We start from the raw sequence: 288,358 nt of genomic DNA, 5'->3' as shown, positions 1-288,358 counted from the left end.
ATGAAAAGAATGCTAATAACATGCAAAACTGATAATACATTGACAGAAGACTATATCATGAATGTAGACTACAGGATTTATATTCACTCAGCAACTAAGCCTTAAAAATTAGCCCTAATTACAATTTCCCCCTGACAAGTTTTGCAGTTTGGTTAAAGTAATAGAGAATGTTTTCCTTGCCCCAGTCACACCACAGTATTCTTTAGCTCAATATTAAAAGAAAATTCCTTCAGTAATCAAGGTCGTAAGGAAGCGAAATGATCATGATCAGTGATCACAAAAACATTGGTCTAGAAACTTGATGGCGCTGTGCCCGCTTTTCAGGCACAAAACAGGTGCCTAAGAATCCAATATGGCAGGTGTGTGTCGGAGGTGCACCGTCTGCCATACTGGATTGGGCTGCTCCATAGGCATCAAGGCGCACGCCAGAACTATTTAAATTATATTAAAGTATTTAAATAAGGGTCCTATGCTTGTTGTAGGACCCTATAGTGATATTGCGCTGCTCCAGCACCTGAGTTACCACGTGATAACCTCGCTCAGCAACACATGGCGCTAACAAGCAGGAAGGACCTTTCAGTGGTCTCATCCACTACATACAGGTTAGTTGCTGGTTTGTCATCCGAGGCTGCTGGTTAACTTCTAGGCATTTTTTGGCCTTCCTTCTAGCTGTGAAAACGTAACTCTGACTTCTGAGAAGCAGTTTTTGCTGGGGCTTCACTGTTTTTGGCTGCCTTCCAAACAGCTTTACTGCAGTCATGGGTGGTCTGGAAGGGCTTCCTTTGGGGCTGGAGGGAAGCAAAGAAGGTGGGAGAGCACTTCTTGCTGATCAGGTGGAGGTAAGGGCTGGTCCCTCACTATCAGCAATTTGCTGCTGAACAGTTTAAACACATTGTGTAGGAATATGGCATGGAACATCAACCTACAACTCCGTATTGGCCACAGGTTAATGGCAAAGTGGAACGGCAAAACAGGACACTGCTGAATGTGTTACGAGTGGCATAGGCAGAAAGAAAAAACTGCAGGCAGGAAATGGTAACATTCTTTACGGCATAAATGACGCCCTGCAGGCAACAATGAGTGCAACTCCAGCTCAGTTAATGGACGCGAGCTGCGCACAACATAGGAACAGGAATAGGCCATTCAGCCCCTGGAACCTGTTCCGCCATTCAATTAGATAGTGGCCGATCTGTACCTCAACTCCATCTATCCGCCCTGGCTCCGTAACCCTTGATACCCTTGCCTAACAAAATCCATCGATCTCAGTTTTGAAATTTTCAATTGACCCAGCTTCAACAGCTTTTTGTGGGGGGAGGGAGGGGTGGGGAGTGTTCCAGAATTCTACTACTCATTATGTGAAGTGCTTCCATACATCACCAATGAGTAGCCTAGCTCTAATTTTAAGGTTATGCCCCCTTTGTTCTGGACTCCCCCACCAGAGGAAATAGTTTCTATCTACCCTACCAGTTCATTTAATCATAAACACCTCAATTAGATCACCTCTTAATCTTCTATACTCAAGGGAATACAAGCCTAGTCTATGCAACCTGTCCTCATAATTTAACCCTTTTAGCACCGGTATCATTCTGGTGAATCTGCACTGCATCCCCCCAAGGCCAATATATTCTTGCTGAGGTCCAGTGCCCAGAACCGAAGTTGCCAGTGTTACAGATGAGGGCCACCAAGATCATGGCCGGAAGCAGGAAGTTAAGGGCATACGCGGGTGGGCACGATCATGAAACCCTGAGTGACATTAAGATTGCTAAACAGATTTTGGTGAAGCCGCTGAAAACAGGTAAACTGACGGTGAATTTCAAACCCAAACCCTATACTGTGGTAAGGAGAGTAGGGGGAGATGTCACTGTAGTTACCAGTGGCATGAATTTTATGCGGAATGTGTCACCCGTAAAGCAGCTGGTGGGATAGGCAGACGATCAGGCAAGGATCCAAACCAGATGGAAACCATCATGGAAGGAGGAGGTGGAAGAACAAGGACCAAGGCAAAGTCACAAAAGGAGACCAGAAGCGAGTCGTCAGGAAGGATCTCATGGAAAGAAGACAATTATGGTGATGATCGAATGAAGCAAAAAGAGAGGGATGTGGAGTACCGTATGGTACTGTAGGAATGAGCATGCACTGGTTGCCTATGATGATGTGTACAAAGTTCAGTTCCATATGGTTTTTGCACACCTGCAGTAGCTGTATGTTGAAGTTAAACAAAAATAGTGTTTGTTCCTTAGCAATGTTTGATTACTCCAGCAGTACTTAAACACTCGAATATGGATTTTGAAAACGCCCCCCATACCTTTAAATTCTCTACAGCCTGCACTCAGGCTTACCCATGACCTTTTCAAAATTGTTTCTCCCACGAGCATCCTCCTCCAGTCCAGAGAACTCATCTTGGAGGTACGGTTGCAGCAGCAACTTTGGGTTGGTTCTTTGATTCCGCAGCCCTCCACAATCACTTCCTAGAACGCACAGCCTTACCGTCGCATAAAGTCACTTTTTGACTTTTTTTTAAAACCAGCGACGCTAACAGTAACCCCCCCTCCCCAACCACCCCACCCTTCAGCGTGTCCATTACCAGTCCGCTCGCTCGATATAGGAGATGCTGATGAGGCCGCTCAAGGTTCATCCCTTGCCGAAATGGAGCAGCGGAGTCAGCATGCGTTTTCAAGAGACCTTGGAGAATCATTGAATCATAGAATGGTTGCAGCACAGAAAGAGGCCATTCGGCCCATCGAGCCTGTGCTGGCTTTTTGTAAGAGCAATCCAGTTAGTCCCATTCCCCCGCTTTTTCCCCATAGCCCTGCAAACTTTTTCCCTTCAGATATTTATCCAATTATTTTTTGAAAGTCGCGATTGAATCTGCCTCCACCACCCTTCCAGGCAGTGCATTCCGGATCATAACTACTCGCTGCGTAAAAAAGGTTTTCCTCATGTCGCCTTTGGTTCTTTTGCCAATCACCTTAAATCTGTGTCCTCTGGTTCTCAACATTTCCACCAATGGGAACAGTTTCTCTTTATTTACTTTGGCCCAGAAGTTACTCACCTGAGGACGCCGTTCATCGATGGCGTCCTCTCCGACCGCTGACGAGTCGATGGAGTAAGTTCGCAATAGCGCACACGCGCAGTAAAACCCTGAAATCGTCAACTTTCTCCCATTGGTTCACCGGCGGTTTGACAGTTCCGAATTAAAGGGACTTGGTACACTAAGATCATCAAAATCATTAAACATTCGTGAACTTACTCATCTGCCCAGCTGGAACGAAGATACTTACGACACGAGAAGGTACGCTGGAAAGTACAGGCCCTATTCTACTTTTTAAAAGCCCGGTGACTGTTAATGACGGAGAAACAACAAAAAATTAAATTTTAAGTATGTGGAGTGACAAATTACTCTTATTTTAATGTTTTTTGATCATTAAAAAAAAATTAATTTTACTTCTGTAAGTTTCATTAAATTAAATAATTTGCTTGGCTTTTTATAAGATATGTTAAATTTTTATTTAAACTAATGTACAGAAGTTTAAATGAATGATTTGTACTTGCCTGCTTGTGGGCGTGACTTCTCTTCTTGACAGATTCTGTGGGCGTGGCTTCCATTCCCACAGAGTCTATCGATACTGATTTCACAGCACTGAACTGAAAAAAAAATTGAAAAGTGAACAAGTGAACGTTGGAGACCACGAGGTAAGTATTTTTATAGTCTCTGTCCACAGGATGTGTGGACAGCCTTGCTGCGCTGGTCGGAGCAAGTTCCGGCCCAACACTTAAACCCTTCACGCTTTTGAACACTTCTATCAAATCTCCTCTTAACCTTCTCTGCTCTAAGGAGAACAATCCCAGCTTCTCCAGTCCATCCACATAACTGAAGTCTCTCATCCCTGGTACCATTCTAGTAAATCTTTTCCACTCCCTTTCTAAGGCCTCCAAAGTGTGGTGCCCAGAATTGGACACAATACTCCAGTTGTGGCCGAACCAGTGTTTTATAAAAGTTCATCACAGATTCCATACTTTTGTACTCTATGCCTCTATTTATAAAGCCCAGGATCCCACATGCTTTTGTAACCACTTTCTCAACCTGTCATGTCACCTTCAATGAGAAGAGGGGCCTCCTGCGCCTGCAGGTAAAAGCTGTGGTTCTCCACGGACACTGTCTGCCATGTGCTCCGACTATCCATTGTACAGCAGGACACAAACCTGGCCCAGGGCTCGCTGCTCCTTTTATACAGCACCCCGCGTGCCACCTGTACACAGCTAGGGCTAGAAATTGGGCCGCGTAGCGCCCGTTTTTCAGGCGCTATACAGCCTCAAGAGGTCCCAAAACGGCGTCTGGAATTCGGGCACACGCTTCTAGTGTACATACGAACATACAAACATATGAATTAAGAGCAGGAGTAGGCCATTTGGCCCCTCAAGCCTGCCCTGTCATTTGATAAGATCATGGCTGATCTGATTGTGACCTCAACCCTACTTTCCTGTCTACCTACTATAACCTTTGACTCCCTTGTTAATCAGGAATCTATCTAATTCAGCCTTAAAAATATTCAATGACCTTGCCTCCACCGCTCTCTGGGGAAGGGAGTTCCACAGACTCACGACCCTCAGAGAAAAAATTTCTCCTCATCTCCGTCTTAAATGGGAGACCCCTTATTTTTAAACTGTGGCCCCTAGTTCTAGTCTCTCCCACAAGGGGAAACATCCTCTCAGCATCTATCCCTTCTAGTCCCCTCAGGATCTTATATGTTTCAATAAGATCACCTCTCATTCTTCTAAACTCCAGTGTGTACAGGCCCAACTTGTCCAACCTTTCCTCATAAGATAACCCCCTCATCCCAGGAATCAGTCGAGTGAACCTTCTCTGAACCGCCTCCAAAGCAATTATGTCCTTTCTTAAATAAGGAGACTAAAACTGCACACAGCATTCTAGATGTGGTCTCACCAATGCCCTGTACAACTGTAGCAAAACATCTCTACTTTATATTCCATTCCCCTTGCAATAAATGACAACATTCCATTTGCCTTCCTAATCACTTGCTGTACCTGCATACTAACCTTTTGTGATTCATGTACTAGGACACCCAGATCCTTCTGTACCTCCGAGTTCTGCAATCTCTCTCCATTTAAATAACATACTGCTTTTCTATTCCTCCTGCCAAAGTGGACAAGTTCACATTTTCCCACATTATACTCCATCTGCCAAATTTTTGCCCACTCACTTAACCTATCTATATCCCTTTGCAGACTCCTTACGTCCTCTTCACAACTTACTTTCCTACCTACCTTTGTGTCATCAGCAAATTTAGCAACTATACATTCGGTCCCTTCATCCAAGTCCTTGATATAGATTGTAAATAGTTGAGGCCTAAGCACTGATCCCTGTGGCACTCCACTCATTACATCTTGCCAAGCTGAAAATGACCCATTTATGCCTACTCTCTGTTTCCTGTTAGCTAACTAATGCTTTATCCATGCTAATATGTTACCCCCTACACCATGAGCTCTTATTTTGTGTAGTAGCCTTTGATCTGGCACCTTGTCAAAAGCCTTCTGGAAATCCAATGACATACGCTGGACGCCATCTTGGTAAAGGAATTTGGGCATTTGCGGATAACGAATGCCAGCATCATGTCAAGTAGGGAGAAAATGCATTAGATCAGTGTGCAACACTGATTTAAAGGAATAGACACCATTTTGGCACTCAACGGTCCAGCCAACTAACTTTCTTAACCACGAACAGCTGAACATGTCTTTGGCGGCTTGGAGGATCCCCCATCAGCGCTATTTAAAGGGATCATGAAGGTGTTGCAGGTTAGTGGCTGGATTATTGCTTCTGGCTGCTGGTGCAATTGTATGTGTATGTTGAATCTCCCTATACTTGGATAGAGTTGCTATAGTATATAAAGAGTGATTAGACAGGTCCTGCATTACTGCTGGTGTCATTTACAACAGTGTGCTGAACAAGATTCCTGGCAACCAGTGGGTGACCTGCCAGAGCTCCCGCTGGGCATAAAACACGACTGGGAGCATGCAGAGAGACCATGCAGAGCTGCAAGGAGAGGGAGGTGGAGGAGGAGGTGCAGGGAACTGAGCAGCAGGCCATATCCCATGAGGGTCTTCAGGGAACAATACTCTTACCTCAACATGAGCGAAGATCAGTGCATCCGATGGCTGAGGTTGTGACGGAGATACGTCAACTGCTGCAGCCACATCTGCAGCCTCAGAGTAGGGCAAGGACATCATTGCCCGTGACTGTCAAGATAACTGTGGCGCTGAACTTTTATGGCTCTGGGTACTTTCAGGCCTCTGCTGGCAATTTGTGCAACATCTTGCAGCTTGTAGTGCACTGCTGCATAAGGGAAGTCATGGAGGCACTGTACGAGCTGCGCAACAGATTCATCACGTTCCCTCTTGACAGAGAGAAGCAGAACGAGTGAGCAGGAGGGTTTGCTCGCATTGCAGGCTTCCTCATGGTGCAGGGTGACATTGACTGCACGCATACTGCCATGTGTGCTCCACATCGCAACTCGGCCATCTTTATGAACAGAAAGGGGTTCCATTCCCTCAGTGTGCAGCTGATGTGCAACCACACACAGTGTATCATGCAGGTCAATGCCCGTTACCCTGGCAGCAGCCATGACGCCTTTATTATGCGGCAGTCCAACGTCCCACCTATCTTTGCAACGGCTCAGCAAGTCAAAGGCTGGCTACTAGATGACAAGGGCTATCCCCTCATGAGGTGGCTCATGACTCCGGTCAGGCACGCACACGTGCAGAGCAGGCATACAACAAGATCCATGCGGCCACACGGAACATCATCGAGCACACCACAGGCCTCCTAAAGCAATGCTTCCGCTGCCTGGACCATTCTGGTGGAGCCCTGCAGTACTCCGCTGAGTGGATGTCAAGATTCGTCGTGGAATGCTGCATGCTGCACAACCTCGCCCTTATAAGGGAACAGCCCTTGCCACCGCCTATCCAGCAAGACCCTGAGCCAGAGGCAGAGGAAGAAGAAGAAAAGGAGGAAGAGGAGGAAGAGGATGAGGAGGAGGAGATGGTGAAAGAAGACGCAAGGAGGCAACAAGGTGCACAGGCCCTGTCTGCCAGGGCTCTGTGTGCTCACCTTATTCGTGAGCGATATCACTAACCTCAACGACATCTCCCAAGTCAACAACAGTCCCACCTGTCTTCTCCCACATGACCATCAAATCACTCTCCATATGATTACACATTGCTTCCTCCCACAGCTCATCGCATAAATAAAAAACACCAACTGTGACTTCAAATCCAAATTTATAACATAACACATGTACTCAAATATCAAACATTAGATTATTCACCCTTGTGCATTCCCTCAGTGCCTGTCGTTCATGTGCCCTTGCCTTTCCTAGTAGTCCTACAAGGTGCATACTCAGTGGCTGGAGCATGTGTGGGTTGGCCTTCAATTGAGGAGAGTACAGATGGCCTTGGAGGACGACCTCGAGCAGCGCTGGGCTGGAAGGGCCTGGCTTCAGACTGTGCCATCTCAGCCTGGGCTGCAGCAGTCTGGCCTGGCTGGCTGACAGGCAACAGCAAGGGCACTGGCGGAGTGGCAGGGGCAGGAGCAGGAATGCTGTCGTCTGGAGAGAGGACAATGGGTTCCACTGCCACTCACACAGGGCGGCGCCTCATGACTCCTGGTGATCAGCTGGAGAACGGATTTCTGGAGTGGTGTGACGTCCTGGAAGCCCCGTTCCACAGTGCTACCCAGAGCCACGATAGCAGCATTCTGCACTTCCAAAGCAGCAGTCTGAGCTTCAACTGAAGCATGCAGACCTTTCATGACATCAATCTGTGCTGCAATGGAAGCCGCGACATCGGCCATCAGACCCTTCACCATGGTGGGTTCCACAGGTGTGCTGATGAAGCTGACCACCCATTTCACCTGGGTAAGAATGGGCTCCAAGCTCTGCGCAAAGCCCTTTGCCAAGTTGGAGCTGGACTCCTCCATGCCCCTTGACATTGTTCTCAGGCTTTCCAGTGCCCCAAGCATTTGATGGTGTACACCCATCAGTCTTCTGTAGCCTGGCCCATCAAATTATCATCTGACCCCTCGGCAGCAGAACCATTGTGCGACCTTGCCTTCCAGCGAGCTGGCACCTGTGGTATCCGTTCCCTCCGCCCCGTCTCCTGCACACTTGAGCCCGGTGTCTCACCATGTGCAGATCCCTCCTCTAAACTAGACTCTAAAGGACGCACAGTGTCAGTATCTGAGCTGGTGGATGCGAGTGTCAGGTCAAGTGAGAGTGTGGCTTCGTTATCAGTGTCCTCCTCCTCCTCCACCTCGGACGGTGCCGGCTCCAGTTGTTGGACACCTGCAATGATAAAGGGAGACGGGTTGAGTTGAGGAGCGGGGATAGGAGTGAGGCACACGTGCTGCGCTGCCAATGGCCACGGCTGCAGCGACGTTCCACCCAATGATGCCAGTACAGTCTCCTCCAGGGGGGTGAGGACGTGTAGGCGTACTTGTCCTCCCTCAGGTCTTTCAGTCTGCCAGCTGTTATGTGCCACCTTCTCCTGCAAGACAGAGGGAAGTGTATCAGGAAGTGTCCTGCAATGTGTTTAGGTGATGTGCATCTCATGGGCGAATAGCTACCAGTGTGTGTGACCTGTGAGTGGTAGGTGCGTGGATTGCAAGTGAGATGCAGCATCCGAAGTGCAGCGTTGCGTACTGATGGGCAGCGTTTGTTGGTTGTTGGGTGAGGAGGGGGTGACGTGCATGGAACAGTGCTGCGGTTGGTAGGATGTGCCACTGGACATTTGCATTCACTCAACTTGACCACTCGTGTCAAATCATTGAACTTTTTGCAGCACTATATCCACATGCGTGGTGTTATTCTCCTGCCATTCACCTCCACGGCCACTTCCTCCCACTGCATCCGCAGCCGGTGACTGGGGGGGTCTCCTGCCACCTTGCGGGTACAGGCTCTCCGTTCATCCGCTCTCTCCACTAAGGCCACGGAGAACCTTGGAGCACGCTCTATTGCTGCTCCAGCCATTCTACCTGTTATCCTGCACTGCTTCCATTGACTGTGCACCTCCTCTTTAAGAGGTGCAGGCTGCCATAACTAATGCTCGCCACGCCCCATATCAGGCCTCGCTGGTGCGTGCAGCCACTCAACGGCGCAGATAGCGCTGGCTGCACGTGGGAATCATGATGAGAGGATGCAGCACAAATCTCGCATGCTGTCTGCATTGGTAACACTGGGTGTGGGTTAACCACACACCACGACCCCCGCGCCCGGTGTCGGGTCTTATCCAACTTAACCCCCCTAGTTTCTAACAACAGGGCGAGCTGCCAGGTTATGCCATGCTTCTGCCAGCTGCTGAAGCCCTTTCGAGTGAGTCCCTCTTCAGCCAGCTAACCATCCCTTCAAAAAACCACTCAATGCTTGTTTGGTGGATTGTATTTGGTTGGGTTGAAAGAGGTTGCTAGGCTTCCCAAAATCCACAGTGCCTTTAACGGCACTCATTTTGCCCTGCAGACTACAACAGTCAACTGCCAAATTTTTTCAACAGAAAAGCAAACCACTCCCTTAATGTACAAATTGTCTGTTATTAGGGACCAAAGATTTGTCATGTGAATGACATATGTGCAGACATCTATCACAAAACTTTTGTGCTGAGGAATTCCAGCCTCCTAATCTAATCAGGGAAGACTGTCATTGTTCAGGATGATTTTTGGGCTTACCCTTTGGTGTCATGGATCATGACCCCATTGAGAACATAAAGAGAACTTCAGTACAAAGAATGCCATTCATCCATACGAGTTGTAATCGAGAAAACAAGGAGGGTCCTGAAGGGGAGGTTTTGCTGACTGGACAATTAAGAAGGAGCACTTCAATATGCTCCTGAGCAGGCCTCCCACATTGTAATTGCTGCTTGTGCCCTTACCAACCTTTCCAGGCCTTTCAGAATCACAATGGAGATGCAGGAGGGGGTGGTCACATCTTCTTTGGAATCAGAAGAGCCTGGAATAGAGGCTCGTGAGGCGTGTGATTGTGAGTAATCATTATTACCGACAGAGAGATTCAGAAGCAGTTAATTAAAGATGCTTTCACATTTGATTAAATATCTGTGTTTGTCAACACTACTATTACTATGTTTCCCTAGCCCTCAGAACAATTTCAATCTCTCAAGGCTGAAAATAGTGCACAGCTTCACTACTTGCAAGAAATTATGACTATGAAAAACTGCGCGAAATCAGTGTGAAACTTGCAAAAATCTTAACACTATTAACTATACAGCCTACTACTTCTTTTCACCCATTTCCCTGGGTCCCTAGACATTTCTCCTAATCTTGTGTGTTTCCTGGGTGCCACCTGTGGGAGAGATGTTTGGCTGCTCTTCTGGTACAAAAGGCAAAAGATGAATCTGAAAAAGAAAAAATTAAAAGATGCAGGGAAAGGGCAGAGGGATGGGATCAGGTGGATAGTAGGGCTGTCAGGCAATTAAAACAAATTAACCGCGATTAATTTTGTGACAATATTTTAAAATTTCAGTTAATCTTGGTTTGAATCGCATATTTAATTGATACTGTTGTCACTGGAGTTGCTAAGTATTTACCTGCCAGCCTTACTTTTATTGGCCCAGAATTTGCTGGAGTGGGGTATCTCGCAGCGTGCCCCGTTAGTTAGACTTTTTACCTCATTCTTTAGCTCACAAATTTTTTGCCATGTAAGTTGCTGGACGTGCGAGCCGATAACGAGGATATCTGTGAGGACAATGGGATATTTGGGACCTTGGTGAACGACAGGACCAATAGTGCATCTCCTTGACCAATGAGAATAAAGGATTGAGAAAGAACCAGAGTAACGACAAAGAAGAAAATAGGGTGAATTAGAGTCAAATCAGGTACAGAAAGAGAAGGAGAGGGAAAGAAAGATTGGGCTAAGAGAGAGAAAAGAGACACAAAGGTAAAGTAAGAAAAAACATTTTAAATCTTAAAAATATCTTAACAACAATTCACTACCTGCAGGAATGAGACTGCAGAGTTTAAAGTGTTCCCTTTCTGGGCTGGAGAGGTTGATTTGCATTGCAGGCACTTAGATCTCCTAATTAAAAAGGCACTTGCGCTGTTAAGTACCAGCTGTAACTTTCTATGGTGAGTTTAAGGGGCAATTACTGCGCAAATGCAGCAACTTCATGAAACTCACAGGGAGGTTAAGGGCGAGCTGCCTTTTTCGCAAGGGAACAGCGGAGCAGGGCAAATCGCCCAGCAACTGGTGGCGATTCACAATTCATGGGGCATTTCTTCCTCAAAACAAGATTTACATATTAATAATGGTGAGTGCCATTAAACTCGCTAAGGCTTTCCCTCACCGTATCCCATTCCTGCTCTTGCTCTGCTCCCTCCTCTCATGCATTCCCTTCCCGTAATCCTGTTCTTGCCCTGCTGCCTCCTCTCTCAGGCATTCCCTCCCAGTATCCCGTTCCTGCCCACGCCATGCTCTTCCACTCCGCATTACTTCCGCAATTAATCCGTATTAAAAAAACTAATCGCCAAAAGAATTAATGCATTATTTGCAAAAGTTAACTGCGATTAATTGACAGCCCTAGTGGATAGCTCTTTTAGAAAGCCAATACAAGTGGGATAGAACAGATGGTCTTCTGTGCTGTAAAATTCTATAAGCAGCTCCATCAAAATCAGCTACCCATATTGATTTGATGGATAAATGATATGGCCAAGAACTTGGTATACTGAGTCACAAAACCTGTATTTCTTCTTTCTATGCTGATCTTGAATTAACAAAATTGTGTGGTCCATACTTCAAATCAGCAGTCCTCTATTTTTTCTTCACTCCAGCAAAAATGAAACTCAAAGCAGGATTTCCACAGAAAAATTTTGGTTTGTCCAGATTCAGTACTAAAGCACCTTTGCTAAAGTTTTAAATTCTGAACACCTAGGCATCCTCACCTCCTATAATAATTACTATATTTGCTGATAAGGTTGTTGCCCCTTTCACTGTGAGAATTTCAAATTTGACTTGGAACTGCAGTAACTTTACCATCTGCATTTGCAATTTGTTTTGGTATGCTGATGGGGATGTACGCTCTTGAATTTCTGTGACACCTGCTGGCCAGTGGGAGCAGCAAGTAAATGGGGTTACTATCATTCAGACTCACCGAAATAATCATAAACCAGAAACTTTTTTGACCTGTTATCCAGAATGTTGTCTCTTGCTGTGTCACTCCCTTCCATTTCCAGTGTGTTTCTTCTCCATCGAAATGCTAATTGGGTAGCAACTTCTGCCAATATTTTCCTCAATGTGTAAACATGTAAAGAAATGTTATGAACACAAAATAGGGCTCAATCCCGGAGATGAGGGGGTGGACATATGAGGAGAGGTTGAGTAGATTGGGACTCTACTCATTGGAGTTCAGAAGAATGAGAGGCGATCTTATTGAAACATATAAGATTGTGAAGGGGCTTGATCGGGTGGATGCGGTAAGGATGTTCCCAAGGATGGGTGAAACTAGAACGAGGGGGCATAATCTTAGAATAAGGGGCTGCTCTTTCAAAACTGAGATGAGGAGAAACTTCTTCACTCAGAGGGTAGTAGGTCTGTGGAATTTGCTGCCCCAGGAAGCTGTGGAAGCTACATCATTAAATAAATTTAAAACAGAAATAGACAGTTTCCTAGAAGTAAAGGGAATTAGGGGTTACGGGGAGCGGGCAGGAAATTGGACATGAATTTAGATTTGAGGTTAGGATCAGATCAGCCATGATCTTATTGAATGGCAGAGCAGGCTCGAGGGGCCGATTGGCCTACTCCTGCTCCTATTTCTTATGTTCTTATTTAGAAACATGTTAATTCCTCAAAGGAGTAAAGGGCTGAGATAGTAATATTGAAAAAAATGGGCTGACTAGTTAAAAAAAAAATCAATTTTGTTGAAGTCTTGTCAGGGAGTGTACTCTATTCCTACTCCTGCTCAGGTCTGATGTCCAACTGTGAAATGCTTTAGAAAAGGTTCACCATGCTAGAGGCACTATGTAAATGCAACTTGTTGAGGTCTGATAATGCAAAACTCACTAGAATTTGCTGTATACAAGAAAAAAGAAAATAGTGCTGTTAATAGCATTGCAGAGCAGACATTAATTTGTAACAGAATGGAAACCTGTGTTCAGCTCTGCGCAGAACTGATTCATTCAACAATTTAAAAGGCCATTTCTGAAAGGGAAAGTATGACTGCTGGTCGATAGCAACATAGAAATGTACAAGACTAGGCAATACTATTGCGGTTATCTGGTCAGTCCCAAAATTCAAAAAATACCATAGTCCACGGACTAGATTTGAGATGGTAGAGCAGTCGATGCAAGAGTCAGCAGAGGTGGAGCACAGAAGGTATTGGAGACACAGCATGGTGTCAACAAATTAGCTTTGCAGTAGAATCTAGCACCTGGATACAGCTACTATGATTTCAGAGAGGAGCGACGCCTCATGAGTCTTGGCTATCAAAGGACACAACGTTGGACTTGTACCTGTTCTATTTACAACTGCAGCTGGTTCACAATCAGTGCTGACCTACCAGTTGCTGTAAAGAGAACAATAGCATTAAAATATTGTGCCATTGACTCCTTTCAAGCACCAAGTGACAGTACATGGGTCGGTTAACAGGCCCTTTACGTCAACACAGAACAATGTATTGAGTTCAGCAGAGAACAGCTGGAATTTTACAGAATGGCATGGTTCCTTAATGTTCAGGGAGTGACTCCAGTTGCAATTCTAGTGTGCATGTTAATAAAAGGATTTGATTCATAAATGTGTGGTATAGAAGGTGCAAAAATTTACAAGTCAATGCTTGTTACTCTGGACTCATGATTTGTTTATCTTCAAACAATGTGGTCAAGTAAGCTGACTCTACTGTCTAACTTGAACAATCTGGTGAATTCCCGGCAGTAGTAACACCTCTGATTGGGAGCTTACCATCTATTGGGGGGGGTGAGTGGGGGAAATTAGTATGGTGCTGCAGGATTTAAGTACCCAATTTATTCTTACATAAAATATATACAAATAATGCACCGTAAAATACAAAATTGCTGTTTCTATGCATCCATTTATTTTACATTATGTCTACAATTGTCAAATATCCATAAAATGAAGCAATTGTTTTCAATTCCACTGGAAACACAAGACATTATACTTAAAAAAATGACTATTAATATATACAAACTTTATTCAGTATTCACGACTATTCTTCCCATTGCAAATATTTACAAGAATTTTTTTTGCGTTTGAAATAGTATATTTTCTCAATTTTTTTATGGATATGTTGGATCCATGCATCTCATCAACACCCAGTCCAAGTTAAGGTGCCTTAGTCTTGAAGTAATGAGTACATTATGCACTCATTCCAATAAAGATTTTAGTCGCTTGAAATTATATATCATTTTCTTGATAATTACAGTATTATTGAAATGAATGTGCAAAAGTTTACAACCTTTTTTCTTTCAATATTGATTCATGTGATTTATTCTAACTTGTTAACACATTACTGGCCTCAGATGATAGCCTGTTTGTGTCAATTTTTCCTTGTACCAGAGTGACGAGGCATTTCACCCAGCTTTCTGACTTATAAAACCCAGTTCAAGAGACACAATCTGATAGTGACAGGCAAGTTGAACCCAAGAATATTTGATAACCTGTCAAACGCTCAACTATTGGGCTATTAGGTTGCCACACTGGTGTTGTTCTTAACGTTCATGTTAGATGTTTTGCATGTGGCGTAAGTGCTGGCTATTTTCTAATTTCTCTCTCACACACAAAGCAGATAGATATGCAGGGAAACCAAACAACTTACCACAGAAATCCTCAAGTTGGATGAAGAATCTTAAGTTATGATGCTGTCAATTATTTTCTGTAAAATATCCCAAAGAATTGTATATGCTTAATTTACACATTAATTAACTGTATTTTCTGTCCTACTGACCAGCATATACTGAAGTTACAAAATCTTTCATTTTTTTAAACCGTGCTTGCATGGACTTTGAAGAATTTTGCCAGGTTTAGCACGTATTTCAATGAGTATGCTAAACAGGCCCTAGTGCATTATAAGTCTCAAAAGCCTTCTTCTATTCAGCTGTTGCTATCAAGGAACCAGATAACCGTGATTCACTTTGCAAAACAAGTACACTCGGTTCATTAATCTTTAACAGTAAATATCTATTGACTGTCTGAGGTATTTTTTACATCTAAAACTACAGTGAACAATTTAATAAGTTCTACTTTTCCTATTCATTCACATACTATAGCAGTTGTAGGTGGTTCATCAACATAGTGTTAGAATTTGAAAAGGCAATTCAGCCCATTAAGCATTTTCCTTCCAATAGACTGTGTACAACCTGCACTGTCATGGATTTTCCCCAAACAAGCTGTGTAGCTGTATGATGAGAATAAAGACTATGCCTCCACCCACCCCTGCAAGGTCATCGATGTATGGGGGCAAGGCAGGGGGTGAAGTTGAGAGTTCCCATTCTTCAGCCCTCAGTCAGGACCTGGCATAGTATTGGCACTAAAACCAAGAAAAGTGGGCCCACCTGGGCTGTGAATTCCCAAAGATTGGAGGGGGTCATTTTTTTAAAAATTGAAAGCAGCCCCCTCTCTGGGGCCATGATCCACTGCTTTTCGGTGCAGGGAACCCAGCTCTGCCCAGGCAATGCTTTGCACGCTGGTCATTAAAATGTAAATCTAGCCCAGTGTATTCTTATGTCAAACCAGAATGCAAACTGCACTGTTAGGGGTTCTCAGTTGGGGTGACAGTGTGGATACCACAATCAGCCTCAGTGCCCTGGGCTTTGGAAAAGAGAAAGAATCAGCCAAGTTCCAACACCTGACTGTTAAACAGTGACTCCTGCTGGAAGTGTGCATGCATGGATGACAGATAAAGATAGGATTGGGCTTAGCTGTGATGTCCTTTACATTGGATAGCATGCCGACACTGTTGAAAAAATTTCAAAGACATCCTACTGTCAAAATGGTCACGACATGTGGGAGACCCTTATTTCCAGTTTTCCCATCCAAAAATCCTCCACCCCCGCTCTCTTCCCGGTTTTGATTTAATATCCAGGCCCAAATTTTTCAAGCTTATAGCTCTGGTTATTTTCAATGGCTTTGTTTGTGGATAAGAAATATCAATTTGTCTGTGATTTGAATTCTGATGTTCAAATATTAGAAAATATGACATAATGATCATTCCCAAATCATGCTGGCTTTATTGCACCAAAACTTACACTATGTAGCAACTTTTGCAGGAAATTCAGCTGGGGTACAACAGTCTAGGAATTACTATTTACAATATTATGTTTGTTTGTATCTACTGGAGTTTTTTGAGGAGGTAACTAGTAGAATAGATAGGGGAGAACCAGTGGATGTGGTGTATTTGGATTTTCAGAAGGCTTTTGATAAGGTCCCACACAAAATTAAACACATGGGATTGGGGGGAATATACTGGCATGGATTGAGAATTGGTTGACAGACAGGAAACAGAGAGTAGGAATAAACGGGTCTTTTTCCGGGTGGCAGGCAGTGATTAGTGGGGTACCACAGGGATCAGTGCTTGGGCCCCAGCTATTGACAATATATATCAATGACTTGGATGAGGGAATTAAATGTAACATTTCCAAGTTTGCAGACGACAGAAAGCTGGGATGGAATGTGAGCTGTGAGGAGGATGCAAAGAGGCTCCAATGTGATTTAGACAAGTTGGGTGAGTGGGCAAGAATATGGCAGATGCAGTATAACGTGGATAAATGTGAAGTTATCCACTTTGGTTGTAAAAACAGAAAGGCAGATTATTGTCTGAATGGTGATAGATTGGGAAAATGGGAGGTGCAACGAGACCTGGGTGTCCTTGTACACCAGTCGCTGAAAGCGAGCATTCAGGTGCAGCAAGCAATTAGGAAGGCGAATGGTATGTTGGCCTACATTGCAAGAGGATTTGAGTACAGGAGCAGGGATGTCTCACTGCATTCATACAGGGCCTTGGTGCGACCACATCTGGAGTATTGTGTGCAGTTTTGGTCTCCTTATCTGAGGAAGGATGTCCTTGCCATGGAGGGAGTGCAACGAAGGTTTACTAGACTGATTCCTGGGATGGCAGGACTGACTTATGAGGAGAGATTGGGTCGACTAGGCCTATATTCAGTAGAGTTTAGAAGAATGAGAGGTGATCTCATCGAAACATATAAAATTTTAACAGGACTAGACAGACTAGCTGCAGGGAGGATGTTCCCGATGGCTGGGGAGTTCAGAACCAGGGGTCATAGTCTCAGGATACGGGGTACGCCATTTAGAACCAAGATGAGGAGAAATTTCTTCACTCAGAGGGTGGTGAACCTGTGGAATTCTCTACCACAGAAGGCAGTGGAGGCCAAGTCATTAGATGTATTCAAGAAGGAGATAGATATATTTCTTAATGCTAAAGGGATCAAGGGATATGGAGAAAAAGCGGGAACAGGGTACTGAGTTAGACAATCAGCCATGATCATTTTGAATGGCAGAGCAGGCCCGAAGGGCCGAATGGCCTACTCTTGCTCCTATTTTCTATGTTTCTATGTTTAATATTCCTCTGCTCACTATTTTAATCACTTAAAATAAAGGTTAAAACTTCTGAAAGAGGATTATCATATAAATGTACTAATATAACATCACTGTTATTACAAATAGTTTTTAGGCAAACGAAAGAAACCATAAAAACTGCATTTTGTAAAATGATCACAAATACAAATTGGGAAAATTTGCATTTGCTCTAATTTATCCAAATTGGCTGGGTGTGCAGAGAAGTGGTTTTATTCAATTCTGTTTGCCATTCAGCTCCAGTTCCATTTTATCTATGGACACTCAAGGATCTATACAATAAAAAGCAAATGAGCTAATAGCAGCAGGTGGAAGTTGCACTTCATATAGGATTAGTCTTGTGGTGATCGGGAATGCACTGCCGGGAGGATGGTGGAGGCAGATTCAAACGTGGCCTTCAAAAGGGAACTGGATAAGTACTTGAAAGGAAAAAATTTGCAGAGCCATGGGGATAGGGCGGGGGAGCGGGACTAGCTGGATTAGCACGGACTTGATGGGCCGAATGGCCTCCTTCTATGTTGTAACCTTTCGATGATTCTATAGGGTAACTTTCACTCACTGGGAGTGCATATTCCCGACTATTTCGGGTCCATTAATATTAATGGATGAAAAATCGTGCAAAGTACTCCTGCAATTTCCTGCAATGTCCTCCTTGTAGGTGAGACTTCATGCTGGGAGCTTGCCTTTGTAAAGTTTACTGTCATGTCTCACTGAAATTAATAGCAGTTAGAACCTTAAACATTGCAACACAATCACCTTTCATGGGAATTATAAGCTGCAGAGCTCATCTGAAGACAAGCTTATAACTTATAGTGAGAACTATGTCCAAACAAAATGGATACGGACAAAAAAAAAGACCATCTGTGCATCGACTATTGCACTTTGAATGTTCTTCTAATCCTGAGACTTACTGATGGGTTGAGTGCCCTGTTCATGGTCACTGGCATTGTTTGGTTCCAAGCCAGCCTTTTCTACAGTTTCAGAGGATTTGTGACATTGGCATATAAAACAAGCAAAGCAATCTAATAATCCTTCAGAAATACTGGAGGTGAAAAGCTTTTTACATGGGTGGCAGAACTGGTAAAACACAAGCATAAAAAATATTGCAATGCAATATCCGATTATCAACTGCATGACCAACAAAGGAGCACATATATAGTTATACACATCAGTTTTGTAGATGTACCATAACAGAATAAGAACAGCATTTTCAATGAATCTTACCATGTAGTACACAGCTAGTCTGTACCAATTCTGGGATTTATTAATTAAATCAGGATCGTTTAGCTTGAGTTGAACTGCTGACCAACAGAACATATTAATGCCAGCATAAAGAAATGTAAGGCAACACAATACTATTGTTGTACCTACTCTGGTAAATGTTTTTTCTATGTTCTCAGGGAAAGGTGATTTACTGTTCCAGAATAATATCCATGGATAGAAAAAGAAGGTAAATAAGTTCAGGAGGACCACAGGAAGGATCCATATCTGCATCACAGAGCTGAAAAGGACCAAAACAACAACTCTTGTGGCAATCTCAAAGCTCCTCCACAGAAATATGCAGATGTAGGCCGCAGGCTTCACGTGAACCTCATATTCATCATACTTGATTTTGATAGCGAGGATATTGCACCGCAAGGCTCCGTACACAATGGTAAGCAGGGAAATGACCATCAGTACTCCTGAAAATGAAACAGGACTCGTAGATTTTTTATATAAGAATGTAGTGTTAAAATGAAACACAAAGCTGCAAAGATCACAACAATCAATTTTCATATAAACACATTAAAATATAGCCCAGTCAGAGAATTTGGTGACCAAGCGAGCGGTGGCATTGAATGGTACAGTAGTGTAGATGGGTGGACAAACTGGAGTTGTAATGGTCAAGCCATGTCTGACAAATTTAACAGAGTTCTTTAGGAATTAACAGAGTGTATTGATAAATGAAATGCAATGGATACTGTGTATATTTATTTTCAAAAGGCAAGGTTTCGGGCCCAGACTCAACGCTGTGAATGCAGTGCATGCCCAAACCAAGAGGCCCGAGGATTGCCAAGAATTGGGTCTCACCTACATATTTGTTGTGAGCAGCTGACACTGGTCACTTGGGCCACATGAATTTAGAAATGAGCCTGACGCCTGCACAGATTGGGCGTAGGCTGCCCCACTGCTAAATTGGTATGTAATATGCCTGAAACACATAGCAATCTCTACCACCTTGAAACTGATAGGGTGTCTGTAGCTTTGAGATGGCCATAGTTTGGAAGTGTGAGTGTAAGCTGAAATAAATGGATCTCAAAATACATTGGATAAAAAAAACCTCTACAATAATGTTCTCGTCATAACACACAGAGCTCAGTTTGTGTATAAATATAAAACATTGCTCTAACTGTGTACTAAAGAATATGAAGGGAAGAGTTGATTTCTTGACCTCAGTGTTTAACCTCCCATTGCTTTCTAAAGTTTCCAAACACATCGTTGTCACCTAACCTCACGCTCACATTTCCAATAACTCTGTATGAATCATTTCAGTCTGGCTTCCACCTTGCCCACAGCAACGAGATTGCCCTGATATCCTTTGCAACTGCAACCATGTTGCTTCATCTCTTCCTCTTTGTCCTTGACATTATTGTGGCTTTTGACAGGGTTGATCCCTCCATCCTCCTCCACTGTTCCTCCTGCAAGGGCACAGCTGCATTGTGGTTAAATTCCGACCTATCTGAATGCAGCCAGCACAACTCCCTCAATGGATTCTCCTCCCAAGCTCACATGATGACCTCAGGCTTGCCCAAAGGTTCCATCCTTGGCATCCTTCTGTTCCTCACATAAATGCTGCCTCTCAGCAATATCATCCATAAGCAAAGAATCAGCTTCAACAACAATTTGCAATTATATTGTGCCTTTAACATAGAAACACACTTCACAGAAGCATAATCAGAAATAAATAGATGAAATTTGGTCAAAGAGGTAGGTTTTAAGAAGAGTCTTAAAAGAGGAGGGAGAGGTGGAGGGGTTTAGGCTGGCTATTCCAGAGCCTCAGCAATTGAAGGCCCGGCCGCCAATGGTGGGGCAAAGTGAAAGGGGGTTACACAAGAGGCCAGAGTCGGAGGAATGGAGAATTTGGACAGGGTTGCGTTGTAGGGCTGGAAGAGGTTACAGACTTAGGGAGGGGCAAGACCATAAAAAGATGTAAACACAAGGATGATCATTTTAAATTGGAGGTGTTGGGGTACTGGGAGCCAATGTAGGTCAGCAAGAACAAGGTGACAGGACCTGATGGGGATAGGATATGGGCAGCAGAATTTTGGATAAGCTGCAGTTTACAGAAAGTGGAGGGCGGGAGTCTGACTATGATAGCATTGAGATAGTCATGTCTGGATGTGAAAAAGGCATAGATTAGGATTTCAGCAGCAAATGGGTGGAGGCAGGAGAGAAGCGGGTGATGTTACAGAGGTGGAAGTAGGTGGTTTTTTTATGGACAGCATATGGGGTTGGAAGCTCAGCTTGGGGTCAAATGGGACACTGAGGTTGCAAACAGTTTGGTTCAGCTGGAAACAATAGCCAGGTAGGGGGTTGGAACAATTAGCCACGGTAGGGAGTTTGAAGATGATGGCTTTGGTCTTCCAAATGTTTAACTGGAGGAAATTGCAGCTCAGCCAAGACTGGATATCAAACATGCAGTTTGGTAACACAGAGGCAATGCAAGGGTCGAGAAAGGTGGTGGAGAGCTAGACCTGGTTTCATTAGTGTACCTACAGAAGTTGGCCCCATGTCTGCGGATGATGTTACCAGGAGGCTGCATGTGGATAAGGAAAAGGAGGGGACCAAGCATAAATCCTTGAGGGACTGCAGAGGGAATGGTGTGGGGAGGAAGAGAATCCATTTCTGGAGATGTTCTGGCTATAATTGGATAAGTAAGAGTGGATGAAATAGGGCAGGCCCACTGAGAAGGCCCACTGAACTGGAGGGGATATGTTGAAAGAGGATGATGCGGTCGATTGTGTCAAAAGCTACACAGACGTCGAGAAGGACGAGGAGGGATAGTGCACCACGGTCATGGTCATAGAGGATGTTATTTATGACTTTGGTTATGGCCGTTTTGGTGCTGTGGTAGGGATGGAAACCTGATTGGAGAGAAAAAGGTTTGAGATGGGGTGGCAGTTTGCAAGGAGGGAGAGGTTGAGGCTGGGTTTTTCGAGGAGAGGCGCGATGAAGGTGATAGGAAGAGAGAGCCCGTACCTGAAGAGAAATAACCATTTAGCATGGGAGCTCAGAAGGAGAGTTAGGTAGTCAGCAGTTTGTGGGAATGGGATAAATGGAGCAAGAGGCGGATGGAGACAGGATGGGAACCACCAGAAACAGACCAAAGCTAGCTCAACGTAGACTGAAAAGTCCCAGCGCAGCAGCAGAAAACTGAGCCCGCAGTAGTAGACCAAGTACTGGAATGAAAGCAGTCCAGCAGAGAATACAATCTCAATAGAAAGCGGCGTCGAAAGTGGAGATCATATTAAAGCCCAGAAGAGACGGGAATCGGCTCAGAGAATGCGGATTTCTGTCCTGGATCCAGTAGAGTAAAGCTGAGAAGCCAGCAGTGCACTTAAGTATGGTCCTGAAACTCAACAGGTAACAGCAGATGGGCGATGAGCACTGTAGACTGGAACAAGTTACCTTAAACTTGACGAGATTGAGTGGCAGACCTGAGTCATGACAGCCAAAGCATACGGTGTAGTCCAGCAGAGCAGTGCAGTCCTGATGGCAGAGAAGTCCGAGAAATCAAATGTGAGCAGAGTCCTAGCCATTGAAAAGAGAACAGGTAAAAAGACAAATCAAGCTGGGTCAGGGGATGGGCAATGCGCACTGCATGGGTAACTTTAATGTAACTTGAACTTGTAGATTGAACTAAGATGTACTCACTATTAGGGGCAAGGATCTTAAACAGTGGAGGAAAGGAGACTTGGGGTGGGGGTGGGGGGGCTGGTGGTGGTGGTGGTGCAGGTAAAGGATGGTCATGGATGGCCATAGAGTTGAAAAGGAGGAGCTCTGTATGGAGCTGCCAACCCAGGAGCTGTCATATGTACATTGATGATTCCTAGTTTTACTTCTCCACCACCATCCTCAAATTTACTGCCTGACATCAAGTCAAGGTTGAGATAGACATTTCTCCAATTTATCATCCTTTTTAGCACTCAACAGAAACTTCACATCTTAGCCTCTCTTCTTGTTACTTGCTCAGGCTGAGTCCAACAGTGTGCAACTTTGTTGTACTTTTGACCCTGAGCTGCACTTCATACCTCACATTTGGTCCATCACCAAAAGAGCTTATTTCCATCTCTTCAGCATTACTTGCCTTTGCCCCTACCCGACCCTACCCTAACCAACTCTACCAGTTCTGAAATTCTCATCCATGCATTTTTCATCTCCAGGCTGAATTCTCTAATGCTCTCCTTGCTGGTCTCCCTAGCTCAACCTTACACAATCTCCAACTCATCAATAATTCCACCATTTGTATCCTATCTGACAATAAGTTTTGCTTACCTATCACCCTTATCCTCATCAGCATCTACTGGGTTCCCATCCGCATTGATTTCTCATGCTTGTTTATTAATTCCTTCATGGCCTCTCCCCTCCTACCTCTGCAACCTCCAGCTCTAAGTCCCAGTTTGCGCCCTTTTTCTCTTCTGACTCTTGTTTTTTGTGCATATCCTCCCTCCCTCTGTTCCAGCATCAATAGCAGAACCTTCAGTCATCACACCCCACACTATGGAACTCCCTTCCTAAATTCCTACTCCTTGCCACATTTCTCCTCATTCTCAAAAGTATCCTCAAAATCTACCTCTTCAGCAGTGTTTTCAGCTACCTCCCCTAATCCTCCTCCCAAACTCCTGCTCAATGTTTAGTTTCTCTCCGTGAAGTGCTTTGGGATGCTTTGTTGTGTTAAAAGCACTATATAAGTGCAACGCATCATCTGGCAGAAGTTGCAATAGAAGCCCTCATCAGTACACAGTGCAATGCAATCTGGATAAATTGCTTGATTTGGAAAAGTGTGCAAAGAAGTACTGTAGATGAGGTTAGGTTGGGTCTCCTGTAATCTTTCTACCTAATTCTCAGTAAAACAAACTGTGTAAACAACTGGCAATTTACATTAAGAGAATTTACGTTTGCTCAAAATAATATTTTAAACAAATATCATTTGTTATTTCATGTTGTGCTGCACCAGCACTCAAGTGATTGCCAACAGAGGCTCCTGGTGCCAGAGCAATGCAGCTTTTATAGTACTACAAGCAAATCATATTATGCATGCACCAGGTTTTATTGTTACTAAGACCCTGATACAACCATCCTGGTACAACCCAGCCTCCTCATTGCACTGGGGCTCCTGTTTCAGATTTAATCTCTCAGTCTTTCCACAATAATAGTGCCAGCCTGAGAGAGTCCACACCTGAGCTCCAACCATTACTGATCATTTTCAGCAGTTTCTTGCTATTTAGAGGCTTACCTCCACACTTTCTATTTCTAGGAACATAGGAACAAAAGTAGGCCATTTAGTCCCTCGAGCCTGTTCTGCCATTCAATGCGATCATGGCTGATCCGTGACCTAACTCCATATACCCGCCTTAGCCCCATATCCCTTAATACTTTTGGTTAACAAAAATCGATCAGTCTCAAATTTAAAATTAACAATTGAGCTAGCATCAACTGCTGTTTGTGGAAGAGAGTTCCACACTTCCAACACCCTTTGTGTGTGGAAGTGTTTCCTAACTTCACTCCTGAAAGTCCTGGCTCTAATTTTTAGGCTATGTTCCCTAGACCTAGACTCCCCAACCAGTGGAAATAATTTCTCTCTATCTACCCTGTCAGTTCCCATTAATATCTTGAAAACTTCAATCAAATCATCCCTTAATCTTCTAAATTCCAGGGAATATTCCTGTCAGTCATTCTGTTCTCTACAGACTATTCTCTAAACCAGATGCCTATACAACTTCTTCAGCTCCAGTTTTGCCACAATCTCCTTTACCAGAAATGCCTCTGCTCTGCACCAGACATGTGCTAGGCTTGTTAAGGCCTAAAAAAATGTTAATGAGGTCCTTGCTCATATATGGACTCAGCTCCTGAATGATGTTGCTGGTGCTCAATACTCATATAAGGTGGGCCAAGTTTGTTCCTGTCCTTAAAGGGGAGTATGCTTGGTAGTTGCATCAAGTTGTTGCACATTGACCAGTGGTTTCATTGTTTATTTCATGATGCCTTTGGACTTCACTACTGCAGCTATTCACACTTTCTTAAAGCTGCACCCTGTTTGTTATTTTTGGTTATTAGCCAAGGAAGCTTTAATTCAGTACTGCCTAAATAGAATGTCTGGGTATGCAGATGGCCATCTTTCTCTAACTGCTGGTTCTGGAGGAGGAAGCGCAGGGTCAGAGATTGCCTGCAGCACAGCTGGCCAAGGTGTCCAAAATTATTGTTGCCTGCTGCATCTTACAGTCCTTGCCTTCCAAAGGGGTCTTGCCATGAAGACAGGCAATAACAATCAGTGGCAAATGATGACCCAAACTAGGGGTCACAAGAATTGTATGCGCAATGAACTGGTCACATTTAGTTAAGTGTCTCAAATATCCAAAGTACAACAGTTATCTGCATTTGTACATCGTGCCAAATAAAATAGTGCCTCCATTGACCCCAGCCATTCATCAAACATCATGAATACAATATACTTCTCCCCAACTATTTGAATCTGCCTCATATCAAAAGCAAGGACAAATTACAATATCACTCATGGAATTTGTACTAACTCTTTCAGCGTGTGGGATGGGTGTATTCAATTTGGTTTATCCCTGTGCTTCCCATTGGTTCCTAACCATGTGTACCTTCTAAGTGTTTCTTCAGTGGGAGGAGGAAGTGGTGTGGATGGCTGTTGGGTGTCACTATCTTCGTCTAGGGATGGAGGTGATCCACTGCCTCCTTGTGCTGGATCTGTAGGCGGCCCTGCAACTACAGATGTCAAGGATATTGTTACAACGGCCTTAATGCCTTGTAACACATCTGTGGTCATTTGAGCAGTACAGCGTTTTTATGGCAGGAGGCCATCCTACTCGCAAAAGAGCTGATGCACTACATGGGAATGGACGACAAAAAGGGCCAACTCAGTCACCAAAGTACCCAGGAACTGGGAGCAGATAAGGAAGATTATCCAACATTTGCCTATATAAAACATATGTGCAAGGTATGCATGCCACAAGAGTTTCCTCACAACCTGGTACAGCTTGACTAAGGCCACAGGAAAAAAAGTAAGACAAACTTCCAGCTCTTTCACATTCACATGCGTGCCTATTTTGCCGCAGAGCAGTCTCTATTGCTGATAATTCACTGTTAGATTTGTACTCTGTTATTTTCAGTGCTTTGGAGGTTCTTGCCTAAGAATTTTGGCTATCGCAGCTCACCCAAAACTCTGCTACCTGTTTACTATCCTGTACCAAGTTCTACTCATCCATCACCCTGTCCTTGGTGATCTACATTGGCTTCCAGTCCCACAATAGCACAGATTTAAAATTCTCATCCTTCTGTTAAAATCCCTCCATAGCATCGCGAACGATCTCTGTAACCTCCTCTCGCCCTACAACCCCTCCCCCCTGAACTTTATGTTCCTCTGACTCTGACTTCTTGTGCATCTACCTCCTCTATCCCAGCATATATGACCTTACCTTTAGCCGCCTAGGTCACACTTTGTCAAATTCCATCCCTAAACCCCTCTGTTTCTCCAACTCCCCCTCCTCCTTTAAGACTCTCCTTAAAATCCACCTCTTTCACTAAGTTTTCGGTCACCCACCCTAATCTCCTTCTTCAGCTCAGTGTCCATTTTCTTCACATGGCCATGAAGACCCTTGGAAAGGTTTTCCACGTTAACGGCACTGCATAAATGCAAGCAAGTTACTGTTATGACTCACAGCTATTGCCATGTCCAGCATGGCCTGTTCATATTCACGAAGAAGGTCTTCCCTGATTCAGGTGTCTCCTGTAAGCAGAGAAGTAGTGCTGAGATGCTGGTAGTTTGAAGAGCACATACTAGTGGGCACCCTGCATCCCAGCTTGTGCATGAGTAAATAAACATGTGTCATGAGACTAGTTGCATGGTGAGGTTATTTTGTGGGGGTCACCTTTCCAAATGGTTAGGCAACGTAGCAGTATGCTCTGCTCCAGTAAATGTGAACTTTGGAAATAAATATTTTGTGAGGGTTGAGCAAGCAGCCTCAGTCAGCCTGTAAAATGGTGAGAGGAAACTGTTAGTAGCCAGTGTACTTTTCCCATCCATTTGATATGTACAATGCAGGCTAGTCTTACCTTGGCAGACTTCCTGAGGTTACTAACCTTCTCCCTCATCTGCCTCCAGGTCCGCTGAATATTGGAGACTATACATATCCTGACAGTTCCCTTTTGCCAAGCAGCCTGTACATTTTGTCTGAGCGGGGGATGTCCTGGGATGGCAAAGAGGGCAACCCACCTTTCCTGCATTTCTTAGCGCACCTCTAAACATGCATTTGGAAATGGGGCTCCATTAATGCACCAGTTTCTCTCTCAAAACAGAAAATTTGCCCTGCAAAACATCCTTTATGCCCATTCCAGATGGACAAAAGGAATGTCCTGCACAATTCCTTCCTAAGCGGATGTAAAATGAATTATCATACTTAAATGAAGCTTTCAAACACTTTGGGTGACAGCACTTTAGGCCAGCTTGAAAGGTTGGTGGACTATCATGCTCAGCACAAAAGTGACGCAGATCCAACTATATTGATCGGCTCCTGATTTTCCAATTCCTGATCACCCATTCCACCCCTAAGTTACCAGGCATGGAAACAGGAAAATTCACTATAATATTCTAACTGGAGGTATATTTCTTCATTTACTAATTCTTCTCCCGCTCTTTTAACTTTGGTGGTATCCTGTACAATAGGCTTCTGCCCTGCTGCTAGATTTCTCAATGAGAGAATATGCACTTGCACACTTCTGTCACTGTGAGGTAGTCACCATATAAACTTACATTTTTCAGTCATTCCAAACACAACTTAAGTGTAAAATATTTCTATTTAGGTATATGCTTTACGAAAATTTTACTGTGTTCTCAGGAGATTATTCCAGTCATGTGAATAGTGGCAGAAGAATTGTTTTGATTCTTTTGAACACATTTATGATGTTGATATCCCTGATGACCAGAGAAATTCTTTGACAATGATAGATTATAGCTAAAAGATTTGTTTCAATAATAGTATAAAAGAAAAATGCAGCAGCAGATTCAACAGCAGGGATACTGATCCCTGAGTATAACAGGAACATCTGACCTAATAATAGATCTTCCAATCAATCTAGAGTGAATTCAAGCCCATATCCCACAGATGTAAGGGTGACATCTGCTCCACTTCCTTAAGTAACTTTAACTAAATGTGCAATTCCTGCATTACAAACAATACGTACCTCTACCAGGAGTTACAATCTGTTCCTTTACACTAACATACAGCTGGAGGGTAAGTTGGGGTGCAGAGCCTAGGAAAGCCTGAATCACTGAAGTCCGGTTAAAAGCAGCTCTGTGTGTGAACATTTTGCCTTCAGCTTGACCCACTTCCTTCTCAATCTCTTCGGAGTAGTCATTTTTTCGCATCTGTTTCTTTCGTGTGATACTGACATAAGGTTCTTCAACTTTACCAACATTTAGGTAGATGCAAAATGCTTCAAGACACCTGAAAATATTAAACAGAAAGGATCATGAATAGAGCATCTGGTTAGGAGATTGGTTAGGCTGTAGAAGACAGAGAATAGGGATAATGGGTATGTAGTCAAATTGGAAGGAAGTGACTAATGGTGTCCCATAAAGATCTGTGCTGAGGCCTCAACTATTCACTATATTAATTCATGACTTAGTTAACACACCAGAGAGCCATATATCCAAGTTTGCCGATGACACAAAGTTTGGTGGCATAGTACTGTAGACGGAAACATAAAATTACAAAGAGACATTGATAGATTAAGTGAGTGGGCAAAACTGTGGCAGATAGATTTCAACCCAGGTAAGTGTGACGTCATCCATTTTGGACCAAAAAAGGATAGATCCGAGTATTTTTAAAATGGTAAAAAACCAGGAACAGTGGAGGTCCAAAGAGATTTAGGGGTCCATGTACACAGATCGCTAAAATGTAGCAGTCAGGTCCAAAAATTTATCAAAACGGCTAATGGAATGTTAGCCTTTATAACTAGAGGGCTAGAATATAATGGGGAGGAAGTTTTGCTACAGCTATATGAAGCTCTGGTTAGACCATATCTGGAGTGCTGTGTACAGTTCTGGGCACCGCACCCTAGAAAGGATATATTGGTCTTGGTAAGAAGTGCAGTGCAGATTCACCAGAATGTTACCAGGTCTCCAAGGGTTAGATTATGAGGAGAGATTACAGAAACTAGGCTTGCATTCCCTGGAAGAGAGAAGGTAAAGGGGTGATTTGATTGAGGTTTTTAGGATTTTGAAAGAAATTGATAGGGTAGATAGAGAGAAACATTTTCTACTGGTGGGGGAGTTTAGGACAAGGGGACATAACCTTAAACTCAGAGTCAGGTCATTCAGGAGAGAAGTTAGGAAACATTTCTTCATGCAAAGGGTGGTAAAGTGTTTACTCTCTCCCACAAAAAGCAATAGATGCTAGCTTAATTAATCATTTTAAATCTGAGATTGATAGATTTTTGCTAGCCAAGGGTATTAAGGGATATGAAACCAAAGCGGTGGATGGAGTTAGGATACAGATCAGCCATGATCTCATTGAATGGCGGAACAGGCTCGAGGGGCTGAATGGTCCATGTTCCTATGTTCCTATCTTGAAGCTCTGTTAAATTGATGCATCAATTTATGATGCAAAATCTGTTCTAATTCATACTGTGAGGAAGCTGGCAGGAACTAATCATTCCAAGCCTCAGCTGCTAAATAATCACTGTGATACTGAGTTCTGAAGTATAACCCATTTCCCTGCTGACAAACTGACTCTGTAAAAGGGTGGTTTTTCCAGCAGACTGCCACAAACCTTTTCACTCCTCCCCCTCTGCTTGTGATCGCAGTAATTTTATCAGCACTTACCAGTGCCCTGCCTTATCTATTTTCCAAGATCCTTGTTTCTGCTGACTCTGAAGACTGCCCCCTATACTCCATAAACACTTCTGAACTGACAAGTAGGGAAGAACGTGACTGCTGCCTCAAGAACAGGACTGGTGCCTTCCTGCACATTGCTGCCATTTCATAGCTGGCTTGTACCATCTTATTCTACTTCTCTTGGTTGCTGCCTGTGTACCAGCTTAAAAAAAGTGTGAGTTTAAAGTTTTAAAAAAAGTTTTTAAATTAAATTACCATGTGCATGTGAGCACTGTAATGAAATAAGAGGTGATTCTATGATCTCCAGGGTCAAAAATAAACCTATACCATTATAGCCCCAATTCTCCGGCCAAGTGCAGTTCCCCAATGGAAACATGGGATTGTGGAATCACCCCTATAGTTATTTATAGATGTTCCTTCAGTTCATTCAATCTTGGATTTTAAAAAAATGTAAAACAATTTCAAAATAAGAACATTAGTAGCACTTTGCTTGTGCACACATTTGTTTTTTTAAATTATTAAATCTTTATGCCATTGCTCATGTGAAGCCCACTGCCTGTATTCAGTATTAAACATTATTTTAATTTAATATTAACAATAGCATTAACATAAATTCATCAACTGTTTTTAAAAGAAGAATGACTATTATTGACTGTCTGATTTTTGTGCCAGCTGACTTAGATCTAGTTCTCATGAACTAAGTTTAAAGTTTCCCAACAGTTTTCAGTTCATCTTTATCCATCATGAATTCTTTCAATAATTTCATCATATGGTCACAGTCTGTATAAAAACAGGCATATGTTCACTCGCAGTACTTTCACAAACCTACAGGGACATTTCCCCTGTTCTCCGTCACATACAAATCTGCCAGCACACACTCACGATTGACAGTGGTGAGGTCTTCTTCCCACCAGACTGAATTACTGCATCTTCTTCATCCTGCATTACCCTTACTCAGTGTCTTCTATCTTTTTTGTTATGATGTGGAGATGCCGGTGATGGACTGGGGTTGACAATTGTAAACAATTTTACAACACCAAGTTATAGTCCAGCAATTTTATTTTAAATTCACAAGCTTTCGGAGGCTTCCTCCTTCGTCAGGTGAACGATGTGAAAATGAAATCCTCGAAATGAAATCGCATTTATAATTCACAGAACAATGCTCGGTGATTACAGACAGTTTTTTCAACTGCCCGGCAGTTGAAAAAACTGTCTGTAATCACCAAGCATTGTTCTGTGAATTATAAATGCGATTTCATTTCGAGGATTTCATTTTCACATCGTTCACCTGACGAAGGAGGAAGCCTCCGAAAGCTTGTGAATTTAAAATAAAATTGCTGGACTATAACTTGGTGTTGTAAAATTGTTTACAATCTTTTTTGTTGACAAATAAACATTTCAAGAGAATTTTAAATGTAGGCCTCCCACTGCATTGCTCCTGGTGAACTGGAGATTCTGGCTCCTGGTGAAAGGGGGATTCTCATCAAAGTGTGATGGGGATAGTATTAGGAAATGCAAACTATATGCAATACTTAATCTATTGATAGATATTGCAATCCAATTATTTTGTCCGGTATTTTATTGTTTAACCATTATGCCCTGCTACTGAGTATTTGAACTGGCGAATGACCCTTGATGAAATAATTTATATATTTATTTATTTTAAAAGATAGAACGGAGATAAAAGGACTGTACATGTCGCACTACACTATACTTTCCCAATATGGATGAATGACATTCACACTATCTGCTCACCATCACCTAGCCATCATCAGCCTCGATCTACTGCTGCTGCATTGGACATAGTAAAAGTTTAATAAAGATCAATGGTAATTCAACTGTTCTGTCAGCATCCATTACGACACAAGCAGCTCAGTGAGAGAATGAAAGGAACTGCATGCTTAGACACGCCTGGATAAACACACAGCGATGGCTGCCTGCACAACATGCACGGGTTGTCGGTTAACAGAAGAGAAAAATACAATTTTGCAAATTCAGAAATATTTTAAAGATTACTACGTGAAATATGATTATTTTGCATTGCTGTTTCATTTCGACCCCCCCCCCCCCCCGACTAGCCGCATCTCCTGTGGCCTGTTATAGAAATGGCTATTGCTATTTAGTAATATTATTAATATTTTTCTAATAAATATATTCATATACGTGATAAGATGATCTTATAATAACGTTTGAACTGTATCACGTTTAGCAGCTAATTCCTCTATAAGGACAAAGGCGTTGCTGCTGAGCTCCATAATGGATGATTCCTGAAAAGCTGAGTGTAGCGGGAAAGCCGTCTATCCTCTGAATATGGAAAAAATATAACTAATTCTGAATTCTAAGGCTAACATTTAAGGCCAATGATTACAAGGAGAAAGTCGAATTTCTGTATCGAGTTTCAAGTTTTATTGTGGCGGTGGGTCAGTTTGGAACATGTCTCATTGTGCAGAATACACTTTGCATTTATGTATTAATGTTCAAGTTGCAGTTTCCGATTCACCAGGTCTAGTTACAGTGATGAAGGGTGAACAGTGGGAAATTATTTCACAAATAGGTACTTGGTGATTTTGCTGTTATAATAATTTTACCCGAAGACGATTTTCTTCCTAAAAGGTTTAATGCAAACTTTAATTCAGAGAAATTAGTACACAATCCACTCAAGAATCTAGTCGGTAACGTCATTTAACCTACATGAATTGTGTTTGAAAATCAAAATAATTTAATGCAGCAATTATCTATGGTCCTACAAGCTCAGGCCCACAGAAAGCTCCCCTGTGTGCATGTATACAGTATTCACCTCGTATGTTTCAATTTTGCTCACGCCTCCTATAAGAAGACGCTGGATGTTCTTAATTCACCAAATGTTTGTCATTCATATTGTTATCTACAGAAACGGAACCCGGGTGACTCCCTCTTTTTACATACGTTTCCCTCTATTATAAACGATCTCCGAGTCACATCACTGACACTCACAGAGGCGACTGATTCCTGGCCCCAAGCGGGAGCAAATATCGTTCATCTCCAAAAGATTGAGAAAGGTGCCTACCTGACGAATGGTCCCAGCTGTAGCAGATGAAGGAACAACACCAGGGGTCTATCCCTGCTCACATCCCGGTGGACGAAGGTTAGAGTGAACTGGACCAGAATTGATGGCACCAGGGCGAAGACAAGCGTGAGTCCCTGCCAGATCCTGTCCCCAGCAGATCTGTAAGTGCTGCTCAGATACAGGGCTGCGACCATCTCAGCAGCGAAGAGAAAAACCGACACGAAGATACCGCTCGGGGGTTTCATCCTCAACACATTCGCTGGGGGGGGGGGGGGGGGAAGTGGGTAGGGGGATGATTCAATAACCGCGAGAAAAACTGAAAGCATCCATTACCTCCAGTGCCGTTTGTTGCTGTACTGCTGCGGGCAGAGGAGGTGGTTGGACAGCCACATACATGGATTCAGTCATACTCCACTAGGGGAGCCTTAGAGACCTCCCATCCCTTTGCTGGACCTGCAATCTCAGACCTTACCATCCTCATCCCAATCTGATCCAGTCTTATTGTTGACAGGGACTGTCAAGCTAGGGTTTTATATTTTACTGTAGCCAATTATTAGATAAGAAGTGACAATAACAACGACCACGGAGTAATAATAAGACAACATGGCCAAAAAGTGAAAGTACTATTAAGAGGGGAATGCAGACTTGTTTATAAATGGCAGATTTCAATAGTAAGCCACGTGCTACTCATATGTGGAAAGATTCAGCTTATAACTTCGGTGGGAGTTGAGACGAGTGTTGTTGCTTCTTATCTAGTCATTTAGGATAATAATCCACAGTAGTGTCATGGTTTTGTGTCATCTGTGTTTGCAGGTATCTAAAGCAGCCAATGCATCTACTGCAAGTGCTTCTCACCACCACACAATCGCCTCCAGGGTTCCTCAAGGACTATTCTTGGCCCCTATCTTTATTTACATACTGCCCCTCAGCTACATCATCCACAGGCATGGGTTAAGTTCCTACATGTATGCTGATGATGCCCAGCTCTACCTCCCCACCACTTCCCTCAACCTAAGACCACCTCTACTGTTAGACTGCCTCATTAACATTATGTAAGGAATCTTACAACACCAGGTTATAGTCCAACAAATTTATTTTAAAATCACAAGCTTTCGGAGATTATCTCCTTCGTCAGATGATTGAATGAAAAGGTTCTCAAATCGCATATCTTATACGATGTTGGGACAGCATCACACCAATCAAAAGGTGTCGTTGTTATTCAAACAGGCCAGTCACGGAGAACAGCACGTCCACATCATTAACATTAAGTCATGATGAGCCACAATGTCCTCCAACTGAACCTTGGGAAGATTAAAGCCAACGTGGCGCCCACTGTACATTCTCGTTTCTTGCCACTGACTCCATCCCTCTTCCCAGCTACTAGCTCAGGCTAAATCAGACTGTGAGAAATCTCAGCATTATGTTCAATCCAGAGCTGAGCTTCAAACTCATATCCTATCCATAACCAAGAATGATTTCCATTTCCACAGCATTGCCTGCCTCCATTCTTACCTCATCCCAACTGCCGCTGAAACCCTTCTAACACTTTTATTAGCTTTAGACTTGATGGAAAAGAAATTCGTTCTGATTGCATCTGTTTTCTGGATGGAAAACAGGGGCAAAAATGATCAATTTTGCCATACTATGTCCTTCACCCCAAGGATATCTGAAAAACATCTAAAGCTACATTGACCTTGGACAATTTCAGGCATCTGGGGCAACCACCTTAAACAGGCATTTGGCCCCCTGTATATGCTAATGACGGGCCTAGCGCCCTGTTTTAGGTCCACTCCGAGCAATTGGGCTGTCCTTAAGGCATGGGCCTGCTCAGCTCATGTCATCTGAGCGTGGATGCGGCCTACAAGCGACTACCATCACAAAAGTTAGGTGCATTTTTTTTTATGGGTTGATGTGGAGCCAGGAAGAGCAGGTGCTCCTCCCAGCTCCACAGCACACTCAAGGGCCACTACCAGCCCTCAATCAGCTCCCTTCCGCCCAGAATTAGCTGAGGGCCGCTGCCAGCGAGGCAATCAGCCCAAAATTCTTCTGCCTGAAATAGGCAATCTGCTCCTGGAGGCGTGCCAGGTAGGCCTTGGGTTCTCCCGGTTGGAGCACGCGCTCCAAAATGGGCCATAACCAATTTTCACCCTTATTTCTCCTATGTCCTTCTACCCAACCCTCACCTTCCACCCTGCATAAACTTCAAGTCATGCAAAATTCTGCTGCTCACTTCCTGCACTCTGCTCACTTATTACACATGCCCTTGCTGACCTACACTGGCTCCCTGTCCATCAACACATTGAATTTATCCTCATCTTCCAACTCATCCTATCTGTGCAACTGTGTTTTTGGGCGGGTGTCCTTGGCACTTACAATTTAAAATTGCAGTCAGCAGGCAGAATGCCAGTGGGTAAGTCCCCCTGGAAGTCCACTGGCAAGCTGTGGGTTTCTGCCCCATGATGTGACTGAAGTAGTCAGAACTTAATTGGGATATTAAGCAACATGAGAAACTGTGCAAAATCATTAAAAAGACCTGAAGAGAAAGATCAAAAAGTAAAAATGGAGATAAAGATTCATCCTCAGCAAATGTGACAGATGGAAATGAGCAAAGTTAGTTCAGGAGAAAGAGAGTCAGGTGTGGAAATATTTTCTCAGTACTTTATATATCCAGGGATACATATAATTCTTAGACTATAGTTGGGGTTGTAGTATAAATAAAAAACAATGCTCCTTGCACTGTTGTCAAGTGTTGAATGTAGCTGATCCTTATTTTAATCAAACTATAATATTAGGCACCCTTTAGACATGAATATCTAGTGAGCAGACTCAACTGAATAACATGAGTTGCCAAATTGTAAATGCATTATAATGTGGGCCTACCAGTTGGATAAATATTTTGTAGAATCTTTGATCATGTTTGTTATAAATAACTTAGCTTAGAAAGTCAGAAAACGGTAATCAAAGCTAACTGGCAGATTCGAAATGCCACACGTTGCTTAAACTATCTACAGTGCATCAGGCACTGCATCGTAACAAAATGTATGGCTCGAAGTTGAAAATTGGGGGGCTCCTCAGCTGTTGCATTGATGTGCAAGTCCTACCTGATGCATTTCTCAGGAGGGCCTCTAAATGGGCAAGCAGCCCACCTGAAACAGGCGTATGGCTGTTTAAATATGTAAATCGGAGTCCCATGCTGATTGTAAGATCCCTGATTGCAATTTTCAGGTACAAAAAGGTGGTGCAAGTGCTGTGCAGTTTGCCTATCTGTACCAAACTGTGCAACCTAACCAGAGGTCCTTAAAGGGACCACTGGAAGCCCTTCAGAAAATGGCCCTGCAAATTTTTTATTTTTATTTTTGCTGGTCCAGAAGGAGCAGGGCTGTCCATTGGAGGCACCCCCGGGATTATATCCCTCCCTCCCCACCACCCCCGAAACCTGATCTACCATCTGGCTCAGCGTGGGAGCCAGCTAACTTTCCACCCGCCCCAACTGGTGAGCTACACTGAGGTACCTGTTTGGTGTTCACAGTTCACTAGCAGCATTTAATGAGGCCCGAACCCAAATATAGTTCGGAATTTGTGACACCGGTTTTGTGCTGTCTATGGGATCTTGCTATGTGCAAAATGTCTGCCACATTTGCCTATATAACAGGAACATAGGGTGAGTATCATAAATATTATCTAAGCAAGTGACTGTAGGAATGACCCTTAGCTCAGTGGTAGCATTCCCACCATTGAGTCACTATGGGTTCAAGCCCACTTCAGACAGTCCCGGCGAGCGAGGATGACAGCTCCGGCCGCTGAATACTGGGTTGACATCCAGAGGGATACTCTTGTCTGACGTGAGCAGAGTGCCCCAGTCCATCGTAGCCCTGGTGATCAGGAGATCATAGCTCCGGCCACTGAATACTGGGTTGACATCCAGCAGGGTACTTCTGTCTGATGGGAGTTGAGTGGTGACTTTCCATTGCATCTGGCCAGTTCTCCTATTAGAGCGTTGTGAGTCAGGCTATTGAGCTGTTAACGAAAAAAGGGAACTTCGATCTGCTGGATGTAGAGAAGTGGCAGAAATGGGTTGCCTCATGTACTGTTAAGCACTGAAGAGAAGAAGCAAGTGACTATCAGCTTGCAAATGGAAAGTGGGATAATGTCTGGGTCAGTTGTTTATCTTTTAGAGATTTCTGCCACTGTTTAGTTGTCAGTGGAAAATTGTTTGGTACCCTAGGAGTGTATCCTTCTACTACTACAATAATTAAAATATATTTACTACTCTCCTAATGGGACCTTGTTGTAGGCCAACCTTTAAACAACTTATAACATTGAACGTATGGTGGAATCTATTGTGCCCATGAACAAACTAAAATAGTAGTTATCAATCACACCATATCCAATACTATTGAAGTGTGGAAAATAATTCTTGCCAGATCAGCAGGCGATGTTATATACCTTTTTTGTAATTCTATTATAATGATGAAGGTTTTTAACTTCTGTCTAGCTGCTGAAAAGCTTGCTCCAATAGAATAATTCTACATGCATTATTAATGAGCTGACTTTTCTGTGAGAGAGTATGCAGTCGAAGGTCTGCCAGAAACCTTCAAATTTTGTATTTGTATTCAATTTAATACTTATAAATATTGCAATGAGAGGGGAAGAGGTGCAGAGGGAAGGAACTAGTGGCCTTTCACCTCAGAAACCTGCGTTAGAATCCAATCCAAATTGATGGTGCGAGAAGTGGAAATATTCACAAGGGTACAGTAAGTGGTGTGCTTCTGAATTTGTGCTGCAGCACATTGAGAGTGAAAGTACATAGAATTTTATTCTGCGTCTAGCTAGTTTACTGTTTGATTTTGGAATGTCTAAAGCTGACACTCCCCTGGAGTTTCAAAATGGAAAAGCAAATCATGCTTGAAGTGTTCAGTGCTCTGACAGGCCACACCTTGAATATTGTATCCATTTCCAGCCACTGAATACGAGAGAGATAGACAACCCTTGGAAGCAGCTCAGAGAAGAGCAATGGGACTAATCCTGAACATCAGAGAACTAAGGTACGAGGAAAGATTGGAGAAATTGTAGTTCTGCAGTGTGAAAGGAGGCAATTGAAAGGGGAACTCATAGAGAAATATAGGTACGTGGGCCCCCAATGAAATTTTAACCCTGTCCCACCAGGTGAAGCTGTGGGGAAGCTTTCCTTAGTGGGTCTCAAAGGTGCAGGAGTGCTCCTACGGGCCCCACAAGGAAATTCTGAACCTTTGCTTCCTCGGACTCCCCCCTCCTTTCTCTGCTGTGCGACCCTCAAAACACCCCTCTCTACCGCCGCCATTCTGGATTTACCTTGCTGCCAGCAGCCTTCTACTGATGCCGGTAGGCGGCCTTCAAATCGCCCAATTGTTGTCTTTCTCTGCTGGTCAGCTGCAACTTCCCACTGGAAGCAGCCGAGCTGCTGATCAGCAGCATTCAAATGCGGCTCAGTAGTTAAAATCTGCCGAGCATCTGACTCACATTCCCGTGCAGGCTAGCCATCCACTCCCCCCGACTTCCCGCTGTGAGTTAAAATCAGCCCCATTGTCTTTCATTTGTGGCCACATAATCTGATGGGAGAAGGAAAGGTATTTGTGTATACATTTATATATACTAAAATCAACAAAAAAATATGTTTAAATGTAATAAAAGAAAGAACTCATTTCTGTGTTCACAAATCTTAAGAATTTTGCTAAAGCAGCAAGTAGAAGGTAGATATATTTGGAAAGAAAGAGGTTTGGTAGAGCTGGCCATTAGAATCATAGACTCATACAGCACAGAAGAAGGCAATTCGGCCCATTGTTCCTGCGCCGGCTCTTTGAAAGAGCTATCCAATTAGTCCCAGTCCCCTGCCCTTTCCCTATAGCCCTGCAAATTTTTCCCCTTCAACTATTTATCCAATTTTCTTTCGAGAGTTATTGTTGAATGTGCTTCCACCACCCTTTCAGGCAGTGCATTCAAGATCACAACAACTCGCTGCATAAAAAAAGTTCTCCTCATCTCCCCTCTGGTTCTTTTGCCAATTACCTCAAACCTGTGTCCTCTGGTTACCGACTCTTCTGCACTGGAAACAGTTTCTCCTTTTTTACTCTATCAAAACCCTTCATGATTTTGAACACCTCTATTAAATCTCCCCTCAATCTTCTCTGCTCTAAGGAAAACAACCCCAGCTTCTCCAATCTCTCCACACAACTGAAGTCCCGCATCCCTGGTACTATTCTAGTAAATCTCCTTTGCAACCCCTCTAGGCCTTAACATCCTTCCTAAAGTGCGGTGCTCAGAATTGGATGCAATACTCCAAGCGGTGCCTAACCAGTGATTTATAAAGGCTTAGATAACTTCCTTGCTTTTGTATTCTATGCCTCTGTTTATAAAGCCAAGAGTCCCGTATGCTTTTTTAACAACCTTCTCAACTTGTCCTGCCACCTTCAAAGATTTGTGTACGTACATTGCCAGGTCTCTCTGTTCCTGCGCCCCCTTTAAAATTGTACCATTTAGTTTATATTGCCTCTCCTCATTCTTCCTACCGAAATGCATCACTTCACACTTCTGTGTGTTAAATTTCATCTGCCATTTGTCTGCCCATTTCACCAGTCTGTCTATGTCCTCCTGAAGTCTGGTACTATCCTCTTCACTGTTAACTACATTTCTGAGTTTTGTTTCATCTTCAAATTTTGAAATTATGCCCTATATACCCAAGTCCAGAGCATTAATTTATATCAAAAAGAGCAGTGGTCCTAATACCAACCCCTGAGAGACACCACTGTATACTTCCCTCCAGTCTGAAAAACAACCGTTCACCACTACATTCTACTTTCTGTCCCATAGCCACTTTCGTACCCATACTGCCCCTGCCCCTTCAATTCAATGGGCTTCAATTTTGCAAATAAGTCTATTATGTGGTACTTTATCAAATGCCTTTTGAAAGTCCACATACACAACACCAACCGCACTATCTTCATCAACTGGCTCCGTTAGAAAGGTCCTTAAACATTATTATGACTATCACACTGTCAGAATCCATCTCAGAAAACATATTCTAAAGAAAGTTCTGTGGAGGATTGTGCCTGATCATCTATTAAGTGGATCAATACAACATAAACTCCAATTAGAAGAATTCAAATCTTACTTCCAACCTGAACATTAGTATAAATGTCAATTTATCAAGTTGCATTATGTCCTAAAAATAGTCTTGGAATGGAGGATGTAAAAGGCTCAAACTTTACACAATGCATTTCCTCACTGCTATTAATACAATATATGAAGGCCGAGAAATTTACAAGTTCTCAGAGGCTGTGTCATGTCTCTGCAGAGTAAATAGTTTTAGTTGCTGTTTGAGTGATATTTGGCATATGTTCTAACATAGAAAACATGGAAAATAGGAGCAGGAGTAGGCCATTCGGCCCTTCGAGCCTGCTCCGCCATTCAATATGATCATGGCTGATCCTCTATCTCAATACCATATTCAATACTATAATACCATGTTCTGAATAAGATCTAATATATCCCCAATAAACCTTTGACTTAGAACATGACCACCTATATAAATATATTTCACTTGATCCTCCCATATCTCACCTAACTGACCCTCCGTTCCCACTGCTCCATCTTGTGCAGTAACCTCCATCTTGCTCTCTCTCTCATTTTACCAAGAATGCTCATCATAGAGTATTACAGATTTGCATCTCTCAAATATTTCTTTCCAGCTGGACATGTTGTAAAAATAAAATATATAAGGCAGAGATTTAGTTTATCTGTATTTTTAATTGATCAAGTAGGGTGACTGAGGAAAGAGCTAGCTGAGGTGAGGTGGAAAGAAAAATGGGCACAGGACTGCAGAATAGGATATTTTTAAAGGGATATTGCAAAGGTGCAGAATAAATATGTTCCATTAAAATGGAGACTACTTCAAGTTTCAGAATATCATGGATAAATAAAGATGCTAGAAACAAACTAATATTGAAGAAGAGGGGATATGGGATCTATACATATGATAAAAAATGAGAGAGAATATGAGAAAATAAGAGAGGGATAAAGAAAGCAAAGAAGGGAGTATGAGTGGAGAATCTCGAAAAAAATTAGGAAGAACAGTCACTTGTAGTAAAGCATTCTACAAACATACCAGTAAAAAGAGAATTGCTAAATGTGAGGAGGGACCCCTGAGAGGAGAGGATGTTAGTGGAGGATAAATGGAAATTTTCCATCAATATGTACAAAAGAGAAGGACATTGGGGAGGAAGTAAATCCTGAATTGGTTAAAAGTGAGATGAGAGATATTATAATAAATAAAAGGAAAGTATTAGAGAAGTTAGTTAAGCTAAAGGAAGACCTGGTGGGATAGAGCCAACGGCCCTGAGGGGGGAATGGGGGAAGAAATAGCAGAATCCTAGAAATTATATTTTATAGAATTACGTAGGATTTTTAAAGCACAGAGACAGGCCATTCGACCCAACAGGTCTATGCTGGTGTTTGTGCTCCACACGAGCCTCCTCCCACCTTACTTCATCTCAAGGGATCAAGGGATATGGGGAAAAAGCGGGAATAGGGTACTGAGTTAGACGATCAGCCATGATCATTTTGAATGGCGGAGCAGGCCCGAAGGGCCGAATGGCCTACTCTTACTCCTATTTTCTATGTTTCTATGTAACATATCCTTCTATAACTTTCTCCCTCATGTACATATCTATCTTTCCCTTAAATGCATCTATCTTATTCGCCTCAACCTCTCCATGTGGTAGCGAGTTCCACATTCTCACCACTCTCTGAGTAAAGAAGTTTCTCCTGAATCCATTTCATGGTTCTGTTGAAGGTGGGTGTGTGCCAGAGGACTGGAGTGTGGCCAATGTACTACCCATTTTCAAAATGAGAGACAGAGCTAACCTGGTTAATTACAGGCCAGTCAGCTTAACATCTGTGGTAGGGAAAATTTTGGATTCCTTCTTTAAAGATGAAATTGCTAAGTGCCTAAATGAAGAGAAGCAGACAACGAGGATTTCAGAAAGGAAGACTGTGCTTGACAAACCTAATAAAGTTCTTTGAGGAGGTGACAGATATGGTGGATGAGGGAAGTGCAGTGGATATGATGTACATGGACTTTCAGAAAGTCTTCAACAAAGTATCGTACAGGAAATTATTGGACAAATTTAAGGATTATCTGCATGTCAAAACAAGAGCTAACACGCATTTTTTTTATTGTGTGTGGCTTTCCTTATCAATGGTAACAAGATACTGTTAAAAAGAAAACATCAGAAATCTTAAGGGATCATCTTAATGAGTTTCCCAGATGCATTTGCAAACATGCTGGCCCTACTGGCCAGCATGTTTGCAAATGCATCTGGGAAAAAACACTTAGGTGCCAATCTGCAGAATGCAGTAGAGTTCAAGAAGTAAAGTTGAAAATGTTTCTGAGGCTTGATCCTTTAGTAATAATTTCTGTCTGGAAGGAATCTATTCACATCAAATTACATTGATTAAAATTGGATTATCAGGAAAATGCATAGCAAGATTCCACTGCATTTGTGGCACAACAGATCAGTCAGCTTTAGCGCCAATATCTCTGTTCCATTTTGAGTAGCACCATGTTATTGGAACTGACTACACTAATGCTGGCTATCCATTAAATGGTTCAGTCTTTATTCAAAAAGGCTCCAAGATGTTTTGTTCCAAAGTACAATAGCTTTATTAAGAAGTTATAATAAGTAGCAATGATATTAAAATACAAGAGTACAATAAACATACTAATAAGATGGTCGCATACAACCCGGCAAAGTTTATCACCATACATGGTTCCAAGACGCATGTCTCGAAGGTCTTTGATATTACTTGAGCATGTCCAGCCTCGCTCCAAGAACGTTCTAACAAATACAATTTAATTCTCACCTTATATACATTTATTAACACAAACAGTTCTACATGGCCATGTTCAAACATGGGACCTTCCATCAATCATCCTCTCTGAAACATGGAGCTGCCTCCCTTACATTCCAGATGGCCCTTATGATCATGTCTCTGATTTGTCAAGGACACTGTGTTTGCACAAAGCATCCTATCTTCTTACTAAACTATGGTCAACTTCCTTTACCCATCTTATGTACATGAGGTAAGAATGACACAGGATGCTCTCTACACAAGGTGACCAAAAGCCTGTTGATGCTTAATAACAGAGAACAGAAAGCCTTCTTCACAAGGTTGGCAATATTATATAGAAAGCTTATTTAATGTTTCTCTTACATTCCCTTCTTTTGACCCTTTGGAGGAAACCCTTTAGGTTCACATTCCCATCCCATCCTTAGTTCATGGCTCTGTAGCACAATACACCCATTTGCATATTCAGCTTTTTATACATTGAGGATATTATACAAAGCATTATTACAGCAATTACAATAAGAACAAAATGAGCAAGGATTAAAACTTATGAGAGAATTGTAGCCCAAGAGTGCTGTCCCATATTATATATTGCAGTGGATTCAGATGATACACCAAATGGTGATTAATGTCTCATTTATTAATAGTTAAATCAAATATGTAAAGGTACCCAATATGATAAGACAGTAAGAGAGTAAGGAGATCTTTGCTGCAATTATACAGGACTCTGGTGAGACCACACCTGGAGTACTGTGTACAGTTTTGGTCTCCTTACCTAAGGAAGGATGTACTTGCCTTAGAAGTGGTGCAACAAAGGTTCACTAGATTGATTCCTGGAATGAGAGGGTTGTCCTATGAGGAGAGATTGAGTAGAAGAGGCCTGTATTCTCTGGAATTTAGAAGAATGAGCGGTGATCTCATTGAAACGTATAAAATTCTTAGAGGGCTTGACAGTATAGATGCTGAGAGGCTGTTTCCTCTGGCTGGAGAATCTAGAACTAGGGGTCATAGTCTCAAGATTTAGGACCAAGGTGAGGAAAAATTTCTTCACTCAGAGGGTTGTGACTCTTTGGAATTCTCTACCCCAGAGGGCTGTGGATGCTCAGTTGTTGAGTATATTCAAGACTGAGATCAATAGATTTTTGGACACTAAGGGAATCAAGGGATATGGGGATAAGGCGGAAAAGTGGAGTTGAGGTAGAAGATCAGCCATGACCATATTGAATGGCAAAGCAGGCTCGGGGGGCTGTATGGCCTACACCTGCTCCTATTTTTAAATTCTTATATAGTAATAATAGAGATTAAAACAATATTACCCTGTTTGATCTCTGGGCAGAGTTAGTAATTAAGTTGGCAGGGTGGTCATTTTGGGTTTTCTGGTAGCAACACGGTCTTCTGACAGCTAGGTAGACTTCTGACAGCTGAGTTGACTTCTGACAGTGCAGTATACTTCTCTGGATCCTCTGCCCTGAGTTCAAAAGACGTTGGGTTTTTATGTGCCCCCTGGCACGAACCTCACACCGTATATAGAACAATACTCATAAGACCCTCATTAATTAACACAGTTGTTTTTCAAAGAATTCAAGATGGTCAGCTTGTTTTAACATTATTCATTTAACCACAAGGCCATTTGCAGGGTTGTTTATCCAGGTGACCAGTTTGTTTGACCGCACTCGCCTAGCTATCTCATCATGGTCCTGGTCTTATCACTATCTTTGGATTATTATTCCACTTTTTGAGTCATTGTTCCTCTCTTACCACATAGCTGCCTTGCCTCACAATGAGAGTAACAAAGGTGAGTCACTAGTCAAAGGTTAATAGTTTACAATTCAGCAAAATATGCAACACAGCCTGCAGAGCATGATGGTTAGTAGCATTAAGAAAAAGCTGTCAATTTTTCCCTATTTTCAATATTCTTACACCATGCATGATTCCCAAGGGTAGATGTTCCCTTTTCAATGTCAGCATTACGTTGTTTCATTCTAGTCTTTCAATCTTAATCTCCAACTGCCCCTGGTGACCCTGCTTGGCCTTATCTAATGTGTCCATCTTGTCAGCATCACATACGTATCTCGAGCCATTTGCTCTTCCAGCCTAAGTTTCATTTGGTAAATACTACACATCATGATACAGACAAAGAAAATCATAATACATTATACAGAAAACTACAGTGTACCATATTATTAAGAAATCATGAACTTAAAAGGTTCTCCAGCTTTTCTTTTACCAATATCCATCTTGTGGACATTTTTGCTAAGTATTATTTCTCCCTAGATCTCAGTTGTGCCAATTGCATTGTTAATTCAAAGGAACCCAACACTGAATTTTGGAAGTCTAAATTTTTATGTCCCTTTTTCATTGCAATCCTTCTGATAGGTACCAGTGTTTAATTCTATTCTGATTGTTTCACAAATTGGTTTGATTTCTCTATGGAACATGTGTCCGTGCCTTGCCTAAAAGGTTTTCTCACTCTCCTGAGCCACATTAACCATTTCATGTCATGCTGTTGTCAAGTATCTGAGCATGTCTGAGACCCGTTCTTCAGTGCATCTTCATCATGCATTTCTGCATGCTAATTTCCTCACATGCAACATATCACATTAGCACACACACCGGTATCCCAAGGTCATGCCACATATGACATCAGATAACAAGGAAATAGAATATGAGAGTAAACTAGCAAGAAATACAATAACAGATTGTGAGAGCTTTTACGAGTTTGTAAAAAAGAGAATAGCAGAAGTAAACATTGGTCCCTTGGAGGCTGAGACAGGAGAAATTATAATGGGGAATAAGGAAATGGCAGAGACGTTTCTGCCATCACGGAATCCATTGTGGCTCTGCTTGAGAGCCTAAGTGGTTAATTTGTCAATTCATGATTTCCTCCTGTCACCTTGGGGAAGTATTCTCTTAAATTAAGAAACTTTAAAAATTTTATACACTTTGCTAAAGCACTGCAACAATAGAAACAATGATCTATTTTAAAGAGTATTCCCTGTAACCAAAACAAATCCAGAAAAGTATGTCCAGAGAAACATGTGAGAGACAGCCTAGCTTCTCTTACTTATCTCCTAGTGTTTCTTTCTCTCTCTCTCTTTTGGGGCTGGCAGCCTGTCTGAAATTAACCCTGTTTATCCCTCACACAGATGTACGTGGGACAGCTGAATTTGGAATTTCCAACTCCAAGTCCTTCTCTTTGTGTTTTTAATTATTTTCACCTATTCCATTAGTTAAGGAGGGTTCAAAATATTCAAACTCCCCCTCATAGTCCCATGTTAAATTTAAAAGCTCATGGGACTCATATGGCTAAATTTTAATCCCCAAGAAGGGGTGGATTGGGGGCGGGTGAGGAGTAAAAACTCTCCGTTTTTGGAGCGGGACCGTATCCCGGCTCCAAGACAGCTACTTCCCAGCCCTCTTCCATGCACAAGACAGACTTACAGACTGGCCCCTTGGAGACAAGGGATACCTCCTGCAGACGTGGCTCATGACACCTGTGAGAAACCCTACCAATGAGGACGAGCAGCAGTTCAACGACAGTCACATCACCACCAGGTCTGTCATTGAACAAGCTATAGTAATGCTCAAGATGCAATTTAGGTGCCTGGATCGATCTGGGGGATCCCTTCAGTACTCACTGGCGAGGGTGCGTAGAATAATAGTCGTGTGTTGCGTCCTGCACAACATCGTTCAACAGAGAGGGTTACAGGTGGATGAGGTCCCATGCACTCATGAAGCACCCGCATCTGCTGGCAAAATTGAAGAAGACGAGGGGGAGGAGGTGGAGGAGGAGGACGAAGATGGGCAACCCATCGGCAGAGCAGCGGCGCACATGGCTCCTCGTGATGTCAGGGAGTCACTCATATCTGATAGATTCTCATAAGAAGATCTGCAAACTGAAGATAGTGAACCGCTCGACCGCCTGGAACAACTACCACCACCAATACCAACCCCTCGCTCCGCTCGTACAAAACAGTCCTTCATCCACACATACATCCATTGTAAACACGCCCAATGAAGTCTTGCTGTTCACGATGAAACACATGCAAGGGTGCTTTCATAAAAGGGATTTAAGAATGGACAAAACGTGGCAGTAGGGGTGGCAATTATAACATTTCATGTGAATGTAACAAAACACAAATATAAATGAAAAACAAGATGTTTAGTCAGACACCCTTGTGCGTACCGTTGGTGATTACAAAACCTTCACCTTCTACATGGTGAATTCCCTGTGGCTTGAGCAGAGGTAGTGGCAGATTGCTCAGGTCCCTGCCCTGACTGCTGAGATGCTCTCGGCCTATACCCGCTGGATTTTGGAGCCCATGAGGGCCCCACCAAAGACTGCTCCACCTGCACCTGTGCAGGGGCAGACTCGGCCATTCTCCCCATCGCAGACATTCCCACACTTACCTGTGCCACCAGTCCACTGATGCTGGAGGTGGACTCCTCCATCCTCTCTGCTATTGTGGGTAGCACATTTTCTACTCTCTCACAAAGGTGCAGCTGTACCTCTATCATTCTCCTTCTCAACAATGGCCCCCGGGGTTCAGCATCTGCATCCAGCTGAGCAGAGTTTGGAGAAGAGTGCGCCCTCTGACGCGGACTCTCCACAGTTGCCCCGCCACCAGTGTCTGCTCGTGCTCACTTATGAATGGTGAATCACCAGATGACAACCCAACTACCACCAGGACCCCCGAGGTGCGAGTATCTGCACTGGTGCATGACTCACTATGATGTGCTTTCAGAGGCTTGGAGCTCCTCTGATGAATCGCCCTCGTCCATGTCTTGTGCCACTTCAGCCACTTGAAGGTCCTGGAAGAGAACATAAAGCAATATTAAGAATCATCGCAGAACTTATTTTGCAATGAGCATGCTGAGGTGTGCAATAGGTCAATCACTGATAACATCAATTCATGATGTGTGTGAAGGATGTTAAACTTCTGTCACCAGCCGGTTGCGGGTTGCCGGTCTCAGCATCTTTGACAGCCAGGCATTCAACCATGCAGCTCAGCTCCAAGGCCTCCTCCTCCACCTCTGTCAGGGTCACTATTTTTGGTGGCCCCCTTCCAGTCCTACTCCTCTCCCATGCAGTTTGCGCTCTCTTCTCCTACAAGGGGAGAAAGAACAGACATTTGAGTGAGTGAGGGTGATGGACTCACCCGATGGATGCATTGCTTTGGGTAAGGCTGTCAATGAAAGAGATGCATCAGAGGGTGACTATCAGACAGATACATCACATTGCATCAGGATTGGGGGGAGTGGGAGTGGTGGGTTCACAAATGGGGAGGTGAGGAAGTGTACAGAATGTGAAGGTATGTTGATAAAGAGCCTTAAGTGGGTGTGAGGAGTGATGTGATGGAGTAGGCTTGGCAAGACAGAGTGAGAGGGGGAGTTATGTGCACTACAGGATGTAGGTGAACCAGTAACTGTACTCACTTTTCCTGACCTGGTTAGGTCATTAAAGCGTTTCCTGCACTGCACCCACATCCTTGAGACTTTTGCCCTGTTGCTCAGCTCCTCTGCCACCTCCAGCCAGGCCTTCTTGGTGGCAGAAGCAGGGTGCTTCCTCCGTTCAGCCGGTTACAATGGATCCCTCCGCTCCTCACTACGGCTAGTAGCAACTCAAGAGAAGAGTTACTGAATCGGGTTGCTGGCCTCATCCTTTGTTGCTTCATCTTGTTAAATTACTCCTTTCTCCCTCAAAATCTATGGTTGCAATGGCCCTTTAAATACTACAGTTCCCAGCATGTCATTCGGGTGCACAGAATGCCTGCTGCCCAGCTTGGAGATATGAAACCCGAAAGTCATATTAAAGGCCTTCAATTGAGTCGCAATCGCTCAAGACAATGCTGCAAAATTTTTCAGGGTTTACCACGCACGTATTGAACCCCTCCCCTCTGCTGAGTTCCCGTGGTATGATTAAATATACTCCATAGTCTAGGAATGCCCTTCTGGAATCAGTGGAGGCAGTCTCATCCTCCTCATCTTGCTCATCGTCATCGTCCATAAGCCATATAGTGGTTATGTTACTGGACTAGTAATGCAGAGGCCTGGACTAAAATCCGGAGTCATGAGTTCAAATCCCGCCATGGCAGCTGGCGAATTTAAATTCAATTAATTAATTAAATTCAATTAATTAAATAAAAATCTGGAATTAAAATACTAGTATCAGTAACGGTGGCCATGAAACTACCGGATTGTCGTAAAAACCCATCTGGTTCACTAATGTCCTTTAGGGAAGGAAACCTGCCGTCCTTACCCGGTCTGGACTATATGTGACTCCAGACCCACAGCAATGTGGCTGATTCTTAACTGCCCTCTGAAATGGCCTAGCAAGCCACTCAGTTGTAAAATCTCACTATGAAAAGTCATAATAAGAATAAAACCAGACGGACCACCCGGCATCGGACCACGAGGCACCGGACACGACAACGGCAAACCAAGCCCAAGTCGACCCTGCAAGGTCCTCCTTACTAACATCTGGGGACTTGTGCCAAAATTGGGAGAGCTGTCCCACAGACTAGTCAAGCAACAGCCTGACATAGCCATACTCACAGAATCATACCTTTCAGCCAACGCCCCAAACACTTCCATCACCATCCCTGGGTATGTCCTGTCCCACCGGCAGGACAGACCCACCAGAGGTGGCGGTACAGTGATGTACAGTCAGGAGGGAGTGGCCCTGGGAGTCCTCAACATTGACTCTGGACCCCATGAAACCTCATGGCATCAGGTCAAACATGGGCAAGGAAACCTCCTGCTACCGTCCTCCCTCAGCTGATGAATCAGTCCTCCTCCATGTTGAGCACCACTTGGAGGAAGCACTGAGGGTAGCAAGGGCACAAAACATACTCTGGGTGGGGGACTTCAATGTCCATCACCAAGAGTGTTTCGGTAGCACCACTACTGACCGAGCTGGCTGGGTCCTGAAGGACATAGCTGCCAGACTGGGCCTGTGGCAGGTGGTGAGCGAACCAACACGAGGGAAAAACTTACTTGACCTCGTCCTCACCAATCTACCTGTCGCAAATGCATGTGTCCATGACAGTATTGGTAGGAGTGACCACCGCTCAGTCCTCGTGGAGATGAAGTCCCGTCTTTGCACTGAGGACACCATCCAACGTGTTGTGTGGCACTACCACCGTGCTAAATGGGATAGATTCAGAACAGATCTAGCAGCTCAAAACTGGGCATCCATGAGGCACTGTGGGCCATCAGCAGCAACAGAATTTTATTCCAGCACAATCTGTAACCTCATGGCCCGTCATGTTCCTCACTCCACCATTACCAACAAGCCAGGGGATCAACCCTGGTTCAATGAGGAGTGTAGAAGAGCATGCCAGCAGCAGCACCAGGCGTACCGAAAAATGAGGTGCCAACCTGGTGAAGCTACAACCCAGGACTACATGCATGCTAAACAGCGGAAGCAACATGCTATAGACAGAGCTAAGCGATTCCACAACCAACGGATCAGATCAAAGCTCTGCAGCCCTGCCACATTCAGTCGTGAATGGTGGTGGACAATTAAACAACTAACGGGAGGAGGAGGCTCTGTAAACATCCCCATCCTCAATGATGGCGGAGTCCAGCACGTGCGAGCAAAAGACAAGGCTGAAGCGTTTGCAACCATCTTCAGCCAGAAGTGCCGAGTGGATGATCCATCTCGGCCTCCTCCCGATATCCCCACCATCACAGAAGCCAGTCTTCAGCCAATTCGATTCACTCCACGTGATATCAAGAAACAGCTGAGTGCACTGGATACAGCAAAGGCTATGGGCCCCGACAACATCCCAGCTGTGGTGCTGAAGGCTTGTGCTCCAGAACTAGCTGCGCCTCTAGCCAAGCTGATCCAGTACAGCTACAACACAGGCATCTACCCGACAATGTGGAAAATTGCCCAGGTATGTCCTGTCCACAAAAAGCAGGACAAATCCAATCCGGCCAATTACCGCCCCATCAGTCTACTCTCAATCATCAGCAAAGTGATGGAAGGTGTCATCGACAGTGCTATCAAGCGGCACTTACTCACCAATAACCTGCTCACCAATGCTCAGTTTGGGTTCCACCAGGACCACTCGGCTCCAGACCTCATTACAGCCTTGGTCCAAACATGGACAAAAGAGCTGAATTCCAGAGGTGAGGTGAGAGTGACTGCCCTTGACATCAAGGCAGCATTTGACCGAGTGTGGCACCAAGGAGCCCTAGTAAAATTGAAGTCAATGAGAATCAGGGGGAAAACTCTCCAGTGGCTGGAGTCATACCTGGCACAAAGGAAGATGGTAGTGGTTGTTGGAGGCCAATCATCTCAGCCCCAGGACATTGCTGCAGGAGTTCCTCAAGGCAGTGTCATAGGCCCAACCATCTTCAGCTGCTTCATCAATGACCTTCCCTCCATCATAAGGTCAGAAATGGGGATGTTCGCTGATGATTGCACAGTGTTCAGTTCCATTCGCAAGCCCTCAAATAATGAAGCAGTCCAAGCCCGCATGTAGCAAGACCTGGACAACATCCAGGCTTGGGCTGATAAGTGGCAAGTAACATTCGCACCAGATAAGTGCCAGGCAATGACCATCTCCAACAAGAGAGAGTCTAACCACCTCCCCTTGACATTCAAAGGCATTACCATCGCCGAATCCCCCACCATCAACATCCTGGGGGTCACCATTGACCAGAAACCTAACTGGACCAGCCATATAAATACTGTGGCTACGAGAGCAGGTCAGAGGCTGGGTATTCTGTGGCGAGTGACTCACATCCTGACTCCCCAAAGCCTTTCCACCATCTACAAGGCACAAGTCAGGAGTGTGATGGAATACTCTCCACTTGCTTGGATGAGTGCAGCTCCAACAACACTCAAAAAGCTTGACACCATCCAAGATAAAGCAGCCCGCTTGATTGGCACCCCATCCACCACCCTAAACATTCACTCCCTTCACCACCGGCGCACAGTAGCTGCAGTGTGTACCATCCACAGGATGCACTGCAGCAACTCGCCAAGGCTTCTTCGACAGCACCTCCCAAACCCGCGACCTCTACCACCTAGAAGGACAAGAGCAGCAGGCACATGGGAACAACACCACCTGTACGATCCCCTCCAAGTCACACACCATCTCGACTTGGAAATATATCGCCGTTCCTTCATCGTCGCTGGGTCAAAATCCTGGAACTCCCTTCCTAACAGCACTGTGGGAGAACCGTCACCACACGGACTGCAGCGGTTCAAGAAGGCGGCTCACCACCACCTTCTCAAGGGCAATTAGGGATGGGCAATAAATGCCGGCCTCGCCAGCGACGCCCACATCCCATGAACGAATAATAAAAAAAATAAAAGGATTATAGGAACGATAGAATGTACCCTTCTGGTATCCTATCCCTGCCACTTCTTTATCTGGTTAATATGTACCCAACTATCCCTTTTATCAACTTGAATGTTGTACACATTACTGCTCAATTTGTCTATTATCGAGAAGGGCCCTTCAAATCTCTTTGCCCACTTTCCTGTGACGTTGTTCAGCTTCACTATCACCTTATCCCCCACTTCAAAATCCTTAACATAGGGGCCAAACTTGTGCTGACACTTAATATTCTGGCCAATTGCCATCAAAAGGAGTGGCAATAAAACATCCCAAATCTTACCTGCCTTGATAACTTGCTGCTTAAGGGTACAATTCATACGCTCAACCATCCCAGCTGCCTGAGTGTTGTATGGAATGTGAAATTTTTGCCTGACTCCTCGAAGCCTTAGTGTCTCCTTCATGACCTAACCAGTGAAATGAGTCCCTTGATCAGACTCAATTGTATCCAAGTATCCTCACCATGCACCCCTGAAGAAAGGGCTGTTTAACTTTGCCCTTCATAAATCTGGCCCTGCAAGGCTACGGGCGATTCCCACACTTCTGGGCAACCTCGAACTTTCTGGCTAACTGATCTGCCTTACTATTCAATGATAATATCATGGACTGTCCGAATGAGTTCGCAGCGCAATGCTGTAGGAACTACAAAAATCATTGTTTTTATCAAGGGAAAATAAAACAGTTTGTACAGTGACTGCTCTTTCCACTTAGGAAGCTATAACTCATCAGATTGAAATTCTGGAAGTTCAAAATGTGTCAGACTAATACAGTACAAATAATTAACTTCAGGAACTTCAGAAGGGTTAATTACTTCTTGCTTGTCAAAACCTTAAGGGGGGGAGGTGTCAATAGCAGGTCTCAGACTAAAAAAAATAGTGCTTTGTAAACATTCAAATTGATTTGAAACAAGACCACGCGTCTTTAATTTAAACTATATAAAGCAACAGTAATATTTAGCTGTAATCCAATTAAGACAAAGTGCTTTGATGAAGTTCAAATTGATCTTTAATCCTCCAAAAAATCTGTGCTGTTAAAACAGTGATAACTTTCACAAAGATCCTAATACAATTAAATTCTGGATAATAAAATCTGTTAAAACAAGCAGAAATCATAAGTAACATCACTATTAATTTTAAACACATTCTTGTCAGGAAGACAGCATTTCAGTTCAGTCTCACTTTAAAGTGTTTAGCATTTATTTAAGAGGTGTCTAAAATATTATTGACTCTTGGATAGTTAGTCCAACTGCAAGACATCTCCCAGGTTGTTGTCATAAAGATAGGGGATCCTTTAATCATTCTTTTCTTTCTCTTTCGGTCACTTTTATTTTCTGACCATAGTCAATCACAAAATCAAAGGGTGCTGTCAGTTTGCTAAAAGGTATCACATTCCAGTACAACCAAGATGATTAAACAAATAGAATCACCTCAAGTGTCCCAAAATTTTAACACATCAATTCACTCTCCGAATCTCAACTCTACTCCAAACATATCAATTACATTTGACGTTAACTGCTTGTCCATTTCAAATCATTAAGTATTTAAGAAATTCAAAATGCCAATTTTATATGTGATAATCTCGTGCCCAGAATTAGACACTTTCACATAATTTACAATCACCAGAATTTTATCATGGCCGCAATAAAAGTCTGCTTTTCACAATTTAATAGGTTAGTTAACCTCAATAACTCCAATTTAATTCAACAATATCTTAAACTAAACAGAATACAGAACAGCTAAAATTATCAAAATAGCACATGCTTACAAAAACCTAGTAAATTACATCATCTTTCTTTTTGTTCTTTCTTACGAAATAAGAACATAAGAAATAGGAGCCCCTCGAGCCTGCTCTACCATTCAATAAGATCATGGCTGATCGTCCACCTCAAATCCACTTTCCTGTCCAATCCCCATATCCCTTGATTCCCTTAGTGTCCAAATATCCATTCATCTCAGTCTTGAATATACTCAACGACTCAGCATCCAGAGCCCCCTGGAGTAGAGAATTCCAAAGATTCACAACTCTCTGAGTGAAATTTTTTTTTCCACATTGCGGTCCTAAATGGCCCACCCCTTATCATGAGACTATGATTCCTAGTTCTAGACTCTCCAGCCAGGGGAAACAACCTCTCAGCATCTATCCTGTCAAGTCCTCCAAGAATTTTATACGTTTCAATGTGATCACCTCTCATTCTTCTAAACTCCAGAGAATATAGGCTTATTCTACCCAATTTCTCTTTGTTGCACTCCTTCTAATGCACATATATCCTTCCGCAGCTAAGGAGACCAAAACCGTACGCAGTACTCCAGGTGTGGTCTCACCAGAGCCCTATAGAATTGCAGCAAGACCTCCTTACTTTTACACTCCAACCCCCTTGCAATAAAGGCTAACACACCATTTGCTTTCCAAATTGCTTGCTGTAACAACATGTTAACTTTTTGTGTTTGTACACAAGGACACCCAAATCCCTCTGGCTACTAACATTTCTTAGTCTCTCACCTTTTAAAAAATATTCTGCTTTTCAATTCTTCCTACCAAAGTGGATAATTTCACATTTCCCCACATTATACTCATCTGCCACCATATCGCCTATGCACTTAACCTGCCTATATCCCATTGCAGCCGCTTTGCTTCTTCCTCACAGCTTACTTTCCCACCCAGCTTTGTATCATCAGCAAACTTGGATACATTACACTCAGTCCCCTCATCTAAGTCATTGATATAGATTGTAAACAGCTTTTTTTTTATTCGTTCATGGGATGTGGGCATCGCTGGCAAGGCCAGCATTTATTGTCCATCCCCAAATGCCCTTGAGATGGTGGTGGTGAGCCACCTTCTTGAACCGCTGCAGTCTGTGTGGTGAAGGTTCTCCCACAGTGCTGTTAGGAAGGGAGTTCCAAGATTTTGACCCAGCGACAATGAAGGAACGGCGATATATTTCCAAGTTGGGATGGTGTGTGACTTGGAGGGGAACGTGCAGGTGGTGTTGTTCCTATGTGCCTGCTGCCCTTGTCCTTCTAGGTTGTAGAGGTCGTGGGTTTGGGAGGTGCTGTCGAAGAAACCTTGGCGAGTTGCTGCAGTGCATCCTGTGGATGGTACACACTGCAGCCACAGTGCGCCGGTGGTGAAGGGAGTGAATGTTTAGGGTGGTGGATGGGGTGCCAATCAAGCGGGCTGCTTTATCTTGGATAGTGTTGAGTTTCTCGAGCGTTGTTAGAGCTGCGCTCATCCAGGCAAGTGGAGAGTATTCCATGACACTCCTGATTAGTGCTTTGTAGATGGTGGAAAGGCTTTGGGGAGTCAGAAGGTGAGTCACTCGCCGTAGAATACCCAGCCTCTGACCTGAGGCCCAAGCACTGATCCTTGCGGCACCCCAATAGTTACAGGCTGCCAACCCGAAAAGGACCTGTTCATTCCTACTCTCTGTTTCTGTCTGTTAACCAATCCTCAATCCATGCTAATGTATTACCCCAATCCCATGAACCTTAATCTTATGTAACAACCTCTTGCCTGGTACCTTATCGAATGCCTTTTGAAAATCCGAATATACTACATCCACTGGTACCCTCTCATCTACCCTGCTAGTTACACCCTCATAAAATGTTAAACTAGAGTGGCAGGGGGATGGGAACCTGAGAGGGGAGTCAGAAGGGAGTAAAGTCGAGAGCAGAAAGAGAGGGGAAGACCCAGGGGAAATTTACAATACAAATAGTACAAACAGTTGTTCAAGAACAAGTGAAAGGGAAAAGCATAGAGCAGCAGAAAGAAAGTGTACTTTAGACACTACAGATAAAGTGAAAACTAGAAGGTGTCAGGCGATTAACCCAGCATCAAAGCTGAAGGTCAGGCTAGGGTGTATGGCCCAACTAAGAGTTCTATATACAAATGCATGGAGTATAAGGAATAAATTAAATGAACTACAGGTTCAAATTCAAATTGGAGGGTATGACATGATAGCTATTACTGAGACATGGCTGCAGGATGGTCAGGATTGGGAACTAAATATACCGGGTTATAAGGTCCACAGGAGAGACAGGGAAAATGGAAGAGGGGGAGGAGTAGCCTTAATGATTAGAGATGAAATCACTTCAATGATAAAGGAGGATATAACGAGAGGTAAGCAGCCAACAGAGACCTTATGGGTTGAATTGAGAAATAGGAAAGGATCTAAGACTATAGTGGGAGTTGTGTATAGGACCCCTGGCAGCAGCTCTGAAGTGCTGGATTGTATAAATGCAGAGATTAGACAAGCGTGTAAGAAAGGCATAGTGGTCTTAATGGGGGACTTTAACCTTCACATAGATTGGGAAAAGCAGACTAGCAACTGTCAGAAAGGTAGTGAATTTCTTGAGTGTGTTTGGGATAGTTTTCTACAGCAGTATGTCCTGGAGGCAACAAGGGGGCAAGCCGTACCAGATTTAGTAATGAGTAATGAACCAGATTTAGTTAACGGCTTAACTGTACGCGAACATCTATTCAATAGCGATCATAACATGATCGAGTTCAATGTAGTGTTTGAAAGGGAAAAAAGTGAGTCAGCTGCTAAGATTCGAGACTTGGGTAAGGCCGACTTCAAAGGGATGAGACAGAGACTGTCCACAGACTGTCCACAGTAAACTGGGCAAATCTGTTAATGGGTGAAACGGCTGATGATCAGTGGGAAATGTTTAAAGAAACATTTAACGTGATACAGAATCGGTTTACACCCCTGAGGGGCAAGAACTCTACTTGCCAAAAAAACAGCCATGGACAACTAAAGAGGTAAGGGACAGTATAAGACATAAGGAAAGGGCATACAAAAAGGCAAAAAATGGCACAGATTCTGGCGAATGGGAAAGATACAAAGATCAACAAAGGGTCACAAAACAGATAGTAAGAGCTACAAAAAGAGAGTATGAAAAGAAACTTGCAAGGGATATCAAAACCAATACGAAGAACTTTTATAGTTATATTAGGAAAAAGAGGGTGGTCAGGAGCAGTGTTGGCCCCTTAAAAGCTGAAAGTGGGGATATTGTCATTGACAATGGGGAAATGGCGGACATGTTGAACAATTACTTTGCGTCAGTATTTACAGTAGAAAAAGAGGATAGCATGCCGGAAATCCCAAGAAAACTAATATTGAATCAGGGACAGGGACTTGATAAAATTAATATAAGTAAAGCAACAGTAATGAAGAAAATAATAGCACTAAAGAGTGACAAATCCCCAGGACCAGATGGTTTCCATCCCAGGGTTTTAAAGGAAGTAGGTGAGCACATTGCAGATGCCCTAACTATAATCTTTCAAAGTTCTCTAGATTCAGGAACTGTCCCTCTGGATTGGAAAATTGCACATGTCACTCCACTTTTTAAGAAAGGAGAGAGAGGGAAACCAGGGAATTATAGACCAGTTAGCCTAACATCTGTTGTGGGGAAAATGCTGGAGTCTATAATTAAGGATAGGGTGACTGAACACCTCGACAATTTTCAGTTAATCAGAGAGAGCCAGCATAGATTTGTGAAAGGTAGGTCGTGCCTGACAAACCTGATTGAATTTTTTGAAGAGGTGACTAAAGTAGTGGACAGGGGAATGTCAATGGATGTTATTTATATGGACTTCCAGAAGGCATTTGATAAGGTCCCACATAAGAGACTGTTAGCTAAGATAGAAGCCCATGGAATCGAGGGAAAAGTACGGACTTGGTTAGGAAGTTGGCTGAGCGAAAGGTGACAGAGAGTAGGGATAATGGGTAGGTACTCACATTGGCAGGATGTGACTAGTGGAGTCCCGCAGGGATCTGTCTTGGGGCCTCAATTATTCACAATATTTATTAACGACTTAGATGAAGGCATAGAAAGTCTCATATCTAAGTTTGCCGATGACACAAAGATTGGTGGCATTGTAAGCAGTGGAGATGAAAACATAAAATTACAAAGGGATATTGATAGATTAGGTGAATGGGCAAAACTGTGGCAAATGGGATTCAATGTAGACAAATGTGAGGTCATCCACTTTGGATCATACTTTCTAAATGGTTAAAAGTTAAAAACAGTGGATGTCCAAAGGGACCTAGGGGTTATGGGACATAGATCATTGAAGTGTCATGAACAGGTGCAGAAAATAATCAATAAGGCTATTGGAATGCTGGCCTTCATATCTAGAGGTTTAGAGTACAAGGGGGCAGAAGTTATGCTGCAGCTATACAAAACCCTGGTTAGACCGCACCTGGAGTATTGTGAGCAGTTCTGGGCACCGCACCTTCGGAAGGACATATTGGCCTTGAGGGAGTGCAGCGTAGGTTTACTAAAATGATACCCGGACTTCAAGGGTTAAGTTACAAGGAGAGATTACACAAATTGGGGTTGTATTCTCTGGAGTTTAGAAGGTTAAGGGGTGATCTGATCTGATCGAAGTTTATAAGATATTAAGGGGAACTGATAGGGTGGATAGAAAGAAACTACTTCCGCTGGTTGGGGATTCTAGGAGTAGTTTTCTGTGTCTTCCACTGTGAAGGCAGATACAAAATATTTGTTTAATGTCTCTGCCATTTCCTTATTCCCCATTATAATTTCTCCTGTCTCTGCCTCTAAGGGACCCACATTCACTTTTGCTAATCTCTTCCTTTTTACATATTTGTCGAAGCTCTCACAATCTGTTTTCATATTTCTTGCTAGTTTACTCTCATATTCAGTTTTCTCTCTCTTTATCAATTTCTTGGTCATCCTTTGCTGATTTCTAAAACCCTCTGAATCCTCAGGTTACTATTCCTATTGGCAACATTGTAAGCCTTTTCTTTCAATCTAATACTATCCTTAACTTCTCTAGTTAGTCACGGTTGGATCATTTTTCCTGTGGAGTTTTTATTCCCCAAGGAAATATATATTCATTGAGAATTATGAATTATTTCTTTAAATATTTGCCATTACTTATCTACCATCATATCTTTCAATTTAATTTCCCAATCTACATTAGCCACCTCGCCCCTCATACCTACGTAATTGGCTTTGTTTTAATTTAAGATCCTAGTTTTGGACTTGACTACATCACTCTCAAACTCAATATGAAATCTATCATGCTATGATCACTCTACCCCAGAGGATCCCTAACTATAAGAATACTAGTTAACCCTGTCTCAATACACAATCTTAGATCTAAAGTAGCTTGTTCCCTAGTTGGTTCCTCGATGTATTATTCTAGAAAACTGTCTGGAATGCATTGCGTGAACTCATCCTCCAAACTACTTTTACCAATTTGGTTTGCCCAGTCTATTGAAGATTAAAGTCCCCTATGATTATTGCATTACCCTTGTTACGTGCTCCTCTAATTTATATTCTGTCCAACACTATAGCTACTGTTAGGGGGCCTATAAACTACTCCCACCAGCGTTTTCTGCCCTTGTTATTTCTTAGCTGCACCCATACTGATTCTACATTCTGATTTTCTGAGCTAAGATCCTTTCTCACCACTGCTTTCATCTCATCCTTTATTATCAGGGCTACCCCCCCCCCCACCTCCTTTTCCATTTTGCCTATCTTTTCTAAAAGTCAAGTACCCTGGAATATTTAGTTCTTCAGGCTCCTTTCCACATGAATGTAAAAATACTTAATATAACTGAAGAAAAAGTTATCGTTCACAGCTAAACAAAATCTTTGTAACATTACACAAAAGGGAAAAATGCATAACAAGCAATGAAAGGGGCTTAGCCAGCAACAAGGAAAAGAAAACACTCATATGGGCTTTTCAACAGACTACGCTGAAAACAAAAGAACACATTCTGTAGCTTGTAACTCTCTCCCTTTCTCCTTCATTATTCCTTAACCCCATTCTGTAGATATTCAAAACTTCAAACTCACAGTCCCCTCCCCTCCGATCACTCCATCTTCCTTTTTGTTCCTCTTTTCTTCCTCATCTTTCAACCTATCCTTTAGAACTTCAACTTCCTCTTTCGAACTCCATGTTGAAACAACAAGACTCCTGCTTTTCAATCATTGTCTTTAATTTTCTTCTCCTTTACCAGGTTCTTCATCTTAGTCTCCACCTCACATAAAGTCTGACAATTTTTAACTAATAAAACACAAGTTCCTACGTTCTCCTGGATACACTTCTTTGTTTTACCAACCAGAGTTTCTCTTGGCTTTCCTCCCATCTTCCCGCAACTATCAACCTCATCTGTCATGGCACTCCCTATTTTTTTTCAAAATCATGTGTCCATGCGAGGATATAATCTCTCGCCACTTTAAACAATCCACCACTAAAATCGTGAGGATATAGGGCATGATTATAGCATGGAGCCGGGAAAACAGCAGGTGGGTAGATGTTCGTGTGGGGATCCTGGAAGTCAAGTGAGTACGTTGGAATCTGCGATCTCAACTCAATTGAAGGTAATTATTTGTGCTTCCGGGTTTCCCACTTGACAGCCAGCTAGATTGACAGGCTGGCTGCCTTTTGGGAGGGAAAGGAGCTGTGAATTGGAGAGGAGGGAGGGAGGGAGAGATCGTGGCCGTGGGGGTCTTGGAGAAGATCGGAGAGGGGGGCTTTGGAGAAGATTGGAGAGGCGGGCTTTGGAGAAAATCGGTGGGGGGGCTTGGAAAATATCAGGGGAGGCCTTGGGGAAGATTGGTGAGGAGGCCTTGGAGGACGTCGAGAACAGGAAGGTGATCGGATTGGCAGTCGGATGAAGATTCTGAGGTTGGCAGAGTCGGAGGTGGGGGGTGTCCACCATTCAGGGGGTCCACCATTGGGGGTGGGGTCCATGGAGGAATTAACCATTGCGGTGGGGGGGGCAGGGTGGTTGGCCGATCGTGAGCTTGCTGGGCCTGGATGAAGCACTCCTGCTCCTCCCGGCCCACAAGCAGTGTAATAAAGACACCCACCTCATGGACTGGCCCTTCTCACCTGCTGTCACCTGACGAGAATCAGAAGCGATGGGAAACCCATGCTGGTGAGGTTAAATTCATTTTACCTTTACAATACACAAAAAATTAAGTGCCTCAATTATCGCAATGAAGTACATTGCCCCTTTAACACTGACTAAATCTTGTATATTATACAAATATAGATGCAATACTAGCTCCATGGATTTGCAAGACAAATCCTGCTGTGACCTTTATATCTTTAATCAAAGTCATGTTGAGCAAATAAATTTCCATAAAAATGTTAATGTTTAAGACTGGAGGTCACGATACAATCAAAAGCAAAATGCAAATGCCATTCCACAACCTTCAACATTGCAGCAAGGGCAGTATAGTGCTGAGCGCTGTTACTTGTTATATAGTGCCTTTTCACATCTCTCAGAAATTTCTACACTTTTACACTATGAAGCATAGTAAGCTGAATGAGGAATGTTCACATGTATAAGAACATAAGAAATAGGAGCAGGAGTAGGCCATACGAACCCTCAAGCCTGCTCTGTTATTCAATAAGATCATGGCTGATCTTCAACCTCAACTCCACTTTCCCACCCAATCGCCATATCTCTTGATTCCCCTAGAGTCCAAAAATCTATCGATCTCAGTCTTGAATATACTCAATGAATGAACATCCACAGCCCTCTGGGATAGATAATTCCAAGGATTCACCACCCTCTGAGTGAAGAAATTCCTCCTCATCTCGGTCCTAAATGTCCGACCTCTTATCCTGAGATTATGCCCCCTAGGTCTAGACTCTCCATCCAGGGGAAACAGCCTCGCATCATCTACCCTGTCAAGCCCTCTCAGAATCTTATATGTTTCAATGAGATCATCTCTCGTTCTTCTAAACTCCAGAGAGTGTAGGCCCATTTTACTCAATCTCTCCTCATAAAACAACTCTCTCAACCCAGGAATCAATCTAGTGAACTTTCGTTGCACTGCCTCTAAGGCAAGTGTATCCTCCCTTAGGTAAGGAGACCAGAACTGTACACAATACTCCAGGCGTGGTCTCACCAAAGCCCTGTACAATTGCAGTGAGACTTCCTTACTCTTGTACTCCAACCCCCTTGCAATAAAGGCCAACATACCATTTGCCTTCCTAATTGCTTGTTGCACCTGCATGTTAACTTTCTGTGTTTCGTGTACAAGGACACCCAAATCCCTCTGAACTTTAATAGTTTCTCATCATTTAAAAAATATTCTGTTTTTCTATTCTTCTTATCAAAGTGAATAACCTCACATTTCCCTACATTATACTCCATCTGCCACCTTCTAGCCCACTCACTTAACCTGTCTTTCTCCCTGCAGCGACATTCCCCACTCCCAACGATCACGGACCCCCCCCCAACGATTGCGGACCCATCCACTGATTGTGGACCCCTGCGATGACCCCCCTCGGTGACTGACCCCCTCCGGTGACACCTGATTACCCCCCCATGACCCCCAGTGACTGACCTCCGCTGACTGATCTCCCCCGCCTTCCCCGATGACTGACTCCCCCCCCCACCGTGACCCCCATGTCCCCCGGTGCTCGTGTGCCCATCCATGACCCCATGCCCCCATGCCCAGCACCCCCATCCATACAATCTAAGACTTACCTGAAGACATACCTTTTCATGTCCTCTTCCTTGCTCTGCTCCTGTCTGACTGAGACCCGCCTGTCAATCAGGCCGGCCTGTCGGACGGCAAACCGACAAAAAAAATTAAAAGACATCCTTATGTAAGGACATCTGGGAAACCCATACTTCAGGGTTCCCCGTCCGTGATTCGACCCCCCCCCCCCACCCGCCCCATCCCCGGCTCCGAGTTAAAAATCCTGGCCTTTGTGTCTTCCTCACAGCTTACTTTCCTACCTAGCTTTGTATCATCAGCAAACTTGGATACATTACACTCGGCCCCTTCATCTAAGTCATTGATATATATTGTAAACAACTGAGGCCCAAGCACTGATCCTTGCAGCACCCCACTAGTTACAGCCTGCCAACCTGAAAATGACCCATTTATTCCTACTTTCTGTCCATTAACCAATCCTCTATCCATGCTATTATATTACCCCCAATCCCATGAGCCCTTATCTTATGTAACAACCTTTTGTGTAATGTAATGACTCATCAGATCCTTGAGATCCTGGTTACCCACTGATTGCTGGAATATATGGCCAGGATTTTCTGCTTTTGTGGAACCCCAGCACATTGTCGGCGAGGCAGGGGTCCACTTGCCACAAGAATCCGCCCCAGTCCCCGGTCTCCACTGGGAAGTCCACCTGGGGTACGCACGGAGAATGGTTGCAGGAGACCTCACGGATCTGACACAGCAAAGCCTGACCAGTAGACTTTGGGGCAGTCAAAAACTTCTCAAACATCGTGGGTCTGAGGAATTGAACCAATCACCCTGTGATCAATTCAACTCCTTTCAGAGGATTTAAAATTTTAAATTCCTGCCCTGCTGCCCCACAGCAAAGCTGAATACCAAGAATGTACCAGTGGATGTCTTAGAGTTCCAAGAGAGTGGATCCCAAATAATTTTCTGCACTTTCTACTCGAGTTACACTGGGGAGCCAGAAACATTCGAATGGAAAATCCTGTCACATGTATCTACATGAAGTATTGAAATCAAAATGTCTGATTCAAAACAAGATGCTATTAAGTCGGCCTTGGCCCAGTGGGTAGCACTCTCGCCTCTGAGTCAGAAGGTTGTGGGTTAAAGCCCCACTCCACAGACTTGAGTACATAATCCAAGCTGACACCCCACTGCAATACTGAGGAGATGCTGCACTGTTGGAGTTGCCGTCTTTTGTGAGATGTTAAACCAAGGCCCTGTCTGCTCTCTCTGGCGGCTGTAAAAGATGCCATGGCACTATTCAAAGAAGAGCAGGGAGGTTCTCCCTGGTGTCCTGGCCAATATTTATCCCTCAACCAACATCACTAAAACAGATTATCTGGTCATTATCTCATTACTGTTTTTGAGACTTTGCTGTGTGCAAATTGTCTGCCATGTTTCCTACATTACAACAGTGACTACATTTCAAAAAGTACTTCATTGGTTGTAAAGCATTTTGGGACATCCTGAGGTCATGAAAGGTGCTATATAAATGCAAGTCTTTCTTTATTTTAAATAAAAAGGTTACAATTCTCATTCTTTTCCCAAAACTTTGATTTCATAATTTGGTGATGAACTGCAATATTCCATTTTTACAAAAAATATCAAACATTTTCTTGTCATTCTGTTACATATTGTGGAAAATGGCTAGTTATTTAGACTAGAGATTCATCTTCCTATGTTTTTATGTTGACACAAACAGTAAAAGTAATAACACTGGTAGCAAAATATTAAAATCGCACTTTATACGGTTCTCATTTTATTGAGACAAAGAATATTCCACCACACAATTTATCTGTAAATTAAAATATATTATCAGTTTCACAGTAAGACCACATTTCACTTGCATTTTTCTTGATTACAGCCTACAAAACTAGAACAATATTTAATTTCACAGTGTTCTCAATTTCAAATGGTTAATACAGGATCCCATTTTGAGAGTTGTTCTGGTCCATTGTTTACATGATCAACAACCGTATATATTGTATACACATATACTTACATGTACATTACTATCATTGAAAAGTATTCTTGGGAAAGTGGTCAGTATAGAATTTACACCCTGGAGTAGTAGTAGACCAAAGACTTGGAGATGATGAGTCCTTTTAAGGGACATTTAGTATGCTGACTTTCTAGTGTGCAATGTGCTTCATTTTATGGAGTTTCTGTGTATCTGGAAGTAGCTTTATGTTTGACTATGGTTTGTAAATACAAAGGAATTCTGTTATTCTCAATAGATCAAAATGGCCAATAAAAGTATAGTTAAATGCATACCTCAATCTAATTGCAATAACTATATCAGTACTGAGCATCTCAATTATGAGCTTGCTCTTATCAGATTTGTAAGTGAGGCGATTTGATTTCTATCAAATTCCTACGAACATTAAATTTGATAGAATCAAAACTTTAACCGTACACAAATTTTCAAGTTCCAGTTTAATTACAGATTTAAGCTTCTGTTCACAAAGCTTTTTACAAATCCACAAAAATAAATCCTTCTTCTTTAACTGAAGGTGTCCACAAAATGGGCAATGTAGACATGCAGGTACATAAAATGGGCAATGTAGACATGCAGGTACATAAAATGGGCAATGCAGACATGCAGGTACATAAAATGGGCAATGTAGACATGCAGGTACATAAAATGGGCAATGCAGACATGCAGGTACATAAAATGGGCAATGTAGACATGCAGGTACATAAAATGGGCAATGTAGACATGTAGGTACATAAAATGGGCAATGTAGACATGCAGCTACATAAAATGGGAAATGTAGATATGCAGGTACATAAAATGGGCAATGTAGATATGCAGGTAGGGAAAAAAAGAGAGGACAGAAGCATCTCCTACCAGGAGATATTTTGCGAGATGCCACTCCCAGTAAAGAGCCTTGCTCGATACAATTGCTGATTGGAGAATCAGTTATGGCGCTCAGTAAACCCAATACATGCCACTTCCAATTTTCTGCTCATTCAAACAGAACTGGCAAAGGATCTCCAGATTAGATAAAACATTAACCTGTCTTTTCTCTTTCAGATACACATGTATCTGTTCTGTATTTCCAACCTGATGCTGTCCTCATCTAATTTCCACACATGTGCACTTGCAGCAGTGGTTGCTGAACAGCGATCAAAAACAGGAATCCTGGTTGATTTTCCCTTCCCTTACCTATGGGTTCTTAGGCTAATTGTAGCATCCCGCTAGGATTAGATTAACTCAAATTGGGGTCGAAACAGGAATCCTCGTGGTCTATATGACTCACTGCATTAACCAGTTGAGCTATCGAGGAACCAGATATTTTATTCTCTTTTCTATTTTTTGTTACAATTTCTTGCTGTAATTATTAACATAAAATAAAGAAAATGTTTAGCATATCTTTATTGTAAACTTTCTTGTATCTGCCGTGTGCCCTGAATCTGTCATCTCCGTCATGATCGTCAAGCCATTGGTCAATTTTCTTCTCGTTGGTTAAGTGTTTAAATCTCTATATTTTTCTCATTTTTAATGGCGGTTTTCTACTTTTGAGATTTTTTAAATTCATAGTGCAAAAAAACCTTTCTCCCTAATTTCAATGTCTCCCTAATCACATCCCACCGAAACAAAATTTCTCTAAGGTACAGTTAACCGAAAGTTTACCCAGCCATTTCAGTATATTGTCATAAAAATAAAATGTATAACATATAAAATAATTCAAAAATTCAGAAAAACCAATCATATACCAATAAACTTAATTATCTAATCTTTCAATTGATGCAATAAACCCTGCTGGACCTGAAATATACCTTCCTTCATGGCCCAGCCTCCCTAGTTAAAGCCCAATGTCATGAGCCAAACAACCATTCTAAAACTCCATGCGCAGTTCAGCCTCCATTATGACCAATAGGTTATAACCAAGCAATTAGACTACAACGCACATAAGCCATTGTGTGGCTCCACTCCCTTACTCCTTCTCTCTGTCCTGCATCAGCCCCAAGCTCCACATTTCACCATTCCCTTCCAGTCTCAAACTTGAACTAGCTCCTACTCCCAAAATTCCTCTTCTGATTTACATCACTGCTCATACCATTCTCTCCCTCCATGTACATCTTGTTCGCTTTACTCTCTCACTTCTCTGCTTTATTTAAAAAAACTCAAAGAAATGTAATCACAATTTATATTATTAGGAGGTAAGTACATGGGCAGGGAAATTCCTTGGCGAGTCTTCATCACTGGCACTTAAATGGGGTTTCTGCCGCACTTTCGACAAAGTACAGTAGCTCCGAGGAATTTCCCGGCCATAATTTAAAAGCATACACATAAGTTATTAAGTACGAAGACAAATGTAAACAAAAGCAAACATGTTTTAAAGCAGCACTTCAGTCATATAACTGTACTTGAATAGCAAAATAAAAGCACGTTACAGACTCAAAATTATTGTAGTGTGCACAGTAACAATCTAGTGTAACATTCAACATGTGCTCTGCTGGAGTTGCAGATGTGTGGCAGTTTTGAGCTGGGGAACAGCTGATAGATCAGCTGCTCTTGCTGATGGGAGCAGAGGAAAGGTGAATGAAGAACCAAAAATTCTGTTAGCTCCACCTTCCACTGGTCTCCCATTATGCATGAAAATTCCTGTGGATAATGAAGAAGGTAGATAATTGGAGCAGATAATTGAGCTTGTACTGTATTTAGCTTTTTGCTTGGGTCTCTTCCAATTGATGTGTGTCTCAGCATGATAGAACTGAATAAAACAGAATTTTTTAAACTTTTATTATTTAAAACATCTATGAAAATATAGTTTCAGTTTTGGAAGCTCATTATACTGAGTACCTTGAAATGAGAGAAACTAAAGCCCGATTTTAACACCCCCTGCCTGAGGGAAACCTGGCCCCGATCTGATCGCCTGCAATTTTAAATTACAGGCAGCAAGGACACCTGCCCCAAGTCAGTGGGGTCCTCTTTAAACATGCAGATTGGGCTCTGATTCTGCCGGGAGCTGAATCAAGGACCAGAAGAGGCCCAGCAAAGTAAATTTGAAATGTTTTTTTAGTTTCCTTGTGGGCAGGAGTGCTCCTCCAGGCCCCACGAGGAAACCTTGGACCTCCCTTGACCCGGACTTCCCCCCTTCCCCCAATCGCAGCCGGAGGCCCCCCCCCCGCCCCCTCAGCACACTTGACTAAGCAACACAATTTTCTTCTGTTGGGATCTAATCTGTTGGGACGATGCATCACTAATCTAGACTTCTGTAACTGGCTGACTCACTACAATATATGCAGTTAGAAGTGCTGTGTTTGGCATGTTTACTGACATGGACTAATTACAAATAAAGTATAGAGCCTTTATGAGAATACATTGAAGAATGGGAATTCAGCATGCTCTGGTCAAAGAAGGTTGACCGAGAAGCATACAGTCCCAGAAAGACCCTCACATAAGCTGTAGGGAGTGTTTGGTGTTGGTACTCCAGCTTGGAACTCTTCAGAGAACAGGAATTCTGTGAATCTGAGAAAATATATAAAAATATGTTAAATCATGTAGTTACTACAAATCTGTGCTAAAACTCCAGTGCCCTATAATGAAACATCAGGCTGTGTTTTTGAGTCTGGTCAATGGCAGTTCACAAAATAATTATAGATCAAGATGGCCATTCGGTCCATCTGAGTTCATCCATCCAGAATGACCCTACATTTCCCCCGTTGCAGCATCGGATTGGTTCTTAACTGATTCCAAGTTTTATGGCTCCACTTATTCTATCTGGTTTATTCCATGTGTTTTATTTCTTTTTGTGTGCAGAAGAACATCCTGGTAACAGTCCTAAATTTGCCTTTTCTAGTTTGAACCTCTGGCCGCTTGTTCTACTTTCACAATTTAACTTAATTTTCCAGATGATACCTGAGCTCCAAGGGTCAAATTACAAGGAGAGGTTACACAAACTAGGGTTGTGTTCCCTGGAATTTAGAAGATTAAGGGGTGATTTGATTGAAGTTTCAAGATATTAAGGGGAGCTGATAGGGTAGATGGAGAGAAATTATTTCCACTGGTTGGAGAGTCTAGAACTAGGGAACATAGCCTAAAAATTAGAGCCAGGACTTTTAGGAGTGAAGTTAGGAAACACTTCTACACGCAAAGGATGGTAGAAGTTTGCAACTCTCGTCCACAAACCGCAGTTGGTGGTAGTGCAATAGTTAATTTTAAATCTGAGATTGATAGATTTTTGTTAACCAAAGTTATTAAGGGATATGGGGCTAAGGCGGGCATATAGAGCTAGGTCACAGATCAGCCATGATCTCATTGAATGGTGGAACAGGCTCGAGGGGCTAAATGGCCTACTCCTGTTCCTATGTTCCAAATTTCTACAGTCTTTCCTCATAATTATGATTCAGGCTATTGGCTCTTCTCTGCACTGCCTCCAATGCTTGAATGTTTCCCTTGCGTCTCGGTGACCAGAATTGAACACAATACTTGAGGTGTGGTCTGACCAGAGCATTGTACAGTTTGATCATGGCTTCTTTTGGATATGTAGTTCAACATTTTATTGGCCTTCTTGATTGCTGCTCGACATTGGTTGTACATGTTAAATGTTGAATCTACTAAGAGTCCTAGGTCTTTATCCTTAGCTATTTCAACACCATTTAGGGAGTATGTATGTTGCCCATATTTCCTTCCTATGTGCAGTGCTTTACATTTTTCTGTATTTCATTTGCCATTGTTCTGTGAGCTCACATATTTTGTTCAGCATATTCTATGATTTCTGAGCTACCTCCTCTGATTCCACTGCCTTTTGTGTGGAACTTCGTCCAATGCCTTCTGGAAGTCTAGGTTCAATATGTTGTATGGCTTGGAATGTCACTTCCTCAAAGAAGTCAAGAAGGCTTGAGCCAGGCAGGCTCTTCCCCTTCTGAATTTATGTTGCCTGCTGTTTACAATGTTTTTATTGTACAGATAAGCTTCAAATTTACTTCTGATAATCAATTTAATTACTTTACAAGGGATTGAAGTAAGACTGATGGGTTTGTAGTTGCTTGTGTTTGATTTGTCACCCTTTTTGAATATGGGTACCAGACTGGCTTGCTTCCAATCTACTGGCACCATCTGCAATGCCTGACAAATCTCTCCCTCTTCTCATTTGGGACAAGTACCATCTATCTGTGAATTTATTGGTTTGAGTCCTTTTAGGCTGCCAGGGATTTCCATCTCATTTATATCAAAGTCATTAATTTTGCCTGGGTTAACTCTGTTCTGGGAGAGCATATTGCTCACGTCTTCACTTGTCAATACCTGGAGTAAGTAATCATTCAGAATCTTTACTATCTTGAGCTCATCCTCTGTTTTGGGCCATCTGTAGCTTTTATTATGGATTTTATCTCTTTTCTGACTACTCTCTACTCAATTACTTGAAGAACTTCTGACTGTTGAGTTTTGTCTATGCAGCTATGCTCTTTTCTCAGTTTCTCATTGCCCCTCTGGTCACCCTTTTGAGTTGTTTCTGTATGTTCCTATTTTCATCCCAATGAACACCATCCCCTTTCTCTCTGCAGGATCTGTAGAGGATAATTTTACCTCTGTATGTCACTTTTTATTTGTTTATTAGACTATTTCGAGTTATGCCTGTTTAATCTGAGTTTACTGGTTGAGGTAGGTATTTATCCTGTATGCTCAACATTAATCCTTTAAAGGCATTCCACTTGTCCTCTATTGTTGAACGTCTCCCAAATCAATCAGCTTAAGTTGTGAAATTAACTCTAAAAGTTATATACCCAGCTCCTGGTCTTTATGACCTGATCTGGTATTTATGATTCCTAGATCATATTGAACTTGTGGTCACTACGATACTCTGTACAATAGAGGGTACAATTTTTCAGTCCTTGCATGTTGCAAAGTTCCTTGAAATCTGAGTGTGCAATGGGAAATCACGAGCCCACTGACTGGCCCTCAGCTTCTCAGATAGATTTCTGGAGGTATTGCTGGCTGAAGTGAGGGCCAGAGGAGGCAGACTGCTGGTCACTGAGGGCAGGAGATCCCATACCTAAAACCAGTCTCCAAAAAATACAGCGTGGGGATTGGGGGGAGGAGAAGCAAGCTGAAAACCCTGAGCACATATGAAAAGGAGGCACTGCAAATCATGGGCAGGCAGACAGGAGAAATGGTGCGACATTGCAAGGTTGGATGCGTATTGGTAACAGAAGGTTGACAGGAGCTGGGAAATGCTGATCATTGGTGGTCTCAGCTTTTTATGCTTTCTCATATTGCAATGCCTTTACATTCAGAAACTATTCTTCGAAAGGAGAATATCACTGTGTGTTGAGCTAAATAAGTTAATCTGTGTTCACATCACGGGGGATGCCTTGCAAGATGAGGCTTGTCACATTGATGACCACCTAGGCACTTCCATTGGAGAATTAGTTGCCAAAACCACAGCCTCAATTGCTTGCACTTCCTCATCAATTGCATTATGGAAACTTAGCTGCACAAGCACCAGCACAGAGATACCCGCTCGAAGGGAAGTAGCTGATGACTCAGAAGGGTTTCCACCAATTGAGCACTGATGATCAATTTCAGGTGCAGGCAATGGAAATGGTTGAGGTGATAGACAAATGGGACTAGTCCACTACCTGCATCTAAAACACATTGCAGGAAGTTTCCCACGACCTGCAGAATGCCTCGAGACTGTGACAGTCTGGGAGATTTCTGTGGCACCCAGACCCCAGGAAGAGCTTCTAAGGACAATGGTGGCTTCCAGAGTGGCAACTAACAGTACTGATAGAGATGCTTTCAGCAGGTCAATGTCACAAGACTGGCAAGGGCTCATTGGGTTTATTTGATCTGTACTAACACTGACCAGTAGCTCATCTAAGCCTGTGCCCAGCTCCAGTGGGAAGCAAGGAGTGGGCACTGATGTCACTGTCTCTCTAGAGAGTGATATTGACTCTGTTGCCTTATGGTCCCCTCCAAAGTCTACACATGAGAGAGTTTCAGACACAAGCCTGTCTCCCCTTGTTACTGCAAGAGAAAGGCTGCAGGAAACTGGTCTCTCTGTGATAGCTGCTTCCCTGAGATGAGAATCGCCTCAGGCCTCTAAGGCTCTGAGGAGGTCATCCCGGCTACTCACTGTTCAACCACATCTCACTCAAGGAGCATCTCATAGAAGTAGTAGATTAGGAGCTAAAGCAATTAAGTTAGCTTGGCAGAAACAGTATTAAGAAGTAATTGTAGACAGTGTGATTTTTGGCACTTTTTAGAGAATATGTTGTTCTGTAAAATAAAGGCAGCTTGTGCATATAAAGTTCCAAGTTCATTTCTGCATGTGCTTTCTCTTTTTGGGGGTTTGGATGATGGCAGGGAAATATATACTTCTATTTTATGAAAGAATATGGTCTAAGTCTTTGACAGTGAGAGACTTTATATGGTGGGAGAACAGGCAGGTGTGAAGTGACTTTATTCGATGAGTTAAATTTTATTTATTGAAAGCAGTGGTTATCAGTTGTACCCTTCTTTCTATAGCTTCTGACTGTCCTGTCATACATTGATCCTTCCTCTGAAACCTCCTCATGCTCTTCCACCTCATTTTCATCATCATCACTTTCTTCTTCATTGTGATATTATGCAGAATGCAGCAAGCTACAATAGTTCCTGAGACTCTTGCTGGGCTGTACTGCAGGGCTACACCAGATTTATCCAGACACCCAAAATGGGACTTGAAAATTCCAATTGTCTTCTCTGTGACATTTCTTGTAGTGGTATGGGCCTCATTGTATCTGTTGGCACGTCTTTCTGCAGAAGCCTTACTGAAGCCTGCAACCAAGACTGCAGGGGTTAGCCCTGATCACCAATGAACCATCTGGATACAAGGTTCTGGGTCACAAAGGCTAGTACGGTGGATTACTGCAGGATGAAAGCGTCATGGCAGCCTGTGTACCTATCAATGACATGCAGGATAAGGTGATTGGCATCTCACACTAGCTGGCCATTAATAGAATGAAAGCTTTTCCTATTCATAAAATTTAGGGGTTGATCATTTGAGGTTTTGAGTGCCACCTGCTCCTTGCATTGGGAACCCTGCCATTCTGCAGAACCAGAGAACCCTCCCTCTTTGTTTGTCTGCCCCTTTAGGGAAATACATGAATTGCACAGCCCTCCCAAATAGAGCATCAGTGATCTTCTTGATGCAGTGATGAGCAGCTGCCTAACTAATGTGACAAATGTCACCTGATGCTGCCTGGAAGGATCCAGCTGTAAAGAGATGACCTTGATTGGTACAGACAATTCTGTTCTCTTGGCTGCAGCTCTTCAGCCAGCAGTTGACATATTTCCCCAATAACCTCCAGAGAGAAATGCAGCCTTCTGAGGCACTGATTGTCAGAAAAGTCTAAGTAAGACCTTCTAGGTCTGTATACCCTGGTGAGTGGGTATGTGTAGATAGAGAAGAAACACCTTCTATGATGCCTGACTCTAAAAGGCTCCAATTCATCCTCTTCCATATCCTCCTTCTCCTCTTCATAGCACAAGAATATGTGTTAATATTGGGAAATCCATGTCCCCAATGCAAATCAGTAGTTTGTCTGGAACTGAGTTAAATTAGCAACTAAAGTCCTGACTGAACCTCCAAAGTACTAGAGATCAATGTTCAGAAAAAGTAACATCAACCTTCAGCAACAGCACACAAAGTGGCCTCCACAAAGGGAGAGGGGATGCACGAGAGGCCAGAGTCAGAGCAATTAAGAGCTAATAGGTTATTGTATGGCTGGAAATAGGGAGGGATTTAAAGATAAGCAAAATAATTTTAAATTTGAGATGTTGCGTACTGGGAACCAATATAGGTTGCTGCAGGATAGGATATGAGCAGCAGAGATTTGGCTGAGTTGGAGTTTATGGAGGGTGCAGGATGGGAGATTGGCAAAGAGAATATTTGAGTAATTGGGCACGATTTTAAAAGCCAAGTGCGGGTGTGTTGGGGGCGGGTGGGGGGGGCAAACAAAATCGGGATTTTCTGGAGCGGGAAGGAATCCCAGCTCCAACCCGCCAAAAAACGTGCACGACCCACAGCCATCTGGGTGCGTGTGCCGTTCCCACAATGGCTGCATTCACCAGTACATCCGAGGAGGAGGAACATCACCATCCTCGCCAGGCACGGCGTGCAGTTCTGCCACTTGCAGCTCCACCACACAGAGGTGTGCCACAGGTACCAGCACAAGAGCAGAGAGGGCAACAACAGAGAGAGCTGGAGGCACTACCCTCGTGAGAGGTCTACAGACCGAGGCTGAGCTTCCTGGACCTCTCAGAGGAGCAGTGCCTAAGGAGGCTGAGAGTAAGTCGTCAGGTGGTCACAGACATCTGCAACCTCCTTCATGCCAAGCTGCTCCCGACTGGGCCTGGTGGCATTGCATTGCTGGTTGCAGTTAAAGTGACCACTGCCCTCAACTTCTTTGCCTCTGGATCATTCCAGGGCGCCACAGGTGATATCGCCGGAGTCTCTCAGTCATCTGCCCACAAGCGCATAAGACAGGGCGTCCCACTATGTCAACTTCCCCAGGGATGACCTCATCCAGACTAAGAGGACAGTGGGTTTCCACACTGTGGCTGGCTTCCCACGGGTACAGGGTGCACAATCGATTGCACCTATATAGCAATCTGCGCACCTCCACACAAGCCAGGACTATTCATCAACAGAAAGGGATATCACTCCATTAACGCGCTGCTTGTTTGAGACCACAGGAAAAGATTTCTTCACATGTGTGCCAGATTCCCTGGCAGCTACCATGATTCATTCATTCTGAGGGAATCCAACATCTCACCTCCCTACCACGCACCAAACAGCCTTAAGGGCTGGCTCCTCGGAGACAAGAGATACCCCCTGCACACATGGCTCATAACACCTGTGAGGAACTCCATCAGCAAGGAAAAGTGTCGATACAATGATGTCACATTGCCACCAGGTCTGTCATTGAACATACAATAGGACTGCTGAAGCTGCGATTTCGGTGCCTGGATCGGTCTAGGGGAGCGTTTCAATACGCACCAGTGAGAGTGGGTCGAATTATAGTCGTCTGTTGTGTCCTGCACAACATGGCACAACAGAGAGGGTTACCGGTTGATAAGGCCCCATGCCCTCATCCAGCATCCACATCTGCCATCAACATTGAGGAGGAGGAGGACAAGGAGGAGGTCGAGGGAGAGGACAAGGAGGAGGGGGAGGAACCCATCGGCAGAGCAGCTGCTCATCTGGCTGCTCGTGTGGCCAGGGAGTCACTAATATTTGAACGATTCTCATGAGCTCATATGGAAAGTGAGGATAGTCCAGTCCTCAGACCACCTGGAAAGAGCAGCACCAAAACCAGCTCCCCCCCACCGCACAAAACAGTCCTACAACTACACATACACCCACTGTGAACGCACCCAATGGGTGGCATCAAGTCTCGCTGTTCATGGTGAAGCACATGAAAGGGCGCTATCACAAAAGGCAATCAAGAATAGGCAAGTGGCAATACTGCTGAGAATGATGACATTTAATGTGAATTTAACAAAAAACAAATATAAATGATAAACACCCTTGTGCATACCCTTCATGATCACTAAAGCTTAGCCTTTCTCTTCCTACTACTTCTACGTGGTGCATCCCCTTTGGCTGCAGCAGAGGTAGTGGATGGTTGCTCAGATCCCTGCCCTGACTGCCTAGATGCTTTTGGCCTATGCCCTCTGGGTTTTGGAGCCTGTGAGGGCCCCTCCAAAGACTGCTCCACCTGTGCAGGGATAGACTCGGCCACCTAGAGAGGAGGCAGCATTGCGGGTACTGGTTGAGAGGGGGGCAACAGGTGAGACATGAAAGCGCTTTGAGTGGCGTCCCCACTTCCATGTCCCCTTTCATCATCATCCCTCTCCTGGGCCAGGCCGACATCACTCCTATTACCCTGCTAGAGAACAGTTTGGAGCACATGTGTGATGCCTTGGATGCCGTGTTGTAAAGTTTCTGTCTGCCTGTTTAAGGCGGCAGAATGTTGTTCACCGTGAGTCCGAACAGTCATTGTCAGGGCCTGAATGGACTCATTTGTGAGGCATGCTTGAAGCTCAATGGAGGCTAGCCTTCTCACCATTGCAGACATTCCCACACTTACCTGTGCCACTATTTCAGACATTCCCACACTTATCTGTGCCACCATTCCACTCACGCTGGAGGTGGACTCCTCCATCCTCTCCGCTATTGTGGAGAGTGTGTGTGGCACCTGTTCCAGTACCTCACAAGTGTACTGCTGCCCCTCGATCATTCTCCTTTTAAAGGGTGGCCCCCGGGGTTCAGCATCTACGTCCAGCTGAGCAGCGCCTGGAGAGAAGTGTGCCCACTGACACGGACTCTCCACAGCTGCCCCTGCCACCAGTGTCTGCTCGTGGTCACTTGTGTGTGGTGACTCACCAAGTGACAATCCAACTGACTACTAGGACCACCGAGGTGTGAATATCTGCGCTGGTGGATGGCTCGCTGTGATGTGACAGTGCGCCTTCAGAGGCTGGGAGCTCCTCTGAGGAATCGCCCTCACCCATCACTGCAGTCGTTGAAGGGCCTGGAAGAGAACAGAAGGCAATATTAAGCATCATCGCAGATGTGTAATGTTGCGATGAGCATACTGAGGCATTCAACATGCCAACCATTGTAAACTTCAATTCATATTGTGTGGATGAATGTTAAAGTTGTGTCACCAGACGTTTGTGGGGTGTCAGTCTTGGCATCCCTGACGGAAAGGCACTCAAGGGTGTGGCTGATCTCCAGGGCCTCCTTCTCCGTCTCTATTTATTATGGACCCCCTCCAGTCCTCGCCCTCTCGCGTGCATTTTGCACTCTCTTCTGCATTTTGTGCTCTCTTCTCCTACAAGGGAAGAAAGTATAGACGTGTGAGTGAGTGAGGGTGAAATGGTCAGCCGGTGAATGCATTGCTTTGGGTGAGGCTGACCGTGAAAGAGATGCATCAGAGGGTGAGTATCAGACAGGGACATCACATTGGATCAGGATTGGGGTGAGTGGTAGTGGTGGGTTTGCAAATGGGGAGGTGAGGAAGTGCTCAGGAAGCGCAGGTAAGTTGAGGATGAGCTTTAGGTGGGTGTGAGGAGTGATGTGATGGAGTAGTTTTGGCAGAGCAGAATGATGTGAGTGGGGTGGGGGGGGCGGATGTAGAACACGGAATGTAGGAGAATCAGTAAGTGTACTCACTTTTGCTGACCTAGTTAGGTCATTGAAACGCTTCCTGCACTGGGCCCAAGTGCGGGAGGTGTTGCTCCTACTGGTGACCTCCTTTGCCACCTCGAGCCAAGCCATCTTGGTGGCAGAGGCAGAGCTCTTCCTCCTGTTGGCCGGATAAAATTGTTCTCTCCTCCTCCTCACTCTGGCCAGCAGCATCTCAAGTGAGGCGTTGCTGAATCTTGGAGCTGGCTTGCTCCTCTGCTGCTCCATTCTGTGTCCTTGCTCCTTGCTCCAGCAAAAGCCCTTGGTGTAATGGCCCTTTAAATCCAGACGCTCCAGCTGACAGCAGGTCATGCGGGTGTGCAGTCCGCCCGCTGCACAGCGTTTGGACAGCAAACCCGGAAACAACATTAAGAGGCATCGATCGTGTGGGGAACGGTAAGATTTTATTATCCGGGTTACCCGCACGCCCATTAACCCCCCCCCCACTGCCATCCCACCGGCATTTTAAAATCGTGCCCGTTGAGTCTGGAGGCAATAAAGGGACAGAAAATGCTCCACTTATTATTCAGCTTCCGACAGGTGTTGCAGATTACATGACCAAAGGGCCTAATACTTATGAAGCATTCTGTGGCCATTTCTTCTTTGCATACTGCTTCCCAGACTCAATGATTGCTCAACAAATGTCATAGATCTGCTCACTGCTCAGTACCTATGCAAAAGATATTGAAAACATTTGTTTAAAATGAACACAATAAAAGCTTTAACAAAATGGTACACTGAAAAACTGTATTATTTCCATTCCAGGGTTATAATACAGAAGTACTTCCAATGGAGGTGCTTCTGTAATATAAATAAAGTGTGAGAGACAGACAGAGTCTAACAAAGTCATTCTGATTTCTGTAATGAATTTAACCCTATTTGTATGTTTTAGGAACTAAAATACTCAGCCTGTCTCTCTAAACTGTGCCTGTGTCTCATAATTAATTTACATTGCAGAACCAGATCCACTGGAATTGCTTTGACAGAATAACCTGGTTCCTCTGCTGCCAAATCTGCTCAATTTATGGTGCAGAGCAGATTCAGCAACAATGGATCACTGCGTATGTGAGATCAACATATGCACAATTGCTCCACAATCACAAACACAATTTAAACCAAACGTGCATTTGCTAATCTCATACACATATGGTTAGTGCAAAGTTGCATTTACAATTTTGCCAGTCCAGCTGGGATTTTCCCTGATGTTAGGTCAAGGCCTCCACAGACCTGCAATGGAAAAAACTGTATTGAGATTAGTCTTCCCATTGCTAGATCTGATAGAGTGGACCTAATTTAAGTTCCAGTGGTGGCAACTGTTTATTTTTGTTGTTGCTAACACCCAGCAGCCAGAGGCGCTCCAGAAACCGCTCAGTTAGTTTGCTTACTTTAAACGGTTGCCTCTGATAGTTTACTCAGGTTGGAAGCTATCCTGTAAAGTAAATGGGGTGTCAGTATAATATGGAGCCAGTCTGCTGGCTGAGTAAACAGCCTAATAGAGACTCTGACCTTTCAATTACAGTAACAACAATCGATATCTCAGCATTTTTAAATAACAGAGTTCAAAATTTTATGCTCCTATTCTACCAAAGTTTTAAAATTGGCCATTTTACACGTACAAAATTGTAGATGCAAGTAACTAATTCTAATTGCATGAAAATAATTATGAGTTTTCATCTCTAGACTAAAAAGTAGCAACTATTTACTAATAACATTATTCTAGGGCAAGGAGGAAGTGAATATAAGCAGCTGAGATAAATATATTTTAAACCAAAGCTGTTATGCAACTTTCTTGAAAATTGTTTTGAATTGTTAGTATTCAAATATATAAAGCTTGAATTTTACTGATTGTTCCACTGAACTATTATGTTTGACAAATTCATGAGTGAAACATTCTGCATTCAAAAGCAACTGGATGGAAGCTATTTATCTCTACTGTGTGGAATGAATACACTGCAGAAGACCTCCAAAACAGATAAACCCATTTATCGTGTGACTGACTTCAAACGTAATTCTTTAGGAATTTCAGGCAAAGTACACGTTCCAGTGGCTGCATCTGGCACTAAAACGCAAGCATCCATACAGTATTCCACTGGTCGAGGCTAGCAACTGAGGAGTGGAGGGAGGGGTTTTAGGGTTGAGCGTGCAAGCAATTGCTGTTAGGGGAGATGACGACATATACTGTACGATCCCTAAAAGAGAATACAGTATCAAGGACTATTAGTGCAACTGTTAATTTTAGATGGCGAAGAGTGTGCTGGTGTCTATGGTGCCCAAGGCAAAAATGGGGAAGTGGCCAATGTGTTACCGTACTGGGTCTGGCCAGGTCACTGAAATTCTTGTGGCACTTTACATGTGACTTAAGACAATGGCCCTGATATTTATAGGGAGGCGGGGAGGGAGCAGGGGTGACTTTTAGCGGCCGGAAAAATCTGGAAATATGGGGTATGAGGAGGTTCTGCCGAGTTTAACGGCAGGACCTCATTTGAATTTTGTTTCTTTGTTTCCTGCCTGGCAGCTGGCCAGATGGAGAGGCTGGCCGGCTGTCAGGCAGGAAGCCCTGCGGTAGAAGGCCGCAGAGGGGGACTGGAGAGGAGGGCGGAAGAGATCGCAGGGGGAAGGGAAGAGATCGCGGTGTTGGGAGGAGAGATTCCGGGGGTGGGGGTGGAGAAGAGATCATGGTGGTGGGGGAAGAAGAGATCGCAGGGGTAAGAGATTATGGGGTGATCAACATTGGATCGTGGGGAGATCGGATGATGGGTGAGGTGGGGGGGTCAGCCGGTCGTGGGGAGAGGGTCTGGAGATGGCGAGAACGGGGTCAGGAGATCGCAGGGAGGGAAGCAGGTCATGACAGGTTAGCTTGAGGGGCCGCTGGAAGCACCCCTGCTCCTCCTGGCCCTCAAGCAGTGTTGGAAAAGCACTTACCCGCTGGATCCGACAGTTCTTGCCCCTCTTTAGCTGCCAGGTTTCCCACCGTTAAATCCAAACGGCTACTAAAATCTGAGGCACGCAGCCTCATTAACATATTTAAATTATTGACACACCTCCCGAGAGCAGGTTACTCGCCCGCCCCCCAACCAGCCCCAGTTAAACCAGAAGTAGGGGTGTTCACAGCGGCTTGGGGTCGGGTTTCACATTTTTAAGAATTTAACACCCCCCCACCCCTCTCCCGCCCATCCTGGGGGTTTAAAATTCCCCCCATTGAGTCCAATTTTCGGGTTGCATACACATCAGGTGAGCAGTGGGTGGAGCAATCACGCCACCTTGCCCGATGGCATCAGCTTGCCAATCGGGTGGAGGCAGGAAACCCAGCGGCTCCTCCACACAGTCCAGCCAGAAGTGTACCCTTAAGGGACGGAGGAGACAATCTTGGGGGGGGGGGCACTGAACAACCAGCAGTGGGTGGGAAGATTTTGGCGGCTAGGAGGAGTGTTAAATAATATGAAAGCAACTTTGGAAAAGGAAGGTTCTAGTCTTACCATCAATATTGAATTGGTAACATAAACTGGCATTGTTGGTGCTGAATTTCCTCTGTTTATAGTACACGGAGAACTCAGCAACACTGAATAACTGCACATGTGCGAGGATAAGGTGCCTCAGGATTCTGTACACTTCAAATTGAAGCACTACAATATAAACAGGGTGTAAGATTACCATTATATAAATGAACTTTGACTATTAACAAATAATGTGATGGCCTAATTTTCTTAGGTCTAGATCAAAGAGGCAAAAATGCAACATTGCACACAAATTGGGGTTATTTACATTTTTCTCCGGGCGTAGTTTTGCATTTATGCCTCAAGGTGCCTTTCACCTCCTCCCTTTCCACTGTCCAGGGCCCCAAACACTCCTTCCAGGTGAAACAGCGATTTACTTGTACCTCTTTCAATTTAGTATATTGTATTCACTGCTCACAATGTGGTCTCCTCTATATTAGGGAGACCAAACCCAGATTGTGTGGTCACTTTGCTGAACACCTCCGCTCAGTCCGCAAGCATGACCCTGATATGCTGGTCGCTTGTCATTTTAAATCCTTGTCCCACTCCCACCCTGATCCCTCTGTCCTCGGCCTCTTACACTGTTCCAATGAAGCTCAACGGAAGCTTGAGGAACAGCACCTCATCTTTTGATTAGGCACTTTACAACCTTCCGGACTCAACAATGATGTCAATAACTTCAGATCATAACCACTGCTCTCACTTTTTTGGACAGCAGATACTGGTAATTGTTCTGGTGTTGCCATTTACAGCTCCTCTAGACCCATCTTTTGTTTCATTGCTTGTCCCATTACCACCCTCATTGCCTTGCACCATCATCTCCATTGTCACTTAATCACTCCTGCCCTCCACCCAACAGAGACCTTCCCTTTTGTTATTTCCACCCCTTCCCTTCCTCCACCACCTCCCCCCCCCCACCGCACCCCTTTCCCTGGCTCTGTGCTTGTTAAAAAAATGTTTAATCTTCAACTTCTTTCAGTTCTGACGAAAGGTCATCGATCTGAAACATTAATTCTGTTTCTTTCTCCACAAATGCTGCCTGATTTGCTGAGTATTTCAAGCATTTTCTGTTTTCATTTCAGATTTCCAGCGTCCACAGTATTTTGCTTTTGATTTACTTATCACCAAATCACTTGTTGCAGCCAAAAAAGAACGATTAGATCAGCTCCTTGGAAACTTCCAATTCTTCTCATTTGGAAGGACTGCCGGACTCCAACTACTGCCAATGGGCTGTGCTGGAAAATAGGAACTTGTCATGCAAAATTGTGTCAATGACCTAACGGCATCATTTGGCCACATTTAAAAGTATGCATGAATCCTTCTTTGTTTCAGATAGAAACTTCTATCACTAGCCCCAGAGCTTGATGGATAATAGAGCAGAGTGGAAAGCGACCAGAAATTGTAGCAGGCTCAAAAATTGGCCCCACTTTCTGACAGGCATTCTTGAGGTAGCTACATGGTACATGAACTATAGGACATCTCTGTCTTGGTAGCTTTCTTCAGGCTTGCCATTTTTTTGCGTATTTGGAGCCAGGTCATCTGGGTATTGTTGACTGTATTATTTAGTCAGTCATCTCCTACCAGACTTGTTTCTCAGAAGAGTACTCTTCAGTACTAAAGAGGTAGGCTTTCTTTGTTCCCTTCGTTCAGCATGACTTCAAGTGCAGTACCTGTAAATCTTGCTTGGGCAAGAACCCTCCATTTTACAGGCATCTGGCAGATCTAAAACCCTTCCCTCACAGGTGTTTAAATGGCTCCAGCTCTCTAGCTTCTGCTGTGTGAGTGTTCCCTCGGGTCGTTGTGTGGGTGGAAAATTTGACAATTTATGTAAGTTATGAATATGTGACAGGAACAACCATGTGAGTTTAGTCAGCAGGGTCACTTGTATTGCACCGTTCTTGCCCAAATTGTACACAGAAAAGAATTTCTATCTTGTAGTGTTTTGCTCACACGCACATCATAATACCATGGGGTTGAAAATATGTTTCTGGTGAGGTAAAGAAAGGAAGAAAGAACTTGCATTTATAAAGCAGCTTTCATGACCTCAGGACGTCCCAAAGTGCCTTACAGCCAATGAAATACTTTGAAGTGTAGTCACTGTTATAATGTAGGAAACGCGGCAGCCAATTTGCGCACAGCAAGGTCCCTGGGTGTGAGAGGCAAGCAGCCCACACATAAAGAGGGAGCGGAGAGCGGCAGGAGAGGACCTGGGTGTGTGAGGCGAGAGGACCTGGGTGTGTGAGGCGAGCGGCCCACACATAAAGAGGGAGCGGAGAGCGGCAGGAGAGGTCCTGGGTGTGAGAGGCGAGCGGCCCACACATAAAGAGGGAGCGGAGAGTGGCGGGAGAGGACCTGGGTGTGTGAGGTGAGCGGCCCACACATAAAGAGGGAGCGGAGAGTGGTGGGAGAGGACCTGGGAAATCAAAAAAGGTCAAAAAGTGCCGTCACGGGATAGGAGGTTGATGACTGGTTGGTGTGTAATACATTTTATTTGCTCTCTAAGCTAGGGGAGTGGTTTAAACTAGGAACCTATAACTTGCTAATACCTTATTAAACGAATAATGCAAACTAGATAAATGAATTAGCTTAAAAGTAACAAAAATTAACCAAGCGAATTAATTACATAAAAACTTCAATTAAGTTAACAAATAAAACAGGGTTAGATACGGATGGCAGTGCAGGTGGTGTGCCGTAACTGCAGCATGTGGGAGTTTGTGGACAGCAGCGTGATGCCAGGCATCCACAACTGTATTAAGTATCTGCAACTTGAGCAACTTTGGCTCAGAGTTGTTGAGCTGGAGTCTGAGGTGCAGACATTGCGATGCATCAGGGAGGGGGAGATTTACCTGGACACTTTGACCCAAGAGGCAATCAAACCCCTTATGTTAGGTGGTTTAGATTTGGTTAGTGGTCAGGGACAGAATGCTGTGACTGCGAGTCAGGCAGGTAAGGGGACCCCAGTTGCAGTGGTGGAGGAGCCTCAGCCTTTTTCCTTGTCCAACAGATACAAGGGGGGGTGATTTTAGGAGGCAATTGTGGTTGCGTTGGGGATGGGGGGGGAGGGCTCCAAAAATCGCGGAAATCCCGTTCGGGTTCGGAAGCTGGCTCCAACCCACCGACTTCCCAGTTTCCCAGGGACCCACCTGTGTGTGCACGGGCGACCTGAAAACGGAAGTCCCGCCGGCAATTAAAGCCAGCGGGATGACAGTTAAAGAGCCAAATGTACCTCATTGAGGTACTTAAGGCACTTTACCTATGACAAATTAAGTAGTTAGAAGGATTTTTAACTTACCTGGGCGGCTTGCCCACTGCTTCTGATTCACGCCTGAAATCAGGGAACAAGAAACTAAATAAATTAAATAAAAAACCATGGAAGGAAGTGAAAACACTAAATGAACCTACCTTTGTACCCTGCTCCGATGTCCGATGTCCATGTCTCCCGCTCCAATGTCCCCCTCGTCACCCCCCCGATGTCCCCCTCTTCACCCCCCCGATGTCCCCCTCTTCACCCTCGATCTTTCTGTGATATCCTCCTCTCCACCCCCCGATCTTCCCCCGATGTCCCCTCTTCATGCCCCCGATGCCCCCCTCTTGACCCCCCCAATGTCCCCCTCTTGATCACCCCCGATGTCCCCCTCTTGACCCCCCAATGTTCCCCCTCTTCACCCCCCATGACCTCCTGATCTTCCCCCGATGTCCCCCCGATCTTCCCCTCTCCCCCCCCCCGATCTTCCCCTCTCCCCCCTCCCAATCTTCCCTTCTCCACCTCCCCCCGATCTTCCAGTCCAGCACCGGATCGTCCATTCTCCCCCCCCACCCAGTCTTCCGTTCCAGCGCCGGATGACATCTCGCTCTCTCTTTTAGTCGCCCCCCCCCCTCGCGTTGCAGCTCGATAGCAGCCAGTCTGTCAATCAGGCTAGCTGCCGGGCGCAAAACCTAGAGAGCACGTTAATCATCAGCAATCAACATGCGATCGCGTTGGAAATGGTAAGTTTTGTTCATGTGGGTTTGCCACGCGCACCTTCACCCCCTTGCTGGGAACCCCCCACCATTGTAAAATCGAGCCCAAGGTACTTGCTACCTGTGTGCATGAGAACAAAGACTGCAGAGAGGATGGGCAAATTGACCACGGCAACTAGTACAGGAGGCCATTCAAGTAGGGGGAGCGAAAAGGAATGTGGTAGTGTTAGGGGATAGTATAGTCAGGGGGATAGATACTGTTCCCTGCAGCCGCTACCGGGAGTCCCGAAGGCTGTGTTGACTGCTTGGTTCCAGGGTTAAGGATATCTCCTCGTGGCTGGAGAAGAACTTGGAGGAGGAGGGTGAGGATCCAGTTGTCATGGTCCACGTAGGAACCAATGACATAGACAGAACTAGGAATAAGGTTTGCCTGAGGGAGTTTGAGGAGCTAGGGTCCAAATTAAAAAAGCAGAACCTCAAAGGTAATAATCTCTGGATTACTACCTGAGCCATACGCAAATTGGCAAAGGGACAAACAGATTAGATGGTTAAATGCATGGTTGAAAGAGTGGTGTGGGAAGCAGGGGTTTCAATTCATGGGGCACTGGCACCAGTACTGGGGAAAGAGGGAGCTGTCCATTGAGACGGGCTCCACTTAAACCGGGCTGGGACCGGTGTCCTGGCGAATCGAATAACTAGGATGGTGGATAGGGCTTTAAACTAATAAGAAGGGGGGAGCATTCAGGTAAGGGTAAATTTATAAGTCAAATGAGAAAAGTCAAGCCTATAGCAGAGTAGTGATTTGGGCTAAAAAAAAGCAGAGTGTGTCAGGAAGGGACAGAGAGTTTAACAAAGGTAATAGGACATTAGTGACTAAGGTCACATCAGGGAAAAATAGTAAAAAGTTAAAATTAAAGGTGCTATATCTGAATGCATGAAGCATTCGTAACAAGATAGATGAATTAATGGCACAAATAGAGATAAATGGGTTTGATCTAGTAGCCATTACTGAGACGTGGTGCAAGGTGACCAAGGTTGGGAACTAAATATTCCAGGGTACTTGGCCTCAATTTTGAAATGGTGGCGGGTTGACAGCGGGGGAGGGGGGGCGGGTGAAGGTGCACGTGGCAAACCCGAATAAAGAAAACGTACTGTTTCCAACGCGATCGCAATGTAATTGATGGTGATTAAACTTCTTTGCGGGTTTTGCGCCCGGCAGCCCCTGATTGACATGCTGGCTGCCGACAGGCGCTGCAACACCGGGGGCGGGGGTGGGGGGGAGGAGAGAGAGAAAGCGAGACGTCATCCAGCGCTGGAACGGAAGATCGTTGGGGGGGGGGTGGGGAAGAGTGGAAGATCGGAGTGGGAGAGGGGAAGATCGGAGGGACATTGGAGGGGGGGAAGAGGGGGAGATCGGAGAGGGCGACATTGGACTTCGGAGCAGGGTGGAATGGTAGGTTGATTTTGTATTTTAACTTTTGTGCAATGGTTTTTTATTTAATTTATTTGGTTTATTTTTGCCTGATCTGGCCCTTCACACCTGGTGAAACCAGGCATGAATCAGAAGCCGTGGGAAAGCCGCCCAAGTTAAAACTCATTCGAAATACCTAGTATGTTAGAAGTAAAGTGCCTTAAGTACTTCAATGAGGTACATTTGGTTCTTTAACTATCATCCCGCCGGCTTTAATTGCTGGCAGGACTTCCGGATTCGGGATGCCCGCGCGCACACAGGCGCGTCTGTGGGAAATTCGGAAGTTGGCGGGTTGGAGCCGGCTTCTGAACCCGCTCTGCATTTCTGCAATTTTTGCAGCCCCCCCCCCCCCGCCCCCTCGCCCCCAACGCACCTGCAATTTCAGTTTAAAATTGAGCCTTTTGACTTTTAGAAAAGATAGGCAAAATGGAAAAAGCTGGGGGGAGGGGGTTAGTCCTGATAATAAAGGGTGAGATAATGGCTGTAGTGAGAAAGGATCTTAGCTCAGAAAATCAGGATGTAGAATCAGTATGGGTGGGGTTAAGAAATAACAAGGGGCAGAAAACACTGGTGGGAGTAGTTTATAGGCCCCCTAACAGTAGTTATATTGTTGGACAGACTATAAATTAGGAAATGAGAGGAGCATGTAACAAGGGTAATTTTTTTTTTATTCGTTCATGGGATGTGGGTGTCGCTGGCGAGGCTGGCATTTATTGCCCATCCCTAATTGCCCTTGAGAAGGTGGTGGTGAGCCGCCTTCTTGAACCGCTGCAGTCCGTGTGGTGACGGTTCTCCCACAGTGCTGTTAGGAAGGGAGTTCCAAGATTTTGACCCAGCGACGATGAAGGAACGGCGATATATTTCCAAGTCGGGATGGTGTGTGACTTGGAGTGGAATGTGCAGCTGGTGTTGTTCCCATGTACCTGCTGCTCTTGTCCTTCTAGGTGGTAGAGGTTGAGGGTTTGGGAGGTGCTGTCGAAGAAGCCTTGGCGAGTTGCTGCAGTGCATCCTGTGGATGGTACACACTGCAGCCACTGTGCACCTGTGGTGGAGGGAGTGAATGTTTAGGGTGGTGGATGGGGGCCAATCAAGCGGGCTGCTTTGTCCTGGTGTCGAGCTTCTTGAGTGTTGTTGGAGCTGCACTCATCCAAGCAAGTGGAGAGTATTCCATCACACTCCTGACTTGTGCCTTGTAGATGGTGGAAAGGCTTTGGGGAGTCAGGAGGTGAGTCACTCGCCACAGAATACCCAGCCTCTGACCTGCTCTCGTAGCCACAGTATTTATATGGCTGGTCCAGTTAAGTTTCTAGTCAATGGTGACCCCCAGGATGTTGATGGTGGGGGATTCGGCGATGGTAATGCCGTTGAATGTCAAGGGGAGGTGGTTAGACTCTCTCATGGGGGACTTTAATCTTCATATAGACTGGGCAAACTAAATTGGCAAAAGTAGTTTGGAGGACGAGTTCATGGACTGTATTCGAGACAGTTTTCTAGAACAATAATTCGAGGAACCAACTAGGGAACAGACTATTTCAGATCTAGTATTGTATAAGGAGACAGGGTTAATTAGTAATCTTATAGTTAAGGATCCTCTAGGGTAGAGTGATCATAATATGATAGAATTTCACATTGATTTTGAGAGTGATGTAGTTACGTCCAAAACTGGGGTCTTAAATTTAAACAAAGCCAATTACGTTGGTATGAGGGGCGAGTTGGCTAAGGTAGATTGGGGAATTAGATTAAAAGATATGATGGTAAATAAGCAATGGTGAACATTTAAAGAAATAATTCATAATTCTCAACGAATATACATTCCCTTGAGGAATAAAAACTCCATGGGAAAAATGATCCAACCATGGCTAGCTAGAGAAGTTAAAGAGAGTATTAGATTAAAAAAGAGGCTTATAATGTTGCCAAAAGAGTAGTAAGCTTGAGGATTGGGAGAGTTTTAGAAATCAGCAAAGGATGATCAAGAAATTGATAAAGAGGGAGAAAATTGAATATGAGAGTAAACTAGCAAGAAATATAAAAAGAGATTGTAAGAGCTTCTACAAGTATATAAAAGAGATTAACAAAAGTAAATGTGAGTCCCTTAGAAGCAAGAAGAAAAATTATAATGGGGAATAAGGAAATGGCAGAGACATTAAACAAGTATTTTGTATCTGTCTTCACAGTAGAAGTCACAAAGAACATACCGGAAATAGTGGGGAACCAAGGGTCCAATAAGAATGAGGAACTTAAAGTAATTAATATTTGTAAAAACAAGTACTGGAGAAATTAATGGGACTAAAAGCCGACACATCCCCTGGACCCGATGGCCTACATCCCAGGGTTTTAAAAGTGTTAGCTGCAGAGATAGATGATGCATTGATTTTGATCTTTCAGAAATACCCAGGTTCTAGAACAGAACCCGTGGATTGGAAGGTAGCAAATGTATTCCTGCTATTCAAGAAAAGAGGGAGAGAGAAAACAGGGAACCATAAGCCAGTTAGCTTGACATCAGTGGTCGGGAAAATGTTAGAATCTATTATTAAGGATGTAGTAACAGGGCACTTAGAAAATCATAATATGATTAGGCAGAGCCAACATGGTTTTATGAAAGGGAAATCGTGTTTGACAAATTTATTAGAGTTTTTTGAGGATGTAACTAAAAGGGTAGTTAAAGGGGAACCAATGGATATAGTATATTTGGATTTTCAAAAGGCAAATGGTATGTTAGCCTTCATTGCAAGGGGGTTGGAACATAAGAGTAACGCCGTCGTGTTGCAATTATATAGGGCTCCGGTGAGTCCACACCTGGAATACAGTATACAGTTTTGGTCTCTTTACCTAAAGATAAACTTGCCTTAGAAGGGGTGCAACGAAGGTTCACTAGATTGATTCCTGGGATAAGAGGGTTGTCCCATGAGGAGAGATTGTGTAGAATGGGCCTATATTCTGTGGAGTTTAGAAGAATGGGAGATGATCTCATTGAAACATATAAAATTCTTAGAGGGCTTGATAGGGTAGATGTTGAGAGGCTGTTTCCCTTGGTTGAAGAGTCCAGGACTAGGGGTCATAGTCTCAAGATAAGGGGTCGGCTGTTTGGGACCGAGATGAGGAAATATTTCTTCACTCAGAGGGTTGTGAATCTTTGGAATTCTCTATCCTAGAGGGCTGTGGATGCTCAGTCGTTGATTATATTCAAGATTGAGATCGATACATTTTTGGACACTAAGGAAATTAAGGGATATGGGGACAGGGCGGGAAAGTGGAGGTGAGGTAATAGATCAGCCATGATCCTATTGAATGGCGGAGCAGGCTCAAGGGGTTGTATGGCCTACTACCGCTCGTATTTCTTATGTTCTTATATCCCACAAACAGCAATGTGATATTGATCAGATAATCTGTTGTTTTTGGTTGAGGGATAAATATTGGCTAGGACACCAGGGAGAACTCCACTGCTCTTCTTCGAAATAGTGCCATTGGATCATTTACATCCACCCGAGAGGGCAGACGAAGCCTCGGTTTAACGTCTCATCTGAAAGCTTGGATTATGGGCTCAAGTCCCTGGTGGTGCCAGGATTGTAGTGAAGGGCTGCTGGCTGCTCACACATTTGCCGCTATTTTTTTCCCTTATAGCAACTGGGGACATAAGTCTGCTTGGTGAATGTGGTCAGTGAAGGCTGAAGAAAAATGCGGGAAAAATGAAGGGCAGTCCTAAATTAGGTTCCAAACAGGCTCTTAAAAGCACCACAATAGGTGCTTCAGCTGCATTATGTGGAGGCCTCCTAATTTAAATGAATTGCAGGGCTTTAATATGCCACCCACATATTTTGTACAGAGGCTCCAGCATGTTACCTCTGGCTGGCTGCATTGGGAGGTGCAGTGAGCATTGGGTGCAAGGTAGGCTTGAGGCCTATGTATCTAATAATACAAAGAGTCCACACTCAATCTGCTTCAGTGCATAGGGTGCCGGCCTTCACATTATTGATCCCTGTGCATTCGTCAGACCCTGCAGAATTTCTCAGGTGTTTTTGCTCTGAAACCATTTAGTTTAGAGTAGGATGGACTTAACTACAGTATTTTTACTACTAAGGCATCAGGATCTCATTGGAAACAGTCAGTTTGGAGTATTTTCACATACCTATGCGCAGCCAAGATAAGATGAAGTGAACGTCAAGTGCATGTAAATATGGTGTAAGAAATAAGAACCACGCAAATTTTCAATTTGTAATATTGGCTTTTTAACTCTTTGCCGTGAGATTTATTTTACTGGTTTGGAAAATGTAAAGAAAACATTTGAAATGTTGCAATGTTTGACACTGCCATTGATCACTGGAAGGAACATTTGAAATTCAATCTGACACTGTTTGAGATGGGCGACTTCAATCAGCCAAACAACCCAGCAGCTCTGAACAGCAGCAACATTTTTGGTTATTGCACAAACTTTTTCTATTAGTCCCCTTTAATTTCTGGTCAAACTGGTGCTTCTCCCCAGATTGCAAACAGCTATTAATTTCAAAGCACCAGAAGGTAACAACCCCAATTTTACATATTAATACATTACAGCACGGATCCCACCACCTCCATGAGCAACTTGGAAATTCTACTGTCCTACTTCTCAATCCTTCTCTCTCCATTAATGCATCCCTGAACCCATTTTGCTGTCCATTTCAATGGTCTTGCCTATTAACAATCCATAACTCTATTACTCTTGAGATGGAACCTCTCTGTGCGACTTCACTTTTCACTGTTTTGTGAAACAAAATTGGGGGCTAGAATACTACACCTTTTACTCCTAGAGAAATTCAATAGTTTTTCCTTCCTGTACAACATCACAGCGCTGCATCATGTTCAAAGTTGTAAACAATTTTACAACACCAAGTTATAGTCCAGCAATTTTATTTTAAATTCACAAGCTTTCGGAGGCTACCTCCTTCCTCACCTGAGGAAGGAGGTAGCCTCCGAAAGCTTGTGAATTTAAAATAAAATTGCTGGACTATAACTTGGTGTTGTAAAATTGTTTACAATTGTCAACCCCAGTCCATCACCGGCATCTCCACATCATGTTCAAAGAATGCTGATTCATTGAATAAAAAAACAAAACATTCAGCAGTTGTTTAATTTCAGCAGTTATGGAGCACATGCAACAGCATCCCCTGGTGTTGAAAATATGGAACTCCTATTTGTTTACAGCTACTTTGCTTTTTTCTTTTTATATGTTTTCTCTTTTTGGATACTAACAGACCTGCTCTGTACAGACTACTTCTAAATTCAAAATACTGGATAATTGGAATTTGATCTGTGCTAAGAAAGCCCAGTACTATTGTATTCCAGTTGCTTATTTTGAATTACTGAATAATTTCAATTTTATTTTTAGAGAAAAACAACTGATCAGGAGTACACTGTATTTCCAGCATTTTCTGCTTTATTAGCCATTTTACTGTGGTGTTTGGTTGACTTGTATTAACAATACTTTCCTTTATATAGCATCCTGTCACATCAAAACTATTTCAAGCACTTTACATAATTAATTACTTTCGAAATTCAGAAATTTGTTAGGTAGACAAGCACTGTAGTCATTCTGTATCATGAATAGCCCATGAACAGCCACAAAATGAATAACTAGTTACTCTACCTTTTGGTGGTATTGATTGACAGAGGAATGTTGGCCAGGGCTTGAATCTCCAGGACAGGTAGGCAGGACCTTAGTTTAATATCCCACCTGAAGGACAGTATCTCTGCCATTGCAGCACTCCTTCAGTAATGCGCTGGAGTATCAACCTAGATTGTGAATTCAAACCCTGTTGTGAAGCTCAAACCCACAGCACCATAGGAATGCATTTAGCCACTGAGTCACTTTCTTAATGAAGCTGTTTTCAATGTTTCAGACGGAATTCTACGTAGATCCCACATATTTTTCTGAATTAAACTACCTACGGTTATTAATTCAAGCAATGATTCTTTTTATCAAATGGAAATCAGATGAGTTTTTGAAAGTCACTGAGTTAATATTTAACAGATTTCAAATGGACTGGTATTCATTGCTTTAGGTTTTAGCTAAACATTGTACTTACTCGTAACCTTGAGTATCTGTGTATTGTGTCTGAATTAGTGATGAGGTAAATAACTTTTTTTTGTCCATCATTGCATATTAAGGCAAGGGATGATACTAATGCAGACTGAAAGAATGTTAATAGCCTTCTGATGCTGTTAATTCAAGGTTTTTAGATGTTTAGATGTTTTTCTACAGGAGTAATCAGGCTAATCACAACAGCCCTGTGACTGACAGTCATTCACTGGGGAATCTAGACAAGTAAAATGTGAAATGATAATCAGGCAGTCTTATCACACAAATTCAGAAATGCAAGTGTATTGCTGCAGTTATATGGAGGTACCGTTTAAAAGCAGTAGCTGATTTTAGGTCAGTGTGAACAAGCAGTACTTATTTCTCCATGATATCATACAGGGCAGATGTATTGCACATTCTCAGTCGCTACAAGTGTTTTCAACTTAGAAGAATCAGAACACATGCAGTATAATCACAGCCGAACTGACGATGAGTTTGGCATTTTGTGTGAGTTTCAGCCATACCCCCAATCCAAAACATCTGCACAGAATGCCAATGCTGAAGCTTCGCATAACATTTTTGCAGCCTGTGGAACTCTATACCATGCAATGCCATCACTTGGAATCCTGTCTTATGAGTGCAGTGGTTCAAATACAAAAAGTTAACCACCACATGTTGAACCAGGTTGCTGGAGGATATATTATGCTACAGAAATATATGACTTGTCTGTCAATACAATTTCCCCAAGCATATGATCATAGCATGCACCAGGGTCAAATATGTGAGACATTAGTCCTTGGTACAATTACCTACAGCTGCACTCGGTTATGTGCGAATGTATAAAACCTCTTTTTCCCCCATTGCTCAAAATGTCATGTCGAACTACTGTGAGATACGTAACCTAGTGGCTTTGCAACTTCTACATCACTGTGCAATAAAAATGTTCTTCTGATTTCATGTTTTGTTGGTGGCTGGTTAATTTTGAATAACCTGCTTAATTTTATGTTATCCATCCTCACAGCATTTTAAATCCTGAATCATGTCTCCTCTGAATTTATTTTCTCTAGAATCACAGAATCATGGAAAATTTACGGCACAGAAGGAGGTCATTCGGCCCATCGTGTCCACACCGGCCGAAAATGAGCCACCCAGCCTAATCCCACTTTCCAGCATTCAGGTGCACATCCAGGTACTTTTTAAATGAGTTGAGGGTTTCTGCCTCTACCGCTTTATCAGGCAGCGAGTTCCAGACCCCCACCACCCTCTGGGTGAGAACATTTTTCTTCAGCTCCCCTCTAATCCTTCTACCAATTACTTTAAATCTATGCCCCCTGGTTATTGACCTCTCTGCTAAGGGAAATGGGTCCTTCCTATCCACTCTATCTAGGCCCCTCATAATTTTGTATTCCTCAATTAAATCACCCCTCAGCCTCCTCTGTTCCAAGGAAAACAACCCCAGCCTATCCAATCTTTCCTCATAGCTAAAATTCTCCAGTCCTGGCAACATCCCCGTAAATCTCCTCTGTACCCTCTCTAGTGCAATCACATCTTTCCTGTAATGTGGTGACCAGAACTGTAGGCAGTACTCAAGCTGAGGCCTAACTAGTATTTTATAGAGTTCTAGCATAACCTTCCTAGGGAAAACAATTCAATTCTGTGAGATTCTCTTCACAACTTAAGAATCCTAAGTCCCAGAATCATCCTTGCCATTCTTCAACAGTCTCCACAGCATCAATGTTCTTTTGAAGGTTCCTGGGTCATACGTACAAGAAAGGGGTCAGCTTTTTGTAGAAACTGGAGAAAGACGTGTAACTTTGTCCTGCTGGATTTTCAAAAGAATAATTATATTTCATTTTTATTTACAAAATATGAAGTAGATGGTTTCTTTATACAATGAATACACAAATTTTCCAATGTTCAATTTTATGGAAACATGATTATTTAATTGCAGCCTGGATCATTCTTGGACTTTCCAGGCCTGGAGTAAAATTCAGACAGACAACTGAAAAAGGCCCGAGATAGAAGACACTACCAAAGTAGAAGGTACTAGCAAAATTTTTATCAATGTTAAAAAGAAGCAGTAAAAATATGCAGTACCTGCCTATCACCAGTTCTTAATGATACTCTAATTCAATCATTTACCTAACCTATTTGATTTGACAATTACATCTCAATTTCACTCTATTGTTGTTCCTTCTTTTTGGTGGCAGAACTCCATCCATTACTGAAAGCTGAAGTCATGCAGTGAAGGTCTAACCTTGATCTAGAAGTGTGCGATGAGCTATTTTGTTCTTAATGATGAAGTACACCAAAAACTGAAAAGGTATATTATTAAAATGATCTGGATACTATACCAATTTTTCTTGTCAGGAAGGGAGCTCATTAGATTTTTCAATTTTTCAGGGAGGGCAATGTGCAACCTAAGAAAAATGCAAAATGATAAATGATTAAAAAAAAATAAGAGTAGAATCAATGAAAATCATTAAGACTAAAAGGTTTAAAGTACCAGATGTATTATAAAAATATATGAATTAAACAAATACAGTAAATAAACCAACAAAAGTAAGCATGGGTCCAACCCATTTCAGAAGTAGATTCACAGAGATACAGTATAAATATCTGGCTCACTCACATGATATAGTATTAGCAGGTCCTCATGTTTTATCAGAACACAAAGAAAGATATCTTGGAATTAGTAGTGAAGAGGGTGCAATTTATTCAAGCTGCAATTACAGACCTCAAATTCATGCCTTACAAAGCTGAAGATCCAATCTTCCCATGTGGTGCCATCCCATTATAAACAATAGGGAATGTTAAACCACAGCCTGTAAACAGGAATCTTGTGCAAGCATTCCTACATCAAACACATCAGCTCCTCCATCACCATCAGGGAAAACTGGTTCATCCTCTCCCAATACATCAGGAGTATTGAAGCCCCTTCAACTATTCTATTAGAAAAATGCACTGAACATTAATTCTAGTCTGGCAGATGTGCATTAGCCTGGCAGACTAGTCCAAACTCAAGTCTAGTGACAGACAATTACTTACTAGTAGATTTCTAGGATATATTTACTCTTTATTGGGCTACTGGGTTAAAAAGCAAAAGCTATGTAAATACCAATCTATGCTCACACCATAGTGGTGGGAATCTTTAAATTGGGGTATATGAACAATGATGGCTCATGTGAATAGAAGGATATTCTTGCCATTTGCAATTGTTAAATGTTTATTTTTTGATAAAAGACAAACCAAACCAAGCTTAAAATTACCTAAGTTGGGCAAAATTTCTCCTTTGGTCGTCAACCTGAAATCAACGATTTTGGGCCACTTTGGGTTATAAAATGGGTTTGACAGGCATCCCTTTTCAATACCACTTCAATTAAAGGAAACTTCATGCCTTAACTGAAACACATTTTTCCAAACCACAAAATAATGAAGTGAATGTACACAGATTAATGCCCCTGATTCCTCAGCTGGTGAGTTCCCGACCTCAGGTACACAATTAGAGAGTGGAGGAACAAGCATTTGTGAGGCATTCCCTGACACAAAGGGAAGAAAAATTAAGATTAAGCTGGCTATCCTTCCATATCTCACAGTAGGGGGTCTTAAGGTTGCCTTTGCCAGAAGGATGGAAGCCTTGGTTGGGAAATGATGAGGGCGTGGCCTTATGGTGAGAAAAGAAATACTGTATATATTTGAAATGAAAGATATAAATATTTTTAAAAAGCATGAGGCGGGCAATTACTTACACTGGAGATCACACCTATATAGAAATGCACTAAAAATTGTAAATTCTGCATGGAAGTCATATTATTCATTATCATATCAACATTAAATCATATAAAAGGACAACATTGTGTAAAAGTTCAAACTTGAACACTTAAGGCTGTGTTGGAACTCAATATAATTCCTGATGAACAGTTGGAGCTAAGTTAGCACCTGCACTAATTTGTTGTATAAAACTTGGGTCCCATTAATTTTGGATGAGAACAATTAAAGTTCTGCTCTCCTTTCCATGCACAGTGATATTTGAATATGCTGAAGTCATTTCTAAGCATTGAGCCATATTACAGAAAGGGGGAGTTCCTTACTCAGTAGAAATTAATTGTGAGCTGGATTTTGCTGAACAACTGTCAAAGCTGCTAACTTTTAATGCATTATTGTATGAATTAGAAAAAAAATGTCATGTATCTAAAATCTATAACAATAAATGTGCTCTTGAGCAGCTCACAAAGGACTAGGTTCTTTTAAGGTAAACACCACCACGGCTAACTTTTGTGCATAACTAATATAGAAAATTTTGAAAAACAATTCTCAAAGTAAATCCAATTCTAATCAAAATGTGTTGAACATGCTTTACAAAGGGATTGAATTGACAGCAAGGCCCCAGGCTACCAACGGAAACTGGATACATATTTTGACAATCCATGCAGTGTTCATTTCAGACATTCTATGTAAAAAAAAAATACCAGGCCAGAAATCGCTCCCGAAATAACAGAGGAGCTCAACAGTGCTCTCCGTTGTTAGTGGTGAATTGAAGGAGCAAGTTCCCGCGTTCGCACATGCCCAGTGAAACGCAGAAATCCGGAACTTGCTCCTAGTGGTTCGCCAGCGATGTGATAGCTTTGAATTGAAGGGCCATCGCATGCTGCAATCAGAGAAATCATTGAAAAAGCGCCAACTTGCTTATCTGCCCAGCTGGAAAGTAACTAATTACGCCACCAAACAGGTGCGCTTAAAAATACCAGGTCTAAACTAAGTTTCAACAGTGCAGTAATGACTGCCAAACAACTAAAAATTAACTTCTAAAAACATGGAGTCTCATATTACTCCTTATTTTAATCGTTTTTGGTCAGTTAAAAAAAAATTTCAATTAAAAAATTATTTTTTTTTACTTTTCCCTTCTGTCCCTTCAATATAATTCAATTATTTCTTTGGCTTTTTATTAAAAAAATTAAAATTTTTATTTACAATGACAAACAGAATACTAGCTTTAAATGAATGAAGTCTGCTTGCCTGCTTGAGCAATGCAGCCTGAATCTGTGGGCATGACTTCTCTTCCTGACAGATTTTGTGGGTGTGCTTTCTCATCACACACTTTTCCAGCCGTGTGGCAACTCACGCTGCTCAGAGGCTGGGTTGATAGCACACAATTTTTTAAAAGTTCAAATTCAAGCAATTCGACGCCACAGAGCCAGGAGTAAGTATTTTCATTAATTTAATTCGCAGGAGCGGCGGAGTGTTGCCTCGCTGCTCCGAGCGATTTCTGGCCCATCGTTCTCCTGGAGGATTGTCTTACATTTTGTAAAATAAGAATCAATATAGACATACAACTCTCCTCTAAAAGCTATCCTTTACTACGAAGAAATATAGGATTAAATTTACCTAAAGGAAGAAAATAAATATTTTCTCTAACTGATGTAGTGAAAGGCTCACAAATAATTAATTCTGACAACCTTACATCAACCCTCAGTGGACAAGAGTATTCACCTCTACAGGTGCTTGAGGAGGACAGAGGACATGATGAATATTTGGTGCCTCATGGCTGACATTTGATTGGTTGCAGATGAGGCCACAGTCAGAGCAATGCATTGTGGGGAGCTTAGCACTCCCACTAGGATTTGCCTTAGATTACTTGCTACATTGTAGGAAACCAACATGACAATGAATGTGAGGCATATTATTCTTCGTAATAATTAACTTTAATTGAATGAATTCTTCCAGAATTCCCTAGATTCTAGAATGGTCCCCGTGGATTGGAAGGTAGCAAATGTAACCCTGCTATTCAAGAAAGGAGGGAGAGGGAAAACAGGGAACTATAGGCCAGTTAGCCTGACATCAGTAGTAGGGAAAATGCTAGAATCTATTATTAAGGACGTAATAACAGGGAACTTAGAAAATCATAATATGATTAGGCAGAGTCAACATGGTTTTATGAAAGGGAAATCGTGTTTGACAAATCTATTAGAATTTTTTGAAGGTGTAACTAGCAGGGTAGATAAGAGGGAACCAGTGGATGTAGTATATTTGGATTTTCAAAAGGCATTTGATAAGGTGCCACACAAAAGGTTGTTACACAAGATTAGGGCTCATGGGATTGGGGGTAATATATTAGCATGGATTGAGGATTGGTTAAAGGACAGAAAACAGAGAGTAGGAGTAAACGGGTCATTTTCGGGTTGGCAGGTTGTAACTAGTGGGGTGCCGCAAGGATCAGTGCTTGGGCCTCAGTTGTTTACAATATATATCAATGACTCAGATGAGGGGACCGAATGTAATGTATCCAAGTTTGCTTATGATACAAAGCTAGGTGGGAAAGTAAGCTGTGAGGAGGATGCAAAGAGGTTACAAAGGAATATAGACAGATTAAGTGAGTGGGCAAGAAGGTGGCAGATGGAATATATGGGGAAATGTGAAATTATCCACTTTGGTGGGAAGAATAGAAAAACAGAATATTTTTTAAAAGGTGAGAGACTAAGAAATATTGGTAGTCAGAGGGATTTGGGTACCCTTGTACATGAATCACAGAAAGTTAACATGCAGGTACGGCAAGCAATTAGGAAGGCAAATGGTATGTTAGCCTTTATTGCAAGGGGTATGGATTATAAGAATAAGGTGGTCTTGCTGCAATTATATATCGCACTGGTAAGACCACACCTGGAGTACTGTGTACAGTTTTGGTCCCTTTACATAAAGAAGGATATACTTGCCTTAGAGGGGGTGCAATAAAGTTTCACTAGATTGATTCCTGGGATGAGAGAGTTGTCCTATGAGAAGAGATTGAGTAGAATGGGCCTATTCTCTGGAGTTTATAACAATGAGAGATGATCTCATTGAAATGTATAAAATTCTTAGAGGGCTTGGCAGGGTAGATACTGAGAGGCTGTTTCCCTTGGCTAGAGAGTCTAGGGACCATAGTCTCAAGATAAGTGGTCGACCATTTAGGACCGAGATGAGGAAAGATTTCTTCACTCAGAGGGTTGTGAATGTTTGGAATTCTCTACCCCGGAGGGCTGTGGATGCTCAGTCGTTGAGTATATTCAATTTTGAAATGGATAGATTTTTGGACACTAATGGAATCAAGGGACGTGGGAATCGGGCGGGAAAGTGGAGTTGAGGTAGAAGATCAGCCATGATCTTATTGAATGGCGGAGCAGTCTCGAGGGGCCTTATGGCCTACTCCTGTTCTTATTTCTTATGGTCTTATGATTATTAACAAATAATGAAAACATGACCAGGTAGTGTGGCGGGTTTAGTGCACTTGCTTCTCACTCTGGAGTCTGGGTTTGAATCCAGACAACCTGATAGAAAGTTCTTGCTGCTCTCCTTTAGGTTTAGCATCTTACATATAAGGTGATGCATGGATTAGATGTCCTCCATAATTTCCAGCTAAAAAATCGATGATCTGCTTTTAAAATGAAAGTGAACATTACAATAGTACCATAGGCCTCACCCCTCCCGCTCCCAGCATGCTGCTCCCCTCTATCAGGTTTCTCATCACTTGCTCTCCTCTCTTAGGCTCCCAGTCTGCTGCTTCCTTCTCTCTTAATTTGTTTAAAATGCTGACTAACTTTACATCACTACCCTTTATGTACATGTAGCTTTGTCTGAAGGACTCAGATTTCAATTCCAAAATCAACATAAATAATTTAATTCACAGTCCCCTGCTCCTTGATTATATCAATATGCATAGGCGGCAGTCCATACAACAGTCAGTGCACAACAAGATGAAACTTCCCATTCTCTGGGGACCTGTAGCCTAGTTTTTTCACTGGCCAACACAGTTTTGTGGCACTAATCAGGCAGGTGGCAGTGGGACGTGTGACAGAAATCCATAATGTTGGATTCTGCCCATTTTCAGTGGCTTATTTCCACTGATCTCATATTCACACTTGTTTTATGTGGACATCCAGGGTTGCTAGGCGCCATGGAAATGGAGAAAGAGAATTTAAAGGGCCTAGATTAAAAATTAATTCTTTTGAGGTTGAGAACAACAGCCCTCTCCAATCTTGTGGCTCAGGTCTCTATGGCAGCAGACTGAGCGTCAATGGAAGAAGCACAAAGTGCCTTAGAGCCTGTATCGTTGGGGTCCAACTGTGAATGTCCCTGAAATGCCGTGTGCTCCAGGGTGGAATGCAGTGTTGGAAAGCCATCCAGCACGGTACTACGTATATACGCAGTTTGACAAAAATGAAGCATTTTTGTTTAAGGTTTATGATGGTATTGTCTTATTTATTTCTGCCTTGAGAGGTAAAGGATTAAAAATAGCTTCACACACAAAAATCATGTCTCAGCCAACTTGATACAATTGTTTTAGAATCAGTTTATCTGAGATTGATCTTTGAGGGAGGAACAAACATTTGAGGGTTCAAATATATGCTCGATTGGTAGCTTTCTTTTGAATTTTACAGTTATTTAAATCTGCATCATCATGATCACTTATTTGAAGGTATTTCTCAACTCAGGCAGACTTAGTGATTTTGTTCAAACCTTGGAAGAGAGAAAGTGAGACCAGATAGTTTCCATAAATGATAAGAAAAAAAAGGAACCACTACATAAGATTATTACTTGTATCATAGTTTTTCAGTTGCAAACTATTTATTATTTTCTATTGCTCAAGAAGTTAGCCAGGCTTAGTAATGATTGTAAAAATACATGTTATAGTACTACTTTATGAGTCTTGCTGTCAATCAGAAATTTGTTAGGGAGCTGTGTGCATACTGGAAATTGTAGAGCCTCTTCAGCTAATGTTAATGGCTCCGGGAAGCCCTATTGAAGCCCTGGGCTTCTTGGGGCGGCACAGTCCTCCCACAGAACACATTTTAGACACATATTAAACATTGAAAATGCTACTATACAGATAAGTTTAAAATTTTTCTTGGCCATTTTTTAATGTCTGCATTATGTCACAAACCTTGTTTCTAGAAACAGGAATGTGGCTGGAGTGATTTCATTGGTTCACTTTCTGCTCCCTACTTTTGGTATTTGTTGACTGCTGATTTGTGATTGAAAGTTTTTTGATATTACTGATTGGTAGTTTTTATCCCCATTGCAACGTGTTAATTGTTAAGTTCCTGCATGCAATTTCTGATTTTCTGATGCATGAAGGACGACCAGGGTAAAAATGTCAAGAAAACTAGGCATGTCAAGGAAACAGACATTATTACAGCAGCAGTGCTTATTGGACAACATGATCTACTCCTGCTGTAATAAAAAGTTAATTTGATCCTCACCCATGGAGGTCTGGGCACCTTCTCCACAGGTAACCTTCACCCTGCAGCTCTGAGGTTTAATCACTTCTAGGAGGTGAGGATAATCTTTGGTAGCAGCAGAATTATTCAGAGAAAGCGCAGAATTGTTTCAAATGCATTCACCTTTAGAATTGCTCGGTATATCAATTATAGCTACCTATTAGTAATATTATGTGATACAAAACAAGTATAGATAGATATACATATCAATTTAAAAGCATTTGCCACTGAAGGTCCCTACTAAATGTGATATATAAAATTTATTATGCAGTATAATACAGATTGTGATTAAAATGAACCTCTGTTTTTGCATATTCATGTTTAGTTAAAACTAAAGCCTGCACCACTAACAAATGCATAAGTGTAACATCGAACAGTAATAAAGACAAACCCTGGCTGTATGTTGCTTGCTAGATGTGAACAAGAAAATGTTTTTGTTCAAACAAATTCAGATGCTTGAAAACTATATTCTAACTTCTGGGCAATTAATACAGCTTGGAAAACATCAATCCAAAGTGATAATTTGAACCTCTTTATCTCTGCATTTTAAAGCTAGGCGGTGCACACTGGTGCAGCTATTTGTCGTGCTGGGGTTTGTACTGATGACTGCAGAAACCAATCATTTTACTCTGTGATTCCAGCAAATAACCAATTAATCTAAAACAACTTTATACTTGCAATCTACAATGAAATGTTCTATAATTCTGTCATTTTAAACAAGATCTCACACTTGTAATTGGAGATGGCCTTTTGCAACAGCATAGAGAGAGATTCGGCACATGGAACCATAGGTCTCTTATCCTTACCTCAATCCGTGGTAAAGTTCCACAAAGGTAGCCTGCTCTATCCACAAAAAGTCCACCCGACCTACAATCTAAGAAACTTATGGGGCCACAGATCTCCCAGAGTTTCTTGAATTTGGGCAAAGGTTTCACATAGTCAGGGAGATCCAGGGCTTTGTAAATGATCGCTGCCACTGCGTAGATCCTGGCTCATCCACCCTCTTATGTACTTGTTGAGTTCTCCATCAGATTACCTCACGCAGATATCTATCATCCCTTTGGCTGTTTGGAGATAATGTTCTTTCAAATGGGAGGTGAGGAGACTCTGAGATATCAAAGAACATGTTAGCGATTCCCCAGTAGAGCCCTCCATCGCAGCTGCTCTTTGTGCAAGGTGTGTTCTGAAGGATGTTCTCGATAGTGGAGGTGACCTGGAGAACCACAGCTTCCCGACAGTAACCGCTCAGTGGTGCTCACTTGTAGCCATCAAAACTGTTTGGGAAGCAGCACTTGGGAGCAAGAGTGACAACAAGTCCCACAGACCGTTCAGCTCACAGGCACGCAGGTTTTCAGGCAGCCTGAAGATTTACTTACCCCGATAGTTTCCACACAGCAGATGCTCAATCAGGTTATTCTGTAATTTGTAATTCAAAACGGTTATGAAGCAGTCAGCCCGAGTGACCTGACCACAAATTATGTTGCAACATCTGTGAATAATGTAACTCCGTACAGTTTGTGAAATTCAAAACATTATGGGCCAGAAATCGCTCCCGAAATAACGGAGCAACTCAACAGTGCTCTCCGTTGTTAGTGATGAATTGAAGGAGCAAGTTCCGGTGTTCGCACATGCGCAGTGAAATGCGGAAATCCGGAACTTGCTCCTGGTGGCTCACAAGCGATGTGACAGTCTCGAATTAAAGGACCATCGCATCACTGAAAAATCACTGAAAAATCGCCAACTTGCTTATCTGCCCAGCTGAAAAGTAACTACGCCACCAAACAGGTATGCTTAAAATTACAACGTCTAAACTAAGTAAGTCTTAATGACTGCCAAACAACTTAAAATTAACTTTTAAAAATGTGGAGTCTCATATTACTCCTTATTTTAATAGTATTTGGCCATTACATTCTTTTTAAATTAAAATTTTTAATTTTTTTAATTTTTCCCTTCTGTCTCTTTAATTTAATTCAATTATTTCTTTGGCATTTTATTAAAAAAAATAAGATTTTTTATTTACAATGACACACAGAATACTAACTTTCAATTAATGAAGTCTGCTTGCCTGCTTAAGCAATGCAGCCTGAATCTGTGGATGTGACTTCTCTTCCTCTCTTCCTGACAGATTCTTTGGGTGTGTCTTCCCCTCACAAACTTTTCCAGCCGCGCGGCAACTCACGCTGCTCAAAGGCTGGGTTGATAGCACACATTTTTTTTTAAAGTTCAAATTCAAGCATTTCGACGCCACAGAACCCGGAGTGAGTATTTTCGTTACTTTAATTTGCAGGAGCTGCGGTGAGCATTGCCTCGCCGCTCTGTGTGATTTCTGGCCCAATTTTGACAGTTATAACCGTTCGCATATAGGTCTATTCCAAAATATATATGCATACGTGTGTGTGTGTATATATATATATATATATATACACACACATACATATATATATAAATTAAATACATGAGTGAATCTCCCTTAGCGTTGTGCGTGGTGAGTCAGTCCAAGTGTAGTCCTCAGATGAAGCGTACTGAATGGGAGAGGATAATTGTGCCAGGGCACACGGAAATCATTCACTATCCATTTTAAAGTCATACGTTCTGCCCTTTTTATATATATTACTATTATAAATTCATATCATCAACCAATGGGCAGGAAAGATTACAATTTACACACAAATAAACAGCACCCTATATGAACCTACAGTAAACTTACGTTCGACAAGAGATTTAACCAGCTGCTGCATGAATCCTCTGTAGCTAGTAATCCTGGTGACAGGCTGCCCTTCTATACAACTATTAATAAAATAATTATTTTCTCTTAGGCTGATAAATATTAGCTTTTTAATACATGCAGTCTGCTTTTTAGATACTAATTTGAAAAAATAGAAAGAGCAAGAGTTTTGAGTGACATCGCTGTTTTACAGTGTTCTATCAGGATATTAACGGCCAGCAAAAATGTTTGGATTTAAAGTAGAATTAGATTATGTGAAATCAGAATCCAGGATTATAACTGGCCAACAACTAGACCAACCCCCACATTAAATGGGTAGGCATAAGGAGCAATTCTCATTGGTTGAAACTGTTATAAAAATCAATGGCATTCTCATTATAGTTCACGGTCAACCTCGGAGCTGCCGTTGTGATGCCAGGAAATTCTAAAACAGCAAGCAGGAATTATATTTAATTGTTTAAAATGATCAATAAATAATCTAATCACAATAATGAGCTCAAGATATTTCACATTCTTGACTATTAGCATGTCAGTGTCTATTTTAGTGTTCTGCTTCACCTTCTAACATCTAAAATCCATGAGAACATACATCAATTCACTTATTATTGATAAGAAGGTGGCCTTCATCTCCTTTGCTGCAACTTCTGTAACAGAACCTTCAAGGCATCCTTAGTAAATTGGGGAAGTTTTCTCCGCATTTCTGCTTACAGGCATTTTTGCTCCACACAGCTCTGGCAACTTTTTCAATGGCCTGTTCTTCTCCTGGAAGCAGAATGTAAGCTTCAAGAAAAACTCTCCTCTTCTTTAACGCAGGGCTGCTGCCTCACAAAATGTTCCAGCCTCCCCCAAGGAATCGCACTGCTACCCAAACTCCTTGTGCCTTTTTTACATGCAGGTAGGCTTTTGTAATGAGGAGGAAGGACTAGCCTAGCAAAATCTACTCTTCTGTGCCACAGGTGGGTGAACCCTGATTTTGTCAACTTCTGCTGTCTCATGTGGACGTAAATGATCCCATGGCACTATTTCAAAGAAGAGCAGGGGAGTTCTCCCCGCTGTGCTGGCCAACATTTATCCCTCAACCAACATCACCAAAGCAGATGATCTGGTCATTATCACATTGCTGTTTATGGAACCTTGCTGTGTGCAATTTGGCTGCCACTTTTTCTACATTACAACAGTGACTACACTTCAAAAGTACTTCATTGGCTGTAAAGTGCTTTGGGATGTCCTGAGGTCGTGAAAGGCGCTATATAAATGCAAGTCCTTCTTTCTTACTTCTTTCATAAACTTGAGCTTCCATCTGTGAATCCAGTATCTAAGGAGTGTGTCACTGCAGGTCAGTCATGCAATATATTACTTCAGTACATTAGCTGTACTACAGCAATGGGAAAATGGCAGACAGGTTTGGGCTCCAGCGAACATCAGAAAATTGAAGTCCCGGATTATCCTGAGCAATATCATGAGAGATCTACATCTTACAGCTTAAAGACTTTAAATAACTTGAAATAGAAAAGATGCAGAGCAGATTAATATACACTCCATTTACACTATAATAAAACAGCCCATGATTACGAACTGCACTTTTGTCAAATCATTATCAGACTTTTCCAGCTAACATATAGAACCATACAGATACAGAAGGAGGCCATTCGGCCCATCGTGCCTATTTGAAAAAGCTTTGCAAATAGTCCCACCCCCCTGCTCTTTCCTCATTTCCCTGCAAACTTTTCCTTTTCAACTATATATCCAATTTCCTTTTGAAAATTACTGCTGAATCTGCTCCCACCACCCTTTCATGGAGTGCATTCCAGATCGTAACTACTCCCTGCATAAAAAAATTCTCCTCATCTCCCCTCGGGTTACATTTTCCCTGTAATTTTTGCTGTTTTTTTCCCTATAGACACACATAGCTGAGAGTGCATCAAACATTGAAACAATTAAACTCAACATATTTGGATCCAAGGTGTGTGTTAAAAACAGTGAAAAACAATTGATGGAACAAATGCATAATGTACAGAAAATATAATTCTGCACAGCGTTTATAACTTACTTTATTTTCTTCTGTGAATTTCTCACATTTTTTGCTGATGGTGCCTTTTGTCCTCTTTTTCATCCTTTTCTTATTTATACTTTTCTTTGATTCTCGCTATTTTGATTCTCTCTTACTCGTTGATCCAGTCTCAAGCCCGATTTGACAGTCCCTCTCTGACGCTTTTCTACTCTCTGTGATTATCCCTCTTTTGGACTGTATAAAGATGAAACATGTCAAGAAGGCGATTTGCGCGACCTAACCGTTTACGTAGACAGCGGCAGATGTGTCAAAAACGGCCCAGAATTCCGTATTTAATAAGCATTTAATCTGGAATGACCGATCTTCCCCTCCAGCCAAATCGCTTGGTGAAAATCTGTTTATTATTATTTCTTTCTCCATAGGATTGGGAAGATCTGCAGAATTAAATCAGTTTGCCCCAATTCTTAGTCGCCTGGTGGAATTTTTCCCTTTTATTTAATCACCGTCAGATCTCCAGTTAACATCCCTCTCCCTGGTCATTTACAGAAATAGATTTTCCCAACTGTGCAGGTTTCAAAGTCTTCCGAATTCGCGATTATTTGGAGCAATTGCCAAATTCGGGCTTTAGTCATGGGGATTAGTGAGGGTAAGTGCATCCATAGATGTATCTACCAATCGCTACCTTATTTTATTTGGCTTTTAAAAAAAATAATGCACCATTATTATTTGTATCACCCCCTCTATCTAATAACGTCGCAAGAAAATCTTCCTTTTTTTTAAACAAATATAAAATCAATATAAACGCATTCCAGCTGAAATTAAGCAGATGAGTAAATTTTAAAAAAACTTGAATGTGAAGCATTTGATTGGCAGTCAGTTAACATGTGGGTCAAAGATGATTATAATAAGTAACATTTAGGAGTTTTCCGTGTATTTATCTCGCCGCACTGGGAACGTTTTGCTATTAGTGTTTTCCAATGGGATGGGAGAGACTGAGTGAGATGTTCTGGTGATCCCTTTCTAGTCTGATCAGATTTTACAGTTATTGGACTGTTTTTTTTTGTCGTCGTGGCTGTGTGGTATAAAGAGGATTAAAACGAATTAACGTCACTCCTTTTTCCTAATTCTCGGAAATGCATCTTGCATTTATTTATTGTTTTCCCGTTCGGGAGCCGCGCGGGTTTGAACGTGACGCTAACTTCAAACAAAAAAGTAAAATTAAATTATTATAAAACCAGGCCTATTCCAGTCAGGCATCGAAGCGGTTTAATTCTGAAGGTTATTCGATTTATTTTGAGTTTTAAGAAGATTTTTGCTCAGACTAAAAGCGGATTCCGGAATCGAGAAATCGAAAATGAGAAGGTGACATGTGTCGCATGTTCAGAGAGACTGATACTTTTCTTATGGTTGTCTTAGGTGACCTGTTTAAAATGACATGACGCCTTGAGTTACCTTGGCTGTCTCTATGTTTAAGAAACCTGTGAAGTAAAAGCCATGCTGTTTATTTGGGAGCTACTGTTTCTCACCTTGTTACCGGTTGCAGTGGAGAAGGGGAGCGCCAGCCACGCCAAAAAACATCACCAGCAGCCCACAACTGAGGACATCAAGCAGATAAGGTAAGCTGTTTTGTGGCAGTCTGAACAATACCTCAGTCAAAATGAACATATACCAGGCTATTAGAGAAACAATGGTTTAAATATTTACATTTCCCATCTCAGCTTCTCTCTTACATCCTGGCATCAAGAAGGTTGGATGTTCTCAATGGTGACCATCAGTTTTGCTCTGCTCACTTTTGTAGTGCAGGATTGATTTTAGCTATTTTTGTTCCCATCTGCCTGCATGACCATCTCCGTAAAGATTCTACTATGATAAAGTGCTGTAGCTAGCAGCCTAGCTGAAAGCTGGTGTAACAATTCCACTGAAGTGAATTAACTTAGAATATTGGTTGAGGGTAGGTTTTGAATTTACTATCTGTGAAGCATTTATCATTAACAAAGCCATCTGATTGTTTTCTTATCTACATCTTATACAACTCTCTTCATCGTCTTGAACTGCCATCTTCTCTCTAATCTCCCCTTTCTCTCTCTCAGGTTCTTCAGTGTGTCATTGCTACCCAACTCTGCACCAAGCGGTCCCATCACTAACTCTTTGAATCCCTTCAGTCCAGTTTCCATCCTATCCATTGCAGCAAGATTACCCCAGTCAATGTCATCAATATTTTGTGCAGGTGTGACTGTGGTGCTTTACCTCTCCTCATCCTCTTTGACCTGTCTGCAGCTTTTGATACAACTGGCCACTGATCCTTCTGTACTGCCTCTTTCCTCATGGCTCAACTCTTCGTAAGTTATACCTTCAAGTTGTTCAAACCAGTATCCATCATAGAACATCACAGTGCATCAGACCCCTTTGGTTCTACATGCACATTGAAATAATCTGATTGACTAAGTGGTCACCTGTCCTAATATCTTGTTCTATGGCTAGGTGTCAAATTTCATTTGATAATGCTCCTGTGAAGCATCTTGGACATTTTAGACCGTTAGACCATAAGAGATAAGAGCAGGAGTAGACCATTTGGCCCTTCGAGCCTGCTCCACCATTTAATGAGATCATGGCTGATCTAATTTTTACCTCAACTCCACTTTCCCGCCTTTTCCCCATGTCCTTTGACTCCCTTGCTGATCAAAAATTGATCAAAAATGTATTCAATGACTCAGCCTCCACAGCTTTTTGGGGTAAAGAATTCCAAAGATTCACGACCCTCTGGGAGAAGAAATTCCTCCTCATTTCCATCTTAAACTGGCAACCCCTTGTTCTGAGACTATGTCCCCTAGTTTTAGATTCCCCCATGAGGGGTAACATCCTCTCAGCATCTACCCTATCGAGTGCCCTCAGAATCTTTCATGTTTCAATAAGATCTCCTCTCATTCTTCTAAACTCCAATGAGTACAGACTCAACCTGTTCAATCTTTCCTCATAAGACAACCCTTCTATACCCGGAATCAACCTAGTGAACCTTTTCTGAACTGCCTCCGATGCAAGTAGGTCCTTCCTTAAATAAGTGGACCAGAATTGTACACAGTACTCCAAGTGTGGTCTCACCAGCACCCTGTTCAGTTGTAGCATGACTTCCCTGCTTTTATACTCCATCCCCCTAGAAATAAAGGCCAATATTCCATTTGCCTTCCGGATTACCTGCTGCACCTGTATGTTGACTTTTTGTGTTTCATGTACGAGGACACCCAGACCCCTCTGTACTGCAGCATTTTATAGTATTTCTCCATTCAAATAATATTTTGCATTTTTATTTTTCCTCCCAAGGTGGATGACTTCACATTTTCCCACATTATATTCCATCTGCCAAATTTTTGCCCATTTGCTTAACCTGTCAATATCCCTTTGCAGACACTTTGTGTCCTCCTTGCAACTTGGTTTTCCACCTATCTTTGTATCATCAGCTAATTTGGCCATAATACACTCTGTTCCTTCATCCAAGTCATTGATATATATTGTAAATAGTTGAGGCTCCAGCACTGACCTCTGCGGCACACCACTAGTTACTGACTGCTATTTTGAAAATGACTCTTTTATCCCAACTCTTTGTTTTCTGTTAGTTAGCCAATCCTCTATCCATGCCAGTATATTACCCCCAACACCATGAGCTCTTATCTTGTGCAGTAACCTTTTATGTGACACCTCGAATGCCTTTTTGAAATCCAAATATACTGCATCCATTGGTTTCCCTTTATCCACCCTGCCTGTTACTTCCTCAAAGAACACTAATAAATTTGTCAGACGCGATTTCCCCTTCATAAAACCATGTTGACTCTCCTTGATTGTATTATGAGTCTTCAAATGTCCTGCTACTCCTTCCTTAATAATGGATTCTAGCATTTTCCTAGTGACAGATGTTAGGCTAACTGGTCTATAGTTACCTGCTTTTTGTCTCACTCCCTTCTTGAATAGGATTGTTACGTTTGCGCTTTTCCAATTCGCTGGGACCTTTCCAGAATCTAGTGAATTCTGAAAGATTACAACCAATGCACCCACTATCTCTGTAGCCACTTCCTTTAAGACCCTCGGATGCAAGCCATCAGGTCCAGGGGACTTGTCAGCCTATAGACCCATTAGTTTACCTAGTACTTTTTCTCTAGTGATAGTGATTGTTTTTAGTTCCTCCCTCCACTTTGCCCCTTGATTTTCTACTATTATTGGTATGTTATTAGTGTCTTCTACTGTGAAGACAGATACAAAATATCTGTTCAATTCCTCTGCCATTTCCTTGTTTTCCATTATTATTTCCCTAGCTTGTAGAAGCTTTTACTGTCAGTTTTTATATTTCTTGCTAGTTTACTCTCATAATTTATTTTCTCCCTCTTTATTATTCTTTTGGTCATCCTTTGCTGGTTTTTAAAGTTTTCCCAATCTTCGGGCTTACCAGTAATCTTTGCCACGTTGTATGCTTTTTCTTTTAAGCTGATACCAACGTTAAAGATGCTATATAAATTTGAGTTGTTGTTGTTGAAATATGTGCATTCCTTCCTGTATGACTATAACTTCCATGAATAACAGAGTACAAAATAAGTGCAGATTCCCTTTTAATACCAGGAATTCAAAAGTGAACACTAGCCATCCTACTCTTTCCTCAGACCGTGCTTCCCCAGTTATCTAAACATGCACTAGTAGTATAGAAATAGGAGGATAGAGTAGATGAATACATGGCTGGAGGGATGGTATAGGAGGGAGGGCTTTAGATTCCTGGGGCATTGGACCAGTTCTGGGGGAGGTGGGACCTGTACAAGCCAGACAGGTTGCATCTCAACAGATCCTGGACCAATGTCCTCGTGGGGAGGTTCACTAGTTCTGTGGGGGAGGGTTTAATCTAATTTGACTGGGGGATGGGCACCAGGATGCAGCATTAGAAAGGAGAAACAAAGCGCACAAAGGATTGAGAGGGACAGATAGCACTAGAGTAAGAAATAGTACAGTATTCAGTGGGGTCAGACCAACGGAGAATACGAGATGGTCTAAGATAGACTTACAGTGTATGTGTGTAAACACACGAAGCATGATAAATAAGGTTAGTGAGCTGCAGGCGCAAATAGCCAGATGGGAATATGATGTTGTGGAGGTAACGGAGAGCTGGCTCAAAAAGGGGGAAGGTTGGGTACTAAATATCCTTGGATACAAGGTGTTCGGGAAAGATAGGGAAGGAAAGATAGATAGGACTTGGGGGTGGTGGTGGTGGCAGTATTGATTAAGGAGAATATTACAGTGCTGGAGAGAGAGGATGCCCTTGAGGGTTCAAGGACAGAATCTACTTGGTTAGAGTTAAGAAACAATAGAGGTGCCATTAAACTACTAGATGTATTCTATAGGCTTTATTTAGGCTTTCCCAACTAGTGGGAAGGATATAGAGGGGCAAATTTTCAGGGAAATTACAGAGCGGTGCAAGAACAATAGAGTAGTGATAATGGGGGACTTCAACTATCCTAATATAGACTGGGATAGTAATAGTGTAAGCGGCAAAGAGGGGGAGGAATTTCTGAAGTGTGTTCAGGAGAACTTTCTTGATCAGTATGTTTCTGGCCCAACGAGGAAGGAGGCATTGGTGGATCTGGTTCTGGGGAGTGAGGTGGGTCAAGTGGAGTAAGTGTCAATGGGGGAACATTTAGGGAACGGTGATCATAGTATCATAAAGTTTAGATACAGAGCAATCTAGAGTAAAAATACTCAATTGGACAAGGGCCAATTACAGCGGGTTAAGAACGGATCTGACCTGGGTAAATTAGATTCAAAGATTGGCAGGCAAAACTGTAATTGAACAAATGGGCGGCCTTTAAAGTGGAGATGGTTTGGGTACAGTCTAAATGCATTCCCACCAAGGGGAAAGGTAGGGCGAACAGGGGGTGAGGCCGATTAGGGACCAAAAAGGGGATATACGCATGGAGGCAGTGGGCATGACAGAGCTGCTAAATGAGTACTTTGCATCTGTCTTTACCAAGGAAGAAGATATGGCCAAAGCAAAAGAGGAGGTAGTTGGGATACTGGATGGGTTAAAAATTAATAAAGAGGAGATACTAGAAAGGCTGGCCGTACTTAAAATAGATAAGTCATCAGGTCCGGATGGAATGCATCCTAGGTTGCTGAGGGAAGTTTTTTAAAATTCGTTCATGGGATGTGGGCATCGCTGGCAAGGCCAGCATTTATTGCCCATCCCTAATTGCCCTTGAGAAGGTGGTGGTGAGCCGCCTTCTTGAACCGCTGCAGTCCGTGTGGTGAAGGTTCTCCCACGGTGCTGTTAGGAAGGGAGTTCCAGGATTTTGACCCAGCGACGATGAAGGAACGGCGATATAATTCCAAGTCGGGATGGTGTATGACTTGAAGGAGAATGTACAGGCAGTGTTGTTCCCATGCACCTGCTGCCCTTGTCCTTCTAGGTGATAGAGGTTGAGGGTTTGAGAGGTGCTGTCGAAGAAGCCTTGTTGAGTTGCTGCAGTGCATCCTGTGGATGGTACACACTGCAGCCACTGTGCGCCGGTGGTGAAGGGAATGAATGTTTCGGGTGGTGGATGGGGTGCCAATCAAGCGGGCTGCTTTGTCCTGGATGGTGTTGAGCTTCTTGAGTGTTGTTGGAGCTGCACTCATCCAGGCAAGTGGAGAGTATTCCATCACACTCCTGACTTGTGCCTTTTAGATGGTGGAAAGGCTTTGGGGAGTCAGGAGGCGAGTCAATCGCCGCAGAATACCCAGCCTCTGACCTGTTCTTGGAGCCGCAGTATTTATGTGGCTGGCCCTGTTAAGTTTCTGGTCAATGGTGACCCCCAGGATGTTGATGGTGGGGGATTCGGCGATGGTATGCCGTTGAATGTCAAGGGGAGGTGTTTAGACTCTCTCCTGTTGGAGATGGTCATTGCCTGGCACTTGTCTGGCGCGAATGTTACTTGCCACTTATCAGCCCAAGTCTGGATGTTGTCCAGGTCTTGCTGCATGCGGGCACAGAATGTTTCATTATCTGAGGGGTTGCGAATGGAATTGAACACTGTGCAATCATCAGCGAACATCCCCATTTCTGACCTTACGATGGAGGGAAGGTCATTGATGAAGCAGCTGAAGATAGTTGGGCCTAGGCCACTGCCCTGAGGAACTCCTGCAGCAATGTCCTGGGGCTGAGATGATTGGCCCCCAACAACCACTACTATCTTCCTTTGTGCTAGGTGTGACTCCAGCCACTGGAGAGTTTTCCCCCCAATTCCCATTGACTTCAATTTTACTAGGGCTCCTTGGTGCCACACTCGGTCAAATGCTGCCTTGATTTCAAGGGCAGTTACTCTCACCTCACCTCTGGAATTCAGCTCTTTTGTCCATGTTTGGACCAAGGCTGTAATGAGGTCTGGAGCCGAGTGGTCCTGGCGGAACCCAAACTGAGCTTTGGTGAGCAGGTTATTTGTGAGTAAGTGCTGCTTGATAGCACTGTCGACGACACCTTTCATCACTTTGCTGATGATTGAGAGTAGACTGATAGGGCGGTAATTGGCCGGATTGGATTTGTCCTGGTTTTTTTGGACAGGACATACCTGGGCAATTTTCCACATTGTCAGGTAGATACCAGTGTTGTAGCTGTACTGGAACAGTTTGGCTAGAGGCCCGGCTAGTTCTGGAGCACAAGTCTTCAGCACTACAGCCGGGATGTTGTCAGGGCCCATAGCCTTTGCTGTATCCAGTGCACTCAGCCATTTCTTGATATCACGTGGAGTGAATCGAATTGAATGAAGACTGGCTTTTTTGATGGTGGGGATATCGGGAGGAGGCCGAGATGGATTATCCACTCGGCACTTCTGGCTGAAGATGGCTGCAAACGCTTCAGCCTTGTCTTTTGCACTCACGTGCTGGACTCTGCCATCATTGAGGATGGGGATGTTTACAGAGACTGCTCCGCCTGTTAGTCGTTTAATTGTCCACCACCATTCACGACTGGATGTGACAGGTCTGCAGAGCTTTGATCTGATCTGTTGGTTGTGGAATCGCTTAGTTCTGTCTATAGCATGTTGCTTCTGCTGTTTAGCATGCTTGTAGTCCTGTGTTGTAGCTTCACCAGGTTGGCACCTCATTTTTAGGTACGCCTGATGCTGCTCCTGGCATGCTCTTCTACACTCCTCATTGAACCAGGGTTGATCCCCTGGCTTGTTGGTAATGGTAGATTGAGGAATATGCCAGGCCATGAGGTTACATATTGTGCTGGAATACAAATCTGCTGCTGCTGATGGCCCACAGCGCCTTATGGATGCCCAGTTTAATTAAGGGTGGAAATTGTGGAAGTACTGGCCACAATCTTCCAATCCTCCTTAGACACAGGGGTGGTGCCAGAGGACTGGAGAATTGCAAATGTTACACCCTTGTTCAAAATCCAGCAACTACAGGCCAGTCAGTTTAACCCCGGTGGTGGGTAAGCTTTTAGAAGCAATAATCCGGGTCAAAATTAATAGTCACTTGGACAAGTGTGGATTAATAAGGGAAAGCCAGCATGGATTTATTAAAGACAAATCGTGTTTGACTAACTTGATTGAGTTTTTTGATGAGGTAACAGAGAGAGTTGATGAGGGCAATGCGGTTGATGTAGTGTATATGGACTTCCAAAAGGCATTTGATAAAGTGCCACATAATAGGCTTGTCAATAAATTGAAGCCCACGGAATAAAAGGGGCAGTGGCAACATGGATACAAATTTGGCTAAGTAATAGGAAACCGAGGTTAGTGGTGAACGGCTGTTTTTCAGACTGGAGGGAGGTGAAAGTGGTGTTCCCCATGGGTTGGTGCTGGGACCAGTGCTTTTCTTGATATATATTAATGACTTGGACTTGGGTGTACCGGGAACAATTTCAAAATTTGCAAATGACACAGAACTTGGAAGTGTAGAAAACAGTGAGCAGGGTAGTGATAAACTTTAAGAGGACATAGACAGGCTGATGGAATGGGCGGACATGTGGCAGATGAAATTTAAGGCTGAGAAGTGTGAGGTGATACATTTTGGTAGGAAGAACGAGGAGAGGCAGCATAAACTAAAGGGTGCAACTCTAAAGGGGGTGCAGGAACAGAGAGACCTGGGGGTGTATGTATACAGGTCATTGAAGGTGTTAGAACAAGTTGAGAATGTGGTTAAACAAGTGTACGGGATCCTGGGCTTTATAAATAGAGGCATAGAGTACAAAAGCAAGGAAGTTATGTTGAATCTTTATTTAACACTGTTTCGGCCACAACTGAAATATTGTGTCCAATTCTGGGCACCGCACTTTAGGAAGGATGTGAAGGCCTTAGAGAGGGTGCAGAAAAGATTTACTAGAATGGTTCCAGGGATGAGGGACCTCAGTTACGTGGATAGGCTGGAAAAGCTGTGATTGTTCTCCTTAGAGCAGAGAAGGTTGAGAGGAGATTTGATAGAGGTTCTCAAAATCATGAATGGTCTAGACAGAGTAATTAAAGAAAAACTGTTCCCAGTGGCGGAATGGTTGCGAACCAGAGGACACAGGTCTAAGGTGATTGGCAAAAGAACCAAGGACGACATGAGGAAAAACTACTTTATGCAGCGAGTGGTTAGGATCTGGAATGCACTGCCTGAAAGGGTGGTGGAAACAGGGTCAATTGTGGCTCTCAAAAAGGAATTAGGTAGGTACCTGAAGGAGAAAAATTTGCAGGGCTACGGGGAAAGAACGGGGGAGTGTCCGGAATGCTCTTCCAGAGATTACTAGCCGGATTGCTCTTGCAGAGAGCCGGCGGAGGCTCGATGGGCCGAATGACCTCCTTCTGTGCCGTAACCATTCTGTGATTCTATCTTTCTCCTATTCTAGGTGCAATCTGAGGGCCAGTATCATGTGAGGTAGCTGGCTGCTCCTATGGTACTAAGGCTCATGGGACTGAGGTGGCTCACTTCTCATGGCAGCTTGCTGCTCGAGAGAGACACTGGTGGCTGTGTCTCCTGGTGTTGCATATAGGAGGCAACACCAGGATGCCTGGGCATCCTGGTGTTGCCTCCTATATGCAAGTTGCATGATGCGCAGAAGGGAAAGTCTGCATGCTTGGTATGTGCTGCTGTCCTGACAAACAGCGTTTCCACACCATTCACCTGAGGAAGGAGGAAGCCTCCGAAAGCTTGTGGAATTTAAAATAAATTAGTTGGACTATAACTTGGTGTTGTAAAATTGTTTACAACTGACAAACAGCAGCATCATACAAATAGCTCCTGCTGTCTCCATTCCACAGGGTCCTGGATCAGAGTCACTACTGACCAGCAGGGTGCCTGGTCTTATGGCTGCTATCGCATCCTGAAATCTCTGAGTTAAAGAGGCCTGCATTCCAGCTCCCGGTATCAGAAAGCAGAGTCACCGACTGATCCCTGGTTGCTTCTGAGACGAAGAGTTTTCACAGATTTCAGTGAAGCTGCCAAACACTCTATTGATGTCTGCAATGAGGAAAAAACTTCCCTGCTGTTACTGTAAATGAGGGCTGTAGGATCCAGAGTCACAGCTGCCAGTTGCTGCAAATCATTGGGGACTGACCTCACAATCTGTATTTAGGTTTGATGGGGGTGAAATTGGTCTTTGGCAATAGTGCAAAACAGGCAATAGCAAATCGGCAGCCCCATTTACACTGCGCCCGACTTTCTTTCCCATTGACTTCATTGGAAAAGCAAATCGGGCGCAGTGTAAAAGGGGCTGCCAATTCGCAATCACTTAAGTCCAATTTCAACCTGGATGTACCATGATGATCCTTCATTTCAGGCAAGTATTGATTCGATCTGGGTCCCATGACTCTCAAGCCATGGGCAGCCTTCTCCTCTCCCTCAACTTGGAAGGTGGAACATTCTTACCCTTTTGCTCTGTGATTTACCCAGTTCCACATCCTCACTTACACTATCTAAAGCTCCCTGGGTGAAAGTACATGAGTTGGTGCACGGTATTCAGCGGGAATGGGGCGGTATGGCTGAATCCTTCATTTTGAAGCCCCCCCACCCCCTGCCCTGGTGGGGTCAGCAGCGGAGATCACTGACACACCCCTGCAATTTTGTCCCCTGTTCACTACTTTGTATAGTGTATTAGCAAATCTGGTTTCTTGTAATAATGTGAAGACACATTTCATTCAACCCATCTCTTGTAATTACTAATGCCTAATGCTTTTAAAAGCTTAGAGTTGCTTTTATGTTTTCCTGTTAAGATTGTCAAAAACTTGTTTTGTTTTGCTTTAGTCAACCAGAAAGTAAAAGATCAGATTCAACAAAAACACATTTAACAAAATCAGAACAACTCCTTAGAATAGATGACCATGATTTTGCAATGAGACCTGGATTTGGAGGTAAGATTTCTGACAATTTCACTATGCTACTCAATAGTTTATCACTGTGTGATCACAGTTCCTTCCTATTATGTATTTTACCCAAGTTTTGAAAAGTGCAACTCTTATGTGTTTTCTATAGCTCTTGTGGAATCTCTGGAATAGATAATTCAAATTGCAACATTGCATAATCATGGTGTGAGTTTCCCAAAATCTTAAGTGATATAAATAGACTTGGGAGCAATTGTGTATCATAATTATACAATTTACACAATGTGGGTTAAATAGAGGACAACCGGGTGGGTTCCTTTACTGGTGTATTTGCCCAGGTAATCCAGTGTGCCTGGGCACATACCCAGGAAAATCTCCCCTTGCATCCAATATTATTCTGTGGGGTAGTTTCATATACCACTGTTCCCATTGAATCCTATATCTAAAACATTGTATTAAAATAGTGCACCTTGCTAAAGAATATAGGTGTGAGGAGCAATTCAATGCCAAAATAACTGTTCCTATTCATTATCTCTGACACTAAATTTGGGACTAAGAAAAGCTGTTTTTCTTCCTAACGAATAGAAATGCAATTTTAGCTCTGTGACATAAATGGCAAAATGGTACAAAAACAACAGTAATATTTTTTCAAGCAGGTATATTCAAATGATATAGACAAAATAGCTACATTATAAGTGAGATTTCTTTTTGAATATGTCTTATAGAAACATAGAAAATAGGAGCAGGAGCAGGCCATTCGGCCCTTTGAACCTGCTCCACCATTCAGTGTGATCATGGCTGATCCTCTATCTCAATACCATATTCCCGCTCTCTCCCCATACCCCTTGATACCTTTTGTGTCTAGAAATCTATCAGTCTCCTTCTTAAATATATTCAGTGACTTGGCCTCCACAGCCTTCTGTGGTAGAGAATTCCACAGGTTTGCCACCCTCTGAATGAAGAAATTTCTCCTCATCAGTCCTAAATATCCTCCCCGTATCCTGAGACTGTGACCTCTCATTTTGGACCCTCCCCCGCCAGGGGAAACATCTTCCCTGCATCCAGTCTGTCTAGCCCTAACTTGTACAATTTTGAACAAATTATATTTTTGAATTCGTACAATTCTATATTTATTTTTGTGTTCAGTACTGGCAAAGGTTTCTTTATATTGCAAACTATAGTGTCTGGCTGCTTTTAAAAAATTGTTAATTTGACATGGGACAAGTTTGCTTTACTTTTAGGTGAAAGTGGGATAAGCTTAGATTAATTTTATTGTACCTGTTAGCTGCAGAATACAATGGGGCAGAACTTGCTCCTGAAATACGAAGGAGCTCAACAGCGCTGTCCGTTTTCTACGGCGAATCCAAGAAGCAAGTTCCTGCGTTTGCACATGCGCGTTAAAACGCGGAAATCGTGAACATGCTTCTATTGGTTCACTGGCCATTTGACAGCTGTGAATTAAATGGCCATTGCACGCTACAATCATAGAGATCACTGAAAAATCGCAAACTTGCTCATTCGCTCAGCTGGAAAGTAACTAATCACGCCACCAAACAGGTACACTTAAAAATACCAGGTCTAAACTAAGTTTTAAAAGTGCGATAACTCTTTATGACTGCCAAACAACTAAAAATTAAATTTTAAAAATGTGGAGTCTCATATTACTCCTTATTTGATTAGTTTTTGGTCATTTAAAAAGAAATTTAAAATTAATTTTTTTTCACTATTCCCTTCTGTCTCTTTAATTTAATTCAATTCAATTATTTCTTTAGCTTTTTATAAAAAATGTAAAATTTTTGTTTACAATAACTACCAGAAAACTGACTTTAAATGAATGAAGTCTGCTTGACTGCTTGTGAGTGTGACTTCTCTTGCTGACAGATTTTGTGGGCATGTCTTCTGTTCTCAGACATTTCCTTGCGCATCAACTTACCCTGTTCAGAGGCTGGGTTGATAGCACACAATTCTTTAAAAGTTCAAAATAACGCAAGTCGATGCCACAGAGCCTGCGGTAAGTACGTTCGTAAATTTATTTTGCAGGAGCTGCAGTGATTGTTGCCATGCCGCTCTGCACAAGTTCTGACCCATTATAATTATGCATACTGGTTAGTTACAGTGGGATTTTGACTGCAGAAAACACAGAACCAGTTGTAAATTTTTTTTGCCTTCATGCTAACTGTTGTATTTGTATTGTGATACTAGTAGATATAACTAATTAAAGGCTGCTGTTCAAGATAAATTTAGGTAAGAACAAATTCCATTTAAGAACAAGTTTGCTCATGTATGGTTATTTTCATTCATATCTGTGATACTGAGTTTGAGCAAAGAGAAGTTTTTCCTCTTTAAACCAGGGCACTTAAATGATCTGAAGTGACTTTACATGTTGTTGTCCTTTAGCCCAATCTATTGATCTTTCTTAATGCCCATCGATCTTGACCGTAAGGCTTACTTTAAATAACAGAAGAGTAAGCAGTTGAATGAGAAAAGTACACTTTGGCCATCTAATAGATCGGTGACTTACAGCTATTGCTTTTCTTTTAGTTCCTATCACTCAAAATTGCAATCCCATACTCAGTTAACGCAATCCCATTCTAATTGTAAATGTATAAGGACCGAATTTGCGATCCCAGCATAGGAGCCACAAGGCCTGTAGTGAGTGGACATAAGATCACACCGGGAGTGAGGCGGCCTGACCTTGCAGGATTTTCTAAGGTCAGTTTTTAAAACTCTTTGTAACACGCCTTGTGCATGAGTTCCAGGAGCTCAGGGATGATAAGATTGATTGCGTAGTGGCATTTCTGGTGCTAGTGACTTATAAAGGATTCAGTTTGTACCAATTTTGGAAGCTAGCAGAGATGGAGGAAGTGAGAAATTTGGTAGAACCCCTCCACTTAATGAAGTAAGTGCAGCAAAGGATAGTTACCATTGAGGGCACCCCCCTTTGCTTCCTGCTGTCCAGAAGACATGGCTTGAGGTGTCTGACAAAGTGGACACAATTCCCACTTCTATAGGCCTTCGAAGCAGATGAGAGAAAGAAGATTCAGGCCTCAGGAAGAGTGCCAAGGTAACTATGCGTAGACTGTGCCTATGTACATGTCCATAGCATGCTTGTCACTATCGAATCCCAACCTGCTGCTGCATAAGCAGCACTGACACAGCCTTTCAGCTCTCATGAGCACTTTCATTCCCATGTGACTTCAGGGCACACTTTGTGGCTGGCACTCAAATATTCATGTGATAGCTCATTTAATTTTAATGTGGTTCCCCTAGTACACACAGAAACTACCAATATGCTGCATTATCCTGCATTCACACGATGAAGGCTGGCCACTTGGGTGGGACTTTGTGCTTTTCCTAATTCTAACATCTCCATTTTGTCTCTATATGCAAGAGAAAATGATCCATAATCACATAAAGAATAATGATTGACTTCCCAATCCAAGGACCATCAACTGGCACGAAGAGGAAGGTTTATGGATAGTGAGAGTTGAATTTGTTGAGGGAATGCGTGAAGGAAAGCTAGGAGAATTTGGGCGACCTCATGGCTAGTATTCTCCTTTTAAGTAGTTTTATAGTTACCACCACAAGTTGTCCAATGACTATAATGCCAGCATACTTTGCGGATCAGCAGCATGGCGCACAATGCCTAGGCGTGTTACCACTTTTTATGTTGCAGCTATTGTAACACTTTTTTCTTTCCTTTCTCTTTGTGTCTCCCAAGATGAAGTAGAAGGCCCCAGTGCTGCACAAGAACGCACTGCATCATAGCAATAAGTATCTCACATCTCACTCCATCTCACACAGGCACCAGCTCAGAGATGTTCACCCTGGGGAACTTGAAGAATGAGGGTCAAGAGGGAGCACTGGTTGATGCATAAACCATTAGGAATGAGGAGCAGATTGTGGTGTCAGCCGAAAAACCAGAGCTAGCTCGATGCATGGCAAGCCTCCGACATTCCTCTTCTGCAGACCCATTAACCTCACTGCAGCTACTGATTAAAGGGAGCTCCTTGATCAGTAGAAGTGCTTTCAGTCCTCTGAGGATGTTCACAGCACCATGCCAGGACTGTCGAACAGTGTTCAGGGGTGTGGGTCTAACATCAGTGCAGCAGTGAAGCAAGGTTTCAAAGACCTGCATAGCATGATGGCAACTCCATAACCATCTGAGGACAGAAACCCAGAGGAAATTTTTCTCATGAATGCTGTGACTGGGGCTATAGAAACCAAGAGCTCCAATTTATAGGAGGCTCTCAGTTCTGGATCAGGCAGGCTGGGGGATCAGATTGAGAAAAACACAATGGTGGGTTTCACTTCTCAGCAGTGCATTTAGCTGGACATGTTGAAGGAGAGCCCAGTAACCTGGCAATAGCAGGAAGAAGCATATATAAGGCAACTGCTTTTCAGAATGATTGGACATCCATCACACCCTGCCAGGCCTCTCTAAGAACTCAAGAACTGGCTGGTAGTGAGCAGGAGCAGGCAGCGAACACACTTTCAATGAACACACTTTCAGCGAACACACTTTCAGAAGCGCTGCCAGCAGTTGCCATCTAATCATCCAGCACTAGGAGGGGCAGGCTCCCATGAGGTGGTTTGGGTGAGGACTCTTTATCAAAGCACCATTTTAGCAGAGCAGCCAGGTGTGAGCCTGCTTTTTTATTCTTCTTGGACCATAGGACCTCACCCTATTTTGCCTCTTCTCCTGTTTCAATTTCAGACCTGATTTACCTACCACTGTCTCAGGTATTCACCTGTTATTTGTTTCTTTTATTTCTTTTAAGTTTCTTCCTATCATCTGATGTGAAGATCATCTCAGCCATGTAACCATCTCCTGTTTTTCTTTCAGCAGATCACAGGTCATTCCAATGATACTTTGGTGCTTTTTCCCCCCTAATTTTTCCCTCCCCTTTGTTCTTGTTCTGTTTAATTACGCATTTGTTTTTCAGTACTGATGATGGCTGTTCTCTGTACACATGCTGACTAATCTGCTGTGTGTTTCTAGCATTTTCTGTTTTTGTTTCAGATTTCCATCATTTGCAGTTTTTTGCTATTTGTGTTATTAAGAATGGGTGAGGTACTGTAGGGCAACTGCTGCTTTTGGAACCATGCAAAAATTAAGAAATGAAAAAGTTAAAACTGAAATTACTTATTCCTTATATGTTTTTTAAGGATCAGCAGTATCTGTTGGTATAGATGTCCAGATTGAAAGCATCAACAGCATTTCTGAAGTTGATATGGTAAGCCTGAGGTTTAGTTATTTGTGGGCAGGAATTTATTTACAGTATAACTGCACTACATAATTATATGGTACAGCACAGTGTGTATTACTGCATTTTTATAATTTATTTTTATTTGAATTGGATTAGTTGATATAAGGAGGCCCTGATTTTTTTAGCACTATGATAAAATATTTAGATCATGTCAAATCACGTTTCCTGGCTTTCTGTCCCCCCCCCCCCCATCAGTTTGCTCACATAATATAATTGTGAGGTTAAGAACCAGCTTTAACATTCTGTACTTATAATCTTTCTTCTGATTCACGTTCCATTTGGCTATGTTTTGTTCTTATACTTAGGACTTTACAATGACTTTATACCTAAGACATTACTGGAAGGATGGCAGACTTGCTTTCCCAAGTTCCAACAACAGAAGTATGACATTTGATGGAAGATTAGTCAAGAAAATCTGGGTTCCAGATGTGTTTTTTGTTCACTCCAAAAGATCTTTCATACATGACACAACCATGGCAAATATCATGCTACGGATCTATCCAGATGGCCACATCCTCTACAGTCTAAGGTGAAACACTGTTAATTTTAAATTTGTTTGTATTGCTGAGGATGGTTTTGCCATATTAATATTCAGTTGGTTTTCCTTCTGCAAATCCGTTGTAAGTGGATAATTCTGTGAAGTCAATAGAAACAGAAAATCTATTTTCAATTGCATACAATATGGTCTCTAATATTATTTTATGCCTAGACAACATATCAACCATGCCCGCAGTACAAATTGCACTACCATCTCATGTAGATGGTATTGCATGTTTCCTATTATTTCTACAATCTTTCAAATGACAGCAAATTAAAAGTAATAATTGTATGAAACATTTTCATTTGTATTTTAATTACTATTTTACATTGCAGTGCTCCAAATCAGTCCTTGAATTGAGTTTTCCTAATGTCAGACTGATTTGAAGTTCAGAATTCGCATCATTTGCATCATCAGTTGGTGGTCAAATTTTACAAAATGCCAAAGTTCCGATTTTTGATCCAGGCAAAAAAATGGGAGTACACTGGCCCATAGTGCAGGCACACCTGTGTCTGTAGCTCAGGGTGTGTGCTGTGTTGAATTTTGTGACATAAGCCCCACTCTCTCATTTGACTAGGTTACAAGCAAAGGGAAAGCTTGCCCAGAGAGTTTGATCTACAGCACACGTCACTGAGGATTGCAAAATTCAGTGAGGGAACAGCTCTGAAAGGGCTGCAACTCCCCACAAAAGAGAAAGTTTTGGTGGTGATAGAAAGTGAACTAATTGTTCATAATGGCACAGTAAAGACATGTAGGCAACACTGTTCCCTATAATGCTTTAGAGATGGAGAGCCTGTTGTAGGAGGTGCTCCAAAGGGGCTGAATGACACCCTAAAGTATAACACAGGGACCAGCTACGTGGAGGGTGCGCAGTCACCCAGGTCCTCTATACCTGGCTCCAAATGTGGAAGGAGTGTATGTATTCCTTCATTGTTGTCACATTTCTTATGCAGCTTATCAAGTATGGCACAGACCTAAGATGGGGAATCCCTGCACTTATTTTAAGATGCACGAAGACCTTTTGTTAGCAGTGTCAACTTGTTTCTTTGGCACTGTAAGGAAAGCTTCACCACCATCAAGATCCTGCATAGTAATTTAGCTTTGCTAATGTTCTTTTTTCTGTTTATTATCTGCCATAAACAACTGTTGCCATGCTCCACTGAATATAATTATGATTTTAGGAGTTCTATGGCAGTGTTGCTATGATAAGGTCAGAAGTGGGGATGTTCCCTGATGATTGCACTGTGTTCAGTTCTATTCGCAACCCCTCAGATAATGAAGCAGTCCGTGCCCTCCTGCAGCAAGACCTGGACAACATCCAGGCTTGGGCTGATTAAGTGGCAATTAACATTTGCGCCAAATAAGTGCCAGGCAATAACCATCTACAAGGCACCAATCAGGAGTGTGATGGAATACTCTGCACTTGCCTGGATGAGTGCAGCTCCAACAACACTCAAGAAGCTCGACACCATCCAGAACAAAGCAGCCCGCTTGATTGGCATCCCATCCACCACCCTAAACATTCACTCCTTCTACCACCGGTGCACCGTGGCTGCAGTGTGCACTATCTACAAGATGCACCGCAGCAACTTGCCAAGGCTTCTTCAACAGCACCTCCCAAACCCGCGACCTCTACCACCTAGAAGGACAAGGGCAGCAGGTACATAGGAACACCACCGCCTGCACGTTCCCCTCCAAGTAACACACCATCCTGACTTGGAAATATATCGCTGTTCCTTCATTGTCACAGAGTCAAAATCCTGGAACTCCCTTCCTAACAGCACTGTGGAAGTAGCTTTACCACATGGGCTGCAGCAGTTCAAGAAGGCGGCTCACCACCACCTTCTCAAGGGCAATTAGGGATGGGCAATAAATGCTGGCCTTGCCGCGACGCCCACATCCCATGAATAAATTTTTAAAAATATTGTATCATCAATCTGATTCTCTTTTAAAAACAAAAACAATAGAAACTTATCAATCATTAACTGGACATTTCAATGTTTCCAAAAACAATCTTTGCATCATTTTAAATTATGTGCTTACATTTTTTTTGGTTGACAGAAATGGCTCCTTAAGTTTTTTCTGCAGCATGAAGCCAGTGCTCCTAGCTGTCTAAGTCTATTGTATGACAATTTAAATGCATTTGAAATATGGAAATGATTGCTAATTCTGTGATACTACAGATAGCCTTTTGCATGGTTCGCAACACCGACACCAAATGCATAGTTGGGATAATTTTTGAGTACTGATATATCTCCAACCTTACCATCAAATTTAGTTTACATCACTTAAATGGTGTTAAGTCTATTTTTCAAATTGTTTTGGTGTTTGTGCGACTGAAATTAAAAGCATAATTTATATATTATGAATGTTTTCTGTAGGACAACAGTCACAGCCATGTGTTCAATGGATTTTAGCAACTTTCCCCTTGATACTCAGAACTGCTCACTTGAACTTGAAAGCTGTAAGTATCTATTATTTGGCTTGCTGAATTTGACTAGCCATTTGTATTTATTCTTCAAAGCACTTAAGCTAGTCATGCAATATAGGGTTTGTACATAGTTTTATGCAATATGATGTAACTATCATAGGCAGCAGTTTTCTTTGTTTCCATAGTTGTCTTTATCATTATTTTCACTGACTGATGGGAATTGAAGTCAAAATAAACATCAGGATGACACAATCAAATACTGGAAAAGTCAAAGGGCCTCATGAAATATTTTGTAAATCTTTATTATTCTTTTACCAATGCTCAATATAACATAAATCACATCAAAACACATAGTTGCATGTGACATCATCATGATAAAATCATGCATGGTCCTTTTGGCTTTTTCTCTGCCTAACCAATAAAAAGATTTATTAACATTTCTTCATAATTCACTGAGTTGTGACTCTCCCTATCAAATCACTCTAGTTATCAAAATCTTCACTTGCGTATTTTTCAAATCAATAGCAATGATTCCTGAAAGTATTATGTGGCATAGATGTGTGCATTTATTTGGGTTGAACAGATAATTATATACCAACCCTATATAGAAAATGACAGCTACATAAATGTCTTCATGAATATTTATTGTGTACAGTAATGAGAACTTTAGAAAAAATACTGAATGAAATAGCTAACATCTTTGTTGTACCATTACATGAGTTGTAACTTTTTCTCCCTTTTAAATATCTGTCCCATCCATCATCCCCAGTCCAGGAGGGTAAGCAGGGGCATTGCTTCCATATATAGTCTATTTTTCAAACTGTTTTGGTGTTTATAATCACTATAATCTAAGTGTCTAAGTTTAAGAGTGGCGTGGGCTAATTTTGATTTTCCCTCCCTTCCTGCAAGGCCTACGTTTGGTGCCTTCCCCTGAAAGGCCCAGCTGAGTTCATAATGTCACATGACAGACACTTGTATGCATAACCTGCGTTCTACCACTCCATAGACCAGTATGTTATTACACAAACACCCTGCACCACCTGACCACTAAAATTCTAATTTTATCTTATAATACTCGAGATAATAGGATCTGAATAGCTCCCGATGCTGTAGCCAATTAAACTAGTGAGTAACAGCATACAGACCAGGAAAGTCTGAGGTTCGAACCCTGGTCTATGCTGAGTTAACTGATCTCTACCAGGAAGGTGGTAGGTGTTATAAACTGGATAGCCAGGTGGTGAAGGATAGACTACTAGAGCCTGGTCTTCAGTTGCTTCCAAGCCTTTATTCACAGAGCTCCATATTTACACCCACACCACACCCTAGATCAGCCCTTTTATAAATGGATACAAGAGAGTTCCCAATTGATACGCACCACCTGAATACAATTAACACTAATTGATATAAATCACATAGATACAATTAACAGTAGGGGTGCTACAGTTGTTTTCAGTGACTGTGAGGGAAATAAAATCAATCAGGGCTCCCATTATGCAACAACAACTGCTAGAAAGTATGTAGACCTGAGGTGAAGACAAGATTGTGCTTAGCTCTGGCATCCTCAATAGTCAGATTGCTTGCTGGCATTCACAATCAAAGCTTACACAAGAATAATAACTTCTCGGGCAAGGTACCACCAGCGCTTGTGGAACTGAACCCCAGCAAGGAGTCAATGCCCATAGAAGGAGGGGAGAAAAAATTTCTGGGGAAAATTGGCATTGCGTTAAATATCTAGTTCAGCTTCCAGTTAGCCGATTCAGAGCTATTGCGTTTGGGGTTTGATGATTTCACTAACTAATTCCCATTTTAACACGCAATATATTTGGAAATTTATTTTTAAATGCTTATACTAGGGATGAATGCTGAACCAAGTTTACAACCATTAGTAACCCAAATAGAGCATTTTGGTTTGGGATTATTAGTGAATGCCCAAATGTAGTCCAGTTCAGATGTCAATATCCCTGTTTTTAAAAGTAGCATGTATCAGTAATACAATTTTTATTTTGGTAGTCCATGCAAAAATGTCTGTTACAAAAGCCACTTAATAGAGTACTTTTGTGCAAAGCAAAATGTTCCCTTTGTTTAGTTATGTGCAAATTGGCAACAATGGGCATGTTTTTAGCTTGGAAAAACAGATGGGTTGGGGGTGGCAGTAACAATTGCAAAAATCTAAAACCCACCCCAAACCCGCCCATTTCCAGTTTTCACGGGGGCGGGATGAGGGGTGGGCATCCAACCCACTCAGGAAGCGGGTCAGGCATTAAAAGCTTTTGAAGAGGCTTCGAGCCTCCATTTTCAAAGCTTTTTTGATTTTAGTCCCTGGAGGCCAGGATTCCCGGATCTTCTACTTCGTGCCATGTGAGAGGAGGTGAGAAGGCCCGAAACTGCAGGCAAGTGCCTTTACAGCACAGCTTGTGGGGCTGAAGGAGCAGGAGTGCTTTCCCCAGGCCCAACAAGCCAGCCTGCAGCGACTCCACCACCCCCCCCGATCTCTGACTCCACCTCTATGATCTCCACCCGACCACGATCTCCGACCACCTTAACAATTTCCAACCCCCACCACGATCTCCAACCCCGTCTACGATCTCCAACCCCCCTACGATCTTCAACCTCCTCTACGATCTCTGCCCCCCCCCCATGATCTCCGATCCCATCATGATCTCCGACCCCTCCCCCCCCCCCACCGGATGACTGACCCGCACCCCCCCCCGATGACTGACAACCCCCCGATGACTAACAGTATCGCTGTTCCTTCATCGTCATCGGGTCAAAACCCTGGAACTCCCTACCTAACAGCACTATGGGAGTAGCTTCACCACACGGACTGCAGCGGTTCAAGAAGGTGGCTCACCACCACCTTCTTAAGGGCAATTTGGAGTGGGCAATAAATGCTGTCCTCGCCAGCGACGCCCACATCTCATGAACGAATAAAAATAAACCCTGATGACTGACCCCCCCCCCCCAACCCCCACTCTAACACTTAGCTGATTATGTCCTCTTCCTCTTCTCCCGTCCTACTGAGAGCCAGCCTGTCAATCAGACTGGCCTGTTGGGTGGGAAATCAGCACAAAAAATAACGTCTTTACGTCAAAATCGTACGGAAGTCAGGGAAACCCATACAACCAGGTCCGGGTTTCCCATCAGGAATTCCGCCCCCTATCCCCTTCCCGGCTCTGGGCTAAAATCATGCCCAGTGTTTCACGACAATGTCAAGAGCTAATGCAGCAAACCCAGTCTGGAATAGCCGTTTTTCGTCAGGGTTAACTAATTGATTGAGTTCCAAAGGCAACATGAATTCGTACGAAAGAAGAGGACAATAATGCAAAATCTATCCTGAATGAGTGCTCTTCATAATGGATCAGCACTTTGTTAATTATGTACAAATGAAAATCTAACTATTGCATTTCTTCCATGTATTTACATTGGTGTATGTGACTGATGGCATAGTGCATTATTGTGATGCACATGAAGAGGTGATAGAATTGCTCCTCCAACTCCCCATGTGGTCAGTTTCTAATCTGTTATGATTTAATATTTTGCTCCAGATGCTTACAATGAAAAAGATCTAATGCTTCACTGGGAGAATGAAAATGAATCACTTAAAACAGATGAGCAGATTTTACTTGCTCAGTTTTTCATACAAGAATTTCGTGCATCAAGTGGACTTGCCTTTTATGGCAGTACTGGTAAGTTTCTTTTATTATAACAGATTTACGAATAATGGATAGCAGAATGGAAGGACAAGACAGTAATACTATAGAGAGGAGTTTAATTGACATCATGCGGTGTGACAGCAAATTATCCGAACCATGCCCCCTAAGACTTCTGGTCTTCACACAATATCCAGCAAGTCTTCACACTTGCAGGATATTGATGGCACATAGCAATAAAAGTTATGAAATCAAAAGCTAAATACTGCGGATGCTGGAAATCTGAAATAAAAACGGAAAATGCTGGAAATACTCAGCAAGTCAGGCAGCATCTGTGGAGAAAGAAAGAGTTAACGTTTCAAGTCAGAACTGGAAGAAATTGAAAATTAAATAGTTTTTAAACAAGTACAGAGCCAGGGAAAGGGGGAAGGAAGAGGCTGGGAGAAAATAACAAAAGGGAAGGACTCTGATAGGGAGGAGGGCAGGAATGATTAAATGACAAATGGGATGATGGTATAAGGCAAGGAGGGTGGTAATGGGACAAGTAAAGAAACAAAAAATGGGTTTGGAGGAGTTGTAAACGGCAACATCAGAACCATTACCAGCACCTGCTGTCTGAAAAAATGGGAGCAGTGGTTATGATCTGAAGTTATTGCAATCAGTGTTGAGTTCAGAAGGTTGTAAAGTGCCTAATTGAAAGATGAGGTGCTGTATTTCGATTAGGCACTTTACAACCTTCTGGATTCAACACTGATTTCAATAACTTCAGATTGTAACCACTGCTCCCATTTTTTGCAACAAATAAAATCTTATATTTCTTCAAATCCTCCAATATTTTTTTCAGAAATCTGTAACAAAAATGCATATTATAGATCTTTAGAATATTGATGCTCCTGAAAATTATAGTGTTACTACTCTTATTTGCCATCAAAACCCCTTCCCTTACGTTGAAACGTATAAATACTTTTTGGGTTTATATAAAAGGAAGTGTATATGGGAGGAAATTTTTATCATAATTTTCTTTGTAACTTTTTTTTCTCCTCAGGTTGGTACAACAGATTGTTTATTAGTTTCATCCTAAGGAGGCACATTTTCTTTTTTCTTTTACAAACCTACTTTCCAACCATGTTAATGGTCATGCTATCTTGGGTTTCCTTCTGGATTGATAGAAGAGCAGTCCCAGCTCGGGTATCACTGGGTAACTTATTTTTATTTGCTTTATGTTTCTTCTTGTGTTTATCAAGGTGAATGATATCGATATGGCCAATGTCAGCATGAAACACTGCCAGATCAGATGAAAACATTGTGCCTTAACTTAAAATTTCCTACAACTCTAGTGCCAATTTTCCCATTTGTCACACTGAATGGGATTGAAAACTTAGTGTCAGTCAGTCCCAAATTCTAAGCAGTTTTGTGCTGAATGCTGACATTCACTAGGTTGAAACTGCTCCCTATAGACAACTGGTTTATAATAATTGGAATCACTTCACCTCCTATTACTGCATCTTAACTCTTCGTGCAAGAATGAAAGTGTGGAAATCAGTGACATTTAATGTTAGAGATACATGGCTAGGATAGGGATCCTGATACATGGAAGGGATCTTGGAAACATGGAGCAGAGGTATGAGGAGAATCAGATACATGAGGATACACACAAAGATCATCAGATATGTGAGGGATAAAATAGCTGTATTTTAGCATATGCTCTTGCACAAAAGATAATAGCATGAGCACAAAACTCCTGAAATAAAACTGTACAAATTTAGACATCGCACCTGGTATGGTTGAGAGCACTTTTCTGAGATTGAGGTTAAGGATAAATTCCAGTCGTTAGCATTCAATGATAAGATGGACATTTATGCTTAAGTTTCATAAAACTCTAAATCTGAACTTTCATTACAATTGAAGCTGAGGCCATTCTGATACAGAATCCTTCACCAGGCTGCTAGGTATTAAACCCCTGCTTCCTCCAAAAATGGACAGCCAGATATTGTTTTAAAAAGGTGACTTTTTCCCACTGCTTCCATTCATGTGCTTTAACCTATAAAGTTATTGTAATATCTCTCTCTGCATTCACATTGCCTTTTTTTAAAGAAATTATCTGCCAAGGACTTCCTTATAATGTTTAGCATAACTACGGTATAAGAGCGAGATAGTGAGGAAGCTTGTGCATTCCTGATTTACGGTAGTTTTACGATGAAACATAACTACGTGTGAGTTTCCTCAATCTTTTAGGCCGCTTTTGTGAGACATTCCCTGAAACCCTCTGCCACTCATTACTTAGCTCTGCTCCATGCAACAGAGCAGATCGCGCAAGTTTCTTGCATTTATGCCAGTAATGTGCTGGCATAGATTTACACCCGTATCCTTAGGAGCCGCAGGCCTAAAGTCACCGGATATCAGCGTAACTGAGATTTCTGGAGTTTGATAGCGATTTTATTTGTGATTTAACATTTTTAATTTTTACTGAGATCTACACTCTACTTAATCAAAGTGCTGTCAGAAATTTTTCGGCCTCCGTCTCTCTCCCCCCCCCCCCCCCCCACCATGAACAGAAAGACCAAGCATCTGGAATGGCTTTCCCAATGGTCATACCCCTGTACTGGAGCATAATGGAAGAGGAAGAGGAGCAACGGAGGCAAGAGGCTCTGACTGTGAGGCCTCATAGCAGAAGGCAGCAGCCCCATTGCTATTACCCCTATTGGTGACACTGTACTTGCGCTGCCTTTTCCGTCCCATATGCTCCGCAGGAAATTTGGGTGTAAGTTCCCATCGACAAGATCAGCGCAGAAACTGGTGGAAATTTTTGTGTAAGTGGGATTGAGGAAATTCCATGCTTTTGTATCCAAACTGAATTAGTCTAATTTTTGATATTCGTGCATAATCCTGAACTGCGTGCATTTAAGTTAACTTCATGCTCCAAATTCAGTTTGAATTAGTGCATATCCTTACCTTCTGAAAGAGCCCATTAAAATGCTTGTTGAAATGTTTGTACTTACTGTTGATCCCATACATTTTGTGCTTACACTTGTTGAGATTTTTATATTTCCAATAGCACTTCAGAAAGTTCTGATCACACAAGATTCAGGGCTGCATTACTTCTAAGTTCCTGCTGGTGACAGTACTCAGAATAGTTTAACCGTCACTATCGTAGATTGAGTGGCCAAAAAAGTGGGTCAAAATCCCAGCAGGACCGGAGATTCTGGCCACAGATGGGCGATCCACCCACTCTCTGCTCTTGATCTAGGCCAGAATTTTGGGCCAAAGTTCTTTTAACTACTGTCTGCCTCGTACCATCAACAATCTTTGTATCTATTTTTTTCTTTTTCATTGAAAGGAATAACAATTATTCTGACAATGTCGACAATTATAACTGGAGTGAATGCATCCATGCCTCGAGTATCTTACGTTAAAGCTGTCGATATCTACCTTTGGGTCAGCTTTCTCTTTGTCTTCCTTTCTATCATTGAATATGCGGCTGTAAATTACCTAACCACCATCGAAGAAAGGAAAAAAATGAAACAGAGAGTGAAGGTAAGATGACTAATATTGTTATTTTAAAAAAAATGTGTATACAAAGTAGAGATTGAGAAAGTCCTTTAAAAGGTTCACTTCATGAATTATGCGAAGAGCTTTTCCTTATACAGTATCTGCATTCGAACATGCTGAAATTGCATTTGTAGTGATTTTGAAGGAATTCTGCAGCATAATGGGGCAATATCATTCTCACAGTCGCAACAAGGTGCAAAAAATAACAGAGTTCTGCACATTCCATTCAACAGCAATATTTACATCTGAAATTTATTCTCCTACAAAATCTAACAAACTTTCCCCCATTCTTATCAATCAAGTCCTTATTTCCATTCAAGGGAAAAAGCATCATTAATACACAAACTTACAAATGGATGGGCTTATTATAATTTAATGAAAATTAGGTAAATGTTTTATGTTATTTCTTCTCCAACCGATTTTACTTGTTTGGGGGCTGCACTACTATTTGTGGATAAATCAGCCAAAAGCAGAACTAAAGGCAGAACTTTCCATGCTGGCAGAATTGAATCAACTAAAATTAATCAGCGTTACGGGAGAACAGGAAAGAAAAACAGTGAGAGCGGGGCCATGAAAGAGAGTTGGGTCCGGGAAAGAGAGGTGGTGAGACTGGACTCAGGGAAGAGAAGTAGTGAGTATTGCGGGAGTCAAGTAAAACAGGTTGGAAGTCCAGCATTGTGGGAGCCAAGGAGAGTGGCATCTTTTTTGTGAGTTGGAGGGAGGTAGGTGAAGCACGGTAGTGAGGATGGGGTAAGAAAGTTTGAACATGACATTCGTTGGATTTTATGATTCCATCTGGGTCTGGAGTAGCCATCATCATGGAGAAAAATAACGACGTATGGGTATGATCTTGTGGCCATTACAGAAACATGGCTGCAGGGTGACAACGACTGGGAATTAAATATGCCAGGGTATTTAACAATCAGGAAGGACAGGCAGGAAGGAAGGGGAGGTGGGGTGACTATGTTAATAAGGGAAGGAATCACTGTAATACAGAGAAAAGATATTGGGACAAAGGATCAGGATAATGAAACAGTTTGGGTAGAGATAAGGAATAATAAGGGGAGAAAACACTCGTGGGCGTAGTATATAGGCCTCCTAATAGTTGCAACTCTGCTGGAAGAAGTATTAATCAGGAAATTGTCGGGGCATGTAATAAGGGAACAGCTATAATTATGGGGGATTTTCACTATCATATTAACTGGACAAATCAAATTGGGCAGGGCAGCCTTGAGGAAGAGTTTATTGAGTGTATTAGGGATGGATTTCTTGAGCAGTATGTAACTGAACCTACAAGGGGGCAAGCAACCTGGACCTGGTCCTGTGTAATGAGCCAGGATTAATTGATAATGTCCTAGTTAAGGATCCCCTTGGAATGAGTGACCATAACATGGTTACATTCCATATCCAGTTAGAGGGTGAGAAGGTTGGTTCTCAAACAAGCGTACTGAGCTTGAATAAAGGAGACTATGATGGTATGAGAGCGGAATTGATTAAAGTGGACTGGGAAAATAGTTTAAAGGGTAAGACGGTACATGAACAGTGGTGTTCATTTAAGGAGTTATTCTACAACTTTCAAAAAATATATATTCCACTGAGGAAAAAAGGGTGTAAAAGAAATGACAGCCATCCGTGGCTAAGTAAAGAAATTAAGGATAGTATCCGACTAAAAACAAGGACATATAAGGTAGCCAAACTTAGTGGGAGGATAGAAGATTGGAAAGTCTTCAAAAGACAGCAAAAAGTAACGAAAGGATTGATTAAGAAAGGGAAGATAGATTATGAAAATAAATTAGCAAAAAATATAAAAACAGATAGCAAGAGTTTCTACAGTTATATAAAAAGAAAAAGGGTGGCTAAGGCAAACGTAGGTCCCTTAGAGGATGAGACCGGGAAATTAATGGTGGGAAACATGGAGATGGCAAAAATGCTGAACAAATATTTTGTTTCAGTCTTTACGGTAGAGGACACTAAAAATATCCCAACAGTGGACAAACGGGGGGCTCTGGGGGGGGAGGAGCTAAATACGATTAAAATCACTAAGGAATTGGTACTCAGTAAATTGATGGGACTCAAGGCGGATAAATCCCCTGGACCTGATGGCTTACATCCCAGGGTCTTGAGGAAGTGGCAGTAGGGATTGTGGATGCTTTGGTAATAATTTTCCAAAATTCTCTGGACTCGGCAAAGGTCCCGGCAGATTGGAAAACTGCTAATGTAACACCGTTATTTAAAAAGGGTAGTAGGCAGAAGGCTGGAAATTATAGACCAGTTAGCCTAACATCTGTGGTGGGTAAAATTTTGGAGTCTATTATTAAGGAGACAGTAGCGGAACATTTGGATAAACATAATTTAATAGGACAAAGTCAGCATGGCTTTACGAAGGGGAAGTCATGTCTGACAAATTTGCTTGAGTTCTTTGAGGATATAACGTACAGAGTGGATAAAGGGGAACCAGTGGATGTAGTGTATTTAGACTTCCAGAAGGCATTCGACAAGGTGCCACATAAAAGATTATTGCTCAAGATAAAGAATCACTGGATTGGGGGTAATATTCTGGCATGGGTGGAGGATTGGTTATCTAACAGGAAGCAGAGAGTTGGGATAAATGGTACATTCTCGGACTGGCAACCAGTAGCCAGTGGTGTTCCGCAGGGGTTGGTGCTGGGTCCCCAACTCTTTACAATCTATATTAACAATTTGGAGGAAGGGACCGAGTGTAACATATCAAAGTTTGCAGATGATACAAAGATGGGAGGGAAAGTAGAGAGTGAGGAGGACATAAAAAACCTACAAGGGGATATAGACAGGCTGGGTGAGTGGGCGGAGATTTGGCAGATGCAATACAATGTTGGAAAATGTGAGGTTATGCACTTTGGCAGGAAAAATTGGAGAGCAAGTTATTATCTCAATGGCAAGAAACTGGAAAGTACTGCAGTACAAAGGGATCTGGGGGTCCGAGTGCAAGAAAATCAAAAGGTTAGTATGCAGGTGCAGCAGGTGATCAAGAAGGCCAACGGAATGTTGGCTTTTATTGCTAGGGGGATAGAATATAAAAACAGGGAGGTATTGCTGCAGTTATATAAGGTATTAGTGAGACCACACCTGGAATACTGCATACAGTTTTGGTGTCCATACTTAAGAAAAGACATACTTGCTCTCGAGGCAGTACAAAGAAGGTTCACTCGGTTAATCCCGGGGGTGAGGGGGTGGACATATGAGGAGAGGTTGAGTAGATTGGGACTCTACTCATTGGAGTTCAGAAGAATGAGAGGCGATCTTATTGAAACATATAAGATTGTGAAGGGGCTTGATCGGGTGGATGCGGTAAGGATGTTCCCAAGGTTGGGTGAAACTAGAACGAGGGGGCATAATCTTAGAATAAGGGGCTGCTCTTTCAAAACTGAGATGAGGAGAAACTTCTTCACTCAGAGGGTGGTAGGTCTGTGGAATTTGCTGCCCCAGGAAGCTGTGGAAGCTACATCATTAAATAAATTTAAAACAGAAATAGACAGTTTCCTAGAAGTAAAGGGAATTAGGGGTTACGGGGAGCGGGCAGGAAATTGGACATGATTTTAGATTTGAGGTTAGGACCAGATCAGCCATAATCTTATTGAATGGTGGAGCAGGCTCGAGGGGCTGATTGGCCTACTCCTGCTCCTATTTCTTATGTTCTTATGTTCTTATGTAAAAGTGAATCTGGAGCAGGTCTGGAGCAGGCAGCAGTGCTTGAGCAGGGCAGGTCTGGAGCAGCCCGATTTGCCCAAGGAGAGTTGAGACACACAATGGCTCTCCCTCAGCGGATATTTGGGAGAACCCGCCCCCCAGTGGAAATTCACCCCTATTTAATGGTACAAAAAGATTACTTCATGAACTGTATTCCTGCTCCAATTAGAGAAATGAGCATTGATTTTCAGGTCTGTGTGTGGACCAGGCAGCAGGTGGATGCAACCAATTAGTCCGATTGGAAGAGGGCTTATCCCAGAGAAACTTCCAGGGTCAGTTTAATTATAATAATATATTGTGCCTGATGCTGGCTGCTGACTATATATAAATATTTCTGAGGCATATGTGAGTCTTTCTAAAGGCTGTTTGGAGCAAAAAAGTGGCTGGCAGTACTCAAAAACTGTTGCAATAAATGTGGAGGCACAAAGCAGAGTCTGTGGATAATGATAGAGTGGCATTTGATGGCTGGTGAAGCAGAGATACTTCTGCATGAGTTGTATGAAAGGTAGTTTTCCTATTTTCTGCTCTTGGACACCTTTCCCAGAGGACAAGAAGGTAGCATGTAACAAAACCTGGGTGCAAGACATAATAGCACTCTACGTCCCTCTCGCCAATATTTGCAAGCACCAGTACAGGCACATACATCTTGAAGGATGCAGCTAGTGAACTTGATGAGGAAGCAGTGGGTGAGTCACAGAGCACAAATGAGGAGAAGCAAATGTCACAGCGGGTGCAGAAGTCTGTTGTTGTCTTCAAGGACCCCCTGTACAGCATTGAAATGAAATTGGATTACCATATCACAATCCTGTTGACAGAATCCATAATCTCAGAAGAAAATTCACCCTGTTGTTACATGGAAAGGAAGAAAGAAGCTTGTTTTAAATAAAACTGAAATTATTTGACAATTTAGTAATTTGGTTTTACAGAACAATGATGCACTTACATTGAAACTACAGCCATTCGGCCCAATTGGTCTATGCCAGCATTTAATCCCCACACAAGCCTCCTCCCTCCCTACTTCATCAACAACAACTACATGCATTTAAATAGCACCTTTAACATAGTAAAACGTCCCAAGGCGTTTCACAGGAGCAATTTTCAAACAAAATTTGACACCAAGCCACATGAGATATTAGGACCAAAAGCTTGGTCAAAGAGTTTGGTTTTAAGGAGCATCTTAAAAGGAGGAAAGAGAGGCGGAGAGGTTTAGGGAGGGAATTCCAGAGCTTAGGGCCTAGGCAGCTGGAGGGACGGCTGCCAGTGGTGGAGGGATTAAAATTGGAGATGCGCAAGAGGCAAGAATTGGAGGAGCACAGAGATCTTGGCCGGTTGTAGGTCAGGAGGAGGTTGCAGAAATGGGAAGGGGCGAGGCCATGGAGGGATTTGAAAAGAAGGATGAGAATTTTAAAATTGACGTGTTAATGGACCTGGAGCCAATGTAGGTCAGCGAGCACAGGGGTGATCGGTGAACAGGACCTAATGAGAGTTAGGATATGGGCAGCAGAGTTTTGGATGAGCTCAAGTTTATGGAGGGTGGAAGATGGGAGGCAGGCCAAGAGAGCATTGGAACAGTCAAGTCCAGAGGTAACAAAGGCGTGGATGAGGCTTTCAGCAACAGTTGAGCTGAGGCGGGGTTGGAGACAGGCGATGTTACAGAGGTGGAAGTAGGTGGTCTTGGTGATGGAGCGGATATGTGGTTGGAAGCGTCTTAAACTGCTTCATCAATGACCTTCCCTCCATCATAAGGTCAGAAATGGGAATGTTCGCTGATGATTGCACAGTGTTCAGTTCCATTCACAACCCCTCGGATAATGAAGCAGTCCGTGCCCTCATGCAGCAAGACCTGGACAACATCCAGGCTTGGGCTGATAAGTGGTAAGTAACATTCGCGCCAGACAAGTGCCAGGCAATGGCCATCTCCAACAAGAGAGAGTCTAATCACCTCCCCTTGACATTCAACGGCATTACAAGCGTCGAATCCCCACCATCAACATCCTGGGGGTCACCATTGACCAGAAACTTAACTGGATCAGCCACATAAATACTGTGGCTACAAGAGCAGGTCAGAAGCTGCGTATTCTGTGGCAAGTGACTCGCCTCCTGACTCCCCAAAGCCATTCCACCAAATACAAGGCACAAGTCAGGAGTGTGATGGAATACTCTCCAGTTGCCTGGATGAGTGCAGCTCCAACAACACTCCAGAAGCTCGACACCATCCAGGACAAAGCAGCCCGCTTGATTGGCACCCCATCCACCACCCTAAACATTCACTCCCTTCACCACCGGCGCATCGTGGCTACAGTGTGTACCATCTACAGGATGCACTGCAGCAACTCGCCAAGGCTTCTTCGACAGTACCTCCCAAACCCGTGACCTCTACCACCTAGAAGGACAAGGGCAGCAGGTGCATGGGAACAATACCACCTGCACGTTCCCCTCCAAGTCACACACCATCCCGACTTGGGATTGCCGTTCCTTCATCGTCACTGGGTCAAAATCCTGGAACTCCCTTCCTAACAGCACTGTGGGAGAACCTTCACCACACGGACTGCAGCGGTTCAAGAAGGCGGCTCACCACCACCTTCTCAAGGGCAATTACGGATGGGCAATAAATGCTGGCCATACCAGTGACGCCCACATCCCATGAATGAATAATAAAAAAAAAGGAGATGCTGAACAGGCTGGGGGTCTTTTCTCTAGAAAAGAGAAGGCTGAGGGGTGACCCTATCAGTCTTTCAGATAATGATAGGGTAGATATGGAGAAAAAGTTTACACTTCCTTCCTCCCTCATGTGCTTATCTAGCTTCCCTTAAATATATCCATCCTATTTGCCTCAACTACTCCTTGTGGTAGCACATTCCTCATTCTTACCACTCTTTGGGTAAAGAAGTTTCTCCTAAATTCCCTACTGGATTTATTAGCGACTATTGCTATATGTATGACCTGTAGTTTTGGACTCCCCATTTTCTATGTCTCCCTATCAAACCCTATCATTATCTTCAAGACCTCTATCAGGTCACCTCTCAGCATTTCTCTTTTCTAGAGAAAAGAGCCCCAACCTGTTCAGCATTTCCTCATAAGAATATCCTCTCATTTCTAGTATCATTCTTGTGAATCTTTTTTGCACCCTCTCCACTGCCTCTATATTCTTTCTATAATATGGAGATCAGAACTGTGCACAATACCCTAAGTATGGTGTAACCAAGGTTCTATACAAGTTTAACATAACTTCTTTGCTTTTCAATTCTATCCCTTTAGAAATGAACCCTAGTGCTTGATTTGCCTTTTTTATGGCCTTATTAACCTGCATTGCTACTTTTAGTGATTTGTGTATCTGTACCCCTAGATCCCTTTGCTCCTCTATCCCATTTAAATTCTTATTATCCAAGCAGTGTGTGGCCTCCTTATTCTTCCTACCAAAATGTAACACCTCATACTTATCTGTATTGAAATTAATTTGTCAATTACATGCCCATTCTGCAAGTTTATTAATGTCTTGTTGCATTTTGACACAATCTTCCTTTACAATAACTACACCCCCAATTCGGTGTCATTCGCAAATTTTGAAATTGTACTTCCGATTCCCGAATCCAAATCATTAATGTAAATTGTGGACAACAGTGGTTCCAGCATTGATCCCTGTGGAACACCACTTCCCACCTTTTGCTAGTCTGAGTAGCTACCTTAACCCCTACTCTCTTTTCTGTTTTGTAGCCAATTTGCTATCCATTATGCTACCTGTCCCCTGACTCCACATGCTCTGACCATAGCCATGAATCTACAATGCGGCACCTTATCGAAGGCCTTTTGAAATTCCAAATATATTATATCGACTACATTACCCTTGTCTACTCTTTATGTTACTTCTTCAAAGAATTCAAAGCATGACTTTCGCTTCTGAAATCCATGCTGACTATTTTTTATTATATTTTCATTCTCTAGATGTCTTTCTGTTACATCTTTGAGTAAAGGTTCCATTATTTTTCCTACCATTGATGTTAAGCTAACTGATCTATAGTTCCCTGGACTTGTTCTATCTCCCTTTTTAAATATAGGAATCACATTAGCTGTCTGCCAGTTCTCTGGCACTATTCCCTTTTCTAATGAATTTTTATATATATGTAATAGTGCCTCTGCTATCTGCTCCCTAACTTCTTTTAATATTCGCGGATGCGATCCATCCGGATCAGGGGTTTTATCCTCCCTAATTTGATTAGTTTATCAATTATCTCCCCCCTTTCTATCTTTAATGTTTTAATATCTTTTTTGATTTCTTCCTTTAATGTCCTGCCTGCCAAGTTAGTCTCCCTGGTAAATACGGAGGCAAAGTAACTATTCAACATGTCTGCCATTACCTGCGAGTTTATTTTGTGCATTCCGTAGTGGCCCTATCCCTATTCTGATTTTTCTTTAGTTATTTATGTGTCTGTCGAATACTTTACTATTTCTTTTATATTCCTTGATAATTTAATCTCGTAGTTCTCCTTTGCCTTCCTAATTGTTTTTTTGACTTCTTTCCTGACCTCTTCGTATTCCCTTATGTCATCCTCTCCTTTATTGTCTGTGCACTTAGAATATGCCTTCAATTTTACCCTTATCTCTTTATTCATCCATGGTGTTTCATTATTGGCTAGTTTGTTCTTGCTTTTTTAGAAGAATATATTTCTCCTGAACTCTATTGATCATCATTTTAAATATTACCCATTACTGTTCTCTTTTTTTCCAGTTTATCTGCTCTAGTTCTATTCTCATCCCCTCAAAATTAGCTTTTTTCCAATTTTGTTTTTTGTCTTACTTATGACTTTCTCAATCATTATTTTAAACCTTATTATGTGCTTACTTCTCTTATTTATTGTGGTTCATTTCCCATTACTACATCCAGCAGTGATTCCTCTCTTGTTGGGCTTCTCACATACTGGTTAAGAAAGGAGTCCTGTACACACTGTAAAAACTCCATTCCCTTTTCTCCTTTCCCTATCTATTCTTGCCAGTAACTTAATAAATTATGTTGCAGTAAACAGATTGGTAAATAGGAAGACTGCTTTTAAGGACTATCTGATTTTATCAATTAATCTTTCGTCGGTGTCTCAGTACTAGTGATAATAACAAAGGCACTTTTATTTTTCAGTTTTCAGATTCCTTTAGGTTGAATCAGACGCAAACCATGGCTTTTGATGGCTGCTACCATGATAGTCAGCTGGACCTGTCAGACTATGCCGAAGCTCGTTTAAATGTAGCTAATACTGAAGCCAGAGAACGTGTATCTTGCTCAAATACAAGTGGTCAACAGTTAAGAAGGACAAAATCTATTATTAAGGGGAATGTCACTGAAATTATTATAAAGAACAGTCATGCTATTGATACTTACTCAAGGGTTTTATTTCCTGCAGCGTTTGTTCTTTTTAATTTCATTTATTGGTGTTTATTTTCATAAAATTTCTAATCATTACCAACCTTTTTATTATTTCTGAATTGTATATCGAGGCCTAGAAATTGTGTCGCATAGCATCCATTTTCAGGTGCTACGCGGCCTCCTAAAGCTCAAAAATGGGCGCTCCTGAATTTCTAGGCTATGGAATGTTATCTTGAATTAATGATAGATTTTATTGAACAGGAAACAGTGCTTCAGTATATACTGTCTTTTGGTCCAATCTGAGCAGATTTCATAATTTTTAGGATATTGACATCATTTTACTAATTTTTTTGTAAGATTACATTCTCAAAAAGATCTGAAGCTGAATATTACAGAAGTGAATGAAAGAAAAGTGCAAGACACCTGAATGCATATTGGAGTACAAGTGAAACAGACAATTTAAACCTCACTAGTTTTTGAATGTGATACAGAATTTAGCTGACATGCTCAGATAGCTACACTGGAGATATAAGAAACTGAATGCATTGTCAGCCTGAACTGTATTGTACTGTATATATTATGAACATTATACCAAATTTGCTGGAAATTATCTTTAAAAGAATACAGGAAAAGCAAAATTAATTTCAAAGTGTAGACTCCTTATTTCTTTCCTACTAAGGTTTAACAATTTATTCTGTCAAACTTTTCAGTAAAGAACTTGCATTTATATAGCATCTTATTATATCCTCAGGACAAACCAAAGCACTTCCCAGCCAATGAATTAATCTTGAAATGTAGTCACTTTTAAGTAGGCAAACATGCAGCAGATTTGCATGCAGCAAATCCCACAAACAGCAAGTCAGATGAAAGACCAACTAATCTGTTTTTGGTGGTGTTGGTTGAGGGAGGACTGTCAGATAGGACATTGAGCAAACTCCCTACTCTTTGAAAAGTGTCATGATACCTTTTACATCCACCTGAACAGGCAGACAGAGAATCTGAATTAACAAAAGGATGCAATGCTTAAAGGGTTAAAGTAAAGGAACAGACATACAAGTACTATGAAAATACTGTGAATTAAAATTTTTACGGGTACACAGAACAAAAGGTGCATTGTAACCCACCAAAAAAATATTAAAAATGGCATGTCTTGTCTTCTTTCCAAACAGAAGTCTTACGTCAACATTCCCTATGGCTTTTTCCATATTAATTGTGGCCACTCCTGGTGAAGCCTGCCCTGTCAGATTTTTATTAGCATTTTCCCATTAATGGATAGTCTGTGAAACTGCTGTTGTAGAATCTGACCACTTGGTGACTCTGTGGAACAGTGTAGTTTGCTTATCTCAGCTGTGAAATAGTACCGTATTTGGTTTTAACTGTACAAGGTAAGAAACTAGCTAGGTACATTAGTATTTTCAAATGTATATATTCATTAATTTCCTATTTTCATTCTCCAAGTGTCAAATAATACTTTAAACATGTCTGAACAGTTGGTCTATCTGCCTCGATGGTAGAAGAATGTTTCCCTGTCAGGGACTGTTGTTCCCTGCCAGGGACTGTTGTTCCCTGCCTCTCGACCACCTGATCCACAGCTGCAGCAGACATGGCCCTTCCAATTACTGTCCCCACAAATGACCATCTCCCCATCTTGCTCGCTATGCCTCCCATGACCCTGTCTCCAGTAATCTTCATTCGGCATCACTCTCAAGAGACCTGTAATATAGGTGTTTGATCCCTTCATGGGCATGAGCCAATCCCTGTTCCCAGTTCCAGAGTTGGCCCTCATCATTCCAGACTTTGCCATTCAAAATCACAGGTTTGCAGGCTTGCAACCATCTTCCTAATCAAAACAGGGACATACATCATACTCCATTGAATGGTGGTTCCATCAGTTGAAGGTACAGAGTTTCAGCAGCAGCTACCTCTTTGCAACACAATCATGGTAAGTACCAAACCCTGGATATATGAGCAAATGTCCTAAATAACAGCTTAAAAAAAGTTGACACAGCCCCTAAAAAGCTGACAACTCAAAAAACAACATGCAACTGAAAAATAGCGGGAGAGGAATTCTCTTCAGAATTATTGCCCATTTTGGAGCAGATTTAGGGTAGTAAAATGAACAGAGTGGGTTCATTATGGTTTTGGCTCAAATGTGCTGCAACAAAAACTGTACCTGCATTCTCCCTGCCCCCCCACCCCCCAAAAGTCACCAGTCCACTTTAGGACCAGCAGAAGTGTTTACCACCTCATGTAAATGGGCTCAAAGTTGGTGGGGGTGGGGGGTGGCTAGCCCCTTTGACCCATTCTTTTTCATTGCAGCCCCAAATAATTAATGCCACTATAAATATGGTGGTAGAAGCTTCAGCAGGTACCCCTGAGGTGGATACAGCTCGGAGGAGGCCATTTTGTGCTCATACTGAAGGCTGGTGTTCCTTTGCCTGCATAGCTTTCCTTAAAGTACTTTGAACGTTAATTAAGGACATTTGTTGCTACTTTTAATCAGCTCTTTTCAAAGTACTGCTTAGTACTCCAGACATTGATGTTCCTATGGGAATACCTTTTTTTCTGTTATAAAAAGGAGGGGGACATGTAAGAGGCCAGATGAGAGGCACTTATAGTTAGACATCATAGAAGGCATCTCTTCCATACACGTGGATACTCAGTCACCAGGGTCTACAGACCAAGACAGTCTTATATAAACTGTGAACTTCTGTGCTCTGAGGCTGCCCTCCTCTCCCTCTCCTGGGGCTATTGGGGAAATAATGCAAATGCTGGCTGAAGGACTATAGCCCATTTCCATGGGGAGAAAAACATTGTCTGTACCGTTCAGGTCATCACTGCCTTAAAATTCTTTGCATTTGGATCCTTCCAGGCAACATCAGATGACCTGTGCCACATTAGCCAGTCAGCAGCTCACTACTGCATCAACAACAACTTGCACTTATATAGTGCCTTTGACGTAGTAAAACATCCCAAGGTGCTTCACAGGAGCAATAATAGCAATCAATAAGGTCACTGATGTTCTCTTCAGGAGGGCTGCACAATTAATTTTCTTTCCAATGGAACCAAAGAGGCAATGAGAGAGAGCTTTGCAGTTATATAGGCTTGCTGGCTTCCCATAGGTGCAGGGAACAATTGATGGAACTCATGTGCATCTCAATGCCCCCAGTGAAATCCCCCTTTATTTTATGAACAGAAAGGGCTCTATTCATCAATGTACATCTAGTGTGCAATGTTAATCACCTCACCCTACATGTCAATGACCGATACCTGGGGAGCTGCCACGACTCCTCGTGCAATAATCCACCATTCCAGCTCTGATGACTCAAGGCCATGTATCAGCGTGATTAATTGGTGACCAGGGTTATCCCCTCCACTCATAGCTGATGACTCCAGTGAGCCTTCCACAGATAGAGAGGGAGAACAGAAATAATGAGGAACATGGAATGAGAAGAAGTATTATAAAGAAGAGTACAGGAATTCTGAAGTCTCGTTTTAGATGCCTGGATAATTCCAGTGAAGCACTGCAGTACAGCTCAGCAGAAGTTTCCAAGATCATTGTTGCATATTGTGTGCTTCATAATATTGTCGCAAAGAAAGGCTTGCTCTTTATGGAACCTGTAGGTAATGACAATGATGACAAGGTGGAGGAAGCACCTACTGCCCCAAAACACGAGGAATGTGCGCAGGTATGAGAGTAAGTGGAACTGGAGAACTAGCTGCCAGAGCAAGAAGAGCATAACTGATAGCCCAGCACTTTCAAAAAATGAGTTCACTCACCAAAATAATTTCGCACCTGCCTCCCCACATCCTCATGAAACCTCTCACTGTCCCAAGATTTCTGCCAAATTCTTTCATAAGACAAAAGTCTCCATTTCCCCTGCCATCATCCAACTCCCAAAAGTTGAAGGCAAACACAGGAATGAACTCACAACTCTATGTGCCCAAGCCGTGTTTACTTTAAACAGCATTCACCAGGAAGTGCCACAAAATCCATTCTCCCTATCTGCAACTATTTCTTAACATTGTGACTACACTTTGTACCAGCTAACTTACTTGTTCTAGCTCTTAATCTACTACCCCTATGAGGTGCTCCTTGGGTGACACAGTGGGTGGTTGGGATGGTTCCGCTGAAGCCCTAAAGGCCCGGGATGACTCTCATCTCAGGGTAGCTGCTATCCCAGAGGGACCGGTTTCTGATACCCTTTTTCTCGCAGTGTCTGAAGCTCCCTTATATGAAGACATTGGAGAGGCCCTTAAGGAAGAAGGCTCATAGCCAGTCCATAGAGCAACAGCAATACCTGCACCGACTCCTTGCATCCCACTGGTGCTGGGCACAGGATCGGAGGTGCTATTTGAAGGTATCATCACAAACCAAATAGTCCCAATCAGCTCTTGCAAGTCCTGTGACAATGTCCAGCTGAAAATATCTATGGAAACAGTAGCAGTTGCCACTCTGGAAGCCATCAGTTTTTAGAAGCTCTTCTGGGCATCTTGATGCTGCAGCAATTTTATGGGTTGTCAATGGAAATGAAAATCAGGAGAGATGTATAATGGGTGGCTGATCCAATATTGCCTGTTTTACACTATCACCCAAAGTCAAAATTACCCTCAGGGTCTTCCATCATGGTGGTCCTCCCTCAGTGGCATTTCTCTGGCACTGGCTGTAAACCAGCCTTTTCTTTGGAGTTCCAGGCTTGTGACTGGCATGGGCACTTTTCCCCATATGAGCACATGCATCCCATGCTGATGAGAATTAGAGGTGCATTGTCCCTTTAAATTAAGTGTCTTTGAAGACTAGCTGTAGCCTTTGTGGCAGGAAAGGTGAGCTCAGAAAGTGGTTGGTTAATATTATGATATAAGTTTCATTTTTTTATGGTTTGGGTGTTTATTAGTTGAACCCCTCTAAGAAGGGGGCACTTTTGTTAATTATTTTTGTTTGATGTTTGAATTAAAAGGAGTAGAGAAAATGGCTGGTGAGTGCTTAGAAAGGTTGCCCTTTGCAATACCGAATTCCCTTAACAACCAGGTGCTGAGAGAGAAAACGTATGAGGTCAGGAGGTGATTGAAGGCTGTATTGATGATAGAGGATGTATGTTAGCATGAGTATCTTCACTTACCTTGGCCACCCTTGTGAGTTCATGAAATCCTTCTTGGCACTGTGTAGGACAGTGCCTCCTTGCCCTGACTTCTGCCAGCACCACCTCCACATATGCACTTGTAAACCTTGGTGCCCTTACAGCTGTTGCCATGCCTGTAACTGCTACTCTCTCTTTGCCATCTTGTAGTGTCTGGAGCTGTAAATGTAAGGCTCCCCTTAAACTAACTGCACCAGAACTGTATTTCCCTCCCTCCTAGAGGCAATAAGCCAGTGAATAGTGGCTTTCTAAACTGCCCTGCATGGTTAATGGGGGTTTTGGGAGTAAATAGCTGTGGGTTAGCAATACTCCCATATTGGTGGATGTTAGTACTATCCCTTCGCAAACTCGTTAACAAGAAGAGAATTTTCCTTCAATAAGTTAACTTCCTTTTAATTGCATTGGATGTCTATAGGCACAAAACATGCTCCTTGGCTCAAATTTCACATTTTTGGTCCCTCAAATGTTTCTATGCCTGCCAATGTGTTCCTATCTCTAAGTCTAATCATTGTGTGTCTAGATTCTATCTTTGTTAATGTCTGTCTTTATTTCCCTCCCTCTCTCTCTCTGCCTTAATCTCAATCTTTGTCCCCCAAAGTTTTTAATCGAGAGGATGCATTGTCCTCTAGCTTTTCTCCCATTTTTGTTCCTTCGGCTGATGGGACAGCAACCGGCCTGTTCCAGGGCCAATTCACTTGAGTTGCCTGTAAGGTTTGGCTGACATTTTGTCTTCCTTGTGTGGATATGTCTGGTCCCACCTCTAAGTGGAGTTCTAAAAGAACATGGCTGTTGTGAGTGTCTTGAAGCAGGGGAATGCATATGCTACTTAGGATGAGATTCTTTCATTATGAGAAGAGACTAGAGAAACTGAACTCTTTTCATGAGAACAATAAAAGTTAAGAGGAGGTGTTAACATTTTGAAGAGCCTGATGAGATAAAGCAGAAAAAACTATTTTCACTGATCAGTGAATCGGTAACTAGAGGGTATAAATTTGATAGTCACGGAAAGAATACAGGGAGAGCTTAGCCTGCCTGCAGAGGAGTGTTAGGATATGGAATACCCTACCAGAGTCAGAATCTATAATAGTTTTTAAAAGGGGACTGGATGAATATTTGAAAAAGAAAAATTTAGAAAGGTATTTATGAGTTAGTCTTAGCTCAATGATAGCACACTTGTCTGAGCCAGGAGGTTGGGGGTTGAAATCCCCTCTCCAGACACTTGAGCTCAGAATCTCGGCTGACACTTGAGTTCAGTGCCGAGGGAGCGCTGCCCTGTCGGAGGTGTCGGATTTCGACTAAGACATTAATTCGAGGCCGCATCTGCCCTTTCAGGTGGGAGTGGAGTGGAGGCCCGAGTCCCGCCGGTATTGATGGGGGTCAGACTCAATCGATTGATTTTAAGGACAGACCCGGACCGGCCGCCGCTGGAAGTCGCGGTTCTTCCTCAATCCGGCTCCCCGGACACTTTTAGCAGAAGGACTACAGACAAATTACTCGGTGGCGCTTCGACAGTTTTACTGACAAACAGGAGCAAACCAAACGGTGACTTGTCTTTTAAACCATCTCCTTCTCCATTTACCGGAATAATCCACGTTCCCGGTCGCTGGGACCTGTGGCTTGAGAGCGCGGAACTCTTTTGTGGGTTTAGGGACGACGAGGGGCCGGAACTGCAGCGGACCCGGGCCTAGGAAAACACGGGAGCAACGGCGGCCAATTCCATTCCAATCAACCGGAGGAGCCGAGGAGACCGGTGAGGGGAGAGAAAGAAACGGAGGAGGGGGAGGGTTAGAGGCGGTAGGGGAGAGGCGAGGGGGCGTTGGAGGGGTAGGGGTGGAAGAGGGAGGGAGGGAGGGAGGAAGAGGAGAGGGGGCATTAGACGGAGTAGGGTAGGGAGAGGAGAGGGGGTGTTGGGGTAGGGAGAGAGGAGAGGGACGTTCGAAGGAGGGAGAGGAGTGGGGGCGTTAAAGGGGAGAGCGTTGCAATGGTTAAGAGTTGGGCTGCCTGTGAGAGGCAGAGAGCAGGATAGCGGGTGAGAGAGCACGGGGTGGAGTGGGAATTGGAAAGGAGAGACTGGGGCAGTGGGTAAGAGAATTGGAGGTATAGCAGCAAGTGAGAATGGATAGTGAGCAAAATGAGTACCAGGCAGAGCAGAGGGCAAGAGTGTGGAACAGTGGGTGGGAGAGCAGGACAGTGAGAGGGATAATGGGTGTGTGTGAGAGAGAGACTGTAATTAAGAGAATTAGAGAGTGGGGTAACGATTGGAGAGGGCAGGATTTGGGTGAAGTGCTGGGGAATAAAGGTGCAGGTAAGAACCTGGAGTGTGATGGATAGAGCTTGGATCGGGCAGTATTTAAGTAACCACCTAAGTCAGAAGCAATAATGGAAGATAATTGAGACCTGCGGGTAAATTGGAATCTGGGTGCAACATAGAACTGGAGCCCAGAGTGCACTGGGGTTTTAATCTAATACTGATATGGTTTTAATTCATAGCAAAGTTTAAAGCTTTTCAAATATAAATTTAATCTACTTAGTGCAAATTGTTCCTACAAATTGAAATGCTGCCACAAAGTATCTTTTAGTGCAGGGCTTGGAAAATCAATTGATAAACAGCAATAACTGATCACTCACTGCTCTGCTAAGGCAATAAAGAAGAATGCAGAGAAATTATTGTCTCAGGTCTTTGGGCATAGTGAGTAAAAAGCCTCAGTAGGAGCACAATGGACCCAAGCAGTAGTGATGTTGATGGAATGTTCACTGGCCAGTTGCTTAATGTCTTGTGGCACGCTGGTGGTAAACTGGCAAAGTAAATGCATTAGATGGGTGGATAGTGCTGATTTCAAACCCCACTATCACCCAGAAATGTAAGTGTCCTTTGTAAACCAACCATCTCAGGTTCCTAAGTATGATGCCTTTATTATGTTAATAGGTAACTGATTCTTCCATGAAGTAAAGTCAATTTAGATGGTAGTGGAAAGAATTTAATAGTAAGATGCTTTGTGCAGAATATATTAGGATGATCGTCCCATTGCTCCCCTCCCAATTTCTTTCTAATTGGTAGAGTCTAAGTATGAGTCCAGCCGAGTAATATACCTGAGGGTTCCTAGTAGATGTCTGAAGTGTGCTAAGCCAGGAATTTAAGTTTAAATTCAACAAATCATCAGAAGCAAGCAAGTTATTATGAGTACAAGTTAAGACATTGACTCTATAATGGTGGAACTGGAAGCCAAAACACAGCTGGAATTGGCTAAGCAGTGGGAGCAGGAAGGGGACGTTCTGGCTCATGCGTGCCAGTTAGATGTGCTTAAACTGAAGACTTGGAAGGAGAGATCCAGGCACAAGGCTGAAGAAAAGGATTGAGAGCACCAATGCAAGAAGGCACAGTGGCAGCACAAGTAAGAAAGAAGTTGCATGTACATAGTGCCTTTCACGACCTCAGGATATCTCAAAGCACTAAACAAATAATGAATTAATTTCAAAGTGTAGTCATTGTTGAAATGTAGGCAGCCAATTTGTGTACAAAGGTTCCACAAACAGTAATGTTAGATAACCAGATAATCTGCTTTAGTAGTGTTGGTTGAGGATTAAATAGAGGGCAGGAGAGCTACCCTGCTGTTCATATAGTGCCATGGGATGTTTTATGTACACCTCAGGGCAGACAGGGCCTCGGTTTAATGTCTCATCTGAAAGAAGGCACCTCCAACTCTATCAGCACTGCACTGAAGTATCAGCCTAGCTTATGTGCTCAACTCACTGGAGCGGGGCTTGAATCCTCAACCTACTGACTGAGGTATGAGTGCATCCAACTGAGCCAAGGCTGACGCAAAAAGGCACAGTGCAAGCACTAGTCTGAAGAAAATGTCACCTTAAACATGGGGTAAGAAAAGGAGAAACAGCGCTAACATATCTTCGGTTTGGGGGAGAACCTAAATGACTACAGACCTGTGAGTGGGGGAAATGGTTCATTCAGCCCATAATTCTTTACAAAACAATTTTTATCAAACCTTATGCTTATTCCAAATGTTAAGGAAGGGGATAACACTGTCACTGTCTTACGAGCTTTTGAATTGTTATAAAAAAGTTTGCTAAGTGGGTAAGACAAGTATGAGTAAGATGCTAGTAAGATTCTTGTTGCAATTTCTCTACTAGGTCCAAAGTACAGTGTGCAATTCTCAGTGCTTTTGACAACACCAGAAGCAAGTAGGCATATCAATTCATAATAAGGAAAACTCAGAACTGCAGTTACAGAGAACTGGCGATAGAAATGAAAGATGCATTTAAACTGGTTAGAGAGAGAAAATGTAGGGACTTATGATGAAATGTGAGAGTCAAAGTCAATAGATCATTTTCTGGAAGTTGTTCCAGATGTTTTAAAAATATGGTTTCTTGATTGAGATCAGGATCCCAAGTCAGAATATCAAGCAAGCTGATCATTTTGTGGGCTGAGGAGGCAAGAGAACAGATAGACATGAAGGCTCTGTCTGCCCATCAGTTGGATGGAGGTCTGTCTAACCAGGAGTTTGACTGTAGCACTGGGAGCCAAGAGCTCCATTGGGGGGGAAAAAAATTGGTCTAGGTTGGACTTGAGACATAGTTGGGGAGATGGAAGCCTCTGCAAGATCTGGGCGCATTGCAAATTGTGCAAGAGGCCAGATGCTGCAAAACAGTGCAGTTCTGTCACCCTGCAGTTGTGAATGAACAATCTATTAGTTGGACAATAGAAGGGGAAGCCGGCTCATACTTGTGGCATTTTAGGGGGAAAGGCAAGTAACCTCTAATCAAAATAATATTAGACAATCTATTTTGGACAAGTGAATATGCAGGTGGTGTGTTGGATACGCTACCTGTCAAATATTGCTGGTGAATGATTGATTTGTACCTTGATGTGGCAATAGATTGAACCGGGTAAAGGGGGAAAAGCAAAGGTTGGCTGTTGGTCCAGTGTTGGATGCTGACTGCTTCATGCCAGAGCAAGGGGTGCCACAACCCAATCTGGGTCAGCACTAAAGCTGCAGGTGGAGAAGGCACATCAAAAATTCTACAAAAAACTGTTTCATCCAATAATCTTGCAGTTATCAGACTGTGTAAGCATTAAATTTTAAGGACTAACCACTTGTGAGCTGATCAGTGTTTTTAAGTATTTACTAACTTCTGGCTATGTATTTCCATTTTGATGTATTATCTTGCAAATATGTCTATTAGTTTTAGCCTGAACATAAACAATATGGTATTTTTACTACCTTTTGAGTAGACTGGAGAACGTGGTGGGTATCCCACTTGATTTCCACTGTAACACACAACAACTTGCATTTATATAGTGTCTTTAACATAGAAAAATGTTTCACAGACCTAATTTAAAAATAGATGCTGAGCCAAAGGTGGAAATATAAGCAGGGTGACCAAAAACTTGGTCAAAGAGGTGAGTTTTAAGCAGGGTCTTAAAGGAAAAGGGGGACCTGGCGAGGCGGAGGGTTTTCGGGAGGAATTCCAGAGCTTGGAGCCTAGGCAGCCGAAGTCACAGTTGTCAACGATGATGGGGAGCTGTACAAAAAGGGCAGTAAGAATAATGGAGAGTTTGGGGGGTTTGTAGGATGTTAAGAGATAAGGAGGAGTGAGGCCATGAAAAGATATAAACATGAGGATCAGAATTTTAAATTGGAGGCATTGGGGGACTGGAAGCCATTGTAGGTTAGTGAGGACAGGGATCATGGGTGAGTGAGATTTGGTGCCAGTTAGGATATGGGCAGCAGACTTTTGGATGAGCTGAAGTTGTGCTCTCTGCTGTAATGAATTGAGCCACTCTGGGATGCAGGCAGCTTTTGCTTACAGTGCCAGGCTAGCCTATGAGGAAATGGCAGGAAATTCAAAGTTTATTTTTACTAGCAAATGACCTATGACATTGCTCACGGCAAGTTGATTGAAAGGGGTGATGCCAAGGTGAAAGAAGGGGTGCTCATTGCTGCTCAGTGGATTTGGGAAGATGTTTGAAAGAGATGTACTCAAGACAGTGAAATAAGGATTTATTTCATTGGTTCAAATGTCCCAAAAACTAGTCAGGATTTTTTGTGTGATGGAGACTGAGTGTGTGATGAACAAAGACTTTTCAATACTCAATTTTACATAAATAGTGTTTTCCTCATCCACAACAGTTAGATAAAGAAATAAAGTTGTTGCCCTCGCATGTAATTATATAAATAAATCTGCGTATGAAGTGTGTTGTAGTTACATAAATAAACAACCTCTTAGATATAGTTAGAAACATTGTTTTTCCTGTCAAAGTTATCACAGATAAAGTTTAAAAAGTTCATGCTTTATTTGTTTTGATATTTTCGTACAAACAAAAAAGCACTTTCGTAGTTTTTTTTAACGGGACTCTTCCAATGTGAATTATGTTCTGCGGTCCTAATGTTGGCTACTTGGCTTTTAGTTTTCTCAGTCTTTTTCATCTGGACCGAGGCGAAGAAGAATAGGACAGACAAGGTTTACGAGCATTAACTTGTGGCACACCCTGTGAAAGGCTAGTTAGTCATTTAAAAAAAAATGTATGATGTCCCTTGCTCCTACCTAGCTCCAAAATGTAGTAATCATTGGAATTAGAGAGATGCCAGCCTTAAGATATATTCTAAGAGTTGTCATGCAGTATGCTTACACAGAGTGTATTCTGGAAGTTGCAATCTGCTGCTCTGTTGAGCCTCTTTGTTCAGCTGACAGAGTGGCAGCTCTGTAAAGCCCAATAAAGTCAAGTGTTGTATGTTGTAACTATTTAGTATTTCAGATATAATCAAAGAATTTACATACTTCAAAGCTATTTCAGAATGCTTAGAAAAATGCCCTTGATGCCTACAGTATAGAATCAGTCACTGAATAGTATTCTTGGCAATGAACAATTGTATATAAGAGTGACTTCTATAATATGGAATTTGTTTATGATTCTCAATCTGAAGGATTTATGTAGTCAAAGATACTATTGAATTATCGCTGTACATATACAATATAATTGAGGTGATTCATAGAAGTAACTTGATATTTTCTCTTAGGTGACATTTGACCGCTATGACAACACACAGTTTCAAAAACAGCAAACAAGAATTTAACTTTGGACCATGGAAGCTCACTGCCAATAAAAGCCATATTATGAAATCAAAGGACATTGAAAAGTAAGAAATTAGTTTATTTTGCTTTTTAGACTGAATTTATGTGCTTTCTAGTAATATCTTAAAGTTCAAGAACAGAAATATTAAATTACTGATCCTGGATCAGCATAATTCAAAAATTGCTGTCTGTGCTTTATCACGTACAGTACTCAAGAAAACAATAAGCTTGTCTACAACACAGCTCTAAAAAGGTCGTGGCCTTATATTGCCGTAGTATTATAAGGTTGATGGTTTGTTGATCTGCTAAAATCTGAATTCAAGTCCAAGACCACTGGACTCTCATATTAATTTTCTCTTTGGATACTTTCGTGTCATGGTCAACAAAGCTAGAATTTGAAGTTGGCTTGTTACCAGCTTGGCTCAAAATTCCCTAAACTTGATATAACCTGTCCTCCATTTCTTAAAGCTTACTGTTGTAGCCATAGTACATTAGGAATAATAGGACCTACAGCATCAACAACAACTTTCATTTATATAGCACCTTTAACTTAGTAAACGTCCCAAGGCGCTTCACAGGAGTAGTATCAAACAAAATTTGATACCGAGCTGCATAAGGGGATATTAGGACAGGTGACCAAAAGCTTGGTTGAAGAGATAGGTTTTAAGGAGTGTCTTAAAGGAGGGGGGGGGGGGGAAGGAAGGAGAGGAAGGAAGAGAGAGAGAGAGAGAGAGAGAGAGAGAGGCTTAGGGCCTAGGCAGCTGAAGGCACAGATGCCAATGGTGGAGCAATTAAAATCGAGGATGCACAGAAGCCAGAATTGGAGGAGCGCGGAGTTCTCAGAGGGTTGTAGGGCTGGAGGAGGTTACAGTGATAGGGAGGGGCGAGGCAACAGAGGGATGTGAAAACAAGGATGCGCATTTTAAAATCGAGGTGTTGCTGGACTGGGAGCCAATGTAGGTCAGTGAGCACAGGGGCGATGGGTGAATGGGACTTGGTAAGAGTGAGGATACCAGAATAAATGTAGAAACAATGTGAAAAATTATTTGCACAAAGCTTTTGTTTAGCCACCATTTTTGATGAATTTGGTCAAATCTATTTCTCAGGTTATGGAATTTATGTTAAAATGAATCTATCAGTCCTGTTAGAGCCATATGTTTTTTTAATTTACACTCAAATGTAAAATTAGATCTTCCATCTAATTGGTGAGGATGTTGTTAATAAGTATGCTGATTGTTCAACACTGTAATGGACACAGTCTTTCCTAATGTTTTCAACGTATCTATCTTTCCTCTGACTGATTAACCACACAGGTTAGCTGAGGAAATGAAGATGCATTCCCTTCCAGAGATGTTGTTTGGTGATAATGTCTTAAAGGTGCAACATGCTGGTGGATTTGGAATTACATTTAATGCTACTGATGCCTTAAGGAGAGTGGATAATGGGCATGGCACTGTGAAAGTAGCATGTGCAGAGGCATGGCAGGAGAGCAGGTGAGGTCAAATACTGCATGTGCAAAAACTATCCTTTAGATTTCTGCAGGTGATGTCCATAAATAAGTCATGACTTTTTTTACATGATGGCAAATCTTGTTCTATTAAATACAACTGGTCTTAGCCTTGTACTTACTGATTTTCACGGTACATTCAAATTAATTTTCAGATACCCGAACAAGTACTATTATTATATTTGTGTTTCACTTTATTAATTGAGCAATTTAACTAGGATATTGTACCATAATGGTCTTTATGATCACCTGCTGGGACTATCCTAATTTTTGGGTGGGGAATCATTTTTTTGAGTTTTGGCTGATTACAGAATGATTGACAGGGCAAGTTCTGCAGAATTAATTTCAAACTACATACCTGTTTTAATCTTAGGGCTGATTCTGAACACTCGAAAGAAGTTGTTAAACCTTATGATTGGACTTTTACTACAGACTATAAAGGAACGTTACTCGGTGATGATTTAAAGTTAAAGGTAATTTGTGAAGATACTGACTTTAATTCAACCACATTATTATATTGTTACTAATGCTTAAGCCAGTTTTCTTGCTAGGTGGGTATATGTAATGATTACAAATTTACTCTGGTGAAGTGAATCATCAAAATGTTGTCCAGTTTGACTTATTGCCTTTTTATCAGCCATGTTGGAATGTGATGCAATGATAATCATGTCCATTTACTGACTACCTTGTTTCTTTTAGACCATATCATATTGTCACTCTTTAGCTGGCTGAATGGTATACATTCATCTCTTTTGCAGGTTACTCCCACAACCGAACGTATTGATTTGGAGAAATTGAAAACCAGAGAGCAGATCATGTATTTTGAAGAAGTTTTGTTGTTTGAAGATGAACTTCATGATCACGGTGTTTCCATGCTTAGTGTAAAAGTGGTAAGATGGATTATCTGGCAGTTTACCTTACAAAAATTGTTAATGACACCATTGCTTAAGTGGTGAAAGCTAAAATCAGAATGGCTGCCCGTTCTACTATGAGCACTTGTGACTACTTGTGTGCCACTAATGACCCACTCCAAAAGCATAATGAAAAGGTGCTGATGTCATTATTGTTTTGCCAAGTTTCCGTACGTGAGGAAGTCATATTGTACCAGGCCAATGAAGTAAATTATGCAGTGAAAGTGTGAACATGCGTAACCTTTTTCCAGTAGTTTTCTTAATTTAATTCTCCTTTTTCCCTCCCTCCCCCTCCCCCTCATCTCCTCTGCACCCTGTCTAAGGCCTTGACATCCTTCCTAAAGTGTGGTGCCCAGAATTGGACAGACTAATCCAACTGAGGCCTAACCAGTAATTTGTAAAGGTTTAGCATCATTTCCTTGCTTTTGTACTCTATGCCTTTATTTATAAAGCCAAGGATCCTATATGCTTTTTGTAACAGCTTTATCAACTTGTCCTGCCACCTTCAAAGATTTGTGTATGTAGTGTTTTCCTACTGAGCAATTGGGGTAAAATCATGTGTCCTAATGAATGAAAATGGAAAAATACAATGGTTGCAGTGAAGAGGCCAGTCAGAGGTGTACATTTGTAAAGTGCTATTTTAAATAAGGACACAGTTTTTAAGAAAATAATGGACAAGATTATAGAGCCTTATCCTGAAGTTATTCTGCATAATTCAAAAAGATGACTGGGTACAGCTCATAATTGCAATGAGTGTTGTTCCAGCTGTCTCCTACTGGAAAATGGTATTTTTTTGTTGAGGTGTATTCCTTTTAATTTCATTGTCACAAAACAGATTGTGATTTTCAACATTTCTCAATACTGCAGCTCAAAAATATGAAAGAAATTGCAGATCGTTTAAAGTTAAATTATTTTGGCTGGGTAATGGAGGCTGATGGGCAGTACAGTTGAGAAATTAATTCATCTTTTTCTTCAAGAGAGTGATGCCATCTAGTTTCTTCGTGCTGTTAAGATTTTTCTTGAGAGTTGATGGTGTACTCATACGGACAAATGACACCAGAGTTTATCATGAGGTAAGGATGGAAAATAGCTATTTGCTTTACCTATGTATTGCAGTATTATTGTGGTATTAAATCTAAACAATGTTAAAATATGATTCAGTAACTATAATGCATACAGGTGAACTGCAATTTTAAGTTTGTACTATGCAAAGTTATCATTCATTCTTATTTATCCTCCATGTACCTTTTGGATTGGCCACTGGAGAAAGATCACTGGGACATTGAGATTCTAGTCAGATAATCATCACCAATCTAATACTGCGTGATGGTCTACAGAATAATCATAATTTTCTTTGCTACCCTTCCTCCTGCTCTTCACTAAGGAAAATTCCCATATTTTCAGCCTCAGATTCAATAGTTTCCAATGTGTTGCTGATGTGACATTATTTTTGTCCCATCTTCATAGTATTTTTGGGACTGAGCTGTAAAACTGTAAACTAATCGTCCTTATTTACTAAGCTTCTACATACAAATAGATTTGGGCTTGCAAATCAATTTGTGACCACCTTCCACTCTGCTGTTGAGTCTTGTGGGCAAGAATTGATCTTTTGCCAGATGTGAATGTTCTTTTTGGCAAGCTTGCTGTATGGGTTGAGGTTTTCTGTTTTAATTTGCAAAGCATTGTGACATTTTTAAAGTACCACCTTTTTGGCTTTCTCTTTCAATTTTTTCCCTTCCACTTCTTTGTTGAATATGCTCAACATTTGGCATAGACTTCTAGATAGAGTAGTGAAGATGAAAACCCTGGAATCATTTAAGAAACAATTAGAAATAGGGGGACTGTAGGATTGTTCTGGATGGATCAATTAAGATGGACAGGATAGTCGTCCTCATCCATAATTGTCTCAGAGCAGATTATATTAGTTCAGGGAAAATTAAGAGTCATGATATTTTGGCAGTTTTCAAAATTGAAGGAGATTCTTAACTCATCCCAGAACTCATGATAAGAAATAAAGTACTGCAGATGCTGGAAATCTGGAATAAAAACTGAAAATAATGGGAACACTCAGCAAGTTAGGCAGCATCTGTAAAGAAACGAACAATTTTGACATTTCAGGCATATAGCCCTTTATCAGAACGCCCATAACTCGGCTCTTGTAGGAACTGAAAAGGATGTTGAAGAAAAAAATCGGACAGTACAAAAAACAGGGAGTTGAGACACCAGTGGTATTTTCCCTTCAAAAATCTAGACCCTACATTCTGGTAGATACTTTCTGGTAGATAAATGAAAAAATGCAGCTATAAGTTTAAAAAGTAAAGAACCCTGAAAGTTCAAGTTACATTTTTTTTAATAAAAGACTATTCTAGTGGATCAAAACCATTTGATTTTTCTTTTACAGGCTGACAAAAACTACCTTCTCTCAGAATACAGCTCCCGGGAAAGTAATGTATCAGCTCTTCAGGTAACTTTTGAAGTATCTGGGATTTGCAACTGAATAACCGAAGAAGTAAAAGATTACTAGGCATTTGGAAATGCATCATGTGTGAACAGATTACATCAGTAAATTGCAAGGCAGTTTTTTTTTTTGTAACTCCTGTTCTGTTTTGGTAATATTGATGCAATGATGGGCTGGGATTGTTAATTTCACTTTTAAAAGCAAAGAAGGCTTTGGGGGAAATACTAGTGTTCATTTTAGTGTCCTAGTTTTGAAGGGTAATCCTCCTGCAAAGGATCCATTTGCAGAGCAATTGTGAAAACAAATGCACTCAGTTGATATTTTGTCAGAGCACCATGAAGCACAACTGCTAGCAGCAGTTGAACAAGTTCTCTTATGAAACTTGCCTTTTGCTGCACCTTAAAGCTTGGGCCTATTTACAATTTAAAATAAATGGGCCCTGCAATTATAATGTGGGATACTAGAAAATGAATGCTTATTCCTTTTGTCTGGAATTCCTTTTTGCTGTTTTAGCAGATGTTAATCTATTCACTTTAAACTGGTTAGGTGAATATGTTAAGTGTTCATATGTTAGCATCCCATAGTGTAATTTCAGGATCCTGGAGGGAAAAAAAACTTTGTGGAGATAGTTTTCCAGACCTAATCGAATTCACTTTTGTTTCCAGACTGTTCCACAATATCTTTTTACTGATCCAAATGAAATCTCACAGTATTTACCCCTGAAACAGCTAATCTGTGAGAAATTGGAATTCCCTGAGGGTGTGGACAACAACACAGTATTTGGAAATATGCAGATCTGCGTAACCGCTGGTGTTGCAGGCAGAGAATCAAGACAGACGTGACATTCTGCAATGGGAAAGAGAAGAGTTGTGTGTTCTTTTTAAGTGATAAACTAGTATAATCCTTTTTGATTTATTTTAGTAGCTGCCAATGTACTTCTGAAGAACTACAGCAGTGAATTTTCTTATAAAAGCAGCAGCTAACATTCTAACAGCTGCAAAGGACTATTTATCAAAAACAAAATCTATTAACTGGCTTGATTAAGGATTCAGGCTTAGTTGCTACAGCAGAAGCCAAAGTATTATTGTGAGCAGTGCAGTTTTCAATCTGATTTTTATGTGCTTGTTATTGATGTTTCTATTTTTTTGCTAGTGAAATCTTAAATCTATTCAAGCTCTGAAAAGACAGATGGGATTTTTAACTGGTCATTTGTAATTAAGGTGAAAATTAGTAGATATACAACAGGTAGATTGAAACAGCACTGGTCATAATGTGCTGGTAGCACTGGAACATGAATTGAGCTGTACCACAGCATTTGTATTTGTCTGTCACTAACATTATTCCCTTGCATATCAGTAAATTACAGCATTTGTCCACACAAGCCAACATCACTGCAAGTTACATTCATGCAGTTTTGTATTGATCAGTCAATATAAGCCAATAATGGATATCTTTAAAACCGTGGAAATGTGTACACTATATAATCTAAATAAAGATTGATTTCTGAATAGGTCCATTCTTGAAGAGATCTGAAGTTGTTTGCCTTACAACCAAGATTGATATTAATGTAGAAATTTGTGAATTTACTTTTTAGATAGAAGCATGTTAACTTTTTGGGAAGTAAATCAAGCAGGAGAAACAAATACTTTAGTGTACCATTATGCATGCCATTTCTACAGCACAGACCTAAATAGAACAATATTCAAAAATGTATTAAGATAGAAATTAGCACTTAGGTTTCTGTAGAAATTATTATTCAGACTGTAAAGGGAGGTCTAAAAATTATGAAGTATAACTGATATATGGGACATCCTCTGTTGAACTTAATGTGCAGCACAATAAGAGTTTGTATTCAAAAAATACAAAACCATCCTCCAGATGGTACATAAATTAAGTTTCATATTAAGTCTAAAATTTATGAATGAATCCTTAAATAAAAACAAAGCGCTGGAATTATACTGTGGGTTCATCAGGATCGAAAAAAGGATCTGAAGACATGTTAACATTTTGAATAGAGGTCCTTTGTAAGAAAGTTGAGTGAAGTCTGAGTTCTGAGAGAGGGCTCTGCCACAAAGAATCAACCTGCATTCTCTTCTCGGATGCTTACCGATCAGTTGTGCATTTAAGAACATAAGAAATAGGAGCAGGAGTAGGCCATACGATCGCTTGAGACTGCTGTGCCATTCAATAAGATCATGGCTGATCTTCTACCTCAACTTCACTTTCCCGCCCTATACCCATATCCCTTGATTCCCTTAGTGTCCAAATATCTATCAATCTCAATCTTGAATATTCCAATGACTGAGCAGCCCTCTGGAGTAGAGAATTCCAAAGATTCATAACCTTCAGTGAAAAAAATGTTCCTAATCTCGGTCCTAAATGGCTGATCCCTTATCTTGAGACTATGACCCCTACTTACAGATTCTCCAGCCAGGGGAAACAGCCTCTCAGCATCTACCCTATCAAGCCCTCTAATTTTATACATTTCACTGAGATCACCTCTCATTCTCCTAAACTCCAGAGAATATAGGCCCATTCTATTCAATTTTGCCTCATAAGGCAACCCAGGAATAATCTAGTGAACCTTTGTTGCTCCCCCTTTAAGGCAAGTATATCTTCCTTTGGGTAAGGAGACCAAAACTGTACACAGTACTCCAGGTGTGGTCTCACCAGATCCCTATATAATTGCAGCAAGACCACCGTACTCTTATACTCCAACCCCCTTGCAATAAAGGCTAACATACCATTTGGAAGTGTAGTAAACAGTGAAAAGGATAGTAATAAACTTCAAGAGGACATGGATAGGCTGGTAGAATGGGCGGATACATGGCAGATGAAATTTAACACAGAGAAGTGCGAAAGGAGATACATTTTGGCAGGAAGAATGAGGAGAGGTAATATAAACTAAACGGTACAATTCTAAAGGGGGTGCCGGAACAGAGACCTTGAAGGTGGCAGGACAGGTTAAGAAAGTGGTTTAAAAAAAGCAGAGAGGATCCTGGCCTTTATAAATAGAGGCATAGAGTACAAAAGCAAGGAAGTTATGTTGAACCTTTATAAAACATTGGTTCGGCCACAACTAGAGTATTGTGTCCAATTCTGGGCATTGCACTTTAGGAAGAATGTGAAGGCCTTAGAGAGGGTGCAGAAAAGATTTACTAGAATAGTTCCAGGGATGAGGGACTTCAATTACACATAGAGACTGGAGAAGCTGGGGTTGTTTTTAGAGCAGAGAAGGTTGAGAGGAGATTTGGCAGAAGTGTTGAAAATCATGACAGGTTTAGATAAAGTAAATAAGGAGAAACTGTTCCCATTGGCGGAAGGTTCGAGAACCAGAGGACACAGATTGAAGATGATTGCCAAAAGAATCAAAGGCGACATGAAAATCTTTTTTCCGCAGCGAGTAGTTATGATCTGGAATATGCTGCCTTTAAAGGGTGGTGGAAGCAGATTAAGTCGTCAAAAAAGAATTGGATAAATACTTGAAGGGAAAAAATTTACAGGACTATGGAGGAAGAGTGGGGGAATGGCACTAACTGGATTGCTCTTAAACAGCCAGCATAGGCTCGATGAGCCAATGGCCTCCTTCTGTGCTGTAACCATTCGATGATTCACCTTCCTAATTGCTTGCTGTACCTGCATGTTAACTTCCTGTGATTCATGTACAAGGACATCCAAGTCCCTCTGACTATCAACATCTCTTAGTCTCTCACCTTTTAAAAAAATATTCTGCTTTTCCATTCTTCCAACCAAAGTGGCTAATTTCACATTTCCCCACATTATACTCCATCTACCACCTCGCCTGCTCACTTAACCTGTCTGTATCCCTTTGCGTCCTCCTCACAGCTTATTTTCCCAACTAGCTTTGTATCGCCAACAAACTTACGCTTGATCCCCTCATTTAAGTCATTGATGTAGATTGTAAACAGCTGAGGCCCAAGCAATGATCCTTGCGGCACCTGCCAACCCAAAAATGACCCATTTATTCCTACTCTCTATTTTCTGTTTGTTAATCAATCCTCAATCCACCCTAATATATTACCCCCAATCTCATGAGCCCTAATCTTGTGCCACACATGTGGTTGTTGCACCTTATTGAATGTCTTTTCAAAATCCAAATATACTACATCCACTAGTTCCCCCTTATCTACCCTGCTAGTTACATCCTCAAAAAAACTCTTAATAGATTTGTCAAACACTATTTCCCTTACATAAAACTGCGTTGTCTCTGCCTAATCATACTATAATTTACTATGTCCTTAATAATAGATTCTAGCATTTTCCCTACTACTAATGTCAAGCTAACTAGTCTATAGTTCCCTGTTTTCTCTCTCCTTTCATGAATAGCAGGGTTACATTTGCTACCTTCCAATCCACAGGAACCATTCTAGAATCTAGGGAATTCTGGAAGATGAAAACCAATGTATCCACTATCTCTGCAGCCACCTCTTTTAAAACCCTAAGATATAGGCAATCGGGCCAGGGGATTTGTTGGCTTTTATTCCCATTAGTTTCTCCAGCACTTTTTCTTTACTAATCTTAATTACTTTAAGTTCTTCCCTCTCATTAGACCCTTGGTTCCCCACTATTTCCGGAATGTCTTTTGTGTCTTCTACTGTGAAGACAGATACAAAATATTTATTTAACGCCTGTGCCATTTCCTATTCCCCATTATAATTTGTCCTGTCTCTGCCTCTAAGGGACCCATGTTTACTTTTGCTAATCTCTTCCTTTTTACATACTTGTAGAAGCTCTTACAATCTTTTTATATTTCTTGCTAGTTTACTTTCATATTCAATTTTTCTCCCTCTATATCTGTTTCTTGGTCATCCTTTGCTGTTTTCTAAAACCTTCCAAGTCCTCAGGTTTACTATTCTTTTTGGCAACATTGTAAGCCTCTTTTAATCTAATACTATCCTTAACTTCTCTAGTTAGACACGGATGGATCATTTTCCCATGGAGTTTTTATTCCTCAAGGGAATGTATATTCGTTGAGAATTATGAATTATTTCTTTAAATGTTTGCCAATGCTTATCTACCATCATATCTTTTAATCTAATTTCACAATCTACCTTAGCCAACTCGTCCCTCATACCTACGTAATTGGCTTTGTTTAAATTTAAGACCCTAGTTTCGGACTTAACTACATCACTCTCAAACTCAATATGAAATTAGATTAAAATTTCTGGTGTTTGCAGTTATTTTTTTTACATCTACTCTTAAGATTTTTGTATACCTAATATTGAGATACCTTATTTTGGGATAATTTGGAAGGAGGAAGAACATTTTTCATATAAATTAAACAGATTTTTGGTAAACTAGTTAACTTGTTGGTGACATTGTGGAATTGAAGAGCAATTTCATCTAGAAATGTCTTACAAACCTTGGACAGTATTGTGCAAAGGAAAATGGTGTGCAATGACTTGATAACTGATAAATTTTAGAGCTTTTAATGAAAATAAATCACATTGCAGAATTTCATGATCCAGACTGCAGCAACATACTCCACCCACCAAAGTGGTGCTGCTTTGAGCTGTTTTTTCTTAGGAGATGGAGGAAAGTTTTCCAGGAAGATAGCCTAATAACTTCCCAGTGCAGTGATGATGTAACATTGACATATAACATTCTTTTTCAAATGTGTTCCACTAAACCTTATGATGTCTTTCCAAAATTGTTTAATCTGACAGTCATGCCTTCTACAATATGGAAATAGGCCATTTAGTCCAACCAGTTTGTGTTGGTATTTATCCTCCACATGAGCAGTACTATTAACCCTGTGTGTCTACCCTGTTCCCATATTTCTTTATTCCCTTTCCTTCAACCACCTATGTAACCTATTTTTAAATGTTGCCATGGTCTCTGCTTCAGTCACTAATTCACAGCCTCACAATTCTCAATGTAAAAACATTTCTTCTGCTCCTAAATCTCTTATATTTAATCTTGTATCTATACCCACTTGTTTTAGATCTCTCATTCTGTTTTTAGCTACTTTGTCACATCCTTAAATAATTTTAAACAACTATTAAATCACCCTTTGATCTCATTTGCTCTAATGAAAACAGCTTCAGTTTTTCAAATCAATCTTCGTATCTTTGTATTTCCTCATGCCAGGAAGCATCCTAGTGAATCTGTGCTGTACTGTCTGTTGCCTCAATATTCTTCCTATAGTGTGGAACCCAAAATTGCACAGTATTCCAACTGTGGTCTTACTAAGGTTTCATATAGGTTCACCATTACTTTTATATTCTATAGCTCTTGCTATAAAACTCAGTATTCCATGAAGTTTTTTAATGGTCTTGTCCACTTGAGGTGCTGCTTTTAATGTCTTCCGAACCTGAACCCCCTCCCCAATATTCTTCTGCTCTTCTACATCACCCAGTTTAATCAATATCTCCTTGCAGCTTCCTTTGGCCCTCCAAATTATTTACTGTGCTTCCTATTTTAGTATTGTCTGTAAATTTGGACATCACTCCCTCTAGCCCTATATCCAAATCATTGATGTAAACAACAAACAGAAGCAGTCCCAGAACAGAACTCTGTGGGACACCACTACCCACTTCCAACCATTTTATATCACTAATCTTGCAAAATTCAATTTTTTACAAAATGAAATAACTCTGCCCAAGCTACTGTTTTACAGGTGGACATCAAACCTTTGCACCTGAGAACCTCTGAGGGTGAAGTCTCTGCCAAGCACTGATTCAAGACAGCAAAAAAGAAAAACTGCAATGATGAAAATCTGAAATAAAAACAAAGTGCTGCAAATACACAGTAACTCTGTCACTGTCTATAAAGAGATAAGATAGGATCTGCACCCAAAACATTAACCTTTTTCAACCCACACAGGGTATACATATAAAATGTTGGCCCCGGAATTCACTGCAACGGTGATGTTAGCCAGAAAGACCCCACAGCCTGCCATCTATTTCATTGATTGCTGCTTTGCATGTTGAATTTATTAAAACACCTAGTTTTCTTTCATCTTCATCCTTGACAATTTTGCCGCTACAGATGCTGACTAACGAGCTTTATTGGGGATTCAGGAGAGGCTTCTGGCTCCAAGAAGTTCGTTGGTAGTCACAAACTGGTCATTTATTCAGCTTGGTACAAAATATACCTGCAAACGAAGTAATGGGCTGGAAATTGCTCCGACTGGTGTGGCAAAGTCCACAGCAGCCCCTACAAATGAAGGGAATGAACTTAACTTACTCCGTATCCATGGCGTGGAATTGCTTGAATTGAGAGGCAGGAAATAAATCGCGAGATCAGCCTAGCCTTGAACAGCGTGGGCTGATGCGCATAGCAAAGGGCTGTGAGAATGGAAGCCCTGCCCACAAGCAGGCAAGTAAAATTCATTCATTTAAAGTGACATTCTCTATGTTAGTGTAAATAAAAATGTAACATACCTTATAAAAAGCCACGGAAATGATTTAATTTACTGAAACTTACAGAAGTTAAAAGTTAAATTGTTTTTTTAATTTTTAACTTTTTTAATGATAAAAAAATTCAAAAGTAATTTAACATTCCACATTTTTAAAATTTAATTTTATTATTTTGTAGACATTAACAGTCACCAAACTTTCAAAAGGTAGTGTAGGGCTGGTATTTTCCAGCGTATCCTTTGGTGGCGTAAATATCTTGGTTCCAGATGGGCAAGTTTATGAATGTTTCCTGATTGTGTTTGATTGTAGCAGTGGTGCCCCTTCAATTCGTACCTGTCAAACCGCCGGTGAACAAGTTCGCGATTTTGGGGTTTTACTGGGCATTCCAGAACTTACTCCGTTGACTCGCGGGCGGTCGGAGAGGACGGTGTCCTCGGGTGAGTCATTTGTGGCCCATTGAAATCTGCGCGGGTATTAAAAGCAGAAAATGCTGGAAAATACTCAGCAGGTCAGGCACCATCAGTGGAGAAACAGAGTTAATGTTTCAGGTTGATGATCTTTCATCAGAACTGGAAGATGTTAGAGATTAACAGTTTTTAAGCAAGGATTTGTTTCTTATGGCGCTGCAATGAGGTGAGGTGGAAGGTTTGTTGAGGACACTCCAGACATCAGAAGCTCAGCAACTCAATCGGCTGCTCTGGATCCTGGAGCAGGTGGAGTTGAATCAATTCCTTTAATTAATAAAAAAAATACATTTAAACACCAAAACGAGGTCACGTCACCCGTCAACATTTTAATCCTTGAAATGGCACAGCTACGATTACTTTTTAAACTTAGTGGCGACCGCTGTTTTATCGCGCCAAATACTGAAGAAACACTGCGAACCGGATCTAATTATAGGCCGATTGTAGCACGGACGGAACTTATCTCCAGGGCTCTGGTTTCTGTCGGAAGCGGTAGAGGGTGACACTGACCCGTAAGTCCGTTTGGAAGGTTGGAATCCGTTTGGCACGCGGCGGCCCGAGCGGGAGCGTCTCCAGGTAACCGGCGGCCCGAGCGGGAGCGTCTCCAGGTAACCGGCGGCCCGAGCGGGAGCGTCTCCAGGTAACCGGCGGCCCGAGCGGGAGCGTCTCCAGGTAACCGGCGGCCCGAGCGGGAGCGTCTCCAGGTAACCGGCGGCCCGAGCGGGAGCGTCTCCAGGTAACCGGCGGCCCGAGCGGGAGCGTCTCCAGGTAACCGGCGGCCACAGCACTCAGAGCATATAGCGGCATCTCGGTCAGCAGGTGTTCAGGGAAGAGTCTCGGGGGATCCGGTCACCTTAGGAACTTTAACCCCGGGCTGTGGTTGGAGCCGGATAGAGTAATGTGGTCGGCTGCGGAGCGTTTACTGTTGAACTGGAGTCCTCGCACTGACTTGCACCGCCATTGGCTCCTGTACATCTCTGGAGACCTACCTCTACCGCCCTCTGGCTCTAATCACTTACTCCGCTCTTTCAAACTATCTCTCATTCGATCCCGCCTTTATTCCATAGTTCTGCCTTCACCAAACTCACCTATTTCATGAAGTCTAGTTCATCTGCTCACTTGACTCCTTCCCTTCAAGTTTAGTACCACCAAACTTCCTCTCCTCAGCTCCCTGCTTGCTGATATCAGGAGACCTAGGAGTGAGCAGACTCGACACGAAACATGTACAGTCAGCGCTGTGCGACCACCAATATAAGCAAATTGGGAATGTTGAACTATAGAGCCAAGACAGTAGAATAAGTTACACGAAGTCCCGATGGAACTGTACAGTGCTCTGGTCAGCCTTGAGCCTAGACCTTGAGTAGTGTCCGTTTCTCTTCATTGAGACACAAGGGATCCAAGCATTGAAGACAGTGCAGAGGGGATCCCTTGTCCAGTGCTGTCCAATAGAAATAGCTAACGAGCCACAGGTGTGGCTACAGCAACACAGTTTTAGCTACTTACACTAATTTTAGTAGAAAACGCCTTACATACACTAGATACAGGTAAATGTACTTTTTAAAAATTGTCAGTGTCGCTGGCAAGGCCAGCATTTATTGCCCATTCCTAATTGCCCTTGAGAAAGTCTTCTTGAACCGCTACAGTCCGTGTGGTGAAGGTTCTCCCACGGTGCTGTTAGGTAGGGAGTTCCAAGATTTTGACCCAGTGACGATGAAGGACTGGCGATATACTTCCAAGTCGGGAATGTGCAGGTGGTGTTGTTCCCATGTGCCTGCTGCCCTTTCCTTCTAGGTGGTAGAGGTCATGGATTTGGGAGGTGCTGTCGAAGAAACCTTGGCGAGCTGCTGCAGTGCATCCTGTGGATGGTACACACTGCAGCCACCGTGTGCCGGTGGTGAAGGGAGTGAATGTTTAGGCTAGTGGATGGGGGGCTGCTTTGTCCTGGATGGTGTTGAGCTTCTTGAGTGTTGTTGCAGCTGCACTCATCCAGGCAAGTGGAGAGTATTTCATCACACTCCTGACTTGTGCCTTGTAGATGGTGGAAAGGCTTTGGGGAGTCAGGAGGTGAGTCACTCGCCGCAGAATACCCAGCCTCTGACCTGCTCTTGTAGCCACAGTATTTATATGGCTGGTCCAGTTAAGTTTCTGGTCAATGGTGACCCCCAGGATGTTGATGGTGGGGGATTCGGCGATGGTAATGCCGTTGAATGTCAAGGGGAGGTGGTTAGACTCTCTCTTGTTGGAGATGGTCATTGCCTGGCACTTGTCTGGCACGAATGTTACTTGCCACTTATTAGCCCAAGCCTGGATGTTGTTGCATGCGGGCATGGACTGTTTCGTTATCTGTCGGGTTGCGAATGGAACTGAACAATGCGCAATCATCAGCGAACATCCCCATTTCTGACCTTATGATGGAGGGAAGGTCATTGATGAAGCAGCTAAAGATGGTTGGGCCTAGGACACTGCCCCGAGGAACTCCTGCGGCAGTATCCTGCGGCTGAGATGATTGGCCTCCAACAACCACTACCATCTTCCTTTGTGCTAGGTATGACTCCAGCCACTGGAGAGTTTCCCCCCCTGATTCCTATTGACTTCAATTTTACCAGGGCTCCTTGGTGCCACACTCGGTCAAATGCTGCCTTGATTTCAAGGGCAGTCACTCTCACCTCACCAATAACCTGCTCACCAATGCTCAGTTTGGGTTCTGCCAGCACCACTCAGCTCCAAACCTCATTACAGACTTGGTCCAAACATGGACAAAAGAGCTTGATAGCACTGTCGATGACACTTTCCACCACTTTGCTGAAAATTGAGAGTAGACTGATGGAGCGGTAATTGGCCGGATTGGATTTGTCCTGCTTTTTGTGGACAGGGCATACCTGGGCAATTTTTCACATTGTCAGGTAGATGCTAGTGTTGTAGTTGTACTGGAACAGTTTGGCTAGAGGCGCGGCTGTTTCTATACATCACATATATTCACTGAATGGTGGTAGATGTTTTAACAACAATGTAAACTTACATTTATATAGCACCTTTAACGTAGTAAAACGTCCCAAGGCACTTCACAGGAGCGATTATCAAACAAAATTTGACACCGAGTCACTTAAGGAGATATTAGGACAGTTGATCAAAAACTTGGTTAGGAGCGTCTTAGAAGAGAGAGGCGGAGAGGTTTAGGGAGGGAATTCCAGAGTTTAGGGCCTATGCAGCTGAAGGCACCGGCACCAATGGTGGTGTGATTAAAATCGGGAATGCGCAAGTGGCCAGATGGAAGGAGCACAGAGACCTTGGAAGATTGTAGGGCTGGAGGAGGTTACAGAGATAGGGAGGGGCAAGGTCATGGAGGGATTTGAAAAAAATGTTGAGAATTTTTAAATCGGGGGGTTCCCGGATCAGGAGCCAATGTAGGTCAGCGAGCACAGGGGTGATGGGTGAACTGGACTTGGTGCAAGTTAGGATATGGGCAGCAGAATTTTGGATAAGCTGAAGTTTATGGAGGGTGGAAGATGGGAGGCCAGCCAGGAGAGCATTGGAATAGTTAAGTCTATAGGTAACAAAGGCATAGATGAGGGTTCCAGCAGCAGGTGAGCTGAGGCAGGGGCGGAGACGGGCAGTGTTACAGAGGTGGAAGTAGGTGGTCTTGGTGATGGAGCAGATATGTGATCGGAAGCTCATCTCAAGGTCAAATAGGACACCAATGTTGCGACCAGTCTGGTTCAGCCTCAGACAGTGGCCAGAGAGAGAGAGAACAGAGTTTGTTTAAGTAATCAAGGATGAAAAGCACAATGATCAAAAAAATACTCGTACTCTGCTTTTCCTCTTGCCATTTTACCAACAAACGCACATCTCTCTCCTGATCTCTCTCTTTCTTCCAATCACTCTTGTGCTTCCGATCACTTTCGCTCTCTCCCTTCCTATCTGTGTCTCTCTTCCTCCTTATCAAGCACGCACGCTCTCTCCTGATCTCTTCCTCCCAGATCTCTCTCTTCCCAGATCTCTACTTTCTCCCCAACCTCTCCCTCTCCCACCCTACTTCTCCTGTTGAAGATAAAATTTGGTGCTCTGGTACAAGCCACTGTGCTGTTTTTGGTGCTGCAGGTTATTTTTTAACTCCCTTTATAATTTTATTCTTTGTATGTGGCTAGTGAGTACATTAATGGTAGCATGGGTTAAGAGTGTGCCTGATGTATGCACTTAATAGACAATAATGTACTTTCCCCAACTAGTCCAAGTGACCAAGGTCTCCCTGCTTCGGGACTATGAATGGATCAGACATATACTATTGATAACAGCTCTCCTGGATATCTTCCAGAGTACTCAGGATTGTCTGCAGAAGTAATTTTTTCTATCAATATCTATTATATATTGTTTAAATGCATGGTTCTTTGTCAGAATGCACGTTATTTTTATGACTCTTCAGCTTTGGCCACACCTAGCTTAGACTTTAAAAACCCTTATTTCTTGACCTTGGAGTTAGTTTAGGCTATGAAGCAGAAGATTTTTGTTATGCTAATATAAATGAGTGATACAAGTTTCCAAGGGAAAATAAATCAGTGCTTGTTTGATAACTGGTAATTTAATGTCCTCCAGTGCTGAATTAACTGAATCTGGGATAGCAATTGTATGAGTTGGCTTGAGGCCACTATTCCAACCAGTGACTTGCTTGGGTTATTCTTGGAAACACACCATAATGTGTGAGCGACAGCTGCATTAGGACTGATGCTGAGAGCTTTTGCTACATCCAGTAGCGGACAGGGAGTCAGACTTCAGAATGATGCTAATGTGCAATATTCATATTTTTTACACCACTTCCAGCTAACCCCAACTTCAGGAATTTTCCTTATTTATACTTTTAATGCAGCCTAGAAAGCAATGTTTAATTTTCCCTCAACAACTGCAACTTAAAAATAATGACTTACTTTAACACTGCTGAGCAGATGAATTTGCAATTTGTTTATGTTCCAAAGATCCACCCCAAAAACTACTCAGCTCAAAAATAAATTTCCTATCCTTACATTATTTCTTGATGGAGACAGTTGTGTGTTACCTGGTCCAAGATGGAATAATTCAGCAGTTTTAAACTTTTGAATTGGACATTGTATTGATTTCAAATTTGCACTGTCTTTTTGCAAGTTTTGCTTTTGACTTGCTGCATTCGAAATAGTTGACATGCACAACACAACCTATGTAGTGTATGTTAGTGACTCATCCAAAAAAAAACATTTGATGCTGGCATTGTGCAGAAACACAGCAGTAAATACACACACTGCTTTTCTTGGACCAGTCTGCACCTGCATGGGTGGGGCAACAGGCAAGAAATGCAGGACTGTGCTGGGGCCCTTAACAGAGCCTGCAGTGCCCCTGCAGGCCATATAATAAGTATCCCTGGTAAAAGCCTGAAAAAATTACAGTCAAACTGATTGGAACTAAATGTAAACTTGTATGTAGTTAGTTTAACTGGGGCACTTTATTTTTAATGGCTTTTGTGAAGGTGAGGAATGTTACTGCTGTAGAATGGAACACTACATTTACGGCACCAAATGTGAGCATCTAGTACTCCTGTGTCAATTATAACATAGTTAGGTGCAAAGTAAAGCTTTGTTTATTCTCCCCCAACATAAAAGCCCCAGTTTCATAAAAGCACCAATGTGACATTTTTCCATTTCCCACAGCAGCCATCCTGTGGCCTTGACGAGTGAGATTGCCCTAATTGGCATTAAAATAATCAATTTTGTGCAGTGGGCCCATGCTGTAGTAACCAGATTGAGACTGTCCAAACTTATTTAATGTAGGACCCTCACAGACAGAGGAGACTTTGATTCCATCAATGTGGGCTAGATTTGAATCAAAGTCCTAGAACTGAGAGAACACACTGAAACACCATCTTTCCCTGATGGATAGTGTAAAATTCTGGCTCCTCTTTCTTATTCTGCTGTCAATGCTTACTTAATGTCCACAATTTAAATGTAGATTTACACTGGAAAATGTTGAGGTATTATCCCTTTGAAATAAGAAACCTGCTTTTATTAAGTTGCATTCTCTCTCTTTGATCAATATGGCAGTTTGTGTCTTTGGTAACAATGGTGGAAAACTTCAGTTCCGGGAGGTTAAGAACCCTGAAAATGTGAACCTAATTAAAGTTAGTTAATGTGAACCTAATTAGTTAAGTAAAAAGGGGAAAATGCAGATTAGGTGATGCTTTGCAGAACCTCTGTTCTGTCTGAAAGTGCGACTTCCAGCTACTTGTGCCTTGCCACTTGTACTTCCCTTCCAATTCCAACTCTGGCCTCCCTGTCATTAGCCTTGTACACAGTTGCAACAGAGCTCAACACCAGCTTCATGAACTGTATTTCATCTTTCCCCTAGGTGCCCTGCAACTGTCTAGTCTGAACATTGACTTCAGCTGTATCCTATTTTCAAACCTGCTTTAAATTCATACTTGACTCCCAAGTTTTTCATCTCTCTAATTTTCTTGCATCTCCCACTTCCTTAACTATTTACGTACCCTTTGTTTCTTTAAAGTCATGATGTTTCTGTCCATTAGTTGACTGAAATGATCTCTTACATCATTCCACATATGACTGTTCTCTGGGTTTGTGCTTTTTTAAAGTATCTTTCCCCCTTTTCTAATTGTATTAATATGCATCTCTGCCTCTTATTTTTCAGTTCTGAAGGAGATTCTGCACCTAAAACGTAAACTTGTCTGTTCTCTTCACAGATGCTGGTTAATCTGTGGTGTGTTTCCAGCATTTTCTGTTTTTGTTACTTTTGATGAAATTGATTGGCACCCAATTAGAGCTAAGAACACAAAAGTAATCATTAAGACTTTCACAACATGATTACTTTTAACTTAAATGATAGTAAGACATTTTTTTTCTTTCCCACAAAGAAATGCTGAAGAAGGTTGGCAGAAAACAAGAATCTGAGTCTGAGAGAGAGGATCCTAACGTCTGCAAAAAAGTCAAATTAGATCCAGATGTTACCAGCACAGTTCTCAACTTCAAAAGCCCAGCCAGCCTGTTTGAGAGTCTGATCTCTCCCATTGGAAGTAAAGAATTCTTCAGTGAATATTGGGAGCAGAAGCCCCTGCTAATTCAGAAGAATGACCCTTCAGTAGCTGTTTACTACCAATCATTATTTAAGTTTGATGATTTAAAGGAAATCTGCAGGGATGATGTGTTCTACGGTAGAGACGTTAATTTTTGTCGATGTATAAGCGGGAAGAAGAAGGTTTTAAATAAAGATGGGAAGGTTAACTACACTCAATTAAAGAAAGACTTTGAACAGAAGAAAGCTACAATACAATTTCACCAGCCACAGAGGTTTAAGGTACTGTTTCTGAATGATATTTGTTTTCAGGTGCGATTTGTGGTATAAATATCTTTTTGGTTTCTTTGTCAATGCAGAACACACCTTATTTTTATTTTTTTTAAAGGATGAATTGTGGAAGATCCAAGAAAAGTTGGAATGTTTCTTTGGCTCATTAGTTGGATCTAATGTTTACATCACACCTCAGGGTTCTCAGGGTCTACCACCCCATTATGATGATGTTGAGGTATGGTTAAAAACTTCCTTTGCTGCTCTCATTTCAGGATTTTATTTTCTTCACAATAGACAAAAAGCCATGGAATATTTTGTTTGAAAAAATATCTGCTCTAATTAAGCAGGTTTATATTGATGTATATGGCAATAATTAGGATACTTGTGTTCTATAATTTTCTAACTTACCTGGTAAATGAGTTTTTAAAAAACCTGTACCATGCAGACAACGATGCATTAACAGAGTATATGGTCATTGCTTTTATTTTGATTTTCTTGTATTTTGTCAGTAGATCATCATTTTAGTGAATGTTACTTTTCTTTCTCGTTCATGGGATGTGGGCGTTGCTGGCAAGACCATTTATTGCCCTTCCCTAATTGCCCTTGAGAAGGTGGTGGTGAGCTGCCTTCCTGAACCGCTGCAGTCCGTGTGGTGAAGGTTCTCCCACAGTGCTGTTAGGAAGGGAGTTCCAGGATTTTAACCCAGCGACAATGAAGGAACGATGATATATTTCCAAGTCGGGATGGTGTGTGACTTGGAGGGGAATGTGCAGGTGGTGTTGTTCCCATGTGCCTGCTGCTCTTGTCCTTCTAGGTGGTAGAGGTTGCGGGTCTGAGTGGTGCTGTCGAAGAAGCCTTAGCGAGTTGCTGCATTGCATCCTGTAGATGGTACACACTGCAGCCACAGTGCACCGGTGGTGAAGGGAGTGAATGTTTAGGGTGGTGGATGGGGTGCCAATCAAGGGGGCTGCTTTGTCCTGGATGGTGTCGAGCTTCTTGAGTGTTGTTGCAGCTGCACTCATCCTGTGCCTTGTAGATGGTGAAAAGGCTTTGGGGAGTCAGGAGGTGAGTCACTTGCCGCAGAATACCTATCCTCTGACCTGCTCTTGCAGTCAGCGTATTTATGTGGCTGGTCCAGTTATGTTTCCGGTCAATGGTGACCCCCAGGATGTTGATGGTGAGGGATTTGGCGATGGTAATGCCGTTGAACATCAAGGGGAGGTGGTTAGACTCTCTCTTGTTGGAGATGGACATTGTCTGGCACGAATGTTATTTGCCACTTATCACCCCAAGCCTGGATGTTGTCCAGGTCTTGCTGCATGCGGGCACGGACTGCTTCATTATCTGAGGGGTTGCGAATGGAACTCAACACCGTGCAATCATCAGCAAACATCCCCATTTCTGACCTTATGATGGAGGGAAGGTCATTGATGAAGCAGCTGAAGATGGTTGGGCCTAGGACACTGCCCTGAGGAACTCCTGCAGCAATGTCCTGGGGCTGAGATGATTGGACATCAACAACCACTATCAGCTTCCATGGTGCTAGGTATGACTCCAGCCACTGGAGAGTTTTCCCCCGATTCCTTTTGACTTCAATTTTACTAGGGCTCCTTGGTGCCACACTCGGTCAAATGCTGCCTTGATGTCAAGGGCAGTCACTCTCACCTCACTTCTGGAATTCAGTTCTTTTGTCCATGTTTGGACCAAGGCTGTAATGAGGTCTGGAGCCAAGTGGGCCTGATGGAACCCAAACTGAGCTTCGGTGAGCAGGTTGTTGATGAGTAAGTGCCGTTTGATAGCACTGTCGATGACACCTTCCATCACTTTGCTGATGATTGAGAGTAGACTGATGGGGCAGTAATTGGCCGGATTGGATTTGGCCTGCTCTTTGTGGACAAGACATACCTGGGCAATTTTCCACATTGTCTGGTAGATGCCATTGTTGTAGCTGTACCGGAACAGTTTGGCTAGAGGCGCGGCTAGTTCTGGAGCACATGTCTTCAGCACTACAGCCAGGATGTTGTCGGGCCCCATAGTCTTTGCTGTATCCAGTGCACTCAGCCGTTTCTTGATATCTCGTGGACTGAATCGAATTTGCTGAAGACTGGCTTCTGTGATGGTGGGTATATCGGGAGGAGGCCGAGATGGATCATCCACTCGGCACTTCTGGCTGAAGTTGGTTGCAAATGCTTCAGCCTTGCCTTTTGCACTCGAGTGCTGGGCTCTGCCATCATTGATGGTGGGGATGTTCACGGAACCTCCTCCTCCCGTTAGTTGTTTAATTGTCCACCACCATTCATGACTGGATGTGGCTGGCCTGCAGAGCTTTGATCTGATCCTTTGGTTGTGGAATCGCTTAGCTCTGTCTATAGCATGTTGCTTCCGCTGTTTAGCATGCATGTAGTCCTGTGTTGTAGCTTCACCAGGTTGGCACCTCATTTTTACGTACACTTGGTGCTGCTCCTGGCATGCTCTTCTATACTCCTCATTGAACCAGGGTTGATCCCCTGACTTGTTGGTAATGGTAGAGCGAGGAATATGCCGGGCCATGAGGTTATAGATTATGGTGGAATACAATTCTGCTGTTCCTGATGGCCCACAGCACCTCATGAATGCCCAGTTTTGAGCTGCTAGATCTGTTCTGAATCTATCCCATTTGGCACGGTGGTAGTGCCACATAACACGTTGGATGGTGTCCTCAGTGTGAAGATGGGACTTCGTCTCCACAAGTACTGTGTGGTGTTCACTCCTACCAATACTGTCGTGGACAGATGCACAGGTAGATTGGTGAGGACGAGGTCAAGTAAGTTTTTCCCTCGTGTTGGTTCGTTCATCACCTGCTGCAGGCCCAGTCTGGCGGCTATGTCCTTCAGGACTCGGCCAGCTCGGTCAGTAGTGGTGCTACCGAGCCACTCTTGGTGATGGACATTAAAGTCCCCCACCCATAGTACATTCTGTGCCCTTGCTATCCTCAGTGCTTCCTCCAAGTGGTGTTCAACATGGAGGAGGACTGATTCATCAGCTGAGGGAGGGCAGTAGGTTGTAATCAGCAAGAGGTTTCCTTGCCCATGTTTGACCTGATGCCATGAAATTTCATGGGGTCCGGACCCCATGTTGAGGACTCCTAGGATCACTCCCTCCTGACTATATACCACTGTACCACCACCTCTGGTGGGTCTGTCCTGCTGGTGGGACAGGACATACCCAGGGATGGTGATGGAAGAGTTTGGGACGTTGGCTGAAAGTTATGATTCTGAGAGTATGGCTATGTTAAGCTGTTGCTTGACTAGTCTGTGGGACAGCTCTCCCGATTTTGGCACAAGTCCCCAGATATTAGTGAGGAGGACTTTGAAGGGTCGACTGGGCTTGGTTTGCCTTTGTTGTGTCCGATGCTGGGTGGTCCGTCTGGTTTTATTCTTATTGTGACTTTCTGTAGCGAGATTGTGCAACTGAGTGGCTAGCTAGGCCATTTCAGAGGGCAATTAAGAATCATCCACATTGCTGTGGGTCTGGAGTCACATATAGGCCAGACTGGGTAAGGACGGCAGGTTTCCTTGCCTAAAGGACATTAGTGAACCAGATGGGTTTTTACGACAATCCAGTAGTTTCATGGCCACCATTACTGATACTAATTTTTTTATATTGCAGATTTTATTTAATTAATTGAATTTAAATTCCCCAGCTGCTGTGGCAGGATTTGAACTCATGACTCTGGATTATTAGTCCAGGCCTCTGGATTACTAGTCCAGTAAAATAACCACTGCTACCTGCAGCTAATATCAGTGCCAACCTATGTTCATTTCTTCACGTATTCATACTGTAGGGTGAGCAAGATGTACATATGTCCTTTTCATTGTGTATGTTTCTCTTTCTCTTTTTCTCTTTTTTTCCCCTGTCCCACATTTTATAATAAAACATTTATGCATGTGTAGTATATTAAAAAAATTCAGTTATGGGCCTGGAAAAGAATAATGAAAGAAAGAGAGGGAGATATTTCTACTCCTTTTCAAGGGTTTGAGTACAGTAGTAAGAACAATTACAGAAATTCTGCTGGTTTAATTTCTTGTGATATTCTTTCTTTGCATTGATAGGTGTTTATTCTGCAGCTGGAGGGAGAGAAGCACTGGCGACTCTACAAACCCACTAAACCTTTAGCTCGTGAATACAGCACAGAGCCTGAAGACCGGATTGGAAGTCCAACCCATGAATTTACATTAAAGGTAAATAAATAATAGTATCGGTGTGTACTCAATTGGATTTGCTGATTTTTTAAAATTTTATTTTTATTATGCTTTTACACAACTGTGACAAATGACTATGGAACACCTTTTTTTCCAACTTGTATTCTGTAACATTCTCTGAATGTGTTGTTTATTTTCTGGTATAGCAGGGGGCTAATAAGGATACCTGTAAATAATGAGCCTTATTTTTGTAGCTTCATTAAAGGAAAACTGTAGCACTCATACATAGGCTTACTCAGTACTGCATTGTGACACTAAACATTCAGGAAGGGTATAAACTACAGCTGCGGTGTCAGTACAAAGCAATTTTACTTTGCTTAGATGCTGTGGGTATAATGTAAATGCAGGCTGAATCTGGTGTCAGGGCCTGACCAGATACCAGAAAGGAACCGAGTTAGACTCCCTTAAGATGGCAGCCTTGCTTGAGGGTCAGCTCAGGCTTTCATATCCGATTTAGACTCAAAGTTTAGCATCAATGCAAAGCGGTTTCAATGCTAAACTCCTAGAGCTTGAATGCATCATTAAACTCTTACAACACCAGGTTGTAGTCCAACAATTTTATTTGAAAATCACAAGCTTTCGGAGATTATCTCCTTCGTCAGGTGACTCACCTGACGAAGGAGATAATCTCCGAAAGCTTGTGATTTTCAAATAAAATTGTTGGACTATAACCTGGTGTTGTAAGATTCTTTACATTTGTCAACCCCAGTCCATCACCGGCATCTCCACATCATCATTAAACTCTGACACTAAAACAGAATATTTCAAACAAACCCAACTGTATGTTATGTGCCTGCCTAATTAACATTTTCAGTGGACTCTTTCCAGAAATATTGATTATTAAAAATTTGTTCTGAGGATGTGAGTGTGTACTGCCCACCTCTCGTTATTCTGAGGGCATTGAAAGCCAATCAGGGACTGGAGTCACATATAGGCCAGACTGGGTAGGGGTGGCAGGCTCCCTTCCCTGAGGACTTTAGTGAACCAGTTGGGTTTTAACAACAATCCGGCAGCTTTCATGGTCATTTTCTGGTGCTAGTCCGTAAATGACTAGATATTTTGAGTTCAGTTTCACAACTTGCCATGGCGAGATGTGAACTCATGAACTCTTGGTTGTTAGTCTGGTACCATTTACATGCTTAGCTCTTGTAAAACCACATAAGAATTATTGAGCTAAAATAATTAACTGCCTACTTCCTGCCTAAACTGTTGCTACTTAATAATTATAATTTTATTGTTCTTGCAACCTCAGCTTCTAGAGAAAATAACACTTAATAGGAGAATGTAAATCATGGGGAAGTAATTTCTCTACCACAATGTATGCAACTGCTAATAATTTGTCTGGCTTGGAGACCTTTCAGATCAGTTAGCAGATCGCCTTGAAGCATCAGCTCTCATTAAAATTAATCGAACTGCTTTGGAATGCATGTCTCCTTAACTTATGGAGCAGTGTTCACAGTTGTCCTCCAGTTAGACGTAAGATGGTGTCGCCCTAGCCGAGTTCCATTCTTATCTATCCAGTCGTAGCCAGAGAATCACCTGAAATGGCTTCTCTTCCAGCATCCATTACCTCTGGAGTCCCCCAAGGATCTATCCTTGGCCCCTCCTATTTCTCATCTACATGCTGCCCCATGGCGATATCATCTGAAAATACTATATCAGGTTCCACATGTATGCTGACAACACCCAGCTCTATCTCACCACCACCTCCCTCGACCTCTCCACTATCTCTGATTTGTCGCACTGCTTGTCCGACATTCAGTACTGGATGAGCAGAAATTTCCTCCAACTAAATATTGTAAAGACTGAAGCCATTGCCTTCAGTCCCCGCCACAAACTCCGCTCCCTAGCCGCCGACTCCACCCCTCTCCCTGGCCACTATCAGAGGCTGAACCAGACCGTTCGCAATCTTGGCATCCTATTTGACCCTGAGATGAGCTTCCGACTACATAGCCACTCCATCACCTCTGTAACATCTCCCATCTCCGCCCCTGCTTCAACCCTCATCTATGCCTTTGTTACTCTAGACTTGACTATTCCAATGCTCTCCTGGCCAGCCTCCCATCTTCCACTGTCCATAAACTTGAACTCATCCAAAACTCTGCTGCCCATATCCTAACTTGCACCAAGTCCTGTTCACCCATCACCCCTGTGCTTGCTGACCTACATTGGCTCCCAGTCCCGGAACACCTCCATTTTAAAATTCGCATCCTTGTTTTCAAATCCCTCCATGGTCTCACCCCTCCCTATCTCTGTAACTTCCTCCAGCCCCACAACCCTCTGAGATCTCTGTGCCCTTCCAATTCTTGTCTCTTGCCCATCCCCGATTTTAATCCCTTCACCATTGGCAGCCATGCCTTCAGTTGCCTAGGCCCTAAGCTCTGGAATTCCCTCCCTAAACCTCTCTACCTCGCTCTCCTCTTTAAGATGCTCCTTTAAACCTACCTGTCACCTATCCTAATATCTCCTTATGTGGCTCGGTGTCAAATTTTGTTTGAGAATGCTCCTGTGAAGCACCTTGGGACGTTTTTACTACGTTAAAGGCGCTATATAAATGAAAGTTGTTGTTATTAACCGTTTCAGTGAACTTCAAAATAGGAAATCAGAAAAATTGTTAAATAATACAACATTGAAGAACTAGCCTTGATGGTCAGCAGCTTATCAAGTTGTATTGCATGGGGCTATCATACCTGGCAACATTTTTCCATATTCCTGTACTTGTGATGGAACAATCAAGCAATTTTGATTTTAACTGTCATAGAACACAATAAACAGTGGACATGAAAAGAAAATAGAAAATAAATATCACTGCTTTAGCAAGAAATAAGTAGTATAAGCAATACTGCATGGGCAAAATACGGAAACGTTACCCTTCTCTATCCATTGACGTGCACAGCATGCTGGAAATGTCCTTTTGCTTGCTTTCTTTCTAGCCAGGTGATCTGCTATACTTTCCCAGAGGAACAATCCACCAAGCAGATACCCCAGCTGGAGGCTCACATTCTACCCACATTACCATAAGCACTTACCAGAACAAGTAAGAACATTTTATTCTGGCTTCTGCTTTGTAGGGATTCTGCACATGAAATGAATAACTTTTGGTAGCAGTCAGTTCTTGCTCTGAACATCCTTTATTCTCTGATCAGTTTAAACTTTAGCTGTTCAATGACTAACCAAAATGCAAACTGAAGTCCACACATATTCTTACTCTATTTATTAATGAGGTTGATATGTGGGAAATGGGGTAAGATGATGTGGGAAGTGGGGTAAAATGATGTGTTTGTATTATCACTGTCCACCTAGCCATTCTGCATCGATAATATTTTTTAGGCATCAACTCAAACTTCTAGGCGCAGTGGGCTTCACTGAGTCTTGCAATTAAAAGTCCAACCATTTGTTGTACACCCGTTTCCTGTAAAAATGCCTTGCATTTATTCACCTTGTATTCGTTCCAAAGTAATGGTCTAAAGCAAAAAGGGAGGAAATAAACAACTACTACAGATTTTTTTTTAAAAGGTAAGCAGGACACTATAAAATAATTGCACTTGTACAGGAAAGTGGGTGAAAATAGACTTTTTTTACTGAAAAAACTGAGAAGTGAAAAGTGCAAAAATGACAGAAAATTGAAAAAGATGAAGAATAGTTTAAGGAACCAAACATGTGATAACTTATACTCCATCCAGTGCAAACAAAATACAAGGGAAATAATTTGAACTGTTTTCACAAGTGTCCAAGGATGTTTGGAAATGTTTTCCTCCAATACCTACAGATGGTATTGTCAATATTGGATCTTATTAGTGCAACAGGCAGTAACACTTTTCTAGTACTGCATTTACTGTTTTAAAAAAAAATGTTTTTTAATTGAAGCACCTGGGGAGATTATCTACTTGATGTGATTCCTTGGCTTGTATATGACACAATGAAAGAAGATATTGAACTGTCCAGAGGCCTACCTAGGCAATATCTTATGGTAAGGATTTTTTTTTTCTTTTTCATGTTCTATTATTTTTTTCTCTCTTTGATATTCTCCTGCAACTTGAGAACACGGGTATTAAAATAGTGACCTGTTTTCTGTGGCGCATATTTAAATTCTTTTTTTACTAAATATCTACCTTTGCTTATGGGTGGCTTACTAAAGAAGTGGCATTCCACTTTTCTGACGTGGGAAGCATAGTCTGAGTCCAGAGAAGACAATGGGAGAGAAATTCAACTAGCACCCAAAGCCGGTGCCAAGTTGATGGAGCAACCTCGCTGCGCTGACATGAGGCCAGAGTCAAATTCAGCTTCATTTGAAATGCTGCGGGCCCCAAACAGGCACTCCCCTGCAGCTCATCAGTCGAGAAATTCGGGGAATTAGCTGGCTCTCGCGCAGAGCCAACTGGCAAGCCAGGTCTGGTGGGAGGGAGGTAATCCTGGAGAGAAAGGGGGAACCTCAATCATGCCAGCTGTAGGCCGCCGTGTTTTTGTGGGCCCAGGTGGAGCACTCCATCTCCTGGGCATACAAAATTAAAAAGTAAAACATTTTTAGGCATTTTGTTTTTGAGCCGTCTCCAGCGTTCCCTTTAAGGACTGCTGATTAGACCACTCAAGGTCTGCTACAACTAAGCGGACCATGCATCGCGTAAACTCCATACATTTGTACTGAATTTCGCATTTGGAGTGTAACAGGAGTATGCCATTAGCCCCTCGAGCCTGTTCCACCATTCAGTGAGATCATGGCTGATTTGTGACCTAACTCCATATACCCGCCTTAGTCCCATATCCCTTAACACCTTTGGTTAACAAAAATCTATCAACCTCAGATTTAAAATCAACAATTGAACTAGCATCAACTGCCTTTTGTGGAAGAGAGTTCCAAACTTCTACCACCCTTTGTGTGTGGAAGTGTTTCCTAACTTCACTCCTGAAAGTCCTGGCTCTCATTTTTAGGCATATGTCTTCTAGTCCTAGACTCCCCAACCAGTGGAAATAGTTTCTCTCCATCTACCTTATCAGTTCTCCTTAATATCATGAAAACTTAGATCAAATCACCCCTTAATCTTCTAAATTCCAGGGAATACAACCCTAGTTTGTGTAATCTCTCCTTGTAATTTAACCCTTGGAGTCCAGGTATCATTCTAGTAAATCTACGCTGCACTTCCTCCAAGGCCAATATATCCTTCCTAAGGTGCAGTGCCCAGAACTGAATACAGTTCTCCAGGTGTGGTCTAACCAGGGCGTTGTATAGCTGTAGCATAACTTCTACCCCCTTATATTCTAGTCCTCTAGATATAAAGGCCAGCATTCCATTAGCCTGTTTGATTATTTTCTGTACCTGTCCATGACATTTTAATGATCTATGTACATGGACCCCTAAGTCTCTTTTAAGACCTCCACTGTTTTGAGCTTTTCACCATTTAGAAAGAACTCGGATCTATCCTTTTTAGGTCCAAAGTGGATGACCTCACATTTGCCTACATTGAAATCCGTTTGCTACAGTTTTGCCCATTCACTTAGTCTAATGGGGTTTTACAACCAGCATAAGACCCCAGTTTGCATATGCAAGGAGAGTAACGCCTGTTTGACACGAGACTAAAAGTTGGCGGTGCCATTATGGCGTTCGGCCCATTTCCAGTCCAGACTGTGGCGCGAAATATGGAGGCCTAACACCCATTTTATGGGTTGCAAAATGGCCGGCCGTAAGTTAAATATTTCCCCCAGTGTAACATCATCACAGATTGGGCGAGTTTCATCAGCTCTTAACCAGCCTGCCGCATCAAGCACAGCATTGGGCAAAGGTGTTCGAGTAGAGTGGAGGGAGCTACCAGTTCTAGCTTTGACTTGCATCTTCTTTTGGTTAATCATACGGCAATAAGAAGAGTCAGAAGGGCATCCTTACTTCAGACTGCTTCAGTATAGTTGCGGTTAATCCGGAAGGGTTGAAAAAGGATAAACCCCATCTCCAAAAAAACAAGACATTAATCCAGAGGTTGATGGATTCTTTGGAATCGCTTCGCTATAAATGTATTTATAGATCTTTTTTTTTTACAAATTAATTAAATTGCCTCTGCAATGGCATTGAATTTTCTGGATCGCAACTATGTGCCAAAATTTACACTGATTTGCATTGATTTTGCCGATGGGAATTTGAGGGTGATGGAGTGCGGTGGGCAGGGCGGTGGGGGGTTTGGGGTGGGCAGAGCACAGGGTTCCAAAATATTTTGGTTGCACTGAGACTGATAGCACTTTGATTATGTATAGTGCAGATCTCAGTAAGAAAAATTAGAAAAGAAAATCACAAAAAAATTCATGATTAAATGTCCAGATTTCTCAGTTACGCGAATATCAGATGACTTTGGGTTCTGCTGTGCCTAAATATTGGGCGTAAATCTACGCCAGCAGATTGTTTTCATAAATCCAGGAAAATGGCGTGAGATAGTCGTTTGCATGGAGGATGAAGTTATGTAAATGAGTGATACAGGGTTTCGGGTAATGTATTGGTAGTGGCACAAACGATCTAGGAAATTCAATGTTTCATTGTAAAACTGACATAAATTAGTGAACGCGCAAGATTCCTCAGGAAAAACTGGCGCAATGCTGCACTTGCACAGTAGTCATGCTAGAACTGTCCAGGCCAAATGTTTGTAATTGTCATAATGTTGAGCTGAATATTGTCAGTTTGGCTCAGTAGTAGCATTCTTACCTCTGAATCAGAAGGTTGTGGGTTCAAGCCTCACTCCAGGACTTGAGCACATAAACTAGGCTGACAATTCAGTGCAGTAATGAGGTATCACTGCATTGTTGGATGAGATGTTAAACTGAACTGCCTGTTCAGGTAGAATAGAAAGATCCCATAGCACCAATCAAAGAAGAGCAGGGAGCTCTCCCAGTGTCCTGTCCAATATTCATCCCTCAAGCAGCACAATCAAAACAGATTAACCGCTCAATTATCTCATTTGTTGTTTGTGTGAAGTGCTTTGAAAGGTCCTAAGGATCTGAAAGGAATAAGTTAAATTCAAGTTTGTTCTTCCTTTCCATGTGTGTTTTATAGCAGATGAGTTCGTCAACCGATTCAGCAAGAAAACTGAGTGAATTCCTACGAGGGTTGGCAGATCAGGTAGAGAATGGAAAAGAAACTAGATCATCCGAAATGAGAAAAGATTTTATTTTAAACCGATTACCTCCATATGTGAGCAACACTTCGGATTGTTTAACACAAGGTGAGGTTGAACTCCCATGTGTGAGTGGCTTTCTCTCTAAAACTGGGCTCATTTATTTAAGCTCTTTGAATGTTTGTGAACACCACAAAAACTAAAAACAACCTTTTTTCTCATTAAATTCCACGCGCTCTGAATGCAGCTCAGAACTTTGAATATTTAGACAATAAATGTCATCGATCATGCCTATTGCACCATTGTGAAAAAAAGACAAAACTTTGACATATTTTAATGTGAAAATATGTAGTTATTCACATTGGAATAGGAAATGTGTTAAGATGTTCATAATGAAGGAATATCCGTCTCAAACACTTTCTGTAAATCTATAGACACTACAGCTACATTCCCACATTAAACTCGTCAAAAATTACGCCTTTAATAAATCTGTGCTGACTGTCCTTAATTAGCCAATGCATTTCTAATTGTTCACTTGCTCTGGTCCAACAGTATATTTTTTAATATATAATAAGAATTGAGAAATTGTGGGCAAAACCACTACTATCTCATCTAATTTCTTTTAACAGTCTAGGACCCATACTGTAATGTCTTCACGTTTAGTTCTGCTATTTTTTTCAGAACCAATTCCATTTCTACGGTTTTTAATAATTGTTTCATATCCTCCTCTAATACACATTTTTTTTAAAATTCATTCATGGGATGTGGGCGTCGCTGGCAAGGCCAGCATTTATTGCCCATTCCTAATTGCCCTTGAGAAGGTGGTAGTGAGCTGCCGCCTTGAACCACTGCAGTCCATGTGGTGACTGTACTCCCACAGTGCTGTTAGGTAGGGAGTTCCAGGATTTTGACCCAATGATGATGAAGGAACGTTGATATATTTCTACGTCAAGATGGTGTGTGACTTGGAGGGGAATGTGCAGGTGATGGTGTTCCCATGGGCCTGCTGCCCTTGTCCTAGATGGTAGAGGTCGTGGGTTTGGGAATTGCTGTCGAAGAAGCCTTGGCGAGTTGCTGCAGTGCATCTTGTAGATGGTACACACTGCAGCCATGGTGTGTCGGTAGTGGAGGGAGTGAATGTTTAAGGTGGTGGATGGGGTGCCAGTCAAGTGGGCTGCTTTGTCCTGGATGGTGTCAAACTTCTTGAGTGTTGTTGGATCTCCACTCATCCAGGCAAGTGGAGAGTATTCCATTGCACTCCTGACTTGTGCCTTGTAGATGGTGGAAAGGCTTCGGGGCGTCAGGAAGTGGATCACTGGCCGCAGAATACCCAGCCTCTGACCTGCTGTAGTAGCCACGGCATTTATATGGCTAGTCCAGTTGAGTTTCTGGTCCATGGTGTCCCCCAGGATGTTGAGGGTGGGGGATTTGGTGATGATAATGCCATTGAATATCAATGGGAGGTGGTTAGGCTCACTCTTGTTGGAGATAGTCTTTGCCTGACACTTGTATGGCGTGAATATTACTTGCCACTTATCAGCCCAAGCTTGGATGGGTCCAGGTCTTGCTGCATGCGGATCTTGACTGCTTCACAATCTGAGGAACTGGGAATGGAACTGAACACTGAAATCATCCTCACTTCTGACCTTGTGATGGACGGAAGATCATTGATGAAGCAGTTGAAGATAGTTAGGCCCAGGGGTGTTGCCCTGAGGAATGCCTGCAGTGATGTCATGGGGTGAGATGATTGGCCTGCAACAACCACAACCGTCTTTCTTTGTGCCAGGCATAACTCCAGCCACTGGAGAATTTTCCCCATGATAGCACTGACTTCAGTTTTACTAGGGCTTCTTGGTGCCACATTTGGTCGACTTTTTTTTTATTCGTTCATGGGATGTGGGCGTCGCTGGCAAGGCCAGCATTTATTGCTCATCCCTAATTGCCCTTGACAAGGTAGTGGTGAGCCGCCTTCTTGAACTGCTGCAGTCCGTGTGGTGAAGGTTCTCCCACAGTGCTGTTAGGAAGGGAATTCCAGGATTTTGACCCAGCGACGATGAAGGAACGGCAATATATTTCCAAATCGGGATTGTGTGTGAATTGGAGGGGAACGTGCAGGTGTTATTGTTCCCATGTGCCTGCTGCTCTTGTCCTTCTAGGTGGTAGAGGTCACGGGTTTGGGAGGTGCTGTCTAAGAAGCCTTGGCAAGTTGCTGCATTGCATCCTGTGGATGGTACATACTGCAGCCACTGTGCGCCGGTGGTGAAGGGAGTGAATGTTTAGGGTGGTGGATGGGGTGCCAATCAAGCGGGCTGCTTTGTCCTGGATGGTGTCAAGCTTCTTGAGTGTTGTTGGAGCTGCACTCATCCAAGCAAGTGGAGAGTATTCCATCACACTCCTGACTTGTGCCTTGTAGATGGTGGAAAGGCTTCGGGGAGTCAGGATGTGAGTCACTCACCGCAGAATACCAAGCCTCTGACCTGCTCTCGTAGCCTCAGTATTTATGTAGCTGGTCCAGTTAAGTTTCTGGTCACTGGTGACCCCCAGGATGTTGATGGTGGGGGATTCGGCGATGGTAATGCCGTTGAATGTCAAGGGGAGGTGGTTAGATTCTCTCTTGATGGAGATGGTCATTACCTGGCACTTGTCTGGCGCGAATGTTACTTTCCACTTATGAGCCCAAGCCTGGATGTTGTCCAGGTCTTGCTGCATGCGGGCTCGGACTGCTTCATTATTTGAGGGGTTGCGAATGGAACTGAACACTGCAATCATCAGCGAACATCCCCATTTTTGACCTTATGATGGAGGGAAGGTCATTGATGAAGCAGCTGAAGATGGTTGGGCCTAGGACACTGCCCTGAGGAACTCCTGCAGCAATGCCCTGGGGCTGAGATGATTGGCCTCCAACAACCACTACCTTCTTCCTTTGTGCTAGGTATGACTCCAGCCTCTGGAGAGTTTTCCCCCTGATTCCCATTGACTTTAATTTTACTCGGGCTCCTTGGTGCCACACTCGGTCAAATGCTGCCTTGATGTCAAGGGCAGTCACTCACCTCACCTCTGGAATTCAGCTCTTTTGTCCATGTTTGGACCAAGGCTGTAATGAGGTCTGGAGCTGAGTGGTCCTGGTGGAACCCAAACTGAGCATTGGTGAGCAGGTTATTGGTGAGTAACTGCCGCTTGATAGCACTGTCAACGACACCTTCCATCACTTTGCTGATGATTGAGAGTAGATTGATGGGGTGGTAATTGGCTGGATTGGATTTGTCTTGCTCTTTGTGGACAAGACATACCTGGCCAATTTTCCACATTGTCTGGTAGATGCCAGTGTTGTAGCTGTACTGGAACAGTTTGGCTAGAGGCGCAGCTAGTTCTGGAGCACAAGTCTTCAGCATTACAGCCGGGATGTTGTCGGGGCCCATAGCCTTTGCTGTATCCAGTGCACTCAGCCGTTTCTTGATATCACGTGGAGTGAATCGAATTGGCTGAAGACTGGCTTCTGTGATGGTGGGGATATCGGGAGGAGACCAAGATGGATCATCCACTCGGGACTTCTGGCTGAAGATGGTTGCAAACGCTTCAGCCTTGTCTTTTGCACTCACGTGCTGGACTCCGGCGTCATTGAGGATGGGGATGTTTGCAGAGCCTCCTCCTCCCGTTAGTTGTTAAATTGTCCACCACCATTCACGACTGGATGTGGCAGGACTGCAGAGCTTTGATCTGATCCGTTGGTTGTGGAATCGCTTAGCTCTGTCTATAGCATGTTGCTTCCGCTGTTTAGCATGCATGTAGTTCTGAGTTGTAGCTTCGCTAGGTTGGCATCTCATTTTTAGGTACGCCTGATGCTGCTCCTGGCATGCTCTTCTACACTCCTCATTGAACCAGGGTTGATCCCCTGGCTTGTTGGTAATGGTAGAGTGAGGAATATGCCGGGCCATGAGGTTACAGATTGTGCTTTAATACAATTCTGCTGCTGCTGATGGCCTATAGCGCCTCATGGATGCCCAGTTTTGAGCTGCTAGATCTGTTCTGAATCTATCTCATTTAGCACAGTAGTCGTGCCACACAACACGTTGGATGGTGTCCTCAGTGTGAAGACGGGACTTCGTCTCCACGAGGTCTGTGCAGTGGTCACTCCTACCAATACTGTCATGAACAGATGCATTTGCGACAGGTAGATTGGTGAGGACGAGGTCAAGTAAGTTTTTCCCTCGCGTTGGTTCGCTCACCGCCTGCCGCAGGCCCAGTCTGGCAGCCATGTCCTTCAGGACTCGGCCAGCTCAGTCAGTAGTGGTGCTAACGAGCGACTCTTGGTGATGGACATTGAAGTCCCCCACCCAGAGTACATTCTGTGCCCTTGCTACCCTCAGTGCTTCCTCCAAGTGGTGCTCAACATGGAGGAGGACTGATTCATCAGCTGAGGGAGGGCGGTAGGTGGTAATCAGCAAGAGGTTTCCTTGCCCATGTTTGACCTGATGCTATGAGATTTCATGGGGTCCAGAGTCAATGTTGAGGACTCCCAGGGCCACTCCCTCCTGACTGTATATATCACTGTACCGCCACCTCTGGTGGGTCTGTCCTGCCGGTGGGACAGGACATACTCAGGGATGGTGATTGAAAAGTCTGGGACGTTGGCTGAAAGGTATGATTCTGTGAGTATCGCTATGTCAGGCTGTTGCATGAATGGGTGAGCTGTCCCACAGACCAATTTTGGCACAAGTCCCCAGATGTTAATGAGAAGGACTTTGCAGGGTCGACTGAGCTTGGTTTGCCTTTGTCGTGTCCGGTGCTGGGTGGTCCATCCGGTTTTATTCTTATGATGACTTTTTTTAGTGAGATTTTACAACTGAGTGGCTTGCTAGGCCATTTCAGAGGGGAATTAAGAATCAACCACATTGCTGTGGGTCTGGAGTCACATATAGGCCAGACCGGGTAAGGACGGCAGGTTTCCTTGCCTAAAGGACTTTAGTGAACCAGATAGGTTTTTACGACAATCCAGTCGTTTCATGGCCATCATTACTGATACTAATATTTTAATTCCAGATTTTATTTAATTAATTGAATTTTAATTAAATTAATTGAATTTAAATTCCCCAGCTGCCATGGTGGGATTTGAACTCATGACTCTGGATTACTAGTCCAGTAACATAACCACTATGCTACCGTACCCCTGATGCCATGATCATACTTTATCATATGCCTCCATTTTAAATTTCAGTTTTGTTTTAATCTCTGTTTATTAATGGAACTCTATTCTTGAAGCACATCTTATCACCACAAGGCATTTGATAAAGTTTCTCACGAAAGGCTATTGCTTAAGCTAAAATCTGTGAGAATTCAGGGTAAATCTTGGGTATGGATAAGAAATTGGCTGAAGAGTTGGAAACAATGGCTATTCATTAGAGTAGTTATGTTGAGGTTGGGTGGGGGCGGGGGGGGGTGGTGGTTGGTGGGGAGTTCTGAGTGGGACGCCCTATGGATCGGTGTTGGGACCACTATTGTTTCTATTTTAGATCAGCGACTTGTATTCCGAAACCCAAAGCAAATTGGTAAAATTTGCAGTGATGCTAAACTAAGTGAGGCAGTGGAATCAGAGGAGGCAGATCATAAATTACAGAATGAGCAGGACAAATTATGTAAGTGAGCTGAACAGTGGAAGATGAAATTTAATACAGACAAGTGTGAAGTACTATATGTAGCACGGAAAAATAGGCAAATAACGGTGTTGCAATAACTAAAGATGAATTTGAAAAAGACCTAGAAGCCTTAGGACATGTTGAGCATCATTTCTACTATCAATGCAGAGCAGCAATCAATAAAGCCAATAGAATGTTAAACTACATACCTAAAACAGTAGCATATAAGTCAGATAAAGTCATTATCAACCTGCATAGTGTTCTGGTCGGACCACATCTTGAATATGTGTCCAGTTCTGGCCGCCAAGACACAAGGGAGACATTCAGGAATTGGAGGCAGTTCAGAGAAGAACCATGAGGCTGATCCCTAGTGTTAGAAGTCAGAGTTATAGGAAAGACCGGAGAAACGTGGGCTTTTCAAGCCTTGAAAGGAGGCGATCTTATAGAGATATATGAAATAATAAACAATATTGAAATGGTAAATCCAGAAAATTACTTTAAATGAAATCATAAATAGGACAAGGTTCAAATTAGTAAAAGGCAAATTTGGGACTGATCCCAGCAAGTTCTTCATAGGAAGAATGGTCACCTAGATAGAGTAATGGATGCACCCTGGAATCATGTAAGAGACAATTGGATGCTGTAACAAGGGGACTTTGCATGAATGAACTAAGCTGGACTGAATGGCCTTCCTCATCCTTAATTATCTTTATAATCTTGAGAAAAACAATTAAACCTACTGTCATGAAATAAAGTTCCAACCTGTGTTTCAGTTCAGTGTTCGCCTACATTTTTGAGTTGCTTTAAGCTTCCTCTACTAATGGAACAAACTCCAGGTGTGTTGCCCCCTTCTGAATCCTAAAAGCAGAAATTGTAAAATTAAGTCAACATATATCTTGAAAACTATGAAGAGAGTTGTGTTCAAATTGTTAAGTAACATATTTTGTTTTGGCACAAAAGTATGATTTACAAAATATTTCAACTCATGAACAGATCTTTATATCTCGTGCTGCTTTGGTGATCTTGATTGTGCCGCCAGTCTGCTGATTAGACGTTCTTTGTGTTCAGTTACTTACTGTGTGCATGCTAACTGGTTTTACTTTCTTCTCCAGCTGGAAAACTGCCCAAACTCGATAATCAGATCAAATTAAGATTTAAAGACCATACCATGATTTTGGTGGAGCATGATCAAGAAAGGACGGTTAGTATGGAAAATAACCAAGAAACCTAATCGTTTAAGCAGTCTGCTCTTTAGATTGAGTTTGAATACTGACAAATGATTCCAGGTCTCCCGGTGTACAGTTTAGTACAAAGAGGTGGAACTGCCAGTATGACTCTTGATGTTAGGCCAGAAGCCAATGAAGCTAGTTTGGCTAATATTTTATCTCTGTGAATTAATTTTATAAAGTCCAACCTGTTGTTCTATTCCAGTAGTTGGGGATTGGTTAAAAGCGAGATGAGCGATATTATAATAAATAAAATATTATAATAACCTAAAGGAGGCAAAGTGCCCTGACCTGATGGGATACATCCAAGGATCCCGAGGGAAATGGGATAAGAAATAGCGGAGGTCCTCAAAATTATATCTCAGGGTTCTATTGAGAATGGATGTGTACTGGAGGACTGACAGTGGCCAAAAAACATTTTTACAAAGGGAGACAGGTATCCTGGGTAATTACAGACTAGTTAGTTAACATCTGTGGTAGGGAAGTTTTCGAATCTTTAAAGATGAAATTACTAAACATTTGAATGAAAATAATTAGAAGCATGGATTTCAGAAAGGAAGATATTGCTTGACAAATGTGATAGAGTACTTTGAGGAGGTGACAGATATGGTGGATGAGGGAAATGCAGTGGATATGATGTATTGGACTTTCAGAAAGCATTTGATAAAGTATCACACAGAAGACTTGGAGAAGCTTAAGGGATATGAAATTAGGACGAGGGTAGAAAATTGGATTAAAAACTGGTTGGCAGGGAGGAAACCGAGTAGGAGTTAAGGGCAGTTTCTCAGTGGATGGAAGTGGGTAGCGGTGTCCAAGTTCTGGAACTACTTCTGTTCACTGTGTATAGCAATGATTTGGATATAGGGCCAGAGGGAGTTGTAAATTTGAAGATGATACTAAAATAATAGACATAGTAACTAATTCTGAGGAACAAAGGAAGCTACAAAGGGATATTGATAAAATGGTGGAATGGGTCAAAAAGTTGCCAGATGGAAGTCAATGCCACTAAATGTAAAGTGGTACAATTGTGAACTGGTATAATTATTACTTTTATTTTTGGTCAAAAAATAAAAGTAATAATTATACATTAGGAGAAAGTTGGGTGAAGTGCAAGAGCAGAGTGATTTAGGGGTTCAGCTTCATAGACATTAAAAACAGCACCTAAACTGGATAAGGCCATAAAAAAGCTAATTAAATACTGGGATTTTATGGCAAGAGTTATAGTATATAAAAATTGAGATGTAGTAGTGAATCTACTTAAAACCATAGTAAGATCACAGTTGGAGTCCTGTGTGCGCATATGAAGAAAGACTTCATAAATTTGGACTGTATTCATTAGAACAGAGGCGATTAAGGGCCGATTTGATAGAGGTGTTTTGAAAGGAATGGGATAGAATAGATAGAAACAGACTGTTTCCGGCAATTGAGGGGTCGAGATCAAGCAGACATAGATATAAGATTAAATGTAAGATATTTAGGACAGAGAGCAGGAGAAACTTTTTTACATAGCGGGTTGTGGAATGTACTACCAGAGTTAGTAATTGAAGCAGAGACCATATCAACATTTTAAGAATAGTAGATAGATGATTGACAGAAAGGGGATAAAGGGATAGGGGAACAGGGTAGGCACATGGGATTAGGATTATTGCTCATGTAGAGGATGAAAACCAACCTGGACTGGTTGGGCAGAACGACCTGTTTCTGCAATGTAGTCTATGTAATTCTATGGTCACTGTAATGTTTTTTTCAGGATGAGTCTCGAGAAATGATGGTGTATGTATATCATTCTCTGAAAAATAGCAGAGAAACCCACATGATGGGGGCTGAGGACAATGAGGAAGAAGAAAGTTTTCAGGTAAGAATACCTTAGTTTTCTTGACATTTCTATTAATTTGGTAAGATTTATTTTAAATACCACGCATTTCAACTCTGGATAGGCCGGTGTGATATAGGGATATTCAATCCAGCAATGGAAATACAAAGGGAAAAATGCTAAAGCTATTACAATTTTTTTAATGATTTGAAATTTTAAAAGAAGTAATGATGAGAGTTCTTCTTTAAAATAAGAGTACTTCTGATGGTTTAATGATTAAATGTCCAGCCCATTATGGTATTAAATCATACAACCCAGAATGAACATAGCAACAGCAGTAGGCCATTCAGCCCCTCAAGCCTGTTCAGCCATTCATTTATTTCATGGCTGATCTAAACCTCAACTTCATTTACCCGCTTTTGCTCCATATCCCTTGATTCCCTTACTTAACAAAAATCTATCGATCTCAGTCTTGAAAATTTCAATTGTCCCAACATTCACAGCCTTTTGGGGGAAGAGTGTTCCAGGTTTCCACCACCCTAGTTGTGAAAAAATGCTTTCAGATGTCACTCTTTAATGGCCTAGCTCTAATTTTCAGATTGTGCCCTCTTGTTCTGGATTCCCCCACCAGAGGAAATAGTTTCTCTGTATTTACCCTATCTAATACCATTACTTTAAACGCCTCAATTAGATCACTCCTCAACCTTCTAAACTCAAAGGAATATAAGCCGAGTTTATGAAACCTCTTTTCGTAGTTTAACCCTTTCAGCCCTGGTATCATTCTGGTAGATCTGTGCTGGTGCCCCCTTCAAGCCCAATATAACTTTTCTGTGGTGCAGTGCCTAAAATTGAACGCAGTACTCCAGATGGGGTCTGACCAAGGCTCTGCACAACTGAAGCATAACTTCCTTCCCTTTTCATTCCAGCCCCCATTAGATGAAGGGCAACATTCCATTTGCCTTTGAATACTTTTTGTACCTGTCTACTGCTTTTAGTGATTGGTGTACCTGATTGCTAATATCAGCCAGACAGTGCTACAGATGGCCTTGCTGCCAAATCTGCCAATGTTATAATTGCTGATTGCCATCCAGTGACTTCTAATAGGAAGTGCATGTAGAAGGGTATTGTGTGTAGATTGGGCATGATGCACACCACACTTGAATAGCCTACTGAAATTTGATGCTTAGGTTCACATAGGGCCAGCATGTGTAAAATTGCTCTAGCATAATTCACAATATTTAAAAAAAGAGAAAAGGAAGGATCAGCACAGTAGAGGATGTTGTATTTTTCAGAGTTGTCTCAACATTCCTTTGACACTGCTGCAAACCGCAATCACTATTAATTGAAATAGTGCAGATTTTGTTATTGACAATATCAAAACTGTTATATTACATCATATATTAGCAATAGTCCAGCGTGTGTCTATTACTCATTGTAATGTTAGATTGTCTTCTGTAGGTATGATCAATGGAATATGATTCATACTCCACATACAAATAGGAAATGCTTTAAAAAATCAGTAATTCATCAAAAACATTATGTAGGAAAGGGTCAGAAACCAAACACATTTTAATTTAGAACTAATAAAATGTGATTTCCTTTTTGTTACAACCAGCCTTCTGGTATATGAATATTCACAGTAAAGGTATTTAGATATATACTAACATCAATGGACCAATAAAAAATATTAGGCATTTTTTTTACCCTAAATCTTTGGGGATTTGAAGTTCCTGACATACTGACTTCTTGCCATTGGGTGGGAGGGGGAGACGAGAGTGTGTTTTGTTCAACAGAAGTGTCTCAGGACATTCTAGTTGCAGCTGTATGTGACAGCCTAAGCTTTAGCAAATGTTGTTAATGGCTAGTCTATTCTGTGTTGTTGATTAAAGATTACATAGTACACTTCAGCACTTTCTAGACATACTTTCTTGTGCAGAATGTTTTCACAAAGCAAAACTACTTTAAAGATAACAAAAATAATAAGAGTTTGAATTTCAGCCAGTGGGCATGAGAGTTATACAGGCAAGAATTTAACAATGATTTCCATTAAAATTAAATTGTTTTCTGTTATGTACTGGACAGGGGAAAACAAGTTGAAATGTTAGAGATAAGTATTTAAAGAGCTTGCCCACAAGGCATAAATAGTTCAGAATGAAATAGTTAGCAGCTTGATTTAACGCACTGGAAGCCAGCCAGTGAGTTGCAAAATAGTGAGACTCCCAGAAATCCCATTCATTTTTGTGGTGCTTATGAAAACAATTCTAGAATTGCAAATTCAGGCAAAATTGGTCAAGAACAATTATTATGCATATATTAAGGGCGGGGTAATAGGAGAGGAAAGATATTACCATACTGGTGACCGTTTTGGCACTTGACATCACCAGCAGCTAAAATCTTAGGCCTTTTTGGAAGAAAAAATGTCAATCTGTTGTTTTTATCTCAGCAAAATGATAATTGAGTGTGCACCCCTGCTTGTTGTATACATGTCTGAAATTGTCCCTGCCTAATTACAAATGTTGCACCAGTCTATATTGAAAGACATCTGTTGCACACGGACCCATTTCCCCAATCCAACTAGATCTGCCTACAGGCTATTTACTTAATCGTAAGGTCCTAACTCCTTCTCATATCTTGCTGTTATCAGCAAACTTGTGGACTGTTCCCACAACCAATGCTATCCAACTTAAGACATGCCGGAGAATCTACATTATGTTGCTGCAGAATTATGTTAGCTTGCTACTGATACTGGCCTTGAGGTGCTGCAGAATTCTAGGTCTCCTGATAATAGCAAAGTTTAACACTAGAATTGCGAGTGTTTGCTATTTTCTACTATACAAAGCTTAACAGTGACTAAACGTATATGTTGCATTACTGCTACTGTTCTCTTGTTCAATTGCTGTTTAATAAAGTTGTTTGTCCATTATGGCTTAAAACAAGTGTAGTGTTATGCTGCTGCTTTTTGATGATGGTGAGGATCCCATGAAGGCAAGAGATAAAGAGGGTTAAATTCAATAACCCCCAAATCCGGGTGCAGGGGTTGCGGTGCATGATTAACCCGCCCCCGGTCGTTGTGATGCAGACAGCACGTGAGATTCGTGCTGCCTGGTCATTTACCTGATTCCAGTGAGCAGCCAGACCTGGCTGTGCTGTTGAATAGCTTCTTACGAGCAGGGGGTCCCGTTATCGCATGAGTGGCTCTCACCTCTTAAAAGATGCAGGCTGCCTTTATTTGCAAAATATACTATACGGGTCCGCACAGAGTCTGAACAGAGATCAGTCATCGCACCTGTAAAACACAGATGCAGGTCCCGTCCCTATGTTTACAAATTGTTGAGTTATGTTAAAACATTGAATAAACATTGCGCACTACTAAATTCCATATCCTCCAATCTGCAGGCCAGACCTCACCAATTTGCCGATCTGAGTTTGTATCAAGGCCTCAAGTGCACCAAGCTTCTCTGCTGGTGCACTAGAGGCCTTGATGCAAGAGGTGGACAGAAGAAGGGGCATCCTATATCCGCAGTGGGGGGGGGCAAGAGGCCCTCCAGACATATGCTCAAGAGGCAGTAGGGGATGAAGTCAATGCCAGGCGCATAGCACCACGAACATGAATGCAGATCTGGAAGAAGTTCAAAGCTTTGACACGAGTGGTCAATGTGAGTCAGGTCAACTGTCAAATGGCGTCTCCTACCAACTGCACCACCAGCTGCATCCACTGCTCCATGTTCTACACCCCCCGTGACCCACATACCAACAAACTCTTTCAATCAGTACTCAACTCTTCCAATCAGATGCTTCCTCTCACCCTCACACATTACCATTGTTGCAAACCGCACACCAACAGCTCACAGGTCACGCACACTAGCAATTATTCAACCACGACAGGCACATCACCCAAACATCCTTTAGGACACTCACCGACACGCGTCCCGCTTTCTTGCAGGAGAAGGTGGCGTGTAACAGAAGGCAGCAAGTGGCAGTGGCATTTAGCCCCTCGAGCCTGTTCCGCCATTCAGTGAGATCATGGTTGATCTGTGACCTAACTCCATATACCCCCCTTAGCCCCATATCCTTTAATACCTTTGGTTAACAAAAATCTATCAATCTCAGATTTAAAATTAACAATTGAGCTAGCATTAACTGCCGTTTGCAACAGAACGTTCCAAACTTCTATCACCCTTTGCGTATGGAAGCGTTTCCTAACTTCACCTCTGCAAGTCCTGGCTCTAATTTTTAGGCTATGTCCCTTAGTCCTGCTATTTAAGTATAGGAGACCTCCAAAATCAGGTACAAATACATCAGCAGCCAGAAACAATAATTCAGCAATTAACCTGTAAATCCTGCATGGTCCCTTTAAATAGCGCTGGGGGGGGGGGGGGGGGGTCCTCCAGGCCGTCTACGACCTGTTCAGCTGTGCGTGGTTAAGACAGTGCATTAGCTGCAGTGTTGAGTTCCAAAATCGTATCTGTCCCTTTAAATCAGCGATGCACATTGATCTAACGCATATTCTCCTTACTTTACATGGTACTGGCATTTGTTATCTGCATGTGCACAAACGCCTTTACCAAGACGGCGTCCGGTGCACGTCACATTAGAAGCTTGCGCGCGCGTTCGGGACGCCATTTTTGGGATCTTAGGAGGCTGCATAGCGTCTTTTTTTAAAAAAAAGGCGCTATGCGGCCAAATTTATAGCCCAGAGTTTGTAGCTGAGATCTCTAAAAGGAGTTCTTTCTTCCCCTGGTATGCTACAACACTCTGCCGAGATATCAGGGCAAGTGAGAACACTTAGAACCATAGAAAAGATACAGCACAGAAGGGGGCTATTCGGCCCACCGTGTCCGCGCTGGCCTGAAGAACAACCAGGTGCCCATTCTAATCCCACCTTCCAGCACCCGGTCCGTAGCCCTGCAGCTTTAGGTGCAGGTCCAGGTACTTTTTAAAAGAGTTGAGAGTCCCTGCTTCTACCACCAATTTGGGCAGCGAATTCCATACACCCACCACCCTCTGGGTAAAAAGTTTTTCCTCATGTCCCCTCTAATCCTTCTGCCAATCAGCTTAAATCTATGTCCTCTAGTTCTTGAACTCTCCGCTAGGGGAAACAGGTACTTCCTGTCTACTCTATCTGGGCCCCTCATAATTTCGTACACCTCAATCAAGTCACCCCTCAGCCTCCTCTGCTCCAAGGAAAACAACCCCAGCCTATCCAATCTCTCCTCGTAGCTGCAATTTTCAAGCCCTGGCAACATTCTTGTAACTCTTTTCTGCACTCTCTCTCCAGAGCAATTACATCCTTCCTATAATGTGGTAACCAGAACTGCACACACTACTCCGGCTGTGGCCTTACCAGTGTTTTATACAGTTCCATCATTACATCCCTGCTTTTGTATTCTATACCTCGGCTAATAACGGAGAGCATTCTGTAGGCCTTCTTCGCAACCTTATCTACCTGTACTGCCACCTTCAGGGACCTGTGCAAGTGCACTTCCTCTACCCCTCTCAATATATTCCTGTTTACTACGTATTCCCTTTTACTGTTTGCCCTCCCTAAGTGCATTACCTCACACTTCTCTGGGTTGAACTCCATTTGCCACTTTTCCACCCACTCCACCAACCCATTGATATCTTCTTGGAGTCTACAGCTATCCTCTTCACTATCAACTACACAGCCAATTTTTGTGTCGTCTGCAAATTTGCAATCATGCCCCCTACATTCAAGCCCAAATCATTAATATATACCACAAACAGCAAGGGACCCAACACTGAGCCCTGTGGCACACCACTGGAAACGGATTTCCATTTGCAAAGACATCCATCGACTTTTACCCTTTGTTTCCTGTTGCTGAGCCAATTTTGGATCCAATTCGCCACATTTCCCTGTATCCCATGGGCTTTTACCTTTCTGACCAGTCTGCCATGTGCGACCTTGTCAAATGCCTTACTAAAATCCATGTAGACAACATCCACTTCACTACCCTCATCAATCCTCCTTGTCACTTCCTCAAAGAATTTAATCAGATTTGTAAGGCATGAACAAATCCATGCTGACTTTCCCTGATTAAACCATGCCTTTCCAAGTGACAGTTTATCCTGTGTCTCAGTATTGATTCTAATAGTTTGCCCACCACCGAGGTGAGACTGACCGGCCTATAATTGTTCGGCCTTTCCCTCGTGCCCTTTTTAAACAATGGTACTACGTTTGCAGTCTTCCAGTCATCCGGTACCTCCCCTGTACCTAGTGAGGATTGGAAAATGATCCTCCGAGCATCCGTTATTTCCTCCCTGGCTTCCTTGAATAGCCTAGGAAACAATCCATCCGGCCCTGGTGACTTATCAACTTTCAAGGATTCCAGTCCCTCTATTACTTCCTCTCTCGTTATGTTTACCTTATCCAATATTTCACACCTCCTCTTTAACTACTACGTCCGGATCACCCCTTTCCTTTGTGAATACGGAGACAAAATATTCATTTAAAACCCTACCCACATCCTCTGCTTCTATACACAAGTTACCCTTACCATCCCTGATAGGTCCCACCTTTTCCTTAGCTATCCTCTTGTTCTTAATGTACTGATAAAACATCTTTGGGTTTTCTTTTATTTTACTAACTAATATTTTTTCATGCCCTCTCTTTGCTTCCCTTATTTCCTTTTTTTTGTGTCATCCCTGTACTTTCTATACTGCTCTAGGCTTTCTGCAGTATTTAGTTTTCTGTGACAGTCATAAGCTTTCTTTTTCTGCTTTATCTTGCCCCGTATACTTCTAAGCAACCAGGCGGCTCTAAATTTGGCAGTGCCACCCTTTTTCTTTGAGGGACTTGTCTGCATTGTACCTGTAGAATTTCACTTTTTAGTGCCTCCCACTGGCTTGCCACTGATTTCTCCTCCAGCAGTTGTGTCCAGTCCACTTCTGCCAAATCACCTTTTAGTTCTGTAAAACTTGCCTTCCCCCAATTTAAAATGTTTGCTCCTGATTTAACTCTGTCTTTTTCCATAATAATGCTAAAACTAACTGAATTGTGGTCGCTATCCCCAATATGGTCACCCACTGTCACTTCACCCACTTGCCCATCTTCATTTCCCAGGACTAAATCTAGAATTGCATCCCCTCTTGTTGGGCTTGTCACGTACTGGCTAAAAAAGTTCTCCTGGATACCGATCAAGAATTTTGCGCCCTCTGTGCCCCTCGCACTGTTTGAATCCAGTTGATGTTAGGGTAGTTGAAGTCCCCTACTATTATTGCCCTCTTATTTTTGCACTCAGAAATTTGCCTACATATTTGTTCTTCTATCTCCCTTTCGCTATTCGAGGGTCTATAGTACACTCCTAGTAGTATGACTGCCCCTTTTAATTTCTTAGCTCAACCCATATGGCCTCGATTGATGATCCATTTAGCATATCATCCCTTCTCACAACTGACCTCTTCACCTGACGAAGGAGCAAAGCTCCGAAAGCTTGTGATTTCAAATAAAGCTGTTGGACTATAACCTGGTGTTGTGCGACTCCTTACATTTGTCCACCCCAGTCCATCACCGGCATCTCCACATCATGGCTTCTCACAACTGTAATTGATTCTTTAACCAATAATGCTACACCCCTCCTTTTTTATCACCCACTCTATCCTGCCTGAAAACCTCTACTTCTGAGGCCATAGAGAGCTAGGACTCACCTATCAGAATAGCTAGAGTAAAAAAGGGTAAACGTATCTTAAATGCAAGAACCTCACAGAGGTGTTTAAAATATTAAATGGTATAGATAAAGTAAACCTGGAATATGATTTCAAATTAAGTTTGAGCTAGTAGGACCAGAGGACATAAATTCAAATAAGTAAAAACAAAATTTAAAAACAGACACGGAAGAATTTTTTATTCAAAGGGTGATGATTCTTTAGACAAAGTGGTACAGCCAAAGATGTTCAAAACATAGTTGCTTCCTAGGCTGGAAAGGTTAGGGTACTAGAGGACAAGGTTTGAAGGCCATTGTGACCTTTTCTCAACCATGGCTCTTTACGTTCTTGTGTAAGACGAGCAGTGATTAAATCACAATGAGGAGATATAGCCACACTTGGATAGTGGGTGGAAGAAATGGTGTGTTTCCATCACTGATAAGACTTGTCAATATATCTCAACAGTTATTCACTTAGTAAGGTTTTCTATCAATTCTCCGCATTCAGCTCCCATTTTTTGGCGATTACAGCTGATCTACATGGGTGCAAGTAAGTGGTTTGAAAAGCTGGTGGAAGCGTGGGAATTCTCAAGAAACCTGGGCTCCATTTATCACCATTGGCCGTTTTGGTGTTCTGCAAAGCCTACATTAATCTAGTGATGGAATACTGGAACCCATATTTGTTATAAACGTGTAGATCATGTTTATCATTTTTAAGCAGAATTTAAATGATGGTTGCTGATTAAGAAGAGCTATTTGATGCTAAATCAGAATGGTTTATGCATTTGAATTTCTAACGACTGCATCAATACAAATGCAGGAGTTCCCTGGAAGCTGCATGAGCTCCACTTGCATATGTATATATTTGCATCATTGATGGTGACACTGTATTTATGAATTCTAATAACATTAAGTTTCTGGGAAAAAGAATTGAGCATCACCCACACCCCAAGAACAAAAAAAAGCCAGGACATTGAAAAAGCATAGTAGTTCCTCTGAAAATCTAATGACATGAAACTCATGTGAGATTCTTCTTGAGGGATAAGGCATGATAAGAGACGTTAATACCAAAAGTGAAGAGAGGATAAAAAGCAAAGGATTCGCCATTCATAGACTGTTTATCTCCAGAGCTATTTCTTGGGAAGAATATATATCCCATTATTGCCCATTGAATTTGTGCAATATATTGCACACTTCAGTACTTGTTGCATGATCTGTGCTTCATGGGCCCGATATTAGCACCCGCTATCGGGTGCGTTCCTGGCGGGGGGGCTCCGAAAATCGGGGGTCCCGGAGCGGGTCGGGAGCCTGGCTCCAACCCGCCCACTTCCGGGTTCCCCACAGACGCGCTGTCGTGCGTGCGCAGCCCCCTCATGTGGGACTCCCGCAGGCAATTAAAGCCGGTGGGGTGCCACTTGACAGTATTTATTGTGCTATTTCAGGTCGTTAACAGACCTGATTAAGGGAATATGTCAGGAGGGGTGGGATTTTAGAAACAACTGGGACTGTTTCCCTTACTGGGGGAAACACTCCTAGTTGAAATGGACGTGTTGCAGCTATCAGCCTGTGGCAGCTGCAAAGATCCATTTGACAGGTGGGGATGGGAGACCCTCACTCATTGCAGGAGGCCACTCTGTCACTTGAGACAAAGTTTGGCCTCCACCACCCTCCTCCTAACAATCAAATTCACCAACTTGCACACTTACCCCGGGGTCCAGACACATGTACCTACCTTGCGGACTCCCTCGGATGTACATCTTCCGGATGGGGGCCGCCGTAGCTGCAGTCATGACTTCCTCGGAGGGCGAACAGCACCATCAGCCTCGCCGGCCATGTCGTCCACCTCTGACACGTGGCGCTGCATAACACAGTGCTGTGACATATCCACCTGCACAGCAGGAGGGAGGGCAACCGCAGAGAGAGATGCGTCGCAGAGGGCACTACCCTCGCCACAGGGTCCACAGACCGAGGCTCAGCTTCCTGGACCTCTCTGAGCAGCAGTGCACACGGAGGCTCAGAGTCACTCGACATGTAGTCATGGACATCTGCAGCCTCCTACATGCCGAGCTGCTCCCGGCTGGCCCGAGCACCATCTTCTTAACTGTCACTGTCAAAGTCACCACTGCCCTCAACAACTTCTCCTCCGCATCCTTCCAGGGTGCCACCGGGGACATCGCCGACGTCTCTCAGTCGTCTGCACAAAAGAGCCCTGAAAATACACCTACACCCACTCTGCAGTGACACAATGGGTGGCATCAGTTGTGGGTCTTCATTGTGATCCTCCGGAAAGCGCATTATTGCACAAACCAGACAAGATTCGCAAAGACGTGGCAGTAGTGGTGCCAATATAATACGTGATGTGAGTTAGTCAGAAATTCAATATAAGTAAAAACCATGACAAACCCTCAAACACCCTTGTGCATCCCCTTCATGCTCACGACACGTTTGCCTTATGCTTCCTACTACACATATGTGATGCATGCCCTGTGGCTGCAGCACAGGTAATGGCAGGTTGAGTGCGGCTGACCGTGAAAGAGATGCATCAGAGGGAGAATATGAGATAGAGCCATGAGATTGTATGAGGATTGGGTTGAGTGGTAGTGGTGGGATGAGTACTGGCGAGGTGAGTAAGTGCAGGTGAGATGAGGATGAGCTTTGAGTGGGTGTGAGGAGTGATGTGATAGAGTAGTGTTGGCAATGCAGAAGGAGATGTGGGGTGGGGGCGGTGATATGGCAGATGGAGTGTAGGGGAAAGAGTAAGTGTACTCACTTTGGCTGACCTACTTAGGTCATTGCAGCGCCTCCTGCACTGTATGCAGGTGCGCGATATGTTGGTGGTGCTGGTGACCTCTGCCACCTCGCGCCAGGCCTTCTTGGTGGCGGAGGCAGGCCGCTTCCTCCCGTCCGCCAGGGGGAAGATCTCTGTCCTCCCCCTCCTCCTCCTCACCCCATCCAAATGATACCTGGAGTGAAGCATCATTAAACCTGGGAGCAGCCTTCCCCCTGGGATGCTCCATGCTGAACTTTTTCCTATTGCAGCATCAGTCAGTGGAGGACTGCCCCTTTAAATAGAGCTCCTCCAGCTGACAGACCTTACTGTGCATGCGCAGTCAGCCCGACGCGCAGCTCAGCAGCGGGCGACCCGGAAGACCAGGTAAGTGGATCCAATTAGGCTGCGATCGCACGTGGGGCAGACTGATTTCACTGGGCGCGTTACCCAGTCGCCCCACCCCGCCGCAAACCCACAGCCCTTCTAATATCGAGCACCATGTCTCTAATTAAATCTAAATGAATTAATTATTGTAGTCTGTAGGAGTTTAATATCTGTCAATTCAAAGTGTGGTAGCATAAGATTAGATTTATTCCAGTAAACAGGTTATTGCAAGTAGGTTAATTGTTAATCCTCAGGTCATCTACCTCTATGAAGGGCTGCGTCCAGATTTTCGGGGATTAAGTCTTGAACTGTATGAATACATTGAGAGCAAAAATTGTTTTCTGCAAATCCAAAGTTACAATATTCTCGGAGTCAGTTGAGGCCAAACCTATTTAGAGGATGGTCTACTCCATGCTGGATTCTATTTGCTACAGTATTAGATGTGGTCAGGGAGTCAGTCTTGTAAAAGATTATAATTTAAGCAACACCATAAGTGTTGCCAGTGCTTAAACCAGTCCTCTGATGTTATGCCAAGTACAGAAGTCCTGGTGAAACCGCAGCTTGGCATTCAATATCAGTCCAAAAGGTCTGCTTAGAGTATCAGCAGTAAAGCTTTATACTGCTTTTCATTCTTCCTCATTCTTTGAATGACACCTATTTTGAGCTTCCTTTTTGTATGTGTGTTACAATGAGGACATTAATCAGCTGCTGCTATCTACTTTCAAAAGAATTTCAAAATCCCAGAAGGAGGCATATATATATAAAGTGGGATGAGAAAAGAACACTGCCATGCACCCAGTATGGTGCCAAACTCTTAAACTGACAGTGCCCCCTTAGTTTTTCCATCATTTTGATGACACTTTGATTTCTATCAAAGCATGAAGATGACCAATGTCGATAATCTAACATTATGATGGAAATATATAATAATTCTAATAGAGTAAATTGAATCTTAATAGCAGTCAACTGCCCTGTTACATATTAATTATCTATAAAGCAAACAGTTTTCCTCATTTTGAAAATGGTTGCATTTGTCTTGTGTGATTATCTTTTTTAGAAGACTAGAGGGCAATTGTATTATAAACACTAATTATTAAGGACAAACAAACCCTTTCCTTCAATGGAAGATAGAGCTGCCATCTTTGGATTTTCATTGCATTTCATCATTTGCATTTTAGAAGAACTATTTTATATATGATGTATTATACTAATAACAATTTATCATTTGTGTGAAGAAGCTGCTTCATTTAGTAAAAATTGCTATTCCAAACTTATTTTTTTCCTTCTCCATACAGGCTCACGGCTTGAGATTTCCTTCGTCTCACTTGGAGGCACTGAAACAACTTTGGACAGGTGACACTGTTCCTGTGAGAGATCTCAAGGTAGACTCGGATAAAGCTAAAGAAAATCTTGCATTGTGTTTGTGGACAGAAAATTTAATTGAAGTGAGCTAAGTAAAATGAACTATCATTTGAGTTGGCTCGTTGTAGTTTGAGTGCCTTTTACTGTTCTATATGACAATAAAAACATGGAACTGAATGTCTGCTTTATGGAGTGTTCATCTTACTGCAAGGATGTACAGTATTTGCAAAAAAAATTCCAAAAGTTACATGGCATGTATAGGAAATAAAATTAATATATCAGCTTCACATATTCATGTGTTTCAGTTGATGCACATGTTGACTGTTTTTTCAGTACCATTATTATGCAGTCCATGATGTAATACTGAGAAAATATGATTTTCTAGTCCTATCCTCCATATAGAATATATCCCTTCATTGTAGAAATCACACTGCTTATACATCTGCCACTTTTTTTTAACGAAAATACATATGTATATGTTTTACCAACATTTTCTATCGATTGCTATTGTTTAGATCAAAAAATTTTAGATACCTGTTGGATATGACATTTAACCAATGAGACGAACTAACCAAAAACTAATTGGGTGAAATGTTTAAGAATGAAATTGAAAATACAAAACTTGCGCCAACCAAATTTCTGTATCCCTACAAAAAGCTCCACTGTGGAAAACACAGGAGCTGAATCCTTAATTAGAACACACTAGATGGATCCCATTGGGATTGCAATGTTCTATTGATAATGTCAAAATGTAGCTGTAAAATTGTTGATAGACAGCAGTGTTTACTGCAACCTGTGCTTGCCTTTGGTACTGACCTAGATGCTTAATCCAGGTGACTCATTGCAACAATATTTGTTTAAAACCTAATGTTTCATACCTTTAACATGCTTGGAATATGCGAACTTCCTGAAGATGACTGAATCTTTAGGAGAACCTGTTTCTCAGGGTGTGTACGCCTAATTTTGTTAAGAGAAGAATCCTGAAACGTTAAACCTGTCTTTGCTCAAAGCTTGCTTACATAACACATCTACCATTAGTGATCTAGTTCAGTAGTGCTCAAAGTTTTTCAAGGTGGCCACTTTTCCAGGCTTCGTTGAAATTTTCTGTCTCTCTCACACTTCTAGTTCATAGATTTTTAAACTGAGCTCTGGATCCTGGGATTTCTGCAAAAATGTCCTGGGGGTCTGAGGTCATCAGATTTCTATCCATCTGTGGCCAGGCATACCACATGCCACAAGCACTGTCTTGAGAATTCTGTATTCTATTTTTTTTTGCATTTGTGGACATAGTGTGTTTCTGTTGCTGTCTTTTAATAAAAGAAACATTTATTGCAATTATGACGCTGTTTTCCTTGGGTAGCTGACATTGACTGTTAGAAAGTAAGATAGGTGGTCTGTGGGAGTGCATCAATATTTTCAGGGTGGCCCTAGTTAGAAAAGTTTGAAAACCACTGTTCTAACTAAAGGAGAATAATACTGGTCTGTCTGCAGCAAAAAAAGTTTGTATATATGTTTTCTTTTTCTTTCTCCCTTCACTTTTGATTTTCTCTAACCATCCTCTTCCTCCACTTCTGATTCTTCCTCCATCTCCTCCTTCATGCATGTCTCTCTGCTTCAGGTTTCCCTTTCTCTTCATTTCTTTCTCTTCTTCAGCTGCCCTGTCCTCCTCCTTCCACTTTTGTGTGTATCTTATCCATCCATTTTTGTTTTTCTCTTTTCTCCAGTTTTCATTTTCCCTTTTTAGCCACCCTTTTCTTACCCCTCTCCTGATTGACTCTGCAATATATTTTCTCTTATTTCCTGCAGCATTCGTACTGCTGCATGAGGAGATTCTGGTGGTGAGTAGGGAGCGGTCACTGTAGGAGCACAACTAGTGTTAGTGAGAGGAGTGTTGTAATGTAGGAAGGGTTGGCATGAGCCCTAGGAGAAGGAAATAAATTCCATGTCTCCTGAGAGGAGTATGCATGAGTCACTTGTACTACAGCTAATTAGAAGGAAGCAGTGCAGCCTCACCATGGTACCAGTATGGTGTGTAGTTTGCAACAGCGTCCCACCTTTGTCATTACTTTTAGGCTAGAGTTTGCCTGAGATATGCGTAACATGGATGAAACACCAATTAAAATAGAATTTTGTGTGGTTACCATGATCATGAATGTGCTTAGGGTGACCAGTTAATACTGCTGCCAGTTCTAGTTACTTATCGCTGATGCAGTGGACTTTACCAAGGCAGTAGCTGTACTAGCAAATAGCTTCAGATTCTACATAAAGGCCATGTTTAATTTGAATAAGTTGACTGGTCCACTGAGAAAATATAACAGCTGGTGACTGTTTAGCCAAGAAAATCAGAGAGGCTCCCTGGTTATGTATTTATATTTTAACACAATGCCACAAGAGATTCACTAGTTCCTTTTTATTTATCTTTTTGATAATACCTAAACATTAACTTAGTGACCAAGCACTTCAGCAGCTTTGTATACATTTCTCTTGGACCCAGCTATGGATTTAAAGCGATTTTGAACAACTGCAATAGAGCAGCTCAAATACTATGCTCAAGTATTCTTCTCTGTGTTCTTGAGTTCTAAAAGTGTAAAGAAACTGTAGGCAAGCTATTTGTGAGAATTTTTAAGAATTCTCTATTCCTAGAGAATTCTTAAAAATTGGAGTAGCAAAAATGAACACTAAGTATTATGCAGTTTTGTAACATTCATCCACACATTGATCTATGTATTAATTTATTTTTCTACTGATATGTAGATAGTTTTGATTTAATCCAACAAAAATGCAAATACACGTTTTACTGATTTACAATAATTTTAAAAATCAGTACAAATCATCTTTAATATATAAGCTTTATTATTTGAAGTTATGATTGTAAAAAAAATTCTAAATTGGTAGAAACCCTTTTTTAAAAGCATAAAGTTAAATAGCAAAGTACACGCAGATCAGAGTTTGTCAGTGCAATAGGCTTTTTGTACTGGTACAATGAGCTGAGTATTTTTAAATATAGCTGTTTTGTTTTGGAGCTTTGTAAATTCTGCTTGGATTATGCACAGGCTTCCATTGGAACCTAATATCAATAGGCTTCAGAGTAATGAAGGCCCAGATTATACGGGGAACATCCATGAGCCTTCCTCCTAGACAGTTCTGGTAAGTTTCAACATGGAGCATGATAGAGCTTTGTACATCTCTCTCACTGGCTGCAAAAGCTATAATTTCTAACTGATAGGCTCCAAATGGGGAAAGAACAAGTATAAATGGGATTACTTTTTCTCTCAATTGACCACATTTTACAGTCTGGCTCAGAATCTATTTACAAACAGAACACTGCTGCTGGAATTGTGGTGCACCTCGGTAACTTATTTGGGTTGAACACAACCTGTAAAAATCACAATTGCCTGAAAGGCATCAGAGATCTGTTTTACTGTTCATGCAGGGTTGCATTGCCTTGATTGATCTGTCCAAACAATATTAAGATTTTTCCTTTTATCATTTGTTTTTCTTATCTCAGCACTTCAATGTCCCAGAACTGTGTCTGTTGTTGCTGTTCTGGCATGTTTAAAAGGATGTGGTCCTTGTCATAGAAATCACCACCTGAAAAACAAAAATTGTCCAGAAGTAATAAAATTGTGTTTGTGCGCAGTGAAAAGCAGTGTTAGATAGCTCATGGCTTCTCAGTTACAAAGGTGAGAGTTTCTATCTAGTAGTTTCTTTGTAAGCTTCCAAAATGTAGTAACATTTTTTTCTTAACCCTTTGCGTCAAGCCATCAACTTGTCTCTTCAGGATATAATTGCATTTCTGGGGCCAACGGTGAGATATTGGGCCAGAATTCGCTCCCAAAATAACGGCGAAGCCCAACAGCTCGCTCAGTTTTTAGTGGTGAATTGAAGGAGCAAGTCCCCACTTTTGCACATGCGCAGTAAAACGCGGAAATCGTGAACTTGGTCCTAGTGATTCGCCAGCGATATGATACTGCTTCGAATTAAAGGGCCATTGCACGCTGCAATCAGGGAAATCATTGAAAAAGTGCAAACTTGCTTATCTGCCCAGCTGAAAAGTAATTGATTATGCCACCAAACAGGTACACTTAAAAATACCAGGTCTAAACTAAGTTTTAAAAGCATGGTTAATCTTAATGACTGCCAAACAACTAAAAAATTAACTTTGAAAAATGTGGAATTTCATATTACTCCTTATTTTAATAGTTTTTGGTCATTAAAAAAATTTAAAGATTAAATTTTTTTCCCTTCTGTCTCTAATTTAATTCAATTATTTCTTTGGCTTTTTTATTTTAAAAAATTGTAAATTTTTTATTTACAGTGACACCCAGAATACTAACTTTAAATGAATGAGGTCTGCTTGCCTGCTTGAGCAATGCAGCCGGAACCTGTGGGAGTGACTTCTCCTCCTGACAGATTTTGTGGTCGTGTCTTCTCCTCACAGACTTTTCCAGCCACGCGGCAACTCACCCTGCGCGTAGGCTGGGTTGATAGCGCATATTTTGTTTAAAGTTCGAATTCAAGCAATTTGACGCCACAGAACCTGCAGTAAGTTTCTTTGTTAATTAAATTTGTAGGAGCTGCGATGAACATTGCCTTGCCGCCCTGTGCAATTTCTGGTCCAACCTATTGAGCAATTTTCAGTTTGGTGCTACAAAAACAAGCCAAAAGTGATCCTGATGTTATGGTTGGCAGGAGAGACCTCTGCGCATCTGTGCTTACATGCATCTGCAGAGCTCCATTTACAGGCATTTTTTTTAAAGTTGGGAAAGTACTGATGGTAGTGTTTGATTTCCTGTAACATTAAAAAGATTTGATGCTAAATTTATAAAGTGCTCAACAGACCCAGTAAACACTTTCTAAATCTGGCATCACACCCTATTAGAGCTGTACTCCACTAAACAATGTGAGGCGGCTTCATGGAGAAGGTCTAGCTTAGCTTTACTGTGCTCAGGAGCCCTTCTCCCAAGTTATGCTACCATTTCCATGTAAATGTATACCTGACATTGTTTTGCATTGATATGAAAGTGCCATTATAACTGCAGCCTGAATTTTAAGCAAACTAGAAGGAGTGGTGTTTCTGTCACTGTTATAATGGAAATTTTCTAGTATTTTCTTCAGATTTGACTTTCTTTAAATTCAGATACGGTGGAAAATTAAGTTTCCTGTTTCTTTAAATAAACAAATATGTGTTACCTTTAATATCAAGTCGCAGATTGAAATCAAGACAAGGGGAAATAGTTCCATTCCTGTTGATGTTCCATTTCTGATGAATACGCCCATGCTCTGTCCAAAGATTTACTTTTGTTCCAGCTTTTCCATGACCACCGATAACGTCTATGCATGCAAAGTTAGCCTGTAAGCAGAATGGAGTATTGCTTTTGTTAGTTAATTTAGATCTGGTTAATTTAGGATATTAAGTGAAAAATTGGTCTAGCTTTTTTTTAACAATGCTGATAAATTATTGCATAACATATTCCCTCTATTCATGTGTATCGTGTGTAAATGATTGCATTTTGTTCATTTTGGCTCTTTTTTTATTTTGTTCTTGGGAAACAAGCTGTTGCTTGATTAGTCTGTGAGACAGCTTTCCCAACAGTTCTCAGATGCTGGTGAGAAGGACTTTGCAGGGTCAATATGTCCTGATGTGATGCCTGGGTCTTTGCCGATATTTCTGAGTGTTCTGTTTTGTAGTGATTTTACAATTGAGTGGTCTGCTAGGCTGCTTCAGAGGACATTAAGAATCAGTCGCATATTGTGGGTTTGGACTCACCTGTATACTAGACTGGCTGGACTGACAGGTTTCTTTCCCTAAGGACATTAGTCAACCAGTTGGGTTTTTATGGCAGTCTGGCAGCTTTCATGATCACTTTTCTGGTGCTTGCTACAAATTACTAGATTTATTGAATTCAATTTTGCTAACTTGCCTCAGTGGGATTTGAACTCATGACCCCAAGCTTGTTAATCCAATACCATAATGGGTGTCAGCTCAGTGATAGCACTGTCGCTTCTGAGTCAGAATGTTGTGGGTTCAAGCCCCACTCCAGAGACTTGAGCACAAAATCTAGGCTGACACTCCAACGCAGTACTGAGGAAACTCTTTCTGATGAATCCATGGCCCAGAATTTGCTGTCAAAATAACATGAGGCGAATGGCGCACACCGTCATTTATGCGCAAATTGCACAGCAACTTCTGGCGAGGGCAGATGCGCGGTTAAACGTGGAAATCCAAAAGTTGCTGTCCGAGATGCACCCGCTTGCCATTAGCTTCTCGAAAATGGAATCTCACTGTTTGCCTCACCATTCAAATGCTTTGAATGGCAAAAAGTCCCTGTATTTGCACGGTAGATACGAACTAAACTCACCACAAAGTCAAGTCATTTCAAGTCTAAGTACCCTTTTAATGACATGGTAAGTGTTAATTACTGCCAGTCAACCCCTCTGGCACTGAAAATTAACTATTGCAAGTGTCGCATCTCACTCCTTCAGGTTTTAATTGTTGGAGATTTTTTTTAAATTTAAAATTCAGATTTTTTTTTACTTTTTCTTTGTCTCAACTGTCTTCAACTTTTTAAATCAGATACCCTCAAGGAACATCCTTGTATTTAATCACCCTTGTTGATAACTAATTCACATTGATTAGATACTTTGTGAGTGATCAATAATCAGTTCTTCTTCACATTTACTAATAGTAAACCCAAAATAGTAAATAGTCATTGTGTATCCATCTTTTACATTTCCTCTTCTAATGTGCATTATCTTACATTTATCCAGATTAAATTCCATCTGGCATTACAAAGAATAGTACAGCACATAAACAGGCTATTTGGCCCAACAGGTCCATGCCGGTGTTTATGCTCCACGTGAGCCTCCTCCCACCCTTCTTCATCTAACCCCATCAACATATCCTTCTATTCCCTTCTCCCTCATGTGTTTATCTGGCTTCCCTTTAAATGCACCTATGCTAGTTGCCTCAACTACTCCTTATGGTAGTGAGTTCCACATTCTAACCACTCTCTGGGTGAAGAGGTTTCTCCTGAATACCCTATTGGATTTGTTAGTGACTATCTTACATTTATGGCCCCTAGTTCTGGTCTCCCCTGCAAGTGGAAACACCTTCTCTACGTCTACCCTATCAAACCCTTTCATAATCTTAAAAACTCTATCAGGTCACCCCTTAGTCTTCTCTTTTCTAGAGAAAAGAGCCCCAGCCTATTCAATCTTTCCTGAAAGGTATAACCTCTCAGCTCTGGTAGCATCCTAGTAAATTTTTTTTGCATCTTCCCCAGTGCCTCCATATCCTTTTTATCGTGTGGAGACCAGAACTGTTCATAGTACTCCAAGTGTGGTCTAACCAAGGTTCTGGACAAGTTTAGCATAATTGTCTGCTTTTCAATTCTATCCCTCTAGAAATGAACCCCAGTACTATGCTGTTTTTTATGACTTTATTAACCTGTGTCGCTACTTTTAGTGATTTGTGTATCTGTAACCCTAAATCCCTCTGCTCCTCTACCCTGTTTAGACTCTTATTTTCCAAGCAGTATGTGGCCTCCTTATTATTCCTACCAAAATGTACCACCTCACACTTATCTATATTGAAATTCATTTGCCAATTACATGTCCATTCCTTAGCCTATCACTTTATTCACCCAGATCTCTGAGTCCTCTAAATCTCCTTTACATTAGTCACGTGGCTACTTAGTGTCATAAACAATTTTTATGATATAAAGTAGATGTATCCTCCTGTACTAGTGTCTTCCCCCTTCATTCTGCTGCCAATAGGCTCAGTATCATGACCATCAGTTCTTCATCCAATAAAAGGGAGAGTGGACTGGCTGCATTAAGGGAGTGATTCCCTAACCCCTTCAAGCAAACTGAAAAAATTAATAAGTGATTGCAGTAAGAATAAAGTAAATGGCCATAAAGTAAAGAATACAGCTGTTTTGAATCAATTTATCAAATAAATCGATAAAGATACCTAATGCACATTTAAACATAGAAACATAGAAAATAGGAGCAAGAGTAGGCCATTCGGCCCTTCGGGCCTGCTCCACCATTCAAAATGATCATGGCTGATCGTCTAACTCAGTACCTTGTTCCTGCTTTTTCCCCATATCCCTTGATCCCTTTAGCATTAAGAAATATATCTATCTCCTTCTTGAATACATCTAATGACTTGGCTTCCACTGCCTTCTGTGGTAGAGAATTCCACAGGTTTGTTTTCTATATTTTGCGGAAGTCAGCAGAAAAACAAATCCTGAAATACACTGTTGGTTTTTAGGTTTTGAGGTATTAGCTGGGTGATTACCAAATGTGTTGGGTAAAATATCCCGTCTAAACCTGCTGGGGATCATTTAAGGCAACAATAACACATTAATATTGCTGCATAAAACATTGAATTTAGATTTAGTCATTAAATTATCTGCTTTATAATGATTTAATGTGGCTTAAATAGTTAATTTTAATCATTTCAGTAATCAATAGAATTGGCAAAGTAATTGGCTGGCACAGCCTTACAGACCAAACGATGTATGTATTAACAGCCCACTGCCACTTTATCTCTGTTAATATGTCAGAGTCTTTGCATACCTGGATTTAGTTTCCAGCTAGCAATAAATACTACACTTCATACTTTTAGTAACTATTTCATCAGCCAGTCAACTTTATTTTTCACCAGGTCTTATGAATTTCTCTAATGTATAATTCATCTCAGAGCATTACGTATTCAGAGAATTAGAGACATTACCTTGGATTTAATAAGTCCATTACAATAAAACCAAATCTGTGTAGGTTTACCATTGTAAGGACAGACAGATAATTTAGATCTCCTAGGATTTTCTGAATCTCCACCAACTGTCACAAATGTCCCTGTGGCCCTGTTTTTGATTGTGAAGTAGACTGTAGGCTGATGGAATAAGAACAAGAGGGTGCATTTGTTAGTAACTTCGCATTGTTACCGGTCAGAAATTTCCATTGAGAATTCTATCTGGCATTTAACTTTGTACTGCTATCAATCAGACATTGACAAATATAACTTTATCCATTATATGGTCCAGGAGCAAGGTTTGAAGAACTTATTAAAGAAATTCGGTCAAATTACATAAAAATACATTTCCAACAAAGCTCCATAATGCATCCATAAAGTCCTCCCACTTTTTGGAGGCGCTTTTTCCTCCCTCACCTTTCATAGAAACACTCCTTGCTCATTCATAGATACAGGATGCATTCTTTCACTCTCTTTCCCCCCCCCCTCCATTTTAGTGCTTGATTAGCTTCAAATGAGATTTACTGAGGATAATGTAGTGTTTAACCTATCTGTATTCTTAGATGTCAACAATTTTTCACATACGTTAAATTTCTTTGCCACAAATACTTTTCCCTTTCAGCTATGAAGATAAGGTTTGGCTTTCTCCAAATCAAAATTAATACATTTGATTTTTTTCAGTGCAGATATATTCTTGGCCTTTCTTCCAGGAAAGAAAAGAAACACTGGTCGAAGGTTAGGTTTTGAAGCCTTTGAAGGAAGGGATAGCGGTAACAAGATGGAAGGGTTGAGGGAGAGAGTTCCAGAGTATGGGCCAAAGCAGCTGATGATTCTGCCATTAAAAGTGGAGTGAAAGGAGGGCAGAGTCTAGAAAAGTGGAGATTGCACCCTATCCACTCTACTTTCATCAGCTTTCTGTGCCTCTACCGATACCCCAGTGGTGCAGATTGAGATGAGCAAGCCTGGTTTTGCTTTCCCAACCCACACAATCAGGTGCTGGATTTTTAGGGAGGACGACTCCCTTTGTGGAACTGACTAGGGTGAATTGTCTGCAACACCCAGTGTTGACAGAGACCATCCCCCAAGAGGTAGGGGAACCTCGCACTCCTTCCTTGGTTACATTGGGTGACACTGGATTGAGCACAGGGCACTGGTCACCTTCAGAACCATTTGTCTTGGGAGAACTTCTCTCTGGGCTCAGAACCTAATTCTGTGGGTTCCTTCATTGAGGACAGTTACTGTCACTTTGAAAGGAGCCCAGATCTTTGATGTTTTTTATGGAAATAATGAAGAAATGGTGACGATAATATGATACTGATATATAATGTGAATCTAGCAATCTCTTGCATCTCAGTAGTATCCTTATATTCGACTGTGTCTCTATTTCTCGAATCTGTTCCTCTCTATATGTGTTTGAAGTATGTTATTTACTCCCTTTGCATACTTCTCAGGAAGAATGGATTGTAAATTTTAAATTAAAATTAAATCAAGTGAAATGCACTGCAAATGGATTCAGCCTTCTAAAATAAAAACTGGAGCGCCCAGATTTAGCCACGTGACAAATAACAGTTGCTTGCAGTATTGTATGTAAAATATGAAAGATATAAAAGAAAAGCTTATAAATGAAGAAATTAAACATTGAAACAGTGCTGAGTGGCATCTCCAGAGTAATAGCTTGTGAGGTCAAAAATAAATGGAAGTTAAATGATATAAATAAATGAATAGTAAATTAAATTAAAATTGAAAATTTGTTCAAAATGTAATAATTTGAGTAAAAGTTTTACTGTCACAAACAGGTCAATACTCATTAATGGCTGTCACCTTTCTGGCACACTTGAGAACATTGTAAGCAGTTATTTTGAGGTGTGGGTCACATGGTTCCTGTGGATCAATCATATTGCTGCCTGTGATTCCCACGAACGAAAGGGCGATGGTCACAATTTTACTGTGGCCCAATAAGATTGTTCTAGAACAACATGGTTTCTCGAAAATGATGAAGCAGCTTTTTGGAGGACTATGTTATATGCTTCCCATGGACCAATAAAAAGGAGACGACTTTGTCACATGATTATCACAGCCCAATCAGATTAGTAGAAGATGGTGTGGCTTCAAAAATTCAATGCTTTTAATAATATAGAAACTAGATACTGTGTAATTTCCAATTTTTTTTTAAAGATCTGTTGGTAGTTTTGAAGCCTTAACAATAATTGCTATTTCAAATTGTCGTCCCTTTTGGTGGGGGAAAAAAAGTAGCAAAGGGTTAAGAAAATATAAGACTATTGAAGGGTGATTTGTCCCACCTCTAAATTTTGTATGATGCCAGGTGGCAACACAAGCATTTTTTTCAAAGACTATGCACATTGTAAATTACAATCCTAGTCAGTCTTGATATTACACATCCATCTGAACTATCAGGAAGTCAGTTAGAACTTATTTACCATACATTGATTAGGTTCTTTCAAAGTTTCGCTAATTATCTGGCATTTATTTTCCTTCTAGAAACTACTTTTATTATTAACATCTTTTCATCATCTTTGATAGCAAAGTTAACATTAATTTAGACTAATTTATATTTTGATTTTTTTTTTATGCTCTTGAGTTGAAGGATGTTAATGCAGGAGATGGAACAAACTTCACAGGCATGACTCATGATTTTCCCTTTCCCCAGCTTTTAAATATCACACTCTCACTCAAGGCACCTCAAATCACTAAAAGGTCAGCAACTTTCAGGATCACTTAGGTTCTATCATCAGGTGAGTAACTTGTGCGCTATGACAACTATGAAAATCAAAAGTACATTCACAACTCAGGATATCACTGTTAAAAAGGAGTATTATTTCTCAGTTTAACTTTCTCTTGCATTACACTGACTCCATTATAACCCTAGCTTTGTATAAAATTTTCACCCCTTCTCGCTGTCGTGCAATGTAATTGTTAGCAATATTAATAGACAAAACCTGACGGTAAATTTCCAACGGGAAAGCTGAGAAAGATAAACAATATTAACCTGCCTATATTATAAAAGGAGTTGTAACATACTTTTGAGAATTGACTGAATTTGTAAACTCATTTTATGTGCTTGTGCTGTATGAAACTCAAATATTTTATTTCTTGTAGCATACTTAGCCTTTGTTTATTCTCTGTGCAAAGGGCTCAGTATTAGCTGGTGCTCACATAACTGGGCATTCAGACGATGCTGATAGGAATGCTTAAGACAGATATCTAACAAGCAAACTAGTTTTCCCCCACCTGCCAATCTGATGTGTCTTCAAATTCCACACTTCATGCCCAACATGTCACTGAATCCTTCCTCCAGTTCAATATGAACCAAAGTTTCCCTCCCAGTATATCTTCATTGATATAGCTGCTCCTTTCTGCCCTTACAGTGAGAGAATTGGGGGAATGCCTATTTTTGGAAGCATTTCGCTTGGTAGGGATGGAGAATTAGAAGCACAAGAGTTAGAGGTGGAATTTGGAAAAACACGAAGCAAGTGAAAGGGGAACACTGAGATATGAGGAATTGAAGTTCCTCATCTAGCTTTGATTTGGAAAAGCTTAGCAACTTACCTGTTTGAGTGGATGAATTGAGCCAATTGTCTTCCATCCGCTGAATTTATTCCAGTTAGTAATTTCAATACATTCCAAAAGTAACTGCTTTCCTCTAAAATTGGCATGTTCATAGGCTATCCATCTGGTTAGATACAGACAATATATCATGATGAATTGTGAAATGAGAGCTGCATTATTCATTTTCATGATTGACATGCTCTGATTAAATAATGTCATTTATACCTAATAAACATTTGTTTTAGTAGTTGGTGTGGGAAAATAGAACAAATTTACTTCATGTATTTATCCATATTTTTTATAAGGATGATGTTGAATTTGCTTAATTTCATGTCTCATGTACACCTACATTATGGCCAGTTGATCAATGTGAATTCACTGCCCAAGGGCTCTGTGTTCTGTGGGCCCCTTGCTCATATATTTAACAGTTCTCGGGGGTCTGGGATTCTTGCCATGGACTGAAGAATGGCCCATTACAGGCCCACTAGCTCAACGTTGATTATAGGCTAGTTGCTAGAAGGAATCATTGGAGATACAGTATATAACCACCTAGACAGAAAAGGGTTATTTGAGAAACTGATCATAGTCTCTGGAAAAGAAAGTCCTGTCTCATCAACCTAGTTGATTTTTTTGAGGAAGTCACTAAGTTGGTGGTATGCAGGCAGTGCAGTCAACATTGTGTATCTTGATTTTCAAAAAACCTTTGACAAAGTGTCACTTGGGCTTCTAAATAAGGTTGACTTCTGTGGGATTAGCGGGAAGATTCTGGGTTGAATAAGGAACTGGTTGCATACTCACAGACAGAAAATAGTTCTTAATGCATGGGGACCGGTTACTAGTGGAGTCCAACAGTTGGTGTTCAGACTGTTGCTCTTCACCAACTTTATCAAGAATCTGGATAAAGGCATCAGGAAGCGTCTATAAGTATGTGGATGATACAAAGATATGTGCGGGTGTAAGGACCTTAGATGAGAAAAATAGATAACGGGCAGCCTTAAATGTGATGGGGCAATGGGCCTGCATCTGTCAGAGATATATGTAGTGTTATGCACGTGGGTACGGTCAATGCCAAGCATGTTTACACTATGCAGGGTTGTGTTCTCATGGCTGCTGAGCAGGAGAAGGACCTGGATGTTACAGTGCATGAATCTTTGAAGGTCCATGACCAGTGCCGTGAGGCTATTGCAAAAGCAAGTAGAATATTAAAACAAGAACTATTAAATATAAAACAAGAATTACATACTGTCTCTGCACAAGGCCTTAGTTAGGTCTCATCTAGAATACAATCCGCAGTTTTGGTCTTCCCACATTTTGGATGACATAGAGGCACTGGAAAAGGTTCAGAGGATAGCCACTAGATGGATACCTAGTTTAAAGGCCCTCAGTTACCATGATAGGCCTAAAGAGCTGGGGCTATATACTCTAGAAATGCATAGGCTTCAAGGAGATTTGATTGAGGTTTTTAGAACAATAAAAGGATTAGATTTGTTCCATGTGGATAGGCTATTTGAGTTAGATAGGCTAGGGAGGGCCAGGGGACATTACACAAGCGTAGAACTAGGTTAGATGTCAGGAGGTATTTATTTTCACAGAGTCATCGATGTCTGGAACAAATTTCCTCCACGTGCAGTGAGTGTGGATTCGCTGCAAGCGTTCAAAAGGGAGCTGGACAAGTTCCTGAGTGTTATCAACATAGCTACGCATAGAAGCTGGTTGGGTATTGGGGGAAGTGTCTCCGAGTCACCATCGTCTCCTGCAACCTGTTTGACTGCCTTTGGCAGTTGGAGAGGAATTTCCCAGTTTTTCCTAACTTGTCCTAAGATTCTTTCACCTCTCCCAGGAGAGGTGAAAGAATCTGGGGTCTGGGGGGCAGATGAGGGTCATGGTGACAGACTCAATAGACCAGCTGATCTTTACCTATTCTTCATTTTCCTATGTTCTTTAGGTAGTGCCGTGAGATCGTTCAAATCCACTTGAGAGAGCAGATGAGACCTCATTTTACTGTCTCGTCAAAAGAACAGCACCTCCAACTGTGCAGTACTCCCTCAGTATCGGACTGGAACGTCAGCCTAGATTATGTGGTCAGATCTCTTGAATGGGACTTAAACCCACAACCTTCAGATTCAGGAAGAGTGCTACCATTGAGCCAAAGCTGACATTGCTGTTTTGATTTCAGGTCTTCAGCATTGATGGTTGTCTTTTCCTTGCCCCTCTTTTGTCTCATTTCCTTACTTCTTTAATCTCATTGTTGTATTTTACCTCTCCAAAATCTGTTGCTTTTGCTTTTTAAAAGGTTCCTTTTGTTTAATTTTCAGTTCCATTTCTACTCTTCATCATTGATCTTTATCAAGGATGACAGATAAATAATTTAACCCACTCAGTATGATCTTAATATCTTATATTTGATAAGAGAGCTCCATTAAAATTCATTATTCATCTCATTGACAACTTTGAGGTTATTCAATTGTACATGACTGAAACAATGATAAAAATGCCAGAGATCAGTTTACAATAAAAAGTGATCATGTAAATGGAAGTTTGTAATTTGGATTTATAATTATAAGTTTAAAAAAAATGACTGCAACTTTTATTGCACAACTTTACCTATGAGCAATTTATGGGGTAAATTCACTGATCTGCACTCCCAGGAGGGAGCTGGGCCTGAAGGGACTACAGGCCTGAGAATTGGCTCTACAGTACTGTAGCCCTATCTCTGATCTTTACTCCCTCCAAGCATAGCACTATTCTAGGTTCATGAGATGTCATTTTATCTGTATAATCGCATTTTATATTATCTTGAGTTGGTTTGGTTCAAAGCTGCATAAGAAAATAGAAACGTTTGGAGCAAGAAATGGGCATTTGGCTGTCAAGCCTACTTCATCTAGAGACTGTCTAATTATTCTGTCATAAACTTCCTGCCCCCTCCTGTTGATCCTCTACTTTAGGGAACACCGAATTCCTTTATCTCCCCATAATAAAAAAAAAATCAAGCAATGTGTTAATAGGTTAAGTGCCGAGAGACTATGCTCCTGGTGTCTTGCTTGATTTGAGTGTGGCTCAAAGAATCAGCTGTTCCCATTGAGTGAGACTCCATGTTGGGCATTTAGTCTTTCTGAATTTACCGTAATATCTCTACAACCTTCAAATCCTTCCTCGCAACTGATATCAAGGCAGCTACCTTTTAAGGTTGTCAACTGACCCAGAATCAGCTACCTTCTCTGCGCTTCCTTATCCCTAGTACCGAAATAAATATGTCTCCTAAATATTAGAACTGTGGGCATTCGGTGATTTGTGCCTACTTACATTCCACTGTTCACCTTTACTGACTTCGGATATTGGTAATACCCCTTGTCCTTCAAGCAGCTGACACCTTCTGTAAGAATTAGCTCTTGATGTTCAAATGAATAAAGGCTAAATAAGCTAATAGAAGGCATGGAAAAATCCTAAAACAAGAAATAATAATAGGGTCACACTGAGCAGATGCTCTTCATACTGGCAAGAAACAGTTATATGACATACAAAGAAATCACTTTGAAAAAAGCATGTTTTACTTTCTAATGAACTATGATACCAAATACAAATTGTTAAAGTAACCGCACCCAATATCACTAAATATTAATGCACGTTCTCAACTCCAATAGATCTCATCATGAACATAATAAAAGTGCTTGTCACAAGTTTAGGGTCTTGCCTTAGATCGTCATTCCCGTAAGTAGTCTGAGGATCATACGTTTAGGGATGTGCCTGTACTGCCCAATATCTAATTATACAATGGTGTAACCCAGCGGTGTAACAATAGCATCCCCTTGTGATCTGAATTGTACATTCGTGGCGGACTGAGCAAAGACTTCATGAAACGAGACCTGATCTGAATCGATAAACTACTTTATTTCACAGTTCAGAGTTAACATACAAAATAGCTATTATTGAACCAACACAAGGGAACAACCTTCTTGAACTCGTCCTCACTAATCTACCTGTCACAGATGTGTCTGTATGACTGTAAAAGACAAGGCTGAAGTGTTTCCAACAATCTTCAGACAGAAGTGCTGGGTGAATGATACTTCTCAGCATCCTGCTGAGGTTGACACCATCACAGATGCCAGTCTTCAGCTAATTCAATTCACTACACATGATATCAAGAATTGGCTGAATGCACGGGACATAGCAAAGGCTACAGGCCTTGACAATGTCCCGGCTGTATTGCAAAAGATCTGTGTTCCAGAACTAGCTATGCCCCAGAACGAGCTGTTCCAGTACAGCTACAACACAGGCATCTACCTGACAATGTGGTGCTCGTTTTCGTTACCTCCAGACTTGACTATTCCAGTCCTCTCCTGGCCGGCCTCCCATCTTCCACCCTCCATAAACTTGAGCTCATCCAAAACTCTGTTGCCCATATCCTAACTCGTATCAAGTCCCATTCACCCGTCACCCCTGTGCTTGCTGACTTACGATGGCTCCCAGTCAACCTCAGTTTTAAAGTAGTTCTTCCTTGGCGTTTTCTTTTTCCTTTCATGGATAAGAGTTATTTAAAAATAAAAATAAAGTTTTAATTGTGGAGTAGTGCCATGTCCAGTTTATCTCTTTTTATATTTTTTTAATGAAAGAAGCACTGACTTTATAAATAAATATGTAAATCTTCACTTTCGCACTTTGTGATGCTCCCAGTAGTATTGCTTAAAAATGAATTACTTTACTGGTGTAAAAAGCTAATTTGTATTGTGCTAGGGCTATAAGTATCAGGATCTGACAGCTTCTAGCACTCAAATAAATTAGTTCCAAATGAAATACATGTTGATTTGATCTTGTGGAATATATTTGCTTTGCTTTATTCCTGTCAAGATTAGAGAAAAATCAAATAGGTTTCTGCAATCAAATATCACAGTTTGTAATTACTCACCAACTTAACACCTGTAATCAACAAGGATTTGAGACTTACCTGAAACAATCACTGCGTTTAGATCAATCATAAGAGAAACCATTGCCAAGTCAGTGACATATACCCATATAAAGACCTAATCAAAATACTTCAGGATGTCATTAATCTACATAAAGGTTTGTATCGTAATACTACTTATGCTTTCAATAAAACCCTGAAGTTGGTTTGTAAGGCATCTTTCCAAACATATCTTACATATTAATGTCAAGAACAGAGCTGCCATTTTTGGCCATCCTACTTAGATTTGTTCCATTTCACCTACTTCAAAAATATTTAGATTGACACCATTTTTCCTATGTGGAAAAACAATACAGGAAACAAAAACTGCTAAATTATTTGGGGCTAAAAGTCCTTGGGATGCAATCCCAATGGTTATTAGTACCCTCCAGAACTAACCTTGCAGAGGTCTTGTTTGAGACAGAGTGATAGAAGGATTTGCTCAGGCCTATTGGAAGTAGATGGCTGAGGAATGCTAATTCCATAACCCAGGTACAGCAACTCATTGCCACTAAAAGTTTCATGATTTTACCAGGTCAGGCGAGGCAAAAAGCACCAGCCATACTTTCCAAGAATGCACTATACTTAAGTATGTTTGCCACTTAAAACCACCTCCACTTCATTGTGTTAAAATCCTTCTATCACTCAGTCGTGCAGGAGCTCCCTGAGTGCATCTCACTCTCTAACCGGTATTCTGGTGAGGGAGAGGCTTCCTCTGGGGAATACAGCCAGAGCCAAGTCCACAGCATGTGGCTGGCTCAGCTGTATGGGGGGGGGAAGAGATAGGTCAGGAGGGCAATAGAGATAGGGGATTCAATAGTTAGGGGAACACACAGGCGTTTCTGCGGCCGCAGACGTAATTCCAGGATGGTATGCTGCCTCCCTAGTGCCAGGGCCAAGGATGTCAATGAGCAGCTGCAGAACATTCTGAAGGGGGAGGGTGAACAGCCAGAGGTCGTGGTCTGTATCGGTACCAACGACATAGGTAGAAAGAGGGATGAGGTCCTGCAGGCAGGTTTTAGGGAGCTAGGAAAGAGATTAATCAGCAGGACCTCAAAGGTAGCAATCTCCGGATTACTCCCGGTGCCACATGCTAGCGAGTATAGAAATAGGAGAATAAAGCAGATGAATTCGTGGCTGGGAAGATGGTGCAGGAAGGAGGGCTTTAGATTCCTGGGGCATTGGGATCAGTTCTGGGGGAGGTGGGACCTGTACAGGGCGGACGGGTTGCACCTCAACAGAGCTGGGACCAATGTCCTCGCAGGGAGGTTTGCTAGTGCTGTGGGGGAGGGTTTACACTAATTTGGCAGGGGGGTGAGCACCAGGATGTATCATTGGAAAGGAGAAGCAAGGTGCACAAAAGATTGGGAAAGCCAGATAGCACTAGAGCAAGAAATAGTATTAGGTGGGATCTGACTAAGAGAGAATACAAGAAGGTCTAAGATCGGTTTACAGTGCATATGTGTAAATGCATGAAGACTAGTAAACAAGGTGAGCTGCAGGTGCAATTAGCCACATGAGAATTTGATGTGGCGATAACGGAGACCTGGCTCAACAAAGGACAGGATTGGGTACTAAATATTCCTGGATACGAGGTGTTCAGGAAGGAAAGAAAGGGGTGGGGGTGGGGGAGTGGCAGTATTGATTAAGGAGAATATTGCAGTTCTGGAGAGAGAGGATGTCCTTGAGGGGTCAAGGACAGAATCTATTTGGTTAGAGTTAAACAATAGAGGTGCCATTTCAGTGTTGGTTGTATTCCATAGGCCACCAACTTGTTGGAAGGATTTAAGGAGCAAATTTGCAGGGAAATTACAGAGAGGTGCAAAAGCCAGAGTAACCAAGAAGATCGATGAGGGCTGTGCAGTAGACGTGTTCTACATGGACTTTAGCAAAGCCTTTGACAAGGTACCGCATGGTAGGTTGTTACATAAGGTTAAATCTCACGGGATCCAAGGTGAGGTAGCCAATTGGATACAAAATTGGATTGACGACAGAAGACAGAGGGTGGTTGTTGAGGGTTGTTTTTCAAACTGGAGGCCTGTGACCAGCGGTGTGCCTCAGGGATCGGTGCTGGGTCCGCTGTTATTTGTTATTTATATTAATGATTTGGATGAGAATTTAGGAGGCATGGTTAGTAAGTTTGCAGATGACACCAAGATTGGTGGCATTGTGGACAGTGAAGAAGGTTATCTAGGATTGCAACGGGATCTTGATAAATTGGGCCAGTGGGCCGATGAATGGCAGATGGAGTTTAATTTAGATAAATGTGAGGCGATGCATTTTGGTAGATCGAATCGGGCCAGGACCTACTCCGTTAATGGTAGGGCGTTGGGGAGAGTTATAGAACAAAGAGATCTAGGAGTACAGGTTCATAGCTCCTTGAAAGTGGAGTCACAGGTGGATAGGGTGGTGAAGAAGGCATTCAGCATGCTTGGTTTCATTGGTCAGAACATTGAATACAGGAGTTGGGATGTCTTGTTGAAGTTGTACAAGACATTAGTAAGGCCACACTTGGAATACTGTGTACAGTTCTGGTCACCCTATTATAGAAAGGATATTATTAAACTAGAAAGAGTGCAGAAAAGATTTACTAGGATGCTACTGGGACTTGATGGTTTGACTTATAGGGAGAGGTTGGATAGACTGAGACTTTTTTCCCTGGAGAGTAGGAGGTTTAGGGGTGATCTTATAGAAGTCTATAAAATAATGAGGGGCATAGATAAGGTAGATAGTCAAAATCTTTTCCCAAAGGTAGGAGAGTCTATAACGAGGGGGCATAGATTTAAGGTGAGAGGGGGGAGATACAAAAGGGTCCAGAGGGGCAATTTTTTCACTCAAAGGGTGGTGAGTGTCTGGAACGAGCTGCCAGAGGCAGTAGTAGAGGCGGGTACAATTTTGTCTTTTAAAAAGCATTTGGACAGTTACATGGGTAAGATCGGTATAGAGGGATATGGGCCAAGTGCAGGCAATTGGGACTAGCTTAGTGGTATAAACTGGGAGACATGGACATGTTGGGCCGAAGGGCCTGTTTCCATGTTGTAAACTTCTATGATTCTAGTGATAATGGAGGACTTCAACTATCCTAATATAGACTGGGATAGTAAAGGGCAAAGAGGGGAGGAATTTTTGAAGTGTGTTCAGGAGAACTTTCTTGATCAGTACCTACCAGCCCAATGAGGAAGGAGGCATTACTGGATCTGGTTCTGGGGAATGAGGTGGAGCAAGTGTCAGTGGGGGAACATTTAGGGAACAATGATCATAGTATCATAGGGCTTAGATTAATTATTGAAAATGACAAGGTGCAATCTAGAGTAAAAATACTGAATTGGACGAGGGCCAATATCAGTGGGATGAGAATGGATCTGGCCCGGGTAAATTGGAATCAAAGATTAGCAGGCAAAACTGTAATTGAACAATGGGCAGCGTTTAAATAAGTGATGGTTCGGGTACAGTCTAGGTACATTCCCACGAGGGGGAAAGGTAGGGCAACCAAAGCAAGAGCACCCTGGATGATGAAAGTGATAGAGAGTAAGATGAAGCAGAAAAAAGGGGCATGTGACAGATGTCAGGTTGATAATATGTGAGAACCAGGCTGAATATAGAAAGTTCAGAGAGGAAATGAGGGGCAACGAGAGAGTATGAGAATAGACTGGCGGCTAACATAAAAGGGAATCTAAAAGTCTTCTATAGGCATATAAACAGTAAACAGGTAGTAAGAGTAGGGGTGGGGCTGATTAGGGACCAAAAAGGAGATCTACGTATGGAGGCAGACGGCATGGCTGAAGTACTAAATGAGTACTTCGGATCTGTCTTTACCAAGGAAGAAGATGCTGCCATAGTCACAGTGAAAGAGGTAGCTAAGATACTGGATGAGCTAAAAATTGATAAAGAGGAGGCATTAGAAAGGCTAACTGTATTTAAAGTAGTTAAGTCACCCGGTCCGGATGGGATGCATCCTAGGTTGCTGAAGGAAGTAAGGGTGAAAATTGCGGAGGTACTGGCCATAATCTTCCATTCGTCCTTAGATATGGGGGTGGTGCCAGAGAACTGAAGAATTGCAAATGTTACACCCTTTTTCAAAAGTGGTGTAAAGATAAACCCAGCAACTACAGGCCAGTCAGTTTAACCTCGGTGGTAGGGAAACTTTTAGAAACAATAATCTGGGGCAGAGTTAACAGTCACTTGGACAAGTGTGGATTGATTAAGGAAAGCCAGCACGGATTTGTTAAAGGCAAATCGTGTTTAACTAACTTGATTGAGTTTTTTGATGAGGTAACAGAGAGGGTCGATGAGGGCAATGTGGTTGATGTAGTATATATGGACTTACAAAAGCTGTTTGATAAAGTGCTGCGCAATAGGCTTGTCATCAAAGTTCCCCAGGGGTCGGTACTAGGACCACTGCTTTTCTTGATATATATTAATGACTTGGACTTGGGTGTACAGGGCACAATTTCCAAATTTGCAGATGACACAAAACTTGGAAGTGTAGTGAACAGTTAGGAGGATAGTGATAGACTACAAGAGGACATAGACAGGCTGGTGGAATGGGCGGACACGTGGCAGGTGAAATTTAACGCAGAGAAGTGCGGAGTGATACATTTTGATAGGAAGAACAAGGAGCGGCAATATAAACTAAAGGGTTCAATTCTAAATGGGCTGCAGGAAGAGAGAGGTCTGGGGGTATATCTTTGAAGGTGGAGAAAGTGGTTAAAAAAGCCTACGGAATCCTGGGCTTTATAATTAGAGACCTAGAGTACAAAAGCAAGGAAGTTATGATGAACCTTTATAAAACAATGGAGTATTGTGTCCAGGTCTGGGCACAACACTTTCGGAAAGATGTGAAGGCCTTAGAGAGGGTGCAGAAGAGATTTACTAGAATGGTTCCAGGGATGAAGGACTTCAGTTATGAGGATAGGCTGGAGAAGCTGGGGTTGTTCTGCTTAGAGCAGAGAAGGTTGAGAGGAGGTTTGATAGAGGTATTCAAAATCATGAAGGGTCTAGACAGAGTAGATAGAGAGAAACTGTTCCCATTGGCGGAAGGGTCAAGAATCAGAGGACATAGATTTAAGGTGATTGGCAATAGAACCAAATGAGGAAAAGCTTTTTTACACAGCGAGTGGTTAAGATCTGGAATGTATTGCCTGATGGGGTGGTGGAGGCAGATTCAATCATGTATTCAAGAAGGAGATAGATATATTTCTTAATGCTAAAGGGATCAAGGGATATGGGGAAAAAGCGGGAACAGGGTACTGAGTTAGACGATCAGCCATGATCATTTTGAATGGCGGAGCAGGCCCAAAGGGCCGAATGGCCTACTCTTGCTCCTATTTTCTATGTTTCTATGTTTCTATCATGGCTTTCAAAAGGGAATTGGATAGGTACTTGAAAGGAAAAAATTTGCAGGTCTACGGGGAAAGGGTGGGGGAGTGGGACTAGCTGGATTGCTCTTGCAGAGAGCCAGCACGGATTCGACAGGCCAAAAGGCCTCCTTCCATGTTGTTACCATTCTATGATTCTATGATTCAAGAGCTCACTATCAATGCCTGGGAGGTAATGCAAGGCTCTTTACAACCCCAAGTTTCACCTGGAAATGTCCTTTGTCACACAGCCTTAAATGCACGTGGCCCACTGAAAGCCTAACATGGTACATAATTGCTTGGTTCGTGCACCTGTCCTCGTCTCCACATGGTCTGCCTGATGATACCTGAGTTTGACTGTATTTTATGGCGACCAGAAGATATTCTCACTTTGCATTCTTTTTAAGCAAGAACTCTTGGCGTAGAACTGTCACTTTCCTTATAAGGGTGAACAGAAGTTTCACCCCTTATAAGGCAATCAAGAATCTCCCAGAAGCGATGGAGACCCAGCACAACTAGGTCTTCACCATTTTCCAGGGGGTTTCTCTCTCCTATCTCCTTTAAGACCCTCTGTAAAACAAAGGTATTAAGAGATATGGGCCAAAGGCGGGTATGTGGAGTTAGATCACAGATCAGCCATGATCTTATCAAATGGCGGAGCAGGCACAAGGGGCTGAATGGCCTACTCCTGTTCTTATGTTCCTACCTCTGACTAAGAATTCAGTCACTCCTCCTAATAGCTCCTTCTTTGGCTTAGTATCAATTTTTGTCTGTTTTCGCTCTTGTAAAGTACCTTGAGAAGTTTTCCTACGTTAAAGGTGCTATATAAATGCAAATTGTTGTTTCGCTGGTTTCCCGCTAGAGTTACCGCATGAGACTGGCAGAATCCGTGAGGAATTTCAGGACCTATATTCTGGTGTTGGATGCTGCTTGTGCACCTTCTGTGCTGCCTGGCCAGCCTGTCTTGCCTCATTTGCTTCCTCTTCCTCCAAAGAAAAAGATACATGGTATTCTCAATGGAAAACCCAGCTTTCTGTGAATCTTTTAAAAGGAGCTGCTGGAAATTTAGATCAAACTCCACCTGTTCTTTAGTGTCTAGCGATGCTAGATGCCCCCGTTTTATATGGGTGTGATTGATGCTCAGTGCAAGTGAGGCAATGTTGATGGAAAAAAGGAATGTGTAACATCACTACATCGATAAGAGTGAAAATTCCAGGCTATTTGTTATATTGCCCATAGCAAAAATTAAGAATGATTTTAATATACTATATTAAACATAAACATCATGTTGGATGTACTACTATTTAACTAATATACAAGCTTTTAGTCTTTAGACAAGATTTACCCAAGGAAAGGTAACAATATTCGTTTGCCCTAAGGATCAGCACTAAATAACTTTTTCCCACTGTCCCATCAGTTATGGAGTGTTGTTGTTAGAATGCATGTTGTTGCTTAGTTTTCCTAATTTGCTTTTTCATGTTATTCTTACTGCTAACATTACTGCTCTAGGAATCAATTCAATGTGCACTTGGTCCAAAAAATTAATATAATTTGTCAGATGATGGACAATATTCTGCTCATTGATGACCACTAGGTGGAGCTTTATACCTGCCAGAAAGGATAATTCTGAAATTCTGTTCGTCCTAGTCAATGCTGCTGCTGCTCTCACTAACTCCTCAACACTGAAGGTACCTGCAGAATTTTCCAGGAGACAGTGATAAAGGTCTCATTTTCTGAATCATCAAGGGAAAGCACTAATTAGAATGGTTAAGTTACTTGGTCCTTCAGAATTGACCACAGACAGCGTGGAACTATTGAAGTGCCATTTTTCACTCACTACTGTAGAGACTTGTAGGATAAATAACAAGGGACATTGTGATAGGCAAGAATGATCCCTGATCCATGTCAAGAACATGCAATCATGAGTCCCAAGCTTGTAATTCTGCGTATGCCACAAATTTAAAATGGTGGTGATGTTCATAGGTCAGTTTTGGATAATGTGGGCCCCTAGAGACTCAAAGAAAAGTAAGTGCCAAAATTATACATTAAAAATTAAAAAATACTAGAAACTGTATAATATAGTGACCTGAGGCCCTGCGATATCTCTGAATTTATTTCTGCTAATAAAACATTGAACAGTGAATATTCTGTGGGCCTGAATGCCAAAAATACAGTGCAATTAACAGGAAAGGTCTATAAAGAAAGTCCCATCTGTACCAGTCAAACCCATTTGATGTTTAGCTAGAATTGTTAACCTTGAACAACAAAAAGAGGACAAATTACACTAGAACAAAGGACAATTGGCTAACCTCCCCATCACTACACCGATCTACAAACACTAATCACCTGGAAGAAGAACTTTGGGTTACAGACAGAAAAATAGCCCTGAGGAGAGGACGTCCTCTGTGCGTCGTGTGTAAGGAGCTAGATCGAGTGGGACCAAGGGAGCAGGTGGTGCGACTCATAAAGGAAATCAGTCTGATGAGTGAGCTCAGTATGAAATGGGAGAGAGACTATAGAAAGCTGCAGGTTGGGATAGGTGGATGCAGGGAGTGGACGGAGGGGGGAGGGGACAGGGCTGAAAGAGGCAAAAGCAGCTGAACAGAAGGCACCATTCTTAGAGGGAAAAATCCATGTGCTCTTTGCACTGGTGTCGAATGATGGAAGGGGTAGGGAAGGGAAGTCGAAAGAGAGGCTTTGTGTTAGAGATAAGAAGCTTGATTTGCTTTCCAGAATGATTCTGTAGTAGTAGGTAGTGTAAGCCACGTAAAGGGAGAGGTGGTACCATTTGAGCGGGTCACGGCAGAATTGGCAGTGGACAGTCAGGCTGGTTGTGAGCTACATGCAGTAACACAAATGTTGACTTGTACCACAGAGAGTTACAAAAAGCACTTTACATTGCTGATGGGCTTCAGAGATCTGATTCGTTTTGCTGACAGGCATCCCAGGGAATCGAGGTCTGGGTAGTGTCCTTCCTCTAACACATACTGGCAGCCACCATAATTTTCTTCATCATACAAGACCCAGCTAGGAAAGTGAGAAAAAAATAAAATAAAAGGCATATTTGGATAAATATCAAAAGAAGATTTCAATATACTATGCTCTACTTTGCAAAACTAATTTCTGGAGGCCTTGCATATCGTGTATTTTATGCAGTAATTCCTAAATTATTTATTAATAAATCACTTTATGAAATGCTAAAGGATAAATATAATAATGTATAAATAGCTCTGGGGAAGACCTACTACATAAACCCATTCTTTCTCAACAGGAAATCTTCTTGTTCCTCCACAATAGGGCTGAAAAAAGCAGTTTTACAAAAAATGTATTGAATTGAAAATACATTTTATGATCAAGTGGGAAATTACTTTATTTTAGAAATGAAAGGGTAACAACAGTTTATGCAGTTACTTAATTTTTCAGGGTCTATACAGTAGAGATAGATAAGAAAGAAGAATTTGCATTTATGTTCCAAGTGCTTCACAGCCAATAAAATACTAAAAGTAAATGTTTTCTTACCATCCACGAAGAACCTTAAATGAATTTCTTGGTAAAGATGGCAAGCTGGCCATTCCCGTTACGAATTCAACACTTTCTCCCTGAAAGTCAATTCCATTGTATGCTTGGAGCTGTAATACAGATGCATAACAGTAATTTTTTAACTTTCAAAGATCTTTTCTGTAACAGTCATGAGGTTATTCATACATTTATATCATATCTTTTACAGATGAAAACAACATAGAAGTGCCTCCTTTCCACAGCCTTCACCACAATAATGTACACAAAGGCATTTATACATTTTGATACATTTTATTTCCCCCTCTCCCATCTTCTGGAAATTAAGGAGATAACCTAGTTCCAAGTGTTCATCCCACACTTGAGCTGGTTGTTTGGAGGAGCAAACGTATCCCTCATAGCACAGCTGTTATTGGGAGCTGGCTGTGTGCAAAATCATGGAAGCACCATGTCCTACCATGTAGTAAGTTGGAGCACCAACAAGCTGTGCCAATGCGACTCCTGCTTTGATCATCATAATTAATCAAAAGGTTTTCTTAAGTTGGTGGTCGCATCAATGTAAATCTGCTGGAATTTTTTTTAGACCTATTTCACACTGGATCTTCCTGGCCACTGCCAGTTGGTGATGCTGTAATGACATTCGAGCCAATTTTTGTTTTGTGGTGCTGATCAGGCGGGCAGTGGGTGGGGTGCCCACTCTGCCAGCCCGATGATGTCGGTGGGAGGCCCAAATGATTTTCGTGATCCAGTCTCATTTAAATACAGGAGGAGAGCTGCTGGCGCTAATTGCACTGCTTATAGTCAGCTTGCCGTTTGGGAGGGTGGGAAATCCATCAGGCTTCTTAAAGGCAATCTGCAGCTCTTAAAAGGGAGGTGGAGTTTTCAGTGGTGGTGAGTGGACAGTGCATTATTGAAGCAGCAAGCCGAATGATGAAAGCCAGAGCACCCCGATTTTCAGATACTGCCGTAGAGGTCAACATGGAACAAGTGAGGACCAGGAAGGAGGTTTTCTTTCCTTCAGATGGATGATGGATGCCCTGGAAAATTAGCCAGCTGCAATGGAGAGATGTGGCTGAGCAGATCAATGCCAACAGTATAGTTCCTAGGACCTGGCTGCACTACAGGAAGAAATTTAATGACCTTACCAGGATTGCCAAAGTAAGACTCTTCAAATCCCTTTTTCTCTCTACACAGAGCTGCAACACCATACTTTAGCCCAGTACCAGCAATCCTTCCTTCCAATCACAATGGGACACTTCGTTACACCTCCTTCTGTTTGTACTGACACACTCAACACCCACTACTTCCCTCACTACAACTTCTTCCCCTTGCCCACACCTACTGCTTCTTCATCTCAGCATGTGGACTATGCTTTTTGAAGGGTGGAAGCACTGGGACAGATATTGGACATAATTGTTAATGCAGGGGGGCAGGGATTGTTCAGCTGAAGTACTCTTCAATGATCTGCTGCTGAAGAGCTCTGTTTGAAGGCAGGTGCTGGAGCATTCCTGTTTCTTCGCTATTCTTGATGTCATCAGTGTTATCTCCCTCATCTTTTACCAGTCGTGGCTCCATGTATTGTCCCAGTTCAAGAGCAGAATTATGCAGCATACAGCATACCACAAATCATACCGAACACTCTTTTTGTTCAGGCAGTGGAATCATTGCTTGAGGAACGATTGGTCCAATGGTCTGCTCGACAAAGGCTCTAGTCAAGCCATGGGGATCTTAGTGTAGCGCAGTTTGACTGCTGAGCATAGCTTCCTGAGAGGCGTCATGAACCAAGCGCGCTGGGGATAGCCCTTGTCCCCAAGCAGCCAGCCTCTCTGATAGTTTTAATCGGTCCTGCTGGCTTTGTCTAGATGCAGTGTTCCATCATTGCATTTTGCACTCCCCACCCAATGGCGGGCGTCCAGGATGTGCAGATACTGATGCCTGTTTTATTTAAATGGCCTGATTACATCCTGACACTGGAGACTTGGGCGGGATCAGGCTTTCTTTCCACTGGCATATTGTGATTCCCACTCCACCACAGTTATGGCGGCAGAGTGGGATTGTTGTTATTTGAACCCACTAAGTATAATCTACAGGACCATTACATGCTATGCTTAATCTTCATTCTTATATATTCCATACTTTCATGACATAAAACTTTTCCCTTTCCTAAACTTAAGGAATATTAAAGCAGGTTGATAAGAAATCCCAACTCACTGTTAAATGAATGGAATGGTTTGTGACCCCTAAATTGATTATCCCCACTTATTTCTCAAAGCTGGTGCCTGATTAATGATTTAGGTATATTTTATCCTTGACCTTATCAGCTCTCCTTGAAAGCCGAGGCTCTCATCCAAAAAAGAATTCAGATTAAATTATGTAGGATTTTGATTGAAACCCAATTTTGAAAAGTTGCATATTAATGAAGGCTCAGAAGCATAAACAGAAGTGACAACAGAACATCACTGCTTGTCTCAAACATGAATGGCCTGAATGGATCACCTCTTCCCTTTTGGGATCCAAAGAAGCACATCAGATGCTGGCTCTGAAAGCATAAGACAGCAAATGACGGCAAACGGTCAAGGTGATGTGAGCAGTCATGTGATGAAGAACGTAAGGCTCTGTGACAGTTACACTAATGAGAAGCTACTTTGATACTATACTATTATATTATTAGTGATTCATTTTAGGACCAAAGCCCAGTTGCTGGCGATATTATCAGATGAACATTTAATGTGTTCACGTGATATTCTTTTGTCCATTATTTTAATGGAGGCCTTAGCAGATTTAAAATAAATTGTTTAACCTTTGCATTAAAATAGCACACAAAGGAATACAATACAGAATTAATAAGCGTTTGTTTGCTATTATCGCCAACAGTAATTTCTAGGTTCAAAAAAGTACAGCGGTATAACAAAAAACAACTTCAAATAAGAATCAAGAAACAAGCACATTATTTTGTTAATAGTAGATTACCACAATGAATATGATTCACCCTTACAGTCATTTTCTATCCAGCTTAGTGGGGCATATTCTCTTCTCAGAAGTAATATACATATCATAACACATTTGTATATATATAAAAAAGACCATCTCAAAATGCCCCAAAAAGTACCAAATAAAATATCAAAAATATAAATTTTCTGGGGGACGATGACCCTTCCAGAAAATAAATCCCAGACATGATGTAAACTTCTAGAATTGCACTGCAGCACTGTATCCTATAATCCAAAAGACCAGAGCACCTTTCACTCCTTCTTAGCACAGTCCCAAAGAATCCTGCCCAAGCTAAATGAGCACCCACCAGAGCAAAAAACAGGTACCAATATAAATCAACATTATGGCATTAAGGAGCCCTAGTAAAATTGAAGTCAATGGGAATCAGGGGGAAAGCTCTCCGGTGGCTGGAGTCATACCTAGCACAAAGGAAGGTGGTAGTGGTTGTTGGAGGCCAATCATCTCAGCCCCAGGATATTGCTGCAGGAGTTCCTCAGGGCAGTGTCCTAGGCCCAACCATCTTCAGCTGCTTCATCAATAACCTTCCCTCCATCATAAGGTCAGAAATGGGGATGTTCGCTGATGATTGCACAGTGTTCAGTTCCATTCTCAACCCCTCAGATAATGAAACAGTCCGTGCCCACATGCAGTAAGACCTGGACAAATCCAGTCTTGGGCTGATAAGTGGCAAGTAACGTTCGCGCCAGATAAGTGCCAGGCAATGACCATCTCCAACAAGAGAGAGTCTAACCACCTCCCCTTGACATTCAACGGCATTACCATCACCGAATTCCCCACCCCATCAACATCCTGGGGGTCACCAGTGACCAGAAACTTAACTGGACCACATAAATACTGTGGTTACAAGAGCAGGTCAGAGGCTGCGTATTCTGCAGCAAGTGACTCACCTCCTGACTCCTCAAAGCCTTTCCACCATCGACAAGGCACAAGTCAGGAGTGTGATGGAATACTCTCCACTTGCATGGATGAGTGCAGCTCCAACAGCACGCAAGAAGCTCGACACCATCCAGGATAAAGCTGCCTGCTTGATTGGCACCCCATCCACCACCTTAAACATTCACTCCCTTCACCACCGGCACACCGTGACTGCAGTGTGTACCATCTATAGGATGCACTGCAGCAACTCGCTAAGGCTTCTTCGACAGCACCTCCCAAACCCGCGGCCTCTACCACCTAGAAGGACAAGGGCAGCAGGCGCATGGGAACAACACCACCTGCACGTTCCCCTCTAAGTCACACACCATCCCGACTTGGAAATATACCCCCATTCCTTTATCGTCACTGGGTCAAAATCCTGGAACTCCCTAACTAACAGCACTGTGGGAGAACCTTCACCACACGGACTGCAGCGGTTCAAGAAGGCGCCTCACTATCACCTTCTCAAGGGCAATTAGGGATGGGCAATAAATGCTGGCCTTGTCAGCGACGCCCACATCCGATGAATGAATAAAAAGAAAACAAATGGGATAGGTGTATGTTCTAATCAATACCTTTGAGATTCTCTCGAGTTGTGCAGAGCCATAATACTGCACTTGGGGACTCCCACCAGGGGACACAATGTTAAAGATGGCAAGTAAAGTGCACAATCTCCAGGTGACTTTACCAACAACATATCAACATCTGCAAAAAGTAATGCCACAATTGGTTTAGAAATGCCTTAACAGATATTTCTGAGGCTGATGCCATCTAACACATCACTGATGAAGACAATGAATGGGACAGGTGACAGTGGACCAACTTGCCTCATTCCTCTTTCAAAAAAATTAGTGCCAGTAACTATAATAAAAGTGATTATTGGATCATAAATATTCATTAAATGAAATGAGTTACTAATGTTATGCTGTTACTGCTTATTATACCTGAAACTGTACTTCATCCCCTCCAGAAGGTTCCTGTAATAAGGCACAGAATATTTGTTCAGTCAGTTTAAAACATAGTTTATTATGTCAATATGCTAAATCGTTAGCTGTTATTACAAAATTTGCTGATTTTAAAATATAGAGAAACATGGTTTTTGAATTTTAGAATAAACATCAGGATTTTTATTTCACTTGTTAATAACAAGAAATATGGATTCTATCACCGCCACACAGTGTTTGCACAATAAGAATGATTGGCTATAAAAGGAACATTTTATTCACCACTAATCGATCTCCTATGGCATTGCACAAGGGGAGTCAAAACCAAGTGTGGTCTTCGGGTGAAATGGGGTTAGAAGTTGGGGAGTAATTGGACCACTGCGCATGGACATAATCCAGCCTCCATTTGAAAGAGATACATTGTCACTTGTTTTTGTATATTTCCAATATGAATTTCTATGTCCATATTTATAATGAAAACTGCCTATGTAAGTGCTCCCAATATTGGGCCTCGGGCCCCATTTCCATCGAGCTGGCGTGGCGTGAAAAGCCAGCCGATGAAGGGTCAATGAAGATTGGGCCACTGCTATTATCACTATGGCCTCAGGTAAGTGAGAACTAGGGAGGGAGAAAGAGGTCAGGTGTGTGGGGGGGGGGGGGGGCGTGGAGGGAGGGGAGGTAAGTATATAATTATATCATGTCGCTGACAAGAGACAAAGATATTAGATTTTAGATATTAGATTTTACTAACACTTAAAATATTTTTAATATTATTCACTGATCACATTACAAAACCTGTTTAAGGAGCAAGTAACTTTATTCATTCTTTTCTCCCAAAGCCTCTTTGCTGGATATGGAATTACAGCTTCTCCCCATAAGGACACCCCATTCACTTATGATGTGCCCACTCCGGTCCCTAGGATTTGGGAGGGACTGTATGTCAGATGTTGCAGGCAGACGGTGGTCCTGCTCTGCGGCACTTGCGCAGGTAGAGAAGGCCACCACAAATTTCAGGGCCACAGGGTGCATCATATACCAGATCATGGACTCAACTGACTCAACCCAGGTACTGATATAAATCAATGATTGGGACAGATAACCCTTGTATCGTCTCATCAATTGCTTCAAGATTTAAGTTAGAAATAGATTTTCTTGTCTTGCCATAACTCCTAGTCCCCCTCTAGCACAGGCACAGATTCCTTGTACGTTTGATTCTGAAGTAAAAGTATACTTGTACCCTTGACCCAATTAGTAGCAATACAATGTAGGTGCAGTCTTTTTATAGGCAGTATCTACACATTATTCACTCCTTATGGTGGGTAGGCAGAATCTCCAAAGGAGGATTGAGGAATAGTTTACTCAATGCTGGGCACTGCATTACCAGATACGTCCCTCCAAGTCAGGGTAAGACCCACGCCCAGGTCATTGGAGATATGTCTACGATTCTGGTGAGTGCTACCTGCTTGAAAGAGATGCACCTATGGTCCAGTGAAATTTCCAACTCAGACCCCAAATCCCAGACAGAAGGGCTAGCCTACACAGTAGATATTGTTGCAAGCAATTGTAACATTAAGGTGGGATGTTTTCCACTTCTAGAAACTAGAGTTTTAATCTTACCATTGTTTATTTTAGCAGCAATGAATAGAAGTGCTAATTACTTCAGTTTTCTAAAGTTAGATCTACAGGATTTTGTCAACTTTACTGGTGGAAACCTGCCCATTCAGGTTTCCCGTTAAAGTGGATTGACAGCCATTTAAATAGTCAAGCAATGACCAAATTTGTTAATCTGGTTTCAGGGAGTGGAAACTAGGAAATTAAGCAGAAGGGTGAATCTGTATAGCTTGGTTCAGTGGCCATTTCCGAATTTTGAAAGGTTGGATTATAGACCCATTGTATTAGAACTAAAGTATTTGCTTTTATGTGTGTAATAAACCTCTGAATTTTGAAATCAGAAATAAAAAGTAAACTTCAATTCAAACTCCAAAAATTGTCTGCACCATCTGCTTATATAGTTTGTATTGCAAATTACATTTAAATGAATTTCTTGGTTAGTTCTGATCTTTTTGTTTGTAATGATTTATTTAAACATCCAAATCTTGAGAGTTTCTATTTTCCATGAGGAAGAATGAAACATACAGCTGAGTAACAGATTACTGTGCAAACTGGCACTTTACACTGTTTAGAAGCCCAATGGTTCTGCTTAGTCTTTAGTGGAGCCTGAGTTTCCTAGCTGCCTTCTCCCATTAAAGGATAACATCGAACCAGTTAATGTACAATTACAGCAAAACTCCATGTTGAACATATAATAGTGTGGATTTTACGAATAATACTCCTGGCACAGAGCTTCGCATGACAGGACGCACATCAGAAATTTGGTGTGGTGGTCAGTGAACCCGGCATGATTTTCCATACATTGGAAACCTGACCACAGCAGTGGAATCTCAATATACACTCCTGTCATAAAAAGTTCTGGACCAGGAGTGCTAATTCTGATATCTACCCAGTTGCGCTAAAGAGTTTAGATATGTGTCAGTACGGGCACTCCTGATCTTAAGACGCTTGGACCACCTGTGGGAGTGACCCTCGCCACCGTACCCCAGAAAATATCTAGGGCAGACCCGAAACTTGTAACACCCATTTCCCTGTTCTTTTCCTGCAGCCTTTAATATATTTACCTGATTCTCTGCTCTTTATCTTTCAGTCATCTCTTATCCATATAGCCTCTTAACCTATGATACCATGGACCTTAATCTTTGCCTTAATGCTTTTGTGTGGCAACTTTATTGAACGCTTTTGGATGTCTACATATATCACATCTACTGCATTCCTTTTGTTTATACTCTTGGCAATTTTCTTGAAGAATTTACTTAAATTTATCAAGTACGATCTGCACTTTATTGTTGACCGGGTACATAACAAACGTTCACTTTTTTACTTAAGGCAAAATAAATTACCAGTTGTATCGGACGTATGGACATGATTGAGCTGTCAGTTCCTCCCCAGCCAGTGTAGTTTCTGTACACTCCTTTTTCTAGAATATACTGCTCTCCAGAGTAATGTTCTTCATGATATGCCACCCACCTAATATAGAGATACATTTTGAGGGTTAATCCCTTGTGAAATGGCAATTACAACATCTAATTATAGACAATCTGAAAACTTACTTACACTCCATTTTTTACTTCAATTGACTGAGTCACTGTTCCATATTCTATATTTTCCAAGTTTGGAATAGCACGATTGACAAAAATGTTATTGCCTTTCTTTAAGTCCGTTTCCTCAAATAAAGTGATCTCAGGTTTCATATAATCCTGGTGAAAAAGATAGTTAACATATTATCACAATACTAGTAAATGTATTTCTTACAATATATCTGTTAGTGGAAATTATAGACCAGGGAACTAAAGATTCTGCTGACTCTTTTGAGAAGGGAGAAGTGCAACTGACCCCATCCAAAATCTCGTCAGCATTGATTACCGTTCTCTTCATACTGAGCGACTCTTCTTCCTCGGTGATTTCAACCTCCATCTCAATTCAACTTACCCACTGTCCTCTGATTTCAGTGATATAAAGGGGAGGAAGTTTTGCTACAGCTATACAAAGCCCTGGTTAGATCACATCTGGAGTACTGTGTACAGTAATGGGCACCGCAGCTTAGAAAGGATATATTGGCCTTGGAAGGAGTGCAACGCAGATTCACCAGAATGTTACAGGGATCCAAGGGCTAGATCATGAGGAGAGATTACAGAAACTAGGCTTGTATTCCCAGAAATAAAGAAGGTAAAGGGGTGATATGATTGAGGTTTTTAGGATTTTGAAAGGAATTGATAGGGTAGAGAGAGAAACTTTTTATGCTGGTGGGGGAGTCTAGGACAAGATGACATAACCTTAAAATCAGAGCCAGGCCATTCAGGAGAGAAGTGAGGAAACACTTCTTCATGCAAAGGTCTGGTGAAGTCTGGAACACTCACCCACAAAAAGCAGTAGATGCTAGCTCAATTAATAATTTTAAATCTGAGATTGATAGATTTTTGCTGGCCAAGGGTATTATGAGATCTGGAGCCAAGGCAGGTGGATGGAGTTAGGATACAGATCAGCCATGATCTCATTCAATGGTGGAACAGGCTCGAGGGGCTGAATGGCCTACTCCTGCTCCTATGTTCCACCCTCACCTCCACTAAGATGGAGACCATCCGTTCAGTTGCCTCTGATGCTTCCTCCCTTTCGCCTGGCCCACCAAGGCTCTCCGCAGGCCTCCCCTGCCCTATCCCTGAACCAGCATCTTTTTCCAGTTTATTTTTCTCTTATATACTCTCATGCCCTCTCTGAGCTCATCTTGTCTATGAGACCCACCTCCAGCTGCCTTGAACCCATTCCCACTAAACTGATGACCACCCAATATCCTTACTTGGGCCCCATGCTTGGTGACATTTTAAATAGTTCTCCTTCTTCAGGTACTGTCCCCATCCCTTTCAAAATCCTCAGTGCCTGACTAGGCTGCCGATTTCCCAATCTTCGGGACTCTTCTTCGCCTTCAAATGGTGGGCATGACATTAGAAGATGAGATCAAAAATGATATAAAGACATTTAAGATAGAAAGGGGGGAGATAATTGATAACTTAGAGGGGATAAAACCCCTGGTCCGGATGGACTGCATCCACGCATGTTAAAAGAAGTTAGGGAGGAGATAGCAGACGTACTATACATATATATAAAAATTCATTAGAAAAGGGAACAGTGCCGGATGACTGGCGGACAACTAATGTGATTCCTATATTTAAATATAATTCTATGTAAATGCTTAGTTGCCTCATCTAGTCCCGCCACGTCACTACCAGGATTTTGTGTCTAGGCACTGGTAGTCTGCCTCTTGCTGGCAGGAATCCCAGGAGCTCGCCATGTATCCCAACCCAGGGAAATGGTTTGGGGTTTTTGCCACAATAGGTTTGTGTCATTGAAAGTCTTAAGCAAACATAGCCTCATTCTAATTGAGGTCTATTTGTAAAGACAACTAATTGTTTATCTATATTTTGTGCAACACTTATTTCACCATAAGTGCAACCAAATGGAGGTGCTGTCTTTCAGAAAGAGAAGTTAAACTGGTGGGTCAAGTGGATGCTAAAGAGCCCATGATTCTATTTGAAGAATAATCAGGAGTTCTTCTGGTTTCCCGGCTAACATTGCTTACTCAACCAGCATCACCAAAACTGGTTACCTAGTTATTCATCTCATTACTGATTGTGGGACCTTACTGTGCACAAATGTGCTTCTCAAATAGCAACAGTAACTGCACAGTGCAATTCATTCTTGGTGAAGTGCTTTAGATGTTTCTGAGAGATGTGATAAACCACGTGTTACACTTTGGAATTTTTGATCATTTTGTTTTCATGGAAAGGATGTGGGAATAAGTTATGTTGAAGGATTGTGTTATAAAACAATGTTAATTTGCACAGCTTTAAAATGCCACAGGCTGCAGTCTCTGAGATGGGTGGGGGGTGGTTCAAGTGCACCCGCAATTTCCCAATATCAGCTTTCAGCAGACAAGATGCTTGCCAGCAGTGCGTGTTCATAAAACCGGCCTGCTATTCCACACACAGCATGTATAAAGGGTGCAGGTTTTGGTTCATACAATACTGTATCTGCTTATAGAGCACGATACAAGAGTGTTTAGAGAAAGCCCAAGTTGTAACACCTATATTTATGTGTGCACAAGCAGGGACTAATTTCACTCCATAGTAAAAAACGCCTGACACCTCAATGGCTACTTATTCAATGGGCAGAGTTGAAGTACACAGAATGTTCATGTGCTGCTCCAGATACAATGCATCGGCTCAACCCACAGCATGACCATTAATTTTTGGGTAAAATACAATTACATTCTAAAATTTTACTTATTTTTTGGGGTTAGAGTGTCATCAAACTAAAAGCCCTGATTTTAACCTCAGGTGCCCAGCTAGAATGGGACGTGCTCGGGTGCAACAGCTGTTTTACATCCCACACCATTTTCGGCTCCTTGGAAGTCAATGGAATGTAAAATCAGGTGGGGTGTAAATCCAGCGTTCAACCCAAATTCGCCCTGCTCTTGCCCCGGGTACATTAGGTTAAAATTGGGGCTATATACGTTAATAGTTTTTTTTAATGACCTAACACTGCCTGGTTTCATCCATATAACCAATGATATTGGGGAGATAATGAATTGGTTATCAGTACACACAGAGAGAGACATAGGCACTATAAGTGGATTTTCTGAGTCCTCAGTAATAAAAGGCTCCATAGCAGTTCCCTCTACTATTTGGGAAGGAAAACATAAACTGCAAATACATTGGTAATGGTTAACAATTTGTTTCATTTCGTCAACAGTTCTAAAATATATCATTACCATCCATTCAGAAATGGTATATTTCTTGTATAAGACTGTTATGATTAAATTAGAATTTGTATAAGAGATTATTGCGTGTCTTTAAAGCTCATCAGCTTTAATAACAGGTTTTCACAATTGCATTCCTGTGTAGAGCAGTAACCTGGAATTTAACTTTGATGACCAACACCCATTGTCCTGCTTAATTTCATCAAATTGTAACAGAATAAATCTTAATAGATCATAAAAGAGATGAGTACAAGTGGACCCCACCTTGACTTCTTTATTAACCCCTACACTCCTTTTCAGTGATTACTAGCCCTCTTGAATTAGCTGTTGTCTGTATAAGAGAACTAGAGACAAATGCCACATCTCCATTAGAGACTGCCCTCCTTTGAAATATATGCAAAATACATATTTAAAGCAGCTGCTAGAAAATAAATAGAAATTTGTGTCCCCATAAATCTAGCAGAACTAATCACAGAATCATGAGTTTCAATCCTTTCCTCAACAGGAATCCCAACTCATATTGCCAATTAATGAGTTTATCCTGCTCTTTGTCAAATGGCAGAGGCAGAGCATTTATCTTAAACAAGAGCAAAAGCTGCTAAGACTGGATGGTCAAGCAATGCATTATTGCCAATGTCTATAGAGGGGCCGGGGTATATAGCTCAGACCATCTTTTCTCCCAACTCAAGGATGAAATGCGGTGTCAGGATGGGAATGAAGAACTAAAGAGAAGAGATTTGGTGTGCATGTGACTTAGTCAAACAGTCTAATATAAACAGTAACTCACAGCCTGAATATACCGCAAGGATTGTACTGTACTGTTAAATCCGCCCCATGCCTGCCAATCCTCGTACTCTCCTTCCTCCAGTAAGTACTGATAGCCTTTGTAACATTCTTTTTCATAACAAACCCATCTGAATAACAAATGAGTAAAAAAAAAATCCATTTACAACATTGAATACAAAAACAAGGAAGTCATGCTAAACCTTTACACATCACTGGTTAGGCCTCAGCTGGAGTATTGTGCACAATTCTGAGCACCGCACTTTAGGAAGGATGTCATGGCCTTGGAGAAGCTACGGAGAAATTCTACCCTGATGATACCAGGGATGAGGGACTTCAGTTATCTGGAGAGATTGGAGAAGCTGGGATTGTTTTCCTTAGAGCACAGACGATTAAGGGGAGACTTGATAGAGGAATTCAAAATAATGAGGGGTTTTGACAGAGCAAATAGGGAGAAACTGTTTCCTCTGGCAAGTGGATCGGTAACCAGAGGTCATAGACTTAAAATAATTGGCAAAAGAATAAGAGGGTTGTTAAGATCTGGAAAGGGTGGTGGAAGCAGATTCCTTAGGAACTTTCAAAAGGCAATTGGACATGTACTTGAAGAGGACTAATTTGCAGGGTTATGGGGAAAAAGCTGGGATGTGGGACTAATTTGGACAGCTCTTTCAAAGAGCCGGGACAGGTACGACGGGCTGAATGGCCACCTTCTGTGCTGTAAGATTCTATGGTTCTATGATTAAAACAATGCTGTCAGGAGGGTAGAAGTACTTATCGACATTTTACTTTTTTAAACATATCTAGCACTCCTTCAATATATTACAGACACAGGGAGCCATTTTCACTTTCAATGCAGCTGTAAAACTGGCACTTGCAGATTGAGCCATCTTTTATACACCCTGCCTGTTTTTCTTTTCCATTGTTGTCGGAAAGGAAGCTCAGGCAAGGTGTATAACAGACGGCCCATCTGCAATCGCCAATTTTACGTCTGTGTCAAAAAGTGAAAATTGCCCCCACAGGGCCTAAGAAGATATTCTTTGCTCAGTGTATAAAGAAATGTACTTTTACTAAACTGTTGAAATAAACATTCCCAGTTTAGTGAAATAATTTTATTTAAATTTACACATACAGCCCACTGTACACTCCTGCTTTTCTTCAAAACATGCACTAGTAGGTTTACTGTCAGAAATAGTGGTATAACATAATATTTATTAATATATAATAATAAGTGTCTTCATATAACTGAATTAGATCATTGCTTGATTATCACAGTGGAAAATGCCTGGAATACTCAATCAAAGAATTCATTTCAAATTTCAGCTGTGGTCCTGTTCTTAAAATTGTTCCCACTGTCTTTTTAAAATTTAAATCTAAATGGTTTGTTTATTTACTTGCTGTATAATAAACCAACAAACAAAATATTATAACAAGCCTGGTGATAATCATATGCAATGTATGCATATGCCTTGTATATAACCACATCAATGATATAGTTTTGTCCCTTGTTAACAGAATTAGTGGCATTATAAAACATTCATTGCAAACATGTACAGTCATTTATCATTATTCCTTTGCTTTCATTAATTAGACAATCTATAAATATTCAAAAAGGAAACAGAATTCTAAATATAACCATCTCACAGTTCCCAACAATAAACCCACATTATTGGGAGTTACAGGCTGTTTAACAGAAATTGTTAGATGTTGATGTAAGCATCAATGTAATTGATAATTAAGTATTCCAGGATGTATTGCATCTTTCTGTGGTTTACATATGTTGAAGTTTAGAATTGAGCTTTGTCAACATGGATCAATTTGCTCAGATTCTCTGCTAATCTGTTGACAGGAGGGATTTACAAAGTCCTCATCCCCAAATCTGAGCTATGATTAAATGTAACATCTTGCTTTATACTATCTCTGTTTAATTTTGAACATTTGCTTTTGAACATTAAGGGCTGACAGCACCAACATTAGATATGGGCAGGAGGAATTACTGAGTTCAACAGTGCCAAAGAGCTAAATTATCATCAGTGGATTAAGTGTTCTTATTATATCAAATGTATGATCATTTGGGACATTTAAATGTGTCTTGCTCAATACCTCTTCCAAGCTATTTCCCATTGATGCTGCCATCAGCTCTAAGCATACAAACAAAATTACTTAAAAAAAATCAACAAGCATAGAAAAAAGATAGAAGTCAATTAAAATTCATCATAGTACTTTGCAGCTGTTCGATTTTTAAAAAATAAAAATAAAACACACACAAATATATAAATATCTATATATATTAAAACACTGTAGTTTTTCCACTAAAACCATTTTATAGCAATCTGACAATACTCACACTCCACCAATTACTCGTATTGAACCTGCTCCTCTAAAGTCATCAATGTCAGTAACATTCTCCCAAAGATTCTTCAAATCTGATGTGTCTTTACAAATTTCCTTGAAGTGTCCATTGAAGAATGTTTTTTCAAATATTACAACCTAAAGTAAGAAGCAGTATTTGTTACATTTGACATCGTTGGCGTAGGTAGAGTTAAGATCAGTGCTCACTTGGTATGTTGCTTTACAAAAAATTCAAATTCTCAAAATTGAAGGAATCTCATGAATGTCATCTTCAATCAAAGAATGAGATTCTACTTTCTAAAAGAGCTCTCCAGAAACTTGAAAATGTCAGCACCCTGCAATTAAATTACGCAGTAAATTTAATCAAAACACAATAAATACCAATGCCCTTTAGAGATGGCAAGAGCATCGAGCGAAAAAAAAAGTCTTTTGGATTAGAAAAAAACATTTTAGAAATGATTGTCTTTTGCTTTTATTGATTTCTGTGGTCCTCGTAATTCAAATCAGAAGATAAATACAGATGAGGAAGACTATTCATCTCACTTTACCTCTTTCATCTAGAAAACAGTAACCCTATCACATCAGCCGACTGTCTTTTTAAGGTTTTTGTCTCCATTACCCTATGCTAAAGTCCATTTCAAGTGTTAATTGTGCTTTAAAAAAGAACTTTTTGATATTAGTTCTAAATCTTTCTTTTACCAGTTTGAACCGAAACATTTTTGTCCTGTTGTCAAGGTTTATCTTGAAGTAGTACTCTGGATTTACCTGGGCTCTAAGTTTCCATGGGTTCTGAAGGACATAATTACCGCTGTGCAAATATTCTGCCAAACAGAATGAACCTCAGGCACAGTCAGTACTAGTATCTGTCTTCCAAATCAAATTCCAGAACTTGCAAGTCACTATAAACAAACTGAGCCCGTATTCAGCTTTGAGTGATGTTTGCCTCACCCGCCTAATGCTTCTGTGTGCAGAATAAAAAGGAACAAGGCAGCATTCATTTTCAGGCGCTTACTGCTTCAAAATCAGCAGTGATGTGCAAAGCATCAAAGAATTATATGATTTTACAAAGGTGATTTAGCAACAGACTTCTGCTAAGTCAGTAATAACCTACCACATTAAGAATGTGTCTGAAAGAACCAAAGATTTGTAAATTGATTTCTGGTGTAGTTTCTTTCCATTTAATGGCAATAAATGTCAGCAAGTCATTGAAACAAACATCTTGTTACTGCTGTGCCCAGCAAATATAGCTATCATTTTGAGATTAATGATCTATACATACCTTAGGAGACATAGGCCTTTCCACTTTTAGTCCACCCTAAACAAAAATCAGGAAAAAGGTTAACACTTAGAGAACATGAACAAGCAGGATCAACACTTTGTCAAGCACACAATGGCATACTTCTGCACTTTTTCATTATACTGCAGAACAATCTTTCTGCAATGTAATACAGGTAAAATGCTGTTGTGATACACTGTTACACAAATAACCAGTGTTATATGATATGTTAACTCTGGGATTCAGGGCTATTAGAAATGCGCCAAACGAATACTGTGAATAGGTGGGCTAGATGGACCGAAAGTCTTCTATTGACTGAATCGGTTCCTATGTTACTTTTCCTAGATAATTGTGTGTTTGGAAAATTTAGGCTCATCTTTATCTCTTAAAATAAATTTCAATGGCACGTCTGTAGCGATAACACATGTTTATCATACTACATGCATTTTTTAATCAAACTGTTCGTTTAATATCTTCCTCCATTTATGTTTCATTGGGAACAGAACATTGTTTGGGATGAAATTGTGTTCTGTGCCTTTGTTAAAATGGTAGCCGAGGAATTTCACACATTAAGATATTTGTTACTAATATATCACACTGCATCCCCTTTCTGACCACATGTATCTGAAAAAAACAAATTTAGACTGATATGTTCCGTATACTTTGTTCACCAGAACTATCATAACTACAGCTTATGCATAATAAAAAAATACTTTTATTTACGTACCACCTTCACATGATGAATTACTTTGAAGGGCAGTGATTGTTGTTACATGGGCAAATGTGGCAGCTATTCTGCACCATCCCACAAGCAGCTATGAAATTAATGATAAGTTGGTCTGTTGTTGGTGGTATTGGTTGAGGGAGGAATGTTGGCCTTAATTCCCAGAGAACTGAACTCTCTTCTTCAAATTGTGTCACAGGACCTTGAATGTCCACTTAAATCACCAGAACAGACAGACAGCGACACAGTTTAATGTCTTATTCAAAGAATTGCACCTCTGACAGAGCAACACTCCCTCAATACTGATCTGGATTGTCAGCTTAGATTATGTGTTCAAACACCTGGTATGGTGTTCAAACCAACATCTTCTGACCCAAAGGTAAGAACACCGTCAACTCAGCTGACCGGAAAAGAGTCAATACACTTTTTGTAAAAACTCTAAGGTTAAATCTTAATGAAAAATGAATTATTTCCTCACCATTTTCAGAGGCCGTAATGATTTTACATTGTTCGACTTTGCTTCAGTTGATATCTGAACTGGGCTGCTACCAGTTTCTAGCAGAGTAAAGTGGCCATGGAAATTTGGCTTATTATAGACAAGCCAACTAGTAAAAGAACAAATATTTCGAAGATGGTTAAATGGTGAATAGCTGAAAAGGCTTTTCATACAATACATTAAATATTATTGAGTATTATCTATAATAATTATGTAGTAAATACTTTATTATCCTATACTAATGCAGAAATTATATATATGGCAAATAAATACAAAACAGATGCTGCACACTGCCATATCATGCATGGGTTAATGGGCACTAGTTTAAACTATATTGTTGTGCAGTACAGGTTGGAAGCTTCTAATATTGATCAGAAATTAGAATACCAATAAAAAATCAGCCCTATACATCCTAGTAACTAGAAAGCCTAAATTGAAATTCCACCCCAACTAACATTCAAATTGGTTGATACAACCAGATGATATAGAGTGCTGGAGTGAATCTCTCCATCTGAAATGAAAGGGAAGAGTGGCTAATCACAAAGTGGCACTGATGGCTTCTGTCCAGTTAATCCAGGTCTTTTAGCTGAAGGAAGTGAGAAGCAACAAGAGGAGTGTGGGGGGGAGGGGTCCAAAAGGAGCAAAGGATGGGGAAAAAAACATTGAATGCAAATGCAGTACTTCTATAAATGTGCAAACTTTTCAGTGACCCACAACATTTTCCCACTATTTATTTTTCTAATGTTTCTTTTCACTGCCATTTGTAAACAATCAGTCACAGAAAACCCCAAATCAGCTGAACCCCACATCCATCTTTGCAGTGCTCCTAACATTTGTCATTTTAAAAAATAATATGTAATACATAGTTTTTGTAGTATAATGTGTAACATACAGTTTTTGTAATATATTGTGTAATATATAGTTTTTGTAGTATATTGTGTAATACATAGTTTTTGTAGTATATTGTGTAACATACAGTTTTTATAGTATATTGTGGAACACACAGTTTTTAGAGTATATTGTGTAACATATAGCTGTTGCCCAAAAAGCAACAGGTACTGTTACAGAAATAAAAAAAATGCTGGAAAGACGCAGTAGGTATAGCAGAATCTGTAAAGAAAAAAGACAGATTAACATTTCAGGTCCAGCCTCTTTATCGAGGACTGTTACAGAAATACTGTATGATATTACAGACTGTCTGATGCCTCTGTTCTTTTTTTCCAGACCCATATCCTTTTTATTACCTAATCCAACTGCTCAGTGTGCCCACTACATAACAGTAAACAAGCTAAACATTGAAAGTAATTACTTTTAAAATAAATATTTATTAGACACATAATAAAAGGAACAGAAAATATCTGGCAGCAAATTTAAGCTGGTGATCGCACTCCACAAGAGCGCTGGCAACATAAATCACCCAAATTTTGTTTTGATGTTCTTGGCATCTTCAAAACCATTTGACTGAATTATTGTCCTGTCATTCACTGTCTTGTAGGACAGGATCTACTTCTGTAACCAAAAGCAAAGATTTCAAAATCACTGATAAAAACCAAATCATTTCTTGTTTTGCTCCACTTTTGGTTGTAATTCTTCAATCTATAACAAAGTAGTGTCATTCAGTCAAGTAAGAACCACAGTATTCAAGTCAGAGGCAGAGATGCCAAATTTCTGAAATGGAATTTGAAGGTGGCAGGACAAGTTGATAAGGCTGTTAAAAAAGCATACGAAATCTTGGGCTTTATAAGTAAAGGCATGGAGTACAAAAGCAAGGAAGTTATGCTAAACCTTTGTAAATCACTGGTTAGGCCTTAGCTGGAGTACTGTGTCCAATTCTGGGCACCACACTTTAGGAAGATGTCAAGGCCTTAGAGTGGGTGCAGAGGAGATTTACTAGTATAATACCAGGGATGAGGGACTTCAGTTATGTGGAGAGATTAGAGACGTTGGGATTGTTCTTCTTAGAGCAGAGAAGGTTAAAAGGAGACTTATTGGAGGTGTTCAAAATTATGAAGGATTTTGATAGAGTAAATAAGGAGGAACTGTTTCCACTGGCGGGAGAGTCAGTAACCAGAGGACACAGATTTAAGATAATAGACAAAGGAACCAGAGGGGAGATGAGGAGACATTTTTTTATGCAGTGAGTTGTTATCATCTGTAATGCACTGCCTGAAAGGGTGGTGGAAACAGATTCAATAGTAACTTTCAAAAGGGAATTGGATAAATACTTGATAAGAAAACATCTTTCGAAACATAGAAAATAGGAGCAGGGGTAGGCCATTCGGCCCTTCGAGCCTGCTCCGCCATTCAATATGATCATGTCTGATCTTCTATCTCAATAACATATTCCCGCTCTCTCCCCATACCCTTGATGCCTTTTGTGTCTAGATATCTATCTAGCTCCTTCTTAAATATATTCAGTGACTTGGCCTCCATCTTAGTGACAAAAAAGTCCATTAGCTTCTCACACTTGTTGGAGGTGAGGGTGGAACATAGGAACATAGGAGCAGGAGTAGGTCATTCAGCCCCTCGAGCCTGTTCCACCATTTAATGAGATCATGGCTCATCTGTATCCTAACTCCATCCACCTGCCTTGGCTCCAGATCTCATAATACCCTTGGCCAGCAAAAATCTATCAATCTCAGATTTAAAATTATTAATTGAGCTAGCATCGACTGCTTTTTGTGGGCGAGTGTTCCACACTTCACCCAACCTTTGCATGAAGAAGTGTTTCCTAACTTCTCTCCTGAATAGCCTGGCTCTGATTTTAAGGTAATGTCACCTTGTCCTAGACTCCCCCACCAGCATAAAAAGTTTCTCTCTCTACCCTATCAACTCCTTTCAAAATCCTAAAACCTCAATCATATCACCCCTTTACCTTCTTTATTTCTGGGAATACAAGCCTAGTTTCTGTAATCTCTCCTCATGATCTAGCCCTTGGATCCCTGTAACATTCTGGTGAATCTGCGTTGCACTCCTTCCAAGGCCAATATATCCTTTCTAAGGTGCGGTGCTCATTACTGTACACAGTACTCCAGATGTGGTCTAACCAGGGATTTGTATAGCTGTAGCAAAACTTCCTCCCCTTTATAGAAACATAGAAAATAGGAGCAGGAGTAGGCCAATCGGCCCTTCGAGCCTGCTCCGCCATTCAATATGATCATGGCTGATCCTCTATCTCAATACTATATTCCCGCTGTCTCCCCATACCCCTTGATGCCTTTTGTGTCTAGAAATCTATCTAGCTCCTTCTTAAATGTATTCAGTGACTTGGCCTCCACAGCCTTCTGTGGTGGAGAATTCCACAGCTTCACCACCCTCTGAGTGAAGAAATTTCTCCTCATCTCAGTCCTAAATGCTCTACCCCGTATCCTGAGTCTGTGACCCCTCGTTCTGGACCCCCCAGCCAGGGGAAACATCCTCCCTGCATCCAGTCTGTCTAGCCCTGTCAGAATTTTATGTTTCAATGAGATCCCCTCTCATTCTTCTAAACTCGAGTGAATACAGGCCGAGTCGACCCAATCTCTCCTCATACGACAGTCCTGCCATCCCAAGGATCAGTCTGGTGAACCTTCGCTGCACTCCCTCTATGGCAAGTATATCCTTTCTTAGGTGAAGAGACCAAAACTGCATACAATACTCCAGGTGTGGTCTCACCAAGGCCCTGTATAACTGCAGTAAGACATCCTTGCTCCTATACTCAAATCTTCTTGCAATGAAGGCCAACATACCATTTGCCTTTCTAACTGCTTGCTGCACCTGCATGTTTGCTTTCAGTAACTGGTGTACAAGGACACCCAGGTCCCTATGTACATCAACATTTCCCAATCTTTCACCATTTAAATAATCTGCCTTTCTGTTTTTCCTTCTGAAGTGGATAACTTCACATTTATCCACATTGTACTGTATCTGCCATGTATTTGCCCACACACTCAACTTGTATAAATCGCTTTGAAGCCTCGAAGTCTGTAATATCATGTGAACTGCTTGTTTATGCCAGTTTTAACATTCCAGCATATGCTAATCATAGAAGTTACAACATGGAAACAGGCCCTTCGGCCCAACATGTCCATGTTGCCCAGTTTATACCACTAAGCTAGTCCCAATTGCCTGCACTTGGCCCATATCCCTCTATACCCATCTTACCCATGTAACTGTCCAAATGCTTTTTAAAAGACAAAATTGTACCTGCCTCTACTACTGCCTCTGGGATTGGCAGGAAATTTCAGCATAAGTTCTGGTTGGCAAGATCAGTGTAGAAACTGGTGTAAATTTTGGAAGAACTTGCCAGTTACACCGTTGAAGGAAATTCCGGGCCAAAAAAAATGTAAAAAAACCCAAATTGATCAAGATAGGCGGGAACTTCTTTGGACTTTTGTTCCTATGATCTGCCTGCAGTGTATGATTCATAGTTTGAACAGCAACAGACCAAAGCAGGTCAGATTTTGCAATGTTCTGGAATAGAAAATTGTGTGGAATGCAAAACAGTCTATAAAAAACAGTCGTAGGATTGAAAAATATTACAAAGGTGTTAGTTTCACTCACATTCCTGAATTGACAATGATAGAAGATATAGTGGGTGTTATTCCACATTCCTCGATGCAGGCAACCTCACTGTGTAAGTAAGTTTTAATGTCATCTTGCTGAGGTTCTTGGGAGATTGCAATCTCTGGAATGCAGTGATTCTGGAAAGAAAAAAGTGGTAGGTAGACGTTTGTTTTGAGTTGTGATTTGGAAACAGTTGCAGTGTTGAATCAGTGGTGGTGATTTTTAACTGCCAACTGCCCATTTCTCGCCTGAAAAATAGGCAGCCAGCTGTTGAAAATTGGCAGGCGATGGTGGGAACCTCGGCCACCCCATTGATGCATCTTTCAGGCCTGCCTGTAAATGGGTGAGCTGACAGCTGCCTGAACCAGGCTTAAATATGCAAAGGAGTGCTCCTCCAGGGTCCACAAAGAAACTCCGGCCTTTTGCTGGCCTGTTCAAGAACCTGGGATTGGCTCTCCAACTGCCCAGACCTGACTGGGCAGTTGGCTCAACATGGGAGCCAGCCGATTGCCTGCTCTCCTACAGTGGGGTGCCCGTTTGGCACCTGCAGCCCGCCAACAGTATTTAAATGAGGCTCGAACCTTAATACGGTTTGGACCTCCTGACACCAGCTTTCGGCAGGCAACGCAGCTGCTCCATTTACTTGGTGCCCAGTTCTGTCGAGATTCCACCCCCCCCCACCCCCCCACCCCCCACAATATATCCCACACACCAAGCAGAATATTTAGGGCAGGATTTTCTGCTTTTGGAAGCTAAGAGTAGTACTATCATTGCCATTATCTGTTATTAGTCCTGGGTGATCGCACTGGCTTTGTGCTATTAGCAGGAAAATGATTTTCCTTTGTTACCAAGTAATGGCTCAATCAATAACCAGGTGGGTCAGTATAATATTAGCCCATTACTCAATCTTCTTCATTAGCTGTGAATATCTAGTTAATAGAGATAATGCCCGTGCAATCTAGTTGATTCCTGATTGTCTTGAAACGTCAGTTTATTGGACAGTTGGAGCCATGATTATAGCTGGAATCCTCACTCAGCAACTTTCTCAAACTGACTCAGATTTTTGACTTTTTAAGGAGTGGAGTTGATTTATTCCAATCCTAAACATACAAGCCTGAAAATACATTGGGTGATATTATCGTATGAATGTTTAAAGCACCGCTATCAATTCTTTTTGTTCACTACTTTAATGGAGACGTTAATTTGTTTATTTGAAATGCCTCCATTAAAATAGTGGAAAGTGGAATTTGATACGAAAGCATTAAATGTTTGTACCATAAATAGCATTCAATACAAAATGAGTGGAACTTATTATTCCCACATTGAAGCTTACTTGATTGGAACACTTCTTGGAATCCAGAAAACTTGCTTAGAAGTAAAATTGACTGGCCTGATACAAAGAGGTTGCTGTGCTGCTTCTCCTACCCTGTGCTGGGTTGCACTTGCTGTTTTTGCCTCTTACTTTTACATTCACTGTACCCATGACTCACATCTTCCTTTCACTTAAGCTCTTTAATGAGCATGAGTTATGTTTGCTTTGTGAGATGGTGACCAATTTATAGACCAATTTACCCAGCTTTAAGCCGTTTTGGTGGCACCCATCTCCCCATGGATTAAATAATTCTCTCTCTTGCCTAAAACAAGAGCACAGCTGGGTGCAAGAAGAATGTGATCTGGGCTGGGATTGGCAGAGAAAAGGATCAAGAGCCAGGAGAAAGGGGATTCTCCAAATTTGCATACAAGCCTATTTGTATTTTAAGAAGCTGGTATGGTGACTCAGATCTACATGGAATGCTATACATTTGAGATTGGAATAAGATTATCCTTAATAAGTGCTGTTTTTGTCATAACTTTAATCTTTTGCTCTAAATGGGAAACATTTACCATGAAAAGGCCACATTTCTTTCAATAAGAGTTTTCTTTGGATTAGTGCAGAAAGATTCACTGTTGATTCACTGAATTATTAAATTGAACTATTACATTTTTAAGAGAATCAATTTAGACAAATCCAATTAGCTTCATGTTCCGTTGTATTGTTTTAAGGCTCAGCCTTATTTTACCTGCCAAATGCATTCTTATCAAATATAATTAATGGTATCAAAGCTTCTTAAATAACATCTGCATCTTTCATTTCAATTGTGCTCCCAGCCTTGATTCTCCGACCATCCCTTCAAGTGCGGATGGGAAATTTACCCTGTCATCTTTTAAGTGATAGACTTCTCATTTATTGTACTGTTTATTTTTGATAGACGGGTGGTGGGAGGGAGACTCACCTTTATAACCCTTTTAATAGAACCAATCACAATTTTAGTGGGTGTGGATTCCATGTGAAAGCTATTGTTGACCCAGAGTTTATCTAACTTCCTCTGTCCCTCTTCCAATATGTACATTTGTCCTTGAAATTCAGGTTTTTCATACAGTATCCAACTGGAATGAGGAAGGATAAACATTTTTTTAGGTACACCACAGGAAAAACATTGTAAAAAATACATTTCTAACTGTAACCACCTTTGTTGACTTATTCAGTGAAACTGTCAATTCAATGATATTTGGTGTCAAATGGTTAGGTTTGTACCATTTCTCTATTGATATTGTTTTTAATTAGTACAGCTGTGCAGTGGACCTGCATTTGATTGGAACTGAATTAAGACAATGCAACCTTATTTCACTTTGTACTCTAAAACTACCAGAGGGACGAGAATTTGATCTCAATCTCCTGGATTGAAACTAAGAGATTAAGTGACGTTGTTGTGACTAACTCTTAGTATCCCAGGGACTATTAACTCTTAGCTTACAGAAAACCTGAAAATCCATTTTTACAAACAGTAGACATCTATGAGGACCAGGTTAAAAATTAATGAGGGGGTAATAAGCAATGTATGTTAGGCCAGAGATTGTGTAATATCAGAGTACTACGGTAGGATAAGACTATATAATAAATGCATGTGTGTATGTGTGTGCGTGTGTGTAAATCAATCCAGAGTGTAGTATAAGAAACATAATCGGGAAACTAGAATCATTAATTAACATAGAAAAATCATAATACCAGTAACTGAAACATGGCTGCAGCTAGGGCAGGATTTGGGGTATAAAAGTTTCAAAAGGAATAAAGAAGAAAGAGGGATGGCAGTATTAATTAAAGACAATATCATTGTACTAGAGAATAAGGATTTAAATAGAGAAATAGTGCAAACAGAATCCCTTTTGATAGAGCTTAGGAATAGTAAGAACATACTGAGAATATATTATGGACTGGCAAACAATGGTAAGGAAACTGAAGATGAAATTTGTAGACAAATTAGAGAGGTGCATATTAACAATAGTCATAACTGTAGGACATTTTTATTTTAAAGGGCCACAAGGAAAGAAGAGGCAAACTTTAATGGAGAGTGAGGATGGCAGAAATACTAAATAGGTACTTTGCCTCAAACTTCAATGAAAATAAAAATTGGGAGAGATGTAAAATGGGCTGCCGACTCGCTATCACCCGTTTTATACTATCACACAAAGTCAAAATCTACCACAGTCTATTCTATTAGAACAAAATCTTTCAGGAACTCATCACACACTTTATTATCAAAAACATTTCCTGCAAACTAAACTGTAATCTATGCTCATTTGATTGATGTTGAAAGGCTTAAATATAACAGTTACCATAAATAGAAATACAAATTTAATTTACACAAAATTACTTACTAAAATTATTAAATTCAATGCTATCTATATCTTTGTTGATAAACAAAAATGTAATTTTCTTACCATCCTCTGACAACTTTTAATGAGACCCCTTCAGAAAAAATCCAGCTTGTTGCATCAGACACATCGGTCAAGATTTCACGTTTTCTTCCATGAAAGTTTAATTGATCATAAATAACCATCTAAATCACAAAAGAACATGTTTTTAATCGGTAAGCAAAACAGTTGCCGGAGATTTATTTTTATGTATTTCTAAAAAGTATGACTTACCTTCCCTGGCCTTGGGTTGATTTTCAAATTTTTGTTCTTAACAAGACACTGCAACGCAACAGTGCAATAGATGAAAGTCATGAATTTAACCAATTGAATACCTTAGTCTTATATTTTGATATAGTATACAGTACCTTATATATTTATATAATACACTTTTTATTGAACAGTCCAAATAATTTTAATATTTAATATTCTTATTTAAATTATTAATTTCTTGACTGGGATACTAGATGGAGCACCTCATGATAGTTCAATGTTCCATCTTAGGAAAGGGAAAAGTAATGGACCCATATGCACAGCTCCTATTTGCCAGTCATAGGGTAACTTTAGCAATGGTACTGGAGAAATATCTAGCTCCTTTTCTTGTTCCATCTAGAGGAGACCTCATGGGGTAAATGTGAGAAAATATAAATAAAAACAAAGCAGAGCCATATGGGCACATTGGACAAAAATATAGAATCTTGGATGAACAGAACCTGATGGACTTTAGTTACCAAACTATGAATATTTTACACTTAATGTTCCAAATATATCTAACTCTTGCTATCCCTGACACAGTAAGTTCCTGATCATCGCCAATATAACAAGGATGAATGGAAGCAATTTTATGGAGGAAGGGAATGAAGACCTTGTGATTTGTCAACCCTGAAAACCTTTGTGAACCTCCTAGTGGTCAACTGCAAAACAGAACTGGCAGAAGCTAGAAAGAATGTTGTTTGTCTGTAGTTTCAGCAAAGAATGGCATGTGATACAAGGGGAAAAAAAGTTATAAAAAATTGGGGAAAGGAAAGAAGCTAAGAAAATATGAAGTTTAATTCCAACATTAATATTTGATACATTAAAGGAACAAATATTCAAATTGTCAGGATGCCAACTGTAAAATAACTGAGCCAAATTGCAATGTTACGAAAAGCTTACTTTTAGGGTAGCATGGTGCTATACTTTGTGAACCAGCGCACAGTGCCATGGATTGGTGGTAGAATCACCAAGTGGCAACCAGACATTCCCTTCAAGGAACGAAGGAAACATCAGAAAAGAACATCCCCTTGGGCTGCCTTTGCACACCTCTTTGTAGCACCATTTACAGTGGGACTGGCAATGGTTAAGGAACAAGTTATGCTCTTGCTCTCTTCGCTATGGATAGTGCATGTTATGGGAAGACCAAAACGGGGAAGAAGAAAAATTAATTCAGAAGGCTGAATCTTATCCTGAATGTACAGTAGAAAATAAAGTATCTCACCTTTGACTCTGGTGCACATTTTAGCAGGTTTGATTCTTCAATTGGCTTCTGTTGCAAATGAGTTAGCATTTTAGAAGCTCTTTCAGATGATGCTTGTTCATCCTCTGGTAAATAATCCTTAGACATCTGAAAATATCTGTAAAATACACTACCTACTGTTGCAGAAGGCACAGGTTTTGGGGGGGTTTTAGAATCAACCACACAAGTTTCCGTTTGTAACTGTGAAGACAAGTTTTGTTCCTCAGTTATGTCCTGAGAAATTACAGTTGTTTTGTCCAAATGGTTACTGGAGAGTGACATGCTCACTTCTAATACAGGAACAGGACTCTTTGGATTTTCTTCTTCTTCCTCAATTTCTTGAACTATATTTTTTGTTTGCATCAAATCTAAAGACTTTGCTGCAGATTCAAGTACAGATGTAACAAGTTTGTTAGAATTGTACTGTGTTGTTGAAGTTGGAGAATGGTTAATATTATAGGTGTCCATCGTTGCTTCATTTTCTAAATCCTGTTCTTCATATATTGGTGGTAAAGCAAAAGGATAAATCTTCCTTCTCTTGAAGTCGTGGCTCAGTGATGTGTCTAGGATCAACGCTTCCTGTTCTGAAAATTGAGGTTCCATTTCGTTCTCATTTTTGAGAAGATCTTCCATAGTTTCTCTGTTTTCTGTGACAACGTTTACTAGGTTAGTTAAACGTGCAAACAAGAGTGTAAAGGTTGTCTGTATTTGAGGATTTCTTTCTGCTTCTTCCTCCTCTGCATTTTTTGTACTTTCATTTGTGAAATCGCTCTGGTCAGCTAACTGACTGGACTTACTTTCCTCAAAATCAGCAATTACATTTTCCTGGAAGTCATTTAGTTGGGTTAATTTTACAGAATCATTTCTTAATACAGCAGGACTCTGCGCTGGATCAATAATATTACACTGTTCTGTTTCTATGCCAGTAAATTCCTGGGCCGAGGAATCCGAGTTTTGATTGTCTGTTTCTGGCATCTCTGAAGGTGCTTCTGGCAAGGAATCGTCTGCAGCAGCTACTGTGTTTCTCAGCTCAGTTCTCAGGACCGGTTCTTTTTCTGAATCTTGTGTTCTTACTTGACCAGCATTCACTTTGTCCTTACCTGTTTTAAGTAGAGATTCTGTGATGCCAGTTGTATGACTGGTTGAGATAAGATTTAAGAGGCTTGTATTTGCCTCCTGGTTTATTACATCTTGAACAGGATGTACTAGTGTAAGGTCAGTGTCCACCGGCAATAAAGGTACTGATTTGATACTTTTCTCATGCGGTTTCATCGTCATTGAGACTTCTTTCTCATCAGCACTGTAGACTGAAGGAACATATTCGGAAACATTTTCATGTGTTACCAGAGGTGAGGCTTTACTCTCTCCTCCAGCAATGCTTATCGAGTTATTTCCAGATTCCTCTGGTATCTCTGACTGTACCACTTCTTTCACTCTCTCACCACTAACTTGTACTGTCTTCACTAATTCCTCAGGTGTTTCTTCAATCATGTTCTTCACTGTTAAATTATTAGTGCTCTCATTTAAATCAATATCTTCAGTACCACCCTTTACCCTGGCATCTTTTATTACATCTGAACCTATTTCTACAGTAGTATCATCCTCTTTGATAACTGTGGTATTTAGTTGGGTATGTGGTGTTACTGGTTCAGTGAAAGACACGAGTTCTACGACTGATTTCGCTTCTGATGGTAAGGTTGTGTCACTCTCTGTGGCTGGTCCTGAGTCTGATAAAGGCAGCTGTGTTGCACCAGGTACCTGAATGGTTGTAACTGTCTCCTGGGCAGAAAGCACAATTTTTTGTATAATTCTTTTTGCCATTTCATTCACTGGCTTAACTAAATCTGATACTGGGATGCTGGAGCTTATCTGTATTTTGGAAACCATATATGTTCCGTCTTCTTCAGATTTTGTGTTTTGATTTGTTGGCTCTGCCTGGTCAGCTGTCTGATTGGACTTACTTATTTTTAACTGGTCAGAACTCGACTGAAAATTATTTTCTTCCTCTGAGTTTGCTACACTTTTCTCAAGATCAGCAATTGAATTTTCCTGGAAGTCATTTGATTGGATTGATTTTACAGAATCATTTCTTAATACAGCAGGACTCTGTGCTGGACCAATAATAGTACACTGTTCTGTTTCTATGCCAGTAAATTCCTGGGCCGAGGAATCTGAGTTTTGATTGTCTGTTTCTGGCATCTCTGAAGGTGCTTCTGGCAAGGAATCGTCTGCAGCAGCTACTGTGTTTCTTAGCTCAGTTCTCAGGTCCGGTTCTTTTTCTGAATCTTGTGTTCTTACTTGACCAGCATTCACTTTGTCCTTACCTGTTTTAAGTAGAGATTCTGTGATGCCAGTTGTATGACTGGTTGAGATAAGATTTAAGAGGCTTGTATTTGCCTCCTGGTTTATTACATCTTGAACAGGATGTGCTAGTGAAAGGTCAGTGTCCACTGGTAATAAAGGTACTGATTTGATACTTTTCTCATACAGATTCATCGTCATTGAGATTTCTTTCTCATCAACACTGTAGACTGAAGGAACATATTCGGAAACATTTTCATGTGTTACCAGAGGTGAGGCTTTACTCTCTCCTCCAGCAATGCTTATCGAGTTATTTCCAGATTCCTCTGGTATCTCTGACTGTACCACTTCTTTCACTCTCTCACCACTAACTTGTACTGTCTTCACTAATTCCTCAGGTGTTTCTTCAATCATGTTCTTCACTGTTAAATTATTAGTGCTCTCATTTAAATCAATATCTTCAGTACCACCCTTTACCCTGGCATCTTTTATTACATCTGAACCTATTTCTACAGTAGTATCATCCTCTTTGATAACTGTGGTATTTAGTTGGGTATGTGGTGTTACTGGTTCAGTGAAAGACACGAGTTCTACGACTGATTTCGCTTCTGATGGTAAGGTTGTGTCACTCTCTGTGGCTAGTCCTGAGTCTGATAAAGGCAGTTGTGTTGCACCAGGTACCTGAATGGTTGTAACTGTCTCCTGGGCAGAAAGCACAATTTTTTGTATAATTCTTTTTGCCATTTCATTCACTGGCTTAACTAAATCTGATACTGGGATGCTGGAGCTTATCTGTATTTTGGAAACCATATATGTTCCGTCTTCTTCAGATTTTGTGTTTTGATTTGTTGGCTCTGCCTGGTCAGCTGCCTGATTGGATTTACTTATTTTTAACTGGTCAGAACTCGACTGAAAATTATTTTCTTCCTCTGAGTTTGCTACACTTTTCTCAAAATCAGCAATTGAATTTTCCTGGAAGTCATTTAATTGGGTTAATTTTACAGAATCATTTCTTAATACAGCAGGACTCTGCGCTGGATCAATAATATTACACTGTTCTGTTTCTATGCCAGTAATTTCCTGGGCCAAGGAATCCGAGTTTTGATTGTCTGTTTCTGGCATCTCTGAAGGTGCTTCTGGCAAGGAATCGTCTGCAGCAGCTACTGTGTTTCTCAGCTCAGTTCTCAGGTCCGGTTCTTTTTCTGAATCTTGTGTTCTTACTTGACCAGCATTCACTTTGTCCTTATCTGTTTTAAGTAGAGATTCTGTATTGCCAGTTGTATGACTGGTTGAGATAAGATTTAAGAAGCCTGTATTTGCCTCCTGATTTATTACATCTTGAACAGGATGTGCTAGTGTAAGGTCAGTGTCCACCGGCAATAAAGGTACTGATTTGATACTTTTCTCATGCGGTTTCATCGTCATTGAGATTTCTTTCTCATCAGCACTGTAGACTGAAGGAACATATTCGGAAACACTTTCATGTGTTACCAGAGGTGAGGCTTTAATCTCTCCTCCATCAATGCTTATCGAGTTATTTCCAGATTCCTCTGGTATCTCTGACTGTACCACTTCTTTCACTCTCTCACCACTAACTTGTACTGTCTTCATTAATTCCTCAAGTGTTTCTTCAATCATGTTCTTCACTGTCAAATTATTAGTGTTCTCATTTAAATCAGTATCTTCAGTACCACCCTTTACCCTGGTAATTGTTATTACATCTGAACCTGTTTCTACAGTAGTAACATTCTCTTTGATAACTGTGGTTCTTAGTTGGGAATGTGGTGTTACTTGTGTGACTGAAAATATCATTTCTTCTGCTACTTCTTTTGTTTTCCCTGTCAAAGCGTCGTCACTATCCGTAGTTAGCACTGTTTCTACTGGATGTACCTGTGATGCATCAACTTCACACATGCCTCTTATTAATTCTGCTCCTGATTGTAAAGTGATTTGTTCTTTTTCCTTCTCTTTGATTTTCAAGGCAGTCTCATTGCCTTCTGGTTTGACTGAATGTGATGCATTTGAGTCCTTGCTATCAGAGGTTTTGATTCTCTTTGCCATTTCTTCATTTTGCTCATTAGACTGGGTCATTCTGGAATTATTCAATGTACCTTCCTGCAAGATACCTTGAATTGTTTCCTTAGCAGAATTTGCTACTGAAGCATTTGGCTTTATTGATCGTACAATTTCATCGGTCTGTGTATTTCTTGAATGTGTTTCATCGACTATATTAGACTGTGTATTTTTCCCCATGTGTGAGAAACCAGTACTTTGTTGAAAACATCTGTACCACAAATTGTTTTCTGACGGGCTATACTTGTTACTTGTTCCCATTGATTTCTCACTGATATCTTTTTGTGCTGTTACAAAATGAGATGCTTTTCTGTTGTCCTGTACTTCTTCAACCAACTGATTTTGTTTGAAGACCGGTACTGTTATAATGTCACTATTTGCAATTGTACATGCATTCTCGTTTGAACCTAATAATAAATCTGTTGATTCTTGATAGTACCTGTAGAATACACTTTCATTAGCTAAGGAAAGCCTGTCTCCTCTGGAAATCTTAGGTTCAAGCAAAGAGGCTTCAGCATACTGTAACGATTTTGAAGTGCGATCATGATCTTTTTCAGAAGAAATTTTAAGTGATTGGTCTGGTTTTTGAATGTACAATGCTTTCTCTTTCTGTACATAGCTGGCTTCTGCAATCTCTCGGAGTTCAGTAGTTGTAGTGGCTTCAGAATTGCTAACCCCATCTGACTGCATTGCACTCGGGGCTGCTTCTGTGGCAATTGTTGAGACAGTATCACTTGGTATCTTGAGATGTTTATTATTCTCGATTACAATTGTTGATTTGTCTCTAAAATTAGCATTGGTAGCTATATCTTCATTTCTTGCTTCATTTATTACTTCAACAGTTGTTAAAGTGGACGAATTATTACTCATTTGCTTTTGCAATGCTTCAGAAGATGACTCCTCATTTACATGTATTATGTCAAGTACTGATTTCCTTTGTGTTGTTTGACTGTACTCCTTTGATGGTTTATCGATTGTAGATCCATTATCTGTTGTGAGACTCCAAGTGGATAACTCTGTTACGTTATCTTTGCCTTTACACTTTTTTGGTGTGTCACTGGCAGAGACATCAGGAATACCCGCTTTGTTATTGGACATTTCAAAGGTATCTGACATTGTTGTGTGTCTATTTGTCTGAGTCCTGCCGGCAATTTCCAATTGTACATCATATTTATCACAAGTTTCATTAGGTATTAATTTCGGTGTATCTAACTCATTGCTCAGGTGGATTGTTTTTTCTGGCTCTGTTAAAGAGACAATTTTACCCACAGGTTCTGTCTTCTCAGTCTTTTTTTCCATATCATCTAACTTTGAACCAATAATTACAGGAACTGTTAGAGCCCGATCTTCTGCTGAATCAGCAACAATACCTTTTCTTTGCCCATGAGTGTTACCAGTTTGTTGGTCAGTCTCTGTTAAGGGTATAAAATTATTTGAATTGACAGGTTTCAAGTTTTGAGTTGTTGCTGCTTCAACTGCACCTACAGTGGAGCAGTGTGCCTTTGGTACATCTGTTTCATATTCTTTTTTACTGATTGTCTTTAAAGCGGACGGGACATGTGTCTCCTGTTGGGAGTTGTCGATAATAGTTGTTTTGGGTGAAATATCAGTTTGGGCAATTATTTTACCTGTTGTTGTGTCAACATAGACTTCATCCTTGTGGCTCTGATCATCATGCTTAGTGATTAGATTATCTTTCAGAACTAAGCATTGTGCGGCCCTATCTACCACACCTCTTCCTTTTGAATGCAAGTCTTCAAGTGTCAAAGTTATAGTTGGGACAAACATGTCATCTGGATTGACAGCAGTTATCTTTTGTATGCCAGTTGTGTTTGATACTGATGTATCAGTTTGTAATACTTGTTTCTTGGTGCTATCTATTGTGGCTGTTGTCATTGCACTGCATTCATGTTCTACTTTAGTTATTTCGTCGTGGCGTGGTCCAGTTAATTCTATTTCTCTGCTGACTTCACTGAGAGAACTTTGCAGTGTCAGTGTTTCATTTTCTGTTTTTGCATCTTTGACCCACCCAGGTTTGTTTGATGGAAATTTCTCTGTGCAGATTCTGGGCTGTAGTTCATTATTTCCTTGGCCATTATTAGGTAGGTTACCATCATTTATTAAGGTTATTTTTTCTTCTAATGGTGTTTGGATCCCAGTCATTGTTGGAGCTTGCAAAAGGATATCATGGCTAGTTTCTTCCTCCAATGGATTCATAATTTGTTGATCAACCAATGAAATTACACTTTTCTCATCCACTTCAGAGATTGTGGCATTTAGTGGTTTAAATGGTTTGCTCCGAGATCTCCTTCTTCTGATCCTCCTCGCTCCACAGTAAGTTGAATAAGTGATGGTTGGTTGAAGAGACATGTCTTGTTCATTCTCAGAATTATCAGTTTGATTGGCTCCATCTTCTAAAACTTGGCCATTATTTTCTTTGTGTTCACCAGCTACAGTTTGCAGCTTTGTTAGGGTTTTCTTATCAACAGCACCCTTGTCTGTACTCACTGAACCAACATCTCTTTCCAATGAAAAACTTCCATTGAACTTTTCCTGTAATTTCCTGAAAGTTGAAAAAAAAAACTGTACTTAAAATTATAACTCTCACATTTTGGCCATAGTAACCTAGTAGTTATGGTAGTGGAATAGCAACATAGAAGTCATGAGTTCAAAACCCACCACAGCAAGTTGTGAAATTGAATTCAAGAAATGTGGTAATTTGTGGGCTAGCACCAGAAAACACGATGGAAATGCTTTTAAAGAACCTTGCTTAAAGAGTACAAGGTGAAATGGTTAACTTATTTCTTGTTTTTATTTTTCTTTCTGTTCTAACTTAGGTGTTCAGGTAACTTTCTGGCACCTGAGGCCAGTGACATTTTTACCATACTTCATTAATATTACCACAATGAGTTTCCCCATGGGAACCCACCTGTATCTGTATTTTTTTGGAGGAAGAACAGGACCACCTGTCTTTAAATGCTTTCATGGTCTTGCCCCACTTTTATCTCTACAATCTCCTACAGCTCCATAACCCCTCAACATTCTGTTCCCCTGACTTAGGCCTTCTGTACTTCCCCTCTCCTTTGCCCCACCATTGATGGCACAGCCATTAGCAACCTGAATCCTACTATCTGGAATTCCCTCTCTAAACTACTTACTTCTCTGTCCTCATTTTAAAAACCTTCTCAAAACTCATCTTTTTGACCAAGCTTCTGGCCGTCCCTCCTAATCCTTCGTGGCTTGGCATTGGTTTTCCTTACACCTTAGTGTGAAGAACCCTGGGATGTTTTCATGCTGAAGGTGCTATATAAATGCATTGCTGTAGTTACCTCCCGATCATTCCAAGGTGCCACAAACATTATTACTCAGATTAGTCAATCTGCAGTACATAGATATATGAAGGCTCTCGTCTTGTTAAATTTTGCCATTATAAAAAGGCAAAATGTTGAAATATTCACCATATGCTCCAGTGTCATCTCGAATATCTGTGAACCCTAAATGATCAAAATGGCTTCCACTGCAGCTTTTTCACTATTTTACTATGAAGTGACTTATCATAGTATCATAGTATGTACTGCACAGGGAGAGGCCATTTGGCTCATCGTGCCTGTGCCAGCTCTTTGAAAGAGCTATCCAATTAGTTCCATTCCCCTGCTCTTTCCCCATAGCCCTATAAATTTTATCCTTTCAAGTGTTTATCTAATTCCCTTTTGAAAGTTACTATTGAATCTGCCTCCACCGCTCTTTCAGGCAGTGCATTCCAGATCATTACAACTTGCTGCATAAAAAAATGTTTCCTCATGTCGCCTCTGGCTCTTTTGTTGATCACCTTAAATCTTTGTCCTCTGGTTATCGACCCTTCTGCCACTGAAAACAGTTCCTCCTTATTTACTCTATCTAAGCCACTCATGATATTTTTTTTATTTTTTTTTATTTTTTTATTCGTTCACGGGGTGTGGGCGTCGCTGGCAAGGCCGGCATTTATTGCCCATCCCTAATTGCCCTCGAGAAGGTGGTGGTGAGCCGCCTTCTTGAACCGCTGCAGTCCGTGTGAACACCTCTATCAAATCTTGCCTTAACCTTCTCTGTTCTAAGGAGAACATGATGTGGAGATGCCGGTGATGGACTGGGGTGGACAAATGTAAGGAGTCTTACAACACCAGGTTATAGTCCAACAGCTTTATCGGAATCACAAGCTTTCGGAGCTTTCCTCCTTCGTCAGGTGAGGTTACGAAGGAGGAAAGCTCCGAAAGTATATTACGTGGTACTTTATCAAATGCCTTTTGAAAGTCCATATACACACACATCAACTGCACTATCCTCATCAACCCTCTCCGTTACTTCATCAAAGAACTCAATCAAGTTATTCAAACATGATTTTCCTTTAACAAATCCGTGCTGACTTTCATTTATTAACCCATACTTTTCCAAGTGCCAATTAATTTTGTCCCAGATTATTGTCTCTTGGACTTTCCCCATCACCGACGTTAGGCTGACTGACCTGTAATTGCTGGTTTATCCCTCTCCCTTTTTTTGAACAGGGTTGTAACATTTGCAATCCTCCAGTCCTCCAGCACCATCCCCATATCTAAGGAGGATTGGAAGATTGTGGCCAGAGCCTCCGCAACTTTCACCCTTACTTCCCTCAGTACCCTAGGATGCATCTGGACCGGGTGACTTTTCTACTTTGAGTACTGCCAATCTTTTAAGTACCTCCTTTAACTATTTTTATCCTATCCAGTATCATTACTACCTCTTCCTTTACTGCTACAATGGCAGCATCCTTTTCTCTGGTGAAGACTGATGCGAAGGACTCATTTAGTGCCTCAGCCATGCCCTCTGCCTTCACAACAAGATCTTTTTTGTACCTATTTGGTCCCACCCTTCCTTTGACTATTCTTTTACTATTTATATGTTTACAAAAGACTTCTGGGTTCCCTTTTATGTTAGCCATTAATCTATTCTCATACTCTCTCTTTGCCCCTCTTATTCCCTTTTTTAGATCTCCTCTGTACTTTCTGTATTTAGCTTGGTTCTCTACTGTATTGTGAACCTTACATTCGTCATAAGCCTCCTTTTTCTGTTTCATTTTAACCTCTATATCTTTAGTCATCCAGGGAGTTCTAGCTTTGAGTGCCCTTCCTTTCCCCACAGTAGGAATGTGTCTACTCTGAAACTGAACCATCTCCTCCTTGAAGGCCTCCCATTGTTCAATTACTGTTTTGCCTTCCAATTTTGATTCCATTCCATCTGGGCAAGATCCCTTTTTAACTCACTGAAATTCACCCTCCTCCAGTTAAGTATTTTCACATTTGATTGTTCCTTGTCCTTTTCCATAACTATTCTAAACCTAATGATGTTATGAACACTGTTCCCCCAAATGCTCCTCCACTGAAACATGCTCCATCTGCCCCACTTCATTCCCTAGAACTAGATCCAGCACTTCTTCCTTCCTGGTTGGGCTGCAAACACTCTGTTCCAGAAAGTTCTCTTGCACACATTTCAGGAATTCCTCCCCCTCTTTGCTCTTTTCACAGTTACTGTGCCAGTCAAATTGTGATAATTAAAGTCTCCTATTATCACTACTCAATAGTTCTTGCATCGTTCTGTAATTTGCCTGCAAACTTGCTCCTCTATCTCTTTCCCACTATTTGGTGGCCAATGGTATACACCCAGTAGCATAATAGCTCCTCTATTGTTCATTAATTCTAACCAAATAGATTCTGTCTTTGGCCCCTCAACTATATCACTCTTTTCAGTGCTATAATAGTTTCTTTGGTCAATACTGCCACCCCCTTCCTTTCTTTCCTTCCGTATCTTTCCTGAAAACCTTGTCGCCAGGAATATTAGGTACCCAATCCTCCCCTTCTTTGAGTCAGATCTTGGTTATTGTCACTATGTCATAGTCCCATTTGGCGACTTAAGCCTGCAGCTCACCAATCTTATTTACCACACTACATGCATTTACGCACATGCGCTCCAAACCTATCTTTGATTGCCTCACATTTGCCTCCGTCTGATCCCTCCTATTTCTGAACTATTTTTTCCTCTTGTGCTACTTGTCCCTCCCAGTCCTCTGTGTGCCTTGTTTCTCCTCTCTAATTTTTCATCCTGGTGCCCACCCCCTGCCAAATTAGTTTAAACCCTCCCCCACAGCACTAGTTAATCTTCCGGCGAGGACATTGGTCCCAGCTCCAATGAGGTGCAATCCGTCCATCTTGAACAGATCCCTCCTGCCCCAGACCTGGTCCCAATGCCCCAGGACCTGAAGCCCTCCCTCCTGCATTATTGCTCCAGCCATGCATTAACCTGTCTTATCCTACTACTCCTATACTCACTAGTGCGTGGCACCGGGAGTAATCCAGAGATTATTACCTTTGAGATCCTGCTTTTTAACTTCTTCCCTAACAACTGAAACTCTGACTGCAGTACCTCGACCCTTTTTCTTCCTAAGTCATTGGTTCCCACATGGATCACGACTTCTGGCTGTTCCCCTTCCCCCTCAAAATGCTCTGCACCCTCTCAGCGATGTCCTTTACCCTGGCACCAGGAAGGCAACACACCATGCAGGACTCACGTCGGCAGTTGCAGAAATGCCTGTCGGTCCCTCTAACTATCGAATCCTCTATAACAACTGCATTTCTTTTGCCCCCCTGTGCAGCTGAGTCTCCCACGGTGCTGTGGATTTGCTCGTGACTGAACTCCCCCGAGGTGTCCACACCCTCACTGGTATTCAACACTAAATACCAGTTTGTGAGTGCCACACTCCCAGGGGACTCCTGCACTGCCTGCCTGTTCCTCCTAGTCCATCTGATGGTCACCCACTCCCTGTCTGCCTGAACTCTCTGTTGCTGTGGTGTGACCATCTCCTGAAATGTGCTATCCACAAAACTCTCAGCTTCCTGTGCGCACTGTAGTGACGCCAGCCGGCCCTCAAGCTCAGAAGGTCTGAGCTCGAGCTCGAGCAGTTGGTGGCACTTCCTGCACATGTGGTTTTCCAGGATGCTTGAAGTGCTCTGAAGTTCCCACATGGCACAGGACGTGCATGCGATGGGCCCCAGCTGTCCTGCCATGTTATCTACAGTTATTTAAACTGTTTAGCTTTAAGGCAATTTACTGTTTATCTAACACTAAGGCAAATATTAACTAACCACTAAGAACAATAATCACTAAAAACACTAACCATTGAACTAAATACTTACCCTCGGCACTCCTCCTTGTCTTGTGACATCACTTTTTGACTATTTCTTGATTTTTTTGATTCCTCACATTGCGCCCTTTATGCTCTGCTCAGTATTAGTCCTAGTCTTTTTAAGAAATTTTATGTATTTTTTTAATTTAAGTTTTAAAAGTTGGTAGATTAGTTTATAGTTCCTTGCTTTAAATCACTTAGCATCTCCTTCCCCCTCTGCACCTAATTCCCACAATCACCAAATTCCAAATTCCCAGTTGAAAGTCCTCACTCTGTTAACAATTCACTCTGCTAACTTATGGCATGTGGTGTTGAAGGGGAAGCAGGAAGTAACATAATTCGTAAATAAATGCACTATGAGCCTGATCTCCCCCTACAAATATTTCCAGAGAGCGTCTGCTTTAAATTCGATATCTAGTTAGGACACTGACAATAAACTTCAAAAAGCAGAAATGCAGTTTTATGCCATAACACTTGGAACCACAAAACTCTCTCATTTACATGACAAAAATTAAAGGGGGCACATTTTGCTTTATGTGTAAAGTTAAAGAAAAACTAGGGATATTTATAATGGAGGCTCAGTTAAAAAACATCTTTAACTTTACACACAGAACAAAACATATCTCAAGTTACATATTATTATGCAGTTAAGTGAAGACACATTTTACAATAGAGTGGTTCCTGCTTAGAAAGTGCCATGTGCGATAATTCTGAAGATCCAGTCTTCTACCATTATTAAAGAACATTTAGTGTAACCAAAAAGCAGCACATGCCATTCAGAGATTTCAGCCATTAGAGTACTAGTCGGTCAATCCTTTCCGGCTTTTAAAATGTTTAATTATTCTGTTTGTGCCTGTGGATCTGTTTTAGAGGTGGGAGCAACGTCAGAAAAGTTGGCCTCTAAATGGCTAAAATCCATCCACGAAGACTTATTTTTCAGCCAGTGAAGCCTTAGAATTCTTAAGATTTATCTTGTTAGGTTATAGATACAACAGGTGAATCTTTGTGGTGATTTTCCCATGTCAGTGACCTGCTATGAAAGGATGCGTTATCAATTCTTCAACATCAATATCACAACCATGTCTGAACAAGATAGCTTATACATGGAGCACCTACTATTAAAAATGATATACAGGTTACTGAAGCCTACCGCAGCAACATGCACTGGAAATAAAAAATGTATCAATGGTCCTCATTTGAAAGAAAAATGTTCCTTCATGAAAATAACTCTGGCATCATGGAGTTAATTCTCACCTTGGGCAGCAAACTAGCAGAGTGGACTGCCCACACGTTATACCATTCCCAAAATCAATGGAAATGAAAACATAGCAGGTTCTATAATGGGACAAGTGATCCACTCCGCTGGCTTACCACCTAAATGGTGATGGTGACATTAACCCCCATCTGTTGTTGAGTTTGAGACCATCTGTTCAGCTGCCTCTGCCACATACCCACTTCCCTTGCCCACCAATCCAAACTTTCGCCAAGGTTCCACCCTGCCTTAGCCCTAAATCCATGTCTTTCTCTAGCTTCTCTCTCATCTCCCCTCATGCCATCTCCGAGCTCATCTTGTCCATGAGACCCAGCTTCCTGCTCTCTTGACCCCATTCTCATTAAAGTGCTGACCAACCAACTTCCCTTCCTGGCCCCCATGCTAGCTAACATTGTAAATGGTTCCCTCTCCTCAGGTACTGTCTCCCTAAAAGTGAGCAGGTAGTAGAAATGCTCTGGGTGGAATTGAGGAATAGAAAAACATGCAAGACTTTGGTAGGCGTTGTCTACAGTCTTTCTGATAGCAATGATAAAAAAGCGGGATGCATAAATACGGAGCTCAGAGAAGCTTGATGCAAAAGCAGTGCTTATAATGGGCGACTTTAATTTTCACATAGACTGGGAGAAGCAGAACAATTCAAGTCCCAAAGGCAGCAAATTTCTTGACAGTTTTCTAGAATAACATGTTCTTGAATCAACAAGATGACAGGACATACTAGATTTAGTGATGAGTAATGGGCCAGAATTAGTCAACAATCTAACGGTAAGGGAACACCTAACTAACAGTGACCATAATATGACTGCATTCGATGTTACGAGGGAGAAGGGTGAGTTACAAAGCAAGGTTTTAAATTTAAGTAAGGCTGATTTTGAAGGGACGTGGCACAAATTGACCACAGTAGACAGGGCAGAACTGTTAACGGATAAAACTACAGATGAACAGTGGGAGATGTTCAAAGAGTATTTGGTACAATACAAGACCTGTACATACCCCTAAAGGACAAGAGCTCTACTCGTGTAATTAAACAACCTTGGTCAACAAAAGAGGTGAGAGATAGTATAAAACTAATAGAAAAGGCTTATACAAATGCAAAGAATAGTCGAGATCCCATGGACAGGGAGAGATATAAAGAACAGCAAAGGGATACAAAGAAAGTAGTAAGAGCTACAAAGAGGAAATATGAGACAAAACTTGCGAAGAATATCAAGGACAACACTAAAGGTTTTTACAAATATATTAGAAGCAAGAGGGTGGCTAAGGGTAATGCTAACCCAAAACTCTTCTATATGTACCCTAGCTCGTTCATCCATCATCCCTGTGCTCGCTGACCTACAATAGCTTCCGGTCCCCCACCACCTCACATTTAAAATTATCATTCTTGTGTTCAAATCCCTTCATGGTCTCATCCTTCCCAATCTCTGTAACTTGCTCTAGCCCTACAACCCTTTGAGAACTCTGCTTTCTTCCAAATTTGGCCTCACTGGTAGCCATGCCTTCAGCCATCTAGGCCCTAATCTCTGGAAATCCCTCCCTAAACCTCTATGGTCGCCATCTCTCTCTCCTTCTTTAAAACTCTCATTAATGCCTACCTCTTTAACCAAGCTTTTAGTTAGCCCTCTAATATCTCTTTCTTTGGCTCGGTGTCAGTTTTTGCCCGATTACACTTCTGTGGGACATTTTTCTACATTAAAGGCACTCTATAAATGCAAGTTGTTGTTGACTTTGGGTGGACGTATGAAAATTAAAAAATTTTCACCCAAAATAAACAAAAGTGATTCTAGAGATATCCGTGGAATGTCACTCAACAAGTTTCTGAACTTGTTGATCGTTTCCTAAAACACTAACAATTCTTATGGTCTGAAAATATGAAGTTGCTACATAAATATGATAATAAATTCCATTTTAAGAACAGTCCTCAGCCCATCAGTGCATAATATTACAGAACTGAATGGATGTAAAAAGTGATCAAAGGATTAATGAGATGTTATATTTTGTACATATTGTGATAAAGTTTAAGTGCAGGGAAGTATGATTGCAGTGATACAGAGCAGTGACCAGACCTCATTTGGAGTATTGTTTTCAGTTTTGGGCAACCCACCTTAGGAAGGATACAATGGATGAAAGAACTTAGCTATGATGAGGGTTTAAGTAAACTTGGATTGTAATCCTTAGAGAAGAGGAAGTTAAGAAGTTATTTGATTGAAATAAATAAGGTAATCGCCAAGCCAAATGATGACAAACTCTTCTTTCTAGTAAAGGGATGCAGAACAAGAGAACATAGGGGTAGAAATTGGTATGCGTTGTGTCCATTGTTCAGGCGTAAAACAGGTGCAAAGCATACAATTTAGCGGTTAAACGGCCTGTGCCCAATCTGCATGGGCATTGGCCCCAATGATAAATTTGTGGGCCTCTCTTTTTTTTTTAGGTGTCCCGGGGGACGCCTGAAACAGGCCCGAGGCTCCTTAAATATGCAAATTAGGGGCTTAACACCTGTTTAAGACCCTATCAAGAAAAATTAGTTGGTGACAAGCAGGCAAGCGTCAATCCTGCTCTGCTCACAGGATTCTTCCATGGCTCCTGCAGCCACCAACTCCAGGTAAGTTAAGTTTTTTTAAAAAGAAACCCATTCTATGGAACTAGGAGTCGTGATTGTGCCCTCCCCACCCCCCAACGTAGTCTACTCCAATCCCCCCTCCCAGGACTTACCTAAGGGCCGCTGCCGGTAAGGCAGGCAGCCTGGCATTGATGCCATCGCTCGGGCAAGCTGCCTGTGGAGTGACCAGCACTGGTAGCTTGCACCTAGTGTGCTGATGAGGCCTAAGGACCAATTTCCATCAATCTTCGGGCCTCTTGGTTTGGGCATGTGCTGGTCATGCAGCACCAGGTCTGGGCCCAGACTAATATGTAGGTCAGAATTTTAAGATAAGAGTTAAGGAGAGAGGGTAGAAAATTCAGATTAAATGGACAGAGGCTAACAAAATGGCACAAAGAGGTGTCAGTAACTGTTTCAATTGGTCAAAGCCCAAATTTATATTCTTAATGAATGAGTAAAGTAATGTGTGGATTGTGAAAGAAGAGTTGCACCTGTGTTCATAGTTCTATTAGAACTGGTTTAGCAGGTACCACCCGAGCACACTGGACTCTCAACTGGCAGAGCAAGGGGCACAATTTTAACCCAACCTGTCTGTCAGGAAACTGACAAGATTGGTGCAAGGCTGGTTTTACACTGTGCCCGATTTTACTGTCCACTGAAGTTAATGGAGAGTAATATTGGGCTGGGACAAAATCGGTGTTCCACCCGATCCTGAGAGTTTCCCACCTGGCGAGTTAGGTTAAAATTAGCCCCAAAGTTTCAATCATAGACTCAAACAACATTTCCTCTTGACAATTCTAGGAGTGGGTTCACCAATCATGACTGGATTTCTGTGGAGAAAGAAAACTGACTGGGACAAGATGCTTCCTACACCACTCAAGCATAGCTCCTCAACATTCATCAAGAAAACACATCGACAGTGACCGTGGGTCAGAACACCCGGCTGCTGTGGTTGAGAAAAAACAATGCAGGCGTCAGAGAAGAAATAGGGTAAAAATTTATAAAAACACTGTTGATCACTAATAGGTCATTGAATTTCTTTGAAACACTTTTTAAAAATTATATTCTATTAAAAATTGTGATGATTTCAAAATTACTTACTGATTGGTTATAGGATCTGTGGTAGAAGCTGACCCATTAACTTTTTCTTCTGGTCTTCCACGTTCCTTGTGTTGTGCCGAAGTGCTTGAATTAGGCCCTATTGCTTTAGAAGGTGCAATCTTAGATCTATCCGGTTCAACTAGTTGTGTTTGTACAAATGTCAGCTCAATGGCAGAAGTCTCAGGACATCTTGTCTCCAGTGTTTCCCTGCCATTCTCGCCAGCATCACTGTCAAGGACCTTTGTGATGTGCTTACTAAAAGGCCCCTTTTCCGGATCGTCATTCCAGTTCGGTACACGAGTTCCATATTGATTTTCAGTGTTCAAATCTGGGCTGCTGACACTCCCAATTTGGGATGGGATTTGTGGTTGATCTGGTTTGGATTTCGGTGTTCGGCTGAAAAAACTTCCTAATTTCTGTCGAATTCCATCCTCAGGTTGGTTCACAATACCAAATGTTGTACCTGGGAATAATGCAATGGTTTCACTAGCTGTTGGTTTTTCTTGTGCTGAAGACTTCTCTTGATCCTGAAAAACCTTTGACAATACAGGAAAAATAGAAGAGTGTGTCAGCGCAGCTCTGAATTTGGTTTAGCCTTGATGTAAACAGCAATTTGAAAACAAATTACAGAAATAAAAATGTATGTTACCTTTGCCAGGTCTGCAAAAAACTTATTTGAAGACCCAGAGAAAGGTTGCTCATCTGTCTTTCCATCTTCTGGACTCTCTGTAGTCTGCTCGCCTTTAGGACTAGAAAGAAAATATCATAAAACAAACACAAAAGCAAATATTATAGCAGATGAAATAAAACTAAAATAAAGAGAAAATGACTGAATAAAGATTACAAGGCAATATTTTAATGGAGTATAATCGTCTTAAATACATTAAAATGACAGCACAGTATATTAATGAACTGGTCTATTAATAAGGATTCAGCTCGACAGTTCCACTTACTCTCACCTTTCTGTCTCCTTGGGTAGATTTTAACCCTAAGAGACCAGGGGCTCAATTTTCAAATCAAAGTGCGGGTGCGTTGGGGGCCGGGGGGGCTGGGAAAATCAGTAAAATCCCAAGCGGGTATGGAAGCTGGCTCCAACCCACCCGACTTCCACGTCTCGCACAGACGCATCTGTGTGCGCGCGCATGCTTCTGAAGTGTGGAAGTCCCGCCGGCAATTAAAGCCGGCAGGCTGATATTTAAAGCACTTATTAACATCGTTGAACTTGTTGAAGTTGTTAATTTCATGGTGATTGAGGCAGTGGAGCGATTTTCATTCAGCCTCAGCGTGTTTCCGGTGCTGAGGGAAATACTCCATGTTGTAGGAGACGTGTTTCAGCCGGCAGCCATTTGGACATTTAAATGCCTATTTGACAGATGGGGATAAAAGGTGAGTTATTGTAGCAGGGCACTCAGTTCTTTCAGACAAACTTTTGGCTGGGAGTTCTTTGTGTTTAGACTGAAAATTCTTGGTTTCCACTCAGAATTCTTCTGTTTACGCATATTTACCAACTTTTCGGACCCCCTCAAAGTGACACCATCAGGATGGGGGGCGCGCTGGCTGCATTCACCACTACATCCGAGGAGGGGGACCGACACCATCCTCGCCAGGCACAGCGTGCACTTATGCCACTTGGGAGCTCCACAACAAAGTGCCGTGCCACAGGTACCTGCACAAGAGCACGGATGGCAACAACAGAGGCAGTGACGTCGCAGGAGGCACTACCCTCGTCAGAGGGTCTACAGACCGAGGCTCAGTTTCCTGGACCTCTCTGAGGAGCAGTGCATAGGGAGGCTAAGAGTGACTCGGCAGGTAGAGGCAGACATCTGCAGCTTCCTTCATGCCGAGCTGCTCCCGGCTGGGCCGAGTGGCATCTCATTACCTGTTGCTGTTAAAGTCAGAAGTGCCCTCAACTTCTTCGCCTCTGGATCATTCCAGGGTGCCACCGATGACATCGCCGGGGTCTCTCAGTTGTCTGCACACAAGTGCATAAGGCAGATCACCGATGGCTTGTTTCACAGGGCCTCACAATACGTAAACTTCTCCATGGACGACCTCAGCCAGACGGAGAGGGCAATGGGATTCCACTCTGTAGCTGGCTTCCCATGGGTACAGGTTGCAATCAATTGTACCCATATAGCAATCCGAGCACCTCCACACGAGCCAGGACTGTTCATCAACAGAAAGGGGTATCACTCCATCAACGCTCAGCTCATTTGTGATCACCGCAAAAGATTCCTTCACGTATGTGCCAGATTCCCTGGCAGCTGCCACGATTCATTCATTCTGAGGGAATCCAACATCCCGGGCCTCTTCCACGCACCAAACACCCTTAAGGGCTGGCTATTCAGGGACAAGGGATACCCCCTGTACACGTGGCTCATGATACCTCTGAGGAACCCCATCAGCGAGCAACAGCGTTGGTACAACGACAGCCACATCGCCACCAGGTCTATTGTTGAACATGTGAAAGGGCTGCTCAAGATGCGATTTCGGTGCCTCGATTGTTCTGGGGGAGTGCTTCAATACGCACCAGCGAGAGTGGGTCACATTATAGTAGTGTGTAGTGTCCTGCACAATGTGGCGCTATAGAGAGGGGTACCGGTTGAGGAGGCCCCATCCCCTCATTCACCATCCACATCTGCCATCCCCATTGAGGAGGAGCAAAAGCAGGAGGAGGAAGAGGAGGAGGACGATGAGTCCATGGGCAGTGCAACGGCTCACTTGGCTGCTCGTGAGGTCAGGGAGTCACTCAATTGTGAACGGTTCTCGTAAGATCAGAAAGTGAAAAGAGTCCAGTCTTCACAACACCTGGAAAAACCAGCACCAACACCAGCCCCCCTCACTCTCTGCACAAAACAGTCTTGCAACTACATATACACCTACTGTAAAGTGACCCAATGGGTGGCATCAAGTGACGCCGTTCATGGTGAAGCACATGAAAGGATCCTACTACTTCTATGTGGTGCATCCCCTGTGGCTGCAGCAGAGGTAGTGGCAGGTTGCTCATGTTCATGATCTGACTGCTTAGATGCTTTCGGCCTACTCCCTCTGTGTTTTGGAGCCTGTGAGGGCCCCTCCAAAGACTGCTCTATCTGCACCTGTGCAGGGGCAGACTTGGCCACCTGGAGAGGAGGCAGCATTGCAGGTACTGGTTGAGAGGGGGGCAATGGGTGAGACGTGGAAGCGCTTTGAGTGGTGTCCCCACTTCCATGTCCCCTTTCACCATCATCCCTCTCCTGGGCCAGGCCCACATCACTCCTACCACCCTGCTGGAGAACAGTTTGGAGGACATGCGTTATGCCTTGTAAGGCCACTTCTAAAGTATCTGTCAGCATGTTTAAAGCGGCAGAATGTTGTTCACCCTGAGTCCACATGGTCATTGTCAGGGCCTGAATGGACTCATTTGTGAGTCTGCTTGAAGCTTAATGGAGGCTAGCCTTCTCTCCATCGCAGACAATCCTGCACTTACCTGCGGCACTGTCTCAGACAGTTGAGCACGTCCCTGTGACAGTATCTCAGAGATTCTCTCCCGTACCTGTGCCACCGTTCCACTCATGCAGGAGTTGGACTCCTCCATCCTCTGCGCTATAGTGGAGATGATGTGGAGATGCCAGTGATGGACTGGGGTGGACAAATGTAAGGAGTCTTACAACACCACGTTATAGTACAACAGCTTTATTTGAAATCACAAGCTTTCGGAGCTTTCCTCCTTCGTCAGGTGAGTGTAGGATTCCATAAAGGTACAGCATATATAGTCAGAGAACAATGCCTGGTGATTACAGATAATCTTTCCAACTGCCCGTTATCACACCTCTGCAGAGATATAATCAAAGCAATCAAAGGAGTGGAATGGTGTTCAGACAGAGAAACATTACATACAAGACTACTGAATACACAAACGGTCAGAACACAAAGACAGAGAGAGAGAGAGAGACACCCGAAAGGCAGAGAAAGAGAGAGAATGACCAGTTGTATTAAAAACAGATAACTTTTTTTCGCTGGTGGGGTTACATGTAGCGTGACATGAACCCAAGATCCCGGTTGAGGCCGTCCTCATGGGTGCGGAACTTGGCTATCAATTTCTGCTCGCCGATTTTGCATTGTCGTGTGTCTCGAAGGCCGCCTTGGAGAACGCTTACCCGAAGATCGAAGGCGGAATGTCCTTGACTGCTGAAGTGTTCCCCGACTGGGAGGGAACCCTCCTGTCTGGCGATTGTTGTGCGGTGTCCGTTCATCCGTTGTCGCAGTGTCTGCATGGTCTCGTCGATGCTGGTACATCGGCGAGACCATGCAGACACTGCAACAACTCAGCACCCATGGACCAGTTGAACCAGGAACACTTCTCACCACGATGGACGTCTCGGCACTCTACACCAGTATCCCCCACGATGACGGCATCACTGCAACAGCCTCAGTACTCAACACCAACAACAGCCAATCTCCAGACGCCATCCTACAACTCATTCGCTTCATCCTGGATCACAATGTCTTCACCTTCGATAACCAGTTCTTTACCCAAACACACGGAACAGCCATAGGGACCAAATTCGCACCCCAATATGCCAACATTTTCATGCACAAGTTCGAGCACGACTTCTTCATTGCACAGGACCTCCAACCAACGCTATACACCAGATACATCAACGACATTTTCTTCCTATGGACCCACGGCGAAGAATCACTGAAGAGACTACACGATAACATCAACAAGTTCCATCCCACCATCAAACTCACCATGGACTACTCCTCAGAATCGGTTTCATTCATGGACACATGAATCTCCATCAAAGACGGGCACCTCAGCACCTCGCTCTACCGCAAGCCCACGGACAACCTCACAATGCTCCACTTTTCCAGCTTCCACCCTAACCACGTCAAAGAGGCCATCCCCTGTGGACAGGCCCTGCGAATACACAGGATCTGCTCAGACGAGGAGGAACGCGATGGACACCTACAGATGCTGAAAGACGCCCTCATAAAAACGGGATATGACGCTCGACTCGTCGATCGACAGTTCCGATGGGCCACAACGAAAAATCGCATAGACCTCCTCAGAAGACAAACACGGAACACAACCAACAGAGTACCCTTCGTTGTCCAGTACTTCCCCGGAGCGGAGAAACTACGCCATGTTCTTCGCAGCCTTCAACATGTCAACGATGACGACGAACACCTCGCTAAGGCCATCCCCACGCCTCCACTACTCACCTTCAAACAGCCACCTAACCTCAAACAGGCCAATGTTCACAGCAAATTACCCAGCTTTCAGGAGAACAGCGTCCACGACACCACACAACCCTGCCACGGCAACCTCTGCAAGACATGCCAGATCATCGACACAGATACCACCATCACACGAGAGGACACCACCCACCAGGTACATGGTTCATACTCCTGTGACTCGGCCAACGTTGTCTACCTCATACGTTGCAGGAAAGGATGCCCCAGAGCATGGTACATCGGCGAGACCATGCAGACACTGCGACAACAGATGAACGGACACCGCGCAACAATCGCCAGACAGGAGGGTTCCCTCCCAGTTGGGGAACACTTCAGCAGTCAAGGACATTCAGCCTCCAATCTTCGGGTAAGCGTTCTCCAAGGCAGCCTTCGAGACACACGACAACGCAAAATCGTCGAGCAGAAATTGATAGCCAAATTCCGCACACATGAGGACGGCCTCAACCGGGATCTTGGGTTCATGTCACGCTACATGTAACCCCACCAGCGAAAAAAAGTTATCTGTTTTTAATACAACTGGTCATTCTCTCTCTTTCTCTGCCTTTCGGGTGTCTCTCTCTCTCTCTGTCTTTGTGTTCTGACCGTTTGTGTATTCAGTAGTCTTGTATGTAATGTTTCTCTGTCTGAACACCATTCCACTCCTTTGATTGCTGTGATTATCTCTCTGCCGAGGTGTGATAACGGGCAGTTGGGAAGATTATCTGTAATCACCAGGCATTGTTCTCTGACTATATATGCTGTACCTTTATGGAATCCTACACTCACCTGATGAAGGAGGAAAGCTCGGAAAGCTTGTGATTTCAAATAAAGCTGTTGGACTATAACGTGGTGTTGTAAGACTCCTTCCATCTATAGTGGAGAGTGCGCTTGGCATCTGTTCCAGTATCTCGCAAATGTGCTGCTGTCCTTCGATCATTCTCTGTTTAAAGGATGGCCCCCGAGGTTCAGCATCTGCTTCCAGCTGAGCAGAGCCTGGAAAGGTGTGCGCCCACTGACACAGACTCTCCACAGCTGCCCCTGCCACCACTGTCTGCTCGTGCTCACTTGTGTGCAGTGACTCACCAGGTGCCAACTCAACTAACAGACTATTAGGATCCACCGAAGTGTGAGTATCTGCACTGGTGGATGGCTCACTAAGAAGTGACAGTGCTCCCTCAGAGGCCAAGACCTCCTCTGAGGAATTGCCCTCTCCAGTCACTGCAGTCATTGAAGGGCCTGTAAGAGAACAGAAGGCAATATTAAGCATCATCACAGATGTGTCATGTTGCGATGAGCATACTGAGGTGTTCAACATGCCAATCATTGTTAACATCAATTCATGTTGTGTGTGATGAATGTTAAAGTTGTGTCACCAGACATTTGTGGGGTGCCAGTCTCAACGTCCCTGATGGACAGGCACTCAAGGGTGCGGCTGAGCTACAGCGCCTCCTCCTCTGCGTCTATGAAGACCAGTATTTGTTGTGGCCACCCTCCAGTCCTTGCCCTCTCCCATGCATTTTGTGCTCTCTTCTCCTAGAAGGGACGAAAGTGCAGACGAGTGAGTGAGTGATGGTGAAGTGGTCAGCCAATTAATGAATTGCTTTGGGTGAGGCTGACCGTTGAAGAGATGCATCAGAGGGTGAGTATCAGACAGAGACATCACATTGGATGAGGATTGGGGTGAGTGGTAGTGGTGGGGTCACAAATGGGGAAGTGAGGAAGTGCTCAGGAAGTGCAGGTAAGTTGAGGATGAGCCTTAAGTGGGTGTGAGGAGTGATGTGATGGAGTAGTCTTGGCAGAGCAGAATGTGAGGAGGGAGGGTGGGGGTGGGGGGGATGTGGAACACGGAATGTAGGAGAATCAGTAAGTGTACTCACTTTTGCTGACCTAGTAAGGTCAATGAAACGCTTCCTGCACTGGACCCAAGTACGGCAGATGTTGCTGCTGCTGGTGACCTCCTCTGCTACCTCGAGCCAGGCCTTCTTGGTGACAGGGGCTGTGTGCTTCCTCCTGTCGGCCAGGTAAAACAGTTCCCTCCTCCTCCTCACCCTGGCCAGTAGCACCTGAAGTGAGGCATCACTGAATCTTGGAGCAGCCTTGCCCCTCTGCTGCTCCATTGCGTCTTTTTGGTCTTTGCTCCAGCAAAAGCCATTGGAGCAATGGCCCTTTAAATAGAGACGCTCCAGCTGACAGCCTGTCATGCGGGTCCGCAGTCTGCCCACTGCGCAGCTTTTGGATGGCAAACCCAGAAGCTACATTAAGGGCCACCAATTAACTCGCTGTCACGTGGGGAACGGTAAGATTTTATTATCCGGGTTTGCTGCGCGCCCATTGACCTCCCCCCCTCCTCACCCGCTGCCATCCTGCCACCATTTGAAAATTGAGCCCCAGGTAAGTTTTAAAAAATCACTTTTCTGTGCAATCCTTGTGGGGCAGGCGGAGGAGGAGCGTTCTCTTGGGTCCCTCAAGGAGTCCTTGAGCCTCCCAGTCCTGGTCTTGCCTCTCCCTCCCGGCTTCCAAAGTCCCTGCCCAGCACTAATTTTATGCCAGAAATCATTCCCTTGTAGATTAGTTTTGGATTGCTCTCGCTAAGATTGAACATAAATGTGATGGGCCAAATGGCCTCTTTCTGTGTGGTAAACGTCTATGGTACAGTAGATGTTCTAACCTCTAAGTACGGTGAGGTATCAAACTAGGTGCCATATATGGAATGCTGGTGTAAACTGGCAGTTGGCTGTTTATAATATGTATTAATTTGTAGCATTTTTGTAAATTTAAATATATTGTTACCTTTTTAAAGATTCACAGTGGAATTATAGTCAGAGTTAAGGATCTAGGGGTATATCAAAAACAGGTTTCAGTCTTAATTGTCTGCCACACATTATGAATCATACAATACACCAGGGAGTGCACAGGGAGGAGTGAGAAATCACACTGGCTTTTCATAGAAATATACTAATTATCAAGTACTAAAAGGCACAGGTAAAAAGATTTAGGGGTAGAATTTCTACGCGGGTTCTCCCGATCTCTTGCTGTAACTTCGGCAGATGATTGGAGGAAGCCGTGAAGTAAAAAGAAAGAAGAAATAAAGACTTGCATTTATATAGCGCCCTCAAAAATAATGGCGTAAATGGCTGCTTTCGACATTTCTCTTGGGTTTCCGCTGAAGTTACAGTGGGAGATCGGGAGGCCCCTGGAGAAATTCTGCCCTTTACTCTATAGTTTCCCTCTGCTTGCTATTTGTAATTAAATTTTAAGTGTTTATATTTGTGTTTATAATTTTGTTACAATTAGTTAATAAAGGAAACCTTCCCTCTCAGTGTCAACACCTCAGAGAGCAAAACAGGGAGTGTCTGTGATGTGACACATCTGTAATATTAGATCAGTGATGATTCAACAATCTTATTATAACACATTTTTAATTCTCCAATTGAAATCAATGACCACAAGAATGCAGCTTTGCCAGATCGAGTTTGCATGTGTAGCAGCAATGGTTATTCTTTCAGCAGAGGAAAGATAAAAACCCTGAAGTTGATTGACATAATGGGATAGAGCTTCTGCGGAGGTTTTCCCGATCTCCACCATAAGTTTCGCGGAAGATTGGTAGATATCTCGGAGAAACTGTGTAAATGGCTGTTTAAGTTGCTCTTCCGGGGTTTCCACCAATCTTCTCCCAAAGTTACGGTGGGAGATTGGGAGATCTCCAGCAGAAATTCTCAATCAGTAAGTGATCAAAAAACAATTTTTAAATTACCAAAAACACCATCAATCTAAAAGAATACTCCAGGGCAATGCTCTTATATAATCTCATCCTCGAGTTTCTTTATGTAAAACACAGTCTCATTTCTTAAAAGAAAAACTACACCCTAAAACAAATTGAAGGAGTGTTGTTTCATATAGCTGACTGCCTTTCACAGCTATCATTCTCCTGAATTCTGTAATCAATTCTGGGATAAAGTTAACATGCAGGAACAGCAATCAATTAGGAAAGCAAATGGAATGTTGGCCTTTATCACAAGGGGGTTGGAGTACAAGAGTAAGGAAGTCTTGTTGCAATTGTACAGGGCTTTGATGAGACCACACCTGGAGTACTATGTGCAGTTTTGGTCTCCTTACCCAAGGAAGGTTATACTTACCTTAGAGGCAGTGCATCAAAGGTTCACTAGAATGATTCCTGGGATGAGAGGGTTGTCCTATGAGGAAAGATCGAGTAGAATGGGCCGATACTCTCTGGAGTTTAGAAGAAATGAGAGGTGATCTCATTGAAATGTATAAGATTCTAAGAGGGCTTGACAGGGTAGATGCTGAAAGGATGTTTCCCCTGGCTGGAGAGCCTAGAACTAGGGGACATAGTTTCAGGATAAGTGGTTGGACATTTAGGACTGAGATGAGGAGGAATTTCTTCATTCAGATGGTTGTGAATATTTGGAATTCTCTACCCCAGAGAGCTGTGGATGCTCAGTTGTTGAGTATGTTTGGACTCTAAGGGATTCAAGGGATATGGGGATTGGGCGGGAAAGTGGAGTTGAGGTTGAAGATCAGCCATGATCTTACTGAATGACGGAGCAGGCTCGAGGGGCTGTATGACCTACTCCTGCTCCTATTGATTATGTTCTTATGTTCTTAAAAACCCTACACAGGTCTATTATATTAATACAACACTAAAGGATCAAATTACAGAACAGTCACAGCGCAGTGATGAAGCTTTCTGGCCAACGGTAATTCAATGACAGACTGGCAACTATTTGTTGGATAGCTGAGTGTGATGAGTGAAAACCCATCACCATGACTAAGAGCCTCCAAAGCAAACTATTGATAAATTCTCACAAATAGTTTCTGTTTCCTGATATGCAAATATAACCCAATAGTCAATTATTATTTGATTTTAGGGTTTAAACCAATTATATGCAATGATTAACCCCCCCTCCTCCCAAAGTTCCGGTGTGACACACAGCATCTTTCTGTTTCGTGAAGGGAGCACTTTACCATTTCCTTGTACTGATGGGCAGCATTAATGTAAAGTGTGCGTTCAGTTACCTAAATCACGGACAGACAGCTGAAGAAAGTTCCATAGGGGAGAAGGCACTGAGAATGCAGCTAATGATGCTCATTTACTCTATTTTGAATAATACTTTGGGAAAACAGTTACAAGAAAATTTCATTTTATTTATGCTTTGTTAAATTATTTGCTGATTAAACCCAAAGATTTATGTTTGTAACATTTTGTTTATTTTTGACCAGAAAATGCATGCAGTTGATTGCATCCTATTTCACCCACTTTCTCTGGACAGAAAAATTCTATGCCTTTGCATTTGATAGGCATTAGCATATTGAAAGCACCTTTTGCTTCAATATAGGAACCTTCAGTCTTTGTTCCTGTACTGGTGTGTATCAGCCAGATTGGGGCATTTTTGCACTGCAGCAACTCGCCAAGGCTTCTTCGGCAGCACCTCCCAAACCCGCGATCTCTACCACCTAGAAGGACAATGGCAGCAGGCACATGGGAACAATACCACCTGCACGTTCCCCTCCAAGTCACACACCATCCTGGCTTGGAAATATATCGGCGTTCCTTCATTGTCACTGCATCAAAATCCTGGAACTCCCTTCCTAACAGCACTGTGGGAGAACCTTCACCACACGGACTGCAGCGGTTCAAGAAGGCGGCTCACCACCACCTTCTCAAGGGCAATTAGGGATGGGCAATAAATGCTGGCCTTGCCTGCGACGCCCACATCCCATGAATGAATAAAAAAATACACTGCTCGTGTCTTGGGATTTTTGGTATCATTTTTCCACATAAAGAATTGGAAAGTAGTTACATTTAAAGGTTGTGTTTTAAAGCAAAGTGTATTTATACCAGTTTTTTTTTTAAAAAAAGCACTCAAGTGAAAGATGGTTTTAAATGTTAATGTACCCCAAAGACTCTAGACAAGGAATAATTTGTTAGCCTATCTTGGTAATCGATTAACGCCTGACAGCCATTGTGTTGGGAATTCTGTGGTGCTGGCCATTTGATAAGGGTTGTCTGGCACAGGCCTTCTCCTCCACGGGACGAAAAACAGAGACATATGCAACAGTTGGGTTTTTAAAAACAGAAAACTTCGAGAGCAATCAGGCGCCACAAATGCAAAACCAAAAAAAGAAAGTAAAAAGCATAGAAGTTATTTTAAGTCAAAAAACCCAAACCATTCATGTAGGGAAATGTAGCGTGTTTATTACTTTGTATTTTTAAAATTTGTTCGAGAGATATGGGTGAGATTAGCAAGGTCATATATAGTGTCCATCCCAAGCTGTCCCAAGGACATTACAAGCCAACCACGTTGGAACTGGAGTCGCATATAGATCAGACCAGGTAAGGGTGGCAAGTTCCCTTCCCAGTTAGGTTTTTTACAACAATCCAGCATCTTTCATGGACATTTTTTAGTGAATCCAACCATACCTTACTCTGTATCTTCACTTGCTGTCTGTGAAATAAAGCAGCTTAATGATTTGTATCTGGCCTCGTCTTACTAAATCCTTTCTGAGGCCTCCTTCAAAAGATTGGAGAGACACATGTGGGGGCACATGCGAAAGACATGAGCATTCACTTCAAATTGTAAGGAGTATTAGTGTTACACCCCCAGATTATGCCCAGTTAGGTATTGAGTAGTATGGGCAGACCACTCAGACTGCTCACGAGAATGACCAGCGCTGCAACTTCTGAGAGATTATCTAAGGCAAGAACCTAAATATACGCCAGGGACTAAGAACTGCATTTTGCCATAAGCCTGTTCATTATTGGAACTCCCTTCCTAACAGCACTGTGGGAGAACCTTCACCACACGGACTGCAGCGGTTCAAGAAGGCGGCTCACCACCACCTTCTCAAGGGCAATTAGGGATGGGCAATAAATGCTGGCCTGTTCATTATTGCTCAATCACAACACAAGATTAAACTACATCATCATATGACATGAATAAATATTTTTGTCACCTCCCTATCTAGAATTATTGGATCTCACCGTGATTTACAAATTTGATGTTTACCTTAGCAGTATGTGTACAAACTAAATATGCATGATTACACATAAGTTTGCAAAAAAAATGTTTTACTTACCTTTTTGGTGGCAGCATCCAGTGGTCTCTTTAAGGCCTGCTGATTTGGTTGAGCTGCGCCTGAAAAAACTTAGCGCAGCTTGCACAGCGCATGTTGCCGTCAGGTGTCAACCAGTTTGGGGAATGGGCCTGAACTAGGCGTTAGGCGCCCGATCTGCTTAGGCAATGGGCTTAACCCCTGTTTCAGGCAGACACCCTGGATAACTACAGGGCACCCTAACCAATATGGCATGCGATGAATACCCAGTGTGGAATGAGTGTGCGCACCCTGCATGCCATATTGGACCCATCAGCACTCGATTTTTGCCTGAAAAACAGGTGCTACCCAATCCAATTTCTAGGCCACTATTTTTACTTTAAAGGGCTGATGTTGCCAATATAAAGTGTGTTACAAGGCATTTTACCATTATTACAAATGGAGGAGGGCTTAAAGTGACTAAGCAAGGGGAATGTTACGTTTTGTAGGTAATATTAATAGTTCACAGCAACAATAAAACATGCTGGACCATTTCTGACAAAGAGTCTACACCTGACATTGTAAGCTCCCCTTTCTCTTTACAAATGACAAGAGATCTTCTATGTATTACCAGCATTTAGCTTTTTTTCTCTTTTTACACATAAAATCTAATGATCATCAAGCATGTTTAATGGAAGAATTTTTTTCAAAATTTGAAACCAGATAAATACTTATTTGACTCAAGCAGATGTGATCCAAGTAACAAATTGGAATGCTGCCATACCATCTCACCTCCCATTGCCAACGATTACACAGAAATATCTGCCCAACTCCTCACAGG

General features: G+C 42.0%; 5 protein-coding genes, 1 long non-coding RNA gene and 1 pseudogene across 9 annotated transcripts; 3 read left to right on the top strand and 4 right to left on the bottom strand.

Moving 5' to 3' along the window:
- Positions 1-14,087: 14,087 nt before the first annotated feature.
- Positions 14,088-33,225, bottom strand: xk (X-linked Kx blood group (McLeod syndrome)). Its single transcript, XM_067992851.1, has 3 exons — positions 32,783-33,225; positions 28,083-28,345; positions 14,088-19,300 (listed from the first exon to the last, which is right to left on the bottom strand). Exons 1-3 carry the CDS (start codon positions 33,106-33,108, stop codon positions 18,513-18,515), a joined length of 1,377 nt encoding a protein of 458 aa, XP_067848952.1. The 5' UTR covers positions 33,109-33,225; the 3' UTR covers positions 14,088-18,512.
- Positions 33,226-47,392: 14,167 nt separating this feature from the next.
- LOC137326835 (lanC-like protein 3) lies at positions 47,393-103,656 on the bottom strand (annotated as a pseudogene).
- On the top strand, positions 77,036-142,106 carry LOC137326943 (gamma-aminobutyric acid receptor subunit rho-3-like). Its single transcript, XM_067992318.1, has 13 exons — positions 77,036-77,086; positions 92,735-92,856; positions 93,619-93,710; positions 93,878-93,990; positions 107,071-107,270; positions 116,890-116,996; positions 122,136-122,203; positions 122,542-122,765; positions 125,156-125,238; positions 128,751-128,891; positions 129,901-130,053; positions 132,193-132,389; positions 141,259-142,106. The coding sequence occupies exons 5-13, from the start codon at positions 107,149-107,151 to the stop codon at positions 141,562-141,564; spliced, it is 1,401 nt and encodes a 466-aa protein (XP_067848419.1). The 5' UTR covers positions 77,036-77,086; positions 92,735-92,856; positions 93,619-93,710; positions 93,878-93,990; positions 107,071-107,148; the 3' UTR covers positions 141,565-142,106.
- A 5,715-nt stretch (positions 142,107-147,821) lies between these two features.
- tiprl (TIP41, TOR signaling pathway regulator-like (S. cerevisiae)) lies at positions 147,822-160,100 on the top strand. 2 transcript variants are annotated; one of them, XM_067992849.1, is made up of 8 exons: positions 147,822-148,371; positions 153,656-153,775; positions 155,024-155,203; positions 155,591-155,690; positions 155,976-156,107; positions 157,106-157,201; positions 158,530-158,592; positions 159,252-160,100. In XM_067992849.1, the coding sequence occupies exons 2-8, from the start codon at positions 153,672-153,674 to the stop codon at positions 159,426-159,428; spliced, it is 852 nt and encodes a 283-aa protein (XP_067848950.1). In that variant the 5' UTR covers positions 147,822-148,371; positions 153,656-153,671; the 3' UTR covers positions 159,429-160,100. The 2 variants fall into 2 exon arrangements, with proteins under 2 accessions (XP_067848950.1, XP_067848951.1); XM_067992850.1 differs by lacking the exon at positions 147,822-148,371 and adding an exon at positions 149,475-150,013.
- A 6,002-nt stretch (positions 160,101-166,102) lies between these two features.
- On the bottom strand, positions 166,103-167,421 carry LOC137327237 (uncharacterized). Its single transcript, XR_010964404.1, has 2 exons — positions 166,943-167,421; positions 166,103-166,699 (listed from the first exon to the last, which is right to left on the bottom strand). It is a non-coding gene; the product is annotated as an uncharacterized lncRNA (long non-coding RNA).
- riox2 (ribosomal oxygenase 2) lies at positions 166,924-206,110 on the top strand. Of its 3 annotated transcripts, none has more exons than XM_067992846.1 (10): positions 166,924-167,008; positions 173,322-173,761; positions 173,868-173,987; positions 177,844-177,972; positions 180,927-181,030; positions 181,861-181,963; positions 185,024-185,192; positions 191,830-191,918; positions 193,694-193,798; positions 205,867-206,110. In XM_067992846.1, exons 2-10 carry the CDS (start codon positions 173,324-173,326, stop codon positions 206,023-206,025), a joined length of 1,416 nt encoding a protein of 471 aa, XP_067848947.1. In that variant the 5' UTR covers positions 166,924-167,008; positions 173,322-173,323; the 3' UTR covers positions 206,026-206,110. The 3 variants fall into 3 exon arrangements, with proteins under 3 accessions (XP_067848947.1, XP_067848948.1, XP_067848946.1); XM_067992847.1 differs by having other exon boundaries at positions 166,942-167,200; positions 185,027-185,192; XM_067992845.1 differs by having other exon boundaries at positions 166,943-167,200.
- A 2,653-nt stretch (positions 206,111-208,763) lies between these two features.
- On the bottom strand, positions 208,764-277,707 carry LOC137326834 (very large A-kinase anchor protein-like). Its single transcript, XM_067992214.1, has 22 exons — positions 277,631-277,707; positions 275,894-275,993; positions 275,245-275,780; positions 258,694-265,648; positions 257,451-257,498; positions 257,244-257,362; positions 255,758-255,911; positions 253,482-253,621; positions 248,922-249,048; positions 247,723-247,758; positions 246,439-246,581; positions 244,099-244,225; positions 240,113-240,255; positions 239,899-240,025; positions 236,945-236,977; positions 232,077-232,186; positions 231,455-231,584; positions 221,565-221,704; positions 218,262-218,385; positions 214,677-214,835; positions 211,127-211,286; positions 208,764-209,524 (listed from the first exon to the last, which is right to left on the bottom strand). The coding sequence occupies exons 1-22, from the start codon at positions 277,705-277,707 to the stop codon at positions 209,433-209,435; spliced, it is 9,780 nt and encodes a 3,259-aa protein (XP_067848315.1). The 3' UTR covers positions 208,764-209,432.
- Positions 277,708-288,358: the final 10,651 nt, after the last annotated feature.

The sequence above is a fragment of the Heptranchias perlo genome, chromosome 11 (genome assembly GCF_035084215.1).
Source record: "Heptranchias perlo isolate sHepPer1 chromosome 11, sHepPer1.hap1, whole genome shotgun sequence".
Lineage (NCBI taxonomy): Eukaryota > Metazoa > Chordata > Chondrichthyes > Hexanchiformes > Hexanchidae > Heptranchias > Heptranchias perlo.
This window is presented reverse-complemented; position numbering and strand designations above follow the sequence as displayed.

Excerpts from the sequence above, each read along its gene's own strand:
- tiprl (XM_067992849.1), top strand. The coding sequence starts at position 153,672 with ATGACAACACACAGTTTCAAAAACAGCAAACAAGAATTTAACTTTGGA. Across the intron at positions 155,691-155,975 it reads GTGATGATTTAAAGTTAAAG|GTTACTCCCACAACCGAACG; the intron begins GTAATTTGTGAA and ends TCTCTTTTGCAG. Across the intron at positions 157,202-158,529 it reads ACACCAGAGTTTATCATGAG|GCTGACAAAAACTACCTTCT; the intron begins GTAAGGATGGAA and ends TTTCTTTTACAG.
- xk (XM_067992851.1), bottom strand. The coding sequence starts at position 33,108 with ATGCTTTCAGTTTTTCTCGCGGTTATTGAATCATCCCCCTACCCACTT. Across the intron at positions 28,346-32,782 it reads CAGCTGGGACCATTCGTCAG|GTGTCTTGAAGCATTTTGCA; the intron begins GTAGGCACCTTT and ends TAATATTTTCAG. Across the intron at positions 19,301-28,082 it reads GATTGTAACTCCTGGTAGAG|GAGTACTGATGGTCATTTCC; the intron begins GTACGTATTGTT and ends TTTCATTTTCAG.
- LOC137326834 (XM_067992214.1), bottom strand. The coding sequence starts at position 277,707 with ATGTTCAACAATAGACCTGGTGGCGATGTGGCTGTCGTTGTACCAACG. Across the intron at positions 244,226-246,438 it reads ATACGAGTAATTGGTGGAGT|ATGGGTTTGTTATGAAAAAG; the intron begins GTGAGTATTGTC and ends TTTGTTATTCAG. Across the intron at positions 240,026-240,112 it reads ATTGAAGTAAAAAATGGAGT|GTGGGTGGCATATCATGAAG; the intron begins GTAAGTAAGTTT and ends TCTCTATATTAG.
- LOC137326943 (XM_067992318.1), top strand. The coding sequence starts at position 107,149 with ATGCTGTTTATTTGGGAGCTACTGTTTCTCACCTTGTTACCGGTTGCA. Across the intron at positions 125,239-128,750 it reads CTCACTTGAACTTGAAAGCT|ATGCTTACAATGAAAAAGAT; the intron begins GTAAGTATCTAT and ends ATTTTGCTCCAG. Across the intron at positions 130,054-132,192 it reads CCCAGCTCGGGTATCACTGG|GAATAACAATTATTCTGACA; the intron begins GTAACTTATTTT and ends TTTCATTGAAAG.
- riox2 (XM_067992846.1), top strand. The coding sequence starts at position 173,324 with ATGCTGAAGAAGGTTGGCAGAAAACAAGAATCTGAGTCTGAGAGAGAG. Across the intron at positions 173,762-173,867 it reads ACCAGCCACAGAGGTTTAAG|GATGAATTGTGGAAGATCCA; the intron begins GTACTGTTTCTG and ends TTTTTTTTAAAG. Across the intron at positions 185,193-191,829 it reads TTCGGATTGTTTAACACAAG|CTGGAAAACTGCCCAAACTC; the intron begins GTGAGGTTGAAC and ends TTTCTTCTCCAG.